This window comes from Diadema antillarum, unplaced genomic scaffold (assembly GCF_040938485.1).
Source record: "Diadema antillarum isolate AM-2024a unplaced genomic scaffold, OU_Dant_1.0 seq00000122_RagTag, whole genome shotgun sequence".
In the NCBI taxonomy this organism is placed as follows: Eukaryota; Metazoa; Echinodermata; class Echinoidea; order Diadematoida; family Diadematidae; genus Diadema; species Diadema antillarum.
Genome location: NW_027271202.1, coordinates 1,079,638 through 1,292,500, shown reverse-complemented (window position 1 = coordinate 1,292,500; position 212,863 = coordinate 1,079,638). Strand labels below are relative to the sequence as shown.

The 212,863-nt window shown below is 37.2% G+C and overlaps 8 protein-coding genes and 1 pseudogene across 8 annotated transcripts; 6 read left to right on the top strand and 3 right to left on the bottom strand.

Annotated features, from left to right (window-relative positions):
* Nucleotides 1-15,708: 15,708 nt before the first annotated feature.
* Nucleotides 15,709-61,613, top strand: LOC139727199 (uncharacterized). The gene is made up of 7 exons (XM_071638156.1): nt 15,709-15,794; nt 24,503-24,551; nt 28,538-28,627; nt 43,676-43,754; nt 48,807-48,895; nt 49,212-49,289; nt 60,298-61,613. The coding sequence occupies exons 1-7, from the start codon at nt 15,709-15,711 to the stop codon at nt 60,391-60,393; spliced, it is 567 nt and encodes a 188-aa protein (XP_071494257.1). The 3' UTR covers nt 60,394-61,613.
* An 18,727-nt stretch (nt 61,614-80,340) lies between these two features.
* LOC139727213 (calcium channel flower homolog) lies at nt 80,341-87,371 on the bottom strand. Its single transcript, XM_071638169.1, has 5 exons — nt 87,202-87,371; nt 84,491-84,563; nt 83,447-83,572; nt 82,304-82,411; nt 80,341-80,570 (listed from the first exon to the last, which is right to left on the bottom strand). Exons 1-5 carry the CDS (start codon nt 87,326-87,328, stop codon nt 80,450-80,452), a joined length of 555 nt encoding a protein of 184 aa, XP_071494270.1. The 5' UTR covers nt 87,329-87,371; the 3' UTR covers nt 80,341-80,449.
* A 6,109-nt stretch (nt 87,372-93,480) lies between these two features.
* On the bottom strand, nt 93,481-125,591 carry LOC139727197 (uncharacterized). Its single transcript, XM_071638155.1, has 14 exons — nt 125,520-125,591; nt 110,913-111,155; nt 108,791-108,892; nt 106,610-106,747; nt 105,767-105,862; nt 104,414-104,647; nt 104,033-104,181; nt 101,785-101,883; nt 100,830-100,896; nt 99,697-99,820; nt 97,094-97,218; nt 96,242-96,289; nt 94,981-95,174; nt 93,481-93,841 (listed from the first exon to the last, which is right to left on the bottom strand). The coding sequence occupies exons 2-14, from the start codon at nt 111,030-111,032 to the stop codon at nt 93,481-93,483; spliced, it is 1,857 nt and encodes a 618-aa protein (XP_071494256.1). The 5' UTR covers nt 111,033-111,155; nt 125,520-125,591.
* Nucleotides 125,592-131,495: 5,904 nt separating this feature from the next.
* On the top strand, nt 131,496-140,290 carry LOC139727196 (plancitoxin-1-like). Its single transcript, XM_071638154.1, has 5 exons — nt 131,496-131,605; nt 133,881-134,064; nt 134,714-134,792; nt 136,508-136,665; nt 140,186-140,290. The coding sequence occupies exons 1-5, from the start codon at nt 131,496-131,498 to the stop codon at nt 140,288-140,290; spliced, it is 636 nt and encodes a 211-aa protein (XP_071494255.1).
* Nucleotides 140,291-143,243: 2,953 nt separating this feature from the next.
* On the top strand, nt 143,244-158,487 carry LOC139727195 (plancitoxin-1-like). The gene is made up of 8 exons (XM_071638153.1): nt 143,244-143,383; nt 145,702-145,885; nt 146,449-146,521; nt 147,640-147,801; nt 149,028-149,225; nt 150,101-150,330; nt 150,662-150,691; nt 158,470-158,487. Exons 1-8 carry the CDS (start codon nt 143,244-143,246, stop codon nt 158,485-158,487), a joined length of 1,035 nt encoding a protein of 344 aa, XP_071494254.1.
* Nucleotides 158,488-158,649: 162 nt separating this feature from the next.
* Nucleotides 158,650-169,007, top strand: LOC139727194 (plancitoxin-1-like; annotated as a pseudogene).
* Nucleotides 169,008-175,047: 6,040 nt separating this feature from the next.
* On the top strand, nt 175,048-186,967 carry LOC139727193 (plancitoxin-1-like). The gene is made up of 7 exons (XM_071638152.1): nt 175,048-175,173; nt 175,459-175,642; nt 176,785-176,857; nt 177,307-177,468; nt 178,080-178,277; nt 179,453-179,682; nt 186,848-186,967. The coding sequence occupies exons 1-7, from the start codon at nt 175,061-175,063 to the stop codon at nt 186,965-186,967; spliced, it is 1,080 nt and encodes a 359-aa protein (XP_071494253.1). The 5' UTR covers nt 175,048-175,060.
* A 2,989-nt stretch (nt 186,968-189,956) lies between these two features.
* On the top strand, nt 189,957-200,410 carry LOC139727212 (plancitoxin-1-like). The gene is made up of 7 exons (XM_071638168.1): nt 189,957-190,079; nt 192,601-192,784; nt 194,106-194,178; nt 195,207-195,368; nt 196,991-197,188; nt 198,972-199,201; nt 199,713-200,410. Exons 1-7 carry the CDS (start codon nt 189,964-189,966, stop codon nt 199,818-199,820), a joined length of 1,071 nt encoding a protein of 356 aa, XP_071494269.1. The 5' UTR covers nt 189,957-189,963; the 3' UTR covers nt 199,821-200,410.
* A 4,819-nt stretch (nt 200,411-205,229) lies between these two features.
* On the bottom strand, nt 205,230-210,013 carry LOC139727192 (surfeit locus protein 2-like). The gene is made up of 6 exons (XM_071638151.1): nt 209,945-210,013; nt 208,788-208,945; nt 208,147-208,250; nt 207,185-207,352; nt 206,302-206,450; nt 205,230-205,352 (listed from the first exon to the last, which is right to left on the bottom strand). The coding sequence occupies exons 1-6, from the start codon at nt 210,011-210,013 to the stop codon at nt 205,230-205,232; spliced, it is 771 nt and encodes a 256-aa protein (XP_071494252.1).
* Between the last annotated feature and the right edge of the window lie 2,850 nt (nt 210,014-212,863).

The window sequence follows — 212,863 nt, the reverse complement described above, 5'->3', positions numbered from 1 at the left end:
TTACAGTCCAAAAACTGCCGTTTGTATAGGCATATTTTTTTTTTTTTGCTTTGGAAATTAAGGGGGGGGGGGGCGCACCGGGCGCAACTGCTGGCAATTACTGGCAGCAACATCAGGTGAATGGCATAACAATTAGACGCGAGCGGGCGAAGAGAGCGAGCTTGAAAATTTTGACATTTTATAGTCCCAAAACTGCCATTTGTAGCCATATTTTTTCGCTTTGGAAATAAAGGAGAGGGGGGGGGGGGGGGCGCACCGGGCCCAACTGCTGGCAATTACTGGCAGCAACATCAGGAGAATTGCGTAACAATTAAATGCGAGCGAGCGAGCGAGCTTGAAAATTTTGACATTTTACAGTAAAACAAACAAACAAACTGCTGTTTGTAGCTATATTTCTTCGCTTTAGAATTTAAGGGGGCGCATCGGGCGCAACTGCTGGCAAATAATTGCAGCAATATCAGGAGAGCATAATGATTACATTCGAGCGAGCGGAACGAGCGAGCTTGAAAATTTTACATTTTACAGTCCAAAAACTGCCGTTCTTAGCCATATTTTTTCGTCTTGGAAATTAAGGGGGGAGGGGCACCGGGCGGAACTGCTGGCAATTACTGGCAGCAACATCAGGTGAATTACATAACGATTAAATGTGAGCGAGCGAAGAGAGCGAGCTTGAAAATTTTACATTTTTACATTCCAAAAACTGCCGTTCTTAGCCATATTTTTTCGCTTTGGAAATTAAGCGGGGGGGGGGGGGGCGCACCGGGCGCAACTGCAGGCAATTACTGGCAGCAACATCAGAAGAATGGCATAAACATTAAATGCGAGCGAACGGAGCGAGCGAGCTTGAAAACTTTGACATTTTACAGTCCCCAAACTGCCGTTTGTAGCTATATTTTTTCGCTTTGGAAATCAAGGGGGGGGGGGGGGGAGCGCACCAGGCGCAACTGCCGGCAATTACTGGCAGCAACTTCAGGAGAATGGCATTACGACTAAATGCGAGCGAGAGGAGCGAGCGAGCTTGAAAATTTTGACATTTTACTGTCCAAAAACTGTCGTTTGAAGCTATATTTTTTTTTTTCGCTTTGGAAATTAAAGGGGGGGGACGCCCGGTGCGCCCCTCCCCCCGGATCCGCCACTGTAGTCAAGGCTGTGGGTTTATGTTCATGACTGGGGGAGCTATGACCAGCGAGGTGGCGTCGTGGAAAGGATGTCCAAAATCTGCACTTTAGAGCATTCCCTAAACTAATTGTACGTGTTTGTTTGTGTGTGTGTATTATATACATGGAAAAGTTAGGAATTAGCCCAGGTCAAGTCTTTTTATTGGCAATGCAAGACATTTAGTATGTAAAGCAACACTGCAAAATCAATGATCTAGCTTTGATGTAACGAAGCGTGAGGTACAAAGGTGTACATTCTACATCACATTGCGCAACATTGTAGCGACTCTTCGTTCGGATGTACTGAGTACACTGCGCACATCCTGCTTATGATATGCAGAATGCCAACCAGGAATCACGCTAAATCACAATCTTTTGTCGGGTTCGGGTTTTTTGAACAATGTTTCACACTATATACCTATTTAATTATGGTTAAAAGAAATCATAGAAAAAATATCATATTTCTTGATCACCCTTTCATTCAAAAAGCAGTTTACTAACACTTAAACTACTATTTCGGTAGGGTTTTTTTTTTTTTACCAGCGGATTGGGAGGGGGCGCACCCCCCCCCCCCCCCCCCTCCGTAGTTACGCCACTGCTTTTGGGTGAAATAATTGGACAGATTTCTTAAATTCTAACAAAAAAGCAAGAAAATCTTTTCATCGCGGGAATTATGATTATGTGGGGTGGGGCAAATGGTGCGCTTGCCTTCCAATATTTTTATGGGGGCAACATTTTTGTTTTCTTTCAAAAACAAGAAAATCTTCTCATTACGGGAATTATTGATTATGGGGGGGGGGGCAAAATTGAAATATGCTTGCCCCTCCAATATTCTTATGGAGGTAACATTTTGTTTTTCTGTCAAAAAAAAAAGAAAATCTTCTCGTCTCTGGAATTATGGAGGGGGGGGGGGTGGGCAAAATGATATGCTTGCCCCTCCATTTTTTTTTCATTTTTTTTTTAAATGAGGCTAAGGCTCGCTCTTGGGCTGGCAATATGGATTGGTCAGCAGTAACGTACATAGACCCTACATACTTGTAAGTAGCACACGTACGTGCAAACGTGTATAAGTGCTCCATATCGCACGGATGTACAGTACCGGTCGATAAATAGTAAACACTTAAGAATACTAATAGATATGTATAAAATCAGTGCTGCCAGAACCAAGGGTGCGAATTGTTTTTTGCCGAAGATTTGTGTGTGTGTGTGTGTGTGTGTGTGTGTGTCCCTGGTGTCAAATATAAAAAAAAATAGAAAAGAATAATTATTTAGCGTCCGGCGTTGAGGTCGCTGGCAGACTGATTTTTTTTTTTTTTTTTTTTGAGGATCTGAAGGGGGGTGCGTTCGCACCCATCGCACCCCCCCTGGTGACGCCCATGGTAATGTAGACGGAACACTGAACAGGATTTACATTAAACCTTTAAAATTGTGCTAATGAGTCAAATGTGTGCAAAATTCACAGATGAATGGAGGATAACATGGCCCGGCCACAGAGGCAATCAAAAGTTTGGGTTTTTTTTTTATCAACCTTTCAACTCAAATTACAGTGAAGAGTTACTTGAATGAACAATAAGATATCTTCTTCTTGTTGCCATTGTTGTTGTTGTTGTTGAAACCAGGCAAAGTATTAATATGAAAGCATTTGACAAAATAAATATGTACTCTCTAAAAAAAATCGAGTGAAAATAGTGAAAGAGTGAATACAAAAAAGAGTGAATTGAGAATGAAGTTGGAGTGAATTTTGAGTGAAAATGTTCATTTTCTCTCATTTTGGAGTGACCTCAGGGATCACTCGAAGATTTTGAAGTGATCCCTGAGGTCACTCGAAAACGAGTGAAAATGAACATTTTCACTCAAATTACTCCGATTTCACTCTAAATTCACTCGATCTTTTTTAGAGAGTATATTTCACAAAAGGCCTTATTTATTATGACTGATATCGGCTAAATATCTGTGGTCTTCACCTATTTTATGCTAAATAAGCCTACTGAGTAACTGCCTTGTAACAACGTTTGTATTTGACTTTACAATGTTTGCTCAACCTCAGCTGATTTCTGTTCTTTTCTTGAGCAAATTACAACAGAAACCTACTATTCTCGTTAATTTGCTTCTAGCGGAAGATGGCGCTCACTCATATCCGTTTCGTTTCATAGTCCGCTGTCACCATCTGCGGCTTTGTGGTAAAACGACTGGACGCAAAGCTAGTGTGCTTGACAGGAGCCGAGCTAGCTAGCTGTGGTCTGGCCACAGAGCAACAGTGACTTTCCGCCGCGCCGCCGTGTATACAACACGCACCCGGATGTGTATGCGATGCATGAAATTTGTCAACAGTAACAAGAGCAGGGACAACACACAGTGACACAGTGTTGTGTTTGTTCCATATCCGTTGGAGATTATCTTCTCCCTCAAAAGTTATCTCACCTGGCAGAGCAGTCTTACCAGAGAGGTTAATAATGGGGAAGGGGACAAGCAAATTGAGCGCGGGAGAAATAAAGGAACTGCGACAGTGCACGTACTGTAAGTCAAAGATTTATCATATGAATAGTCCCGCCTGCTTGATTTATTGTAGTGTTTGTTCGACGCGATATAAATTTACCGGTAACAATATTTGGTACCCAATATTTAGCCTACTTCATCTACTGATGTGTCTCAAGTTGTAGATCTAAATTTAATCCTCTTTTGGATTATACTCCCTGAAAACTAACAGTGACTAGATCTAGAATAGATCAATAGTTTAGACACTTCATGCAAGCAAGTTGAGATGAAGCATATTTGGAGCAAGTCAATACAATAGTCATGATAGTACTAGACCTACTACTACCTAACCTAGTATTTTCATGATCGGATGATGATGATGATGAATATGGGATGGCTTGGCTTCCCGTATACAGCCTACAGGGCAGGAGAACATGTTGGACGAACAAACCAAATCATGACATAGCTTATTGTGATTTCAGTGTAAATTAGACTAGACCATCGATCTAGTCTAGTCTATATTAGAATTACTACATTTCACTTTAATACCTGCTTTCACTGTAGCAAGGTGCTACATCAATACAGGTCATAAGTACTTGCCCAATTGCCCGAGGCAAGTTAAAATCAAAGTCAGTCTGGGAAACCCGCTCATGAGGCCTGCTCCCCCATACGAGTACTCCTCCGCCTCACGAGACCCCCGGAGAGCCTCATGACGCCCCTGGGGAGAGAGACTTGTGAAGCTCCCTGTTCATTTTTTATTCATCTTTCATCTGACATATAAATTGCCGCAACTTTGCATGGTGATTTTTTGTTACACACACATGTCCACTATCCATGATGAAAAGAAGAAAAAATTCTCTCTATTTTTTTTTACAACAATCGAGTTTTAATCAACCGCTGCACAGCTGTGCACAGCGACCCTTCGAAACACGGGCGCCAGCGGGTTCGCTCAATTCAAGGCTGCCGCACCTAGCGGCCTGATCCGACTAAATATTTTTGACTTTTTTCTGTGGCTCTCACCTCTTCGCGCCCGAATCAGCCTCATGAAGCTGAAGTCTGATATCTTTTTACAAAAATTTGTAACGAGAAAAATAAAATCAGTACTAATGTCCTGATCTTGTGTATATTCCAAATTACTATTCCACACTGACAGAATTTTTTCTTCTTTTCATCATGGATAGTGGACATGTGTGTGTAACAAAAAATCACCGTGTAACAAAAAATCACTGTGCAAAGTTGCGGCAATTTATATGCCAGATGTGAGATTAATAAAAAGTGAACAGGGAGCTTCATAAGTCTCTCTCCCCAGGGGCGTCATGAGGCTCTCCGGAGGCCTCATGAGCGGGTTTCCCGGACTGAAGTCGGCAAGTGTTTTGGAACAATGATTGCCCGGAGAAAGGTTTGAAACCACCCTTTTTTCACCTTTCCCCCTTACAAACCCACAGAGTCAACCATACAGAAGCCCAAAGACAGTTTTCCACCTTCTACGTGTGGATTGAGTGAATGCAGTAATTGTCACTAGAATCTAGAACACATCGGTGAAACTGAAAGTTTGGGGAAAAACGGACAATCCGTTCAAAAGTTATGAATTTTTAAAGGTTCTTTCTGAATTCTGTGCATTCACTGCTGGATGAGAAGACTACTGCATAACGCACACATTTTTGAAACAGTTACTCATTTTTTATGTGGATGTCCAAAGTACATTATAGAAATATGTATGTTATTAGCAGAAATAGTTATTACTGATGTGTATCATATTTTGCTGTTTGTAGTCAAATTACTAGCTCAAAGCATCAATTATGCATGCTTTTGTTCAGTATGTCCAGAGGACAAGAAGATTCACTCTAACACAATTTCATATTGATATTGTATTAATAATTCTGCGCATTGCGCACAGCCCAAATGTTTGCTTTGTAGCATTGTTTTTGGTTTTGTTTCAATTTCATACAAATTTGTGATAAATTTTGCATTTAATAATCCTGATTAATCACGAGCATCGGTCGAGCCCCTCTCGTGTATATGGGAGTGGCCTAGGCAGGTGGACAGCCGACCACGGCCCTTCCTTGCTGAGAAGCCTGCTCAAGTTACCTAGCCGGGCTGGCCAGAAAATATGATCGTTGATTGGGCAGCTCAAACTGAGGCTAGTGAGGGAGATTATTTGATGTAATCGATTATTTTTTTGAATTACGTGTAATAAAATGGAAATGATATAGGGTAAAAATTGACATTTAAAGTAATTCCATGAATAAAGATTTGGCATAAATATTCTTAGGGGAATGATAAATGGCAAATATTCAAATAACAACAACAACATATGATGTCACATGTGTAGAATGATATGAGGAAAATATAGAGAATTTCACAAAATTTTTTTTGAATAAAGTGCACATTTCCTCAACTTGTCACTGAAATAAGGGTAGAACCTGATAATTATTCCCCCTGCCTTCTGAAAGAGGTAAGTCCAGTGTTTTTTGTTTGTTTTTTTCTTTATATCTTTTTATCATTCAAATTCATGAAATTCTTTTTATAAATCATTCTACACATACCTATGTGACATGACAAGCTGTAGTAGTCTTCTCATGGGACCGCAGTGACTGAGCAGAAACTTCAAAAATTCATAAATCTTTAACAGATTGTCCAATTTTCCTCAAACGCTCACTGATGTGTTCTATAAACATTGCTGCATTCACTCAATCCACATGTCTATGAAGACGGACTTGTCCTCTAAGTGATGCAACACACTTTAATTTCATTTCAGCAACTTTCCAGCACTGTGAAGAAGTCCTGCTGTAAAGCAACACAAACGTTCAGTTGAACTAAGTTTGTGAATACTCTAAATGAGTCCAGTGTGTTGATTAAAGTGTGGGAATCAACATGTGCCTGTTCATTCAAATGATTGTGTTTTATTACCCTGCCTTACGAGGAACTTTCTAAATCAGTTTCTTAAATTGTTTGGACTTTCCTTTCGGGCAAGTAAAATCCATGTTTGGGGAAGTGTTCTGCAACAATCTGAAAATCTGCTTGCCTGACTGGGCAAGTAGCACAAGTAGCACCCTGCTGCAGTTGCCATTTAGCCCTTACCATGCTTCGTTCGCTGATTGGCGCAGACTTCTGGAAACTCGGTAGTAGGTATAAGTGTTATGAATAAAGATTTCCTTTAACCTTGCTAATCCCCTTGATCCCTATTGCGTTGGCCATTATGTCATCATTGCCTTCCTGTCTGAAATTAGGCACATTGCTATGCCTGAATGAGAGTGCTAATCTATAAATAACTTCAATATGTTATAGTCAAATTTTTGATGGATTATTGAGTGCTGATGAAAAAGCTTGGCAAGTTATGCTACAAGTGTAACATCCTTAAGCACAGGTAAGGTCATGGCATAAATTGCATAGTTCTAGACCAAAAACTGCACACAATGTAGTGCAATGCCCATCCATGCTACACATGTAACTACATTTGCAGTAGTACCACATAGTATGACATACATGTACATGTATGTGTTTACGTTTGTATGTGGTTGTGGCACATTTTTCATATTGCTCTTCCATCAAATATAATATGATCTCGTATCATAGTGTGTGTAACACACAATATGATCTTGAATCATTGTGTCTTATTTCCAAAACTTAAAGAGCTTTCAACTCCCTTGGGTTAAATTTTTTATACCTAAATTGGATTTAGAGTTCAAAGTCAGTCATAACTTTAACTTTGAACATTGCCGCTGTCACTTTTCTTTGTCATAATGTTGTGAATATATTGTAAGCCACAATGGTGTATTGAATTAACCTGACATGATGTATTAAAAATCTTTTTTTTTTTAAAACCAGGTTCACTATCGTGTTGGAGCTGAAAGTAACCTGTAAAGCAGGTTGTTATTGTGGATACAGTAAAATGTAGTTAAATAGACAAGTGAAAATGATAATAACAATTTGATCAAATTAATGGACCTGTGTATGCCAGACAATAGCTCTGTCCTCAGTCTGATGGACTTTCCCATTAAACTCAGATGTATCATTACAGAGATCATTGCACTTTTGTGCATGGTAAAATGAACCATTGGTTTATGGTACATTTATAGAATGAATGTACTTTAATGTAGGATATAACAACAAAGAAAATATGACAAATTCAAAGGTGTTGATATTGGATGTAGGTTACAAAGCTACTTGTCTGGAAGAAGGAAGCCTGGAATGAACATTTCAGAAGATCACCGTTCTGAAACTGACTGTAAAGACTTGTCAAACAGACATCCCTTTTGTTAAAGATACATGTAGTGTTAAAAAGGTGAACTTCATAAACTATTTAAACATACAAGTCTGTATACTGTGTGGTAGTACTGTCTCATGGGTACCAGAAATTTAAATTTCTTTGAAAATGAATGTTGAGTAGGGAAAATCTTCATGCATTTCATGCTCTGTGTCACAGTGAAAATATGATGTGCAAATAAATTCCACTCAGACTTTCTATGCACTTGAATCATTCTATCATTGGTAGATGATGATGACAGCAAAATTAGAAACTCATGAATGTTGTCTTGCTGGATTAGATACAAAAAATTAATCATGAAAATTTCCGCTCCTACCACCTACAGTATCTGACAGGTTTGGCATGGTACTCATTTAGTGTATCCCACTGGAAACATCCACATGTTATATTTTCTGTGACTTTTTTATTTTCTAGAGAAACAAAGTAGCAGATCTTTCTGCTTTCTAGAGGATTTGTACATTGTACAAGAACATGGTTAACATGTACAGTGTACTTTATGTTGTGTAATTCATGCCGGAACAGAGCAGACATGCATGTATAGTGGTTCACTCTACAAGGCTGTATTCTTGAGAACGGTTAGTCTGTCACCCTGTTTAAAAGATAATACACCCTGTATATCCCTTTCTGGATTTCTTGGACTGGAGGAAAGCCTCTTCAATTTTTTTTTAATAGTTGCAATTTCTGCATGACTCCATTCAAGGTTAATTCCAGGGTATTGTTGCCATGTACATTGTATACACCATCCAGGATAAAATAGCTCAATCCTTTCAAACAAATCAAACCAAACCATGGAGAAATGATGTGAAAAATAATGCCACTGTCTTGTTACCAATTGATGTACCATGTACATGTATAGCATGTGCAGGTCTTTGTATTATGTTTCCAAGATTTGTTTGAATGGATTGAGCTATTTCATCCTGGATGGTGTATGACAACAATATTCTCAGGGAATTAATCTTGAATGGAGTCATGCACTGACAGCCATGCTACATGGGATGTATGTGGAAGTGGCAGTCGATCATACAATGTATGTCGCTCACATTTTTCATACAATTCTATTCACATCCATATCATGTGAACATTTTTGAACCCTGTGGATGATATGTAATATACCAATATATTTTTAAATTCTTTGTCCAGAGCTGCACTGAATGCAAAAAAGAAAAAGAAAAAGAAAAGATAATTAGACTAACAACATGAGTTCATTTGAGTATAGCCGCCACTGGAGTAAAGATCAGTGGTTATAGGTAAACATTATTTGTGAGAACATTATAAAGCCATCCTCTCTTTAGTTATAGTGAGAAACAGGCTCATTTCCTGTATGTAATACTCAGTATCTTAAACTTAAATATCATTTCAGTCCCTTCCCCACCACCACTTTCTCAGGAAGAATTAAAAAAAAAAACAACAACAAAGAAATGTCATAATTTAATATCACTCTTTCTCACGCTTTATATATAAATCTAACCTGGTGATGACAAGCTGATTTTGCTGGATGTCCTATAGACACCTGCCCCGAGTATACTCAGGACTAGTACTGAACAGGTTAAGAACTGACATCACAGCCTCATGAATGATCAAATTGCATTCAGTAAAATTGTAATTCATGAGAGTACTTAACAGTAAGTAGGTATGCAGTAAAGTGGTATGTCAATACAAGATGAGCGCATTGAGATAATGCATCAGAAATGTTCCTATCATATTTTGCACTCAATTTTACAGCACAGTGGTGTATTGTGTGTGTGAAGAAGGTATGGCAGCTACCATGTGTGTCTGATTGGTTGGCAAAGATAATGGCTGGGTTGATGAGTCCAATTAAAATATGACAAGCACTCAGTACACAACATATTTGTCTCACTAAAACTTAATGGCATAGTCAGACTTTTTTTCCTGTGTTATATTCGGCAGCAAATGAGTGTCCTTAGTCTTCAGAGTAAGGCATTTTATTTCATTTTCTCTCCCCATTACAGTTGACAAGAAAGAATTGCAACAATGGTGAGTAGACATGTGACTTCATTTACTTTGTGTACAGCAAAATTAAGAAATTAGTAGACTTTTTCAATACACTTTTGCAAGAACTGCATTTTGAATTTGTTTAGTTTTTGATAGAATACAAAATACTAATCGTTTTAAAAGCTTTAGGTGGAAAAGTAGAATTTTAGTATAATATTCGTAAGTTATTAAATGTCAAGTGTGATATGCCCTGAGATGAGACATCTTGATATGAAATGTTGCTGTTTAGATCAGTCTCTTTTAAAGTTGTATGAAAGACGTGTTATGCAGATTCACATTCAGCACTTTTTATCATTGTGATATTATATTCTAACTTGCACATCTTGTTGGTAGGTAGTGGCTGATGGCTGCTTTAAGATGATAATGATACAACAGGGGGTTAAGGATGACATTTTAAGGGGGTGGATGACCTTCTCCTAGCCATCCATAGGCCCTAAGAGTGTCTGCCATGGTCATGAGAAAAAAGAAAGAAAGAAAAATAAAACATGAGAACGTTCAGCAGGAAGTTGGGCTAAGCTATTGACTTGTTGCCATGGATACCATTCCCTGTTAGCGGGCATCAATCCATGCTGAAAATGTCAGTAGTCCAGAATGGATGGAAGGATCCTACATGTACTGAAGGCACAGGGAGGAAGATCTGAATGTTGATTGGACATTACTCTCATTTTCTCCCCTTGTTTATGAGAGGAACTGCCACCAATCTTTCATTTTGTGACTAGAAATAGTTTTTTCCTGCTCACATCAATGATACTGTGTAAACATGTTTTTCCTCTAAAAAAGGAGTAGGTCAAAGAAAGATTTGATTAAAAATAGAGAAAACCTATTTTGCAAATCCAACTTAGGGACAATCTTCAGGGATGCCAGTTTTCCGGCAATAGCCGGAATTCCGGCTTTTTCATATTTTGGTGTCCAATTTCCGGCTTCGTGATATTATTTCCGTCTGTGTGGGAAAGCCGGAAAACACGAGAAAGAAAGAAAGAAAGAAAGAAAGAAAAACGAAAAAATATGATCATCTAAACTTACGGGACATTCACTTTCACGATTTCCGTAGTATGTTTCGCATATACTTGGGCATGAGAATATCACAAAACGACTGTCATGCAAAACTAGCGCGATGTTGATGCTGCTAGCTGGGCGCGATTTTTTTGGGGGGCTATGGGACATGCAACACGTGCGATGATAGCGATCGAACAGTGTGTGGTGTTTCTATGCGATGTACTATGTGCGGTCGCGGTGCATGAATCATACTGCGCTCTCGCTATACAGTGTAGCTACAGCGCTGAGACGGTGTAGTGAGTCGATCGAGTCAGCTGAACGAAGCAAAACTACGGATTTTACGGCACTAGGACTTCTTTATTTTTGCTACAAATTCCTTTTTTTTTTCTAGAATACGACCACATTATTGTCTGGAAAGCGTTATACCAGCACGTGCGATCGCGATCGAACAATGTGTGGTGTTTCTAGGCGATGTATCATGTACTATACTGCGGTGCATGGATCATGCTGCGCTCTCGCTATAGCTACAGCGCTGAGAGAGTATGGCAAGTCGATCGAGTCAGCTGAACGAAGCAAAACTACGGAGTTTACGGCACTAGGACTTCTTTATTTTTGCTACAAATTCATTTCTCTGGATTAGATTTGAGGGAAGAAGAGCCCTCAGAAATGCTCAGATTGCACCAGAGAGCATCTAAGAACCCCAGAGCTTCCAGGGCCCTTGAGCGGGCCCTGGACCCCGGCCGAAGGGACTTCGCGCTCGTGATGTGCGCTTCGCGCACATGCCACATCAGTTTCGTTCACAAAAAAAAATTTCCGGCCCAAGAGCAATTTGCCACTGGCATCCCTGAATCTTGTATTATAGGTTGACTATAACATACAAAGTAAAGATGAACAAGCAAGAGAGTAAAAGTTTCAGTAGAAAGAAGATATGTATAGTAAATTAAATTAAAGGATTAATGCAGTCATACTCCCATCAGTCTCATGGTTGCTGGCACGTGGTCTGAACTTTTTTTTTCTTCTTTTTAAAAAAATTCATGTCCTTGGTATCACATCATTAAAAAAAGTCTTGTGAAGTAACAATGTGATTCACGAACAAAGAGACGGGGGGGGGGGGGGGGGGGGTGTTGGGGACAATTTCAGCAAAATCCTTGGTTTTGATCGGCTGAGATGCTTGATGAAACACCTCCCGACCAGTGGGAAGGTGATTTAGGTGATCCCTTTATCTGATTACCTGGTATTACTGAGACTACATTACAGTATCACTGTTTCACTGAAAAAAAAAAAATGTGGTACTTGACAATCTTATAACTTTCTCACTTTCCCACCAAATTGTAATGAAACTGATGGTGAACATTCTGTTTGTCTTAAAAAAAAAACATGGAGGAAATCTTCTCTTGAAATCTAGATCTAATCATCTATACAGATGCAAATATCTGGTAGAACACCTATAGTACTAGCTGATTCACAAGCATATTATGTCCAAGTTTGTTAATTGTCTGTAGTTCTGCATAACATTACATTTTTGCCAGATTTGGCTTGTATTCCATGATATGCTGTGTGAGAGAGAGAGAGAGAGAGAGAGTGTGTGTGTGTGTGTGTGTGTGTGTGGGTTTGTGATAGAAATCCAGATATTTTGTGATCTGAAAAATATGTTTCTAATTTGTCCTCACCTGTCATTTTCTTACATTCTCAAAAATTTGAGGAAATACTGCAGAGTAAAGTGAAAAGGAAATGAAAAATGAAAAGTAAACAAAAAGTGACTATGAATAGTCTGTTGAAAAAGGTCCTTTAATCTTATCCTTCGAGCTTTATGAACCCCCTGTCTATTAGAGACGGGGTTCAAATTAAATGTCAAAGCTGTTTAATGCCCATCATTTACAAGGAGTGTCTGCTGTGATGTTAACTCATTTGCCATGTTTCGTCTTGTCAAGGAATCTTACAGCATAGTATCCTCAATTACAAAACTGTGCTGGGCAAGTCCAAGATAAGGTCCCCTCAGAAGGCAAAATTTCATCTTTGCTCAATATTGACATGTTTGGTATCATTTTGAAGCTTATGAGTTGAAGTTTTGATTTCCATGGAGGAAACAATTATATTATGTAGATTTATGCAAATTTCAAGGGCTTCATTTGCATAAATGTGAAACACAGCGTTACGTATGGGACATTTATAAAAATTCATATTAATTCAAAGGAAAGCAAATGATATTTGATTAATATGTGGACATAAGAAGTTCATCAAATAGTTTAACTTGGTATGAAAATTTAGGGATTATGCAAATGATTATGCAAATTAGCTCGTGTCCTATCATGAGATGTCCCATACGTAACAAATTGAGGTCATTTTTTTAGGTTTTTTCTGAAATTGCTAAGGTTATATTAATGCTCTTTTGGAAAGTTCTAATTTATTGTTTAGAGAAATTAAATACCATAGAAAAAAGAAAAAACAGTAAAAAGAATATTTTTTATTAGGCATTGAAATAATGTTACGTATGGGACAAATGCGTTACGTATGGGACATCCTCATACATAATGCATGTGAATGCGTGTTGCTAGCTGGGAAGGTCTCTCAGTACACAAATGGTCAATCATCCTGAAGAAAGCATCCCAACACTGTAGCTACTCTTTGAGTTATAGACACTTTAAACAATACATGTACTTGACTGAACAATTTTCAGAAAGGGGGAGGGGAAAATGGCAAAATACACAATGAAAAATGAGCATTAAAGGGATGGTATAGTTTTTTGTAGAAATGGGGATTCAGTTTTCAACATTTAATGAGATGATTGGAAACCAATTATATGAATTACTAAAGAGCATACAATCCTAAGACTAGAGGAATTCAAAGTTTAGTGATGGAGATCCAATTTGATATGGTTGTGATATAAATATTAAAAAATAATATAAAGTAAAATGATTTTTTTATTTTATTTTAAGTGATACACAAATTGTCCTTATTCAATAATAGCCACGACAAAATTAATGGGTATACATACTGAGGTGTGACTCGAATCAATGACCTGACTGCTAGACAGACATCATATATCTACTCGATCACTGGGGTTCCATGCAGCAGGTATTGCTTATTTATAAAAATTAATATCTCTTGTGTCAAGTTGTTTTTAATTGAAACGAAATGGCAAACTGCCCTTCATCAAAGGAAGTAAACACTTTAAACTATTCAATTTTTCAGTAGTAACTATCCTGATAAAAATAGGGCATACATACTCAGGTTGGTCATAAAAATATAGAATATGATTTAATATGATTATGATGGTAAATATTTGGGGTATATTGTTCCCTTGTAAATCTCGATCAGTATTTGAGTATAGTTTCTACTGATTCCATTTCAATAATTATGCAAAAATTTGTTTATGGATATTTTGCAAAATTATTTTGCAAAATACCCATAAACATGTCTCTCCACACACTAAACGAATGGGGGACAAAGGGCATGCATACTCGGGTTGGTCATAAAAATTTAAAAATATGATTGAATATGATTAGGATTGTGAATATTTGGGGAATATTGTTTCCTTGACAATCTGGATCAGTATTTGAGTAGTTTCAACTGATTTTACTTCAATAATTATGCAAAATACCCATAAACATGGTTCTTCACACACTAAATGAATGGGGGACAAACTGTCCCATACGTAACTGTCCCATACATAACACGTCATGTCTGTCTTTAATTAGAACCTGTAATTAGAGCTTTTTACCTAATGACACGAAACTTACCTGTGATAATCTTGAGTGTTGTGACTTTCATCACAGTGAGTTACAAGTTGTAGAATGAAATACTTTCAGAGAGTTTTGAGGTTAAAAAAAATGTTCAAAAAAACAAAATTTTTCTGGTCCCATACGTAACGGCACATATTTTCTCTTCTAGAATATAATTGTGAAGGTCATTTTTCTCCATTTTTTGGATGATTATACTTCTCCTAGATATCAATCACCATGATAAAGTTCAATATGATCAAAAGCCATTAACACTATTTTTCAGGTCATAAAAGTCTCTGAATGTCCCATACGTAACGCGCGTGTTATCTTGGACTTGCCCTGCTATTATACCTTGCATTTGATACATTTTTGCTTCCTTCGGTAGACAAACATTCATAGCTTTTCTTATTGCAACAGATTTACAAATTGCTCTTCATCAACATAAAGCAGTTATTGAGAGTAATAGCTACATACAAATACAATGTATATGATGAAAAATTATGAGCATACATGCTCAGGTGGAACTCAAACCCATGACATTCTGATTGCAAACCAGACAGTGTATATCCACTAGATCACCAAGCTTTTGCCTGATAGCCAGTGATAGGTCTTATCCCTTATAGCAGCTTTGTTAAGGAAGAAGCAATCAAAGTGTAACAAACATTGGAAATTGAGCAAAAATACAGGAGTGAATGATAGTAAGAATTGGTCGGTAGAGTTGTCAAAGATGGCAGCCATGTGTAATTTCAAAATAGGTTAAAAAAAAATCAACACCAATTGTGATGTCATCGGGGGGCTTTACCTTTCAAATGTGCATGTTTTACACAGAGGTGAAGAACAAACTTCACCGCACGTGCGTCATCACTCTATAACTGCTATTTTTCAATGGCCTCTTGGGCTGTATAATAATACCCAGTGGCTTTTCACAGTGTTTACACTAGATTAGATTTTCACACCAAGCAGTCATAATGTTGACCAGTAATGGCAGTTGTCAATATCTGCGTAGATGAGTGAACTTGCCAAAATAGGATTACATGTATTGCTACATTTGCATTTGCGTATAAAAGCAGCTCAGAGAATGTTAGGCGGGCTGCCACCAGGGAGAGTGATTTTACCCTCCAAAGAACAAATCCATGGTGTGACAGCAGCTGTGGGTGAGAGAAGGTGAGAGTTGTGGGGTTGATGGAGCCCCTGAGTCCAGGCATGGAGCTACTAACTCTCTGTTAGTATTGTAGCTCCATCGTCCAGGGAAAGTAAAGGGAACAGTGTGGTGTGCAATCTGGGGGGGGGGGGGGGGGGGAATGAAGATAGGGTCAAAGAATGTTGAATGCATCATTCCTACAAAATTCATTTGATGACAATATTATTTCCACACTAAGTATTTGCCCCTATCAATTTCTGTCAGTATATATCCATGGCTGCATAGAGTCTCATAATTTCTCTTCTAAGTTGTCATTTTACAACATGAATGTAACCCTTACAAGTGTAGTCCGGACTGATGTATACTTTGCATTACATTCAAATGCTTGCTGATTAGATATTTAGAGCTGTATACATAGTTATTGGGTATATAAGCAGCCTACAGTCTGAATTTATTAAGTATTCTTCAATGCCACAGGCTTGTTTCAAAAGGAGTGCCGCCTTTTAATCTGGTCAAATGCATGGAGGTGATTGCAGTTTCTATGCCAACTACCCGAATGCTTTGATTAGACTGGTTTTAGCCTTGGTTCCAAATGAAATGGATATATGGTAAATCCTGTCATGGAGGACTTCATTACATAACTGTAACAGGAGAAGTATTCTGACCTCAGAGATCTCACATGTGTATGTGTACAATGTAATACTTGTAGTTATCAATCTGAGTTGGACTGATTTGATTGCTCAGGAATAGACTGGCATATCGTATGATCAGTCTTGATGTTACATACGATTATGTACACTTACAATGTAGTAGGCACTGTGTTGGTGGTATATTGATGTCTTGAAGGAAGTAAAGATCATATTAGCTGGACTGCCTGAGTCCAAACCTCAAATTTGGTTGCTTTATTAATGTGCCTATCTTGGGGTGTAAGCAAGTGAAAGTTATCACTGTGGTACAATGTATACTATGTCTAGTTTTGTTATACTTGTAAAAGCAGTGCCATGCCCTTGTGAGAGAATACACATTTTCCTCTCCCTGAAACATTGCAATGGAGTTTGAGCCTAGAATACCCTTCAATACATTTGAAGGATAATGTAATGTGTACAAAAATGCTTTGATATGTTTGTTTTGGGGCAAGTCCAAGATAACACGCGCGTTACGTATGGGACATTCAGAGACTTTTATGACCTGAAAAATAGTGTTAATGGCCTTTGATCATATTGAACTTTATCATGGTGATTGATATCCAGGAGAAGTATAATCATGTAAAAAATTGAGAAAAATGACCTTGACAATTATATTCTAGAAGAGAAAATATGTGCCGTTACGTATGGGACCAGAAAAATTTTGTTTTTTTAAACATTTTTTTCAACCTCAAAACTCTCTAAAAGTGTTTCATTCTACAACTTGTAACTCACTGTGATGAAAGTCACAACACTAAAGATTATCACAGGTAAGTTTCATGTCATTAGGCAAAAAGCTCTAATTACAGGTTCTAATTAAAGACAGACATGATGTGTTACGTATGGGACAATTACGTATGGGACACTTTGTCCCCCATTCATTTAGTGTGTGAAGAACCATGTTTATGGGTATTTTGCATAATTATTGAAGTAAAATCAGTTGGAACTACACAAATACTGATCCAGATTGTCAAGGAAACAATATTCCCCCAATATTCACCATCATAGTCATATTCAATCATATTTTTATTTTTTTATGACCAACCTGAGTATGCATGCCCTTTGTCCCCCATTCGGTTAGTGTGTGGAGAACTATGTTTATGGGTATTTTGCAATTTAATAATTTTGCAAAATACCAATAAACAAATTTTTGCATAATCATTGAGGTGGAATCAGCTGAAATTACTCTAATAATGATCCAGATTGTCATGGGAACAATATCCCCCAAATATTTACCACCATAATCATATTCAATCATATTCTATATTTTTTATGACCAACCCGAGTATGTACATGTATGCCCTATTTTTATCAGGATAGTTACTACTAAAAAATTGAATAGTTTAAAGTGTTTACTTCCATTGATGAAGGGCAGTTTGCCATTTAGTTCCAATAAAAAACAACTTGACACAAGAAATATTAATTTCAATAAATTATAAGCAATACCTGCTGCATGGAATTCCAGTAATCAAGTAGATGTATGATGTCTGTCTAGCAGTCAGGTCATTGATTTGAGTCACACCCTCAGTATGTATACCCATGAATTTTGTTATGGCTACTATTGAAAACTGAATAAGGACAATTTGTGTATCACTTGCAATTAAAAAAAAATCATTCTGCTTTATATATATATTTTTGATATCACAACCGTTTCAAATTGGATCTCCATCAAATTAACTTTGAATTCCTCTAGTCTAGTTCATATTATTGGTTTCCAGTCATCTCATAAAATGTTGAAAACTGAATCCCCATTTCTGCAAAAACTATACCATCCCTTTAATGCTGATTTCCATTGTGTATTTTGCCATCTTCCCCTCCCCCTTTCTGAAAATTGTTCAGTCAAGTACATGTATTGTTTCAAGTGTCTATAACCCAAAAAGTAGCTACAAAGTTGGGATGCTTTCTTCAGGATAATTGACCATTTGTGTACTGAGAGACCTTCCCAGCTAGCTACATGCATTCACATGTAATATATATGAGGATGTCCCATACGTAACGCATTTGTCCCATACGTAACATTATTTCAATGCCAAATAAAAAATATTTCTTTTACTTTTTTTTCTTTTTCCTATGGTATCTAATTTTTCTAAACAATAAATTAGAACTTTCCAAAAGGGCATTTAAATAACTTTAGCAATTTCAGAAAAAACCTAAAAAAATGACCTCAATTTGTTACGTATGGGACATCTCATGATAGGACACGAGCTAATTTGCATAATTATTTGCATAATCCCTAAATTTTTGCACCAAGTTAAACTATTTGATGAACTTCTAATGTCCACATATTAATCAAATATCATTTGCTTTCCTTTGAATAAATATGAATTTTTATAAATGTCCCATACGTAATGCTGTGTTTTACATTTATGCAAATGAAGCCCTTGAAATTTGCATAAATTTACATAATATCATTTTTTCCTCCATGGAAATCAAAACTTCAACTCATAAGCTTCAAAATGATACCAAATATGTCAATATTGAGCAAAGATGAAATTTTGCCTTCTGAGGGGACCTTATCTTGGACTTGCCCTTTGAGTTTTGAATTTGACTTTTAATAAATGCAAAGTTCAGCCACATAATTATAATGTACATGCCTCGCTACTGCTGCTGCTGTTGTTGTTCTTGTTGCTGTTGTTTTGGGGGTTTGGGGGAGGGGGATCCTTTCTTTCTGTTTGATGTGAATTCAATATAAAGATAGATAGATACATGTAGATAGATAGATAGATAGATAGATAGTTAGTTAGTTAGTTATTGGTCCATTTGATATCTGGTGTCCTTTCCAAAGTGCCAAGTATCAGAGCATTGTGGTGATAATCAGAAAAATATGGTGAATTATCAAACCATCAAAAAGTGATTGGTATTGGTACTATGGGGGTCTGACAAGCATACATACTGTATATCATGACAAGCTGAAGGAGGGTAGGAAAGACAGTTGTGTAGGAGGAAGCACCTGTACACCTAATGCTTCAGGCTGTAGGCTAATAGACTTGAATTGAGAGAGCGTGAAATTGAGTGCCACTGCCTTTCAGGGTTTCAGGATTTTATGAAGGAGGCTACATTGTAGCTCGCCCAGTACCTCCTTAAGAAACCTAGTTGCGCTTTCCACATACAGTGTGTAACATCAATGTTGTCTGAATTCAGAACTGAGATGAAATTGCTCTCAACACCCCCCCCCCCCACAAAAAAAACAACCCACCAACAACAATAACAACAAACACCAATGTAAGTTCTTTCCATCTAAAAATGTGTGAACATTACTTGGAGGAAAACATGTAGTTCTAGAAGAGAGAAGATCATGGGCAGAATATAATACATAGATAGAGCTCTGATTCATTGACATACAATGCATTCAGTGGATTGTCCTAAAATCAGATGAAGGGCAAATGCATCAGAGCACTGTACAAAGTATAGTATGCCACAGTTGTGTTGTAGTGCTGGCAGCAAGCTTTCTTGGCTGTGGCTGTGCCATCATGGGGTTAATAGAATACGCCTGTGGAAATCTGGATGTAACAATTGCTCTGATATACAGAAACAGCAGTCTTTGCACTCCACCGTTGGGTAGGTTGGCAGGCGCGACCCAGATCATTGGCACCGAACATAATGACTCTGGAGTCATGGAAGTTTAGCTGATCGTTACCCTAAGACTTTCTGAGGGTTCACATACTTTAAGATTGCCACTTATTTTCTGTGGTTGCCTTATTAAAAGAAGAATCATTATTTTCTTTCACTTTAGTAGCATTGGTCATGATGAACTCATAGTTGATTTTTATTCTACTTGATCTTCTTGTTTGTCATCATAGGAGTGAGCCTGACTCCTAGCTGTAGGTTTCTTCAGAGCATAGAATGGGTCAAAAGTTACAATGCTAAAAAGAAATACTGTGTTGTATCTCAGAGTACTGTAAAAGTGGATATTTTCGCGTGACTAATTTTTCGCGCTTGGCCGGGTCGGAAGAGTTTCGCGTGTTTTTAATTCCGCGGAATCAAGACATCACGCACAGGCACATATGGCAAGCAAAAATATTCGCGTGCTTTTATTTTCGCGCTTGTTTCTGGTTGCGCGAAATGCGCGAAAATTTCCACTTTTACAGTAGTTGTCATTAATGCCTCAGTAGATTATTGAAAAAAACACTCCATTGAAACATAGAACCATTCTTTCCACAAAATGTCCAATAGACACAAGAGAAATCTTACAAAAGTTGGACATTGAATAGGTCAAGGCATCTTTCCTTCTATTTTATTGCAAATAAAGAACACACAAATGTGTCCTTTATAACACACACTTGCACACAAATTCCAATAAGGATAGTGTAGATTTTGTCAAATTTAACATTTGATAAGAAAAAAAAATGAAAAATTTGTTTTGAGTAAGAGACCTCGACCATTTTTATTAGTTTCAATGCTCTGAAATTTTCCTTCCAAATTTTGTTTAGATCAACAGTGTACCAGGGCCTCAGTGTATCAGGCACACACTCATGCTGAGGGATAACAAGGGGCACCCAAGCTCACTTTTAGATTCAGATCCCAATTACAATTGGAATTCTTTTACTGCAGGGCTTACAGACTATTACAGGGCTGTCACGTGAAATAGTTTGCTTGAATAGCATCAAACAGAAGGGAATTGAAAAAAAAAATCAGTTAGTGGTAGACTCATGTATATCATATGCTGGAGTGTGTCATTGGCAGACCATTGGTCAGTGTCATACAGACTACCGGTCAGTGTCATTTTTAATAGAACACCGGTCAGTGTCATTTTTAATAGAACACTGGTTAGTGTCATGCTGCCGTGATTATGACACCCAGTCTACAATGCCCATCCTGTTAGGAGCCCAACCACTTCATGCCCAAAACAGGTTTTCTGCATTTACATGTATATGATCAATGGGTTGAAGCTATCGTAGCGTTTTGGAAAGCAAAAGTGACCCTGAGAACTGATACACAATACTAGTAAACCACTTTGAAGCATTGTGATGAACAATATGTATTATATATAACCTCATATTGCATAAGTTTCTGTTTTCTATCTATATTTATTTCTCTTCTGTGGCATGTATTCAGCTGACTCTTGCTTTAGTAATTGCTTAGATTTCAGCAATTCAGCTATAGTACTCCACAAATTCCTTTGAAGGCCAGTACATCTATTTGTTGTTATAACTTCTAGCAGTGTAAATATAACCCTTTTTAGGTATTAAAGGGCGCTTAGTTTTGCAACCTGCTTTTCACTTCTGAAGATTACCCCCTATATCAAACAACAAAATTATACAGTAATTCTTAGCAATTATCAGCTCAAACCAGTGCTTGCCATGGATGTTTTACTAGAGAGACATGGATGAGTGTTTTTCCTAATTATCAATGAGTAGTGTTCGACTAGATGTTAAGACACTACAGTCTGACCTCAGTTATCCAGCCATGGCTTTTCTGGATCTCTTTTTTATCTGGATGATGGCTAGCACATGATTGTCTTTATACAGTTTTTGTAGTGTTGTCATGTGCTTTCAATGTGAAATCTTTATTAACCCAAATGCAAACCAACAACTTTTCTTGCAAATGCTAGGCAATAAAAACTTGGAGACATAAATGTGATCACTGTGATACCATGTACTGTCTTTGAAGGGAAACGTATGCTGCTCATATGATTGTCTTATGAGGGAAATTATAAGAGAGAGTGGGAGAGAGACCTTCCAGGTTTGATTATCTTGGCTTGGTAGAAGACTCAACAAAGGCAAACAAGAGTGATTTTTTTTTTCATTATTTCATTTCATTTCTATATCATATGAATTATGAAAATTAAAATATATCATAGATAATCACAGTAAGATTAAATTGACCTTATAGTGCCTTGTGTACACCAAATTACAACTCGCTAGCAAGTGTTGTGCTTGAGCGTACAATAGCAACAGCAGAAATAGTGTTTGTGCGTGTACTGTATGTATGATAAATGTGAAAAGCTATACATCGATAGCTACATTAAAACATTTACATACTTTCTCACTGAAGTGGTAATGTTTGTGCCCCAAATTCATCGGTCGTGAAAGACTTCTTGATATCAGTCACAAATCTCTGTGAAAATGCACTGATCAGACATTTATTTCTACTCTTGACATTAACATATGACAGCCCACCAGATTTTCATTAAATTGTGTTGTTTTATTTCAACCATTTTAAGGCAGACTCCTCCACCATCACATACACCATCCATACAAATTCCAGACAAATACATTGTATTCAAAGTCTCCTGTTGTGCTGATTTGATCCCCAGCTCATAATCTAATTTTCTGTACTGCCATCCATGTGCTCAGTCCCAGCTTACTAGCATTCTATTACCTGGTACTTGGAAATTCTGCTTCACACAATATTCATGAGCCTTGCAGGTGTTTTAGTAGATTGCTTTTCATTGTGACCACTCTACCAATTCCCCGATGCATGATGCACAGCGAGTCCAGTGAAGTGTACCGAGGCGGCACCACTGAAAGCTGCAGATGTCGCCAAATGACTTGTTTTCATTGTACATGTAGTATTCAATCAATCAAGGCATAGAACTGCAGAATATTATTATTCTTCGGTATGAATGTACACTAAATGAAAAGAAATTTTGATATGTAAAGTGTTTGTTTTTAATACTAACCCCGTAAAAACTCTCATTATTGACATAAGAGTGTTGGTTCAGTATTTTAGACTTATTGGTGACCCATTTGGGCCACTAAAATCTTGGAATTTGAAGATATGGTGTCCCAAAATTGAAATGTTAGTGGCCCAAACTAAAAAGGAGATATAAAACTTCATTGTGAATTTTAGCTGCTCGATTGGGCCACCAAAAGGTAACCTTTTTGGAAATTTGGTGGCCCAATATCAATTTCTCGTGGCCATGGACTACCAAACCAATGCTAATGTCAAACTCTGCCTTCAGTTACATTGAAGAACAAGAGGACTTAAAAATGCGTATACAATCCACCAAGAAATGCCCATAATAGAAATCTGTGTTAATTCAGCATGACAAGGGCAAACCAGAAGCACTGTTGTTCAAATACTGGTTGCCATGGTTATAGGGTTACTGTGAGCCCCACTGCAAACAGGCAGCCACATACTGTATACATGCAGAGATATCAATATAGTACTCTGCACATGTACAATGTCGTCTCATATTACCTGAAGGGCACATATGATAATACCTGTCCCTTGAAGTTTTTTATAAAAGTGGCAGACAAGAAACTTGAGGAAATATAGGTTTTCACCCAGACCAATAGATTTCTTTTTGGTTTTTTTTTTCTTTTCAAAAACATCTGCAGCTTCTAAACCACTTCATGTAAACTGTAAGTTTTCACCAGAACAATGTTTGATTGTATTTTTTTTTTTCAGTCTAGTTGAACATCACAGATGAGATTGACTTTTTACCTTGTCTCATTTTTCACTTGTGAAGAACAATGCAGCTGGCACAATCACTCACACAAATCAAATAAACTCACAAGTCTCAATTTTATGTTCATTAAATCTTTATTTGATTTCTTCAGACTTTTACACTTACAGATACACTTACAGTTACAGTGTGTATAAGACCTTGTGACTGCTAACTTTGTGACCAAAACATTATTTCCTGAGTATTTTAATGTATTGTGCACATTTAGGTACCAATACAAGAGTTGTACAGTGATGACAGGCTCCCCTCATCTAGACTAAAACTGGTTCTACCTCATTTCACTATTCTATGGATCGAGTGAAACCCAAGTTCTATAAACTTTCATTATCATCCCACATTTCAGTTTCCATTCTCTCTGATGTAACATACATTAGATGGTAATATCACTCTTCTGAATTAACCTGTGGTAAAATGACTCTTTTTGTATGATTTAAGCTATGAAAAAAGTCAACTGTAATGTGGAGTGGATTTTTTTCTTTAAACACAGTCTTTCACATTTAAAGACTACCCGGTATATTGGATCCATCAAAAATGTCCCACATCTAAGCATTGGGAAGCATTGCAGGAACTTGAAGTGATGCAAAAAGTGACTTTTGATATGACTTAATAATGAATTGTTTTATTTGATTTATTGCAGGCATAGAGACTTTATGAAAGACTGTCCAAGTGGTGCCTTGAGGAAAGAAGTAAGTCTTTGTTTTCTCTGTTTAAAGAAAAGTGATGTCTCTATCCTCATAAATCCATATCTAATGTTATTCTTGGTTTAACTATCAATGTGATGATTTAGTTTTAATGGTAACAGAGGAAGGAGTGTTTCTGGTCAATTTATGTACACTGTATGCTGTATTCATTTCAGTAAAATGTTCGGTTGAATGATACTTCTCACAGTTCTGAGTACATTACAGTCATTGCTCATGTTGGTAAATAGGCCTATTATGTAAATGCCCAATGCTCTGTATGACATACAATTGTACAATCATGTGTATATTTCAAGAGCATGATTGTTGCACTTCAGTACTAGTCTTATAAAACACTGTTGTGAGTGGCTACTTTTGTGTTTAGGGAATCACACTGATGGAACTCTTGTGAAGAAGCACAATTAGCAGTTCCCATCTTGAAGAAAATTATATACTTTAATAGTGCTTGTGTGACAAAATGTACGATATATTGACAATTTCACAAATGTTAGTTGACTTTCAAGATTCAAGAAAACAAAGCAACACAAAAGATGCTGTGTGCAGTCTATGTACATGTAACATACTGCATCATTCAATTTTATGATAGACTTCAATCCTATTGATTGGGTTAACATTGTGCAGCTTGTGTAATGTCTTTTAGTTCACTTGAATCACTCTCTGTGTCTCAGTATGGAAACTATGGGGCACAGTTTACCTGGTGTGTGATCTGCTCAGAACTGTTTCATAGAAAGGGCACCTAATACATAGCAGGTCACCAAAGGGTGCTAATTAATATGTGCCACATCACTTCCCTGTATGTGTTATACAGCCCCTCCCTGTCCCCCTATCAGTGAGTAGGTATACCTCTTGTCCCTCCCTGTCCCCCTATCGGTGGGTGGGTACCTCTTGCCCCTCCCTGTCCCCCTATCAGTGGGTGGGTACCTCTTGTCCCTCCCTGTCCCCCTATCAGTGGGTGGGTACCTCTTGCCCCTCCCTGTCCCCCTATCAGTGGGTGAGTACCTTTTGCCCCTCCCTGTCCCCCTATCAGTGGGTGGGTATACCTCTTGCCCCTCCCTGTCCCCCTATCAGTGGGTGGGTACATTGATTGTACCTCTTGCCCCTCCCTGTCCCCCTATCAGTGGGTGGGTATACAATGTACCTCTTGCCCCTCCCTGTCCCCCTATCAGTGGGTGGGTACATGCTCAAACTTCCTCTCCATTTCCTTGAGAGATTTATGGCATATCATTTGATGACAGGTTAATGGCAATCATCACGTACATCATAACATATCTTGACATCTGATAAATGTGCTTTGCAGATAATATTAACTGTGAATTTTGTAGATCTCCCACCAACATCATATCATCTGTCGTTGATGTCTTTAAAGACACACTCAAGAACCAGCAACTTTATACTGTAAGGTCCAGGGAAATGTTGGGGTTTTTTTCGTCATTTTTTATTTCCGTATTATTTATTTTTATTTATTTATTTATTTATTTATTTTATTTATTTATTTATTTTTTTTTTTGGGGGGGGGGGTTTGCTATCTTTTGAGCAAAAAAAAAAGGGAAAAAAAGGAAATTGTCATACTTTATATACCCTGCTATCATTCAGTCTCATTCTTGAAAAAAAAAGAAGTTGTTTCTAGTTTAACTGCCTGTTTGTTTGATTGTTTGTGTGTTGATAGTGAATTTCAGTAAGATTTGGTTTTGCAGGAAAGTGAAAATAATGCATATATAATGTCTCATCTATTCTTTATATTAAAAGCACATATTTGCTTTCTCATTTCCCTGCAATGTGTGCCGGGTTGTTTGATACCATGCACTTGTAACTTGCTTGTGACAAGTTCATATCTTCATATGATGTATGAAAGAGAGATGTCAAAGATCAAACTAGGACACATAAATGGAAAATTAAACTAACATCCTGTGCATTTGATAGTAACAATGGCAAATTACATGTGGATATCACAGATGCCCAAATTGGTATTCCTTTGGTTTTGTATGATTAGTATTTTTAGCACATTTGCCCCTATTCAGAGACTTTGGTTTCTCATTACAGGTAGTGTGTAATATCCACCCTGGAAATATGGATAGAAAAAAAAAATCAATTGGCATTTGAAGCAAACCTAACAGTTCTTTCATGTTGTTTGCTGTGGTACGAACACCAAAAAAGATGGTTGAATGCCATGATTATTGTCTAGAAGTTCAAATGAGATCGTGTTGAAATTTAGAGACTACACAAAGGAACCAAACTTAATAACTGTTAGCATGATAGCGATAGTTACCATAGATTCTGTTTAATGTGTGTATCGAAGGCTTTGCCCTGCATGCAGCCTTTCCCCTTTTAGAAACAGATTGCCCATGATGTTTTGTGCCACTGCAAACATTACATTGCTTACACACAGACAATTCATGAGTTGCAGGTATTTGATCTACACCCTGTGTGTATTTTAATATTTACTCCTTCTTCTGTTACCATGGCTTTTGTGTTATACACACATGTGTGAAATGAAGGGTAAATAACAAGGTGTACTTCACTGCTCCTGTACTGCCAGGCAGCTACACATATTTGTTTTGTTTCACTTTCCAATTAATCATCTCCCTCTGCCTGCTGTGTACCAAGCCTGAGTGTGACACCCACAGCCTTAATAACCTGAGAGAGCTGGTAAACAATGATCAGCTGCCATCAATCCACTACAGCTTACCTGGTCTTGATTTAATTTACTGGTGATTAGAACGATGCGGGGTGCAGGGATGCGTAATGTAGGGAAGAGAAAAGGAGACCCGTGCACTGCAGTGGTGGCATTTCCTGCACTACATCTCCTTCGAAGCCTGCACTCACTGATAAATATTGCACAATTGTTGATGAAGCTTGAGGATTTTGTATCAGGAGGGAATCTATTCCCAATAAGAAATTTGTGTTCAACGAAAGTAATGAAACAGAAACAACAGCTCAGACAAAGTTGGAGTGAAATTTAGACGAATGGTCAGGAAAGTTTTGACAATGGAAACGTTTGTACGTCAGCAACCATGGTTTTCTTCTGACGTTCCAAGATAGTTGTTTTGGTCATGTGACTTTGATGTCATGTGTAGGAAACTCCTTCAGAATTATTTTGTGTGTGAAATGGCTGGCATGCATTTCAGAAAGACTTAACGTTCATCATGCAATTTATGATTTAGAAATTCTGCTTGTACATCCATCTACCACCAGTTGAAGTTAATTCCTGCAAGCACATCCAAGAAAAGTGATATTTTTGGTCTTTTGAGATGATGAGTTTGATGTGTTAGTGACATCATAATGAGAAACCAGGATGATTGATAGCTCAATGACATGCGATAGATCAAGATACAATGTACACAGTAGGTTTTTAGCCCTTTCACAATGACATGCCATACATCAAGATACAATGTATGTAGTAGGTTTTTAGCCCTTTCACATGAGAACAAATTGTTGCTGTCAGTCCTCAGCATTAAAACCCTTCACCAATATTTCTTCTGCATGATTAATTCATCATTATGATATTAAAGGGAATCCATGACAGATCAATTATATTTCTTAACACTGGTGGACAAGCTGTGCATACACTGTAAAATATTTTAGTGTACATTCAAATAATCTTTGACTCAAATGAATGAAAATCAGGTGGGATTCATTCATGATCTAATGGATACATGTTAGTCCCTACAAGTTAAAGTCAGTGATGCCCATCCATAGGTTAAACTTTGCAATCATGTGAAAGGTGTCACTATTACAAGCATCAGTGCATCATGTGATGAATACAATTTGTCCTTATGATTAGACACTTGTAATCAAAAGTATTCATTGCTTTCTACAATGTACTATCCCATCTTAACAGAGTTATACCATTGCATGTCACTGTGATATGTTCCATAAAGAAATTGAAACATGACTTGTGTGTTCCTCTCATTCAATTTCATGATTGATGTTTAAATTATCAGTTGTCATTTTCCACATTTTTCTTGTCTGTCCAGGAGTTCCAAACCATCTACCAACAGTTTTTCCCCAATGGGGATCCTTCCAAGTTTGCTGCATTTGTTTTCAATGTCTTTGATTCAGACAAGGTAAGTTTGTCTTTGGAACTTCTGTAATGCCAGGAAGAAAGTGTGCATGTTTGTGTGTTTATAAATGTGAGTGTGTGAGCACAGAAAACCTTGGATAAAATTTTACAACACAGCCAAAACTCAAGACTGTTACTTTGATAAGCTGAAAGGATGATATTTAATGCATTGTGTCATTCAAAAGGTGATATTGATGTTGTGCATTCCTTTTTAAGAAAAAAATCTGTCATGATTTTTGTATTTTCTAATGGTAATTGTAATGGGCTGTAAAGACTACCCCTGATACTGTGACTACATATTACGAAGTTACAAATTCCTATTCAGAGTTCAGCCTAGAATGAGAGCTAAAACTTAGAAACTGTAAATCTGAATGAAGAAAAGAAAAATGCACCAGAACATATGTGAATCACCTGATACAATACTGTGCGGCCATCTCAGAACAACATCACCATCAGTGTTGTTCTACAGACACAGTATGATTTCATCTGTAAACATTTCATGTATGAAATGTCATCTTCTTCAAATTGACTGAAGCTGTAGGTGCACTTTTTACATGGTTCAGGTCTGTTTTTAAATCACATATTTTCACTTCTTTTATTCATGAATCTTTGCCTTCAATAATTAAGAACTGATAAAAGATTATGATCAATTTTGCAACAGCAAGACTCACAGGTAATATTTTAAATGGGCAGTTGTTTCATGTAGCAAAATATCTATCGTTCATTTGCAGCTCAATATCAATTCCTATCATGACTTTATGACAAAGCTAAAATCTGTAAAACAGGAAGGAAAAAGAAATAAAAAGAGAAAAGAAACTTAGGTTGATTTGTGTGTGTGTGTGTGTGTGTGTGTGTGTGTGTGTGTGTGTGTGTGTGTGTGCATTTCTTACTGCTGGTTTGTGATACATGTACAGATATACATATATTGTGTTTTTTACTCAGATGTTTTCTCAGAAAGCTGCAGAAAGTGCACATATTTCAGTCAGATGCATAGAGTAATCCATTCAGCTGCCACAGGAGACACGCTAACCTGTGACATTACCCTGACTAATGACTGTGATCCACTTTACACCATGGAGGTGCTCACTTGAGATGTGTCTAGTCAGGTGTTTGCAGCCTGTGATTTCAAGATGCTTTAGAGGGTGATTCACACCATCACTTTAAACAGACTTAGGATCACTTCAGACTGGTTTAGCAGGAGAGTGTGAATCCTCAGTACTTCATCCCAAAATGGTGTTCTACTTTAATAGTAGAGATGGCATGACAAGACCTCTAGAGGATGCTGAAATGTAAAGGGAAATTATGGTTCTGCACACATACATTGTATACTTCATGTACATACATCATTATGTGAGGTAAATAGAGACCTTTTTCCATTGCTAGGATATATTTCAACTCGCCACATTTTCTCATGTCATATTTATGGTTTGTTTGATGATAACTTCCATTTTCATTGTGTTTTGAGTATTCTACTCAGTTGTGTGTGAGAGTGTAACATGTCACATAAATTGATAAGAACTGCACAAAAGGAGATTGGGTTTACCTGAACACATGTCCAAACTTGATGAGAAAGTGGTACAATGTGATGGTAAAAGATGGTCAGTAAACCACTATTTAAACTGTGCAGTGTGAACTGATTCCCCTTTCTAGGCTGAGCAGTCTGCTTACAGTCACTGCCTAGACAAGCTACCTAGTCTGCTCCTAATGAGGCAGTAGGCCTTGTCTGCTGAACATTGGCAGGGTAGTAAAAGAAAACAGTGTCATTGTAGCTGAAAAAGACAAGTCATTTAAGAATGTGAAAATATTTTGTAATGATCAGTCTTTTAAGGACTAAGTGGGTTTTAGCAATGACCTCAGTCATACAGGTACATATGTAAGCCTTGATTTATAGCCAAGGATGGGGAGGGTGCATGATGGCACACTTACAATACTTGACATTCGAAACTTCATAAGAAACCTATACCGTGTGTCTAAAAAAAAACACACTATACACTTTGTAAATGGCTGCCGAATAAGAAGCGATTCTGGGGGGGGGGGAAAAGGTTTATATGTATGGATAGCTTATGGACTCAACTTTCATATGACACCAAAAAGTCTAGAAATAATTCATGCTTGAATGAGCACTGCTCACTTTTGTATTATAAAAGGGTATGAAAATTAGGCTGCGCAGGAATTAGCCTTTTGAGTCCGTTGGAGCTTACAAAACTGAAGTTGATATGATGAATTTATGATCAATTGCGATCAGTTTGGGTTTGCTGAGTGAATTACATGGTTTATTAAACCAAACTTTTATGCATGAGCAAACCGCAGTTGCATTTATTTTACGGTATTGTAGCATTGCAAATTTCCCTGGTAGACTCAGTGGTGTGTTCATGTGAGTCAGGATGTTGCGCGTGTTGGGCATCTTACACGAGGAAAGACTTGTCGGAACCTCCAAAGGACAGCAGTGGCACTGTTACTGCGATGGTATCTGTTATCATAAAAGAATGCTGCTGCTTTTCCCCCAGAATCATATATTTCTTATTCGGCAGCCATTTCAAAAGTATATGTAGTATTTTTTTTTTGGAGACACACTGTAGACGACAGCACTCAAGTTATTGTAATGACATTTTTTAGCTTGGCAAATGTAATACAACTGCTCTCCAGGTTTTGATTTTTACCAGGGACCATGTAGGGACCACAGGACTTTTACATTCATGCTGAATCAAGTTATAAAAGTGATGTTTCTCAAGTTCAAACTACAGATACTGTGAAATGAATCAATCTCTTCGATTTCATACATACTGTAGAGATCCATGAATGAAGACCAGAACAGTAGCATAGCCCATAACAGTTGATTAAACCTCATAAATTTTGTGCAGTCTTTGAACTTGAAATACCCTTCTGATGAGAGCAATATAGTATTGATACATTAAGCTGCTGTAAACCAACAATTAAATCATTAGGATGTCAAATGTGATACTGTGTTTGTCCGTATTTGAATTGAATTACATTTCATGAGCTGCGTCTTTTGAATTGAATATTTACTGAATGGCATTAAATACAAAAAGGAGGAAGTTGATGAGATTGGGATACCTACTTGTTTTGCAAGAAATACTTTCTCTTACAGCCTTCATGTCACACTGACTTCATACATTTTTTCATGCAATATTTCTTGTAAACATACTTTGATATGATCATTTTTGCTTTGCTTTCCATTGTCAATCTACAAAAGGTTATTCTTAACATCCTACTGGGAATAATTTTGCTTCTCAAATTTGATTATCAGTTTTGATCTGTAGGAAAATACTTTAAACAGAGTTCTGTACAGTCCTATGTACAAAAAGCTAATTTTGTATCGAGCAGCCGTATATAAAAAATGCATAGCAAATTGTGATGCAATACCGGAAAAATTATTTCCTTTCCTGTTTTACTGTGTTTCAGAAATATTTTGAAACATTATCCAAGAAATGATAAATGAATGCATTCCCTATTCATGTGTAATCTGAAAGTCATGGAAAAGGCAAATTTCTGTCAGGCTGTAATTTAACTGAAGGGAATTGAAATTTTCTTGTTTTATTTGTCCTGCAATGATGAATTATGTCTCATTTCTAATCATGCTGATAGCAAGCCTTGTATTGTGATGCATCATTGGGGAAAACAGAGCAGGGCTTGAATTGATTTCCTCTTTCTATCATGGGACATTAAATGTGTAATGCTTAAACTCTGAAGAATTTCATTCTGCGTAAATGGATAGGACATGTATAGCCTGTGGATGAAAGATGGAGGATGAATTGAATTGAAAATAACAATATGAGCTTGAGTATTTCTGGCATGAATTAGAAAGAGCTCTGTTATTCCCAAAGAATTTGGGATTGAAATGTTTGCATTCTGAGAGCTTTTAAACTGCAGATGCCTGAGAGAACAAGCACCCAGGTTTCAACTGTGACATACATGTAATGTAAATTTATCGTTTAAATAAGAATCTTAATGAAATGGAACTAAGTTTTTTAAATCGCATGAAAAAAAAATCACAATTTGTTTGCATGTAAGTGTGAGGACAAATGAATAAAAGAAGCATTACAAATGAATTGAAGGCTTGACTATTAAGAATCCATGACAATCCTCATTATTCTTGTTGCTGCAAGATTTTGTTGTCATCATTAAAAAGGCATTGCATCAGTCATAATGTGCCAGATTACTTTCAGTCCTCACAGCAATGGATGTATTCACTTAAGTTACATTTTGTGAAAATTATGTTTTGTTTCCAAGGGGTAATGTACACCTTAAGATGTGTTATGAGCTCCTATGACTTTCAAAGTTCAGGACATGGTAGTCGCCAAGGGACACAGAGACTGTGTTAGCTTCACGCCTGGCAGGCTGTGTACCACAGATGAAGATGTCTTTAAGCTGTCAGACACAGTTAGCCGCTATCTGAGGTCGCGAATTGATTGGAATGCTACAGTGAATGCATCATATACAGTATCACAGGGAAAGGGGGATGAGAGGGTGAGGGGATAGAGAGAGAGGGGAAGGGGGAGGGTGAGGGTTGGTGGTGAGCATATGAGAGGACAGGTGTTGAACCCAAAGGTAAGGAGTATACAAAGTATACTTTATGCCATGGGGTGAGCTTGAATCAAGGTTTATCACAGGCCATGGTAGCAGAATAACAAACAAATTGAAATGGACCCTTGAGCCTGGTGCATACATTGTATTTGATAGACCTATCTGTTTAAGTGTTATTTTCTTAATTCAGTAGCCATCGCATCTTTATCTTTATAATGTATGGAATATGCACATTATATTTTTTTTAAATCATAACAGAATAGATTTAAAGAAAGAAACCACATGAACACCCATTCTAAGAATGACCTAGTCCGTGGAAACAAATTTGTCTGTAGAACTTTGCAGGAGGCTAGTTTAATATTGGAGAAATGTACTTGTTATTGAGTACTGTGATAGCAAAACAATTTTTTTTTTTTCATGATTGAAACATGAAAAATATACTGTGAAAAATTTGGAGATTGGTGTTAAGTGAATTAAGGAAAATATCTAGATGAATAATTTTGTAGTTTTTCATAATGGTTTTTACTACAATGGGAATTGTACAGATGTTTCAATAGCAATATCAACTTTAGTATAGAATTGTTTTTTTTTTAATACACATTGTTCCTGTTTTACTAGTTGACATGAGTTACCAATCTTAGAATGATGCCATTCAGATGTTTGTATTGATTGACATGACAAATAATCTCTGAAAATTGGCATCACCAGGAGGAAAAAACATATCATTTTGGGCAGGAAATAGTCCATGGAATAATAATAAACTGACTTTTTTGTGTAGAGTATGTTTCACCAACTCTCATTGTTTCAATGGTATATGATGCCTTGTGAAACATATAAATCATTTCAGCATTTTTAGCCAGGTCATTTTGTTTGAGTAATTTTGTGTGTGTGTGTCCTTGAAATACCCTGTGCAATAGGAGAAAATACAAAAAGCTTTCTGTAGCCCATGTTTCATGCTCAATAAGGCAAACTCCAATTTGGATTTATAATTAGACCAAGGTTCCATGAGCATGCTTACAAAGCAAGAAAAAAACAAAACCGACAACATAAATTTGATTAAACGTAGACTGAGGATTTACCGCAAAGCAAGGTTAACTATTAACAGTCAGAATATTGTGGATACATTTATTCATAAACCATGTGTAATGTGGTGAGCCTCATCATGTAGCCTGTATAAAGTCTGAGATCATGAAAGGAAGAAAACGCGCATAATGCCGACTTTGGCGATGTAACCTTTAGAGTTTTCTAACTTAAAATTTTTTTGAAAATACTTTCCATATGGAAATAGGACAAATTGATATCAATTTAAAGCTTAGCATTTACCAAATTCAGATCTGCCAAAAACCAAAAAATCATTTTCCTGACATTACACAGCTTTTGTGGTGACATCTATATGTTTCTTTTGGCTTGTCAAAATTTCCTCAGTTCAATCCTTGCAATAGCACATGTATCCCATTTTTTGTATGTGACTTTGAAGAAAGAGAATCGATGCCATCTGCAAGTCTTCCTAAATTCTTTTCCCCTTCATCATGCAAGCTGGCATGAAGTGGGCGTTGGGAGTGAACATCTCCCACTCATTCATTACATACAGGAAATCATCCTATCAATTTTGGCTACAGGAAAGAAAAAACAAATGTAACCTTGATGACAGAAGAGATCCGTTAGTGAATTAGAGTGAGTTAAAAAAAAAAAGAAGAGAGAGAAATAAGGCATGTGGGTGAGGGTATGAGGAATATTAGGCTTTTTAAACGGCCTTGGAAAGCTGCCGCATTAATGAAGATGAACCAGAGCCAGGGAGGATCCAATTTGTCCCCTGGTAAATGATCGAGTGCTCAGATTAACCCACACATGGTACATCTGAAGTCTGGATGTACCATGGATTTAGTCCGTCTCTGTGCATACAAAGAGCATATTCATGGGTGAAAGTACAAGTTTTTTTCTCGGTATCATAACCATTCTATGTGGCAGCTTTATTTCATATTTAATAAAGTTAGTACAATGTTTACATGAATGGTTCATACTTGTAGTGCTGGTAAAAGCAAAGTGAGATTTGATGAGCTGTACTTGTGTGCTTTGATGTGAAAACAAACAAAAATGTTAGTCAACTGGAAGACTGTGTTCTATTGTCTTTTGTTTAGAAAGCATTCCTGATGCATCCAAAATCTTATGACGATGATTTTGTAAATGAGGAGATATAATGCATTGTAAGTCATCTAATGTAAAGTACTAAACATGTTGGTACTTCTGATTTATAAGAGGACGGGAATATACAATGTACATTGTACATAACTCTATAGTATAAGGAGTGAAAAGCTCTTAGCCAATTGTCTATCTCCTTATATCAGTTTATGTATTCAAAGTATGTTTCAAGTATCTTTCATTTGTGATAAGATGGAAATGAGGAAATGAAAAAAGTTGCTCAACGTTGGTCATTGGAAGTACCACCTTTTGATGATTGCAACTTCAGTTCAACATGAAACTTTCCCGTAACTTGGCCAGGCAGGTTAACATCCTCATACCGGGCCCCCCGACATCAATCCTCACTTAGGGATATAATGTATGGAAATAAATCAAATTTCCTATCAGATTGAACTACAGCTATGATAACTGGGGATGTCATTAAGGTGATTTGAGAGTAGTCAACGCGAAATTGTGCGCACAAATGTGAGACAGATGTATTTCTACAATTTCTATAGTGTGGGGGTGGTGGCATCTAGTGATACACCATTGATTCCAAATATTCCATTTGGGGAATTACCAAGTATATTAAACTATGCAGGGTAAAATATTGCAGAACACTGCAAGGGAATATTATTCACTGAGGGATATATTTGTAATTCATCAGATAGTAGTCACTGAAAGAAATAATGAACTATATGTCATGTACTAGTTAGGCCTATACTGAATTCTAATTACTTCTCCATAAATCTTTATTTATGGATGTGTGTGTATGTGTGTCCATGAGTGTGTTTAGGAGAAGAAAATGATATTGTGTAGATATTAACATCTGCTAAAGGTCAGGAGAGTGGGAGAAACTATAAGACAAAATTAGAATGGAGAAGCAATGAGGTATTACAGCGAGAAGAAATAAAATAATCATAACAGATTAGTGCAAATACAAGTTTGTACAGAAATATGAACAATACATGACACACAAATACACTGTAAGTGTGTATGTATCTAATGTGTATACATGTATGTATATATCTATGTGTCTGTGTCTGTCTGTGTCTATGTGTAATATGTCTATAATCCTCTCCTTTTGTCTAGCAGTTCTCTGTAATTTGTTTCTGTTTATTAGCATCAGTTCTTCCTCGATGTTGCATGAGTTTCTAGTAATGTTTCTTATTAAGAATGCACAGATGGATTATGGGATAGACATCTATGGATAAAAAAATCTGAGATTTTTTTTTTTTAAAATTCAAGACAAGGGGAGAAGAATAGATGTCAGAGAGAACAGAGATGCAGAAGGGAGGGAGAGAAGATATGACCTTATTCCATTTGTCTGTCGTTCTGTCAGTCAGTCCATCCTCTGATAGTGACCATCAGGATTGTCATACCAGCATGGTGCACTGCACTTTAACTGTCTCCATGAGGAGGTAATTAGACTGTGAAGGGACCACAGGATCAGTCGAAGGGGGGGGGGGGGGGGGGGAGGGGGGCTCAAGTCAAAATAACATTTACTCTTGGATACAGGGAAGCTGAGAGAGAGAAAAAACAAAACAAGAGAGGGAGAACAAGAAAGACGGACAGACAGAGACAAAGTAGAGAAAGGGAAAGATTGAGAGGAGAGAGACATGATAGAAATAGACCAGCAGCGTATAGAGAGAGAGAGAGGGGAGAACAGAGAGGAGACAAGCAGAGAGAGAGAGAGGGAGAGACTGTATGTGTGCTGAGAAAAAAAGAGAAGAAAACATGTATGCAGAGTATTGAATACCACAAAGGGAGATACACTGTAAAGTTCAATTTATACTGCTGGAAAGAAATTACCTAGGGCAGTGACATTTGGATGTTAGTTTGAAATCAATGGTAGATACAATGTATGTTTAACAATCCAAAATCAATAATCTGCACCAATAAGATAAACTGACTGTCTATATGTGATGCTCAGCACAGTTAATAGCTTGACTTACATGCAATTATAGTTACAGGCTGGAGAAAATCAATGACTGATGAATGTTGACAGTGTGAATACATGTTATGTGTATGGAATCTTTCTAAATGCATCCAGCTGTATGAATTAATGTTATATATTTTGATATTCACACATGGATACCTTGTAAATGAATGAATGAATGTACATGGACAAATTCGAGAGTGAATGAATAAATAAATGGGCCGTGACGCGAGAAAAGGGCCCTTAGGGCATTATATACCGAAAATGAGTTTTCACCTCCATATTGTAGAAGAAACTCTGACGTATTTGGATATGCAAACCTATGTCTGAAATTCCACTCCTAAATGCTCCAGTTACGACATTCCAAACAGCATGTTTCGTCCAAATCCTGTCACTTTTTGATGCGTCTATGCATTTCCGCGTAGTTAGCTAGTTGATCTTTTTTGTGGGTATTGCTTTGTTAAATTTCCGCGCCGTTTTCTGGCGTTTGCGCGCAGCGGCGCTAAGGGCCCTTTTCTCGCGTCACGGCCCAAATACATTTATTATCCACTGTACAGTGCAATCCCATTATAACGAACATGATCATACCAAAATTCCGGTTACAACGAAATAAAAATTCAGGCCGCAACATTACTGGCTCTTCATTTTTTATTGTTTATTTGTTTGGTTATAACGAAATTTCGATATAAAAAATGAAAGAAAAGTGCTGGTCTGGAGGACTTCGTTATAATAGGAGTTGCTGTAGTTATAATCTTTTTACATGTTACAGTCATATTCAATAACAGTATAGAAAAACAAGGATAGTACAGTAAAAACCAGAAAATAGCATGAATACCCAGTACTTGTCAAGTCTTGCCCTTTGCAATTATAATATGATTTTGTGATTGCACAGAGTAAGAAATAGGGGAATCTCTTTAATTGTCAAGGGAGACAACATAACTCTAGATAATGATATGATTGTGATAAGATTGTTATCAGTGATTCTTCAAGTTTGTTGACATCTACATTAGATGTAAACTCATTGCCTGAATGTTGGTTGTGGACAATACGGGTATGATTGATGGTTACGACATGTTTTTCATAGGACCGAAGCCAATTCCTGCGAAACCGCATACATGAAAAAAAGAAAGAAAATCATCTGGTTCATCTAATTCCTGAGCCAATAGAAAGACATAAATGTATAAGGGGTGCAATATGATTGCCGTCTTTTGTATAATATGATACCAAAAGTGCAGTGAGGGTATATGCCAGTTTTTGTTGTCGTTATGAATCAAATGTGGGTTAATCCCTGTCATGGCATTCATTGCCTTTTATTAAGGTTATGCAGGAATCTTTCATTAGAAAACATGTTACATTATGCCATGATACCTAAAATTGTATGAATTGATATATCTTTGAAAACTGTGTTTTAAAGAGCCACAATGTACTGCAAAAGTTGTAAGTTTTGCAAGGATTTAATTTTCATGTATGTGCAAATCACTGTTGGCTTACAAAATCAACAACAATATTGCCACACACTAGAATATTAGTGCACTTAAGATAGCCTAGTGTGTCAAATGGCGATAACAACATGTTATCTTAGGAAAATGTCTATGGCTCCTCATTCACAAAAATACCAGATTTTACCTGTCTGTGATGATGAATGAAGTATGTAGTGTATGCAACTAACTATACATGGTGTAGTGTGGAGTTCTTTAAGCCCTTGGTATGTTGAATCTCACTTGGTGTTTTGTTCTCTAGGGTTATTTCTTCAGTGGACTAATGTAGTGGACCCCTGTCATGAGCTACATGTATGGCAACCACAGTGACTTTTTGTCACAAGAAAAAAACCCACATGAGCTGCTGCAAATAAGTGACACATGCAGTGATGTCTCTAGGAGTCATTATATGATATCAAAATGAGTCCATAATGTCTTCAAAACTTCCATAAATACCTTGCAAATGAAGTCAGTCATCTCCATGTAGTGAAGACCCATGTAGCAGTATTCTGAGGAATGGGAGATTACCAGGCAGCCTTCGCTACAGTGACCTGCGGTAGCTACTCCCTCTGATTTCCAAGAAAGTCATCGGGAGCAGCAACTACTGAAGGGGGGGGGGGGGGGGTGGGGCTGCCTGGGGGGTAGTTTGTTCTCCTTCTTGATTAGACCGACCTTTGATCATTGCCATTAGTATGGAGACGTGACATTGGTAGAGTGACCCCCACTGGGTGCATTCATAACCCTCTCCATCCAGACATCTCACTACACTGCTCATCTCACACAGTGTATTCTTCTGGTGAGGATTGGATAGATTGCTTACTTACTAGTCATTAACAAGGCTCCATTAAGTGCTGTTTGCTCTGTGTGGTGTAGTGGAGATGTCTAATGACCAGTTTATAGCATCAAACAGCTGTTCACAGTTTAGATAGAATGCTTCTCAGGGATTGGCAGGAAATGACAATGTCTGTGAATAAAAAAGCAAGAGACAAACAGACAGATTTTGTAGGCTTAATGTGAGTGAGGTACATGTAGATAACACATTGGCAAAGGGATTTCATAGATTGGCTTTGAAGTTATAGGCATCTTTTTACATTTTTTTTTTTGTAAATGACTACATTCTCTATGTTCCATTACCAAGTACTCTTGATTAATTGAAAGTTTACCAATTTTGGTTATGTAGGTCTGTCATTCTTTATTTAGAATTGGAACAGAATGAAAATGTAACTGTTTTGATTTGATACATCAAGTATACATATAAGTGAATTTTTTGTGTAATGTATGTTAAAAGGAAATGCACCAATATACTATTGATACTGTAACCAATTGTGAGTTTGCGTGTTTATTAGATCAAGTATGGGTTATCTTAAAACAGTGAGCATGAAGTATTCTTTCGTTGCTAGTTCCAAATGCAACTGTTGTATAAAATGTTGCATACAAGTGCGCCTTTCCCTTTATTTGAAATCAGATGAAATTCACCAAATATCATCACACTTGCTTGGTCATGACAAAAGTAAGACTTAGTTTTAGAATAACAAAGCTATGGGTGTTGTAATACTGTAAACGTCAATATTTTCGCGCGATTAATTTTTCGCGCTGAGCGGCTCGAAAACGTATTCGCGGGTTCTTAAATTCGCGCTCCGCAGCAGGTTACTTTACTGTAGTACACATTCACTGCTTTCATCCAAAGCCTCTGCTACATAGCTTGCTATGCCAGCGTACGACAAGCGACGTAGCGAGCGGCTCGACTGCGAGTACAAGCACTCGGTAGTACAGTAGTCACGGGGGAATGTAGCATCGATGCGCGCGGTGCACACTGCATGCTACAGTACACAGCAATCTATCGTCTCTTCGCACAGTACTAGTAGCGTAAACATGCCTGTACATTGTACTACGTAGCAGTATCATCGATGAAGCGCACACAATTCATCCCGTTCAAAATGTGCATAAAAAATTGTGAAGATATATTCACGCGTTTTTGAATTCGCGCTAGCCGAACGTAGCGCGAAATCCGCGAAAATTAATGTACCGCGAAAATTTCCACGTTTACAGTACTGTAAAAGTGGAAAAAATCTTTGCGCATTTTGTGCAACCAGAAACTAAAGCCAGAAAAAAAAACACGCAAATATTTTGCTTGCCATATGTTCCAGTAGTTGATGTCTTGATTCTTCAGAATTAAAAACACGAAATTTTTCTTTATGGATACCCAACCAAGCGCAAAAAAAGAAGAAGAAAAAAATTGTCACGCGAAAATACTTACTTGAATTACAGTAGAATGTTACCAGAAAAATGATGTGACAGCAGATATGTGTATATCATACACACATGTTCAGGTATGGGTTACATTTGACACATTAGTTGAATCTCACAATTCATAGTGGTTTATGCTGCATTATTTATATTGCCATATTTTGTTGTTGTTTTTTTCTATATGTCTGCTTTTGTTTGTGTGTATGTATCAGCTATTTCTCTGAATCTTAAAGAGTTTCGGTCATCAATTTCATGATTCAAAAAACAGAAGTCCCAAACCTTCAGGGATATAAAATGGCCTAAGCATAAATGGCAATTTGCGCATTTTATTTTTACCCCCTCTTTGATTGGCAGCTAGTTCTGCAAGCTTGGTTCTATGTTTTCTTTCAAAGGTGATTTCAGCTGACTAGATACCAAGCTGTCCTGTCTGTCATTACATATCCCCCAAAAATCAATAGATATGGTGGTGAGAAAAACATCGGTATGCACGTCACCACTCCTCATTTGCATAATGGCTTCTGCAGATGCAAGGGGATCACCATACTCTAACAAGTGATCATCATCATGTAGTAATATACAGTGTATCTATCAAAGTTAGAAGACAAAGAATAGTACTTAGCAAAAACTACAAAATGCAAACTCTCTTTAAAGTGAAAATAAATCTTGTGATTTGCTTCATGTTAAGCACTGTATTTCTGATTTGTTTTGTTTGGTAAATGAAATGATTTAAATAAGCTTTTGAAATGCATTATTTACAAATAGAGTGCCGGCAAGTGCTAACCTACATGCACTGAATGTAATATTATATGAATAATCATAGAATGCACTGTTTAGAGAGGACTGGGTTTATATCACGTAAAAAGCCACTGAAGGCAATATCCATGTCTCATGGATTTAAAAGAAGCTGCATATAGCATCATGTTATGGAAATTGTTTTGACTGCTCAGCATGTGTGTTCTCTTGAGAGCAGAATTTCTAGGATTGCATGAGCTGACGTTGGGAAAGTAAACTATCTAGATGTTGAAGTGCACTTTTGGAGACACCCCAAATTTTCCAAATTGCTCCACAGAGATTTGAGCCACTAGACAGTCCTCTCTAGCTGTTTACACACCTTAAAGAGATTCTTTGATTTGGTTTTCTGGGTTTGCTTATTCTCTCGTCTGTTGGTGTGATGGATGAGCACTGAGTTGGAAATAAAGCTGTGAGTAGATTTTGTCCCTGCTCAGTGTGAAAATAGTCTTCATCATCCCAGAACAGCTTGTCTGTAGCTTCTTAAGTGAGTCTTCATTAGTTGAAGATTGGTGAAATAGGCCAGTCACATTACAGGTCAGGATATTGGCTGAAGTTTGTGATTGCGTGGGAATGACGTTGACGTACTAGTTGCTAGTGACAGTCCTGTCTATAGCTTGCAGCTTGCTATTTTGACTACATTAACTTGACAAATGGTGTACTTCCAAGAGTAATTTGTTTTTGTGTAATTCAAAATTGTTTCAGATTGATAGGGATTTCTCTCATGTATGAATAATGAGCGAATAATGCCTTCATCATGCAAACATGGCTTTTTCTTGAACATTCTAGGTTTTTGAAGTGAGAAATAATCTTGGTGAAAAAGGGTCCATGAGCAATGTTTTCTCCTTTATGTTCTTGAAGCTTTTAACAACCATTTCATGATTAGCCTCAGTAAAATCAGTTATGTCAGCTTAGAGTGACATGAAACATTTGTTTGTTGTTGGGAGGGGGGTGTCTAGGGTTGCTCCTCTGCCTTGATGCCAGAGGCTTTGTGATTTCAGTTTGTGTGTTTTTTTATTTCTGTCCATATAAGATTTGTCAGCTTCCTGACACACAGGTGTTTCTTCAAATTTCTTTGAATTCAGAATATTAAGGATATCTGAGCATGACAGGATAACTTACATGTCCATGATACTAAAAAGCAAAAAAAAAAACAACAACAACAACAACAACAACAACAACAACAACAACAACAACAACAACAACAACAACAACAACAACAACAACAACAACAACAACAACAACAACAACAACAACAACTCAGTGCCAGGTGTCAAAGATTCACATCAAAGTGTGACATTTCTCTCCTTGAGCAATGACTATTGACATTTTGGATCTTACTTCATCAAGTGACATCAAGTATGGATGCTGTAGTGTTGTTATGACAAAACCATTCGGCAGTGGGATTTTTTTTTAAAGTGTAATGAAGGCTGAAATCCTGAGATAAATGCCAGTCTGAAAAAAAAAAATCAGGAAATGCATTTCCAAAAGCAAACATTTATTTTTTTTTCACATGCATGGAGTACCAGAAGCAATGAGCTTGACATTTTTGACAGAGCTGCAAAGCATTGTTTAGGTCCTTAAGGTATGCCTCTGCCTATAAAATGAAATGAGGTATAATAGTATAAATTAGCGTTGCCTCAGATGAGTTAATAAAACAATGTAATGTTGAACTTTCTAGCACCATGTGTTATTCATCAAAACCCCTCTTTACTGCTCTTCCAGTAATTTTTGTACTGCGTGAGGTTGTGATCCGTACATTTTGAGGAAAAGTGAACGTCTTCTCAACAATTGCCTTGAATTGTGGGTTTTTTGTAAATTCTTGAGTATTTTTACCTTCCCTGGTTTTACCTTTCCTGTGTTCTTTCTGCTGCAGGATGGTTACATATCTTTCAAGGAGTTCATCTGTGCGCTATCGGTCACATCAAGAGGGACGCTGGATGAAAAGTTAGATTGTGAGTATGCAGTATTCATTTTGTCATTTTTAAAGACTGATATAGCACAGATCATTTTTTTTTCAAATGCAGTAAAGAAAAAGTGCATTTATACTACCCAAACAAATTGAATCAAATTTTGAGAAGATGCTTTAAATTCTGCTGATGTTAAAAAAAAAATGCCCCTCTCACCATGACACTACTACCTCCTAATGGCTTGAAATAAAAGCACATGCACCATTCAATGTGTGTAGGAACATTTTTTTTTTTTCAGAGAAAGATGTGACAGCTTTTGATACAATACCTCTCCACAACTGGCCAGCTAAGGATTTTTTTTTTCCTGTGTGCGAAATGTAGCAGCGTTGCTAGGAAACAAAAGGCACTGAGGTGGTACTGAATGACATCATGTCATACTGTGGTGGGCAAGTACACACTTGTCAAAGAGAGCTTTCAAACATGATGTATTGCTACATTTATCCCAGCCAGCTGGTATCGTTGCCATGGTATCAAAGATATCCTCTTTGGTATTCAGGGGTGGGGTCTAGCAGAAGACATATATATATGATAGTAAATTTGTTGAAATATTTATGGTGCACATACAGATTATAATATCAGTAGTGGAGAATTATAATACATCCATGGATAAATGCATTAAAATACTTTACAATGGCAGGTACGTGTAGAACAGTGGATATTTACATTGCAATTTCTCTCCAGTTACCAGTACCTTGAATAAAGAAAATAAAATCTGACAGACAGAATTATTGGAGTTTAATGAAAATCAGACATAGGATACCAAAGTTTATGGGTTTTTTTAATGTTTTATCAGATTTTCATGAAAGAGTAGTGTTGGTAAAAACCTTATGTCAAAACCCAAGAAACTTCAAGATTCATTAATGATATCATTCTAGGTCTGATTTTGATGAAATCTATTCTTTTGATATGACTTTATGAAATAAGAAGCCACCTGAAGCTGGCATGGACTGGCACAGTAACCGTCCTATAAGCCTGCCTCCTCAAGAATTCATTGACATTGTGTGCAGACAGATGCACTTAGCATGGATACCACTTTGTATCAGCAAATATAACAGGAAAGTCTTAAAAAAAAAATGTTTGAGTAGGAATTTGTATTGGTCATAAATACCAATAGACTGATATAGTCAAATTTATGAATGTTTTGTTCATTCCTGTTCCTAGAAACAAGCTTTTCCATTTAACAGTACCTGATATTAAACATCAATACATGGAATCTACCCTGCATACATTAGTTGTTGCTATGTTGGGCAAGCCTTTGGCAAGTTTCTGTTTTTTAGGAACAACCTTATGTTAAAACATATGCATAGAACATGAATTAGTAAACGAGTCTATCAGGAATGTTTGCACCAGCCTCATTCTGCCCCTTGGCCAGTGTTCTGGGTTTGTCAATTTTGAGAGTATTTTGTCAGTACAGCTGCAGGGAGAAATGTTGTGCAAGCATTAGGGTACTTCAGATCATGTCATGTTGGTAGTGGTAAGCCAAGTTTGACTAATTGAACATGGTTGCTCCTTAGCAACGGATTGCTTCACCCACCCCTGCCACCCCCCCCCCCCCCACTTTGCCCAGGGGACCTCCCTATCCCAGGTCATCTTGGTAAGGATGGTTTAGAAGCCAGGGAGGTGCTACTCCCAATCATAGGCTGTCATTATGCTACACTATAGGAATTAATCACTTGTGCTGTGTAGTCTAACCAACAGGTCTCTTTGTCATTTTGTCTTATTCTCAATCTCTCTCTCTGCCCCTTGCTTTCCCAATCTTCCCCTTGATTCCTGTTTTCATTTGTGTTTCCAACAAAGAATTGATAACAACAAAGTCAGCAACAATAACAGCAGCAACATCACCATGAACTGTGGAGTTCTTCTCTGGGCACTTCCACAAATTTTGGTGCTGCTGTTACCCTTGAACTACTGCTATTTAAAAAGATAATGATGATCATTAGTTATGAGAATGATGATGATAGTGATATAGATGATGATGGTGGTGGTAGTGAGGGTGTGATAGAGACTGAAGTAAAGTAAAGATAGAGAAACAAAGATATCCTTTTTTTTTTTACAAAGGAAATCTGCCACTGGTCCTAAAATTCAGTTCTGTTGATCTGTGTAACATTCGACCCTTTGAATGGCAGCATGAGGAAATATACTATCTCACAGTAACTGCCCAGTGTAGCAATAGAATGTATCATGTCCAGAATACATCTAAAGGTTTAATCCTTCTTGTGAGATTACCCAAATGCTGATCATATACTGGCAAACATGAATTATTTCGTTCACCCTCCCCCATCGTGTAATACCCCCCCCCCCCCCCACCAAATGGTATCTCCCTTCACCTTGTATTGACACACAGTTATGAGTCCAGCAGATACCAGGTCATACCATATGTTTTAGCAATAGTCATTAAACTTCAGTTCTGGTGCCTTGGAATGGCTGTAACACATCTTGTGAAGCATTGTATAAGAATGTACCCTGATGGACTCAAGATGGAAGACTTGTGAAGATGATACAAATACATGCACCTTCTGTTAAGCTATACCACCCATCAGTGTGCTGGCTGTGCATGTTAAGTAACCTCTATGGCTATGGGAGCCAGATTATCAATCAGTTCAGCTTCCTTAACCCTGGTCTCTGGAATATATCACACATGAAAAAGAAATATTCACATACCTTAAAATGGAAAGAAAAAAATGTTTTTTTGACTGATGTAATTTAATCTAAATTACATATTATGCCAATATTTTGCAACAGCTATCACTTCATGAATTTTATGTTTGAATGGTGGATACAGTACATTTTTCATAAGCCTGTTGTTTGAACCCTAAACTTCCATAAGAATTCTTCTTCAGGTAGCACTCATATCTCCCATCCCAATATGATGAGAGATATTCATTCATCAAACATTTCTGCTTAGACTTGATCATTGTCACCCTACATGGTCTGTACATGATATTGGCAAACAATGTGCTTGGATGTCCTCCTGTAGTGGTGTGTTACCTCATGAAGGCAATTATCATCTTAGATGTGGATTTTTTACTAAGTTACAAATTCCTGCTTGACCTGCTGGAAAAGCAAGAACAATAAAATGTCCAGGAAAAACAATGAAAGAATCACTCAGAAATAAATTCAGAAGAATATTTACAAAAACCAAAGGTCTGAAAACTGCAGTGATTTTCCATCTAGTTTGCTTCAGGACTTAATTCAAATTTGCAAAGTCATTGTTTATTTGCAAAGAACTCCACCTTATCGTACTGAGCATCTTTAAAGACAATGAAGAATTTGCATTATTCATTAAGAGCATGTCATGTAATACCATTGATCTTGAATGTCATTAGTGTTTAGCTGACCCAGACAGATGTATTGCAACATATGGCAAACACCAACAGTCGGTAGCCAGTTGTTGAGAGGGTGAATGCTAATGTTGTTTAATGCCTTTTTTTTTCCTTTAGAGTATAGAAATTGATAAGAAGTGAAAGCATGTGTGTTGAAGCTGATCTCATTTTATCTAGATTATCAGTGTGTTTTGTCTCATTTTTTTTTTTTGGGGGGGGGGGGGGGGGGGTAGGAGGAAGAGATGGTGAGAGACAGCATGGAGGAGAGAAACTTGAAACGAGGACTGAAGGCTGATATGGTGTAGCCAGATTTATTACATCAATGTGATACCAGAGCAATTAACAGACAAAGCATGTAGAGATATAGGAAGGGGAAGAGTTGGCAAAAGGATTTTCATCATCACATTCTTTGACATTTAGTTGAGAGGAGTATACAATCCCCTGTACCACATGGAAGCAAAAACCAAAGAATCTCACAATTCATACTTTACTTTGTTGATATTTGTAGCTTGGTGTGAGTGATTCTAATGGAAAGCAACCACTTAGAATTCAAAGTTAATGTTGATGTGCAGACAAATTCATTCCCAAAATTACTCTTTGATTAGGGTAAAAAGTAATCTAAAGCTAAATTTTGGGAAAAGAGTGAACAATGTGGTGTACTGTGAGTAGAAGGCTTTTAAAGCTACCTTGATTGTATGATAGAAACCCAGAGAATTACTCAAGGATGACTGATGATAAGTGAAAACTGAGCAAACAGAACTGCCATAGAGGTCTGCATGCAACAAAAGTTCTCTTGTTGGTAAAAATCTTAACCTGTTAAGACTAGTACTGAGTATACTCGGGCAGGTGTCTATGGGAAATGCGCATTACAGCAAAATCAGCTCGTCCTCACAGGGTTGAAAATGTCAGTAGTAGATGGCATCATGGGTCAGTTCAGATGAACATCTAGTGCAGATAAATCCAGTTTTGTATTGTTTTGTTTTGTTTGTTTGTTTTTGCATTTGTGTTAATGATGTATATCACATTTGCTGATTTAATCTTGCTTCCTGAAAGTAAAGTTTCTCAAAGCTGCTAGTATTTAAAGCCAAATGCAGGCTTCACTATGAGTCATATCTATGTAAAGCTCCTTGTAACTTACACCAATGACTCATGCATTTAACCAAACGTTACATTTGTTTCCTTGTCATATGACATTGTAATTTGATGGACTGAGATAATTCATATCTGTACTTGTTTCCACAAAATTACATGGCATCGCAAGTTTAACATAATATTTATAATGTGAAATATGTGGCCTTGTGGTGGAGATGTGCTTGAAAATGTTTGTGGAAAGTAGTGGGAGGATGTGCTAAAGAATAGTTTTACAGTCCAGGGACATTTACTGCGTGTTCGCTTTATGCACTTTGTTGCAAGCTCTGCTCACTCTAACAACTTCTTTCTTCCCTTTTATCTTCATCATACCCTTTACAAAACTCTGATTTAAAAGAGCTTTTCATCGATCTAGTGTTCATGACTACAAAGTCGACTTCCTGTGTAATGATTTATGATCTCTCCCTGTAAGTGTTCTAAAGTATGAAGGAAAAATTAATATTTAATCTTTAATGTTTTCTACAGATTGACCATCATTCATTGATCATAGCATTTATAAAGAATTTCCTATGGTTGTAATGTCACATATTATCCTAGCTACTAAACTTTCTCTCTCTCCCTATAGGGGCCTTCAACCTGTATGACCTAGATCAGGATGGATACATCACCAAGCAAGAAATGCTGGACATAGTTGATGCAATATACAAAATGGTGGTAAGTAAAAAACAAAGTCATTTTAAAAGGAGCAGTACTTTTATATTCTCTCTGAGTTTATGTCTATGATGCACAAGTAAGAAACTCTTCACCGATATGAAATTGAACATAATGGAAGATGATCTCATACATTTATTTTTAGATAAGTATTGTACTGTAATAGATTTTGCCGATTTGTAGTATGGGAGGAATCAGAATTTCCAAAATATTTACAGCTGAACTTTAATGGTTAATGACAACTGCAAAACACTGTGCGATAATTTGAATGTAGAATTTGTAAGAAAATCTCTTGCCATACTTTGAATTCCTCAAACAGGGCAATATGTTGCAACTTCCACAAGATGAGGATACGCCGGAGAAGAGAGTCAACAAGATCTTCACTCAGATGGACACAGTAAGTGATGTTCACTTCTCATCCAATTTACAACTTCTTCTTTTTTTGACATAGCATTCCCCTTACCTCTGTGTTGTTTTTCTTCCCTTCAATATCCAATCTGAAAACCCTTGTTCAAGTGTATATGAGCAGAGGTAGCTCATTAATGTTGTTGATGTTGTTTTTACCCATATATCCTTTTCAGCAATGCCATAAATCTTGGGATTATTCTGTATCTGAGGATGATATCAAGCTGCAAATTTCTTCTGAGGTCATCAATGTGACAGTGAATAAATCATATTAATGTCATTGTTAAAATTCAGTGAAGTGTTCAATATAGGGTGGTTTTTCTAGAAATTTAAGATAGTAACATATATAGATAGACATGCATATATATATTTTAAAAGATGTTTTTATTTGCATATTTTGAGGGGGTTGGGAAGGTCAAGCAGGTTCTGTGAATTTTGTATGCTAAGCATTCTTGGAGGGGCTGGCTTGCTCCCTTACCTCTCACATGGAGGGGCTGGCTTGCTCCCTTACCTCTCACATGGAGGGGCTGGCTTGCTCCCTTACCTCTCACATGGAGGGGCTGGCCTGCTTCCTTACTTTTCACATGGAGGGGCTGGCCTGCTTCCTTACTTCTCACATGGAGGGGCTGGCTTGCTCCCTTACCTCTCACATGGAGGGGCTGGCCTGCTTCCTTACTTCTCACATGGAGGGGCTGGCTTGCTTCCTTACTTCTCACATGGAGGGGCTGGCCTGCTTCCTTACTTCTCACATGGAGGGGCTGGCTTGCTTCCTTACATCTCACATGGAGGGGCTGGCCTGCTTCCTTACTTCTCACATGGAGGGGCTGGCCTGCTTCCTTACTTCTCACATGGAGGGGCTGGCCTGCTTCCTTACTTCTCACATGGAGGGGCTGGCCTGCTTCCTTACTTCTCACATGGAGGGGCTGGCCTGCTTCCTTACTTCTCACATGGAGGGGCTGGCTTGCTTCCTTACTTCTCACATCTGAGATGGGTCCTGTGAGATATCAACAAGAAACACTTCTCTTTGCCCCTAAATATATTACCATCTTTAGCCCATGTCAGCCATGAACAGAGCAGAAGAATAGAAGATTTGACAAACATACTTTACAAATAGACATCTGCTTTCAGTGGTATAAACATTGTCTGTATTTATGCCCATATGATAGCTTCAAGTGTTGGTAAGACAATAATCAGAAACATTTCCTGTAGGACAGTTTAACATCTTCAGCTGATATGAGTTTCAAAAGTTAAGTTTTAAGACGTTTTGTAAGGAAATTGAATACATACAGCATTCAGCCTTCTTTTTTTTTTGTCAAACTATGTCACCAGCAGGAACATACTGTTTTCTTGATCAAATCATGGGAGTAGGAGAAAGAGATGGATTTCATGACATTTTCACATCTTCAGCTGACATGAGCTCCTAGAAAGATTAGATTACGTTTGGAGGATTTTGTGCAGAGTAGAGATTCAATGTGGCAGAGATTTCATTTCCTACCCACATTTGTGCGTGAAGTGGATGATTGTATTACATTGATTATCATGTATGATGTCAGAGGGATTGTGGTGACGTAGATATTTGATACATTTGCACACAATCTCTTGCCTCGTCTATGCTCTCCAATGCAACTATTCCCATTAGAAATGCAATGTTCTTCCTTCAGACAGGATGTTTTGTCTTCTTGACAGCACAATGTTTAGTTGAATGTTTTTTATTATCATCTATATAGGACGTTTTAGCGGCGCATTAAAAACGCGTATTGTAGTCTGCTCAATTTTTACCGTTCAATATCAGAGCTTATTGAACGAATCGCATAGACCAACGTATTAATTCCCCATAGGCTACCGTTGTTACTTGCCGTTCAAGATCACACGATATTCAATTATCTGTCTCGTTTATTGCGTGAGCGCTTGCTGAATGCGCAAACGCTCGCTACTAGTGCGCGTCATTTTGTTACATTTTTCACAAGCGCGCAAACATCTTGCTAGTTGTTTGTTTCATACGCAGTTTTAGGGGCTTCCCCTTTTCAGCGCTGGGATGGGACTGCCGAGTCAACTTCAAAGATGAGTATATAGTAGCCGGGTAATTTTGTGCAGTTTATGCTTGCTCTGCTTGATTGTATAGATGATAATAATTATATTGGATGGCCTTGATTCATGGAAAACCAGGGAATATTGCACTCGTTATGGTCAATATTGCACTCATCTTCGATTCGTGCAATATTGGCCCTAACTCATGCAATATCCCCTGGTATCCCATTCATAGCCATCCAATATAATATAAATGTTGACATTTTAAAAATGTGTCTATAATGTCCCATATCACATATCATCTATTTCAAAATCTTCTTCTGTTGTATGATGCAATACAAGGAGGTTGGTGAGGGGTTATAGATTACAGGTTGATATTTAAGCTGTGGATCCAGTTCAGGGCAGCATCACTTGCTTGAGCAAGTTCTTCAAGCGCTCCTGGGAACTTCCGCTTGTGGCAGTCTTCCAAAATGTGATGCAGGATTTGGTCAGGATGGCCACAGTCACTGTAGTATTCTTCTATACTATGTGGGCCATATGATGAATCCTTGTAAATGCTGTTGGATAGACAAGACACATACATTTAATACATTGTCATAAATATGAGAAGTTTACCCTTTTGCTGCATTTTGAGGAGATTACAACATCATGTTTGTTTGCTTAGTTGGCTTGTGAGAAGAATTGTGTTTATATACCTAAAAATGCGTACTGATACACCAATAGCTATTTTGAGATTTCTTACTGAAGTATTTTACCTGCTTGAGCTGTCTCAAAGCTAAGTTGATTACCAATCATGAATTCACCCAGTGGTTTCACCCACGCAAGTCATTCCTTTTTTTTTTTGTCCAGTCAATCTAGACATCGTCATGGAAACTGATGCATAACGCGCATTCTGTTGGAAGAAAATTGGATTTGAATGGTAAATCCAGCAGAGGCCTGCACACACCTGAAGTGGGCCAGAGAGGGGATATTACCTAGGCTTCTTTGGAGATTATTCTCTCATTGACAGTTAATCAGGCTATCTTGAGGTTCTATTATGACATCAATGTTGGTGCTTATTACTCAACATGAGGCTCAACTTTCTTGCTTTTGGCATTTAGAAGGGGGATCTGGTTACATTTAGTCTGTAGGATGTTTTTAACAGCAGCGGTGATATGATGTCTGTTTCTGTTCTTTCTTGAGAAAATTATAAGTTGCCATCTAGAACTTAAACTTTATTTTTTGAAATTCTTTGCTCAAAGCCCACATTTGCATTTATCTGGTTTATAGTGGACATGGCTTAACCTGTAGGGGTATGAAGATCTTGTCCTTTGTACATTTTTTTTTTTTTTTTTGGGGGGGGGATTTCTCCTGGTTTGTTTTTAGAATGATTTGTATGCTGTGCCATCAAAATCTACCTTTTTGTACACCATGGGCAAAGTCTTGTTTGAAATGCAAATCATTAGAAAATACAATGTAGGTTATTGAAATGGAGCACAAATATCTTTACTTCCTTATGGTGTTATGTGATTGATGTAGGATTTTTCAAAATAGTTCGTTTAATGACAAAACTCCTCTCAACTTGCCCCCAATTTCAACTTCATTGGTACTATGCTCTGATTGCTATTCATACCATGAGCAATATATTTCATGTTCTGCATTGATTCATGATACCCCATATTATTTCTCATCTAGTCATAGATATGATGTGAATGCTAATCCAGATATTCAGGTTACTGGAAAGCATGTCATTAGTTCATGGTATCAACATAGTGTCCCCGCGTGTACTAACTCTCGCATTAGTGCTTCTGAACTGGGCAATATATTCTGATGTTTCCCTTTGCTCATCCAGCCAATATAACATGACAAGAAAGTGTGTGGGATTTTGTGAGCTTATTTGCACAGGTGTAAATTTGTTGTTATTGCCATGCTGTGGGCATGGATTGCATTGTCTTTGTCCCAGTGAGGGGGCAAGCTGTGAAATCAAGGGACATTACTCTCCCTGCTCATGCCTCATTACTTGATCAGGCAGGAAATGGTTGGTTGGGGGCAGCAGACGTGTTACTCACAGCTGAGTTCAGCTTTCCCAGGCAAGCCTATCTGATAGGTTCAGTGCTCTTACATTCAGTCTCCTTCATGGACATTTGAGATGAAAAACTTTGAAAAGAAAATAACAACAAAGGATGGCTCTTCCTGTTTGAAAACAAGGATGAAAGAGAATTGAGGATCTGAGCAGAGGCAATAAAGCAGTGTGTTTAATTTAGAATGGTGTAGCACTCTGAATGAGATGTTGAGATATCTAGAGTGCCGTGCAACTTGAGAGATCAGTGGAAGTGTTAAAAAGGCAACACTTTCTAACAAGGTGGAGATACCACTACCTCACAAGCCTCCCATTGATGTGCACACAAGTCTTTACTAAATCCCTTTTTGACATGAAATGAAAGACAGGAACTTTTACATTTGCATCAGTTTGTTATTTGGCAATAAACTTGAAATTATTATTTTTTAGTCGTCTTATGGAGAAGAGGGGGATTGGAGTTATAGTTTGCAAATTATTGACACCTTGGTTTTATTAAGTTTTTTTTGTGTGTGTGTGAACAAACCAGTGGGAGAGTTGTTTGATGACATCATTAGCTCAGCTAATCTATGTATCTACGGTTATGACTAATATCACAACTATTCAGTGGAAGCATGACATATAATACTCTAACTCTTCTTTTCAACTGATGTTATCCTGTTTCATAATGTCATCTTTGAAGAGTGTTGAATTTCACTTCAGGTGATTTGCAGTTATGGTAGATGCATTGCTGCAAAGAATGAGAAGAACTGCCCAAACACCCACATGTGAGTGTTTTCATACAGCAGGAGCACTACAGTATGTAAAATAAGCACTCCATGGCTCTCCTGTTTGATGTCAATGTTCTATGACAGTGTTCTAATGTGCCTTGATGTTGGTGGCTCCTTGAGAATTTGTCTCAAAGTTGATAACTAAAGGTGCAAAAGGGCAATCACAAGATTTGTGGTACAGCTGTAGCTTTCTCTTTCACCGGATGCAATAACTGTGCGGATGTCATCCAACTCAATATAGAACTGAGAATATTCCTCCGAAGAGGAAAGTATCAGCTTTGCTCATGAAAAAGGTATCAAACTTTCTCAGAGGTATAAACTCTTCAGTGCTATATTGAGATCACTGTGGCAAGAAATTGCATCTGCTCGGCTGTGCATACAATGTATTGAGAGACAGAACATGTGTTCGCTCTGGTGAGCTCTGGTAATAACTGAGAAGTAAAATATCTGTAAGCAATTGAGGTCAAGTGAGCAGACATCTTTCCTGTGTCCTCCATGACGGTCTGGTTGTCATGGTTACAATGGAAGCACAGTGATCGCCTTGCGTCACATTTTTTTACCCCTTCCATTACTGCCTTCTAATAACTTACTCCATTAAACCAGTTAGAGTCTAGTTGGTAGTGTACAATACCACTGGAAATATATGTTGTAACATCGTAATGTTTGCTGTGTTTGTGGACCTAGGAAGACGATGTCATACCTTCCAACATGATGTTACTTTAATACTCAGTCTGCGAAAATAGATTTATGGTGACAGATTAAGAGCCTTTGTAGAAGAGGACGGTCTGACGGCTTTACGTTGTGACGCTGTCTCTTGTCTCTCTGTCTATTTTTGTCTCTCTGCCACTCTTTCTCTCTGTCCTCTGCCTCTCTCCATCCTGACCTCAAGTAAACCTAGTTCATTCCCACCTACTCTTTATCATCTTTCAATATGCATCACATTTCTCATCCTCCCATAAACCTTTGTGTCTACATTAAGATTAAAATGAATAATTTTGATATTTCCACTAAATGATCAATGTTTTATCACTTTGATACAAGTATCAGTTTTTGTTGGGCCCTCCTTTTTCTTTTTTCTTTTTTTTTGTTGTTGCTGCATCTCACTTTTCTTGTCAGTTTCATTTTCTGATTCCCTTTTTCTCATTTCACTTGACTCTTCCCCATAAACCAGTGCTATGTCATTATCCTAATATCTACTTTAGGGTATAACAGTTTCTCCCGTCTCATCCTTTCGGCTCCCTTTCTGGTACGGCCATGCATTATCATCATCTTTAACAACAACGACATCTTCTTTTTCTTTTCATTGTAGTACTTAAATTGTCTCTGGAAGGACATCTGTCCCTGAATCTCTTCCTTGTTGCGATGCAGAAATCACATCTTTGCTGATTTGATAATCATCAGCATTCCTCTTAACCCCCACCCACACACACCTCCGGGATTGAGTGGATTGTACAATAAAGCAAGGATCCTCCGTACCATCAGCTCTTGGGTCTAGTGGCCAGTATGTAAAATAACATTCCCACCATGGCAAAAAGCTTAAGTCTCTCTGGTGAGCATTAGAAGAGATGATGAGATAAGAACTAATAAACTTCGTTTTGCTGCATCAGAGCCAAGATTTAGTTGTCTTCCTACAGTGTAGTTGTTGCCAGCAGAGATAACTATCTTTGCTTCTCAGTGCATTTCATTTGATGAATAAAAAAAAAAAATCAGCCATCCCAAATGATCTCTGATGATTCAAGAACTTTGCAATGAACTTTTCATACACCCAGAGCCGAAGAAGAAGAAGAAATACATTGTCATAGGACTTATTTAATGAATTGATTAAGTAAACCAACCTGTTTGATTAAGGCTTGTAAGCTGACTTCAGTCAATCTTCATCAGTGTTGTTTCCTCTGTATAACTACACTGTATTTCTAATCTTATTTATCTATTCTTGTCTGGCTTTTCTAATCACATTAATATGGAGGGTTAAAAACCACAAACATGTTTAAGCACCACTATGCTGGTATCACTGTTTTCCTGTTTGTTTTTGGTTTTTTGTCAAAATTGACTCGGACTGCATATAGTGTCATGTTATACTTTTACTGACCTGGGGCCCGTTTCATAAAACTTGTTAAATTCCTTGCATCTGATTGGCTAAGAGCAAATTTGTCACAGAACTGTGGCAGTTGTCACTGATAACAAATTTTATGAAACGGGACCCTGTTTGCTATAAAACATTGTTTCTTCATTTTTTTTTCTTTTTCTGTCTTTGAGGAATAATACAATAAATGTAGAATTTTAGTGAGAATCACATCAATCAATCATTTTCAGGTTTAGACAGATAGGGTATAGATTTACATTTTTTGTGTGTTTTTACCAATAACATTATAAGCATTTTTACCCTGATGTAATACTACACCTATCTCATAAGTTCACGTAAGAAAATTGCCTCAAACACTCACAGTTGAGTGATGTGTATAGTAAGAAGTTGTATAAATTGATAATCAGTTTCTTCAAAACACGGTCAGGATCGACATAAATCTTGAAATCAGTCGTAAATCCTGTGTCCCAGAAAAAGAAGCAAAGATTCTCCAACTTTGGCTGTGGGTGTAGATTAACCTCTTAGATTGAACTGGGTCTCAGGTAGCTTTGTGACGCCCTGTTAGTCAAACCATGGACCGTACCACATGCAGAGAGCTAAAATCATTTGAAACAAAAACAAGAATTGTTCTGCATGTTGTTATCTTTTGGTATGTAGTAAAATTCATCTCATTTCTCCATGGACCTGTGTTACAGGGTTTGAGAAAATGATACATGCACAATTCCCCTGCTTCAGGTATTGTGTCACCGGTTTTCAGATAATTATATGCAATGCATACAGGTATGCAGTGAATTACTCATACAGACATGATACAGGAGAGCAATGTGTTCTATGTATGTACCCAGATGCACATAGTGTACACTTTTCTCCTCTTGAATTGAGGTACACTCTTTCTTGTAGATTGTTTAAAGTTTCATTCCATCTAATATTCATTCTGGTCTGGATATTCCTGGTTTGCAGCTTGTCTTCCAATCCTGATGATTATGTTTTTTTTTATACACTGTACGTGTGTATGTTTGTTTATGTGTGTGTTTGTTTATGCATGTATGCTTGCATGTTGTTTTTGTTGTTGTTAGACCCCTCATGGTATCAGTTTTCAGTCATGCCACATGTAAAGTTTGCTTATAATGCAAGAAGTGTGACAAAGATGAAATCTTCAAATTCTTAGATAAGGAGCCACTTCCAGTGAATCTAGTTCAAACTTGGTAGAGGTCATAGCTCTCCTTTGCTCACCCTACCAGCTTCTCAGAAATTTCATTACCACGTGCACCCATGTGGTTTGGTTATTGCAATACCATGTGAAGTTATGATCAAATTGCAAATGAAGAAAGATGTAGTCTGTGGGTTTTCGTCAACTTTTATTCTCACTATACCAGTCCACATCCGTTTGTGTCCAAAGATCTCACACAGCAATAACATGAATACTGTGTTATCTGTTTTGCAAATTGCTTTTCTGTTGCACTGAACTTACTTTCTATTTGAGACCCAACAGCAATTCACAAATGAGAACTGTGATCTTTGGAGGTAGTGACCTCATTTTGCAAGGCCTGTCAAATTTCTTCCAGATGTTGATACAAACTAGTAATTTGGCAGCAGATTTAAGTGTGCCAAATACAAAATGTTGTGTTGTGTTGTTGTGTAGGAAAATGTGATATTTCACATGCATGTATTTCCATAATCTCCATTGGATAAAGGATTGTGATATATCACCCACAGAGGCTATCATTGTATCCATGATAAGTTAGTCTCTCTCCAAGACCTCAATTCTGCTTGGCAGAGGACAACTACTAACTTTTCACTTCAGGTATAAACCTGTGAGATCTGTAGTAACTGTATGTTAATGTTTTATTAAAAAAAAAGAGATTACAGTATGGTTTTTCTCTCAATATTCACTGCTGAACACCTGAATGTATCAACTAAAATTTGAGTTAGGCTTCTTTGCTTCTAATTTTTCACTTCCAAGGATATTTTTAAAATTTTGGAGGGTTTTCATTGGTGAGATTCTGCCTTTAAGAGTGTCATGAAGCACTTATGTAGACGGGCACGCATGCAAACAACGGAGCTTGGTATGACACCAGGGGGACTCCAGTGCTCTGTTCATTGGGGCTTGATTTATTCAGGCGCCGGAGGATGGAGGAGATAGAAGGTTTCAATCCCATTCAACGTAGTGATCCATCCAACCACCCCACTTTCTTCATCCCTTGGAAACCTTAATCAGTTCTTTAGCCAGCAGAATCTCATCTCAGTAATATAATCTTTGTCCATTTCCAAAAAAGAATGCACTTTCAAGTGCTAGCTAGGAGATAATTTGTATTTTCTTTTCCATTTCTTTGAAATTACAAAGAGAGCCTTAATGTTATAATTTCATCAAATTGATGACATTTGTTAAGGTCTTATGATTTGCATGTGATAACACTGCAGAATATTTTTTATGAGTGTGTGTGTGTGTGTGTGTGTGTGTGTGTGTGTGTGTGTGTTTGTTTTTGATAGAAAGATTTATGTAAAAAGAACTTGCCAGTAAAAAAGACGGTATGAGTCAACTTTGAATTTGGGCTGACCTCAGTAATTTTGTACATCAGTGTCATGACTATTAATAGTTCATATGATAGGATTCTCTGTTACATTTAGCCCCCTTCAAAGCAAAACTAGTCTTTAGTGAAAGAATGCTTTCATAAATGCTTTGTCCTGATACAGGGCAAGAGTGTACCCTCTGCTGCCAGAATGGTCAATAAGTTGTTGTTGTTGTTGTTGTTGTTGTTGTTGTTGTTGTTGTTGTTGTTTTGTTTCATTTTTTTGTTTTTCTGACTTGTTGAATTTTTTGGGTTTGTTTTTTTCTTTTTGAGAAATGCTGTCTATGTCGGTTTTATAGTCATGCAATGAATGAGGTACATGAAGCAAATTGATTTTGTAATGTTTGTGAATATTATAAAATGCATAGTGATATGTGGAAGATACTATGTGTATGAAAAGTTAGTTACATGAAGTAAATTGATCATGTAATGTTTATAAATAGTATGTAATATGTAATGTACTATATGCATGTAATGTATGTGTATTTTTATTATGCAGTTTTGTTCTTTTAAATTTTGAACAATCCTATTTTGGTTAATGACATCACTTACAGCTGGCTGTGAAAGTTTATGAACCAAGAAAACACTTAAATGTATGATTTGGTACAACTAGTAAATTATGTAAATTGTTTTTGATTGCTTTTTTCTTTCATAAACTGTAAGGCATAAACTAATCAGTTTGTGGTTTGTTTTCAGTCTGCTTTGTATCCTATGCAATGATTAACCACCTCAAGGATAGATTGATAGTGTGTTTTCTCAAGATCATTATCTGTCATACTGCTGAGGCTGACCTTCTCCTCTTTTCCTTTTCACATTTGCCAACTTTCTAATATCACTAGTGATGTCACTCTGATATTTTAACCAGTTGAGGACAGATTGATTTTGCTATAACACATATTTCCCATCGACACCTACCCGTCGAGTATACTCAGGACTCATCCTCAACAGGTTAAGGATCTCGTATAAATGATTCTAAAGCAAATTATTGTCAGCACTTTTCTTTGTTGCTGTCGATACTACGTAGTCTTATCAGAAACAGAAGATCCTGTTATGACTATTGTCATTGATCATTATTTTCATTATTATTATTGTTACTGTTAGCATTATTGCAGTTATTAATAAATGAATTGAATTGAATTGAATAATTATTGTTATTGTCATCATCATCACCACCATCTTCTTCATCCTCATTTGATCACTAATCATTCTTCTGTCACCCATGTCATGCACAGTGAAGATAGAGTACACTCCCATTATAACGAATACGGTTATAACGAAATTCCGGTTATAACTAAGTAAAAATTCAGGCAACAGTATTATCCACTGTATGTTTTTTTATTGTGTATGTGATCAGTCATAATAAAATTTTGCAATTGTTATTTGATTTATATTCAATGTTTCTTTAGTCCAATCAAGAAAACTTGCTCTGAATACAATGGTCTTTAAATTTTTCCTTTTTTTTTTCTTCTTCTTCCTTTATTCGCTCTCCTCAGAACAAAGATGGCATGCTGACAAAAGATGAATTTCGAGAAGGGTCAAAGTGTGACCCCTGGATCGTCCAAGCCCTCTCCCTAGAGATTCCACAATGACCCCGCCCAGTCAGCCCAACCCCAGGGTGGGGCAATCTCCATGACAACTCACCACCTGAATGTGACCTTCACAGCCAATCTGTCCTCCTGCTATGTCTCTGCTACCTTGCTCAACTTTTTTTTTGTCGGTCTATGTCTTCAAGGAATGGTTCAGAGGAATGCCTTGCAATATGAACTCATCTCCTAATGGTCCTTCCAACTTAGCATTATAAATAAGACATGATAGAGTAAAGGTAAAAGTCTTGTTCTTCTTTAATACTTGCAAGTTATTCCAGCTTCCCTCTTCCAGCTTCCTCTTTACCCTGATATCTTCACACTACAACTCAGTATCTATCAGACATCCATACTGTAGAGAAAATAGAAAGTCATTCAGGTTTTGGCAGAGCGCAAATGAGTGAGAAAATAGAAGTACAGGGAGGGGGAAGAATAAATGGTAGCCAGTTTTAGTCTTGAATACATCAAAATTACAACAAAATTACAGTCTCTCTGAAATTATTTGATAATCATAATTGGAGTGACAGCACATAATGATATAACTACAACACTGTATACATGCAGTGTCTTTGAATAATAATAGACACTCAGCAAACTTAGGTAGGAGATGGGTACAGTATATTAATGGCAATTTGGGCTTAGTTTGCTCCATTTGCTTGTTTCACTGTCCAGTGAAGTGCAATGAGATCAGGTGATGTTGTAAGGAGGAAGAGAAAGAGAGAGAAGAAAAAATGTTGATGTCACCAGGGAAGAAGGTAACCCCTGATCCATCTCTGCCTGCATAGTTGTCTTGATGTATTCAGCTTGATGTATGCCGTCTCTTGAAGAATTATCCATGGCAACCTGAAATTTGGCCTCAGGATGACTGAGATCCGTCACTTCCATTATCAGCACTGAGCTGTAATGTGAAAAATTGCAAAAAGAGAGAAGAAAACTGCAACAAAGCATTACAAATCAAAAAGAATAAATTAGAAAGCAGCAGGTGAAATGATTATCCTGCCATCAGGCTTTTTTTGTGGGGTGCAATTATCCACAAATTTGTCATGCATGATATAGAGACTGGTATATTACCATTATACTGGAGTGTTTTCTAATTCCATGCAATTCATCTACAGTCTTCTTTGCAGATTTTTTTTTTTTTTTAGAGTGGCAATGAAAAGATGAAAGGGAGTAGAGAGACTGAGGATTTGTATGCCGCTATCAAACCTAGCATTGCAGTATGCTTGGATGGGATTTTTTTTTATTTGTGGTAAAGCAAGATACCTCGTATCAAGGGAACTGCTTTAAGTGCTTGTACCAGCTACCAAATCATAAAATGCAATAAGAACTTTAATGTTGTTTTTTTTTCCTCATATTGCACATTACATTGTGTAGGAGTTAGGAATTAGGAAAAAGTTGTTTTGGTGCTGGTTTGTTTCTTTTTTAGTGTGAGTCAAATTGGAAGATTTGCATCTCATCAAAGGGTAAAAACTCATACGCAATTGCTCTACTTCTTAATGTGTGCTTGTACAATGTAAGGCAACAGACTGTTATTTAAGATAATGTCATGTATTTGATATCCTCTTCAAACTACAGCATTGATTGAGAAAGACAGCTACTTTAAAATCTCACTGATGGGTTAGTTGCATTGAAATGATATAGAACATGTTTACTGTTTGATTGATTTTCCTCATGTACAATTATTTGCTTTTCAGAACTCATGTGTAATAGTTTGTGTTATTGTGCATATTGAGGGCAATATCTCCTAAATTTGAGCGGTTTTCCAGAAAATAATTATGTATAGTCCTGAAGAGTGAATTGCAGGGTGCAAGATTTGAATATTTATTTATCTAGGCATTTGTAAAAACATCATATAACTCCAGCCACAGAGCAAAGATTGCTTTGTGGGAGATGAGGAGGGCATGACAGATTTCTGTACAAGATTACAGACACCATTGGTTATGCTCCACTTATGTGGTGTGGCTGAAGAAGGCAGTCATATGCAAATTTTCATTCCGCCCACCGAGACTTTGTAAGATCAAGAGAAAGGGAAGAGTGCAGACATGTCGTCATATGTTTTAACGGCAAGAAATTTGATAGACAAAGTATATTTTATGATACAACTTACTGTGACAATTCCTTTTTGAATATCAAAGATACAATTCACGTATTCCAATTACTGATATCGCATTTGACTGTGCTTATATTATGCTTCTACCTGTGCTAATGCTGTTCAATCTTTAATTAAATATTTATTCACATGCAAAGATTTTATTTTCATGAAAGGGAGAAGAACAAGGAAAGCAGGGAGTAATTGTTAGCAGAAGCTGATATAGAATTTAATGTTAAATATCTGCACTTTATTATGAAAGATCTTCACTCGCTGTGATTGAGACAAATCTCAAGTTATATTCTCCTTTGATATTTCATGTCATTGTGTATAGTAACTGTACAAAAGTAGATTTTGCATCCTTTATATTTGTAAAAAGAATGGTTTGTACATAGGAAAAACATCATTGAAAGAATTGTATATATGAATATAATTATTGTTGGTAGCAAAAAAAAAAAAATCAAACCTCACTTTTGGGAGTTCTGGAATTGATTTTGTTTTCTTGAATCTGATGATATTTTGTTCCTTTTGTGTTAAGACGATATCTATTTGCTGTGCACAGGTTTCATTTTGTTTTGTGTTATTTTATTTTTTTTTTCATTTCAGATATGCTTATTTATTGGTGTTTTGTCAGTATGTATGTGTATAGTGTTGCATAATTTATTAATCTATTGTGGCTTTCAACTTGTGTTGACCTGCAAATGTCAATGTAGCATTGTTTTCATGGCAACCACAGCATATCTGATGGTACATGTGTAGGTGGCAGTATTCCTTGTGCAAAATCCTGCAGTGAGTTCTGTATTGATTAGTAGTATGCGTGTGCTGGATAGTTATGTCTCTTTATGTAAGTTTCATTTTTAACGGTATTAATTTATAAGAAAAGAGTGAATGGTTTTCGTTCAAGGCCAATCAATATTGTACTGTATTTGCTTAGAATATCACCAAAGTAGTTTTGATTGCCACTATTAAACCAAGGTTGTACTAGTGTGTAGCATGTTTGACTTCATACCCATTTTTGTTTGTATTTGGGTGTCAGAGGTTTTTAAAATTAATGGCATGTGAGCATATAGGAACTAATAAATGCCATGAAATTTGGACATACATGAATATCAAATCTTTGGTCACAGGTTGCTGAGGTAGTGACCTTCGTACTTTATCAAATAACATTCATTGGAATCTTGAACAGAAGTGACCTGATGAAGTAATGAAATAATACCTAATGGTATTTTCTTGACTGGTAGGTGATATTGTTATTGTGCTCACATATGATGTATTCAGTGGCTTAAATTAAATATTTTACAAACAAATTCCAAGTCAATTTCATATCATTATGTAACAGGGTTGCCCTAGCAACCAGAAAGCTTACACAAATCCTGCCTGACATATCAGCGACTAATGCTTGCTACCACTACTGTGACATTGAAATACATTCAGATGGAGCAGATGCATGAAAACTTGAAATTACTAAGTTCTTGAAGGAGTGAAGTGAAAGAAAGACAAAATAGCACAAATTGGAATGATATGGAAACTAGATGACCCATTAGACGTTGAGTGACAGTTCAAGCACTGAATTTCACATGAGAATCAAGTCATTGCCACAGAACAATAGCAGACCTGTCCACATAAGTTTGCACAAATATTCAACTGGAGATCATGCAGTGTGGGTAATTGCTCTGTTGTAGTCATTGCAGTCAGATATGAATTCACAAGCTGTGAATATTAAGAAAACATCAGTCGATGTTCAGTGTAAATACATCACAAATTGTGCTGTTGACTAGTCTACACTTTGCCACACAAACACATACACACATGGCTCATAACAAGCACTGTCAAGTACCAGTACCAAAAGAAAAAATGTTTATTATTACAAGCACTTTCAAGTACCAAGGTAAAATTAAATGTTCAAATTATTTGAGGTAGCAGCCTTGTCCTGTGAGAGCCAGAGAGTTTCCCCATTTAATGACCTTCTTTCTTCATCCAGAAATAGGAGAATGGATTAAAGTTCCTTTTCACCTCTTAATGTGGGCACATCATAATCTCATCATGTGACAAGTTGTTTAGGTTATGGATGCAGCTTTGCAGTTCTTCAGTGTTATGCAAATTTAATGAGCTTTACTGCATATGTGTACATTTATGCTTTGACAATGTAGATATCATATTTTGATGTTTCATGTACTATCTCTAGTGCCAAAATGATTTTAAAATTTAGTACAAAATTGAAGTAGTGGAATTATAGAATGCCTTAATTGATTTTGATGCTAATTATAGCATCTAATGGATTTGACATGAGAACATAAAAAAAAGTTGCTATTTTTTTTGTGTGGAGATTACAGCTTAATTTATGTCACATTTTCTATTCAAGTGGTATGACAGCAGCCTATTCTGTTTTGATTTTGTTCCATTCCACATTGGTTGGCGGCAAGCATCATTTTGTTACCATTCTTTTAATATATTTTACAATGCAAAATCTTCATCATGGATTATTTTTCAAGTGAAATATAGTAATCATCTGTAGAGTTTATGTCGTCAGAAGTTTAAAGGGTGTCATCAGGTTTTCAGTCATGGTCGTTACCTCACCCTGTCTCTAAAAGGTACCTCAGCCAGTCAGTAACCTTGCTCTGAAGAATCCTGTCAAGAAACGGAGATTTCAAAAGCAAGGATGTATTAGTTTGTTTGTTTGTTTGTTTTTGTATTGTATTGTATTTTCTCTCTGGATTGTTTACTTTTTATTTTTTAATATTAATGGATTTCTGAAATCATAAGATTTCAGTCCCCGCTCTAGAATAAACAGAGTTTATTCAATGGTTTGTTGAAGATCTGAAAGTTGCATCCAGGTTGAAATAGATTGGATGTTCATAACCTATGTAAAAATGCATCTGTATATATATCATGAAACTATGTCATAAACATAGGGAAAACCATTTTTAATGGGCATTATTTCTGTGGTTTTTCCTTTCTGGTTGTGTCAATATGTTTAAGATTATATCAGTAATGTGACATTACCACAATTCAGCTACAACAATTCATCAGAATTTGTGTTTGATCCTTAGTTAAAATGTGATGTTCTCTCAAAAAATGACTTCTCACAGGAAACAAAAACTTCTCTACTGTAGCTGGGAGACTGCTGTATAGAGGTTGTTTTTTATTACAGAGAACAGTTTATATGCTTGTATTCTACTGCAACAGGAGGTGCGTGTGTCCCTAACTTGTTGGCATATGCAAGACAGTTAAAATGTTACATGTATAACAAAATTACTGATTAGCCGCTTAAAATACAATTCATGTGTAATCCTCCAAAAACTCAATCTACACAAACCTTCAGCTAATAACCCAATATCAAAGAGAATAAAATGAAACTACCATGTAACTGCCACAATTATTCATTAATTATCCATGTTCTTTTCTGAAACCAAAGTGGCATTTCAGGCAGGAATACCTTACTCATGAGAATACCCTGATATAAGAGTGAAATATTGGTAAACACATCACCATACAAATATTCTAAATTATTATTTGCAAGGCAATTATAACATGTGCACCATGCACCAAGACACTAAATACATGCTAGACTAGTTATAAAGGAAATCCATTCACAGTGATGGAAATACAAATTCAACATAAACTCGCAGTTATGCCACTATAAACCATACAACCTGATGCACTAACTAAGTAACACATATAGATTTTGTTGCATTGAATTTTGTTGCACATAGTCGGATTCCAGCTAAAGTGGTTTTCAATTAAAGGGTGGGCACTACCTAGCTTTATTTAAAAAGGAACAACTTCCCATGAAATGCAATCAATTTATATTTACCTTCATATATTTTATTTTTGTTGACTTACATTTTGTAATTCAGAAATCAAATTTCTCATCCTATAATATAAATTCCTTGTTGGATTTAAAATGGATCAATCTCATTGAATCACATTGGATGCAAACTAAACCTAATGCACATAATTGCTTTTGAATAGCCAAAAAATTTCATTAATTGTGTACATTCAAGGAATGGATATGTTCTTAAAATTGCTGATATGTTACCATTACACAATATCTTATAAGGCATTCATATGTGGCAGAAAACGAACGACATATCCATCAACAATCCTGCGGCATAGTATGCCCTTCTTGAGCACAACGAACTGTCGGTACAGAGTTGTCATTCTGCTTCAAGTCCTTCAGTGAAACTTTCTTAGACTCTCTGGAGGTAAGCCTTAAAAACTCTTTGCGGGGTCCCCCAGGTCTTACCCCTTCTCCCCCATGAAACAAACCTCTAAAGGCAGTCTTGGATCGTAACAACATGCTGTTAGTTCATCAATCATCCCATTTAGGATATTATGTCTTCATATCAAGATCTTGTATGTTTGACCCTCCATAGTTGCTTCTTGAGAAGTGCTCTCAGCTGACAGATTCAACGAAAACTTACATCAAAAGGAGACACTCCCACACACAATGACATAATTTATGCACGCTGTGTTGGTGGGCGTGTCTCCCAGACTATAGTCAGGCTATCTATAGAATTGCTATTAATTTGTATCTCATTATAGTTCACTCAGTTGCCTAACTGTGGCATCACTTGGGTTACACTCCTCATTCATCTGAAATGTCACCAATTTTTTTTTTCTTCCCAAGGAACCTGTCTGCTAATTGACTTGCTTTTGTTTATTTGGTGGTTGTTTTTTTTTTTTTTTGTTTCTTTAAAAACAACAACATATCATTATTACACATCCTGTGAGACAAGAAAAAATGAACTCTGTGAAACCAATGAAAGAGATATCCTATCTCTTAGAGACATGACAAGTGTGATATTGCTGAATAGATGATGATAATGATAATTATGATAATAATGACAATAATGATAATGATAATGATAATAATAATAATCATCATCATCATCATCATCGTCATCATCATCATGATAATGATAATAATTATGATGATGTCATAATAATAGTGATGATAATAATATAGTATTGAGGTAATGCCTCATTTTGACCACGATGATAATATGAGGTCTACATATGACTTGTTTTACTATTCCCTGTCTTGCAGATATAACTGTCTTCATCCATTTTGTATGAGATTCTGAAACCCCCATCAACCTTTGTACAGGGCTGTCAGGTGAATGTAAACATTGGGTTAGTGTTTTACTCAATTTGCACCATTTTTTCTTTGTATGTCTATTGCTTATATTCCACTAGTTTTGAATGACATAAAATGCTTCCTCTGAGGTAAATTCTTCTTGTGAAAATTGCTAAATTTCCCTCCACAGTTTTTATGTAGAGTTAGCCATGTAGTACGTAGGAAGACAATCTGTATTTCATGCACATGTACTTTGCTGTGGACGCTTTGAGCATAATCTGCTCTAGAATGTGTGGGTTTTCTCATATTTGTGCACCCTTTGGGTTGTCATTTTATCAACTGCCAGGAAAGTGGTGGAGGGAGTTTTAAAAACAAAACATTTGCCGTCCTTGACTAGATTGGGCAGAAAATACAGTGTGAGTCATTTACTTATAGTAGATACAGATGTATATCAGTAATATGTTTGAAGTATTTACTAATGATGTTTGGTTGTAGAGTACAACTACATACTGTCAGTAAGTCCACACATTTTGTTGTTGTTTGTTTGCTTTTTTTTGCATCTCTTTTATCCTTGGTGATGTTGTTTTGCATGTTTGTAAACAACAGCATTAATCACTTGATCAAGCTGGACTTGAGTCGTTGCCAATTTAAGGAGTTGACGTCATACTGAAAGTGCACATGTATATCATCAGTCTGTATATTGGCAACAAGTGTGTGGTCTATTAAAATGTGTGGGTGCTTGTACGCTATCAAGATTTCGTTCTGAGGCTGGCCCTGTTTGAGATGTAATTTTGTCTGATATGGTATAGCCCTCAATTACAACTTCAAATAGGAATCAGAATGGGGGCCCCTTAAACAGATATAAAAGTAATTTCTCGTAAACAAAGACAAAAATACTTCGAGCTGGCAAATGATAGATAAATTGTAACTTTTATGGAATGTTTGATTTTACCTCAAATGTAAGTTATCATATTATATTGACAGTGTGATAGTAATGAACGTGAGGAGTGACCTGACTCTATGTGTGTCATTTTGCACCAATTGATTAATGTGAGTCAGTATTTGATTTGGTACCCAGCTCAGCATTTTTAATTTATTACATGTTTCATGTAGTGCTATGACAAAACTGTATAAGAAGAATGTCACTTTATGTTTTAATAACTATTCATTACTGCTGTGTCTCTGAGTGGTGATCAGCACAACACTGAAATAATAGGCACCCTGTTTATATTAAATCTTGCAGTTATGTGAGAGCACATTCATGTGACAGTGAGCAAGAATGGGAGTTACAGAATTCAGGAGATCACAAATACATGGAGACCTTTAATCTCAAGAGGTCCCTCCAGAGGTCCCTCCAGATATTCAGAGATTTCTCTTTTGTAATTAGTAGCAGATATCCTCACGGTCAAATTTGTTTATTACCTTCTGTTACTGTTTAACACCTACTTTGGTATTGAGAATAGTGAACACTTCTGCCTAAGATACAAAATTTCCCACATGAAAACAAATTATGATTAAGTGAACTGGTTTATTTCCCCCCCCCCCCCCAAAAAAAAAAAGAAATCTGTTTAATAATAATAATTCACAACATTTATATAGCGCATTATCACATGAAATGTCTCTAAGAGGTTTGCCTTAATATTCATCTATTTCTATTTATGGTTCTCTCCAATAGATTCTAATTTCCTTTGGTGGAAATGAAATCAAGTGATATTTGAAAAATTGAGCAAACTGGTAGGAGTGTTAACATACCTGGTCTGACCGCTAGGTCTGACCGCTAGGTGACTCACTGATATTCAGCTATCACTGGCCAATCATTTCTTTCACTTTGCTCAAATTTTCATCCTCCCTTGATTCTATTCTCATTTCTTGTACACTGCATAGTTTGGCTTTTCCCCAAAAATTGCTTTGTATTTTGATTGCTTTAAAATGCTCATAAAACAAATTTTGGCATAGCAAAGTGATTTCACTGGGCCTTTAGGAGTTTGTTATATTGAGTGTTCACTGTATATCTTTGCTTCTATGCATGTAAAGTTGAATTACTCTTCAAGGCAACTATGTTATGAATAGATATTGACTACAGGATTGTTAGTAGTCTATGTCTAAGTACAAAGTCATATCATTATAATCCACGGGTTTATTTTTGTAGTGTTTTATTCTTCTGTAGAATGAAAGAAATGTATTTCAAATCAGAACTTTTTACAGTTGATGTGTCCTTTTAGTTGTATTGCTAGTTTGCATAGTGTGAATATTTGTAAGAAATCACACAAAATAGCTATGAAATTGTGATATGAATTAAAGATGTACAATATTTCAAATCCATTTTTGTTTGTGATATACCTGGTACAAGTGTTGACTTATATTATGGTTCTTCTTTGGTTTCAGAGAGATAAAGTGAGCCCTGATTCCCAAACACAACCAAGAAGAGGTTCTTTCTCCCTTTAATCAACTAAACACAGTTACCTTTTGAAGACTGAACCTAAAGCATTTGATGTGCAATTACAACATCCTTGCATGCATTTCTATCACTCCTTAAATGACAAGTCCATCTTCATAGACATGTGGATTGAGTGAATGCATCAATATTACTAGAACACATTAGTGCAAGTTTGGGGAAAATCGGACAACCCGTTCAAAAGTTATGAATCTTTGAATTATCTTTGCAGTCACTGCTGGATGAGAAGACTACTAGTAACTACAGTGTATGATGTCACATGCGTACGATATAAGGAAAATATAAAGAGAATTTAACAAAATCTATTTTTTTGAAAAAAGTGCACATTTCCTCAACCTGCCACTGATGTATTTAAAGGGTAATAGTATTCCTCCTGCCTTCTGAAAGAGGCAAGGCAAGCATTCTCTCAGTATGCGAGAAGAGTGAAAATATGTTGAATTTTCTTTATGTTTTCTTCATATCTTTGTAAACATGTGACATCATAAGCTGTTGTAGTCTTCTCATCCAGCAGTGACTGAGCAGAAACTTCAAAAATTCATAACTTTTGAACGGGTTGTCCAATTTTTCTCAAACTGTCACTGATGTGTTCTACTAATATTGCTGCATTCACTCAATCCACATGTCCATGAAGGTGGATTTGGTAGTTAACCCGTTGAGGTTGAAGACGAGTCCCGAGTATGCTCGGGCAAGTGTCTATGGGGAATGCGTGTTGTAGCAAAGTACTGTAGGTAAAGTCAGTCCGTCCTCAATGGGTTAAAATAACAAACAAATACGCACACACACACAGAAACACACACACATACACACACACGCATACAAACACACACAAACACATACATACACACACAAAATCTAGCCTTACAAATTCCTGGGGATGTAGTCATATCTGACCAGTTGCAGTATAATATTTCACTGCCCTTTGTCCTCAAGCAAGTTTGTCCACTCAGGTCAGTTTGCCTGCATTGAACGTGGCTCCATAGGATCAAAATCCACTGGTTTTCCCGAGACAGTTGGTTGCTATGGTGATTTGGGGTGTATGGGCAGAAGGATATATGGACTAGAAGTCCAATTAAAAATTTGCACATCTCTGTCACCAACCAAGGGGTGGGGTAGCTTCTGAGTGACACACATGTGAACAAGGTTGATTTTAAACATGAATGATAAAATGGAAAGTATAGGAGAGATATATAATGGGTGAAAATGTACCTCTCCCACCCCCCCCCCAAAAAAAAAATCACCCCTAAATACAACCACTGCATGTCGAGTTGTACCATACCATTGCCCCCCCCCCCCCCCACCCTCCCATGCACATATCATTATACCCCCGCCAAACGAAGTTTGAAGGGGGTATATAGGAATCAGCGGATGGTCGGTCGGGCGGTCGGTCGGGCGGTCGGGCGGTCGGGCGGTCGGGCGGTCGGTCCGTTGCAAATCTTGCGTTGCGAACTACTTCCTCAGTTTTCAACCGATTCCCATAAAACTTGGCACAGTTTGAAGGGGGTATATAGGAATCAGCGGATGGTCGGTCGGGCGGTCGGTCGGGCGGTCGGTCCGTTGCAAATCTTGCGTTGCGAACTACTTCCTCAGTTTTCAACCGATTCCCATAAAACTTGGCACAGATGTGTGCCTTGGGTTGTAGATGTGCAAGACATATTTTTTGACGGTACCCAAAAGTACGTTGCCATGGTAACGGCATATTATGGGCAAAAATGGGTACAAATCTTGCGTCGCGAACTCCTCCCACAGTTTTTGATCAATTTTTATGAAATTAGGTACAGATGTTCATCTGAATATGTTAATGTGCAAGACACATATTTCCGCAGTGGCAAAAAGTGCGTTGCCATGGTAACGGCATGTTATTGGTAAAATATAGGGCAAAATGCTTCATGGCAAAACTGCTTCATCAGTGTTCTTCCAATTCTCATGGAATTCATATTGAATGTTTGTCTTAGGATATAGGTCAGCATGACACATTTCTTGACAGTGACAAAAAGTATGTTGCCATGGTAACAGCTCACATATTATGAGCCAAAATGATGGAAAATTTTGTGTTGCAAACTACTTCCTCAGTTTTTGCCCAATTTCCATGAAACTTGGCACAGATGTGTGCCTTTGGTTGTAGATGTGCAAGACGCATTTTTTTGACAGTACCCGAAAGTACGTTGCCATGGTAACGGCATATTAATGGCAGAAGATCAAGGAAAGATCTTGCGGATTTAACTACTTCCTCAGTTTTTTGACCAAAGCTTATGAAATGTGGCACACACCTTGATCTTGGTGGGAAGATGTGGAAGACATATTTTTCGGACGTGTCGGAAGCTGCGTTGCCATGGTAACGGCATATAAATGGCAGAAGATCAAGGAAAGATCTTGCGGATTGAACTACTTCCTCTGTATTCGACTGAAGCTCATGAAATGTGGCACACACATTGGTCTTGGTGGGAAGATGTGCAAGACATATTTTTTGGACATGTCGGAAGCTGCGTTGCCATGGTAACGGCATATTAATGGTGGAAGATCAAGGAAAGATCTTGTGGATTGAACTACTTCCTCAGTTTTTGACAAAAGCTTATGAAATGTGGCACACACAAGTCTTGGTGGGAAGATGTGCAAGACATATTTTTCGGACGTGTCGGAAGCTGCGTTGCCATGGTAACAGCATTTAAATGGCAGAAGATCAAGGAAAGATCATTCCTTGGGTAAGACTGTCGTCACGGGGCGGGGGTATTAATCACCTTAAGTGATATTTCTAGTTGGTATAGACCCTTTGACAAGGTGGCCCAGATGTCTATAACACAAAAGTTTCATCATGATACTTGAAACATGAGATTTTAGGTTCTCATATCAAGCCATGACAGAAATTTATCAGTGAAAGATGTTGAAGTCCAGATTTTCTCCTTTGAAATAACTTTGCAAATGTAGTGAGCCAGTAGATGGTCTGAGCGATAGCTACCATAACTTCATAAATGACAGATCATATGAGCAAGGTAGATGATATTATTAAGAAGGAGGTCTCTTGGCTTGTAGCCACTGAGAACACAGATTGTAGCAGGAGGATTGACAAACACACACAACAACATTAACCTGCTGAATTACAGATGAGTCCCTAGTATACTTTGGCAAGTGTCTATGGGAAATGCATGTTGTAGCAAAATCAGCCTGTCCTCGACGGGTTAATGGGGATATTTAAAGAAAGCATACAAGCTGTTTCTGCACTATATCATGCAGTCACCACTAAGACTACTACAATACCGTACAGTAATCGGGAAAGTGGCAGGCTCACTTCAAACTGCCAATCTATGTCTGAGGAAGATATCTGACCTTCAGACATTGAAACCACCAATGAGTAAATATTTGTATTGGATGTGATGTAAGCACTCATTACCTCATTTGAATCTCTACTAATAAAATGGCATATGATGGTCCTCATCACAAAGGTCCCAAAACAATACCCTTTGTATTTCTCTTTATAAAGCACCATACAGCATGTTTTTGTTCATTTTATCTTTTTATATCCCTGGGGATTAGCAACTTCACACAGCTGCACAGTGACAAGTCTTGGCAAACACAAATGTGTGATAGATTGAGATAAATATATAAGACATTTATTTGGCTAATTTGATAATTTAACATTTCTCATCCATGAAATAACACAAAATCACAAACCATTTATACACAGACATCACATTGACATGTTAATCTTAATCTAAGAAATCAAACATGTAGCATCAATACTGTAGAATATATAACTTTCCTTATTATGGTGCAGGCTAAATGCGTGAATCAAAATCTTGAAATCTTGTCATTCGTCTTTACTGTAATATAAGCACTACTCCTATGTATGAGTGAATGCAGCAAATTGTACCCTCCACAAGGGGCTTTGCATTGTTAGTGAAAAATAAAGAGAAATAAAAGACTTTATAGAAATCTTAGATACAATAGTGACATAAATACCAATCATTTCAGTCAGAAATCAAGCAGCACATTTTCCTACATTGGCAAGCAGAAATTACGGCATAAAATTCTGAGCAACAATATTGTCCCTCCAATCTTCAATGCAGACTATCTGCCTTGCCTGTCAGGAGAAAGAGAGAGAGAGAAAAAAGACAAATAAAGAGAGAAAGATGAAGAGGAGAGAGAAAGAAGAGACAAGTTTTTGCTTACAAACAAAAGATACATTCGTTGGTAACATCCATACTCTCTAATCAATGATCTAACACCGGTATAATGCAGAGATAGAAGTTGTGCTTGCCATATGAAGATGAAAAAATGTGCAAATTATTGTCATCACATCAGGAATGTAAAACATGGAAAAGAGCCGGTAAAAAGTTAGCACAAAACACTCCATATTAAGTCTGTCCATACGCCTATTTTCTTTGTTGTTACTGAATGCAACACTTGGATATACAATGTAAGTCATGGTATTTTCTCCTATGTTCAACCAACTCTACAGAGGGCATAATAATGCCACTTCAGAGAATCCAAGCAATTAAGAACTCAAGGTAAACCACTGGAATGTTTCACATAAAGCTGTAAAAATAAAGATGAGATTCTGCACTCAAACTTTTAAACAATTACGGTAACCATATTCAGCACATTTGTTTGGACATTCAACTTGGAGTTTGAATGGAATGCACTATACACTGATTTGACCCAAAATCTTGGCCTTGGTGAAAGCTCTTATTCCGAGCTACATTATAGTATCATGTATTCTGAACAAATATATATAAATCTCTTGACAATGCCACAATCATCCAATTTGTCCACTGGGTTTCACTTGCATCACCTTACTAATATGAAAGCCACAAAAATACAATAAAAGACAATACATTTTGCTTCTTTTTAACTACACACTGTATAAAAACAGCCATAAATTGACATGTTTGAAACTTTGGTTTAGGCGAGGGACTTTGAGAGTGATCAGAGTATTTGTAATACTGACATAATATTCGTTGTAAATGATGAATTTTCCTACTTTTTTCCACAAACCTTTATCTTTGTTGGTAATTCTCAGTGTACACAATCTCAGCCAACATCTGTATTTTATATTTGCAATAACTACTACACAATGCAGAACATACAGAAAATTGTATTACCAACTGTTCAGGACAACATAAGGCAAAGTCCTTCTACATAATATCACTGCTTGTTAGCCAAACTGTATTTTGTCTTTAAGCACTCAAATACACGTAGATATCAAGCCCTGTACTGCAGCACAACATGAATACCATATGAATTCAAAAGATCTGATTTCTGCTTCTAATACTAAAACTAGAATATAACTTTGGTAAAATAAACTTCATCAATTATATCATCACAAGAACTGGGATAGAATTAAAGTCACATCAACTGACAATTTTACACCAAAACACAACATCAGACAAAGTTCACAACTTTGCTCTACATTACTAGCTTACAACATTTGTACAAAAGGTCTTTAATAAATGCATGCTACCTCTCATAAAAGCTGACAAAGAACAGGAATCTTAATAAAAGATAAACCATTTACCCCATTCAAACAAAATCATCTCAATTGTGAACAAAATTTGTGTAACTTTGTTTTTGTCTTGTTCCATATACAAAGGTACATGCATGGAACAATTTCCCTTGTGTAAACTACATCTTTTACTGTTTCCCAAAGTTGTGAATGAAACATTAGATGGATAACGAACAAGACCCCTGATCAGTAAAAAAAATGCACAGGGCAAATATCTAGGGTTGATAATATAAGACCTGAACATACATGCTTTAATACTAAAAGTGTATAATATCAACAGCTCCATACATATGGCCTTCAATCATGCTTCTAAACTGTCACTTGTGTGTTTGGTTAAGAAAATTGGTCTTTAAAAATTTTCACAATATGAAAAAACACCTCAATGTAACATAATTACTATGCTGTAAGAATATGTTTTTTTCTTCATAAAATTGGATGATGCCAGTTTTACAAGTTTTAAAAGTCACATGACATGCTACAACACCAAAGAAAGACATCATGAATATTTTTAGAAACATCTCACAGTTTACATACTATCACTGTAAGTACAAGACCAAGGCAAAATGTCCAGTAAGTTGGTACGACAAGGAATGATAAAATCACATTTCACTGTAGTATATCCAGGAAATGTAACAAGCATCAAACACTGAGAAAAATAAAATGAAAAGGGTCACAATTTTGTTTTGTCATCTTTAGAGTTGAAAATGTACTGCAAGTAGTTTTAACTGCCCTATTGGTATTCTGTGTGAATAAATCTATATATGTCATCAAATAGTATGTGAACATTAAACTTTCAGCACAGGGCTAGGAAGGACTAAAACATTTTCTCAAACACAACTGCCATAATGCAGGATGTGTGTTAAGTATGTGCAATGTTGAGTGGTGATAATGAAATCATTATTTCACAGCAGAGATTTCTGAAATCATTCCTTCTTGAAATTTGGTGTTTTAGGGTGCGTTTATGCTTCCATTTTGGGGGCCAAAATCAGGCTTTGGAAACGTGATTAGTGCAAAACGCCGTTGCGTTCATGCTCATTTCGATAGCAACGCTGATTCAAAATGCCAATCCAAAACGCACAAAAAGGTGCGTTTACGATCAGCGTTTCTGACTAATCACGGTTGACGGGGAAGCATAAATGCAACAGCGTTTCTATACGCGTTTAGAGTGACGTCATCTATACGCCTTTCTGGTTCACGTGAAAAAGCGCGCGCCTGGCCAGCCAGCTACCCTGGCCTGTGCAATTTTCCCATGTACTGTGCATACGCATGTCTTTCCCAGCTGCTCTCCCAGGCCAGGCCACCGATTGCAGCGCGCGCCCCAATTTGACCTGCCTCTGCTGAGGTCAGCGAAGCAATCGCAAACGCTCTTTCCAAGGCTCGAAGAAAGTGAGCATAAACAGTGCTCTTGTGAACGGCGTTTTGAAACAGCGTTTTGAATCAGCGTTTCAAAACGCTGATTCTGCCTTCGCAAATTGAGCATAAACACACCCTTAGTGCATAGGTCACCAAACATGAAATCTCAAAGTTTTTTCCATTACACCTTTATCGATGGAGATGGAATGTGCTATTTGCAGAATAAACACAGTGCAGTCAGCTGCAAATGGGTTGTTATTACCAACATGATAATGTCAACTTTTGAAAAAACAAACAAACAAACAAACCCCATAACCAACTGGCAAAGTTTTAAACATGCTGTTCATGATAACTATCCAAAAGAAACAGCTTCACAAATATTGGCAATCACTGCTTCATGTGCCCAGAGGACTGCCCTAAGACAAGGAAGTATCTTGGCTAAGGTGAATTCTCATCAGAACTGAGAGAAGGCTGTTCTACATACTCACTATTAAACTCTCTGAGAACTGCAGGCTCAATATCCCACTGGTATTACACACTATGAGTCCTGCCTTAGTAGCAATAGGATTAAACGAACTTTTATTGTTTGTTTCTAGTTTGCTGATCCATACATTTTCCTCTGTGTTTTCTTTGCTGATGTGATTAGACTGTCTTGAAAACAACTATCAATGGTTGTAAACTATTGCATCCTATTAATCCCATGTTGCATCAAACTGGCCTATTTGTGGGACTGAGAGTATGGTGTATTGAAGTAGGTCTGGCTACTTTTCAATGAAGTCAAACTTTCAGGAAGAACTCACTGTAATAATGCCAACAAAGTAATCTATAGCAAATAGCTTAATGCCTTGTCATATTGCAGAGCAAGGAATGATATTACTTTTATGGAAAACTCTAGAAGTCATTTGAACAATAATGGTAAACGTAACATTAACAAGTGATGACAATAACTAGGAAACACTGGCACTCACATTCCTAATACTGTCTACACTGTCACCATGAAACTCTCTATATACACAATTTGATTTATGACTACCTATCATTTCTTTACACACACAACATAGGTCATATCTGAAGCACAACTATCAATAGGCCTATACCCACATTTCCACTAAAGTATCATTTGCACTGATTGAGTCTACATGAGACCTTTTCGTAATACTGGCAAAATCCCACTAATAACAACAAAACATTAACAACTCACAATTTTACCACTCTATTGTTCTATCATTCTATCATCGTACACTATGAATATTTGATGCTATGATCACCCGTTTCCTGATTGAGATCATAACCTGTCTCTTTTTCCAACATTCGTCTGAGCTACATATACACACATAGGTATAAGCACACCATGAATATGATTTTTAGATTAAAGAAATTTGTGCGATCATTCTCATTGCCCCTAGCATCTTAGCCTTAGATTGAATCTAATCAGTCATCAGTATTCCATTAGAGAAGGTTTACTGCGACTCCCTCAAAGGGTTCTGGGCAAACTGTGGCATGGAGATCTTGGCTGGTTTTCATTGCGAGATTTGAAACAGTTGTTTGTTTCATCGATTATACATGTATTTTCTCAAAGCATCAAGCAATATACCACACACACTTGGTGTTGACTGATGAACGATTGATATGTCATTATTAAAGCTGCAATCATCATACATAATTTGTGCATTATAAAACAGGGCTAAGAACACAATAAAAATGATAAGAATGGAAATGAAAAGTTATCCAGTTGGATATGAGTATTTGCGTGACAAATGATACACGTCAATTATAATTCGTTGTAAAAGGTCCATGGCCTGTTGAGTAAATAGTTGCTCAAGGCTACATTGAGATCGTTCTGCACACTGTACATAAATTACTTAAAATATGATAGCTACTACCAATCTTTGCATCTACTTGTATTAAACTCTATTGCAAGCCTGGTAATATCACTGGACAGATCAATACTTACTTTGTTATGCATGGATTACATAGTAGATGCATAAATGGAAAGTAAACTAAACACTCCAATGATTACTGAACGTATTTGACAGTATTATACCTCGAATGGTCACTTACAGAAACAAACACACACACATTACAAAAAACAAAAAACGAACAAACAAACAAATACTATTTCAATTCACTAAATAAACACTGGCATTGGCCATGATAGTACAGAATGGTAAATGTTTTAATACACTGAGTAGAAAATATATTTGATACCGATGACATTGTATCATTTTGTACGCCAATAGTCTACCTAGACTAAAATTTAACTAAGTAGCACTTTCTGGCCACTTCATATCTATTTCTCCCCCACCATTACTTCGAACTGTGTAAATGATGTAAATGGCCTACAAATGTTACCTTTCCATATGAGCTGTACTTAATGACTTCTAAATCGACAAGATAAAGATATTAATCTCTCTACTGGAATGCACCTTGTCTAGTTCACTGTAATTTGATAAAATCTATGGGAGTTTCACATAAATGCTAAATTGTCTGGCTGCTACTGTGAGGAAGAATGATGAAGGCTATTTCCTATTTTGCCTGATTTACTGTTTGGTAGATTGCATTGATTGGGTGTCCTTAAACAATAAACAATTTATATGGGTTAGTCAAATACTAGTCAGTGATTAGATAACATCATTTTCTCCCATGGGAAGGATAATCTTGAATGTTCTCCCATGGAACAACATTTTCATGGAAACAAAAATGTGCATAATAGGAAATGGACAGAAAAAATATATATATGTATATTTTTTACAACAATTGATACCATGTAATTTTATGTCTTACAATGCTAATACTTGAGAGTCAACTAAATTGCGGTGCATGAGGAAATCAAATTTAGAAATGCAAGGCATGATAAAATTTGGTCAGGCAAATGTGGGTATGCAGTAAGCGAGCGAAGGTGAAAAGGATTATAGTTGTACATAATTAGCTAGCTGTGCTTGTTAGTGATGCTGCAGACATGACTGCCAATGAGCATTCAGGGTAAAGGTATGCATTACTCTCAATAGCCTTTGACTAACCCATATGATATACTAGTAACAGACGATGGCTTTTGTTGTTGGATATATAGTGTTTTATCTTCAGGGGTTGGAATGCTATTTCGACTTCATCCCTCATGTAGTAAAATCTCCCCCATAGCATAGCAACCATTTTGATGAATCATATGGGCTGTTTTCTCCCATGCCAGTCACCATCTCTATAGAAGTATGTGGGCCATGCATCATTCTCATGGTGTCATAATATCACATTTGATGATAATGCATAAATTGCAGTGAATACTTGAAGCAGATTAGAAACTAGCATGAACATATCTTACACCAAAGAGCTGGCACAGAAACATTAAACCTTATACATGTTACCACTAGTAAGACAAGCGTGTGTACTAGCTGTACTCTACCCATACCAATCATTACATTCAAAAATTGATAACAAAATTTCATACTCCCTTTTCAGAAGATGGGGGGGGGGGGGGTGTCTAAGATGTCAGCGATCCGACATATTGTGGCAATCAATAAGGAATGCAGTGAGCTGAGTAGAGTCGTACGACATCAGTGATGCTGCTTCAGGGAGTTGTAACCATGGAGACACTCAAGGGATGAGAGCACTCTTACCGAAGGGATCCTGGGTTTGGGCGTCTGCCCCCGAGGGTGCTGGCTGCATCTGCTGCTGCTGCTGCTGGGCTAGATGAGCATTCTTCACCGCGTCACCCCTGGGAAAAACAGAGGAGGAAAGGGACCATTCTTGAACACGTTTCAGGTGCTCAACTTCCCCTTTACTTCTCCACATTCAAGACTTTAACCAAGTCTGTCGAAAGGCAATCACAAATAGCACACGTAAACAAACAGGAATGACACAAAAGACAAAGCTGAATGAGGAACATTAATGATGGATCCACTCTTAGTCAAGAGTTTGTAGCATGCATTGAACAGAAGACTTGTATGTTACATGGTGATTCAAACATCACAACACTTTTTTTCTTTCTTCTTTTTACAAACTATGGTAGAGCAAAGGTTTCTATGCAATATTCTTAAAATCACTTTTGAAATATATGTCTCAATGCCGGAAAACTCCATAATACCACTCCTACTAATAACTCATCACAGTACAGATATACACCATCAAACAAGCAAGCAAACAAACAAACAAGCAAACAAACAGAAAAAGTTTCTACATTTGGACGAAACATTTTCCAGTGTCAAGATCACTAATCATGATAATTTAAACACTTAATATCTATTGATATTGGGCTTAAACTGTTCTTAGAATCAGTGACAAATGTCAGTGGTATATGAATAAGAAACTATCATATAACATCATGTAACATTTTATGACATTGTTGGTAAAAAGTTGTTCACTGATACATTTTTGGCTCACTGTTCTGTTAACGTCACGTTTCTCATCAACAGGCAATTCTCTACTGATCTTTCTCCGAGGAAGCAACAAACAATCTTGACTGGCTTCTGTGCTAAATAATGAAAAACTATAACTGTCTTTGAAGGTTAATGGGGAAGTCACTCTAAAGAGGAAATACAATTTGACTATCAAAATTAACAGACTAAAATAAATAGATCAATGACATTTTGAAGAACTTCAGACACCTCATAGGCTCATATGAGAGCTGAAGTATTGAAATATCAGCAAATAATAAAAATCTGAACTAGATGTTCAACATGCATCATCCATGGCTGTCCTTGTCAATCTACTAAGAAACAATTTGTAATTAAAAAAACACTGTGTTTCTGTTGTGTTTGCATTTAGAAAACCAAAAATACTATTTATTTTAATATTTCAAAGTACAAAATTTGCTCTTCACTGGATGACTTTTAACACCATTAGTCCTTGACATAGCACTTGTAGTTATCACAACTCTTATCTCTCCAGAGAAAATGAAATACCTGCAAAGTGCCATTTATTTATTACTAATCAGCACCGTCATGCTACAGTGCCTTAGTGAGGGGTCACAGTCAGGGGTCATAGCCAAAAACCTTTATAAGGAGTAAACACTCAAAAACCTACAGTCAGTAGTCATAGACAAAAGCCTTAGTCAGGAGTCACAGTCAAAAGCCTAATAGTCAGGAGTCATAGTCAAAAACCTTCATCAGGAGTAAACACTCAAAAACCTATAGTACGTAGTGATAGACAAAAGCCTTAGTCAGGACAGCATTATATCTGTAAGATGCTGTTTCTTGCAATTTACTCAGAATTACATGATCATGACTGTGAGAATGGCCGAACAGTGTCGCTCATTTTGGGTTGATTTCTCTTTATCCATTTTCTTTCAATACTCAATCTATTTTCTCTACAGTTTGGTTTCTTCTGCTGGGGAACAAAAATCAAGACAAACAAGTCAGTTCTACAGCATCTTGCCCTCTTGCCACTTTCATACTTGACATGCGAATAATTTGGCGTAACTAGATATGGGTGAATTCCACTTGTTCTTACTTTTTGCCGATAAAAACAAGTCCGTAGAGAACTCCTGTAACCATGATACCAAGACAAGCAAAGATTTGGCTGACCCCACGGCAGAAGAAGAATGGCACAATGGGTAGGCTGTAACACAAATGAGAAGCAGCAAATCATTTTCCATTTTGTTTGTTTTCATTTTTCAATTTCCAGTTGACAAGAAAAAGGTGAAGGAAGGATAAATACCTGGGGGCACAGGGTGTGCACAGTTTAACCCATAGAGGATGGGCTGATTTTGCTACAACATGCATTTCCCATAGACACTTGCCCGAGTATACTCGGGACTCGTCCTTAACGGGTGTATTAAACGGGAGTATTAAACTCCCACATTCAACATCTGCTTGGGAATACAGGATAAGAGGATATTGAGTACAGGACAGACGGGAAAGCGATATAAAAAGGAAATAAAATGAAATAACTGCAATGATGAAAACTATATGAATAAAAAAAATCAATTCAATTCAATTTCAATTCAATTCAATTGATTTCATAAAAGCAATACAGCCAATATTTTGTACAATAATCAAATGTTGAAGAAAACCATGAAAAAGCCAGCAGCTTGAAGATTGTGATTCCCTATATAGGGAATTAAAAAAATGGGAATCAGAAATGATTAAAGTAATAGCAATGACATGAATATCACTATTTTATCTACAATAATGTAATATAAACCAAACATCACATGAAACTTAAAGGTCACATTAGTGCTGATGATCATGATGATAATAATAATAATGATAATAATAATAATAATAATAATAATAATAATAATAATAATAATAATGATAATGATAATAATGATAATGATAATAATAATAATAACAATAATAATAATAATAATTATTATTATTACTATTATTGTTATTATTATTATTATTATTATTATCATTATTATTATTATTATTATCATTATTATTATTATTAATAATAAGAGGGAGGGGGAAGAAGCTTTCCAAAGAAATACTACAACATCACAATTCAGTTGTGTAAACACAAAAGCTAATTCTGGCCCATGATGGTTTACGTACTGGTCTACTGTGTAGGTGCCCTTAGACAATCAATGTTGATTGGAGCCATAGTGGTCTTGCTCTCAAAAAGAATGAAAACCTTCAGATTACTCACACAAGATAGAAGATAGCCTTCTGCCAGGCAGGTCGGCGCTCACTCCACTTGCTGACGGCATCTGTGATCTCCAAGAACTGACAGCAGAAAGGTGCTTCCAGGAGTATGACCAGAAATCCTAGAAGCCTGTGAAACAATGAACAGTCTTCCTGTTTGATTACTGCTCAACAACCTCAGCACATCTACACTGTATCCCTTTCCTGTTGCATGTTTTGATCATGTGGGTCAGATGATGGCAACTTCATAATGATGCAAAGATAATAATATTGTAGGTACCTGAGGCAGCCATTTCATCAATTCAAGAAACATGAGGTTTTCTACAAAATTGTTCTTCCCATAGTAAAGTACCCTTCTGTTCAATCTCTTCTGCAATCACATTCAGTTAAAAAAAGAAAGAAAGAAGAAGAATTCAATGACTGTTGGCCCCATGGCATCCTATAAACATTGGTCACATTCCTTGTCAAATCCAGATCTGTCATGCAGGCTCAAACTATCCTAAAGTTTCAACTGATGTATTTCTGTTGCCTATAGGTGAGAGTAAGAAGGTTATCATGTTAAGTTTTACAACAATGTAACAATATTCCAAGCTGGGACTGAGATATTTGCAAGACTTTACAATTGCAAAGCCATCATCTCTGATTCATTTATTTATTTTTTGCTCTTTTCAGGGGACATACCAGCATTTTGTTTTGATAAGGGAACATGTTCTTGACTTCATAAGCAAGATACATATACAGCCTAGTTATTTTATACTGTATGTACACAATAATATATTTAGCCAGTCTAATATTTTGCGAATTGGGACTTCACAACAATTTTGTGAATGGTTAAATTCACGATTTGGGGTACAGTTATGAACAGTGAGAAAAGTATGCATGCAAACTGCGTCAGGTTCAGAGTCAAAATTTATGTTGTTAAATTCGCAGATACAATGTTCATCTGACTCACGAAATGCATAAAAACAACAACCTCACGAAATAAATGGCATTGTATACAGTGTATGTGAAAGTTAGTGATGTGCAAAGAGAGATTCACAACACTCACATGATGTAGATTCCAGCTACAATGCACAAACCATGGATGGAAATGGCAGACACCAATCCCAGGACAATTCCCACTGTATGAAGAGAGGGAATAGAAAACATGCAGTCACACATCATGTATAAACTAAATGAGTTGAGACTCAATATTGCTATCTTCTAATCTACAAAGTCTATCGTTATCAGATTTCTTGCCTGCCTAGGGACTCTGCACTGCTGCTAGCAAGGAGGCAACTATAGTGACAGAAATCATACATCGCTGCATGTAGCGACACATGAGACTACAGATTTACTGACAGCACTGTGTCTTTCATGTTATGTCCTAGTTTAAACATATCATACTTATCCAATTAAAAGTTTTCATGCATATTCCTCACTAAGGGTGGGAAATGCCAAGCAACACACAATGGCCTAGAATACTTCCACTACCGTACTGACACTTTTTTTTTAACAATGTATATCAACCAAATTGCTTTTTGTGAGACTGATTTAATAAGTTAAGACTAACAGAACAAACTGCATATTATGCCAACATGATGTACGGTCAGTCCTGACTCTGTGGATATACAATGTACACACGCATAACTATCAAAAGTGAGAACCCACACACTGTTACACATAATATGGTGGAATACTTGCACAGAATATCACACGTTGACCACACATATTGTAATCTCTTGACATACATGTATGTATGGACTAGCTTCAAAGTTTGTTTTTTTTTCAGCTCTTACAATCTGATTTCTTCAAATTCAACATCAAATTTGAAGACTGCAACTTTTCAGCTGCCTTAAGATGAATTTAGAAAGTAAACGATGAAAAACAAAAATGTGAATTTCACAATAAATTGTTGTTACCAGGTTTGCTCACAATAGTGGCATATAATCGGGTGAAAATGGAATATGTCGAACTTCCCAACGGGCCCCGTTTCATGAAAAGTTGATATGATAACAACTCTTGCTGGAATGTCATTTGTCATGGTAATGACAAGAATGCAGCTTCCTGATTGGCTGTTGCTACGGGAAATTGTCATTCCAGCAAGAGTTGACATCCTAACATCTTTTATGAAACAGGGCCCAGGACTACAGTGTACCTAGGCCTAGACCTATGTCATTTTGCAAGTGCTATTCACCCCAACAATGCAGTTCGGTCGTAACTATTCATCACTTATCACATGCAAGAAAAAATGAAAACAAAACAGAAATACTCCAGACTTTTCCACATCACTCCCTTTCCTTCCCCTTTAAGTTTAATACATTCGATCAATTGATGCAATTATTGGGTAGCAGCTGTTGTTTCACAGACTGTGATAAATGGACTAGATCTATGATTGATACATCACGTCACTCTTCTAAAATGATAGGATTGCAGATTGGTGATCTATCACTATCAGTTAATATGCTGAAACAGCCCATGACCAAAGTACTTTGAAAAGTCTGAATTATCTACCTTACTTCCGTTTGAATTGGCTTTGAAATTCCATGAAACCGTCTGAATACTCTGATATGATCCATAACATCTGTCTTATAAGCCGATAGCTACAAGCAGCCGCTGTAGGGACAGCGGCTGCACCTCTCTTCCTTCGCAGACGTTGTCATTTTTCAGTGTGGTTGTGCGACTCCTTCATGAATATCTTTATTAATCGTGGAAAACTAAAATACAAGGAATTATCGTAATCTATGATAATCATTCAATAATCGGTATACGATTTTTTGCTTAATTACGTCAAAAACTCACCGAAATCTGTGGCTGAAATCAGGTCTGTAAACGTCCTTATTGCTTCACTCCTCATCTGCGTGTTATTTGAATGGCATTCACTCTCGTATACTACAACGTACAACGTAGGTAGTCGGAGAGGCGCCCTCTAGCTCTCCGACTACCTACGTTGTACGTTGTAGTATACGAGAGTGAATGCCATTCAAATAACACACAGATGAGGAGTGAAGCAATAAGGACGTTTACAGACCTGATTTCAACCACAGATTTCGGTGAGTTTTTGACGTAATTAAGCAAAAAATCGCGTACCGATTATTGAATGATTATCATAGATTACGATAATTCCTTGTATTTTAGTTTTCCACGATTAATAAAGATATTCATGAAGGAGTCGCACAACCACACTGAAAAATGACAACGTCTGCGAGGGAATAGAGGTGCAGCCGCGTCGCTTCGCGACAGCGGCTGCGTGTAGTTAATAAGCCGACAGCCACGAGAATTAATGTTACCTCTGTGGCGCATGTGGCTCTTCTGGTAAAATTACCACCAAATGAATCAATTACCATATACATAACAAATACTTACCAACAGCAGTTGAACAAAGGGAATGTGTGGTTGGTTAACCGCACCAGCGATCCCAACACGTAGAACGTTCTAGTTAATATTAAATTTACAGTAAAATTTATAAATTTATAATTTACAGCGCGCCCCGCCGTCAACAATGATTAAATTAAGTCTTTGAAATTAAACATCACCCAAGCGGCGACAAAATAGCTCAATCACTGATCACTGGCCGGAAATCAATCCATGACCGGCACCCTTACTACTTATACTAGATGATGAAGATCTAACTAGATGTCTAATTCTGTAGAGTCTGGATGATCAAAATGAATACGAGTGAGTGACGAGTGCACACAGCACACGGTGATTTCAGTATTCGGGACTACGCATGACAATGTTGTGCCTTATTGACTACTGTTTTTATCAGAGTGTACTTACTTAGGCCGGTAATCACAGCTACTATCCTCACAAAAAGCCTAAAACAGAAACCGGCCTCTTGCTGTGGTGCCTGTGCCTGCCGTTGCATCGGTGGCTGTTCATTTTCGAAAGTTTTGAAGTCTGACATCTCGATTTCGTGGCAGATTTGTTTTCATTCATTCGCCGGTCGTCTCTTTTTCTGCCTTTATACACACGTACACACACAATACAACCAAACGATCTTTGATGACACAATACGCGAATATTTCACAAAACATACACGTCATATGCCAAATGCGCGCGTGATGGCAGGATATGATACACAAAAGAGTCTTCACGGAAAACTAACCCTTTTGTGTCTTTATCTGTCGTGTGATCTGTCATTTTCATAAAGGGCACAATAAACTGCTTCTTTTTTTTTCCATAGGAAAAGCATGAAAGCGTCTGTTGCGTTTATTACAAAGCAGGAAAATATGTAGGACACACAGACATTCATATGAACTATCATTAAAGGCAAAAGAAATGCAAACAGCAGGTAGCCCTACATCTCATGATCACTTGATCGACCTGCGTTTTTCTGTAAACTGAAGATGACGTCAGTATAAAAAAAAAAAAATCAAATGCAAAAATCATATCATAGATAGACCAGACACTTCAACATACCTCAAATTTGACAATTTGGATACGAATGAGTCATTACAAAGGAATCTCCTCAGTTATCAAGAAACCACATCTTATTTGCTTGCCAATTTGTATATATCACTGTATATATGTTTAGTAGGTATAGACTATTTTATATACATCATTGTAATATATCACAAACATGTATTCTTTGATATTGTTATAACCATATTTTGTATTTATGTGTTGTACTCTCATACCCCGGAATGGGGTCGGAAGAGTCGAATAAAATCTAATCTAATCTATCACATGATTTTGAGAGCACTTGACCTTGAATCATATACAGTTGTAATTATACTTCTTTTAAAGATTATATGCCCCACTGGCTGTCAAAAGAGTGAAACAACAGTATACAATTTTTGTTTTCCTACATAGGTGAAGCCACTGCTATTCCCTGTCTTGCAATCATAACAAGAGTACGTTTCTTACTCAGGCACAAATAAAATTCTTCCAATTCTTAGAATGTCGAAAATTGTGTGAGTAGTCATCATGATTGTGTGACAAATGGTGGCAACTCGATCGATATGGGTCCCATCCACGAGGGATATGATTTGTTGACATACAAATGCAATTATAATTAGTGGTCATCACTTTTGTATATCTGACATTTAGTTCCAAACTATCCCATATTTGACTATTACATAAATACACGTCTACTTTTTGTTCTTTATTTGTAAACACTTATCTATATCTACATCTATGTACCTAATTATTCTTTCAGCTGTACATTGTATTGTATATTGAATGAAACTACAGATCCTTTCCCTTGTCTCTTCCCATCTTTCTCAATCTATCTTCTCAATCAAATAATTAAATCTATCAATCAATCAATCAATCAATCAATCAATCAATCAATCAACCAATCATTCAATTAAATCAAATCAAATCTATCACTCAATCAATCAACCAATGAATCAATCAATTAAATCAAATCAAATCAATCAATCAATCAATCTATCTATCTGTCAATTCATCTACATATCTACCATTCACCAGCTGTATATATGCACAAGTTCCCAAATATTAACTTCAACAAAAGAATCATACATGTATGCCTTTAATCAAAACAGGCCGATACACAGGAAATGAATGCACTATGATATTATTCATTGTACATTCATAAAAAAGGATTAGAGTGGTTTGAACATCAACTTAAAGGGAACACAAACCCAAAGAGCAATGTGGATTGCGTAAAAGCAGTAACATTAGTAGAACACATCAATGAAAGTTTGAGGAAAATCGGACAATCGATGCCAAAGTTATGAATTTTTAAAGTTTTGGTGTTGGAACCGCTGGATGAGAAGACTACTAGAGGTTATGACGTATGATAGGACCACAATATGAAGAAAATATAAAAGGAATTCCACAAAAATTCACTTTTCTAGCAAAATGAAAGAGTTCTTGACTAACTGCTTTCAGAAAGCAGGGGAATAAGTGCTGCCCCTAACATATGTCAGTATCAAGTTGATGGAATGTGTAATTTTCATGAAAAATGAATTTTTATTGAATTCCCTTTTTATTTTCTTTATATTGTAGTCCACTCATACGTCATAACCTCTAGTAGTCTCCTTACCCAGCAGTTGCAACACCAAAACTTTAAAAATTCATAACTTTTGCATCGATTGCCCGATTTTCCTCAAACTTTCACTGTGTTTTACTAATACATGTATTACTGCTTTCACTCAATCCACATTGCTCTTTGGGTTTACTTTCCCTTTAAAGGGGGAATAACAGCATTACTGCTATACTAATTCACTGCATGTGGTCGTGCTCTTATTTCAAGGTAGAGATAATGCAAAGAAGAAAAAGAAACAACACAAAACAAAGTTTTGCATTACTGAATGCTCCCCATCCAGAATGATATGAGTCATGACCAGCTGTTACAGGAAGAATAGATACACTGTAATCATGATGTGTCTGTGTAGATTAATTGTATCGACCCAAAATACAACTTATAGACAACACAAACAAGTCACACACTTCCAATCTCTCTGGAATAATAATTTTTATTTGACTTTACAGTTTACACTTTGCATGATAGATGAAACATTTCACAGTATATTTGCCATATTACTCGATGGATTGTTTGGCTCTTTGGCAAAATATCAAGCAGGGATGACAATTAAAGTTTTTATGTAACTGTTTGCACTGTTTTTATAACCTTTACTTAAATAAATCATTGCATTTCAATTTGGAAATCAAACGATGCCTGAAAGCTCAATAATATTTCTATGCAAGTCTGTTTCCAGCTTCATCAGACTGTCCTGAGAAATTCTTGCACAAATTCTGGGTGATATCCATGAAACATTAATTTCACAAATGAACAACTACGCTTCCGACTTACATATCTTAAGCAATGCACATTTCATTCAGAATTTTGTGACAGTAATGGAATAAATTGATGGAATGCATCATGAATAAATAAACATTAATTACAACACACACTGATTCATTTATAGTCACCAAGCTCCTTTGTATACTGAATATCAAGCAAAATATACAATGGCACACAGCTGTTTTATTTGCATAGATCATTGCTCTAATTCTGCTGAAAGTGTCATTAAGAGTTAAGTCACTAAATAAATTGAGACATTCCAGTGCAATATTCTCTCAGAGATGCATCATTATGCTAATATTCATGAAAAAAAAAAAGAGCTGCATGTTTTTACACACATATCATTAAATCACACTCAAATTATTTGCACAACATGTGAGACATCACTGCACTTGTGTAAATGGGAGAATAAGAGAAAATAGTGAGAATTGCAAGATGGGAGAATTAAAGAGCAGGGTAAGGTGAACATATCAAACTTACATTCCATCAATATTTCTTTATCTGTTTCATTCTCAGCAAGATGCATTTTGTGTGTATGCGTGTTTGTGGCACAACCATACAAGTACGAGAAATGTATTACAAGTTGTAGTTCACCTCTATGTTAAACTGAACTGAAACATTTACAGTCAAAATCTACAGAATCTATTGACAAAATTTTAACTACCCCAGTGAATTCAGAGTCATGACTTTACATGGTAGACTAAATAAAGAAAGTAGTTGAATTGATGAGAAGTATAAACTGTTAACAGGAATGTGGGTGATGATGTGAGTTGACCACATAGTTCTATGGTTGTCAAAGAAGAGATGAAGTATGCCTTAGCATTGTGGACCAATCCAATGGTTGTCAAAGAAGAGATGAAGTTTGCCTTAGCACTGTGGACCAATCCAAACAACAAGTGAAGATCAGTTCGATTTCTTCACAGCCCTTTCCTTCAAATCTTCATTAACATATACATACATCCTTACATATTGTTCAAAATATAATTTCATCTTTTTATAGCAGTTAGCTGATATGTTCAAGTGGTCTGAATATATACAATCTACACTGGCAATGCTATGAACCATTTACAAGACTGCCAATAGGTATAGAATGATAACATCAACTAAGATGTATTTCTATTGCATGTTAAATCAAGGAGGTGAGACACTCCCTGGTTATATCAAAGAATATGTAAAGTTTGTAAGCACAGCAAATAGTCCCCATGCTCTTTATGCAGTGAGTATGGTTGATGATAATAATATCGTATCAGGGCAATTGCCCCAGAGGATAATTACCCCCGCCTAAATATTGGTTAGTGATAAGGTTAGAGTAAAGATTAAGGTTAGGGTTGGGTTTAGAGAGAGAATTTGGGTTAGGGTTAGAATTAGAATTAGAATTAGAATTAGAATCAGGATTAGGATCAGGGTTAGGGTCAGGGGAAGGGCCTGGGGTGGGGTAATTGTACAGGAGGTAATTGCCCTAGACCCAATATGAAATGACTTTCCATATTACTGTGTATGTGGATGCGGAATGTACTGATAAGGCTGAAGTATTTACTGTGTTTAAACTTTGACATGAAACTGCTAATCACTGTCAATTTATCATCCAGTGAAAATAATGATGCCCAAAGCTATGAATAACGCTCTCCTTAGCATACTACTGGCCTAAGCGATAAAGCCGATTTGGGAAGTAATCCATTCAATCTGACATACCAAAATTCTCACAGACTTTACACATGAATCACAATGGCCTTGTGGTGTATGGGCTACGAATGTGAAAAAATGTCTTGAGTCACATATAGCAATATGCATGGAATTTCCATGTCTGTGCTTTCCCACATGCATTTGTAATCAAATATCACCATTCTGGTTCATGCACTCATCCTGTTACAAAGCTAAAGCAGGCAATACACTGCACTACCAATCAATCTCAGAAAAGGAAAATGCACACATATATGCATTTTAGTCTTCATTCTTATGAGTGGTAATGGGAAAACAAATAACAATAGAGAATATGGCTTTGACATGAACTTTTTATGAACTTATACATGAAAAAAAAAAATCAAGACGCAAAGAAACAGAAAAATATTGCCTCGAAGTAAAGACAAACTCTATTGCAGCTCATTTTGGCACAAGATTCACAACAGCTCAAGAATGAAGAGTTAACATTACAAAGAAAATATAATGCACTTATAATTAGGACACTGAGTATTTACCTCTCATATCTCATAAACAAAACAGAGATAACTCATAAGTACTGCTGCCTGATGTTACACTTAATCAATATGTTGTCCATTGGTAGGCAGACAGACATAGGTCTTAAACATCAGGAGTAAAAACAATCACTTTCCAAGTCACAACAAAAAATAACACTGATCGTGGATCGAAGTGTTAACAGGGTCAACAGTAACAAAAGCAAACAAAACAAAACAAAACTATAGATCCCTTGCACTGATTCATGTGGATATATATTTGTTCTCACTGTAAGAAGTGAACACTTAGGCCCTACACAATCACAAGGCATTCCCGCCCCGCCCCCCCCCCCAAAAAAAAAACAAACAAACAAACAAACAAACAAACAAAAAACTACAAGTAAATAATTATGTCATTGAATATCTTTGCACACAATTCCATTATTACCTGTGCATCATATGACTCTCCGGTCCACACACATTTTCTCAAGGTACTTCCTATGGCATTATGGAAGAGATCTAAATGCAAAAGAATGACATCTGCGTAAATCTTGCATTTCAATGATTCAGTGATGAAAGAAAATGTGTGTATATGCTCTGTGAAGAGTGACCTTAAGATATCTCTAAAAATAGATCAAGCAGTATGATTCTTTAGATGATCACATGATGTGAAATGAAAAAAAAAAAGAGTTGTTTTTGTACAACATGTGACATAGTCTCTGTCTGCCTGGTTCCTCTTCCATTCTGGTACACTTCTCATTCTTTGTGCGGTATGAAGGCTATTCCTGGTAATCACACATAAATAGCCTTCTAATAATAACTGCCAAGCTCAGTAAGAGTTGTGATAAAAATCACCTGCTAGTAACAACACAGCCAAGAGTTCAAAATACTTGGCTGGAATGACCAAAAGAAAAAGTTTTGTCCAGCTATTTTTCAAACATGTTTGGTGTGTTCTTGGCAGGGACCCTTCATCACAGTGACAGCTTGGTTGCAATGTTCTCACTTGGTAGAATCCTGATTTTCAGTAGACTTCACTTACAGTCTTATCATTGCACTGAGTCCTAATCCTCCGTAGATCTAGGATACAATGCTGAGTCCTCGTCCTCAGGAGAGCTATGTGACTACGCTTCCATTGCGGTGATGCTGCACGGTAACAGAGGACACACATTGCGTTGCTAGGGGATCGCTTCCCTTCTTGACCTCTGATGACACACCTTCTCCCTCTCCACCTCCATCGGACGGGATGGGATTTTCTTGACCCTCATAGTGGTCAGCCTCAGTCACCTTGATTTCCTCTTTGTCCTGTGTCAAACGGTACGAGTCATTTGACCGTCTGGCTTTACTCTCCTGCCCATGTTTGTCTGCTGTGTCTCCCTCACTCTCCATGATGACAGCTGTAGAACTCTTACCCAGGATCTTCATGGAGAAGATTTTAGCTCTCTTGTAGGCATGAGACAATGTGTAGCCAAGGTATCTGCAACAACAAAAAAAATGTCAAATGAAAGAAGAAATCGTCCAAAAACACATTAAGATAGAAGCTTCCCTAGCAGCACTATAATTTTTCACTTTTATGGCCCCACAATATCACTACAAGGGGCAAATATTTATTCCACATTTCTATCTGTAGATCATGTATCATGTATGTGACATACGGACATCAACTGAACTTGGATGAGGGGCTCTACATAATTGAAAATATTATTTTGAGGTTAGAAAACTCACTGTCTTCTAACAATATTTTGCTACATCAGGGTTGTACATAACTATAATTTGATATTCTAAAAAAACAGTTTTCCTAACAGAGGTTTGCAATGAGATTGAGACACCCAAAGTAAGAGCTGCTAATAAACGCTTTCGTAGTTGACAGGTCAGATATATCAAAATTCTCCTTTAATTGCATATAAATGAAACAGAAATAACCAATATAGATTTCCCTAGCAAAGTAATGTAACATAATGATAGAATGCAGAACATTACAAAAATTATATGTGTTTTACTACCAGGGGGGTGTTTCATAGAGCTGTTCGTAAAGTTACGAACAACTTACGAGCGACTGGTGATCAGTTCTGATGTGCTATACTTATCAGAATTTCCATAATTCAGCACAAGAACTGATCACCAGTCACTCGTAAGTCGTTTGTAACTTTACGAACAGCTTTATGAAACACTCCCCCCCCCCCAGTTCAGCATGATCTCATACAGAGCATGTCCCACATCACTTTACAAAATGTCTAACATTCAGTATCTTTCTCACAATGAAGGGTTTTGTAAGGGCATGCCAGAGTATTCAGCCTGACCCTTTGTCAGAACTATAATCAACTTACTTTTGCTCTACACAGATTTCTTATGCTATAAGCTCCAAAGAAACAGCTCACACATTTGTATGCTGCTGTAAAACATCATAAACTTTGAACATTTCATGCATTACATTTAATTGCTGCAAATTAACACCACACAAGTAATTTCAGGGCTATTAATCAAAATAAGTGCAGAAATATCATTATCAACAAAATTAAAAAAAGGTTAAATGAAAGTGGCCCGCACTGAAAAATGGACAGGGCGAAACGGAGCAGAAATTTCTACTTGTAGAGTATTTAAGCCAAACTGTCATACCTGAGACACGTCATCTCTAAGAGGACACAGAGCCCAATGGTGACGATGTTGATGGTACTAGAGGGGTAAGCCTGAAGTACAGCGTACACTGCTCCTGGTCCACCACCCATGGCTGAGAAGGCTACCAAACACAGCATGGCATCACGAGTGCTCAGACCCTGGTAGAGTCTCACTTTACCTTGCTTCAAGTCATACTACACAGAATAGGTGGTGGAGGAGAAAGAGAGGAGACACAGAGTGTGTTTAACCATGACATACATCAACAGCACTTTAAAGGTGCATAGTCCCGGTAGTGTAGAGGGCGCTGTTGATGATACTGCCGATCAACGTCAGCATTGATACCAAGATTACCGAAGTTGAGCTGTCATCAAGAGTAAAGTGCGTAGGTGTTGCTAAGTAATGTTGCCTTCGTTGTCTTCTCTGCGCATCGCGCAGTCTGTAGTAATGCCAGGGTGCGTGCATATGTGCTTGTTATTATGACATCACAAAAGAAGTTTGCTAAAGCTGTCATCCCCCTCAGCCGAATCATGAGCCGAACTGTGATCGGACCACTGACTTCGGACTCGGGGAAGTGGGCCACAGCATAAGCGCCACAGAGGAGTCGATAGCATAGGTCTCTATAGGAAACTTGCGCCATGCGCCCGCGTACGCATTTGACTAAAACACTGGGACCATGCACCTTTAACTCTGTAAACTATACTGATAACGGCCAACAAGGCAACTGTAAATGTGGAAATTTTCACGGTGTTAAAATTTTTGCACATTTCGCGCAAACTAAAACTAGTGCAAAAATAAACGCATGCAAATATTTTTCTTTAATATATGCTCCATTCATTGATGTCTTGATTTCTCGGAACTAAAAACAAGCAAAATTCATCTTACCCGGCCAAGCGCAAAAATTACTCATGCAAAATATCCACTTTTACAGTATGTCATAGCAAGAGTTAACTACTTGCCTTGAATACATATTATCTCCTTATGTGCATTGTAATAATTTAATTCTCCTCACTCTATCACATTACACAATATAAGACAAGGAAAGGGATTATTTTCAGCAAAACAGAGTGCAAACTGATACTGAGAGGATCAACCAACATGGATGCAAATAAACTTCTTCCTCTCCGCCCCCCTTTTTTCTTTGGTACAATTGTATGTGTGTATGCGTGTGTGTGTTTATGTTAAATGCTCAATTAGTGAGCTAAGGAGACAGGTTGTCTGAGCATTCACTGGTTGAAATGTCGTGCATCATACAATCACTTACAGTATTCTTGCAGACTTTACACCGCACTGCCTCTGGAGAATCATCCAACTAAAGAAAAGTGAGGAAAAAAAAACACATTATACACGTGTATATAATAGCCGTCAAATAATCAGCTTAACATAATATAAGTAAATGCAATACATAAAAATGAAAAATACATCTCATTATTGTTGAAAAATAAACATCATCCTCAACTTGAACCTTATTTCACATCATTTCAGACATGATTATGATAACCTTGATTGATAAAAGGGATGAAGTAAATGTATCAACATCAAATGTCAGTATCATAAAGAGCATCGTATTGGGCACCAGGCTGCACCCATTTTCAACTGAGGAAATATGGCCATAGTTCCAGCAATATATTCTAATGCTGCCCTAACAGCCAGTCCATATTATATAGATGATGACTGGTGGGTGAGGGAACATACCGAATGTTCCAACGGAAGGGTTTGAAATGCTATTGAGGGAGGTTATAAGTCCTGAGACGAAGTCAAGGGACTTATAACCTCCCGAAATAGCATTTCAAACCCTGAGGGTGGAACGTTTGGTACATGTTCCCGACAACAAAAGTCATCATCTGTTACATCATATGGGTTAGTCAAATACATAAAAGTCAACCACCAGCACAACGCACTTGATCGCTCACGTACAGCCAAAGTCACTGTGCGCGCGCGGTCCTAGGCCTTCTGTCATTTGTTACATGAAAATGTTTTCCAATGGGAGAACATTACAAAATTGTTCTGCCCATGGGCGAACATAACGAATGTGTCTCCATCACATGACTGTGTTTAACTAATCACTAACTGGTATTTGACTAACCCATTTAATATTACTTTTTATTTGCATTACCTCAAGCATCCACCTGCGAAGACACTCATGATGGACAAAGGCCATATCTCCCTTGCAGGTACAGGGTGTGATGAGAGGACCCAGGGCGGGGTTGTCTCTATCATAGCAAATCCAACAGTCTGGGTCTGGGCAGAGACCATTCAAACAGAATGTTAGTCATTCTACTGGTAATCAAAAGGTTGTCACAATGCATGGACGGCATTAAAAGACATGCTAATTGAATGAATGACCAGAATATTCAATAAACTCAATTGTAGAATTAGACATTAGCATCTTACAAACTTAGATGCATACGTTGACACACATTCCAGACCTTTGACCTCGTTTTTCTCCCTCTTCTCTTATTTCCATTCAAATTTCTTTATATCTTGTGACTTTCAATTCTCTTTGGTCATTTTTTTGTTGAGAAGCCAACAGAGGCCTGTTGAACCCACAAATGTAAACACTCCCACATATGTAAAAACGCCCACAAATGTAAAAATACATCGCCCACAAATGTAGAAAATCGCCTACAATGTAGGAAATGGACATTGCCCACAAATGTAGAAAACGCCCACTAATGTAGAAATGGTTCCAAAACATTGCCCACAATTGTAAAAATGACAAAAAATGGATACGTTTATAGACCTACTTCTTATTTAGAGCAGGGCGGCGCTTCTTGCAAAATAATGTGTACAAGTGCGTGTGTGTAACCGGGTATGGTGGGGAGATGTCATGTGTGTCTGTACGTGTATGCATGTCTAACATGTTGCGGTGTGCTGCGTGTCACACCTTTCCGGGCAAGCTACACGGGCTTGTTGCGAGTAGGGATTTTCAAGCACACAGGTCAATTTTCTGCGGGCGAACAAGGATGTTGGGGGGTTAATTGTTGCGAGTAGGGATTTTCAAGCATGCAGGACAATTTTCTGTGGGCGGACAAGGATGTTGGTGAGTTCCGTACTTGCGTCTTACCTGCTAGCACGCGTGAGACGCGTGCTACTTACCTGCTACTTGCGTGTATTTCTTTTGACCCTCAACATGCATGCAATTTTCTCGTTTAGCTCGCTCCACGGCCTGCAAAACTGACCAGCTACAATGGATATGGCAGTGTTGACATCAAATTCCTTGCCAGTAAAATACCCGTATATGCTCGTACAATGCCCGCAGATGACACCTGCTTCTGGTGCATAGGTATAAATCTACACCGTATGGGCAACCTACGTACTTATGCGGGTCAACTGCCTATGACTTGCGGCAGCTACGGGCTTCCTACGTACTGGTGTTCTGCGTGGACCTCTGCGGGCGATGTCCGCGACTCACCTAGAAAAAGTTTTGGTCAAGCTCAAAACTTGGCTGCTGGTAAATCAAACTTGCATGTGCACCTCCGGGCAACTACGGGCGAGATACATGCTAAGTACTGTCAGATGCTGGCCAACTGCGGGGAGCTCGTCGAAGCTCTCATGCAGGTCACAAGGAATACACGCAAGTAGCAGGTAATTAAGTAGCACGCGTCCAGTGCAGGTATAAGACGCAAGTACAGAACTCGCCAACTTCCTTGTCCACCCGCAGAAAAATTCTCCTGTGTGCTGGAAAATCCCTACTCGCAACAAGCCCGTGTTACTTGCCCAGAAAGGTGTGACAGGGAATTAAAATTTGTAAAGGCGCCCCCCCCCCCCCCCCCCCCCCCCCCTCCCTTTACAGAATTCCTGGATCTTGTGTTCAGGACCCCCCCTCCCCCCCAAAAAAAAAGAAAAAAAAAAAAGAAAAAAAAAAAAAAAAGAATTGAACTCACCATACACGAGCAAGGAGTACTACAGCCGAAATAATTACGGTCTACATAAACACCCACTAATATAGAAATACATCGACCACAAATGTAGAAATTTTCTTCATTTGTGGTTGATGAATGATTTTTTTTACTACATCAGTGGGCGTTTTCTACATTTGTGGGCGCTGTTCATTGTTACATTTGTGGTTGAAATTTTTACATTTGTGGGCAATGTTTTCTACATTTGTGGGCGATATTTACATTTGTGGGCGATGTATTTTTACACTTGTGGGCGTTTTAACATTTGTGGGCACTTTTACATTTGTGGGTTCAACAAGGCCTTTGCTTAATTAAGAGGCCATTAGCCAGATCAAGGTCAAAGCATAAGATTGCCTACTTTTGTACTTTAAAATTTTCTGAATAAAGCCATTCATTCCTTTACAAAGACCAAGGAAAAATTATTTGTGCTAACACTGTAATAATGGACACTCTTTTAACACACATGCAGGATGGTAGGTCAGAATACGTAGGGTTTTGTTGTTGTTGTTGCTCTTTCATTTTTCTATCACAGTAAGCAGTACATATATCAATATTGTTTAAAAACAGAACAAATTAAAGGAAAATGAACCGAGACACGAAGAAATAACACAGAATGAAATAAGGTAGCAGAAAGGTAACTACAACACAAATTGAAATGAAATGAAATGAAATACACCTACAAATGCTTTCAAACATGATGGCAAATACTACACAAGGAAATGAATACTGCTAAATGAAATGGAATTAATGAAATGTAATAAAATTGAATGAAATAACACAAACTGAAGTAAACACAATAAATCATAATAATGCTGACCTGTGCTGGTCCTACCACGTGACTGGGTGCTCTGGTAGGTAGGCATGACTGGAATCTCCTGTTTCCTACGGCAACTGAGCAGCGACGTACCTTCCTTACGTTCCCTCTGGACAGACAGAACAGGCTGTGAAGAGAATGAATGAAAGCAATGTACTTTTTTTGCCAAGTTAATACAGGATTATAAGTTGAAGATTGAAAGATTCATCAAATTCTACATTTTGTTTGATTACTGCGCAAAGTTTTGATGGATTCTTTTTTCTAAAAAAAAAACAACACAAAACTTCTTCTTTCTTTCTCTTCTCCTATATCATCAGTAAAGGAAGCAGAAATTTACAGGAGGCGCAGTCAGAACAAAGAATGCTCAAGTCTAGAAGATTATAATCCTATAATGAAGCTCACTAATAACATTGATAAACTAACGAATTGTTTAGTTGCAATTGCAGAAATAAATACGTGTGAAATTTAAACATACCATGTCCATTGTATTGCCAGTATACAAATGTTGTAACCAACTCTTACATGTTGAGGTACCAAAATGTACATAGCAAAAGCAGAGATTCCAACCCGAAGCATCTTTGAAGATGAGATTCCTCTCCCTGAACCCCCTTGCAATCTTGAGACTGGGGTTGCACAAATATGCATGCAATATTACATGTGTGTAGTAGACATCATGAGCATGAACAGTCCTTTGTGGCTAGGGTTCAGTTTGGGGGTTATTGATACTCTCTGGTACTTTCTTAACCTTGCTTTTGAAGGTATTTAAAAAACAAACAAACAAAGTTGGGCAGGAGAAAACTACACTTGCATATTTAATGAGAAGAAAATACATCTTGAGTAAGAGACACACAGCTAGAGCAGGAAAACTTCAAACTCAAGCAGTAGAGCAGAATATTTTTGAGAAAATGGCCTCAAAGCCGGAGAGTTCCTGCCAAAAGCAGAAGGGCTGGAGTCTCTGCAGAAATTAACCCTTTATCCCCTGAACAGCCCTTGGCAATACCTTTTGCCAGGGGGAAACTTTCTAATGTCACCTCATGAATACAGAAAGTTCAAACTTTTGTTAGTCTGCTCATCATGTGATGCTCATCACATTATCATCACATGGTGGTCACATGGTGGTCACATGTACTTACTGCTGGATGTTCCTCATCACTGTGATCCCTCAAGATGGTCTTAGGGTTCAATATCCACAACTTTTCAGGACTGACAGAGAAATAGCAAAGTTAGAAAACAATGGGAAGAATTACAATCCCAACAGTCAAACACCAGGAAGCAAAATCTTTTTTAAAAAAAATTAAAAATCATACTCAGTTAGTATGGCATTTTGATACGATACACATGAGGATGTGTAAGAACAAGGCTGTTTGGATAAAACTATGTCTACTTGTCTTACAAATTCTACTCTTTTTTTTTCAATAATAGTGCAAAGTTTTGTTGGGATTTTTTTCCTACAAAGAAACTAATTCTCTTGTGCAATATTAGTGAAAGGAGCAGAATTTACTAAGTGGTACAGCCAACACGAGGAATACTCAAATCCAGATGAATATAATCCTGTTAGGAAGCTCACACATAACTTTCACAATAATCAAGTCTACACAAAGGAGTTAAACATTGCATTGACCCAACACTGCCAGCCATTATATAACCCCTTGTATTTTGGGTCTTCACTGAATTGTCCAAACTTGAAATGTTTGAATGTTTGATGTCGCATTTGAAGGAAGTGTGCAAGTGTTGGTGCATTATCACAGGATAGACACTTTGCACCAAAGCACACAGGAAATGTAACCTTGACAGATAATAATCACTGTTTGTAATAGGTTAATTTCAACAAAAGTTTGTATGCAGATTGACAATGCCATAATGGCATAACTGGTAGTCTGAATGTGTTTGCTAGTTTCAGGGAGAGATGAACTTGAACTCTACATTTTCAAAGAATGTAAAATGAGCTTCAGGATGCATGTAAGTCTCAAGTCTCAACGATAAAATGGGCCAAGTTGCTAAACTCAATCTTACACTTGAGTCTTACACAACGTACACAGACAAACATAATCAGCCTGGACCACTCATGTGCTGTACATGATGTTTACCTACCTCTTACAGTTCCAGAGGACACAAGGGAACCACATCACCATACCGAGTTCGACAACACGAAAGATGACAACATATGAGTTGCGCTGCACTAGAGGGATGCTGTGAATGATACAAAAAGGGTAACAATCATCATTATTTGTCACTTTGTATCCTTCTACAATCAAGGATCCCATAATAAAACAATGTTTATAATCAATTCGATTCAATTCAATTCAATTCATATTAACCGTCCAATAAAAAAAAAACATTACAGGAAATTCAGAGCAGGAATTTTACATAAATCAAACTAGAAATGTCACTATGGCGACTGGTATGCCTCCGCCATAAGGCATGATGCTCCTAAAAGGTCTAAAGTACATGTGGACAATGTGTGATTACAGTTTCACAAAATTTGCAAAATATTAAAATGACATGTTTGTCACAAATGTGTTGAATGTTCACCTTCCTTGACCAAGGTTTAATTGGATGAATAGGAGGGCATGTATTTGGGGATTTAAGGACTCTAACTTGACTTTGACCCTCTCATAAGTTTTTGCATTGAGTAATTTTCAAGGTATGGAGAAAAAGTGCAATTTCTGTATTGAATAGTAAATTGTTCACCATTTTCATGTGGCCCTTGACCCTGAAATTCATAAGAGACTCACTGTCAGGCAGAACATGCATAAATATGTACTAAGTTTCAAGATAGCTTGAACCACTTCCAAGATATGGAGGAAGAAGTAAGTTCAGAACTTTCACTAGATCTTTGACCTTTTGACCTTTGACCTTTTTGAAAAAAAAAAAAAAAAAAAAACTTCCCAGGGAATCTATATTGGGTTATACATGCATACACCAAGTTTAAAAAAAATAATAATCCTGCTGGCATTGCATAAATATGAGGGAAATAGTAAAAAGTGTTGCCCTTGACCTCTGACCCCTGACATTTGACCCCATGAACCCCAAATTCCCTAGATAATCACTGCCAGTCAGTACATGCATATATACTATGTTCCATGAAGATACCTTGAACAATTTCCCCGATACGGAGAAAAAAGTGAAATTTTTAAATTTTTACTTGACCTTTTGACCTTTGACCTCATGACCCCAAACTTTCACCAAAGAATCTTAATTGGGTAATACATGTAAACATTAAGTTTCAAGAAAATATTTTCAGGCATTGCAGAGATATGGGGGAAATAGTGAAATTTTAGGCATTTGACCTTGACCTTTTGACCTTTGACCTTGAGCATGTGCACCCAAAAGTTGATTGACACAACTTCACTCCCTAATACACATACATGCCAAGTTTCATTACGATACCTCAAAAGGTTTTTTAGTTACGCTGTCCACAAAATTCATTACGGACGGACAACCCGAAAACATAATGCCTCCGGCACCACTTCGAGGCGGAGGCATAAAAAATAGCAGAGGAATGCACTTGTGTGATCTGCCTTCTTTCACCGTGTAGGATATGCTGAGTTATAGTAGTGTATTAAATGTCTTTACTAGTGTGAAATCTTTTCCAGTGTCTCTATCACCTCTTCAAACTTTTCTGTCATTTTAAAATCAACCAATCAGACACTTGATCCTGAAGGAGAGGCCTAGCTCAGTTGCCTACCCATGACTAGGGCAAGATTGGTAATAACATTTATTCAGCTACGGTTGGTGAATTAGGAGTATGCACATAATCTCTACTACCTGATGTGCTCGGATTTTCATTGTAGTCTCACATCACTACACTTCAACAAGTGACAAAGTCCCTTGCTTCACAGGTTTCTTATAATATTGAACTACGACAGTATTGTAAGCAAGAGGAGAGCAACCTCATCAGTGCCTTGATCGAAGGCTAATGAGGCTGACATCATCATCATCTTGTTTTCTAATTTCATGTAAATTTGTGATAAAATTCGCATTAAATACTCCTGATTAATGATGAGCACTGATCGAGCCCCTCTCGTGTATTGGAGTGGCCTAGACAGGTGGACAGCCAATCACGGCCCCTCCTTGCTGAGAAGTCTGCTCAAGGTACCGAGCCGGGCTGGCCAGAAGGTACAATCGTCGATTGGGCAGCTCAAACCGAGGCCAGTGAGGGAGATTTATTTGATATGATATAATATTTTGGAATTATTTTTCATAAAATGAAAATAATATACGGTAAAATTTGAAAATTTACAGAAATTTTGTGAATATATATTTGGCGTAAATATTCCTAGAGGAATGATAAATGCCAAATAAATTCAAATAACAACAAAAACAACATCTGACTCACCTCTCATTCCACTTTGCCTCTGTGACACTCATCATGAGGAAAAAAGCAGTCAAGATCTGGAGGGTGCCCTGAAAGAGGAGACCAAAGCGGGACAGGTGCAGGGTTCGGGGATCCAGCGAATTACTGGCACCGGCAAAGGCACCCTTAACCTGGGAGTGAGAAATACAAATCATAGACAATTAGCAAATGGAATCAGTCTGGGCATTACAATAAATACACAGGGGAACATGAATGAAGTGAAGGAAAATAGGTGTCATCTAATACAATTATTAATAACAATCATTTCAATCAGGCCTACCTTCTCTTCCCAAGCTGCCTGGTCTTATAATAGTTTTAGAGAATACCAAATTGAGAGCAAGAATGTATCCAGAGTATCCTCACCTTAAAGAAAACCTCCACCCCGTAAGCCAGGAAGAGGATGACTTCAACAAAGATAAGTGTGGCAAAGAATCCTTGGCAGATTTTGGTTAGGAAGACAGGTTCGGTGACAAACACTGATGCAACAAACTGGGCAATGAGGGCAGCATACAGGAAAGCATTGAAGACGAGGAAGTAGACCAGTGACTTGGATAGCGACCCGGGATGCTCGTAGCTTTTGTCGGTGATGTGGAACGCCTGGATACCAATGAAACAGATTTTACATATTTGTCTTAAGAAATGATAACTCTTAACACATGCTGTAAAAAAAACAATAATAATTTTCAGACAAATTGCAAAGAAGAGGACAACATGCAGATGTGAGCCTCCACTTTAAGGCTGTTGTGATACCAACGTTATGAAACTAAAAGGGAAACTCCCTACTTTAACATAAGAGGAAGAAGTATAGAATTTATCACTGAAATCAAGTGACACACTGTGGAAAATTTCTGCACACCTGGATGAAAGGACATAAAGTGTAGGGACATTCTTATTGCCAAGTTTTCTTTGGCAGAAAAAAATCTGATCTCATAAACTGTTGCTCTTGGGCCTGGGTTTCCCATGAGCAGCATGCACTTAACTCTTGACTGTATATCATGACAAAACACAGCTTTTATCAAGTTCTACATCAATATATTATATGTGTTCCTTCATAGAAATATCCTCATAAAGCTAAGGAAACTACAAAATGAGGCAATTAGCTGAAGTACATTGAATTTGATATGTGTTCCAAATCAAAACTTGAATGTTTTACCTTTCTCATATTCAAATTTCACTGTCTTCAAATCTTTCAAACTTTAATAATGTTACTATGAGGTCTTCTGATGCAAGTCTCTGACTTAAAGTTAACATCTTTTTGTCAAGGACAGTGGGCCACACTGAGTTTCCTTTAAATTGTTGTGACCCCTGAAGTAATCAAATACTTGAAGGCAAGTGAAGACAAGACTTCTGACTTTAAATCAATTTTGAAAGGCTACAGCCTAATGCTAAAAAACCTGGCTTGCTGGTACGACAGCTGCTGTCAGTAGATCAGAACCAGGGACCTCAAGATTAAGAGTCTTCAGTAATAACCACTGGACCACAATAGATACACTGGGATCCATGCCTCTGTTTATCACAAGGAGAGATATCTATATGTAGGCTCCATTTCATAGAAAGTTGCTATGGTACCAATTCTCGCTGCTGTGGCAAGTATTATGGTGATGACAAGAATCCTGCCCCCTAGTTGGCTGTTGCTACAAGACATCGCTATTCTATCACAATTTGCCATCTTATCGTCTTTCAAGAAATGAGATCCTGGTGAGAGTTTGGCCTTACCTCAGCCCAGAAGCAGACACACAGTGAACAGCTGGAGAGGAGGAAGGGGTAGTACATACTGAGCAGGTTGGCAGCCCAGTGGTGAGGGATGTATTCCTGGAGAAATATGAGCCATTCAAATCTAAATTGTTGAAACAACTCACTGGGAGAATTGTAAACTCTACCACTATGTTATCAAACATTGACTCTGTAAGAGAGTTCTTGAATGTGAATTTAATATGAACTTTAGTAATGAAAATAATGATGGTGGTGATAATGACACTACCCCTTTTACACGTACTTCTACTACAACTGCAACAACAACTACTACTACTACTACTACTACTACAACTTCTACAGTCAAACCTGTCGTTTAGCGGCCACCTGTTTACAGCTGCTGCACCAACCTGCTTATAGCGGCCAGTGAAAAATCCCCTGCACAAACTTGCTGTATTCTACTAGTATACCCTTTATGTAGCAGTCCCCTGCCTGACGCAGCCAGCGGCCACTCATTTTGATTCCCGTGGTGAATATCTAAATGCATATAGCAGTCACAAGTAATTAAATCTTCAGTCTATTAAAAATCAAAAGAGCAGAAGTATGATTTAAAACAGAAAATTCAAAATAAAGTAAATTGTACAAAGAAAAAATCCCCATATCAAAAAGCTGCTCATGCAAACTTAGTTGCTGGTTTTTTTTTGAAGAATAACATGCAGTATTTTATGCCATTATACAATGCAAGTGTTGAAATTCACAATGGCCACCGACCTGTCTCTAGTGGCCGCTATAGACAGGTTTGGCAGTACTACTATTACTACTACTCATCTCATAATGTGTTTGACTGATAACTTCAATTAAGCTTACCATTAGGGTGAAATACAGGCCCCTGCTGAATGTAGCAAGAATCACCATGATGTAGAGTGTCTTCTGGGTAGTGATGCTACACGCAGCTCTGATGGAGTTGGTCTTGGATCTCTGTTGTTCTGTCACCATAGTCAGTATCTTAGTAAGGTGAAAGGTCAAAGGACAAAGGTGAGGTGTGAACAATACACTTACTCTTATGGGCACATTAATTCAAGCATGAACAGTGACAAAAGCAACAAATTAAAGTTTGGGCAGAATTTCATAAATGGCAAAATGTATGGGTATGCTTGAAGCAAATTTTATCAAGCTTCCCTATCAGATTTTGGGAAATTTCAGTAGCGTATGTCCTCACATGTCATTCATGGAAGTATCTGGGTATTGTTTATCACATTGATACTTTTATATGCACATTGACCAGAAATATAAATCCCTTACCATGTTCACTGGTTTTAAGATTAGTCATAGTATGCAATGAATGTTTTGGGGAAGATTGTCTCTGCAAAATCAGAGAGTGCTGAAAACAGTTTTTCCAGACAACCCAATATTGATAATGCATTTTGAAAGAAAAAAAAACCCCAAAACTTACAGACTAGGCACACACTACCAGAGAAGCATTTAATTCAACGTGCACATAAATCAGAGAATATGCTGTTCATCTGCATACTCAAAAGAGATTTTTGTTGTTGTTCTGGAAGTGTGTTCTGTGAGATTAGGCTTGAACTGAACCCAGGGGATGACATCACATAAATTTCTCTCCCTAAGCCATACCGCTAAGGGTCCATTACTTTAAACATGCACATAAAAATTCATATGTGGTAACCTTTGCAAATTTATGTGAGTTTTAGTTTCCCAAGGTAACTTGGCAAATGGCTTTGTATCACCCTGCCAGGACTTAGGGATGATTATGAATTTAAGCTTAAAAGAGTTCTTGATTCACTTGGTGGAATGCAATCCAAGAGGCTGTTATCTAAAGTCAAATAAACCTTTGAAAATATGCCAGTCAAAACACATAAATCACTGCCAATGTTACAAGTACAACCAAAGTAAACATTTCTCTCCAGGAGTGCAAACACTTGTTACACATTTATAAAAGTCAACAAAATTTGAGAAGAGAAAATTGCAGGAAGGTAAACACTGGAAGTAATTTGACACAATCTACCTGTCCCTGAATTTTGTTTGTTATTGATTTGAATACATATACAATTTGGGACAATGTGCCATAATATTATCAAATGATTATAAAGCCAAAAGATAGCCAATGTTACTTAAAATAGAAGTGAATATGTCGAGAGGTCATAAGAATTCATTGTAAATAATGACATGGTATGAAATGTAACATCATGTTAAAGATCCAAATCCGTCACAGAATGTTTCAGTAAGAGGGCAGGCATCATCTGTATCAAATTTGCAAACCAGAAAATTTACCATTGCATGCTGATCTAAAGAAGGGCATATTTTATAAGTCCAAGAATATTTTATCTACTTTTCCTGCACTGATGCAGTGAAGCACATATAAAAAAGAAAAAAAATTGAGTAATAAAAGTTCTTCAAAAACTTTGATTACACTATAACACACAACATCTAACTTGTACTCTTGCCCTCAAAAAGTTTTCTTGGAAAATAGATAAACTGTAAACAATAAATTTGCCATCATATAGAAAATGAAAATATATTGTGTGTAGTAACTTAACATATCATTCAGTTATGCTTTTTCACTATAACATTACAAAGGATATATCTCTCAATTGTACATATAAAACATATGAAAAATATTGTTGGTTTATGTTTGTTTGTTTGTTTGTTGTTGTTTTTACTTACAAGGCAATTTTCACCTAATATCGTGTAAAATGGTACGGCTGTACGTATAGTTGTACTCAGACATACTCTAGCTTCGGGAAAGAACCAAGTCCTGCATGGCATATTTTTATATACAAACAAGAAAAAGATAACACATTAATCAGACATATTCTACTGAACAGCTTAACATACATGTAATGCATTCTACAATGCACTGAAATATGTGTATATCTCCAGTATGCTCCTATGACAAAGTAAACACTGTAATCAGGAAGTCATAAAAAGCTTTAAACTATGAACGCTATTGCACGTGTCATCTCTAATGCCATGGATCCTGTATTTAATGGCCAAGATCAGCCAAGCACTAGACATCACATGACTTACCAACTGTATCAATGCCACGATGCCAAGGAGAAAAAAGATGGAGCCGAACGCCATAAAGTATGTGTTGTTTAACTCTTCACACTCCCCTCCTTGGTACTGGACCTGTGTCATGACAGAGACAAGATAAGGCATAATGAGCCGTTTGCAGCTCCCAGCACGTTTCCAATCAAATCACTCCACCTTAAATCAGACAAGATCATTGACAATTTGTTACTGCTGCCTTTCAACACGCTACGCATGCACTGTTGTGTTGTCAGTTAACAGCTGTTATCCTTTTTTAAAATGTGCACATATGTGACATAGATTAGTCAGACACTCAGGGAAGTACAGTGTAGGACGGTCTTGTAAGATAGTAAACACACAAAGCATTTAGCATTGACTTCTTCCTGATGGTCACACAGATGTGTTAAATGTCAAGGATGTCCGTCACCTGAGTTCTACATTGTATAATCATTTGATGCATTATTCATGAACACATCATTAACCTGCAGCAAATCAAAAGTTTGTAATAATCAAGAAGAATACAGCACAATCAACCAGTGAAATTGTATCATTAAGACACTTTTCTTATTTAGGAATACATTCATTTCTCACTAGTCAGGTAAATGCCATTGCAATATTCAAAATCTTATACGATGTGAAATGGCCAAAACCAAAGCCTTTCTGACACATACTGATTTGAAAAGTTCAGTGATATTAGATTTCAACATAAACCACCTGCTGGCAGAGTCCACTATTATGTTTAAATATTACTAAACGCATTCTATGCTCAGTCAACCTCAAGCACACACATAACAGTGAATGTTTTCGTATTTGAAGTTCACGTTTTCCTATCGACAAACCCAGAATACAACCAAAAGAGAAACTAAATAATGTGGCAAAATACCAAATTCCATTAGAAAACTGATTTTGCCTACATTTCATTCAAAATTTGCAATCTGCCCACAATTTGGAGACTAATTATGATTTTCATGGGATAATTAACCCCCCCCCCCCAACATTTTTTAGTCTGATAAGAATCTGACGACTAAGAACAAGCAAGTTTGCTAAGTGAAGAGCACTGTAGTGTGAAAAGGTTTGGAAATGCAATATTACGTAATTATCTTGTCATGCCAGTTTTCTGGGGGAAAATCACCAAACTACTTTACACTGCTTGGAAGTACTGTGATGAGTAAATGACATTTAAGGCAACTTGCCCCATGATTCCTTAACACCTCAACAAAGAGTAATTTACACCTCTCCTCTCCCCTTAATTTGTATTAGATGTTCTTTACACCTCTGCATGACTGGACACCTTTACCTGACTTTCAGAGCTCACTGCATTTGGTATGTAATACAGTCACAAGTAAACAGCACAAGAAAATCACTACCGGTAATTAGGTATATGGAGAGCATTTATCTATAAGTTATGACAAGTGCAGACAGGTACGTGTCAAGTCATGGTCAATGACAACATCACCCTCCTTTTTTGTTTACTGACATGATGCATGAGCACATCGATAGTACAAACAAGAAGTCTTTCTACTGTATATGCTGCTATTTTGCATACAGATACATGCTTGTATCTTTGCAAAAGAGGTTGCAGACATTTTTGGGAGTTATTGTGTTCGTGAATTGACATTGATGCTGTGGTATTACTATTCTAGTGCATGGCAACATTTTCGTGTGTTGTCAAATTTGCGATCCAAATGTTATTCGGGAAATTCATGAAAATTAAACCCTCACAAATATAAGAGCTTGTACAGTATCTCTCGGTACACTTTAGGGTTTATCCAATATCTTTCTAGTCTATTGCTGCACTGCAATCTCCAATGAAATAAAACTGTTGCTCCTTTGCAATGATGCAGGTCCTGTACAGGAATAGGCAACCAAAACCACTCTATGACTACAATCTACAGCAGACATACAGGCAAGTATTAAAGATTTGTTTCTTGGGGTTTTGGTTTCTTAAACAGGCATTATGTACTGAAAGCCCTCGTCTTGCTCCCGAGTCATCAATAATGCACATTGCCCTCATTTGAATGCAGACCTCAGGGTCATGGGGGAGTCACTTTTACATTCATTCATCAGAGATTATTCATGCTACAAATCATCATGTGACTAAAGATCATTGTATACCCACCACACACACGCAGGTGCCATTTTCACACTCTCCCCGATATGAGCAGTTGTTGGGGCAGGTGAGGTTACTATAGACCAGGTCTAGTGAAGCCATGATTGTTGCTACGGTGATGTTCCACATGTCGCCCTCGTCCTGGCAATCTCTCTGCAAACCAACCCTGAGCCGATTAACTTCGGTTGGAGCTCTTGGGCTTCACCTTTCACCATCATTGTCCGTTCATTTGGAGGGCACTGGATAATTTCCCTGCATACATTCAGTCAAAACAGATCACTGTCAATCATAACCACGTACATTGGACTTTTATTGTACCATACTACTAAAACATGGTATGTGCAACACAATACAGCTGATTTTTGCTGAAGGCATTGGTAAGATACTAAACAGAGAATTTCAATATTCTCAGCATTAATGATTGGCATCAGTTAAGCTCATATCACTGTAATGGCAAATACAATTGTACCTTTACTACATGTACATCATTTTCTCTTGTTTACGAGTTCCAGTACCACACTTTATCCTGTTCAACAAGGAAAAGTAGAAATTACGCGGTGCGTAAAATATGTCCCCGCCGGAAGTAGCATTTAGTAGCAAAATGTACAATATCGGTAAAAAATCAAGGTCAAAGGTCAAAGAAGTCAACGGTCAAAATTCTGTGTAGAAGTTTTGAAGCCCTCACCTAGTGCCATCACAAAAAGCAAACGGAATCGAAATCGGGTTAGAAATGGCGAAGGAGTAGCATTTTGTAGCCAATGTACAATATAGGTCAAAAATCAAGGTCAAAGGTCAAAGAAGTCAAAGGTCAAAATTCTGTGTAGAAGTTTTGAAGCCCTCACCTAGTGCCATCACATAAAGAAAACGGAATCGAAATCGGGTTAGAAATGGCAAAGGAGGAGCATTTTGTAGCCAATGTACAACATAGGTCAAAAATCAAGGTCAAAGGTCAAAGAAGTCAAGGGTCAAAATTCTGTGTAGAAGTTTTGAAGCCCTCACCTACAGACTGTAGTGCCATCACATAAAGCAAACGGAAATGAAATTGGGTTAGAAATGGCAAAGGAGTAGCATTTTGTAGCAAAATGTACAATGCAGGTCAAAAATCAAGGTCAAAGGTCAAAGAAGTCAAAGGTCAAAATTCTGTGTAGAAGTTTTGAAGTCCTCACCTAGTGCCATCACATAAAGCAAACAGAATCGAAATCGGGTTAGAAATGGCGAAGGAGTAGCATTTTGTAGCCAATGTACAATAAAGGTCAAAAATCAAGGTCAAAGGTCAAAGAAGTCAAAGGTCAAAATTCTGTGTAGAAGTTTTGAAGCCCTCACCTAGTGCCATCACATAAAGCAAACGGAATCGAAATCGGGTTAGAAATGGCGAAGGAGTAGCATTTTGAAGCAAAATGTACAATATAGGTCAAAGGTCAAGGTCAAAGGTCACAACTGAAATTCTGTGTAGAAGTTTCAAAGCTCCCATGTAGTGCTATCATATAAAGCAAACAGAATCAAAATTGGCTCATAAATGACAGAGAAGTAGCAAATTGAACATTTTGATCACACACGGACGCACAGACAGACGCACAGACAGACAGACGGACGGACGGACACACGGACACACACACGTACGGAGCCCGTTTCATAGTCCCCTGCTCGAACTCGTTCGGCGGGGACAAATATCATGGCATAGTATCATACAGTAGATAACTAGGTACTGTGGTATGTATTGTTCGCTTAATGACATTTTCTTGGGCCTTGCGATGAAATTTCTTTAAATGGTGAAGTAGACATGTGGTGAAATCTCTGCATTCATATGAATTTAGCATGTGATAGTAAATTCATTATTTGTCCCGCTTCACCTGAAATAGCCTCATAAAAGAAGAAAACCTTTACGGATAGAGGACACTTCAACATTCCTTCACAAAGTGAGCTCTGCTCAAAACGACTGACATTTTCAGAAGGAAAGGAAGCATATTTAGAGGAAATCAAAGACAGAACCAGATGGAACGGGCTGATATGGATACTTGATAAGTCATCAATTTTCAACTGAACTGTACTTGACTTTTCCATCAACAAACTTTTGATAGGATGTTTATTCAATTACTGGTGATCTGACACAGGATGGCTGGCATAACATTTTACTCATCCAGGAATGTTGAAAGCCCCCCCCCCCCCCCCCCCCCCTTATGGTGTTATGGATGCCACAGAATTGTGACAGTACTCATACAATGTACATGTAAGTATGGTATTGCTTGCAGAAAAAGTCACTTCATATGCACACTATTATGAATTATATATTGATACTCTGGAACATTTTACTGGTTTTTGCATCTGCATGCAAAAGAGAGATACGAGCGTATCGGAAGGACATCTAGGTCACATGACTGCGGCGGTCACTTTGCGGTGATGGAAGGACATCATGGTTTGCTGACGTTCAAATGGTCTTAACTTTCTTATCGTTTCTCCAATCTCGCTGGCTGGCGTGTTTACTGATTGAATGCTTTCATCTCCCTTGGCCATCTTTCCTTCAGGTTTGGATCAAAGCCAGGTTTAATGCTACTCTGTCTCTTTGAATGACCCACACCTACACGAAGAATAAAGGGGACATATCCTGATCGTCCTTTCATTGTGAAAATAGTCAACGAAAACAAAACCAAGGTTTCAACGACCTTCTGTCTTGAAGAGTAATAAAAAAGGCAAACAAGATTTGTGTGCTGTGAATGTGACCGTCATGTTACCAAACCCACTGAAGAGTCCCGAAAGCAGCAAACCAAGAAATGGAAGAAATTTCTCTGTTCCTTCTCCTAGAATGAAGCCAAGGGGGAGCCGTAACTTTAAAAGAGTTCCAGACCATTTCTTTGAGTGTGTGTTTCTTTTTTCTTTCTTTCTTTCTTTCTTTTCTTTTTTTTTTTTTTTTTTTGGGGGGGGGAGCTTTTTTCTAATCAGAACTGTTGTGTCACTCTGATGGGGTATACCTACCATAAAACCATTACCACAAACATTACAGTAGGCCAACATCCCTTTCAGACAAGATGAAAGTCAGGAGGACTTCTGAGGACTGTTTGGTACTCTGGCTGATTAGTTAGTCACATATGGTATCCACATTAACATTGGCTTTTCAAAGGCTATACAAATCACTTTTCATGTTTCTGAAATTTACTGGTGCTTTTTGTGTATGACATGTTTGGTTTGTGTGGTGTGTGTTGTAGTGTACAGAGTGGGGTGAGTGGGGAGTGACATAAGTCCTGGAGTTATCCTCAATCTAGAGTCAGACTGTTTGTTTTTTACTCTTTAGGAGGCTATAGGTATGACTTCAAAAACATATTTTTCACTCAGCAGTCAATAACTATATCCAATACCATTTGGAATACTGGAATCGGAATAGTACTGTAATACAAACTGCATTCTGCAATTCTGGACAGATTTCTCTCAATTTACTAAAGATGCTATCATGACATCAAATACAAGCATCATTAAATGACAGGCTGTGGCAGTTTAATATTTCATCATGTTTCTCTCAAAGCCTACAAAATACTTACTACATTGTATATTCTAAACTAATGAATATTTTGATACAAAGTCCAATTTTCATTCATTAGAACTCTCTGGTTTATTCAGAATAACCCCTGTTTGGTAAGCAGCATTACTGTAGGCCTATACGTTGAATAATTTGTGTGGTTTTTGTTATCGTGAATTTCAAAAGTCAGGTGCTATGAATGGCAATTATGGCAACACACAAAAATATTAATCCGTTGAGGACGAGTCCTGAGTATACTTGGGCAAGTGTCTACGGAAAATGCATGTTGTAGCAAAATCAAACCATCCTCAATGGGTTAACTTTGATCCCGATATGAATGTATTTCCCTGTTCAGTCCGATGCTCCACAATCGCCAATTTAACCATTTGCGAAATTACTGGGAAGTCGGGAATCACAAATTAGACTCCCTAAATGTGTTATATGGCGTACACAGTAACTTTTTGCACACATATTGTCTGTCATGTCTGTCACAGTCAGCACTTCTCTCACTCTTTGATATTTATATAAGGTCACATGTTCCAGAAAATAAATCATCTCATATTTGCATTGATCCCTATTAAAGCTAAATGCTCAATTACAGCCATGGCACCTACTAGCATATGAAGTTAGATCAATTTAGATACAACATCTTGATGGGGTGCAATGTACACATAATGGCATTCAAGCAACAAAGTCTGAACAACATTTTACATGGACCATCTTAACAGGCAGGTTAAAACAAAAACAAACAAACAAACAAACAAAAAACAAAGTGTGGCTTCATTGTGCCAGACTCCAAACCCCTGAAGTGCAAGTTGCATTCCCCTTTATGGTCAAATTTGATGAAATTTTGATTTCTCCTTGAAGCCTTAAAATTAAATGTAAATTGATTCCCACAAAAGAATATACTTAATATGAGAGCAAAAAAACAACAACAAACAAAACCTAGCTATCAATTATAACAGTCCACTGTCAAAACCAGTGCAGCCACATAAAAAGTGGATAGAACATAAAATAAGGAACAAAGTTATAAACATGATGTCAAGCAGTGACATGTTGACATAAATGAGACTTTGTATGCATAGTGTATGCTCACAATCCAATGATTTATGAGCAGTGCATAGTGCTGGTTCTCATTTAATGGTAGGGAATTGTGGTTGATTAGAAGTGCTTTTTTTTTTTTTTGGTAAAGTCTCCCAAAACTGTACAAAAAAAAAGTAGTGATTGAAAGAATTAAACTCACTGCCTCAGAGGAAACAAGAGAAAAGAAAGCAAGTGAAAGACACACAAAAAGTAAAGAATCACCCATTTTGAGACGTTGGCAAAATGCCAACATGGATGGCAAATTCTCTTTCATTCAAGGTTCTCTTTCCTTTTTCACAGCACAGAGATGTACAAGGTAGACACTGGTCTCCTTAGTCTTTTCTTCTCTGGCAAATTTAGGGCACGATGTGTCTACAGTCAGTGTTTACTTTGAACCTGTGCAACTTCCATCATTTAGAGGACAACCACAGGGTAAACAACAATAAAAAAGACACTACAATTTGCTTGGTCCTCACAAAAGTTTCATGAACTTTGTATGGGTAAGTTCTTTACCAATCACACAAACATACAGTCTCCACGGCATTAAATCAGGAAACATTACACAGTAGAATCCCTTCATTAGTAACATATCCGTGAAAAGAAAAAAGAAATAAAACAACCAAACAAATTCATCCATCAAACCACATGCTGGGTGTTAATGAAAATGTAAACCACAACACACGGTTCACCAAACTTCTTGTTCCTCACATTTTCCAAGATCGCTGATCATAAGGTGAACAAACTTTGTGAAGAGGTGATCACACTTTAGCTCCACTACACACTGCCTGTATAGTGTCATCAGGTACAGCACTCATAGAGGTCTTATCACAGACTGATTACTCATTAACTCCACAGCTCAGTCCCATGATGCTTTGCTGAATGTACCTTGACCCTTGATGTAATTTTCGAGCTACAACCCATGACCATGAGAACATGTGCAACCCAGCATGGCTCACCCCCCCCCCCCATCACTTCCACAGCAAACCTAGCATATTCCAGACAATAAAAGCATCTTTGATATGGTTTTTATGCTTATTTACCTCATTATTCTCGAAGCTCAAGGTAAAAAATGTATGTTACACAATGCACTATATAGGACATTCGAAACTGCCATAAAATTAGCCTCATTACTTGATAACACGTCTACTCGACATAAGTGCTGTACATGCTCACAGTGAGAGGGTACTTTTTTCATGATGTTTAGCTCTCGTTAAGAAAAATTTGTATCTATTTTATAGCTATTTTTTTGTAACGTCTCAGCAATCATTCACACAGTTGGAGATTGCACTGGTGATTGTGACTGCAAAGTTGATAACTCTATGATGCATGCTCTCTCTCTACACTAGTTCTTCATTTATTTATTTCTTTTTTTCAACGAGGGATACCTCCACTGTTAACAGGCAATACTTTTGTACTACATGTAGCAGAACCGTACGTGAACTTAATTGTTTTCAGTGGAAGCCAAAATACAAAAGCTGCATTCCATTAAATTCTGAGCACAGCCAGGCAAGAATTTCAAACTTCATATCTACTGTAAAAGTGGATATTTTCGCACTCGGCCGGGTAAGATGGATTTCACATGTTTTTCATTCCGCGGAATTAGGACATTAACTACTGGAACATATGGCATGCAAAAATATTCGCATGCTTTTATTTTCATGATAGCATCTCGTTGCGCGAAATGCGTGAAAATTTCCACATGGTGAAAATTTCCACTTTTACAGTACTTTAATTTCTTTCAGGCTACGATTACTGTGTCCAAAGGGTATCAAAAAAGCTGCTACTGTCAAGAACTATGACATATGGTGTACTTTAAACCTGTTTCTTTTTTCTGTTCATATCATAAGTCTTTTATCCTTTATCAAATCCTACGATTCATACATAAGATCAATCTGTAAAATTATGTTCTTACACACCTGAATTCATCTAGCCAAAAAGGAACAAAAAATTTTCAAATATATACAAAGAGAGAGGGAAAAAAAAGTAAAGAGAGGGTAAATAGACGGTTTACCACAATGTGGGTAGAAAGCCCACAAACAAAACTACAGGACAATAACTTGCAAAAACCTGTATTAAACATGGAAGACAACATGTTTAAACCATCAGATGAGTGATGTTTGTTGAGCTCGTCATATTCTACACACCTTAGCCCCTCCCTGGTACTCTACTCTCCTAACATATAGGCCCTATACCTCTGCTTTTTCCCCACAGCAACTAAACCTTCTGCTTACACTGGGTCAATCTTCCTTCTCTCACACGATGTGACAATGACTTCATCCATTAAAACTTCTTCATTGTATTTTTAGATCCTAAATAAACAGGACTCACATTCAAATGGACTTGTAGTACGCAGCTTACAAGACCTTATAGTATACCCCTAAAGCAACCAGCACTCGAATACCAGATGGTCCAAAAAGAGCCCATCAGTTTTTGTAAAGAAAATTAACAATTACAAAGTTAACATTTACAAATGACTAATGGTGGAGAGAAATAATAGCTTAACTATGCAAAAATGTTAGATGATCTAAAATCATTTCTATTACTTGCCCTCTGGGAGGTACAGGTACACACACACTCACACACACACTCACACACACACACACACACACACACACACACACACACAAAATGGCAATTTCACAGTCATTTGGTTCACAAATAATTATGAACTATATACATGTATACAAAGTAAACACCCCATCCAATTGTTGAGCCGCATTTGATACGATGGATTTTCCTATCTGAACAGAGTGCAAGCAATCACAATTGGCCAGTCAAGCATGAATAACATTAATTTTTTACTTTTTTATTCACAATGCGGATTTCTGGTATTTCTGTTGCCCTAGGGAAGAGAGCAACCCAGTTTGTAGCAGCCCTCACATGGGCACTGCATGTATGACCAATTAAGATCCGTATTTGTTCGTAAAGCTGGTATATATGAAAGTAAAAATGTTGGACTGAACTGCATGTCACAAATAATCCACTTCCAAAACACACAATAAAAATAACTAGAAATGTCGCATGATGGCGACTGGTATGCCTCCGCCATAATGCATGGTTCTCCTAATTGGTCTATAGTACAATGTCTTGACAATGTGTGATGACAGTTTCACATAATTGGCAAAATATTAAAATGACAGGTTTGTCACAAATGTGTCGAATGTTCACTTTCCTTGAAGTAAGTTTAATTGGATGGATGGCTATACTGCCTACGAGCACAGCTATAAAAATTGGGGATTTGAGGTTTTTACTTGACTTTTGACCCTTTTTTCATAAGTCTATGCATTGAGTAGCTTTCAAGGTATGGAGAAAAAGCGTGATTTCAGTATCAAATAGTAACATTTTTGCATTTTAACTTGGCCTCTGACCCTATGACCCTAAAATTCCCAAGAAAATCATTGTCGGGTACAAGAACATATGTACGGTACTAAGTTTTATGATACCTTGAGTCACTTTTGAGATATGGAGGAAGAAATTAAATTTAGCACTCTCACTTGACCTTTGACCTTTGGGCAAGAAACTTCCCAGAGTACCGGTATCTCTTTTGGGTTATATTGTACATGTCATACATGTATATCAAGTTTCAAGAAAAATGTGGCAAGTGCTGCATAAATATGAGGGAAAGGTGAAATTATGAGGAGTTGACCTTCACCTTTGACCCATGACCTTTGACCAATGACCCCACATTCCCTAGATAATCACTGCTAGTCAGTACATGTACATGTACTAAGTTCCATGAAGACATCTTGAACCATTTCCAAGATATGAAGGAAAAAGTGAAATTTAACATTTTCACTTGACCTTTGATCTTTGACCTCATGACTCGAAACTCTTTCTGAAAAATCTTTATTTGGTATTACATGTATACATCAAGTTTCAAGATAAAACCTTTAGGCATTGCAAATATATTGGGGAAATAGTGAAACTGAGCATTTGACCTTGACCTTTTGACCTTTGACCTTGAGCATGTGCACCCAAAAGTTAATAGGCACAACTTTGTCCACTCATGCAAATACATACCAAGTCTCATTAGGATACCTCAAACGTTTTTTTTAGTTACGCCGTCCACAAAATTCATTACAGATGGACGGAAGGACGGACAACCACAAAACATAATGCCTCCGGCGACACTTCGTGGCAGAGGCACATAAAAGACTGAAGAGGGTTTAAAGTGGAAAACTATTCACACTTGGTAAATCATTCATGTCAGAACTTGGCTACTGAGAGCTGTTTATATCTCCACCTTGTTTTGTAGTTTTGCCTCTGGCTTGGGTGACTGGATTCTCAGCTGGTCTCTGTTCACATTACAATGAGTCAGACAGGTCAGGGAGGTGAGAGTTCTCACCTCCCTGGACAGGTTGATGAGATTTGTAACACTACAGTCATGTCTGATACTCAAGGCATACATTTATGTACACAATTCCAACTCGACGGACTAAAGAGCTGCATTTGTCACACTCTCTTACAATACAAGGCACCCATTCCAGTCAGACTCTTGCTATTTATCATCTTAGCACAATGCCGCTGAGGTGGTTTTGATTACCAGTATGCAAATCACAGCCATACACTAAGACCCTTTGTTTTGCATGCTGTGTATAGAGACTTGAGTTCAATCACTTGAATTCTTTCACTCTTGAAACTATGTCGTGTACAGAGTGTATCAGATGGTAGAGGTAACACAATTATTGTGAACATTTGTACATATACAACTGTACTGCACACAGGATGAAATGTAAGGTATATAGAGTATGAAGTGTAAGTGGTCATAACATTGCAAATTATATCAAGCTCCCAGAGCAATGTCTTTGATGAAATCAATGACTAGTCATCTTCAATAAACTTATAAAAATGTCTACATGTACAATGTATACAGTACATTTGAGACCACTTTACAATGTTCTTTGCTTTAATGAGGTTAGCTTCCAGTGCAACTTGAAAGGAATCTGAAAAGGAATTTGAAAGGAATTTTCTATGACATCTTTATAGTATAAAAACTACAAACACTTTCAGAATACATTGCCAATCAAGATTGCATTTTCTCAAGGTAAACTGATTTATTTTAGCCAAGAAAATATTTCTTAAAATATTGTGATGTATTCCTAGTCGAATGGGGAATTAAATGGCTTTATGTTCACCGAGTCCAACTGCATCTTCAGCATTGCCAAAACTTTTATTGGACTTGCTATTTGCATCAACGTGGGCAAACAGAGCAGTAAGCTGTAAATTGTCAGATTGTATTAAATCTGGCTGTTCCTCAGTGCAATTCTTGACTCAATAAGCAATGTTCTTTTTCTCTGTTTGTGGGAAGAAATGAATGTCATCTACAGTATGATGCTGCCTGCACTATTTTACAGCCACAAGTCCAATTCTAAATTGCAAATGAAACACACAGTTGCTGTTCTGCAGCACATGTTGAAAGTATTGCATGCAGAATGTTGTGCCCATATACTAGATCAGCCGATGTGTTTGAAAGTTTAAATATCATCTATAAATATATAGCTTCCAGTATTTGTGAAAAAGCAGATACATTGCTCACAGAATTGTTAAAGTACATTTCACTGATTTTTTTTTTCTCCACAAATTACCTTTGATTTGTGGCTCTAAATGCGTGGAATTCTGTATTTCCTTAGAATTATAAAAGACCAAACACACATTTCCCATTTCTTAACGTAGAAATCAAGCTGTTTTTATTTCCCTTTTGTTTTTTCACGATGAGCAATAAACATGATATCCTTGACAAATATTTTGCACAGTCACAAAAAAACAAACAAACAAAAAAACACCAAAGTATTCATAACCACACCCTTATTCAGGATATGAACTTGTAGACATTTCCTGCTAGAACCCAATGATGAGTATTATGTGAGTGATTCTACATTTGCATTGGGCATAACCAAGATGACTCTACCTTATACTTTGACAAAGTTAAATCCACAATTGACTGACAATTCAACAATTAAATGGTTTCTATAACTTGTACCATTATTGTTTTCCTTTCTCAGTCATGCCTGTATGTTTGCAACATAATGAGGATACAACCCCGACTCAACATGTCAGGCCATAAACCTACATACTAGTACTCTGCTCATGGCATATTGCAAGCTTATGAATTTATTAGGCATCCTGATCCTAATATCACGGGATGCAATACCATGCTTCAAGATACTACTTTGAAGTTTGATATTTTTGTTAGAAACATAAACTCTCAATAAAGAGAAAATCCACCCAAAAATCAGGGGAAAAAAATCCCTACAAAATGTTCCCAAAGTGACAAAAAAATGGATGAGAAATAACAAAAATATGATATTTTGAAATTTCACATTGCTTCGGAAAACATTTCTTGACCAGTCCTTATGAACTTGTATTCAGATGAGCGAGTTGATGATGTACAATGTATGTCCTCAAAATTTCTTGTTATGTTGATATATACTGATACTGAAAAACGAGGAATTTTCGCGTGCGTTTTAATCTTGCAAATTTCGCGAGCGCCAAGACTCGCGAAATTAAAATGCACGCGAAAGTTCTTGTCTACGGTTGAATGCTAGTGGCAGTTGACGAAAATTTCATGCCGCAAAAAAGGCCGTCGGCTCCAATTTGCGAAAAATTCATGCCACGAATATATCATGTTTTACAGTATATGAAATTCGGGAATTTTTTTATATTTCGCTAATACAGGTAAAAGCATATCCCATACCAAAATGTATCAGAGTTACATGCAGCATTTGTTTAAAGTTATTTTGGGGTGGTTTTAAGGCAAGTTTTATACTATTATCTAAACAGCTGAAATATGACATTTTCATCATTTCTGTATACAAAATGAATAAGATATTGTGAGAGCATGACATCATCAGCTTGGTAATTTGAATATTCATAACAACTGATCAAGAGGTGTTCCAAAAAATGAAATTTCAAAGTGTCATAAATCTTTGAAATTTCTTATCCAATTTTGGTAATTTTGCACTGTTCTTCATATATTTTGTTCTCTTTCTTATTAAATTGACACAATTTTTGAGTGGGTTTCTTAGAGAAGATTATGAATTAAAACTTCTCATGTAATCCATGTGTTGCTAATGTACTTGATTTGTCAGAAAACGTGACATATTGTAATTTTCTAACATGATGCCAAAGTATAATGAACTAATAAATTTCAGTATAATTATTTCCATACACTTTAATGAAACATCTTCAGACTTAAATTGCTTTAGTCTGGGTGACTGGCAGCAGGGCAAATGACTTTTGTCCATTTTGAAAATAGAATGTCATATGTGTTATGATCATCAAAGTTCAGTTTATAATGTACTGTATTTCTTGAATCAAATAATGAGTATCAAATCAACTACAAGCTGGCAACATTGGCTAATGCTCAAGTACAATTTTAATCTTCCCATGCTTTTGGGACTTCATAGCATTACCAATAATTGGGGTGTAATGTTCAGCTGTGTAGTCTTGGTGACATGCATTCCAACAGTGGTAGTTACTAGTATTTGAGGAATGTCAGTACATCTAGCATTAATAGTGCTCAATCAAAGAACAATGGGTTATTTTGGTTAAGCCAGCAGAATATCGATGCAGGCATCAGACATGACATTATCACATGCACCTTTTACTGAGTTTATACAGTAATCTAGCAAGATCTATTCCAGATTCACTGATTTTTCTTTGTTACGCTGAAATTACAGTGTAATCTTCATTTTTATATGTGATTTAGTCTGGATTGTCTGATTATGTCAGTCATGTGGACAGTGAAAAATGTCATAATGTTTCAATATGTTTGAGTTATGGATCAATAAAAGAACTGTATTACCAAGGAAAAGAAATAACAATGATTGCCCATAATGTTTTTATTGTTGTCTGTTCATCACTATCTACCATAATTATTGTCTGTACTGTTTTGGACTCACAGGAATAAATCACAATTTTCCTTTTTGTCTTCTGAATGTCAATACTGTTTTATCACATCCAGGGCTCCACACTAACTTTTTTATTTGGTGGCCCGATGGGGCCACCAAAATCGTCAATTTTAAATTTTTGGTGGCCCGAGAGAAAAATTTGGTGGCCCCCAAAAAACAAAACAAGAAAACACATTAAAAGTCCTGTTTTTTTTAATGAGTCAATATTTAAGTTTTATCACAGTAAAAATTGGAAGTTGGACATATCTTCTCATAACTTAACTTCAACAAACTCGCAACACTCACTCTCAGGCACTCATTCAGTCCTGTCCATCCATCCTATAAAGAAATTTAACAGCTACTAGTAATTTCCGACGCAAAAAGTTACGAATTTATTGACATACTTTTCAAAAAATTTTGGTGGCCCAAGGCAGGCCACCAAATTTGCCCTTTTATGAAATTTGGTGGCCTGGCTTTCATTTTTGGTGGCCCCGGGCCACCAGGCCACCGTTAGTGTCGAGCCCTGCCACATCACATGAAATACTTATTCATCCATTGAGTTGAAGTCCCATTTAGGAGAGATATTTAGGAAAATGTCTTAACAAGGGTTGTTCGAATACCCGCACATTTTAGATTGTAATTCAAGAAATAAATGTATCATGATGGACTGATGACTTTGTAAAGTAATTTTTGTCGAATGTTGATACTGGGACTGCTTCTCATTGGTTCAGTAACATGTTCCATATTTCCTACTTTCTCAAAGGCTCATTTTCTTCTTGATGAAGCCTAATTACTCTATATCAATTTGAGCATTCAATCATTCTTGCACATCCCTCACGTTACTTTCTGAAACTGAAACCTAATAAAAAAGGATTGTGTGTATCTTTTTTTTAATGTCAGGAATGTGTGAATCATGACCACAACATTGACAATCTCCATGACCCAAATTGACTTACACTTTATTTCCAAATTATCATAAATTTTGCATTCACTTACATGTACGTGTACATTACGTACCCCACTTTGATTATATTTTTGAAGACCGGACTTTCCTCTGAATTGTTCACAATTTCATTTTCACCCATAATGTTGTTCTTCAGAAGATAACATACCAGTATAACATCTACCTCAAATGTTAACACAGCAGTGTTTCAAAGAGAAAAAACAATTGAATTGAAAAAACACTCATAAACTTAATTTCTGACAAAAGCATGTTAGAAGTTGTAAATCTGAATGAAAGAGAATATTGTTTTAGTCCAATTCGTATTAGCATCTGAATGGATTCATGATTCACCACTCTTGAAAAATAATAATGATAATAATGAAATAAAAAGAAATTTACAACAAAAAATCAGACACAACAGCAATTTCATTTAGTGTATTGAAACTGAAATTCCATTCTTGAAACATAGTCCCATGAACGTATCTAATACTGATGACCATGGCTAATAGTATTCCAACAAAGGCTTATTCTATAATACAAATTATTTGTTTCTCTCTGTAAGGAAGTTGTAAAAACTGCCCTGCAGCAACATACATTTTACACCATTATTCTCTGCACTCCTTTATACGCAATGTCGACACTCTGTCGAATCTTCGCGAAGGCAAGCCAGCGTCTAAAGACCACGGTACGCGCGACCTCAGTACACTTCAACTCAATAAACCATTGCAATTCTATGTCTATGGATAATAATCGAGTGAATTACACGCTACTCTTGATCTGAAGCCCAAGCGATAGACACCTGTAACATCTTTAGGTGCGTTATTGTCTTGATTCCACTAATTGCGAAATCGCAAGCAAATAACTCAACCAGTTAGAGGTTATCTAGACTAGATCCTAGATCTAGATGCGGCATTTTTCTACACCGTGCGGCTCCTTCGCTCCTGCTCCCACCCTCGAACGATGGTTTGTCGGCCCGACGGTCAAGGCGACGTGTCGAGGAGGCGCTCGGTCGGAAACCATGAAACGGCTCTACTCGCCAAGCTACCTATCTACTCACAATAGCCGAGAGAGATCCTTAACAGTTGACATTAATGACACCATTCTTTCAAACCAATGCAGACACATTTAGCCTTTCTTTTAAAAAGTAAGACTGTCAAAAACTCTCTTCAACTAACGGAAATACGTATACTTACAATTCCTATATTGACACGATAAAACTGAGTTTTCCCAAGAACAATTTGTCAGTCTTGTCCAGTCGTTCGTCGCTCGCAACTGCGTGTACGTACTGTTCACGTTCCCAGATGATGATGAGATCGAGATAACAACACATGTACATGTGTGTGTGGTGGGTACGGTGCAGTGTCTCGTCTGGATCACGGTACGTACGTAAACGGGTACAGTGCGTTCGCAATGTTTTCCACAGACTCAGTACATCCACGAGCCGTTATGACGTCATATTGTAGTAGATAGAAAGATCAAGGGAAACCGCTGTGAAATTTTCGTGCATGTAGGCCTATCTGAGTGAATATTAAGAAAGAGGAAAAAGAAAACAAAGAAAGGAAAAGAGGCAGAATAAAAAAGGAAGAAGAAAGCGAAGGTTCTACTACAGTATTGCTATGGAATGGACTTCCACAGGACGTCATCAAGGCCAAGCAGTGTCCCATCGACACCTTTGTGTCAAGGGCCTATAGAGCACGAATCTCTATAGGCCTCATGGGTTGTCAAACATGCCAACATTCTGAAATCGTTGCAAATACAGATGATCACGTAAAACTCTTTCGACCAATCACTAGAGGATGAATTTTTCATCCAAAATGTAATCACTCTCATTTGTGCCTATTTTTACACAACAGGGTATGCTTTACAAACAGAAAAAAAAAAAACGTTAGAAATTGCCGAAGATGACAACAAATCATGCATTTGAACAATATTCAACTAACTTAAACACCGTAACGTAGGAACATGTTCATTTTTTTTTTTTGCAATTTGAGCTTGAATAAGTACATGTTGATGTGATGAACTTGAGACAGTAAAGATTTAGACATGAAAAAAAATAAATGTTGGGCAGCATACAAAGTACAAAGGGAATGTTGATGTAATCACAAAGGAAAAGTGTTATTGTCAGATAGTGGTTCACGTGCTTTAACTATACTCAAAATGTGAATAAATTATAGTTTTGATATGAAATGGAAACCTTTCTCCGATCAATAATGGCCTCTGTTTACAGTATCACGTGAAAGTATCAATACGTGCCAGCAGGAACGCACATGGATAACATTTTTAGCTGTCTTGCGTAATACTGGACTATTAAACAGTTGTTCATTTCAAAGATAACACGTTATACACTGTGATACTGGATACATTTCAGGCGTATCATTTTAAAGGCATAAGTGTATGATAGCATCAGATAATTATTTTTACCTAAGGCGAAAAGATCTTAGTTAGCAGCAGCAGTCTATTTACACTTTCCAAACTGGCTCTGATGTCCAAAAACCAACCGGATTCCCTGCTCGATCCTCGACTCTTCCACTTTTTCCCAGGGGTATTTTATGACTGGCACCTCTTTCCTATTGACGAGTAGACATGGCACAACAAAATGAAGAGGAAAGGGATTCACAAGTTCTCATGTAGGACTGAGACGATGAAAGATATATGAAAGTGATGGAGGATGTTACTGTCTAAAGAAAGGTCTTGGACTTTAATTGGTTTGTAAAGCGTCTTGGCATCTCGCCTGTAAACAAGAAACAAAACGCCTTAGAAAGAAATAAAGAGTACGACAGGAAAGAAGGTGATAGCAGCGAGTAGAAGGGAATGGGTATATGAACGCCGATTCCTGATGTGTATAAAGTGTGGTGTGTTTTTTTTTTATCAACTAGATCGTCCTTTGGTGATTTGTTGAAAGAATTTCAAGTAATTTTAGAGTATGAATCATTGAAATATACTTTGCTTTGAGAGATTCTTGTTACAGCTATGGGAAAAGGTGCCTTCGATAATATGTCAGATTTGCTTTGTGATGGCACAACTGCTTTGTGACGTCGCAATTTATTTGTGACATCATTTCATAACTATAGTGCATCATCTAGAAAATATATGAAAAGTAATGCCATTTTGAAAATTCGAATAATAAAGTGTCGAACATGCCAATATTCTGAAATTGAAAGTACATATAGTCACGTGAAAATCTTTTAACCAATCACTATAAGATAAATTGTTTATCCAACACTTTCATCTATTTCAATATGTTATTCTTTATAACGACATTTAATGAATTGTTGCAGAGACTATGACACTATATTTGTGAATGTTACATTGTGACTTTTTATCTCCTCTCATTTTCCCCTTCTTTTGTTTAAATTTTGATACAACATATTTTTTTTAAAAGGTGTGCTCTGTCTAAGTTAGAGTCTTTATCTAAAACAATACAGGGCAAGACCTGTAGTCTCAGTGCCGCCAAAGATTACCATTTTGGAGTCAACTCTGCCTAGTTTAACCAGAATCCTCAGGGCAACTTTACAATATGTATATTTACATTGTTTTGTGCAACGATTCTGCCAGTGAATTTATAGTGGTTTTATCAGAATTTTTATATTTACTTATAATCCATGACCGTGATGACAATGTTTAATTGCATGTTTCTGTTCTTTAGTTTGTATGTGTGTTTTGGGTTCTGTGGGCTGAATGCAGTGTGCGATATTTGTGTGTGTGTGTGTGTGTGTGTGTGTGTGTGTGTGTGTGTGTGTTGAGGGTATATATGTTTCGGGGGGGGGGGGTACGTTGATAGGTTAAATAAAAATGATGAGTTTTGTTTGGTTAAGTGAAGCATGTTTTTTTCAGTTTATGACACGTTTTGGGAAATGCTGTAAGTCTCAAGTGTGATAAGAGAATTTATGTAATGAAGCGGATGTTTATTAACCTGATCTGGTTGATCAAAATATTTTTCCCTTTTAAGAGTTATGCTTAATATGATATACATTGTATTTTGATATATAGCGTGTGCTCTGCAAAAAAAAAAAGAAGAAGAAGGAAGTTAAGTTAAAAATAGTATAAATTTCTTTGTGTGTGTGTGTGTGTGTGTGTGTGTGTGTGTGTGTAATAAGGCACATTTGGCTTGGCTTGATTAGGCTGATCAAGATAGCTTTTTCTGAGAGTTACGCAGAATTTCATGTCATTTCTTTTATATAAACATGGTATGATTTGGAACAAACCCAAATATATTGTATTGTATGTTGGAAAATGATTCAGCAGCACAAGAAAGAAGAACACAGCTGCTTTTTTTTTTGTTGTTGGTAATATTAATTTCATTGTCAATATGGATTTGATATTGAATGAAACTCAAATAAAAAATATCATAAAACAAAAAAGTGTGTGTGTGTGTGTATGTGTGTGTGTCTTTGCGAAAGGCCTGTCATACCAAGACTTTGCTATGCCTCCCGATGATGTTTGCTTTTTACATGCCAGCCCCTTCCCCCACCCCCCCTCTCTCTGTTTCTCTCTGTCAGTATAACCTGATGGTGACTTATCAGTCTTTACGAGGTTGTTCTACAGCGATCATGCCAAATGTGATGTAGTTGGACGTGAAGGCTATGGACATTTTGGTATCGTGTGAGAATTCTGGTGATCTTGTTGTTGGAGTAATATTATGCAAAAAGACCATGGTTATTGGGAAATTGACTTTGAGTTAGGAACATCAGCAAACCATCTGAAACTCCTTTATAGGTCATTATACAGTGTTTCCGTGTATGTAACAGAATGATATACATTACTATCAGTCACGTGCAAACGCGTGCAATGCAGCTTTGTTTGTAAAAAGAGTGGGTTAATCTTGTTGGTTGGTTTGATTTCTACTGCCAGCCAAAGCGGAGATATAGAGATACCCTGATGGTATTGTGTGAAAGAAAAAAAAATGTTGTAATAAATATATCACCTTTAAGTTCTATATAATACAACGACAAAAATTGAAGGAAACCTATTCTTACTTTTATGAGTGGATCAGTGCGTGAAATGGTACAGGCATGTCGGCGTAACACAGAAGAACACATCGTGTCAAGTATCAACCGCGACCAATCAATGCAATGAAGAAACCACTACCACCGGACACAATTTACAACCGTAATATCACTGGCATGGAAGACAAAACCCTCATGGTTTGTCTGTTCTTTGCGGGATGTTGTGAACGACCGACTTGTGAAACAATCTTTTCTCCTATGGTAAGAGAAGAGCGCCATCACCATTTCGATCGAGAAAGGAACTTCTAATCCTTTTCCCTCTCAGTCATGTCAGTGTCAGATCTCGTCCGAGTACCTATAACCACTGGTTACACTGTGAGTGTGTGTGTGGGGTGTTTTTTTTTTCAGGAAATACTCTCCTCAGTTTCCCCGAACCATAAAATGTTGATCAAACTTCTGTGTAGCTGGCATTTAATTTTATTATGTTTACATTTTAGGTCTGATAATTATGGTACACAACCCAGTTTTGGTCATTACTAGTATTTAGTGCAAGGTGCTTCCATTTTTCTGAAATAAAACTGTTATCAAATATCAAGCATACGTTGACATTAAATTATCTGTTACGATGAATAATGATATCTAGGTGTAATCCCTTCTTGATATGTCGTAAGCTGCCAGGGAAAACTTTAGCCAGGGCATAGATGGCATCATACAACATTGTCATGCTCCGAAAGCACGTGCATTCTATGATTATGGTCCCTGAAGTATAGTAAGCAAAGGTTATATGATTATTTTACTAACTATAGTTATAGGCCTTCTTTGCCAGCTTGAGTCCCCGTTATCTGATAAGCTCGATAAATAGAAAGATTACTAAAGTCATGTTTATATTTCCGATTATGTAACAGTGTCCTCCTTTCACATCATATAACATGACATCAGAATAATCAGGTGATAAGACTTTGTTGTTTTTCAGCATTGTCCCTATAGTATGGGAAGAAAATTGAAAATGTGGCATTTAACAAAGAGCATGGTAACTAGAACTGTAGCACGACTGACAAACGGATCAAATAGTGACAGAGACACAAGGTTATTGCACTTTTTTGGCAGAATTGAACATTCAAAGGGTAGCACCCCCCCCCCCCCCCCCCATTAGCACTTTCTTAACAAAAAACGATTCTCAGTCGTTTTCTTCGCCGGCTTGTTGGTTTGGCAGCTTCATGTCGTGTGACGCAATGCTTCCACATTGCCTATATGTCCTTATATGACTAAATAAAACGTCTTTTAGAAACACGGGCTCATATCAACTTTAAATTTAAAGTTCCTCTGTCATTAAAGTTGCACAAGGAAAAAAGACACCTCCGGAACGTTGAAGTCCTTCTTGCCTTTTTGAAATACATGTATATCTATCAAACATAAAAGGATAATTGATTTGCAAGTTAGGCAGCGATGGCATTGCCTCACACTGTCTCACCGTTCTCTATGATAATTTTGTCCTGAAATACAAAGCCTTTCTTATTGCCAATATATGTCAAACTAAAACCCAACCATTTCCCTGACAACTCTAAAACAAGTCACATCAATGACAATTCATAGACTTCTTGTCTACTAATGAATTCCTATGAAGATTTGCATGCGACCTGTGCATGGGGAAAATTGTGAAGGCACAATGGCGTCTGTATGTGATTTTTTCCTCAGTTTGCTTTTATGAAGAAAATTTCACTGATACGTTCACTCTAAATTGCTTATGTTAGATTATACCCTATGACATATAGGCCTAAAGAAGTCAACTCAACATGGATTTAATTGGATTGGCATTTCAAAGCTGTCACCATCTGCCATCATATTCACATGCAGGCATCTGTGATCATGAAGTAGTGGCGATGCACCATTTTCCACATAGATATTCTCCACCTATGGGTATTCCCCATTTCTCTATACGGTAAATCTCAAAGATCAGCACCGGAGGACAAGCGCCTCACATTATAGAAATGCTTTAGTTGTTTAGTTTGCAAAAGCCAGGGGTGGGGTGGGGATTCTGACACGGCGTTTTCCGGAACAATAGCATGTTTTGATGCATTAATGTCTATTTATCGTTCTACTTCCGTATGCTCCCAGTAATAAACCATGTAATGGAGCTCTGCATGAGGCAGTGCCGTCTGTATGAAGCGCTAATGCGATATTCGGGAGGATCGAACATTGTATCACGGAAACCGTATTGGCACAATGGAGAGAAAGATGACATTTTGTGCTGTATTTCTTGTTTTGGCAGCAGGGCTGCCTGAACGGGAAAGCAAGATCATGTGCTTGGATTCCAGAGGTCTCGCTGTAGACTGGTGAGTCAGCACAGTTTTCTAATACGATCCGTTCTGCGCGACGTAGGTTGTATATTCCCCTTGTATTTCAGTGATCATGGTGATGAATTCGCAATAATGTACACTGCGTGGGTGGTCACATTACATACATTATACGGTGCATCCTATATGAACAACCTAAAGCTCAGTGCATTATTAGACTGCGTTTTGCTTCACGGATCCCTTCCTATGTCTCCGGAGTAGAGCGATAACGTTAAAAAATAAAAAATAAAATAAGTAAATGAATAAATGAATAAATAAATGAATAATAAATAAATAACTAAATAAATAAATAAGTAAAAGACTCCTCCAGACAGACGGATCTTTCTGTCTAGCTCATGATCTGCTATGATTTGTGTACAGAAATGCTTTGATGAGACGATTCTTCCTTCAGATGCAATGAGAAGCTGTCTTTGTTAACGTGCACACGATTATCACAAAAACTACTGATGTCTTTTTTAGTGGAAAAGCGGGTTTTGCTGATTGAAACCGAAGATCCTTGACTTAGAATGAAGCATCTTGGGGTTTTTTCTTCTTAAGTAAGTTACAGTATGGCTGTACGAGTAGACATGTTCTCTTTCTCCCTGCCTTCCTCTATTCTTTATTATAGTAATCTATGTGTGAAAGTTGTGGGTGTGTATAGGCCTAAGTGTATGTAATATGTATACCTGTTTGTGCGAAGGTGTCTCGTTCATTTACTTGACTCCACATAAGATTATCTGTAATATATTATGACTGTATAGTATCTTCATGTATGGGCAACCTAATGGAAGCACGAGATGCTATCAAGGCTGCCTGCATTGCTGTTATTGTAAACGTCAATTCAATTCAATTCAATTTATTTCACATGTCTTAGAAATACACAGACATAGACATATATATATATATATATATATATATATATATATATATATATATATGCATACATACATATATATACATATGCATATATATATATATATATATATATATATATGTAAGCCTATATATACAGAACATATCACAAGAGTATACACGAAACAATTTCAGAGCACAAAGAGTACAAGGACTGTTGCTGTAAAATAGAAAATAGTACAACAGTGTCAAAAAAAAATGCAGCAGATGTGATGGAATGACAAAGGTCCTTGGTCTATCAGAGGTAAAACCCTTGGTGGACTGCATCTACACGTTTACAAACATATATTAAATATATTAATACGTCAATGTGATAGACTATTATATATCATTTTGCAGCATAAATGGCCTAGAATGATCTTAGTCAATTCAAAAGAAAAGAATTAGCAGCTATAGGCCCTACCTCCTTGGACGAGTTAATGTGCTTGACCCACTCACCCAGGTGCAAAAATCATTATGATTGCGTGGTAATGCTGCGGTAATGAAGATTTATAGGGCCCGCCCCGGAGCCTGCCCCAGAGAGAACATTGTCAAACGATACATAGGTATGTATGTATGTATGTATGTATGTATCACATACATATACATACACACACACACACACACACACACACACACACACACACACACACACACATATATATATATATATATATATATATATATATATATATATATATAGTGAAAACTTTGAGCAAAGAAAATGGGTTTTCATCGGGATTCGAACCCGAGACCTCCGGATTACTCTCGGGTTCGAATCCCGATGAAAATCCATTTTCTTTACTCAAAGTTTTCGCTATTCATTATTTGTTTCTGGTCAGTTTCCCCTTTCTTTGTTAAAAAAAAGATATATATATATATATATATATATATATATATATATATATATATATATATATATATTTATTTATTCATTTATCTGATCAATCATTTATTTATTTATTTATCATACTTTTATATATAGCGTGAGCTGTCTTGGCCGTGTACGTAATGGTGCTGCATTATTCATGATAATCGTGTCGAGAAGGAGGCACCACCAGGGGACGAAGTGTTCGTTCACTTTGAATGCCTGTAGTGTCCATCTTGCTTGAGGCTTTGGGAAGGGTAGTATCAACTCTCGCAAACAAGATCGAATGCTTGGTATTGACATTAAAAGTCAAAAAAGTCAAAACGTCCACTGACGCCTCCTTCCCGTCACTAATACATTTTGATAATTATACATATATATCTATGTAATTATAAATGTGTGTGTGTGTGCGTGCGTGCGTGTGTGTAGAAAAAAAAAGAAGGAGATGGTGAGGATGAACGAGTAACTATGGACCCTATATTGCAAAACATTTTGAACTTCTCTTCGAAACACCAGGTTTATTGTCTACAAGCTACCTCGAGACTCAAAGAGCAGTGACCCGCTCATCAAAGAGGGCGTTGCTCACATGTACATGGATGTGAACAGCCAGTTTTTCTCGCGGTCCACGGTCTCCCTCAAAGACACCAACCAGGCTGTGGCCCGAACTCTACAGCAAATTTACAAGAATCACAAAAGTCAGGTAACACTTTCTCTTCGGCCTTTCCTGATCTAGAAGTGAGCTGAAGGTAACAAAATGATTGTAAATAATTGAATGATAAAGCAGATCTTGATAAGGTAATGAATAATCAGAGAATGTAGTACAATTTTGTAGAAAAGATCTTGAAGCTGTGAAAAAAAAGACAATGTTTGAAAACTGAACTTACAAGCCTTAAAGGGATGGTTCAGTATTGGTGGAGATGAGAATTGGGCTTTTAACTTTTTGCGAGATACCAAGAAAACACTTAAAATAATACAAAGCATACCCCATTCTGAGAGGAATTCAAAGTTTATTTGATGAAAATCGGGTTTGGAATGACTGAAATATCCATAAACAAAGTAAAACAAAGCAATCGTAATAAAAGGTGGGTCCCACATTTTATTATGATTGCTCTGTTTTGGATATCACAGCTATTTCGAAACCAATTTCTATCAAATAAACGTTGAATTCCTCATGGACTTACATGCTCTTTCATATTTCATAAGAGGTTTCTCATTATATCACCCCAAAAATGTTACAAACCTGAAATTAGGTCTCAACCAAAAGTATGAGATCCGTTTAACCGCGTCTTCATTCATAGTTATTATGTTTGATTGTTATTGGGTGTTTTTCTTTGACGTTCCTGCCACAGGATGTTGTGTATGTGATGTACAATGACGATTTTCCTGTAGGCAATGGAAAGGCCCCTTCAAACGGAGGCCACGCGAAAGGTAAGCACCAGTTTTAGAACGTTAACATGTATAGTTACGACATTCCCTGTTAATGTTATTGTATAGTCTTTCCCTGTAAAGCTGGTATCTCACTGAGCGGCGAACGTTTGCGAACGTAGCAAATTTGAGATTCGCCAACTTTTCTGACGAATGTTTGCGAAAAATCAAGGTTCGCTTCTGCCATTAGCGACAGTTAGCGACTTTTAGCAATGTTTTAGCGACAATTAGCAACACTTGAGCGAATTTTTGCGAAAGTGTTTGCGAAACACAGGTGGCGACTATCAGCGACTGTTAGCAAATGTTAGCGACAGATTTGCAAATGTTAGCGACAGTTTTGCAAATATTAGCAAATGTTTGCAAATCCCTTACGACAATTTGCGAATGTTTTGGGACCGGGAAAAGTACCAGGCGATTATGTATAGTCAGACCCATAAAACGAACGTACAACCTACCACTGCATTCATATCTCTTGTGACCACCGTTCAAGACGGATTTCCAAAATATGGAAATGAATTTCTGCCAAGAAGAGGCTCAACGTGCTGCTATCCTTGAAGAGCTGCTTTGCCTGGCTGCTGCTACAGCTACACTTGTATATAGTGCAGCTTAAGAGAAAGAAGATGAAGAAAAACAAGAAAGGAAGAAGAAAAGAAAGATTGTTGTTGTTGTTGTTCATTTTCCATCTGTGAAGATGGCTGGATAGCCCATATTCAGCTACACTAAGCTGGTCTTCCATGGGGTCCAGTTGGATTTGGGTGGGACCACTTCACCGGGTTAGACACCCTGCTCTTTGCGATGAATGAATGAAGCGGGATCTTTTACGTGCATGAGTTGTGACTCATACACGGGACCTCCATTTTATGTCCTATCCGAGGGACAGAGTGTTTTGCCTCTTGCCTCTTGCTCTTGCTGCTGCTCTTGATGTAGGGCAATATGTCAATCAGTTGCAAAAAAGAAAGACTGTTTGGATCAGAGAGTGGTTGTTGCAGAGGACAGACTTTGGTCAATATGAGAAGCTTTTGCAGCAATTACATGATGGAGATGTCAAGAGCTTCAAGAACTTCCTTAGAGTGGAACCTTGCCTGTTTCAGGAGCTTAAATCATAGGAACCATATTATGGCCACTTATTCGCTAGCAGTGGCGAATCAAATAAAAATGTTAGCGACACCGTATTACGACCGTTTGCGCATTCTTACGAATGTTTTGCGAATGTTTGCAAATGTTACAATACAAATTCGCAAAGAAATTTTGAACATGTTCAAAATTTCTTTGCGACAAGAGAAACTGCTTGCGACAATTACGAACCTTTTGCAAACTTTTACGAACCCTGGCGAAGTCCCAAAGTCGCTACGTTCGCAAACGTTCGCCGCTCAGTGAGATGTACCCCCTTAATAAAGGACATTTGACAAAACATTCCCTGTTTCACGTAATCAGTATTCTAAATGATATCGCAAAGTAGCAGCTCACAGCGGAATGGATTGTCAGGTGATCTAGGAAGGGCATGTATGTGTCATTTGCTCGAGTGCTTTTTTCACCAACTGCTTCGTCAATTCTCTGCAACTCGTTATTGGCTCTGTTTCTTGTTTCTAGTCACTTAAAAACCATTTCAACTTTCTGTTTGAATATATCAGATAAGATGCAATTCAGTGACCATTGTCCCTCTGCTATTACATACTTGACGGTGACATGAGCTGTATTTCAATAAAATTATCTTACAGGTGATATTGCTTTCGATCAGAAATCGGGATTTTGGTTGATTCACAGCGTCCCGAAATTCCCGCGCAAATCTGGCGAGGGTTACGAATGGCCATCTAACGCTGGGGAACATGGCCAGTCCATGCTGTGTATCTCTATGAAGACTTCAGAGTTCGTCAAAGTTGGTAATATGACAATCTTTACAGGCAGCCATTACTTAAATCACCTCTGCTTCTGCTGTTGTTTGATTTTCAATTTGTAATATATTTCATTTATTGTTTCTAATGTGGTGTATATTATACACCGCGATAGTCACCAACTCTAGACGTTACTCTTCGTCCTTCTCATTTCCCATACAAGTGTATTGCAACTCATTGACAAATTGCCCTACATCGCCGTAAACAAAAATTTCTTGAAGTTGAATAATTACGCAGCACCCGCTGCATGTTATAAGGATTCAGGATTGGTTGTCGTGTGAAGGCTCGGTGGTCTGGTCGATAAAACGCCTGTCCGTTGATCAGGAGGTCGTATAGGTTCCAATCCTAACCGAGTATGTTTGCCCATTTTTTTTCTTTTTTTTTTTCTTATTACAGCTTAAATTCTACTAAACACTCATTAATTCGGTGCTTATTTACGTCGATGTAAGGCAATTTGTCAATCAGCTGCAATGAAAAACAACTCGGTGCAAAAACTTCATGAATTTGAGTAAATCATCATTAGTTAGAATTGTATGTTGATGTGGATAATAATCGAGTGATAAAGAAAATGAAGGAAAATACTAATGTTCGTGGTATATGTTAAACACTGTCAACAACTGTTGCCACTACTCGTACGTTAGACAATGAGTATAATATGTCATTCCATTATAGGACGCGTAGACAAGCAAACGAGCTACAGTAAAATGAGCAGGTAACAAGAAGAAAAGAAAACGAGTTTAATATCGGAACTCGGCAAAGGGGACTTGTTTTAAGAAGGCGATAGGATGAGCTGTCGTGGATCTCGGCAAATCGACTTGTTTCGGACGAGAAAACAAACGAAATAAACTCGACTTGTCAAGTTAAAGAACATAATTCGCTTTTTCGTATTCACTCTCCAGAGCACTGTAACTATAATGAATCATCTTTTAGTCTAGAATTATTGTTATTATTTCACCGCTCATCAACTTTTCTACAACAATCCCTCGGTGTACGACTCACACATTCCGCAATCCTTTCGTGCGAAATTTCCTGACCTTGTCTCTGTGATAGAGCGACGCCACGTCGAGAAATCACCTTGGAACATCTCGGTTGGTCTGACTACTATCAATAGACAACATTTCATCAGTTTCGCTAAGTTCGCCAAGTTCAATGAAGGTAAAATAGTGATGCTTACCCAAAAAGATGATTTCCGTGATAGTTATATAATGATTTTAACGATGACAATGATAACGATGCTAATAATGGTAATGAGGCGAAGATGGTGACAGTAATGAGTGGTGTTCATTAGCACGACCCTGTTTTTAAACTAGATAAATTGAAAGAAGGAATAGTGGTGAACCGTATTTAATAAAAAGGAAATCGAAAGGCGAACTTGTACGATAAATCATATGGTAGCAACTGAAAAACTGCTGGATATCAAGAAATTAATCAGCAAATGATTAAACAAAATATGTGGGAATGAAAAAAGAAACTATCTATGGTTCATGGTGACATCAATCATGATGGAAAATAGTTATGTAATGAAAGTAAAATATGCTCTCTGTGCATGACAGTAACAAGGTAAGAAATGCAAATGAAGAAATCCGATGACGAAAACCGATATTGCTTGCGGTCTTTGCCAATTTTGCTAAATTTTAAAGACAAGGTATAGAGGTGTTGGGCAAAGTGATATTTTCTGTTGTAGTGGTGATAAGCATGTATAGTTAACAAGGATTAGAGGTGGAAAAGTCCGAGTTGCTTTGTTCTGAAACTTCCAAAATAAGTCTGTTCAATAATTCAATTTAAAAAAAAATGCGTGAAACCTCCCCATTCCCCCTAAAAAAGTGAATTTATAAATGTGATTTACGTTATGTTAGAATAAATGGTTTTCCGAATGGCGGAACATGGAAACATTATTTTATTCATACAAAGCTTGATAGTGAAACAATTTTCAAAACGTTTTTGTACTTTTCTTCACTTATTTTCTCATCACTTAACAGCTCCGTTCGGAAAATTTGGTACCGTCTTTTTAAGATGAGTGCCTGCAATACTTATCAGTGATTTTAAGGCAGTGACGATGAGAGTGATAAGGATAATCACAAATCGGGTTGATAGAACTGACATTGTCAGCAGTGATAAAAATTGTTCCATATATGCCTTGAGAGTGCTGCAGGACTGACTGATTCGGAAGGTATTACACATGATGAGATCGATGATATCGATAATGATGATCAAAGTGCTGATATTGATAGATTATACTGTATGACACCTACATAAATCTTAAACATCTGAACCATCTTAGCTTGCAATGGCTTGGAAAGTTGCCAAATTTTATTCAAGAGGCTGGTTTGTTATAGAAGAACATACAATAGTCAATTTAGTGTGAAACGTATCAAATTGAAAATAATCACGATTATGATGTTGATGACGATAATTCTAATTATGATAATAGCAGTATAATGTTTAGTTTTGTCAACAACAACAACAACAATAACAGCAACAACAAGAAAAGATACCAAAGGGGCTGTTACGATGGTGATTATGAATTGGTCGGTAATGATGATAATGGCGAATACAGGAATTATATACAGCAATGTTATTGTGTTCACATTGTCGAAACTTAACCATCTTTTAAAATTTCTGCTTCACAATGCTTCAGCTCAGTAATTTTATTTTCTTACACCTTTCATCTCGCTTCTTTGCCTGTTGTGTCTTGTACGTAAATCGTGCCAATACAGTGGATAGACTTTCTCAAACTCTCAATATTGCTCTTGTGTGAATACAAATACATAATTTCATCAACAACCAAGTATCTGATATGTCGACACAGTGGAGATTAAAAAAAAAATACCTTTGTGTAAAAAGAAATAAGAAATACCATGCAGGGTGCAACTTTGTTACTCTCAGATCTGTACTCGTATTGGGTGGCGCCAGCGCTGGGCTGCAATATATATGCTGAGACGTGGAGGAGAACAGGGGAATCTTTGGCGTCCTTCTGCACCGGGCTTTACAAGGTGGAAAATGTCGAGAAGGTCACTTTGGATGGCGTGCTAAGCTTCAAGTATACCAAGGACCATTCTAAATGGGCAATCAGCAAGCACGGGACTTGGACTTGTATTGGAGACATTAACAGAACTGTGAGTAGGCCAAGATAAATATCGATGTGCATAATGTGTGTGTGTGTGTGTGTGTGTGTGTGTGTGTGTGTGTGTGTGTAAGCTATGGTATTTACGAGCATAAACATGAAGTCTGATTACAATTCAGGTTTTGGTTAATGATATGTAGTAACAGAGGAATTAAAGAAAATGTGTTGAATGTGGGAATGGAGAAGGGTTAGAGTTCTGCGTAGAGAGAGATTTGATTTGATTTGATTTGATTTAATTTGATTTGATTTGACATGAATGCGTAGACAGAAGTAAGAGGGTGTGTCTTCGTTGCTCTGATTCTGACTCTTTTGTATTACCAACTTGTCATCATGCTTGTTACTTGTACTTGTCGATGCTTTATGTCTTTGTTTTTCAACAGAAAAGCCAGTATAAAAGGGGCGGCGGGACTGTATGCTTCAAGAATCGCGCTGTTTGGGCCGCCTTCAAGGAATTGATTGCCGAATTCTCTGAGTGTCCTGCCTAAGTCTCCGAGTGTACCGCTCCGTAATACGTAAAATAATTCCGACCTTCTCTGCGAGTAAGCTAAAACAGACAATGATCTTATTGTGATGATTATTACATCTATGGGAAGAAGGGAATTACACCAATGACTTGTGTTTAATGAAGAAGTTTGCAGTGTTGGTAGAAAGATTTGTTTCCTCAAAACTCGAAACTCGACTGTGACGAGATTAGATGAATACTGCGTGTTTTTCATGAATTTTCTACCATGAGTATAGTGCATGCAATTAGATATAATCCGAAATAACCTATGAAGCATGTGTCATGTGGAGGATATCAATATATAATTGACTGCTTCTGTTTATATAATGTGTGTGCATAAGATTATGTAGTTGTACTCACAAATGCATGTATGTACAAGTGTATTTCTTCTGTAGCCAATTTTGTATTATCTCAATAATGCCAAACTTGCGCTGCCCTCCGAATATCCTATATCCTCATTCACAGCTCTCTCCATTTTTCTTCCTTACCCACTTCCCTCTTGATTGATTTCTCATCTCATCCCTTCCTTCTTTCTGAAATATATCACTTTCATTTATCTGTATATAGTATTCTGTATTTCCCTTTTTTAAGGGGAGGGGGACCTTGTTTAATAAGCTGTGCTTTATTTAGGTCCCGCATATAATTATTATGAATACATAACCGTGCTCTGATTTTGTGATTGATATACATTATATCATATATATATATATATATATATATATATATTATATATGTATATATATATATATATATATATATATGTGTGTATATATATATATTCAAATCACGGGTACTTTCAAATGCTGATTAAGTGAATGTTTTTGAAAAAAATTAAATGGAATGAATTAAACTGAAATTGTATTGAATTGTATTGTGTGTGGTTGTGTAAATGCAAACGTTAATCATACCCAGTATATTGTAGTTTTCACTATGCCATTATGATATAATACATAGGCTAAGGAAATAAAGAACATCAAACCAACATGAGAAATATGGAGCCTATAGCGCTCATGGCAAAGCAGTGACCAGATTTGATTTCCACTATCGTGACTATAGTATTACTCTACATCATTGTAGCATTTATATGGCTGTGTATGTTAAAGTAGATAAAACTGAATAGGGAGTGATTTGAGTGGTTGTGATTTTAGATCACTCGATAACACATTCCCCATTAAAAACTGTAGTTTTTAATCTTAATCAATGACCTCGATTTCTCTTCCCAATCCGTCCTCTTTCACTTATATTCGCATTATTTCCTCTTTATTGACCATTCCTTCTGAAATAAAGCTTTTATACACAATCATTGTAGTTCTTACATATATAGTTAACCAGTTTGCTATCAGAGGTGTTGGATAGTTCGAAGAGACATTGAACGGTATCTATTTCACGCGAAATTACACAAATCGCAATTATTCGCTTTTTTTTACATTTCCCTACATGAGTTGCATGCTAATTAATGCTGATGAGAAATGAAAATGACGTGAGAGGTGAAGGGAAAGAAAAGAAATGTAGACAATTTTATTTATTTTTTATTCATTCAGTTTTCTTTACCCAGGGTAGCCCCATCAGTGGTTAACACATTGTTATCGTAGGGGGCCCTGCAACAGAATAAGAAAATATAGCAGTTCAACATACACAAAATAACATGGTGTGTCCAACGAATCAGCGATGTAGGAGAACCGTGTTGTGAAAGATACAATAGATTACAAGAGACGATAGATCACTATGGTTGGGTATAGCACATCCAAGTCACAAACACGCCAATGACATAATGATAATTATAATAATGATAACAATAACAACAATAATGATAGTAATGATGATAATAATAATAATGATAATAATAATAATAATAATTAATAGTGGCTTCTTGTATAGCGCCCAAGTCCACCTTTCGGTGTTCATGGCGCTTGAAAAAATTAGAAAATAGATAGGCCCTACATAATTTATAAAACTTTCATAATTACATATAAAACTTTCAGGATGAAAACAACAGATAACATCTATCCACATTGTATGTCACTGCATAAACCTAACAAGAACTTTCTTGAAGTTGGTCTAGGACTCTGTTCATGCCACAGCTTTAGATCTGCCTCACGAATGCTAAGACGACGCCAATCAGGCCAACAAAAAAAAGGAAAAAAGAAGGAAAGAATAGAAAGTGCTCTGCACATGCGCGCGACAGCTGTTTCCATTGACCCACCCGGGAGGCTGCGTCGCGTTGTAGATCAATCCAAAGTTCGCTAATCTGACAGATCAAACAGTCACAGTGACGTAATCGTGACATCACGCCATTTAATTTGCATTGCGATTACAACAGAAAGCACTCTCTTTGGAAAATACGCAAAACTTACAAGACAAACAACTTTCCCATTCACTGTGTGTGTGTGTGTGTGTGTGTGCGTTTAAAGAAAAGGGTGTGAGGGAAACATAGGCCTCTTCACCATCTATTCTAACAGGCAGAAAGAAAAATATCTATAGACCTACGTGATTCTATAAAATTTTGTACATTGTACATAAATGCGTATATAAATATGTACACATACGTATTATTAACACATATGTATAAATAATATTTACATTTACACATTCATATATATATATATATATATATATATATATATATATATATACAATTACTGAGAGAGAAGATGTTTTGTCAGAATAAAGGACGTGCAATGAATATACATTTCGATACCAAAACAGTTCTTTTTGCGAAAGTGGTATGCTTTTGAAAGTAACATGACACGTGAGGTGCAGTGTTTGAGTATTGTTCAGAGAACTTCCGTCATTCTTAGTCGTCAAAAGAGCTTGGATTGTGGTGGTGTTAATGTGATACTACAGTATTTTGAGCTTGAGCTTTTGAGCTTCATGTTCATCCTTGCCGCTGAACATTGACGTGCCTTATTCACCAAAGAAGAAATCCAATGTTCACAATGATGGTGAAGAAAACCACCATTTGCGTGATCCTGTTTGTCTTTGCAGCAGGGTTGCTGCTGTTTGCTTTGGCCGCAGGGCTGCCGGGACGAGACAGCAAGATTACGTGCATGGATCCCAGTGGTAACCCTGTAGACTGGTGAGTTCAGATACTTTCCTTTTAGGCTCCCCCTTGACAATTTGAGTGCATCTTCTCCACGTAGTATTTTTACCTTTTAAAATTTGCTGTTTTAACGTGTTCACAAGGTCACATGACAAAGCTATATTAAAGGCATAATTTATCATTATTTGCAGATGAAACAAAAATCCAGCGTTTGTGTTTCAAAATAGTTCTAAAAGGGATAGAAACAACCAATGTAAAAATTTGAATCAGCACATTGGATGTTAAGTATTGTTAGATATACAACATGTGAACAAAAGTTATATTAAAAATGTTTCCAGACTAAATCGTCTGTTTTATTGAGAAAACATTGATATGTCCTTATATTTTAAGAATATTGCGAATTTTGTAGGTTGTTTTGTGATACAACTGACGTACACATATACATCAAATGTGATATCTTGAACTTTTTTAAATCTCTGCTCCCAAAGGTAAAAAATGGCATTTAAGTTTATCCTATGCATAGTAATCATATACAGCATAATACAAGGCTTCAGACGGACGTACTTGTTAACCACACAATCTGAGCATTGAGGTGCCTCTTTGATCTGAGTATTCTGTGTAGGAATGGTATGGGATTACTTCATCAGAATGATATGTCATAACAAGACGCCATAAATAAATGTGGCGTATACAGCTGATTTCGCGTATAACCAAGGAGATTAACACCACCTCCCTGACATTAGTGGCTGATGATCTATCGTGAAAGCTGATGTTTGCTACCACTCTACATTAATGACAGCATTCTTTCTTTAATCATTGATGGTATCGGTTACACTCACGTAGCCCAAGCCAGTGTGACGAGACGAGACAGTCATGTCTCAATATACCGTCTACCCTTGTAGTGCCCATTACACGTAGGAAACGCAAACACATTATTGAGTTTTTATGAGCATACTTTATGAAGTCAACTACCAGGTACTGAGAGAACCATTGGCATGTTTACATTGTTTACGCTGTTTACATAAATATTTTATGTTTTAATCACACCTAGTTAACATAATACACCTCACTTGTCGAGGGCTAATATTCATGAATCATAATCCAAAATATGACGTCAAGACAGTGTTGATCTCTCTTTAGGCATTTCATATTCCATGCTGTCAGGTTGTTGGGCTATAATGCATATTAGATTTCAGGATACACCACCAAATTTCGAGACAAATTATGATGGAAACGCGTGATTGTCTAACATTATGCTGTATTGATGGAGTATGGATCTCTCTCTCTCTCTCTCTCTCTCTCTCTCTTTCTCTCTCTGTATGAGTGCGTATTTTTTTTACAAATATTGCGTTATTTACATCAAAGATGAACGTGGAATACCTTTGTTAAAGTGGGATATAATAAGGTGATAATGGAATGTTTGCGAAGACCATTTTTGCGTTTCTTTTGTTGTATTTGAGGATTAATCATTATTGTTTTGTTTTAATGTTTCATCTTGCCACCTTGCCATCATTATCACTGCTAGGTGAGTATTGTAAAAGAAAGATGACAATTACAAGTAGGACAGATTTATTCAAATGTGAATAGAAACTGAAACCTGAGACGCATGGGCGAGTTGGATGTGTGTGTGTGTGTGTGTGCGCGCGCGTGTGTGCGTGTGTATGTATGTGTGCGTGTACATGTTTATGTGAGTGGGCTTTAAGAGAACTTGTGTTTCTTTGTTTGTAGGGTGTTAAGGGTTTGAGGGACTACAAAACTTGTTTTTTTTTTCATTTATAACATCATTCAGTGTTATAACCTGTAGTTAATTCATATCAGTTTTAACGGCAGCTATGATATGAGGAAATGAATTGTATTACAGGTGTATAAGGAAGTATGTGTTGTTGAACCAAATGATGTATAGTTTTTCCAGTACTGTGTGATTTGTGCCTGTGGACTCTATTTTCATAAAGTCAAACATTTGGCTGTGACTTTCACTGTATGATGATTACATCATCATCCGAATTAAATTTTAACAAACATTAAGAAAATACACAATGGAGCTCCGTATTGTGTATACGTATTAATAGGCAAAATCGAAGAGTGGTACTGTAATTCTGGATTTTGACTGTCGCTTTTAGGTTCGAATTCCTCCCGGTGCATGCATGATATTCGGACGTCACAGCTTATTAACCCCTTGCATGCACCTCTTGACCAAAGTGAAAAAAAATGAACATTAATTTTGAAATGGAAGGGGAAAAGTAATTGACAGCGACTTCTGCATTCTATAGTGTTGACACTAAAGATGCTTTCAAAAAGGGGGGGGGGGAATTCATACTATATTGTCAAGATATTCCTCTTTGAAACTCCTTCAGGTTTATTGTCTACAAGCTCCCCCGCGATTCAAAGAGCAGTGACCCGCTCATCAAAGAGGGCATTGCTCACATGTACATGGATGTGAACAGCCAGTCTTTTTCGTGGTCCAACGTCTCCCTCAAAGACACCAGCCAGGCTGTGGCCCGAACTCTGCAGCAAATTTACAAGAATCACAAAAGTCAGGTACACCAACATTCTCTTCAACCTGTCATATTGTTTGTATTCAAGAAATATTAAGGTCACGCCAACAGAATCCATGATAATGTATACAAGGCATAGGAGAGAGTATCTACACATTACAAATATCCAAACAATTTAAGGGAAACCTCTGGATGATTTTTAAACTTTTACATTTGAACAAGCATATATTAGTAATACTGAGTAGAGTTTCAGAATTTTATAGTGATTGAAATAAAAAAAAAATGTTTTCAAAATTTACAACAAATTGCAACGAACAAGGATGATGACATGGCAGCTTCACTATAAGGACTTATGAGTTGGGGTTCAAGCGAGGACAAAAGAAGAAGGCATGCGTAGATTTTACACGGGTGAACTTCTTCTTCTTCTTATTATTATTATTATTGTTATTATCATTGTTATCATTACTACTACTACTAATTCTACTACTACTTACTGTCATCATTATCAATATCAATATCATTATTGACAGTATTATTATATCGTTATCATTTGTACCGCAGTCTCCCCTTATTCTGTATGTTTCTTTTTTTTTCTCCTTATCACAGGATGTCGTATATGTATTGTACAACGACGAATTTCCTAATGGAACGGTGTCTTTACATAAGGGTCACACGAAAGGTAAAGATTAGTTAGGTCTTTACATGCAAAATTCTTTAGGCCTATATCATGCACTAAACGTACCAGTCTCTCACTCGTAGATCAATGATTGCTTAAATATTCAATGTTTAGAATAATCAGACTTATTACACAAACTTTTGGATTCGTTCCTGTGCTTTGTATCAAGCAATTAATTTAAGAAGCATTTGGGTGTCCTCCTCAAATCATCATAGCAACCATGCCCCTCTCCTTATTAATTGGTGTATTTGACTATGATATTGTCAATCTATGAGTTTGTCTTCTTTTTCTTTTTTCTTCTCGTTTCGTTATCATCAAATGATTCATCTTACAGGTGATATTGCTTTCGACCAGGAATCGGGATTCTGGTTCAGTTTGTTTTGATAGTTAAAGGACAAGTCCACCTTCATATACATCAGGATTGAGAGAATGCAGCGATATTAATAGAACACATCAGTGAAAGTTTGAAGAAAATTGGACAATCCGTTCAAAAGTTACGAATATTTTAAGTATCCTCGCAGTCACTGCTGGAAGAGAAAACTACTACAGTGTATGATGTCACATGCGTACAACTATATAAGGAAAATAAAAAGAGAATTTCACAAAACTTTACTTTTTGAATAAAGTGCACATTTCTTCGACTTGCTACTGACGTATGTTAAGGGTAATATTATTCCCCCTGCCTTCTGAAAGAGGGAAGTCGAGTGTTCTTTTGTTGTGCGAGAAAAATGGAAATATGTTGAATTTTCTTTATTCTTTCTTTATATCGTTCTACTCATGTGACATCACAAGCTATAGTAGTCTTTTCATCCAGCCGTGACTGAGCAGAAACTTCAAAAATTCATAACTTTTTAACGGATTGTCCGATATTGCTCAAATTCTCACTGATGTGTTCTACTAATATTGCTGCATTCACTCAACCCACATGTCTACGAAGATGAACTTGTCCTTTAAACTACAATCACGCGAAAAATTTAGAAAATCACTTCTTCCTCGAATCATAGCAGGTAAGAAACCACCCAGTCATGTTAATCTGCTAAACTTTACGTGTAGATTTGATAATAGACACACTTTTGTATGGTATTGCAACATTTCGTCTGTTGTCTTTGAACAATTTACAGGTGATATTGCTTTCGATCAGGAATCGGGATTCTGGCTGATTCACAGTGTCCCGAAATTCCCGAATAGCTCTGATCAGAGTTACGTCTGGCCATCCAGTGCGGAATGGTTCGGCCAGTCCATGCTGTGTATCTCTATGAAGACTGCAGAGTTCGTCAAAGTTGGTAATGTGAAAGACTTTACATAAAAGTCATTTGACCACTTGTGTTTCCGATGCTTAGTGCTAATTTCTCATTAGGTTGATTTGTAAAGTATACGTAGCACCAAGCCTCCTCCTCCTTTTCTCCCATACAATTTGTACTCATACAATTTTACTAGATCTAACAATGTCTAATACAAATACTACTACAGTTGCTTAAACTAGTATTATTCCTTCTACCATCACAACTGCTACTTAGCAAAAAGACTGTAGTTTTAGATTTGTTATTGTCTTACTGTTGTAATATTTCCGTTTTGCATGACTGTAAAGTATATCATTCGTTATTCTTGTATTCATTTAAAGAGTTCCATTGTTTAAAAATGCAATAATTCAAGACTTCAAAGTTTGAGCTGCTATGAACTTACCACTGCTGACAGTGCTGACTAAGAAGTCTTTCTTCTTCTTTTACCTGGTCCCGGGGAAGTTTGGTAATATTTCATAACTTAGTATTAGCATGATTAGCAGATTAGGGCCTACTCAGTAACATTGTCAATTACAACGCAATGGAGTCAACATCTAACAAGTTATGAAGATAGATAGTTTCCTTTGCGTTCATTGGGTATCGTGTGAAAAATTCTTGAAGTAAACCTATTAGCAAAATCACATAATCCCCTTTGATGTGGACAATAAGAAAAAAAGTAGGAAATAGAATACTAATGTCGTATATTTCATGCTCGATTACAGAATCACTCGCAGTTATTACGTACAAAGAACGGAAACATCACAGCGCAGACGAGGAAATATTTCGTCTCTCTGTATCTCTGTTGATAATTTACCTGTGTCTCTATTACATGTTATTATGTTCATCGCACTGTTGTACTGATTACCTGACATCTGTATATACGAACATTTTATTGTATTTCTAATTATTTGTTTGTTGGAAATGAAATAAATCAACTTGAACTTGAACTTAAAAATGAGATGGCGTATTTTATAGTGAGAGAAGAATACGACTTGCTAAGATCAGCAACTCAACTACTGGTATATATATAGGTACAAGAAGAGACATCTATTTCCTGTAACTTGGCAAGTCGGCTTGTGTCAGACTGAAGACGAGTTATGCATGACGGCAAAGCCATTTATTTGGGCAAAACTCGACATGTTGATCAAAAAGAAAAAAAAGAACATTCTATTCTTCACTCCTCAGATAATTTGATTTGATTTCATTTCGTTTTATAAACTTTCTCAAAGCTCACCAGTTTTCGTACAACAACCCACGGGTGTACGACGCAAACATTCCACAATCCTTCCTCCCGAAGTTTCACGACCTTGTCTTGGTAACTGAGGGCAACCACGTCGAAAGCGCTCCATGGAACATGTCGGATGACTTGACGTCTATAGGTGGACAAAAATTCACCAGTTATGCTAAATTCGCCAATTTCAAAGAAGGTGAAAAAAATTGCATTCTTGAAGAGTGATTTTAATAAAGTAATAGTAATGACAGTTATGACGACGATGACGAAACTGATGGTGATAACGATGATGACTACGATGATAAAAATCTTGGCGTTAATAGGCACCATCTTGTTATGATTGGTTTTACGACATGATGTTCATGGATGGATTACCGATTGAAAACAAGAAATTTACAGGTGGATAGACCTATCATAAGCAGCGTGATAAAACTAGGCATAACGAAAATGAATAAAGATACGCAAACCACAAATCAATAACCAAAGATACACGTATTGCAACTAATATCAACATAAAAGAGAGGATGCCTATCCTATTTCATAAAGGTGCCGTTGAGGGCAGAAACAATGATCCATGGCAATATCATTAGTGATGAAAACACTGATGATAATGGTGATGAAGACGAAATATTCCATCGAAGTGCAAGCAGATAGCAGAATTTTATCAGTGGATGGTGACGCTAGTGGGTAGTTGTGATGACGTCATGGAATCGCGGCCACCCTGGCAAAAGATCGAGAAGATTGGCGAGAGGCTGGGAAAACATCCCTTGTTTGAGCGAGAAGTTTCGCGGGAAGTTTGTGGTCACTCTGGCAAAACTTCGAGATCTTAACAAGTGCTTAAGGTTCGAGGTCTAAAACTTCTCGATCTTTTGCCAGTCTGACCGCGCCTTCTGTAGCATTTGTCATATTTCTCCAATAAAAACAAACAAACAAAAACAACGGGGGGGGGGGGGGGGGAGCTAGGGGGCGTGCAGTATAGAAGAAACTGATATCTATGTGAGGGTCGCAATTAAGGGAGTGATGTGTCCAGTAATGAGGATTATGATGAATATAACTGTGTTGTCGCCACAGATCTCTACTCTTACTGGGTGGCGCCTGCTTTGGGAGACGATATGTATGCTGAGACGTGGAGGAACTCGAAGACCAAGCTACCGTCTTTCTGCACCGGAGTGTACAAGGTGGAAAATGTCGAGAATATCACCTTTGATGGCGTGCTAAGCTTCAAGTACACCAAGGACCATTCTAAATGGGCAATCAGCGAGCATAAGAAGTGGACGTGCATCGGCGACATCAACAGGAGTGTAAGTAGAAGCCAAGTTAATGTGCGTTTATGTGTTCAAGTTGTGTATACAAACCATTTACATTACTAAATAATGACGAGCTATATCTATAATACAGGCTTGTGTTGACGTTTTTGAAGAGCGGGAGTTTAAAAAAAATATAAAGGACAGAACTATGATTAAGATCGGTGAAAGTATGTTCAATAAGGATTGGAAGAGTTGGAGTTTTGTGCAACCTGAGAGATAGAGAGATGCATGGATAGGTAGATAGAAGTAGATTTTTAACTCTTGAGATTACCCGCATTCTTGTAATGTGTTTCGCTGCCTACTTTGTGTCTTTGCTTTTAAACAGGAAAGCCAGTTTAAAAGAGGTGGTGGGACTGTATGCTTCAAAATTCCCGCTGTCTGGACCGCCTTCAACAAACTGATTGCAAACTTTTCCCGCTGTCTCAACCATTCCTGGGGGGCGTTTCATCAACGAGTTCGTCGGAGGTTTTCACCGACAAATTTGCTATCAGCCAAACAGACGCAAGGATTTCAGTAGCTTTTAACATTTGTCAGTGTAAATCACCGACAAAAAGTTTCATGAAACGGTCCCCTGACCTACCCTGAAGTACCCTGAATAGGCAGTAACGTCATAATGACGATATGCAGCTTTGGAAAGAATTATACATCGTAGAAATTTATGCCCTATATTACAATGGTAGGTTTGCACATAGAACCTACACCGGAGATACAATATTATACGAATAATTTATGAGTTGTGAGTGCATAGGGCACGAATATCGCACGAGGCGCGAGATGAGCCACTGGTCTATTCAACAAGGCGCGTAGCGCCGCGTTGAATAGACCAGTGGCGAATCTGGCGCCGAGTGCGGTATTACGTGCCCCAATGCACGAACAAAATCATAAATTATTCGTTTTATACAACACCTTGTCCACAATCACAATACAAAATTAGTGACCGCCAACTCAGGAAGGCCCAAAAATAAATGTAACAATTAGGCAGAGAATTGTAAACCACCTTGCGTGTACTGCTTTCAAACACTCGTCATGATTCGACCACACAGTCACAGGAATCACGAACTCCGCAGGGTCTATACCCATTCTACGCTAACGTTAGATCGAGTTAGGCCTGACTGTTAGGTCGATCTGAGATGTCGGTAGATCTAGTAGTAGGTCTAGACTTTGTCTATTTCCGAAAATGATTTTGTATAAAAACACAGAAAAATAATCAAATTACAGTTTCTCAACTTGAAATGAAATCTTGATGTTGGGATCACTGTGGTCCACGTAGCAGATCAGAGTCAAAAGTAAAAACACAGCAGTACCGCTAGGTGTAAAGGCCGCGATACATGCAACTAGCTAAATAAAGTAACTGCGCGTACACGTTAACGTTGCAGTACTCCGCCGGCGCCGCGCCTGGTCTGTGAGACTTGCCGGCAGCGCAGCGCAGCCGGCCAGCACGTACACTGTACAATGTAGTTTGCTGGCGCTTTGCTACGGGTGTGAGCCACAAAACTCTGTGAGCGGCCATGCATTAGTAGCCCCCCGCGAAGCCGTGCTATAGTACCTTCGAGCCGTGCTATAGGCCCATGCCAGGGGCCTATTGTATGGCTGTCACTCTCAATGAGTTTGATAGGTATTTTCTATTGAATGTCATGTGACATGTTCTTGGCCAATCACAATTCGACATCATTCTGAGGTGTTGTATAATAAGTATTATTCTACGGTAAAATTTATAATCTGATCGTTGAAACATCAGAAATTCGGTTTTTGTTTTTTTTTTCAAACTGTATATCCCATAAAGTAAGAGTATTTATAGCTTGTGAATAACTACGACAGTGACCACGTAATTACAACAGCTACACCGGTGAAAGGGCCTCCATGCCTATAGTATTCTTAATAAATCTTACCGAAGGTCGTCATTGTACGATAACGAAATCACAAATTAAAACTTTAATACGTATTGTTACACAAAATAAATGTGAGGCAATTTGAGATGTCTCAATGTTGTTCACTCAAGTTTTCTGACATTATGTATTTCACGGATTGTATACATGCTGCTTTGTTTCCTTGATCTTACAAACATAATTTGCGTCCATGATAAATATCATGTTGGCATTTGACACCACTTTCATATCCAATTAATGACTGAGAAATGCAATTACAGTGTGATGGGATATTTCTGATCGCTATAGGAATACGAAGTGATAGGAGGTTCCTTGAGAACTAGCGCATAGTTGAACGCGGTGATACCTATAGGTTATTTTCATCGTTGCAACATTGTGAAAATAAATGGTGCAGGGAATAATACAAGTAGGATACAGATGTACGGTTATGGCACAGTTGTAGTAGGTAGAAGTGTGGTAAAGTATGTTATATGGTGCATTATCTACGTTGTTTAAACAAAAAGAGAAAATAAAACACATTGCACGTGTGTCAATGTCCGTCCTAAATTTAGACAACCAAGAAATGAAGGACTCATCATAATGCTGTGCTGTATTTCAAAGGTGCAATGTCAGTCAAAAGTTTAATCATTTTTGTTCGCATGAGTTTTCCTACTTTGGTTATGGTGTAGTCTTTGCTTTATTTGCAAACACTTTGTAAATGTGAGTGATTTTAATAAAAGTTAGTAGGCCTACACAAAATCTGTTCTCTTTAATATGTTTAAAATATTTATGTAAAGTGAAAAGCATTATGACGTTTGGAAGAAATAATGTTATCATCAATGTCTTGTCTTTTACCTACTCCTCTTTATATGGCATACTGCACGGTATGATGCTGGTAAGATTACCGTGGGCTTTTTTCATCTTATGAGATGAAATTACAAGCTATGATATAATGTAAAATGAACATAATTAAATTGGACGTGCTTTCGACATAACAGTTTTGAAAAATATCTCAGCTTGTTTATCCAAGTCGATCTTTGGATCAAGGAGAGACGGATGTTACGGTCTTAACGTGTAACTCGATGCATAGGCCACTGAAAATGTGTCAGAGCGATGCGGATGCTCGATGCGGTCGCACACACATTCATATTCCTCTGTTGTCACACGTACCGCGGCGGTAATCTCACAGGAACGAAAAAAAAAAGTAAAGGGGATAATTATGTCAATAATGATTACAAAGAAAAACACACAGAAAGGTACAGTTAGAGAAGAAAAAAGAATAGGGAAAGCAAGAGAGAGAGAGAAAAAAAAAAGGAAGCGTAAAAAAAAATATATGCAGGCGATACAATGCTAACATACCTTAATTATTGTTTTCATCTTTCTGATACAATACTGTTCTTTATTTTTTTTTCTCCTTGCACTACAGCAAAAGCATGTAGGACAACCCTCCCGGAAGGGAGGGGCTATGTCACATCAGGCCTATGCATCATCACATGCGTGGGGCTACCTGAAAACGTTTAAAGGGGTAGTTTTCATCATCAGGCGCGCCTCAATCCATATCAATTAAATGACACAAACTACATAAAGGCATGAACTTATTTTGTCACACAACGCAATAACAAAACTTATGTCAACCTTTTTCAGATTAATTACATTGTATACATGTATATATATATATATATATATATATATATAAAAGAACGTATAGGGGTTCACTAGAAAGTAATAGCTTGATGTGCACCCCTCAAAGTTACTTGTATAACTATTTTAAAGAAAATAGATCAAAGAAAAAATGGAGCGAGGAAGAGAAAGAAAAAACAAAATTCGCACAAAGAACTAAAGAATGAAAACAATTACTACACAACACAACACACCACATAGACACACGAACACGGACAATGCTACGACGAGATGCCTATGCTTCAGAATCAGTATAGATATAAGGAGAGGGATGCAGACTGAGCAATGTGCTCAATACATAAAAAGAAGGATAACAAGAAGAACAACAAGATCAAAAACGACAATAAAGAGAACCATGTTATTACGACTTTTCGTGATTTGTTCGTTTGTTTGTCTGATTTATTTTCTACAGCATAATTTCTTACATGAATCAAAACATGGAACTACAATGTATAGGATTTAAAGGAGATTAATGAATCTGTACATTAATTCTATTACCAAAATATATTGTATTAAATTTGTGAGTATTTTACGGTTATCTATCAAGGTTAGTAATTACCTAAGAAAATATACAGCAGGACCGTCACTATAAGACGACTCCAGCTTGTGATGTCACACGTGTAGAACGATATAAAGAAAATAAACATAAACATACACATGTCTGCAAAATCGACTAAAGAACATGCTAATTTGGATGCCCCAAAAATGAATTCAAATAAACGAGCGCTGCTTATACGTGATCGCATGATTATATCATTCTAAATTGAGTGAATGGATAGCGAAATGCTGCTTGCCTTACTAATTCAGTTGAAGAAACAAAGTGTTGATTAGAATGAGGAGAAAGGTGATTCCAATGCTTCAAACTGAATTTGAACGAAGAGATCACAAAATTGAAATACTGAACAAGTCATCTACGCTAAATTTTGCCAAATTGAATGCAGCAATAAGAAATTGAATTGAAAGAGGTGCGAAATTAGTTGGGAAAACCTATATTAAGCAAGAACGTGTAGTTTCTGCGTAGAAAATACAAATTTCTAATCGCTTAAGGAGCACTTTCTTGATGGGGGGGGGGGGGGAGGAGAGGAGGAATTTTCGCATTTTTCAGCATCTTTTTGAAAATGAATGAATCCTGATTTTTTTTTTTTGTATTACTGTACTTCAGATTAAATTACTTGCATAGTTATAAATATTATTACATTTTTGTTCATAATGTGAGTCTGTTTTATGAATGGCAAGTGGGACCTTTCTCAAATTGTTACTGTTTACTGAGGTCCTACTGTACAAAAGATTTGTGTGACGTACAGCTTGTGCCAAATATTTTGACCTTGCTTCTGTGTATTGAAATTTGAACCTGTATATTTTTTTTACACTCTGAAATTTGTCAGAGGGAATACATACATGTGTTTCCACTATTGATAAAGTTCCATAAATTGTAATCTCTAAATAGGACTGAGTGTTAAATTCACATCTTCATGAATAATTAGACATATGTAGGCTTATTGATATAATCTGCTTTATCGGTTTTACAATTTTTTTTCATTGATTAATGCTGAGCTTCATCTTAGTTAAGCACTGGATATCTTGTAAGTCATTGCCTTTATTTCACCCTCTTTACTCTTGTCCCTGTAACTGTGTGTCCAAGTCCAAGTTATTTTCTCCCCATTATTCAATCCCTTATTCTGTTTTTTCTTTTAACATCCGTTAGTGTGCTGCCTCCCCCCCCCCCCCCCTCGCCCACAATTATCATTTCATTTCCACATACTGTATGTATATATTGTACATAGTTTTCAGGCTGAAATTTTCAATCTTGTGCACCTGGTGGCCTTTTGTTTTGTATTTGTAAATAGGAGTTTCTGCAATCTACAAGCTTTGCTTCTCAGCAGGTCTCCTACCTTCACCTGATGTATTATATGTTAACTCTTTTTAGCTATCTGTCATGTTTGTCTGATCATTGATTTCTTGTCTTCGTCCAATATTACAATTCTGTAATTTGTTATTCTTGCTGGAATTGAACAAATAAAATTGAATTGAATTGAAAATCATCATCTGTTTATCTGTCTGGACGTGGATGACATTGACACCCAAACATCAATGAAAACATAAACAAACACCACAATAACAATACTCTGCAATTCATTCTCGAATCTTTCAAAGTGCAATTTTAATAGCGAGCGAGCAGACGACAGAAAGAACTGGCTGATAACGTACTCAAAACCACGGGTGGTGAGGGAGCAGACGACAGAAAGATTGGGCCCATAAGTTACTATCCAAAACCACTTAACAGGTGGCGCTCGATATGCGACTGACACATTTTCAGAAGCCTAGGCACCGAGTCACACTTTCAGACCAAGTTACACTTTAGGGCTCACACGGGTAATTCCCCATAGAGACGTGTGTTAAAATTCAAATTTCAAAAAATTCTGTAAAATAGCTGGGAGAAATGAGGTGTTTCATCTTCACTAACCTGGATAAGTGAGATATACCCTTTCATCCGTCAAATTTCCAGGGTGGGTTCTTGTGCTCAAATTCTGTCCAAGGGTTCGCAAAGCCAGACTACGAGTTCTTGTCACTCAAAAAAATCACCTAGTTTCCGTACACGTACCCAATGAAATATAGTCCCTTTAAATTCTGTGAGAAAAGCTTTCATCTTCGAACTAAAATGCAGTTTGTAGAGGAATTCATACTTAATATCTACAGCTATTCAGTTTTTTGCCAAACTGCATCATTGATTTTTAATTAATTTTTTTATTCATTTATTTTGGTATCTTTGATACGAATTTATGAAGGGGTCTTGGACATTCCATTTTATTTATAGGTGTGAGCCCTATAGTGGAGGTCATATTTCTTATTTGACTCTTTAACATCATAAATGTGTTTTTGATGATATTTGCCTCTACATCATATGGGAAATTGCACATTCAAGGGTTATAAAGCTTCTCAAAGAGACACTTTTGAAAATGATGCCCTTTGGAGTTTTTTTTTTCAGAAATAAATCTTGCAGTTTTGATTAGTTTTTTCATGAGATGAATACATAGATGCAGGTAGTTATCCTTGATCAAGGGGATGCCATCATCACCTTATTGCCTACAAAGTACTGTAAAACACTTTTATTTATCAAACAGATTAACTTGATGTATTTTGAGCTGCTTCAGTGGTAGCCAAAACAAGGAAATGTATTCAAATACCACAGTCATTCAAAGTTGTGTGATATTGATGACTGCTATGTATATTAAGATCTAGTACTACAAGAACAAAATAAAGAAACAAATTGTAGCCAAGCAGAGTTGTGGGGGTGGGGGTAGAGGAGGGGGGTAGAGGAGGGGGGGGGGGTAGGGAGGAGAAGGGGGAGGGAGAAGAGATCTGAAACAATAGATCACCATAAACCAGCAGAGCTTGTATGGGATGAATACTTCCCGTAGACTTGTGTGCATTGCGTGCATTCTCTAGGGCTCACACGGGTAAATAATTCCCCATAGAGTCGTGTGTTAAAATTCAAATTTCATAAAATTCTGTAAAGTAGCTGGGAGGAATGAGGTGTTTCATCTTCACTAACCTGGATAAGTGAGATATACCCTTTCACCCATCAAATTTCCAGGGTGGGGTCTTGTGCTCAAATTCTGTCCAAGGGTCCGCAAAGCCAGACTACGAGTTCTTGTCACTCAAAAAATCACCGATTTTCCGTACACGTACCCAATGAAATATAGTCCCTTTAAATTCTATGAGAAAAGATTTCATCTTCCAACCAAAATGCAGTTTGTAGAGAAATTCATACTCAATACCTACAGCTATTCAGATTTTTGCCAAACTGCATCATTGATTTTTAATTAATTTTTTTTATATCCACTCGAACGATGCAAAAGAAAAAGGACATATTAAGACACTGAACATTTTGTGATATTCACGCAGACCAGGGAGGTGAGATGTGTCACCTCACCTCCTGGATGCGCAGACCAAGATTACCAAGTCTTACAGCACAAATGCAACAGAATATATATATATTGAATGGTATATTCAATGACTTTGAATGATTGAAGCAAATTGTTTATACCTTTGGAATTTTGCCGTTGATGTGTTTATCACGGTGCATTGAGAACGACCAAAATAATAATTGTAAGGGAGAGGAATAAAGAAAGAGAGAGAGAGGGGGGGGGGTGTCCAACAAAAGAGCAAAACACAAGATTAGTGAAAGATACAAGAGGTGAAAGAACACGTGAGACACTAGCGGTTTGTTAGGATCAGTCACACATGACGTCCTTGAGCTTCGTGAACGTAGTTCCATCCAAACGGCTGTGACCTTGACTGTCATACTCTCCTTCTACTGGAAACACATTAAATAGTGGCAGGAATGTCATCCCATTATTCTTACCACAAGTCATCTATAACACTTTGGCTTTCGAAAACTTGAAAAGCTTTAAAGATCGAGATCTGTCATTTTGTTGCTTTATGTCAGAGCAGGAGAAAGGAAAGTTTGGTCAAGAAGTATTAAGTGCAGAAAGCAATTAGCGATAACAAGATATGCCATTAAAACTCGATTAACAAATGAGTTGCAGTGCTTGAATATTGGTATGAACTTCCGTCATGTTCCCAGTCGTCTAAAGAGCTTTGACGGTGACCGTGTTGTCTGCAAGAGTGTCCTGATACAAAAGGTTGGGAGCACGTTTATCCGAAGAGCCCGATTCCTTCATCTCATTCCATGCTGTGGAACGTTTGATGTGCAGAACAGAAATTCCATAATATAAACATGATGACAGGGAAAACTACAGTTTGTGTGATGTTGGTTGTCTTGGCAACCGGGCTGCCAGGACGAGACGGCAAGATTACGTGCATGGATCCCAGTGGTAACCCTGTAGACTGGTGAGTTCAGATACTTTCTTTTTTTAGGCTCTCCCTTGTGTATGAGACCTGACGACCTGTGGAAAGTCGGATGGGACGAGAAGAAGGTTGTGGAGCTTGGATTCTTTTTCTCTTGCTAGGACCGGCCTGGCCCCTGTCAAATCTCACAAGACTTTGAAGAATCAAAACGGACCTTTGTTAACATAGCTACTTTAAATGTGTGTGGACTGCAGAGTAAGTTTAGACTAGGTGTATCAGAAGATTTTGTTCAGGACTTTGATATCGTTTGTTTGTCAGAAACCAAATGTAAATCTACTGAGGATTTGGAATGCATTTCTGGATTTCAGTTTTGTAATACCAGTGAGAAATTTGAAGCGTAAGTATGGGGGAGCCCCCCCCCCCCCACTTCCACCCCCCTGCCCCCCCCCCCCACTTCCGGCGCCTATGCGTGAGCTCCCCCCCCCCCCCCCAAAAAAAAAAAAAAAATAATAATAATAGTAATAATAAAAATAAATGAATAAACAAAGAAAATAAAATGAATATGTATATATATGAATAAAAGGGGAAAATTATGGCTACAAACGGCAGCTTTTGGACTGTAAAATGTCAAAATTTTCGAGCTCGCTCGCTTCGCTCGCTCGCATCCAGCAGTTGAGCCCGGTGCGCCTCCCCCTTAATTTCTAAAGCGAAAAACATAGCTACGACTGCAGTTGTTGGACTCTAGAATGTCAACATTTTCAAGCTCGCTCGCTTCGCTCGCTCGCATTGAATCGTTATGCCATTCTCCTAATGTTGCTGACAGTTATTGCCAGTAGTTGCGCCCGATGCCCCCACCCCTTAATTTCCAAAGCGAAAGATAAATATAGCTACAAACGGGAGTTTTTGGGACTGTAAAATGTCAAAATTTTCAAGCTCGCTTGCTTCGCTCGCATTGAATCGTTATGCCACTCTCCTAACGTTGCTGCCAGTAATTGCCAGCAGTTGCGCCCGATGCCCCCCCCCCTTAATTTCCAAAACGAAAGATATAGCTACAAACGGGAGTTTTTGGGACTGTAAAATGTCAAAATTCTCAAGCTCACTCGCTTTGCTCGCTCGCATTGAATCGTTATGCCATTCTCCTAATGTTGATGCCAGTAATTGCCATCAGTTGCGCCCGATGCGCCGCCCCATTAATTTCCAAAGTGAAAGATATAGTTACAAACCCCATTTTTGGGACTGTAGAATGTCAAAATTCTCAAGCTTGCTCGCTTCGCTCGCTCGCATTGAATCGTTATGCCATTCTCCTAATGTTGCTGCCAATAATTGCCAGCAGTTGCGCCCGGTGCGCCCCCATTTATTTCCAAAGCGAAATATATAGCTACAATTAAAACTCCAGTTTTGGAACTGTAGAATATCAAAATTTTCAAGCTCGCTCGCTTCGCTCGCTTGCATTTTATTGTTATGCCATTCACCTTATGTTCCTGACAGTATATAACTTGTCGATCGTTTCACACCGTCATTCCATAATCCATGTAAGGAAAACTTACAATGTTCCTCAATGACTGCGTTGTTGAATGTATCACATTCCGTAATGTATTTTAGTCCCATTATTGCTCACGCACACACGCACAAGCATATAAGACCGTCAAAATTACTTGATGGTTCCCCCCATGTTTCGACCCACCGTACGCCACTTGACATATATATATATATATATATATATATATATATATATATATAATAGATGTGTGTGCGTGTGTGTGTGTGTGTGTGTGTGTGTATTGTGTAACATATGCATGGTCTAATCTTGAGCCCCCTCCAATGTTTGCCCCCCCCCCCCCCCCCCCAATCCAAAACTGCTTCCGGCGCGCCTGAGCTCACGGTATTTGTGTGTATGCTGCTCTTGCCAATCTTATTGAAGCTATAAGTGACTCTTGTTCGGAATTTGTGTTTCGGTTGTAATGTAATGATAACATGTTTTGTACTCCTTTTATTCTAGGCACAGTTTATCTTACTTGCGAAGGTTCTCGTTTTCACCATAACGAAGTTTTTGACAACTTATCTGAGGATTTGGTAAACTTCCGAGTTAGTTTTGATTTGCCAGTGGTTTTAATTGGTGACTTTAATTCAAGAACTGGAATTTTAGGTGATTTTGTTAAGATTGAAGATTTGGCTGCTTTTGAAGTTGGGTTAGAGTTGGCACAGGATGATTTTTATGTTCGAAATCTGAAAAGAATCATGTCACCACAGGTTGCTTCAGTATGGATAGGTGTGTGAATAATAATGGTTACAGCTTGTTAGAAATGTGTAAAAGTCTTGATGTTAAAATAGTGAATGGTAGGTTTGGAATGGATGCTGGGATTGGGAATTATACTTGTCATACTGCCAAGGGGGAAAGTGTGGTTGACTATGTTACAAACAAACTATATTACAAACTTTCAGGTCCATATTATGGACATATTTTTATCCAATACCCATAGTGCCATTTCTGCTCAGATTTGTTTTAGCAATGACCTACATATGCCACTTGCCTCTAGTATCAGTATGTCAAGAGCGGGTGTGTCAGATGTATCTGATTCAGATGTTTCATTTGTTCCTCTTAAAGCTATGTGGAACAATGATTTTAGAGGTGATTATAAAATGCTTTTGATGTTGATATTATTGATGGTATTGAGGAAAGGCTTGATAATTTAAATGTTACTGCTGTTACTCAGGCAGATTTGGACTGTGTTGTCGATGATATTAACAGTCTGTGTGTTGATACTGCCAGATCTCTTGGAATTTGTAAAGATGTATAATGTGTGCGAAAAGCTCGTAATTCTGCAAGACCCCATACCCAAACGAGTAAGCCATGGTTCAATAAGTCTTGTGAATTGAGGAGGAAGGAATATCTTAAAGTCAAGCGAAGATTGAAAAGATAAATACCGTTGAAGCTCAAAATGAGTTGAAGATTAAAGCCAGATAGTATAAGAGATATCTAAGGATGTGTTATAGAAATTATTACAAGGATTTGCATTCAAGTATGCGTAATTTGAAAAACAGTAGACCCAAGAAGTACTGGAAAATTCTGAATGAAGCTACTAACTCTGCTGATAAATTTGGCAGTGTTTCCCTGGATGCGTTTTTTAGGCATTTTGAGAAATTAAGTACCAAGCCTGAAGACCCAAATGCTGAATTTGAAGACGAATTTGATCCGGCGACTTTTAGTAATTCAACCAATAGTATATCAATAAGGAGTTTACCAAAGAAGCAGTTATAAATATGATATGGAATTTGCGTGATAATAAGGCGTGTGGCGTAGACAACATTTTGAATGAATATTTGAAAAATTGTCCTGATGTATTGATATCCCTTATAGTGAAACTGTTTAATATTGTTTTGTCATCTGGTTTAGTGCCCTCGTTATGGTGTATAGGTATGATCAAGCCCTTGTATAAAAACAAAGGTTCGATGGATGACCCAGATAATTATAGGAGTATTACACTCTTAAGTTGTCTAGGGAAATTGTTTGCTTCATGCATTAATACTAGACTTACTGAATTTTTGAACTGTGCTGGGATTATTGGTGAAGAACAAGCTGTATTCAGAGGAAGCTACAGCACAATGGATCATATCTTCACATTACATGGTCTTATTGACTTGTATTTGCATCGTGGTAAGAGAATTTATTGTGCGTTTATAGACTATCGGAAAGCTTTTGATTTAATTGACAGGTCGTCTCTGTGGTATAAACTTGTTTCTGATGGTATTAATGCTAACATCATTAGGGTTGTTTAGAATTTGTATTTGAATGCAAAATTTTGTATAAAGTTGGGATATATACTTTGTCCAATTCTTTTGCTTGTATTATAGGAGTTAGGCTGGGAGAAACTTTTGTCTCCCTTACTGTTTGCAATGTATTTGAATGATTTTGAATATTATGTTAGTAGGTATTATAAGGGTCGTGATATGTGTGCTTCTGAGATTAGGAAAAATCTCAGTAATGATGACATTGAAGTATTTTTACGTCTTTATGTGTTACTTTATGCTGACGATACGACAGTTATGGCCGAGTCTGCTAACGAACTGCAGACTGCTTTATCAACTGTACACCAGTATTGTGAGCTTTGGAAATTGTCTGTTAACTCGAGTAAAACAAAGATTGTAATATTTTCTCGTGGAAAAGTGCGCAGATACCCCAAGTTTACTTTTGGTGATAGTTCCTTTAATGTTGTTAATGATTATATATACCTCGAAACTACTTTCAATTATAATAGTTCCTTCAATAAAGCTATCAATAAACTGATTAATCAAGCGGGAAGAGCCATGTTTGCTTTGATTAGCAAAGCGAAGAAATTGCTTACCTGTAGATATTCAGTGTGAGCTTTTTGATCAGCTTATTCCGATTCTATTGTATGGCAGTGAAGTGTGGGGGGTTTCAGAAGCTAGATTGCATTGAGATATTTCATAGGAAATTTCTTAATAGCTTGCTTAAATTAGATCTTGCATTGTGTACGGCGAAATTGGTAGATTTGCCCTCGCAAGTATACCGGGTGGAGATGCGTATTATTAATTTTGGGGAAAAAATTAGCCAAGGTAAAAAATCTAAACTTTCTTATACTGTTTACAATTTGCTACGAAAACTTCATGAAAACTGTGATTTTCATTTCAGATGCATCTTAAAAATCAAAAGTATTTTAGACAATTGTGGAATGCCAAACCTGTGGGATGAAGTTATTTCTTTAAATTTGAATTGGGTTAGGTCGTCAGTGGACCGTAGATTACATGATATAGATTATCATAAATGGAATGAGGAAGTTAATATAAATTGTTTATGTTTCAATTACAGAATCTTTAAACAGGAAGCTGGTTTAGAAAAATATCTGTTAGATTTGGAGGTAGGAGATAGGATATCTTTATGCAAATCTGCCAGTTGCCAAATGTCGTTATTCATCTGATCTATCTCTTGAAATATGTTCGTTGTGTAGCCAAGAAGTACTGGGTGATGAATTTCATTATGTTTTGGTGTGTCCGTTTTTCATTGATGAGCGTAAGAAATATGTTAAGAGTTACTATTACCGCAGGCCTAATGATATTAGATTAAATCAGTTATGTTAAGTCTATTAAGCAACTAAAGAATCTTTCAAAATTTTGTAAAATCATCATGTCAAAGTTCAAGTAATTTTTTTGTAAACTAATGTACACACATGGTAGTTAAAACTTTTCTTTAAAGAGTATGTTATGTTATTAGTCCGTATATTTTATTTCAATCAATTCTTGCCTTCACTTGCTTGCTGTTAGAGCTTATATACATGCATATATTTTTCTTTTCTTTTAATGTATATTTATATTTGTTGTGAATTTAAGATTGTTGATACTCACATGTATCTCTTCCATGCCCAAGAAGGGGCCGTTCAAGAAATAACAAAATCACTGTATCACTGTATCACTTCCGAGGCAATCTGGCTGTAGCTCATCTTTCCGAAGCGCAGCTGAGGAAAGATAGCGTACACATTCAGATCGCCGAGGAAGTGATAGTTTGTTTCATTGCCTGAAATCAAAAGTTGATTACTTGCTTTATATTCTACATCTATATTCCTGTTTAATTCCACATCTAAAATCATTTTTACTGTTGGGAACAAGACGGAAAAGGGGGGGGGGAGGGACTAAAAAATGACCCATGTCAAATGATAGACCACAGTGCAACGCACTTTCATTTCGCACGTACTCAAAATTATAAGTTATCACGCGTTAGGACTGTGTGGACTAAGAGACCTGGGGGGCGTTTCATCAACGAGTTCGTCGGAGTTTTCACCGACAAATTTGCTATCAGCCAATCAGACCAAGGATTTCATTAGCTTTTAACAGTTGTCAGTGTAAATCCTTGCGTCTGATTGGCTGATAGCAAATTTGTCGGTGAAAACTCCGACGAACTCATTGATGAAACGCCCCCCAGGGAACAAAAATGACTATCATCAAAGAGAGTAACGAACTTTTCTTCTTAGGTGATGTGCTGGGCAAAACTACGATTTTTCACGTGATCAACTCTTGACCAATCCAATAGCAAGATTCTTAGTATGTGGAACATAAAAATGGATATGTAGCAATGGTAGGTTGATAGTAATTTACAAGGATTTCTGATGTACTGAAAGAGAAAGATTGGGAAGGACATGGAGGAAGTATAGGAGATGGAGAGAACAGTATATTCTCAAACTACTCCTCTTTGAAACTTCAGGTTTATTGTCTACAAGCTACCTATTGTCCCAAAGAGCAGTGACCCGCTCATCAAGGAGGGCGTTGCTCACATGTACATGGATGTGAACAGCCAGTCTTTTTCACGGTCTACGGTCTCCCTCAGAGACACCAACCAGGCTGTGGCCCGAACGCTGCAACAAATTTACAAGAATCACAAAAGTCAGGTAGACCAGCATTCTCTTCAACCTTTCTTGTTCATATTCAAGAAGTATTGAGTTCACACCAGCAGAATCAATGATGATGTACACAAGGCATAGGATAGCGTATTTATTACGAATAACAAGTTACATGTATTCTGATGTAGGCTTGCACAGACCTTGCAGAATTGTTCGGTAACAGACATACAAGCCAGGAAACAAACAACCAAGCAAACAAACAAACAAACAAACACTCATAACTTTCACTTCAATCATTGACACGGACAACATTGCAACAAAAGTTAAGATAGGTAGAATCAACCCTCTGGTAGAACAGTGTCAACACTGAGGAGGCTACCCTGGATAAAGAAGACCATGGTAATCATCATTGTTAATATTCTTCTTCTTCTTCTTCTTCTTATTATTATTATTATTATTATTATTATTATTATTATTATTATCATTATTATTATTATTATCATTATCATTACTACTGCTACTACTACTATCATGATTATTACTATTATCATCAGTATCAATATCAATACCATTACTGACAGTATTATTATATCAGTCTCCTCTTCTTCTGTATGTTTCTTTTTTTCTTCTCCTTATCACAGGATGTCGTGTATGTATTGTACAACGACGAGTTTCCTAATGGAACGGTGTCCTCAGATAAGGGTCACACGAAAGGTAAAGATTAGTTAGGTCTTTACCGTCATTTAAAATTATTATCATGCACTAAACGTAACAATCTCTCACTCCTAGATCAATGACTGCTTGAATATTCAATGTTTAGAATAACCAGACTGATTGAACAAACTGGTACTTCACTATCAGGTTATGATTGGATTTGTTCACGAGCTTTATATCACGCAATTAACTTAAAAAGCATTTTATTGTGCTCCTCAAATCACCATAGCAACCATGCCCCTCTCCTTACTAATTGGTATATTTGACAATATTATTGTCAATTTATGAGTTGTTCTTCTTTTTTTTCTTCTTCTTCTTCTTGTTTCATTATCATCACGCAATATACCTTACAGGTGACGTTGCTTTCGACCATGAATCGGGATTCTGGTTGATTCATAGCGTCCCGAAATTCCCGAACAGCTCTGATCAGAGTTACGTCTGGCCATCCAATGCGGTATGGTTTGGCCAGTCCATGCTGTGTATCTCTATGAAGACTCCAGAGTTCGTCAAAGTTGGTAATGTGAAAGACTTTACATAAAAGTCATATGACCTCTTATCCTTCTTGTGCTGCTGCTAATTTATTATTATAGTGTAAGGTATAATATAAAGCGATAGTCACCAACACCACAACACATCCTCCTCCTCAATTTCTCCCATGGAACTGATGCAATTTTACTACTACAGCTGCTTTTACTTATATTACTACTTCTACTGTCACAATTGGTACTTAGCACTAAGACTATCTTTTAAACCGTTATTGTCTATTGTAACTTTTCCGATACTTACATGATTCATTACTCTCGCATTTGTGTTAACGTGTTTTATTGACCTTTTAAAATAACATGATAAATACTTAAAAGATCGAAGTGCTATGAAGTCAATTTTAAGATTTTTTTTTAAAACCGAACATAGTTAAAGGGGAAATGTGTTAATATTTCATAATTCACTGAGAGTAAAGAACACAATAGAGACAACAACAAACAAGGCATTTAAGTTTCTTCCACGTTCAAGGAGTGGATAATAATTGAATACAACAACTGAAGCAATTCTCTTGGCAAAATCGTATGACCCCTTTTAATGTGGACAGTATGAAAATAACAAAGGAAGAGAGAGAATACCGACGTCGTGTTTGAACCTAAACTTCAGAATCGCCCTCAATTATTACGTACAAAGATGGAAACGTCACAACTCAGACTAAGACGAAGGATGGATATCTGTACGTGAGGAAGTATGACTTGCTAACATCATTAATTCAAGGGATATATGAAGAGAGATTGAGTTACTGAAGCTCGGCCAAGTTGACTTGCGTGACACAAGAAGACAACATGGACAAGAAGACGAGATGTTGCGAAATTCTTCAAATTCATTGTCGTTTTTTATTTTGGGGGAAAACTCGACTTGTCGACCTTAAAAAAGGCTTCCAGTCTGTACTTAATCTACAGACTAATTAACATAATTTTCATTTGATTCCATGAACTTTTTCACAGCTCACCAGCTTTTGTACAACAACCCATGGGTATACGACGCAAACATTCCGCAGTCCTTCAGCGCGAAATTTGAGGACCTTGTCTCGGTCACCGAGGGACACCACGTCGAAAGCGCTCCTTGGAACAACTCGGTTGTCTTGACTTCTACGAGTGGACAAGATTTCACCAGTTATGCTAAATTCGTCAATTTTGGTGAAGGTAAAACAATTTTGCAATCGTAAAGAGTGATTTCACGTGAAAGTGATATAATGGCGGAACTGTTACGATGATGATGACTACGGTGATAAAGATATTGGTGTTGATAGGAACCTTCTGAAGTCATTGATGATGAAAATCATTACATGAAAACGATGACGATGAAATGTTCTACCCCTGTACAGGCATAACTATATAAGATATGATAATTGTTTCATGCAATGGACAATGCTGACCGTGGTCAGTGATGATGATGCCATGGTCGTCAACGAAGCACGACTCCGAGTAAGAGAACTGCTATTGCAGTCTCCGCCAGATTTACAAATTTACCCATTTAAAGAATTAGTGATGGAGCATGCAGTGTAAAAGAAATTGGAATTTTTACGAAAGTTGAAGTTAAAAAAAGTGATGATTGTTACAATGATAACAATTGAAATGAATAGAACAGAATATATTGTCTGCAGTGGTGACGAGTTTTCCTGTAGGAATTCAAGACTCGGATAGAAGAAGTGGTTATGATATCGATGATGATATCGATCATGATAGTGATTATGGTGATTAAAGCGATTGTGACATATCTGCATCACAAAATCTCGTGATAGCTAAAGCCAAGAAAGTTGACAAAGTGAACTGCAAGTGTTGTAGAGGAAACAATCATGTCGGTGAAAATGAGCAGATCGTAAAATATAGCTGATTACAAGAATGGAAAATTATAGAGTCAGATGGATTAAAAGAATATGCCAACAACGGACTGTTATACATTGCAAAAATGGGTTGGCACGACGACGTGACTTTGCAAAACTCCTCAGTAACCTGTAACCTGCTATCACGAAAAGAGATAAATTACCAGTTAACAACTTTATGGACTCCTTATAGATCTGTACTCTTACTGGGTGGCACCTGCTTTAGGCGACGATATGTCAAGTGCTGAGACGTGGAGGGGGTCGACCAAGCTACCGTCTTTCTGTACCGGCGTGTACAAGGTGCATGGAAAATGTTGAGTATATTACTTTTGATGGCGTTCTCACCTTCAAGTCGACCAAGGACCATTCTAAATGGGCAATCAGCGGGCACAAGAAGAGGACGTGCATAGGCGACATAAACAGGACTGTAAGTAGAAGCCAAGGTAATGTGCGTTTATGTGTTCAAGTTGTATATACGAACCATATACGACACTAAATGACGAGCTATATCTGTAATATAGGCTTTTCTTGACGTTTTTTTAACAGCGGGAGTTAAAAAAAATGATAGAAGACAGAAGCTACATTTACGATCGGTGAAAGTATGTTCTACGAGGATGTTTGTGCAACCTGAGAGACAGACAGATACATGGATGGGTATAGATAGAAGTAGGGTTTGTCTTCCGCTTGTAACTCTAGGGATTACCAACATTTTTGTAACGTGTTTCGTTGCCTATTTTGCGTGTTGCTTTTAAACAGGAAAGCCAGTTTAAAAGAGGAGGTGGGACTGTATGCTTCAAAATTCCCGCTGTCTGGACCGCCTTCAACACACCGATTGCAAACTTTCCCGCTGTCCCGCTTCCCTCAGCCATTCCTAACTTTTCCTGAAGTACGCTAATCAGGCAGTGACGTCATAATTACAATTTGCATCCTTGGAAAGATTTATACATTGTAGAAATAAATGACCCATGGTGGGTTTGCACATAAGACCTACAACTGAGATATCATACATTATTAAAACGTCAGTCTTCGGAAACATTTGTAATCTGGTCGTTGAACATCAGCAATTCCTTTTTGTTTTGTCTTTTTCTAACTGTATATTCTATAAAAAAAAAGAGTATCTACAGGTTATGAATGGCTAAGACATAGATCAACAGTTACACTGGGGAAAAGGGTCTCCATATGCCTATAGTATTCTTAATAAATCTTACCGAAGGTCGTCATTGTACGAAAATCACAAATTCAAACTTTAGTACGTATTGTTCCACATGTGAGGCAATTTGAGATGTCTCAATGTCATTCACACAAGTTTTCTGTCATTATGTATTTCACGGATTGTATAGATGCTGCTTTGTTTCCATGATCTAGAAACATAATTTGCGTTCATGATAATTATTATGTTGGCATTTGACACCACTTTCATATCCAATTAATGATTGAGAAATGCAATTACAGTGTGATGGGATATTTCTTATCGCTGTAGTAATGCGAAGTACGATGGTGTCTTGAGAAATTATACTAGCGCATAGTTGAACGCGGCGATTAGGTTATTTCATCGTTGCAGCACTGTGAAATGATAAATTGTGTATATAGGAAAATACAAGTTGGTGGCGGCGCTATGGCATAGTGGATAAGACTCCCGATTCCCGATGGAGGACCCACGAGTTCGAATCCCGCCCAGTACTTAGGTCATGTAGGTCCTTGGACAAGATGTTTTTACCCACCATGTCCCTCTCGACCCAGGTGAATAAATGGGTACCTGGCAACGCTAGGGTAATATCAATGGCAGGGCCATCTGGTGGAGCAGTGGCAACACTGAAGAGGCTACCCTGGGCAAATAATATCATTATTATCATTGAGTACAGTTGTGTATGGCGATAAGGTTATGGCATATTACAGTAGTGTGGTATGATATATGGTGCAATATCTACAATGTATTTGCTTACACAAAGAGAGAATTGATAAAACACGTCGCACGTCTCTCGATGTCCGTCCTAAAGACAACCAAGAAATGAATGCGGCTATCATAATGCTGTGCTGTATTTCAAAGGTTCAATGTCAGGCAACAGTTAAATCATTTTTGTTTGCATGAATTTTCCTACATTGGTTGTGGTGTAATCTCTGATTTATTTGCAAACACTTTGTAAATTTGAGTGATTGTAATAAAAGTGGGTAGGCCTACACAAAATCTGATCTCTTTAACATAATGTTTAGATATCTTTAAATAAAGTGAAAAGCATTATGACGTTCGAATGAAATGATAATGATCTAATGTCTTATTTTCTATCTTTTCCTCTTTGTATAACATTCTGTATGGTATGATGCTCATTCATTCATTTCATTCATTTATTTTATTTTGTCAAGGTACCGGGCTCAGCCGGAGGCTATTTTTCAGCCAGTCCGTGAATTAAAAATACACGATACACAATGAATTGTACAATACAATAGTTACATAACTGAAAATGAGTAAAAACAAAAACAAATCAAAACAAAACAAAACAAAACAGCACAGCATAACAAAAGTACAAAACTTAAGACCTACAAATATGTACAGAATATGATTATCAGAAATTATACAAAGTTTAAGATAATTGTCATATAAGGTACACAAATGAAATCAGCTAATTGTAGACTGATCCCCCCACTTATCTATACTAATCTCCGGTGTTTACTAAACTCAAATATTTAACGTTATGAAATTATTCACCTGTCTCCTGAAGTCGTTCCAACCAAGCCCTTTTATCTCATTCGTTAAACTATTCCAAAGTCTTACCCCACTAAACGACAAACTTCTTTTTTTTTTAATTCAGTACGAACTTTTGGTAATTGAAAATTGTTCATTTGGTGTCTAAGATTATACTCATTATTCTTAAATTGAAAAAGTTTACAAATGACATATAAGGTAACATTAACATTTCATGTGCGATCTTATACATTATAGAAAGAGTTCGCTTTTTCCTCCGAATTTCAAGTTTATCAATTTTCAGTTAACGATATATAGATTCAGAGGGAAATTCCCAGTTTACGCCCAGAACTATTCGAAGGGCACGGTTTTTGTAGCTTTTGAAGTCTGTTCTTTAGCCCTATCCCCATAGTCCCCCAGACAATATCACAATAATCAAATTTAGACTGAATTACGGACTTATAAAACACCATTGCAACCTTTTGATTTATGAAAGTCTTAATCCTCCTAAGTAAATAAATGTCCTTATTCACCTTTTTGATAACAGATTCTGTTTGACAGCTGTTTGAGCAGTCCAGTCCAGGTGTTCGTTTAACATGACCCCTAGGTATTTACATTTTCGTACTCGCTGAATTTGTTTTTGTCCTATATAAACGCTTGGAACGGAAGCTAGGTTGATTCGTTTCCTCGAACCTATCATCAGAAATTCACATTTCTTCGCATTCAGTATTAATTTGTTACCATTAAGCCATACATCAACTACTTAAAGTTCCCTATTCAACGTATCGACAACACTATTTGCATTCTTGCCTCGCGCATAAATTAACGTGTCGTCGGCGTACAAAGAGATGTTACAACCCTTCAAACAGGTTGACATATCGTTAACGTATATAACAAAGAGCAGTGGGCCGAGGTTGCTACCCTGTGGAATACCACACTCGATCGGTTGCATTGTAGACGATATACCATTAACTACAGTACATTGTGCCCGGTTCGTTAAGTAACTGTGGAACCATTTTAGTGATATTTCTCTAATCCCCAGACGTTTGAGTTTGGAAAGCAACAAATTGTGATCAACAGTGTCGAATGCCTTTTGAAAATCGAGGGTAAGTATTCCAACTACGTCCCCTTTATCGAGACAGTCAGCCCAATTTTGTGTTACATTTGTAAGTTTCGTCTCCATGGACTCTATGGAGTGTTTTGGTCTAAATCCAAATTGATTTTCACATAATAATGAGTGTTGTTTAAGGTATCCATGATAATTGTCTGAAAACGATTTTTTCAATTTTTTTTTGTAAACACGTTCAGAACTGATATTGGCCTATAGTTTCCCAGATCTAATTTGTCTCCTACTCTTAGATATTGGAGTTACTCTAGATAACTTGCATGGCACAGGTACCGTTCCTTGAGCGAGAGACAAATTAATGATATGAACTAATGGTTTAACAATGTAAGATGCTGTCTGCTGCACTATTGATACAGGTATGTTATCTAGTCCACATGCTTTTTTTTTTACTTGTAAAGTTTTAATAATATCTGAAACTTCGCTTTCACAAATTTCACTGAAATGGAATAAGTTTGTATTTGCATTTGGAGTGGTTTGCTTATCATTACAATCTTTATCTGAACTGATTTTAATGTTACCTTGAATCTTTTTGCCAATACTTACAAAATGTGAATTGAATAACTCAGCTATTTCTTTCTTATCACTCACATCGTTACCTTTATGTTTAATCTGAGTGATTGCACACAATCTATTTTTCTTGGGAAGTACGTATTGTAATGATTTCCACACGTCTCCTGATTGCCCCTTGCATGATTCTATTGAATTTGAAATGTAATGTCTCTTTGCAACTCGTATGCTGGTGTGTTTAACGTAGTCTTTTGTCATCTAATTTAACGTAGTCCTTTGTCATCTTATAAGATGAAAGTACAAGCTATGGTATAATGTAAAATGAACATAATTGGATTGGACGTGCTGAAAAGATATCTGACGAATATAAAGTATAAACGATGGCGGCGGGCAGTTAAGTATAGAGATCTTTTCACAAACATATTAACAATAGTGGAAGAATTGCGTAATGGCGAGAAGAAATTAATAAACATATTTTATAGTCTTTTTGGTAGACGCGTGTGTTGCTTTGGTTATTTTGTGGATGTCTGTGTATGTACATGTATTATGTATATGTATATGTATAGTATATGTATACCTTATGTATATATGTATATATATGTATAGATGAGTCTGCACGCACAAATATGGAAATAAAGAAAATGGACATAAGGGACAGGAGAAGAAACAAGGTGAGATGAAAACTAATAAAACTCTCCAACCCATTAACCAATGAAAGCATCGTACTGCTATGAGATAAACAAAACTAATCTTGTTTATTCAAGCCGACCCAGATCATCAAGTTTTACAGCATAACCCAAAATACCCCCCAAAGAACTCTAGCATAATCATGTATATGTATATGTATGTATGTATAATATATATACATATACATACATACATACATATATATACATATACATAATTATGGTTACCTGTCTTCATAAAGTGTGTGGAGATTTGAAAGTGTATATGTGCGTACATATTTGTATCTATATGTACATGTGTGTGCGCAAATGTTTAGTTATACGTGTTTGTACGTGTTCATAATTATGTATGCTTGTTTGTGATTGTAGGTATATATATGTTATATTATATAAGATTGACGCATATATACACTCCTATTAGTTTTGTTATTTTCTGCTGTCTCTGCCTCTATCATTGTCGTTATCATTTTCACTATTGTCTTGATCATCATTATTTTTTGTATACAATATCTATATCATGTTCTGTATTTTGTCCAATTTCTTTAATCCTCAGTCTTGATAAAGGGCAGGGCCCGAAAGCCCGAGAAGTAAAATAATATTGTGAGGATTCAAAAGCTACGTCAACTGCCTCTTCCTTACTCTCACCTACACACTACTAAGATGCGACGGCCCAGGGGTTTAGCAACTGAAAACACACCTTTCACACACACACACACACACACACACACACACACACACACACACTATATATATATATATATATATATATATATATATATATATATAGTGTGATATTATATAATATATAATATGATATTATATTATATCATATTATGTTGCATTATATTATATTATATTAGATATTTGCACAAATATAGAAATAAAGGAAATGGAAAGGGGAGAGAAGAAGAGAAAGATGAGATGAAAACTGATAAAATTTTCACTTTCAGACTTGCAGAGTAAGCCTAACTCATTAACTAATGGGATCATTGCACGTGGGATAAACAAAACTCAGCTTGTTTATCCAGTCCATCATTCAATCACGGAGACTTTTTAGAAGGGTCCTGAAGGGATATCATGTATAGCAGCCATTCGAACGAAGCAAAGGAAAAGAGAAATATTAACACACTGAAAATTTTGTCATATTCACGCAAACCCAGATTACCAAGTTTTACAGCGCAGAATGCAACACATTGAATGGTATCTGATCCAATGACTTTGAATGAATTGAAATGACTTTGGAAATTTACCACAGATGTGTTTATCAGGGTACGTGTGAGAAAGAACAAAATGATAATTATCAGGGGGAGGAGGGAAGAGAGAGAGAGAGAGGGGGGGGGGGGTCCAACGAATGAGCAAAACAAAAGAATCATATTGTGAATGATACAAGAGGTAAAAGAATACGAGGGCCACTAACTGTTTGTTACATAGGATCAGTCACAATACCATGACGTGTATGGCACGGTTGAGCTTCGTGAACGTAAATTCATCCAAGATGCTATCCTTGTCATACCCTCCTTCTACACGACTGAAAACAGTACATAATAGTCACATTATTCTTACCTCATTCACGTTGAATATATGGCTGTGACTTTGGAAAAAATAAAAAGCTTTATGGATCGAGATCTTTCCTTTTGTTGTTTATGTGAGAGAAGGAGAAAGGAAAGTTTGGTCATGAAGTAAGTGCAGAAAACACTTAGCGATAACAAAACATGCTTTTAAAACTCGATACCTTGTCACGTGAGTTGCAGTGCTTGAATATTGATACGAACTTCCGTCATGTTCCCAGTCGCCGAAGAGCTTTGACCGTGACCGTGTCGTCTGCAAGAGTATCCTGATACAGTAGGTTGGGGGCACGTTTATCCGAAGAGCCCAATTCCTTCATTCCCATTCCATGCTTGGGAACATTCTGACGTGCGAAAAGAGATCCCATATTTACATGATGAAGGGGAAAACTTCAATTTGTGTGATGTTGGTTGTCTTGGCAACCGGGTTGCCGGGTCGAGACGGCAAGATTACGTGCATGGATCCCAGTGGTAACCCTGTAGACTGGTGAGTTCAGATACTTTCGTTTTGTGTGACATTCTAGTATTTCATCTTAGATTTGCTGACAGTTTTATCTAAGCTTATCCTATGTACATTAAACACACAGCTTTGACAGCTGTTTATGTGACTTCGCCCATCCTCTTGACCATTGGATATCTAGCAATGGTATAGATTGATAGTAATTTACAAGGATTTCTGGTGTACTGAAAGAGAAAGATTGGGAAGGACATGGAGGAAGTAGGAGAAGGAGAGAACAGTATATTCTCAAACTACTCCTCTTTAAAACTTCAGGTTTATTGTCTACAAGCTACCTCGTGACTCAAAGAGCAGTGACCCGCTCATCAAAGAGGGCGTTGCTCACATGTACATGGATGTGAACAGCCAGTTTTTCTCGCGGTCCACGGTCTCCCTCAAAGACACTAACCAGGCTGTGGCCCGAACTCTGCAGCAAATTTACAAGAATCACCAAAGTCAGGTAAAACTTTTCTCTCATAAATACAGACTCTCCCTCGTCAAATTCAAGATACATTCAGCTCAAGCCAACAAAATTAATGTTACTTTGTTCATAATTATGCAAATGTGTATCATATTGTATACTTTCGTCGGAAATGAAATAAAATGAAATAAATGAATGTATTTTGTATTCGGTAGCATATGTGACAATTACGGATAACTAAGCAATTAAAAAACCTGAATTATAGACCTTGCAGAAATGTTCACTAACAAACAAACAAACAAACAACAAACAAACAAACAAGTAGACAAGCACTCATAATTTTGTCTTGAGCACGGACAGCAATGCAGCTAGAAAAGTTAAAACGTTTAAAGAAATCCTAAGCGATGCTCTTGTGATGGTTAAAGCCCAAGTTTTGTGAAATGATCGAGAATTTGGAAATGCATACGCAATCTCCGTTTTCACTTTCGCAGGAGACTTCTTGTATCTCAATGGATTAGACCACAGATTACCAGTCACGAGGTCCATGGTTCGAAAATTATAGCAAGTCACTTTGTCCTCATTTACCTATGTTTATAGTCCTTTGGAGGGAACTTAAAGCTGCAGGTCCTGTCCTGGTTACTTATAAGCATTAAATGATTCCTTAGCGGTCACATAAAACACAATCAATTCTAATCAATCAAAATAAGAAATCAATGTAAAGTCTAGGTAAAAATATTGTTTATGCTTTACTCTGAGGCATGTCATGTCTGTACTGCCATCATTATTTCAGATCTTGAATCGCATTCAAATGTAATTGAGAGGTGGGGCATGGCCAGGAATAACCAAACACATTTCCTTTTCCTGTCGACCCAATATGAAAGAGAAAACTTTCTGAAATACATACGTGCTAATGTGCTTTAAACAATCTCGATCCATCTCTCTCCTAAAAACGCAGTAATGGCCCATACTCATATCAATCTTGATATTTGATTCCGAAATGGACTTCGCCATATTTTAATCACTTTTTGTCACCTGAAACACATTAAAGTTCATAAAGACTACATTTAATATAACATAGCTTTTCCATGCCGTTTGATGTGCATAATCTTGGCAGCAGTGTCTGAAAGTGATCTACTTGTCTATTCCCGCTTTCCTTCATCCTATATGTTTCTATTTCACAGGATGTTGTGTATGTAATGTACAACGACGCGTTTCCTAATGGAAAGACCTACTCACGTGGGGGACAGACGAAAGGTAGGGACCAGTTTCATCTTGACATTTTCTTTCAATGTCATTCTCCGAATGAACCAGCATTTTGGAATCTCACCTTGGAATCAATACAGGCTAAAACATTCAATGCGTGAAATATTAGAATGATTATACACAAACTGATACTTAAAGGTCATAATTGGATTTTTTCAAGTGCTTGTTGACCAGTAACAATACCTTATGAATAGAAAGAATCCAACAAAACTTTCATTACTAATTCAGTTAGTTTGTCTATCTAAATGTCAACTCCAAGCATTGCACGTTATCAACTTAACAAGCTATCGGGTGTCCATCTTAAATCATATTTGGTATATGATACGACTTAGCGACCACGCCCCTCTGCTATACTTATTTTGTAGATTTGGCAAGGATGTTGTCATCTTTTAAGGTGTGCTATTTACTTTGATAGCTTTAGCAAGCAATTCTTCTTACAGGTGACCTTGCTTTCGATCAGAAATCGGGATTCTGGTTGATTCACAGCGTCCCGAAATTCCCGGATAACTCTGATCAGAGTTACGTGTGGCCATCTAACGCCGAGACATATGGCCAGTCCATGCTGTGTATCTCTATGAAGACTTCAGAGTTCGTCAAAGTTGGTAATGTGAAAGGCTTTACATACACTCATTTGACTACTTGTGCTGGTGCTGCTAATTTGGTATTTGTGAGGACTATGTACCACATAGCCGCAGTTACCACTACTGTATCTCCTCCTCTTTTTCCCCTTACAATTTGAACTTTCACTTGTGGGAAATTGAATACAACAATGCATTGAAGTCATCCTGATGGCAAATTTCTATGGTCACTTTAATGTTGAGAATGAGAGGGACATTACGTTATCTTGAACACTATAGTGGCAACTTAACAATGCTTAATGCATCGATTATTCTCAACCGATGTTTTGATGTGAGCAATTAGAAGATAGAGAAGAAGGAAAATACTGCTACCAATGTAGTATCTGAACGGTAACTTCACAGAGCAGACGAGGCATCGGAATGTTGGATATCTGCAAGTGAAGAAGACGACTTGATAAGATTAGAACTGAATTTCTTAAGGACAAGAAATCGAGAAGACGAGCTGTTACAGAAATCTGCAAATCGATTTGTTTGAGTAAAAGTCACCTTTTGATATTAAAAAGAATGTCTTCCCGTCAGTACTCTTCAGATTACTTGATATTATTCTTCTATCATTCGATAAACTTCTCCCACAGCTCACCAGCTTTTGTACAACAACCCATTGGTGTACGACGCAAACATCCCGCAGGCCTTCCGCCTGAAATTTCACGACCTCCTCTCGGTCACCGAGGGGCGCCACGTCGAAAGCGCTCCTTGGAACAGCTCGGTTGTCTTGACTTCTGCAGGTGGACAAGCCTTCATCAGTTATGCTAAGTTCGTCAAGTTCAATGAAGGTGAAACTATTTTGCAACCGAGAAGAATGATTACAATGAAAGTAGCATGATGACAACTGTGACGACAGTGACAAAACTAATGATGATGATAACTGATGGATAAGAAATTGATGAGTGGATTACCAGGTCAAAGAAGACATTTTTAGGTGGATAGATCTATCATGACTAGCGTCGTAACTAATTTAATGACGATTGATTAAGATTTATCCACATAAACAATCGATAGCCCAAAGGATAAAAATTCGTTGCAAATGATAATTGTTACCACGGAAGAGCAGACGAACAGAAGGAGTGGTAATGATATCAATGTTGATAGTGATGATGGTGATAATAGCGATTGTGACATGCATAAATCTTAAACCTCGTTACTAGCTTTACCAAGAAAGTCGACAAATTAAATCGCATCGGTTGTATATAAAGAAAACAATCAGTTCAGTTCAGTTTATTTTATTTTAGCACGAAACCTGCTTCAGCCATTGGCTGTTCTTATATACATCATCATACATTATACAATAACAAACATATCAAACAAGAAAAACAAAAATACAATACATTGATTAAAATAACAAAAAAAAATACACAAATACAAGAAAGTACAAACAAAAAACACCAAACGTTTACCCTCTCCCTTCCCCCGTCCACTGATAACATAATACTAAATATCATCATCATATATATCTTTATCCATCAAATATTTTTCATAAATTAACTCCATTTCTGTCTTATACCTAAACACTTAACTTAAATCCAGCAAATGACTTATCTTTTATATGTACAGGAAGTTGATTCCACCGTGTGATTCCCCTATTGATAAACTCCATTTCTTAAAATTTGTACGTGGTCTTTGTAATTCTAAATTCGTACATATATTTCTCAAATCATAATAAAATTCTTTGAATACAAAATATTTCATAAACTCACTAGGCAATGATTTTGAGGAAATGATCAGATCTAAAACAGTACTGATAACAATCATGGAAATGATGACAAAGGCATTGATGATTAAGTTGTCGAACCAGACGGATCAAACGAAGATGCTAATAGAAGGCTGTTACATTGCCGATGGCGTTGGTGCGACGATGCATAATTCCCAAACTCCCTCCAAAACCATAACCTGATTTGTCATCACAAATGAGATAAATTACCAGTAAACGATTATAATATGGTCGCCACAGATCTGTACTCGAACTGGGTGGCACCAGATTTGGGAGACGATATGTATGCCGAGACGTGGAGAAACACGAGGAACAAGCTGCCGTCTTTCTGCACCGGCGAGTACAAGGTGGAAAATGTTGAGCACGTCACCTTTAATGGCGTGCTGAGTTTCAATTCGACCAAGGACAGCTCTAAATGGGCAATCAGCGAGCACAAGCAGTGGACATGCATCGGTGACATTAACAGAACTGTAAGTAATCAAATTAAATGTGCGTATATTCAAGCTGTGTATACGAAAAATGATAAACAATGATGAGTTGTTACTACAACTCATGCTTTTGTTAATATGCGGTCACAGCGGGAGTTAAAAAGACAGGGGACAAAAATGACGGTAGAAATTCTAAGGATTAGAGTTTTGTGCAAAGAGATAAACGGATAATACATGGATTAAGGAAGATAGAAGTACAGTGTCTTCTGCTTCTGTTTTGTATTACTCAATTCAATTCAATACAGGTTTTTATTAAAATCATATCTAGCAGACAAAGGCTGAATTGCACATGGTCACAATCATCATTCATACAAGTAGATATTACAGTAATCTAAAACAATAATTTCAAGCTATGAAAAAACCCTCAAACAAGTCTACCTTCTTGGCAAAGATAAAAGGTAAACTAAAAGGTACCTGTAAAAATGATATAAAGTAAATATGAGATAACATACACACAGAGAAATTAGGGTTCTATTAGGGTTCTTATTTTCACCCTACGAGCAAATCTAACTAAGTGGCACCTTAAAGGGTTCGGGATGGATGTAGGGGTGCAAATCCGAACCCTAAAGGGAGCCGAGTCTTAAGGGTTCGAATTTGGAACCATTCCATAGTCTTTCCCGAAAGCTGACATGTGGGTGTTGAATGGTGTTTGCTTGAAATGCCACACTATTTTTGGATATTATCGTATATTTTTATTTGAAAATATAACTACACGTTGTTAAAGAGTAACAGTGTCATCAGTAATACTGTAATAAAAAAAATACTACTTGAATAATTAAACAATTGTTTTTTCTTCTGGCACCGGGATCAAGAATATCATTTCAATGACGTTATCATAGACTACACGTATTATGCGTGCACGCGTGGACCGTTGAGCACTTGGTCAATGGCAAAGCTAAAATCGCATGCGCACGCCACGCCGTTGGTCGCGCGGTATACGTACGTACGTGCATACTACTGACGTTCCTCGTTTGAAATGGACAGACGACCGTGAGGTTGGGATGATGAATTAATCTTTTTGATGAGCCAAACGTTGTGAGTAGATAATTGTACTGTAATTCCGTTGAAAATATTTCACAGTAATCGATGATGATATGTGTGAATTATGCTCATAGAATGCTGAGTGGTGAAAACTGATGCGAAAGAGTTGTATGGAGGTACATGTGTACTTACATGTCAGAAGTGCCATCATACATACAGTAAAGCATAGCGAATAAGTCAATGAAAGTGCACGGTAATACGGAAAGCCTCAACCAAGGTACTAACTACGACCAACAGCCCCATACGCATAGCGTAATTACGCTATGCGTATGGGGCTGCTGGACGCAGTTACCAAGGTACGTACTTAAATAGGTGACCGGATATAGTCGCATCATTTTCGTTAATGGGAATTATTACGTTTGAGCCGAGTTGAGGCTCAATTGGATATTGGTTTCTGTGAAGTTGACAGAAAGAACGATGTAGGCATGTATGATGTGCCTAATGAAGAAAAATAGTGTTCCTGGTTCATTTAGGAGAATTTAAGACATGTATGAAGATTGAAGTCAGAAAATTTAGGTTGGCCTTGACTCCTTGTTGTCTATCAATGAAAATAGAATGTGTGTTATAAATTAGCAATGCCATAGTCACAGAGCATAAGCAATGATACACGATATGTGAATTTAGATAATATCTACTGGAGAAGTTGCATGTGCTAGACATGACATAAATAAAAAAATAATAATAAATACAACAATAAGTCACACAAACAAGGTATGTAAACGGTAAATCACTTCAGAAGTACAACTACTTGTCTTGATCCCATACTTTAGCAGGTAGATATTCCAATATTGATTGTATGTTGAACTTTGTTTTATTCAATTACAGGTTGAACCTTGCTGATCCATGCTGATGCATGGTGTTAGCTTGGTCTCATACTGGGCCAAAGGGACCTGTGTTTGATTGATTATTTATCGAGTTCACTATGCATCAAGTTCAATAATGGTCTTCAGGATGAGTGATGCAGGTCAACCTCGAGAGACTGGTGAGCCATATAGGATGCCAGAGCTGGAGATGGAAGATGTTCAGGATGTCAATCCTGGTTCCTCGTTGAGTCAGTGTGGAAGCCATGCTAGTTCTTCTGAGAGTGATGGCCAGAAGGGCATACTATTTGGCAGCTGAAGCAGCTGCTATAGAAACGCATCAAAAACTAGAGCTCGAGGAGTTTCGACTTATGCAGCGTAAGATGAGATTAGCTATGAAGACCAAGCTGCAGGTTGCTGAAGCAGAGGAGCAGATATACCTTGACTACGAGAACAAAAAGTTGGGAGTCGGCTTTCCTGTGAAAGCAGAGGATGAAACCTTGCTGTACCCAACTGAATGCGCCAACCAACCAGTACACACGAGTACACCGATTTCCCTGACAAGAGAAGTAGCAAAAAAGTTATTTTTAAATTTTCTTTGACTTTTAGCAGATATAGTCCTAAAGCCAATAAGATCATCAGCATTATGTAGTATCCCTGAACCAGGTTTGATGAAAGCCCATCAATTTTTCCGTAAATACATCCGCACAGACCGGGAGACAGACAGGCAACCTGAAAACATATGCCTCCGGCACCATTCAGGGCGGAGGCATAATAATGAGACTCCTATATCATATGTCATGTATGTTTAAACCATATACAATTTGAGACGGGTCACATTGAATCCCTCCCCCCCCCCCCCATTAGAATTGCTTAACACCACGGCTCTAGAAACATCTTTCTATTTTAATCCAGAAAGTAATCACCTCCCTGTTTTTAGCCGAGGGTGAGCATGAAGCCACTCCATGAAATGAAGATTAGCATTTTTTTTTTTTGCAAAATATATGTGAAAATTTCTCATTTCATAAATAACGATAACTATTTATTCTGTCTTCTAAACTGTTGTCAGGTTATTCCCTTTCTTAGAATGCACTGGCCTTGAATATTTACAAGAATACTGTAAAGAAATATATAATAGAAAAATACAAGAGAACGAACTTGCAAATTACAAATTTAATCACAACCTAAAGAGAACTTGACTTCTATTCACTTTTATCTTTTTTTTTTTTTTGGGGGGGGGGGGGGGGGGGGGGAGGGGGGATTATGGATGAAAATATGAATCTGCTAATGGATATGAAATACTCAAATTATGCTTTCCATTATAATCATTTCATACTAGATGGGGTTAGCTTGTATTGTTCACATTTTAGATATTTCTTCACCATCGATAGCCTCAGTGCTTCAACAACACATGCACACTTTGAATTGATTATTTAAGTAGTGAACAAACAAAAAAATAAGTCGCCTGCTGTTTTATGTAGTAGACAGCCACACAATGTATGTCAATTTTGGGCTATCTCTGGCAATGCAATGTCATAAGTGGAGTAGCTTTGTGACACTTGACAAAAGCATGATTTTCTCACAAACCCTTTATGTATATAAGGATTGAAAAATAGAGTTTGTTCCAAAACCTGAGAAAACTCAACATATCATATCTACTTTTTTTTTGCATATAAAAGAACACTGGACTTCACTCTTTAAGAAGGCAGAAACTATTATCATTGCCCTTACATACGTCAATGACTTGTTGAGAAAATGTGCATGTTTTTCCTAAAAGAAAAAAATGTGAAATTCTCTTTAGGTTTTCCTTGAATTGTTCTACGCATGTGACATCATAAACTCTTCTCACTCTGCTGCGATTGCACAAATGATTTAAAGATTATTAACTTTTGAACTGAATGTCCACTTTTCACTTTTTTTACTGATGTGTTCTAATAGTATAAGCCAGTTCGGGGTACCAGTGTGAGCATGTGCTGAAAAAGGTTATTTGTACCGAGAGACAGGTTTTTTTTTTATTTCACTGAGATAAGCATCTGTAATGCTAGGATTATTCATGAATCCTTATAAATGGTGCCTGCCAGTACATCCACTTGACAGCAAGCCTGGTATTTGGCAATGTTAACACACACAAAAAGTTTGTTAACATATTCAAAACAGCACTTAATAAGATAGATGATTCCCTAAGTGTTGATTGACGAACCATACTGGTCACTTCATCTACACTGGTTAGGTTCATTCTTTGTTTGAATATGAGTTCCATAAATGGCTATGGTGGGCAAGCTGCTGCATTATGTCACTTTGAATTGAATGAAGTGCCTAACCAACTGAGAAAAATGAAAGGTCAGTTGTACCTATGTGCACATGAGCTATCTCCGGACTGGCTTATTGCTGCGCATTCACTCAATCCACATGTAGATCTATATGAAGGTGGACTTGCCCTTTGATTCTGATTATAATTTTAAGCTTTGTATAAAGTGCTGATATATTTGTGTAAGGTTTGGTGAAAATTAAGTGTTGAAATGTTTGGAAGAGTTGTGAGACTGTAACATCAACACTTGAGGTATTTCTCATGCATGATCATAAATCTCTGTAAAATATTGATGGTAATAGTAATAATGATAATAATGATGATAATAATAATAGTGATAGTAATAATAATGATGATAATAGTAATAATAATATATTTTGCTTCTGATCATTGTGCTTGTGATGGTGCCAATACCAATGCCTGCTTTATGAATGTGAAAAATCGACTGCTCTTTACAATATTTTGAATGTTGGGGCTAAACTGCATACATTGTGTAATTATATTTATGGTCTACTGAGTACAATGTGCTTCTTGTTTCCATCGCTTGAAAAAAAAAAACAATATATCAAAAAAAAATTGTTTTTAAACTTGTCTCACAAGACATATTCCTTCCTCTTTATGTCCAGTTTGCCATACCACTGATTGGTTAACCTTATTTTCCCTTTCTGAGGTAACATTTTCTGTGGAATTGTTAATGTTAATTTGATGCAATGAAAAGTGTTTTCAGATGTGCTATTCTGCCCAAGATTTATAACTGGGACATATCTTTAGCTGTGTGCATAAAAAAGTAACCAAATTTAGATGTGCATTCTTCATTTTTGATTCTTTTTTTTTCACCTTTCTTATCGTTGGTGTAATTGTATATGAAAAACAAAATGTGAAGTATACTAATTGTATAATGAGGCACATTCGCAAGCTCTCAAGCTTGGAATTGGATGGAATATGTCAGTACAAGTAGTGAGTTTCAAATATATATGACAGAACTTTGCCATACCCTTCATTGTTTTGGCAATAACTTGTGTACGAGAAATCAGAGTTGACATATCGCTGTTAATGTCTAAGAGCGTCATAAAGGTGCTTTTGATTACCTTAAGATGTACCGGTAAATTCAAGGTACATATCTATGATCCATTCTAGAAGTAGAAGGACAATGTGAAAGATGTTTGTCACATAGTTCACTATTACTCTGCACAAGCTTCAGGGATTTTTTAAATAAAAAGAGTTAGTGCTTTTTTTCAATGTGGTAACTTCCTTTAAAAGAAGAAAAAGTAATCATTTGATGGAAAGAACGAATATTTTTTTTCTTATTCAATGTACTGACCAAATTTCATACATTTTTGATTTACATTGCCCTTTTTATGACAAAATATGCATCTCGTATTAGAATTTGGAGAAATACAATGTATATTTGATGTTCACTTTAAAGTAAACCATGAAAAAGAAAATCGCTGTTAACTTGTCCCTCTTCCATGAAACATATATTAAAATGTTAATAATTTATATGTAAGTATGCACTGTATTCATCATGTTTATGTTCTATTTGTTGTTGAATTGAAGTCTCTGACTTCAGTTTTCGAAAGAATGTGGATTTAATTGACTGAGAAACTGTGTGTAAATCTATGCATGCTATTTTGCGTCATGTCTGGAGTGTTACCTTAGGTAATTGTTTGTGAAGTCAGTGAAGGCATCCAGTAGACCTTAGGTAATTGTTTGTGAAGTTAGTGAAGGCATCCAGTATATAATTATTTTGGTTTTAACGAAAAGGTTATAATTTTCACCATATGGGGTGCAGAAAGGTAACCCTATATAGAGACGTGTGCAAATGGTATTGTATCCTATATTGCGGTGACTTTATCACCCCATAGGGTGCAAAATTACAACAATAACAATATGAACCATAATGGGTGCAGGTATGAGGTGCAGAAGAGGAACCCTGTATAGAGGTCTATATTTGCACCTTTTTGGGTGTTGAATATAGGGTGCTAAATAAGAACCCCCAAAAATAGAACCCTAAATGGAGCCGCTGGTGTTACAACGATATGAACCAGAAAGGGTGCAAATTTGCACCTGAATTTTTGTTCACCCTATGGGGTGCAGAAAGGGAACCCAATGGAGGGGTGCAAATATGCACCCCAAAAAATAGAACCCTAAATGGAGCCGCTGGTGTTACAACGATATGAACCCCATTGGGTGCAGAAAGGGAACCCAATGGAGGGGTGCAAATATGCACCGTATATGGTGTTAAATATAGGGTGCTAAATAAGCACCCCCAAAAATAGAACCCTAAATGGAGCCGCTGGTGTTACAACGATATGCACCCTCTAGGGTGCAAATTAGAACCGTAATTTCTCTGTGTGTACAGTAAAGCAAATATAAGAATATGCTATCTATCTAAAATTCATGGAAAATGTAAATATAAATGGGTTTTGTTAAGATTGCGTAGGGAAAAAATAGATTGGCTGCAAAATGATACAAAAATTGAGTTATACCATCAAACTTAATTTTACTTGGTAAAAAAAAAAAACACTCAATAAATGTGTCAACCCGTTGAAGACTAGTCCCGAGTACATGGAGTATACTCGGGCAGGTATCTATGGGAAATGCCTGTTGTAGCAAAATCTGCCCGTTTAAAATAAATGATAGAGTGTATTCAAATATGAGTACATGTATATTCATAAATTTAATGACACCGAAACCCGTATTTTAAGCGTTATAAAACGCAAATACTTACATGTTCAAATATGAGTACATGTATCATACATACATATTCATAAAATTTTATGACACCAAACCCCTTATTTTAAGCTTAAAAAAGTAAATACTTACATAGCACAGATAATAATGTCATTATAGAATAAATGCAGCACAAAAGAGGCTAATAATTGGAATTTCTTCAATATGATAAAACATGACTTATAAATATCAGTTAATATCAGCATTCCTGTCGCTTGTTTCGTTGCCTGCTTTGCAAGTAATTTGTGTCTTTGTGTTTAAACAGAAAAGCCAGTATGAAAGGGGAGGTGGCACCGTATGCTTCAACATTCCCGCTGTCTGGTTCGCCTACAACACTCTGATTGCCGACTTCTCCCGCTGTCCCGCTTCTCTAAATCATTCCTGACCTGCTCTGAAGAGTACGCTAAATAGGCAGTGACGTCATAATGACGATTTGCATCATTCGGAAGGAGTGATACATTGTAGAAATCATAAGGAATAAATGGTCCATGGCGGGTTTTCACATAGCACCTATACACCGGCGATCCCATTCTGAAGCGTCATTTTTCGGGAACATTATTTTATAATCTGGTCGTTGAGCATCAGTTATTCACTTTCATTATTGTTATCCCATAAAGGAGTGGTAGATTGTGAACGGCTGCAACAGTGGCCATGGGATTGAAACATCGACGCTGTGGAATGTGACTTCATGCCTATAATGTCCTTTGTAAATCTACCCCCCCCCCCCCACAACAACAACAAAATCTTCATTGCACGAAAACAAAATTACAAGTGAAAACTATATGTACGATGCACATTTTAAGATGCGATGGAGATGTTTCGATGTCATATTACTTTTCATTATGTAGGCTCTACATTGTATTTGTGATAGATAATGTTTTATTCCTGCTATTCAAATAAACATGAGTATAATTATTTCAGTATATGCCACCGCCCTTTAAATCCTGGTTGATGATTAACCATTGCTTTGACAGTGTGAAGTGATAGATGATAAGTGTATAGAATACACACGCGGTAATAAAAGTTCATTCAATCGTTGAATTGGTGTCAGATGATAAAAGGTGCAGTTGTTAGTGTTGTATTTATCACGTTTATAAAGTAGAGAAAGAATAGTGTCATTTCGGAGTTTCGTACTTCTGTTGTGCAATATGAAATCTCTGTACAAATGCTTTATGTCGTTCACATGAGTGTGATACAATGAAGGTAAAGAATGATGAATAGTGTCTTGTAATGGAAACTTGTCTGATGTACTCATGTCGTACCTTTCGATTATCAAAAGACTTTCCAAACGTAACATTCGCCTGTACAGATCCTGATATTGGAGTACGAGGAGAATAAAAACACTAACAAACACATATTCTGTATCAGTGTATGATCAAGACTATACAGGAAGAAATACAAATAGGGGACGCTTATAGGCTCACACTGATTTGTCGAAGTCACAAAATTCAATTACTCCAGGAAGCGAACAATAATTATTGAATCTAGTAGTGTTACCCTTTTTATCTATTAGTCTAGCTAATGTGCCCCGATAAAGAAGTAGATAATGCAATAGATTTATGATTATTTTGAATGATTTAAATAATTATGTTTTCCCATATTAAAGTCATTCTGTGTCTCTTATAGCACGCATGGCGATAACAGTTGCTCTTACACATTCAGCAAAAAGAAAGAAAGAAAAAAACAACAACAAACAAACAGCCGAAGCAAATTCGAGGAAGAAATCTTGTACCGTAATGATGTACAACTGATTCTATCTTATTCTAATAGTACATTAGATTCATTTATGATTTAACATCACTCGTTGCCATATATCCCAGCAGCTAGAGATACTGAATGATGTCTGATATGACTGTGAATTGCACTGAACTGACCTTGAGTATTTTTTATTCATTCTTGGCACTCTATCTTTGGCTTATGTTAAAAGATGCTCGTTTAGCATGTTTTGGGTGCAGGTGAGACAAAATAGAAAAGAGGGAATGCACAAGAGTGGGTAACAGACAACAGATGATCAATGCAGATTACAGAAGAGATCGAGTCATGTTGTGAAGTATAATTGAAAAGAAAAGCAAACAAATGTAACGGGAACTGAGCTCTAGTTCAATTGTTCAGTTGACATATTTTTTTAATCATTTTTGAAGGTGAAAGCCATGCCTTTCCATGTTTGGTCTGTATTGTAGAATCAAGGTGGTTTGTGTGCAATTTGTGTCTATATAATATATATCGATTTCAAACTTTCGCAGTGAACGAGTTAACCACGAGCTAACCATACAATTACCATAGGGAAAACTTCTCTCTATGATTATGATCAAGTAAGTAGACTGAAACCAAGACAACATTAAAGGTTCAGAGTCTCGTCTCGCTATAGAGCATAGTGACAAGAGTTTTCTATATTTTCAACGCTCACGTATAAATGTGAAGCAACACAGGTCGATCATTGTCATCGTCTTACACCATTTCATTGCTTATTATCTGAATTATCATAACGTTTTCTTGGTCAATGCTTCAGCAGCATTATGATCGTAGCAACCATGTAGAATACTACGTTAATGTACAAGATAATGTCATCCTTCTCGAATTCATGTCCAAACTGGACATTCGGTGAAGTCAGTATATATACGAGTGAAAGGTGGAGACTCGATCGTTCGGCCATGACATCGTCAACTCCATGATCTCCGGTCGAAATCCATTTTTTTTTTAATTGTTATTATGCTAAAAATACTAACGTTCCCATGGTTCCCTTTAGCAATTCTACTCGGTCTAGTAAAGGTAATTTGAGCACTTTAAAACTGTCATCATCCTTGTCACGCGCTCTGGTGACAATGAAATAAAATCAATGGCAATGTGCCATTATCCACATCCGGGTATTTTCATTGTGACTTTGATTTATCTCCCCGAGATCAGGCGCCCTCGAAAGTGATGTTTGAGTTTTACAGGAAGCTAGCTCTTCGCAAATGCGGAAGTGATCATCGCTCCTATAAAGATTAACCGTGCCTGGGCTGTATACAGTCCTCGAAAGAAGTGATCAAACGAATGACATGGTCTGAGCATGGCTTGAACTAAAACGGACTGTGTCCTATTTTAGGACGGTCACATGTTCACACAATGACACCAGGAGGAAAGATTGGGACAAAGAAATAAAGAGAGAGAGCGGGAGAGAGAGAGAGAGAGGGAGTCGGGTTTTGACATGAAGTCACACTGTGGGTGCAATGCTGTATTATAATTATAGGCAACTATTTCCGTGTCTCACAGTCACAGAGGGAAGTCGCTTGAGGTAATGTCGTCTGCAAGAGAGATCTAAAACAGTGTTGGGCGTTCTTTTCATGCTACTGAGCATTCATAGTGTAATTATCTACTAACTGAAAGCTTAAGTCTCAATACATGATGACGAGGATTGCTGCTTGCTGCTGGGTGATGTTGGTTGTCTTGGCCGCAGGGCTGCCGGGACGAGACGGCAAGATTACGTGCTTGGATCCCAGTGGTAACCCGGTGGACTGGTGAGTCATTGGTTTTTTCATACACATACACATATATTATTTAGGCTTTATCACTAACTTGTTCATTGCATCACAATGCAGTCGTATCCACCGTATACATTACATGTGAAGTATAACCGAAGATATGCCATTACTCATTTCTTTAATTACGGTATTCCACTTTTCGTATGGAGCTCATTGTAATCAAGGAGTCTCACCTCCCTGCTGTTGATAATCCTGTCCGCAATGTGAAGACCAGTGGCAGTGCGTGGCCGCACCCATATCTCGTAATCACCCACAAGCTGATTGAGTACATGACCAGTATGCTGGGAAGTCATGGACCACTTCCGCATCTAGGGGTATTCCCCGCGCGCGATATGCACCTTCGCTTTATTGCACGCCATCGCCTGTTATATTTTACAATGTGAATGTACCATATCAGGGCTCCACACGAACTCTTTTCTCTGGTTCGGGCCACTAAAATCTTTAAATTTGACATATTGGTGGGCCGGAAAAAAATATAGTGGCCTGAAATAAAGAAGGCATACAAAGAAAGTCATTTTTCTTTCTTTATTTTGTATATGGCCTATATTGCAACTAAATTGTATACAAGTGTACTAGTACACTCAGCAAAAAAAGAAAAAAAAGAAAAAGTAAACGCTTTTTCAAATTCATATTTCTCATAGAATATTTGGCTGAAAGCTAATGCATTATATACCATATTAAAGTTAATTTAATTGGCTATCAACCTGGTAGGTCAACAAAAAGTAAACTTTACGCATGAGTGAACACCTTTGTATTTCTCTTCCAGGGCACAAAAGTGAAAATTGCAAAACTGAACAAGTTGTCATTCATGCGTATGTGCTCTCCCATGGGAACAATAAGAACAAACAACATATTTCACACAAAACGAAACATGAATTAAGTTGCAAAATTTAACCTTTGATCTCCATGATATCTTTAAAGGCCAAATGATCATTGAAGGCTACAAATAATGGAGGAAAATAAAGAATCTTATGTCAAATCTAAATTCAAATGAAATAAGAGAAGTGATAATTAACAAAATTGGTAGAAATGTGAGGGTTTTTTCCAAAATAGGAAATTGTAAATAATGTTTGGTTCTTGAATTTGTCTCATAGATTCTTAAACCACTAGATTAAGAGAAATAGATAAGGAGATTGTGCTCATTTAATCATCTGTGTGCTTATTATTCCCTATGTGATTTGAAGTTTGAATTGACAGAACATTCTTATTTTCCCCCTTTAGTATCCCACTCTGCATTTCCTAGAGGTTATAAAGAGACAAAAAGAACGAAAACTTGTTTCTGCTATTTCATTCATGTCTCTCATTGTGTTAAACTGGTCTTTTGTTGTCAATTTTATCGTGAAGAGCATTTGCAAATGAAAGAGAACATGTCATTTTTTGCAATTTTTAATTTTGTGCCTTGGAGTACAAAAACGAATGTGCTCACTCATTTAAATTAACCTGTGAGCTTAATAGCCAATTAAACTACCTTTGATGTGGTATGTAATACATTGAATTTCATCGAAATCTTCTATGAGAAATATGACCTCGGAAAAGTGTTTACTTTCTTCTTCTTTTTTATTTTTATTTTTTGCTGCATGAGTGTATTAGTAATGTAATCTAAATCTGTTTCGTCTCTTCGTCTTTCATTCCGTATCACAATTTTAAAGTGCCTGACTGTGACAAACTTCAACAAATTCCTGTAAATCTTTAGTATAATATCTTATTACCACATCACTTTCTTTATTGTTTTGAGGATTAATGTATTGGTCAATATTTCATTTTGATATTGATTTTTTTTCTTATAAGCAGCCCATCATACAGACAGGGGAGAAGAGAATAGAATAAAGCTATATAACCTCCATAATTGTTATCAGCAGATAATCCATCTTGCAACCGTGACTAAAATTCCAGAATGTTAACAAGCTTCCCTTACGCTACAGTAGTGGTTCGACAAGTAGATCTGCACTTTAGTGTAAACTCCGATTGTATTCACCCCTAAATATGCTTGAAATTGCTGAAAGTATTATTCATGACAAATCGTTGATATGATTCAGTTAAAGAAAAAATCAATAAACCTTTTCATGACTAGTTGCAAAATCGGAGTAAGACGTAAATACGTACAGCTGAACATGAAACCATTACTGCGAATTTCCGGACTCCTAGCCCAGGGGCGATTCAGCGCTTCACTAGACCCCTGCGACCGTGATTTCAACTGCTTCAAGTTTTCTCCATGTGTTGACTTCATAACGAAAAGTCGGGACAAGAATACGTGTTGTATACAATATTTCTAACATCCTTTTCTCTAAATTTGTGCAACATAGTCGATTTTATTTCAGAATATATTTGTAGGTCTGATTAAAGTCTATCATAGTTTCTCAGCAGGGATGAGAAATACGTTTACTTTTTTCATGTGATTATAAAAACTCATGGAGTAAAGCGCTCTGTCAATACGTTCCCGACACTTGCCCGACTTTTGAATATTCAACAGTGAGACTCGTTTTCTCTCAAACGTCAGGTTTATTGTCTACAAGCTACCTCGTGACTCAAAGAGCAGTGACACGCTCATCAAAGAGGGCGTTGCTCACATGTACATGGATGTGAACAGCCAGTCTTTCTCGCAGTCCACGGACTCTCTTAATGACACCAACCAGGCTGTGGCCCGAACTCTGCAGCAAATTTACAAGAATCACAAAAGTCAGGTAACACTTTTCATTCCAGACTCTCATCGTTTAAATTCAAGAATTAAATCACAGCAAATTTTGAACGTCGGGGTATACATAGAGCAGTGAATGTAATTATGTGTATACCGAAGTCCTTGGGACCGAAGTCCTTGGGACCGGCAGTTTTCTTTCGTTATATCGAAATGGCGTCAGAGCCGAAGACCAAAGTATGTAAAGAAATATAGATAACTACTTTCGGACCAGATTTTTTACTTCGTAACTATATAGTATAAACGAGAATTTCTTTATGTCTTTAGTCTTTAGTTTGTCTTTAGTTTATTATATTATGCCATTTTACATGCTTGTAGGCCTACTTTTATAGTTAGTATGTGCTAATTTCGTACAATTTCGAAATAGGAAAATCATGAAAATTAAATGAGAAGAAACGCTAATTAATAACCACAAAAAAAAATAACTTATGGTACACTATCCGGAAGCACAAATATTCACGAGAAAGTTATAGAAAGAGAAGAAATAAATCATATTGACGACTCTTTTTTATTTGTTAACCTCATAATCTAAAGTGCATGCAAGTGAAGCCTATTTTTGATTATTGACAATTAGCGTGGCAGGGTTTTTTCCCCCACTGCTGTGAATGATTTACACGTGTAGTTGTAAATCGTTGCATCTAAGCTTCAATTCCTGTTTCTTCGCCAAACTATTTCAGGGTCGGAAAATTGGCCAATTATATAGATCTTTTTCCCCTCAAACCCAAATGAAAGAGGAAGTTATTCATAAATGTGTGCTAATAAGATACTAACAAGCTCTTGCCAAAATGAAAGGGAAACAGAAACATCAATGCAAACAATTGAATGTCGTTTCACTAGCCACGGATCCATGCATAAAAACAAAACAAACAAACCTGTAACAGGTGCCGAGGAAACTATAAAAATCAGTGAAGCAATGACGTATCAATGACCCAACCAGCGGACCATGCCCATGTGTGGTAACAATGATTATATGCGAACTCAAGAGATCCCCAAATCGAGGGGGTCACAGGGATATGATTGATATAGATTGTGACCAAGTTAAAAGAAAGTCAAGACCATTGTGTAGATCTGGGCCCCATTTCATAAAAGATGTTAGGATGGCAACTCTTGCTAGAATGGCAACTTCCAATAGCAACAGCCAATCAGGAAGCTGGATTCTTGTCGTTGTCATGACAATTGACATTCTAGCAAGAGTTGCTGTCAGATCAACTTTCTATGAAACGGGGCCCTGTACTTGTTTATCTTCGTCTTTATTTCCTTACTCATCTGCGCTTTCTCTCCATTTTCTTCTCTCTCTTTCTTTTCCATAGGAAGTCGTGTACATAATGTACAACGACGAGTTTCCTAATGGAACGAAGAATTTTGATGGAGGTCACACTAAAGGTAAAAACAAAACAACAACAAAAAAAAAAAGCACTGGACAGTCGTATTTTGTGCCTGAGATTCACTTTAGATATATTATGGTGTGGAAGTGAACCAGGCAATTAAGAATCTCTCGCTCTGGAATCAATGCGTGCAGAAAAGTTCCCATTGTGGAAGAGTTGCAATGATTTAGTTTTGTACCTTATTGAATGTCACCTGGATGAATCAGAACTTACATCAATTGGTTGTAAAATAGTCACTGGTCAAAAATGATAAGGGATAGTACGCAACACATAGTGAATTTTCCGGAGAATTTGTAAGGTCAGGGCAAATGTCCTTTCCATCCATTGGGCAGAAACTCCTTGTTGCTCCAGTTTGTTTAAATAATTAAAGGGATCATAATTTTGGTAGAGATCTTACTTCAGGTTTCTAACATTTTTGGGTGAGATAATGAGAAACCTCTTTTGAAATAATAATATGAAAGAGTAGTAATTCCAAGGGGAATTCAACGCTTATTTGATGGAAAATTGGTTGTGAAATGGTATGAGATACCCCAAAACGAGCAATCCTAATAAAAGGTGGGACCCACCTTAATTACGATTGCTCAGTTTTACTTTGTTTTTGGATGTCTCAGCCATTCCAAAACCGATTTTCATCAAATAAACTTTGAATTCCTCTTTGGAATGGTATGTTCTGTACTATTTCATAAGTGGTTTCTTGGTATCTTGCAAAAAGTTGAAAGGCCAGTCCTCAGCTCCACCAATACTATACCATCCCTTTCAACTGTAGTTACGGGAAAAAAAGATTGTGAAAATCCTTCACAGGTCAGTGCAAACTATCCTTTCCGTCCTTCCCGAACTCATTATTGCTTCAGTTTGTTAAATACAATCACGAGAAAAATTTAGAAAATCACTTCTTCCTCGAATCACACCAGGTAAGAAACCATCCAGTCATGTCAATCTGCTAAACTTTACGTGTAGATTTGATAATAGACACACTTTTGTATGGTATTGCAATATTTCGTCTGTTGTCTTTGAACAATTTTACAGGTGATGTTGCTTTCGATCAGGAATCGGGATTCTGGTTGATTCACAGCGTCCCGAAATTCCCAAATAGCTCTGATCAGAGTTACGAATGGCCATCTAACGCCGAGACGTATGGCCAGTCCATGCTGTGTATCTCTATGAAGACTGCAGAGTTCGTCAAAGTTGGTAATCTGAAACTTTCTAATCATATTTCATTATCGCTGCTACACTGTACATCTTTTGATAAATGAAGTGGGATCTTTTACGTGCATGAGTTGTGACTCTCTCACACACGGAACCTCCATTTTATGTCCTATCCGAATGACAGACTGTTTTGACTATTACAATGTAGAGGGGACGGTATGATTACACACAACATTGCTCAGTCCAGACCCGGGTTCGAACCTGAGCCCTTAGGATCGTGAGGCAGACGCACTACCGACTGAACTAACTCAACGTCCTTACTGCTACCTGAACGTGAACTACTTTTTGCAATCGTGCCTCCTCCTCATTCTCCCACTAGCATTATTACAATTACAATTTGGTATACATACTATTGTACGGTATATTAGGTACTAACTTCTTTGTAACTTGGGTGACTATAACTCAGTAATCATGTATTTATTTTGAAATATTGAATTATCAAAGTTCTCCAAGGTCGAAGTGCTGTGGCATGAATAAAATAATCGCTAATTATTTTTTCCCACTAAAGTATAGCCCAAGGAGAAGTGGTAATGTGTTATCAAGGAGAGTAACATTGACAATTTACCAAAGCCAGAGAATACGTTCAACAAACTAGTCATTAAAGGCATAATCTACCATTTGCAGATGAAACAAAAACCCAACATTAGTGCTTCAAATAGTTCTGAAATGTGAGTGAGGGATAGAAACAACCAATGTAAAAATTTGAACTAGTATAAGTATTGTTAAATAAACAAAATGTAAACAATAGTTATGATAAAAATGTTTCCAGACTAACCGTCTACAGTCATGGTGTAATGAGAAAAATAGTGATATCTCTTCATATTTCAGGCTTTATTGCAAACAATCTATAACCATGGTTGGATGTTTTGTGACACACAACTGACCTACAAATATGCATCAAAAGTGATATCTTGAAATTTTTTTTTAAATCACTGCTCCCAAAGGTAAATCGAACCAATAACATCACATGTGTATGTTAATTCATTACATGGGTCATGCAAGAAACATGTCATATTCTGATTGCATGACCAAGCCTTTAATCAAAATTAATCCGCTTTTGATATAAAGAATTACACAAACAAAAAAGAAGTAAACAAGTGCAAAATGGTACAGTTCCATTTCTCTAAATACTTCGAACTTTAAGAGCATTCAACATTTTAGCGGCACTCGATGTAAGTCGTCCAGATGGATAAGGTGGGTGGGTGAAGGAGTCCAAAACTCGGTAAATCGACGGTTGCAAAGACAAGAAAATAAGTCGCATCGAGTAGGATGGGAGTAAGAGACGGGTGGGTAAGAGCGCAATGTCGACATGGTACGAACTGGAAGGCGAGATACCTCATTGTGAGAACCTGTCAAGTCGACATGATAGAACTACTAGTATAACAGACTGTTTGAGGAAAATTTCGACCCAGGGATATGTTGACCTGTAGACATAACTAGGACGATAAGATTAGGAGACAGGAACTCCACTTTCTTGTGAGGAAAAGACCAAAAAAAAAAATCTTTCTAAAATAACTTCGCCGATTTCCACCAACTCCTCTGCACTCCTTATAGCTAAAGTTAATCATTTACCATCTCTCTTTTACTCTTTGTATTACTGACAGGTCGCCAGCTTTGGTACAACAACCCATGGGTGTACGACGCCAACATTCCGCAATCTTTCCGCGCTCAATTTGACGACCTTGTATCGGTCATGGAGGGGCAGCACGTGGAAAGCGCTCCTTGGAACAATTCGGTGGATTTGACCTCTGTCAATGGACAAGGATTCACCAGCTATGCCAAGTTCATCAAGTTCAATGAAGGTGAAACAATGATTTCCATGGTGGTAATTATAATTACAAAAAAAAAGGATGACTATAATGACGCTGGCAATGATGCAGTGATAATTGTACTGACTGGCGCCACCCTGCATGCTCATCCTGCTCCTCCTGCTCCTGCTCCTGCTCCTCCTCCTCCTCCTCTTCTTCTTCTTCTTCTTCTTCTTCTTCTTCTTCTTCTTCTTCTTCTTCATCTTCTTCTTCTTCCTGTACTGTGCAGATTACTGCAGAACGTCCTGAGGGTATACTCGCACACTTGGTGGGCTCTCACACAATGACAGACATGAGACTCGAAGCGTAAAAGTGCACAAAAAGTATATACATATTTCTAAAAAAATTGTACAAGTTACAAACATTCTGTTCTGCCCTGGGTGGCTAGTTGAAGGTTTCATCTTTGATCTTTGATTTGAATATGTCAAGTGATGTCGAATTCACTACGTCTTGAGGCAGGTGGTTCCACGGGAAGATGGTGTCTGGGAAAATGTCCCTCTCAGTAGTGATCACTGTGCGGGTTCTGAGGATGACAAACCTCTTGTTGTGTCCTCTACTTTGTTTAAACAAGACATCCCAAGAAGATTGCCCTAGTAAGGTGAACAAGAAATTGATAGATATAGAATCTGATAAAGAGTTCTCTAGACACATCCAAAAGTTGTAGGCCTATTTACCTGTAACAGTTTCGACGACGGGCTGTCATCTTTCTCGAACGATGGCTAATCGGCAACTGATGATTTGGCGCCAATCAGCAAATCACTCAGGTGAGACATCCGAGTGATAGCACCATCGTAAATAAAACTTTTGGATGTTTCTAGAGAACTCTTCATCTGTGTCTATCAACCATCATTATTGAACTTATTTTCGCCAAGAAATTGATAGGTTAATCATATTAATAGATAGAATGATTAACTCAATGGCTACTGAAAATGATTTTAAAAATATATCTTTTCAATAATACAGCAGTGAAAAGAAAATAGGCTCTTAGCCCACTTGATGCAAGTAACAATAGATGGGGGAGGGAAGGAGAGTTCACGAGCAAGTCGTTGATGATGAAAACCAACGTAATGATGATGTGATGACGGCAAAATATGTTGTACACGTCTTCTGTTCAAGTATTTCTAAGCAGTGATGAAAAATTGCTTAATTCATAGAATAAGCTGGAAAAGTGAAAGAGTAAAGAGATAGGATTAAGGGCTGCAATTGTGGTAATGGACAAAACTAAAGAGAAACGGGTGGAGAAGTGGTAATGGTGACAGTGATGGTACAAGTATTGGAAGTGGTGGTAATGAGTGGTCATGATGATAAACATATTACATTTGTGATACGCGAACCAAAAATGTTAGATTTAATTTTTGGGATAGCAGAAGTTGACAGCTATTTGGACGAAAATGATAAAATTGACAACAGATATGGCTGTGATAGCAATAATGATAATCATTATCATTAATGACACGATGATTAAAACTTTGACGATGTCAACAAATCAAATGAAAAGTGACCAGAGAGTTATTTCATTTTTCCACTAATACATAAATGTTATGAACATAGGCATGGACGATCGGTAGGCCAATACTAATAGTTCGCAATGTGATCACACACTCTTTTCACCAGCCTCGGTTCACCAGCTTTTGCAGGTTTCTGTTTTCAGCATATGATAGGACCAACTCTGTTGCACAGTGTGTGTGTGTGTGTGTGTGTGTGTGTGTGTGTGTGTGTGTGTGTGTATCTAAAAAAAATAATCAAATACTAGTAAAAAGTTATATGTTTGCCATAGATCTGTACTCGCACTGGGTGGCACCTGCTTTAGGCGACGATATGTATGCCGAGACGTGGTTGAACGCGGCGAGCAAGCTGCCGTCTTTCTGCAGCGGTGTGTACAAGGTGGAAAACGTCGAGAATATCAATTTTGATGGCGTTCTCACCTTCAAGTCGACCAAGGACCATTCTAAATGGGCAATCAGCGAGCACAAGAAGTGGACTTGCATTGGTGACATTAACAGAACTGTAAGTAATCACATGATCCCATGTTTGTGTGTTTTGGAGTGTGTTTGCAACACAATTTAGAACACAATTTAAGTAGACTCGTACTACAACTCTTGTCTTTGTCTGCACAACCATTTGATAACAAAGAACCAGGTATATGAATGCAGAAAATATGATATCAGAATGGTTAGAAGGTGAAAAGGAGACAAACAATTAAGTGTGCATAAATCAAAAGTGTGAGTGGCAACAAATAAAGAGCTGAAAAAAGCTGAAATCACAAAAGCTCCAAAATTTTTGTAGAGAGGAAGTGCACAAAAAACTGAAAATCAATTTCACTGTAGTTGAAAATCAAAATACTGTACATAAAAAAAAAACTTAAGTCAGCTTTAAAGCTGAATTTCTCAGACCCCTGATAAAAAGGAAGAGTCAAACAGCATGTGTCTTCCTTACCGTCTAGCTTTATACATGAATCAACATTATTTGCAGTTAACCGTTTCGTTGCTTATCGCGTTTACTTCTTTGTTTTAAACAGAAGAGCCAGTATGAAAGGGGAGGTGGAACCGTGTGCTTAAACATTCCTGCTGTCTGGACCGCCTTCCACACACTGATCACCAAATACTCACAGTGTCCCGCTCCCTAATACCTGAAATACTATACGACCTCCTGTGAAGGACAATGAAGTACACGACGAGACTCCGTGATGATATTTTTTATCATTCCCAATGGGAGAAATGAAATGCACGTGTAGGCCTACATATAAATCATATAAAAATCCGAGCAAAACTGGATGAATAACAAGAAAGTTCAGCTCAGTGCGCTTAGAATATAGCTTGTAGGTAAATTTCTAGGAACTCGTCACATCCGGAAGACACAGATAATGCTCATAGAGCTTACTTAAAAATGTCAACACCCATAAACACAACATCTCCTGGTTTCATATGCAATTATACTCCATATTCAAGTTCATTTTAGAATGTAAATTCAACAAGGACGAAATAAGATTCAGCAACATTGGATGTGAAATAAGAAAAGTCACCTGGTTGCATGTCTTTATGAAACAATATTAGTCCCAACCAAATACATGTACGTGTATGTAGATTAGACAAATTGATGTCACTACCTGTAAGCCTCCAACTGATATGCACACAAATTGTCAAGGAAATATTTCTGATTTTGAAATTAAATGAAAGAGAAAAACATAATTTGCATCGACTGTTATCATAACAGTGCATATATGTGTCATAATATGCAATTATGAATGTTATATAAAAAAATCACAAAGTTGTATTTTAAGTACATACATGTAGTGCATCACTGGGCAAACAAGTGTACCTTATCAAATGTTGTGTTCTTGAATTTTCCTTCATTGGTAGCTGAAGTGTGTGTCACAGATCTATTGAGTTGCTGCAATAAAAGTGCACACAGTGAAATATAGTGTGACTGCATAGAACATTGTCATAGGAAGAAATGATGTGATTATTGCTGTTTCACATGTATCTGCTGTTATCATACATCTCAAGTTTTGTGTTTCGTACGGAAGTGAGAGGCAGACAGACACACCAACAAACACACACAAACAGACACACAAACACTCAAATTTACATACAGTGCACTCCCATTGTAACGAACACAGTTATAACAAAATTCCAGTTACGGTGAAGAATTCAGGCTCAAAAATTAAAATCAGCTATGTATCTTTGTGCACTTTATTTTTTTTTTTCATTATAACAACACTATGATAAGACGAAAGAAAACTGCCGATCCGAGGACTTAATTATAGCAGGAGTCAACTGTACATAAGAACTGAGGGACTCAAAACAGAAGGTAAATGTGTGTATGAGACTAATGGTGCATGAGTCTGTAGTGAGTACAAGAATGTAAAAAAATAAAAAAAGAAAGACTCGACTGAAAAGTTGTCCTTCAAGTGACAGAAAAGAAAAAAGGTGTTCAATAAATGGCGACTAGAAAGACTGAGCACGACAAGAGAAATTGTGCAACTTGACATTAAAATCTTTTGTCACCAATATTTCATTGAATATTTCCTACAAGACATTTTTCAGAGTAAGTCATCATTCTCTTCACACATGGCCAGTATTACCACTAACAAGCAGAATGACGAAGGGTGGAAGTCTGGGGTCATGTACCATACTCTACACCCCCCCCCCCCCCTTCCCGGAAAAGTAATAAACAGAAGAAAAAATGAAATAATAATACACTTTATATTTCTACAGCCATCCAGTTACTCTTGTTTGCCATGTTTGCAAGAATGACAGAAAGTCCTAAAACACACAGCTGTATTTGTTGTCTTATGTGAATTGGGTGTGCTATGTGTTAAATCTATAAAAATTCCCATCTTTTAAAGATAACATCATTATTAGACTCAAGTATACATCAATGATGCCAAAAATTTTCAACATCAGTGCATGTGCAAATGCACTTTGAACCAAGTCTAATGCTGTACCTTCATTGTCAAGAAACATATTTGAGTCATTAAGAAAATAGAGATAAAGAACGTAAAAGAATACAGATAAAGCACAGGCATCATTTGAGAACCATTTGGCCAGTCACAAAGAATAAAGCCTATGGAGTAGATACCCTGTATCTCCGCCCTTGGCAAAGTGTCTCCTGAGGGCATTTAAGCACAGGACTCCTGCCTTCTTAAAGGGATAGTACAGTTTTGGTGGAGATGAGAATTAGGTTTTTAACTTTTTGCGAGATACCAAGAAAACACTTATGATATAGTACAGAACATACCATTTTAAGAGGAATTCAAAGTTTATTTGATGAAAATCGGGTTTGGAATGACTGAAACATCAAAAAAACAAAGTAAAACAAAGCGATCCTAATAAAGTGTGGGTCCCACACTTTATTAGAATCATAATTCTTTTTTGATATCTCAGTCATTTCAAAACCAATTTTCATCAAATAAACGTTGAATTCCTCGTAGAATTACATGCTATTTCACATTTTATAAGAGCTTTCTCATTATATCACCAAAAAATGTTAGAAACCTGAAATTAGGTCTCAACCATAACTGTACAATCCCTTTAAAAGCTGAATCAGTGTGATAGTGACACCAACTAATCAGTACATTTGTAGTTCAGAATATATTGCACACTTTTTTCTTCTCACTTCCCCAAAGTAACAAGGGATGTTTGTTGCTGTGTTAGGTGATGGTACACACATGCCAAGCTTCAATTATCCACAGAATATCAAAGTGAAGGCACACTCACTGGGCCCTTCTGTACAGTGCACTCCCATTATAACGAACAAGGTTAAAACAAAAGTAAAGTAAAAATTCAGGTCCCAAAATAATTGCCTGTATATCTTTATATACTTTATCGTTTGGCAATAACGAAAGAAAACTGCCAGTACCCGAGAATTTTGGTATAACGGAAGTTGCCATCATACAGTGTATACATATTATTCTCAGAGGCTAACCAATCTTATTTAGGCCATTTTCAAAGAAAATATTGTTGTACTTTTTGTGTAATCTTACTATTTTTGGATGGAAATTCTCTACAGGGGAAGACAGTGTACCATGAAGAGTAAAATGTTCTGCAGTGAGTGAAAAATGGTTAATAATAGCTAATTTATAGCATACAGTCATGTTCATAGATTATTACATCTGCAGTCCTTAACCCTTTGGTAATTAAAGACTGTACATAATGGCTAATGATTCCCTGGAAGGTAGGAGAGTAGAACGTATCACCGGACGCTTTTTTTTCGTGGCTTTGAATTCCGTACTCAGAGGATGAAATTTTGGCTAAAAATACATGTAATACCACTTATTCACAGACTCCTGGAAATTACGAATTCAGCCAACTTATGTCAATTGTTTGCTCCAGTTTTTAGAAAATATGCTTCAAACATACCCCTCTAAAAAAAGTTGTCTTTTTGCGCGGTGCAAAATCGCATTGTATTACCGGACACGATTTTCGCAATGAAATAATTGACGTCTTTTGCACCTAGTCCTTGTACCAGAATCATAATTCATCCCACAAATCACCGTACACATTCTCACGGAGTGGATGACAAAGAAAAAATCGGCAAATGAGGCTCAAATTTTGTATTTCACGGTAAAATGTCTATCTTGAACATTTCGAACAGTTCACGCAATAAAACCTTGTGAGAAATCGACAACTTCTATTTTATGTGCTTTGTCTATGGGAGCTGCATGCACGGGTGACGAGTTGCGGGCCCCTTCCTTAGCGCGCACAACTATTCCGCATCGTTACGTTCGCGTTTGAGGACGATAGCTACAAATTTTCGATATCGATCAGTGAACTTTTGGTTCTATTGGAATCTTCAGCATTTTTCGTGTATGTGAGTGGGATTTCATAGAATTTCAGTCACAAAATGTAATTCAAACATGCATAAATATTAACTGTGACGAGGTGCGGGTCACTCAACTATAAATTTGAGGTAAAATGTGAATTTCTTCGCGTTTTTACATTTTTATGTCCCGTTTTTTGCGATTTCGGTCAACACAAAGTTCTGTGAGGCTAATCTACGAAGTCTCGCGCGTACAGAATGTCATTAGTACGCAAAAATGTGCGTGTCCGGTAATACCATGGTGTCCGGTAATACCATACCTGTATATACAGCAATACTGCTCTCATTTCAACAACTTTCTAAATGATGTTAAAAAGCTCAGAGCATGTTTATTTTTGTCTATGTTTAGTTGAAAGCCTTATCAAGACTCTACCAAGACACTTGTGTGTCACAGAAATAATTCTGACATACTTACTTGTGTGTCACAGAAATAATTCTGACATACTTTGTTGACCTTTGACATCTCTCAAATTACATAATTATATATTCTATATGACAAAAAAATCATGGTAAAACATAAAACTATAAAAAAAACAACAACGGAAAACCGACAGGCGTTTTCGGCCGTTTTAGGGAGTAACTAGAATTATCACTGAAGGTGATTAATACCCCCGCCCCTAGTGTTGCTTTATAGTATGTCATGAGGACAATGACGTTAATACCAAGTTTGTGCACTTGTCAAATTGGAAACAGAATAATTTTAGTTTACTGTACAATTACAGAGTTGACACCGAGTTTCACAAGGTTTGGGTAAAAAGTGTGGTTACCATGGCAATGCATAGTCTGATACAAACACAAGGGACTATGGAAGTTATTCAATCCACAAGGTTTTGGTAAAATTATGGTTACCATGGCAACGCATTGTCCGACAAATACAAAAAACATGTCTTGCACATCTATACCTCAATATCATCATTTACCCCAAGTTTCATTTAAATTGCTTCAAAACTGTAGGAGGAGTTCGCGACGCGACCGACCGCCCGCCCGACCGATGCCCGACCAACATCGCGGTGACTCCTATATACCCCCTTCACACTATGTGTTGCGGGGGTATAATTACAGGGGGGGATCCAGGAATTCCGTACAGGGGAGCACAAAAATATTTTTGGTGACACATCCTGGTTCAATCGACTGACAAGGAAAAAAAAAAAAAAGGCTTCGGCGCAAGTTTCTGGTACCAGTACAATCGGCTAACAGAGATGGTTTCTTAAAAAGATAAAATAAAATAAAGAGGGCACATGCCCCTTTCATTTTTTCCCCCTTTTTATTTCTTCTATCAAAAAAACAAAACAAATTAAAATTAAAGGGGGGCATGCGCAATGAGCACTGCCCCTGGATCTGCCACTGAATAAGACAAGCGGTTCTGGGTGCTTCACTTGCTACTGATGGATTGATTGGTATTTCCACTTCGAATATATCCTTTATGGACGTATTTCTTCTTCATCGTTAGAGCATATATAAATGTCAACACAATCGTGCCCAAAGCACAAGTCAACATGTTTTTTTCCATGTTCAATTTAAAATAAATCATGAAAATTACATTCTCTTTTGCTTGATCCGAATCTGCTGCCAATTTGGAAAGCAGGAATGAGTTAAGGCAAGAGCACATTCTAGTAAACAAAAAGTATCCTGAAAATACCAGCAATAGTGACACTGGTCACAGTAAAGTGAGTTCATAGTTTGCTGTTCCGTCTTGTCATTGACATCTGATCTGTTATCTGTTCTCTTTCCTTGGCTGTTTAAGTCTTCTCTTGTTGGCAAATGCCTTCTGGATTGGAATCCTCGGTCCGTGGTGCATCTTCAACGCCTTCTTCATCGTTCCTTTCTGGAGGCTCTTCTGCAAATAAAACCAGGAAGGGAAAAAACATTGACCACTATTCATGGATTCAGGACCACCTGATATTGTTACAACATTCATTTTCCATTGACACCTGCCCTAGTATACTCAAGACTAGTCTTGAACAGGTTAAAGGAGAATGATGGTCCAGATAAAAGTTAGTCTGAAAAGAAAGCATAAAATACATCTGTATTACATGCATGACGGTTAAAATTTTGTCAAAATTGGACTAAACAATTACAGAAGTTATAAAATTTCAAAGATTCAGTAATTTTTAGTGAAACAGTTCTCAAACAGCTGATATGTACATGAGTGAGTTTATCATGTCAGCACCCTATAATTTTCCACTGATCTTGTACACAAAAGTCAAAAATTCAATTTTTATGCAATAAATGAATAAAATAATGATGATGATAATCAGTCAGCACCCTATAATTTTCCATCGATCTTGTACACAAAAGTCAAAAATTCAATTTTTACGCAATAAATGAATAAAATAATGATGATGATCAATCAGCTATATCACGATTTGAAACTAGGACATACTTGTAATTACGTTTGAACAAAAAACTTTCAAGGTTTTATGTACAAACTGTATGGCAAGTTGTGAGTCATATCGACTGTTCAAGAACTGTTTTGTGAAAATTTGCAAAACTTCACAATTTCATACCTTCCTTATTTTAATATGATTTTCATCAAATTTTCACTGTTTTGCTAAGAAACTGTTACTCTTTCTTTTCAGAACAATTTTCACTAGTCCAGAGTACTTCTTAAATAATCTTTATCTGCAAAAAAAAAAAAAACTTTGTTGAAAAGGTGACGTATCAAGATCTGCAGTGTATGGGAGGACAATGCGGAGGCAGCTAACACCTTGCAATGTCCATCCATGACATAAAATAAATGCCTTTTTCAGATGTTTTTTTCTGACATGCACTTGTACGCAACTTACCTTTCTCTTGATTCCACCCTGGGAAGTACTGCTGGCTGAGGCCCCATTCACATCCTGTACATCACACTCCATGTTCTCAATGTCAAAGTTGGAATCATCACTGTCCTCCTCTCCCATCTCATCTTCCTCCAGTCTCTCAAACTCCTCTCCTGATAGAGAAAGATAGTGAAGCAGATAGACAACAATTAGATAGACAGATAAACCAGAAGACAGGTGTCTTGATTGATTGACAATACTTGTGAAAGTGCAGACAGGTAGGCAGACATTAAATGACAACCAGATGCAGAATTGAAAGATGCATATCTAAACAAATACATCATACATATTACATCATTTATATGCACTCAAATAGACACAGGAATATAATCATACAACTGATATGAAGCATTCATTCAGATGACAACGGAAAGATACATGTAGATAACCAAACATGTAGACAGATCTACTAGATAGACAGGTGCGAAGGAGTGCCATGCACAGAGTTAGTATATTTGTTAAAATGGGTAAAGAACACACCTAAAACATCAACTAATCCATTTTCAAACTATATGAAAACAGGCCTAAAATTTTCTGAAGGTGAGTGAATTAGTTGGAAGCTCTGCAGACAGATGGCTATCTTTCTTTTCTTTTTTTGTAGATAGAATAAGAAGCATTCTTTCAGCCACATAAAGTGAAGATTGTAATGGTAAGCTAACTTTCAGTGAATCACTTTCCTGTTATAGCTAAAAATAAAGAAAATAACTGACCCATTATGCACTACAGTTGTGCTGTGGGTAATCAAATGGTTGAAAGTGAGAGTCAAAATGTACTTTAGTCATTATTTAATGACCTTCTTCGGAAAGTGAGAGTCATATTTTGTAAGATTAATGACAGGATGGCCTACTTGGGTATAGATCACTGAGACTATCTTCAGACTCTGCCTCCGATTCACTGCTTTCACTGTCAGCTGTCTTGCTGTACTTTCTCTTCTCTTCCTCATCCGAGTCTCCCTCCTGCTGCTTCCTCCTCGTCAGAGGTTTGAACTTTATCCCTAACCTCTGACACTCTTCATCTGTGGAATGGAAGAATAGGGGAATTCCCTCCTCGTGATTACAATAAATAAAATGGGGCTCTCTCTTGTGGGAAGCTTTTTGGGAACTAATGAATGACTGACTAATAGTCAAAATATAAGTATGTTTGTTTGTTTTTTCCTTTTATTAATAACCAAATCTTTCCACATTTATGTGCATCACAAAAACAACAACAACATCACTCACAAAAACAAAAGGGGGCTTTGTGACAAATGTTTCAACTTTCGAAACTTTGGAGAATTTGAGCAACAATTGACAATCATCATGGTCAGGCATAACCATATTCTGATTGTCTGTACGATCGGGGCGTTTCATCAACCAGTTCGTCGGAGTTTTCACCGACAAATTTGCTACCAGCCAATCAGACGCAAGGATTTACACTGACAACTGTAAAAAGCTAATGAAATCCTTGGTCTGATTGGCTGATAGCAAATTTGTCGGTGAAAACTCCGACGAACTCGTTTATGAAACGCCAAAGGCTTGAAAATAAACATAGACAAAGCGATAGGGAAAGAGTTCCTTTAAAGAAGATGTAAAATATTGATTCTATTTGCAGAGTCAGCATGGAGTCAGGCTTTTTTTAGCTATCCATAGAACTCGACTAAGTTGACTTTATAATCATATCACAGTTACCATAATATCTTTGATATATGTATGACTCCACTCAAATTTCATATTCCTATTGCTTCAGTTGAATTGCTTACATTTAATATGACTCATACTAGGATCAGTCCTTCCTCAACCATGGTATGCACTATGTGTACAACATACTTACACTTTAAAAGAGCCTTCTTGAATCTTCTTCCATTCACATGGCGTTCTATGTGCTCTGCTGTTCGGTTTATGTGACGCAATGTGAGAGTGCAGAAAAGCTGATGCCTGGGAAATTTGAGAATGAGAAACAGTTTATATGAAAATTACTTGAAGAACAAAATGTAATGACAGACATAACTACTGAATGCAGGCTGAATAGCATCACCTCTCTCTACCATAATGACAATTGCAGTGGCATCTTCAAAACAATTGTATGCAGATGTTCTGAATCACTTGCCTTGAGATGCGACTTTCATGTCCAGCTTGTTGTGCATTTCATGCCACTCTGTTTATAAGGCTTTGACTGGATGAGTCATTGACAGATTCAGGTATGCATTCACAACATTCAACCCGTTAAAGACGGACTGATTTTGCTACAACACAAATTTTCCATGGACCCCTGCCCCGAGTATACTCAGGACTCATTCTCAACTGGTTAAAAATAAGAGATTCATGGTTAAACAAGTGTACACTTAAGCTTCAAAAGCACAACAATCTCAACAAAATAATTTTGCATTTAAGGAACAGGAACACAGAATTAAAACAAGCAAACAACAAGCACAGCATGAAAACAATAACCAAGCCAAACAAATAGGCCATTACCCTCTTCCCTTCTTGTTGCTGGGAATGATGTGTGGCTTGTACTTCTCAAAATGGTCTTCACTCCTTTCCTGTGCATGTCTGTATTTCTTGCCACCAGTGTACCTTCTTACATCATCTACTCTGCATGGCATCTCATGGCCAGTTAGGCTGCAGTGTACCTGGTGACAGATGACAAAAATAATGTAATGTAATGAATTACAATGCATCAAAGCAAAAAAAAAGAAAAAGAAAAAAAAAAGAAGAAATTTGACATTTCTACAGCATGACAGTTATAATCATATCTTGTGAATAAACATATTTTAATGAAGGGGGAAAAAAAACCCTTTGCATCGAAAACTATGCTGATGAATGAAAGGAGCAATTTGTTCTGTAATTCTTGCCATCATTAGAGGTCATATCTTCTCTAGCAAATGCTGTGTCTCCCTCATTTGAATGTGGTTCATTAACCCATTCCTTACTGGAACCTGGTGGCCTGCGTATTCAGTATATGGGCATTTTAGAGATCAGTATGGAATGGATTAATTTCCATCATTTTTGCCATTGAGGACAATGTAAAATTTCATGCAAACATCAAACAAATAGTCCTTTTCATTGATGACTGTGTGTTTGGCGATACAATTCTCATTTAATTGCCGACTGCTATTGTTCACAAGGGATGCCCTTTTGCATAAAGACATGAGAGAGAAGAGCCAGATCATTTGCGAGAAAGTAGTATATCCAGGAGGCTGCCATCTTCGATGTCAATGATCAAGACATGACATCATGAAGGCAGCAAGAATATTCTAACTTTTACAGCGCAAAAGCAATGCCAACATATCCTTCCTTTTTTAACACAAATCCAAACATAAACAGTAGAGAGTAGCCAAGTAAAGACAGAATAGAAGGGACACTAAACCATTTTTGCAGATGTCATGAGCATTCCCCATGGCGGAAAGCAGATGCAATGCAACATGCAACAAGGCAAAACCTTCATGACTGCAACAACAGAATCAAAGATACGACATTTAAGACTCTTGTAAGACCATTTTTAGATTACTGTTCAACAGTCTGTGACCCCCACACTCAGACTCTGGTAGACAGACTGGAAGCAGTGCAGAACAGAGCAGCGCGTTTTGTTAGAGGTGACTACTCTAGACACAGTCAGTAGTGTAACAAACATGAAGCGTGAGCTGGGCTGGGAGCTGCTGAAACATCGACGCAGAGTAACGGTTAGGCCGCATTACCATGATTACCGGATTCCACGAAGCGCTTGCAGGTAGCCTATCCATCCCAGTTCGAAAAGCCCTGCGTCCGGTCCGAAGGGTTCTCCGGAAATCATCAACTACAAGCATCATCCCAATCGCCACGAACAAAAACTGCTATAAATACTCGTTTATCCCAAAGAACAATCATAGACTGGAACTCGTGGATCACTCCCATCAACAGTTGACTAGTTGCAGTTTCCAACATTTCAAACAAGGACTCAGGCGCATCCAGCTCTCTAAGCAGCAACCCTATCATAGTACAATACATCCAGGAGCAACGCAACTAGACATCTAGACCCCCACACTTCTCTCTCCGCGCAATTTAACACCAGCGCATCCCCTGTCCCATTGGCCCCTACTAAGGGGTGTTGGACAGTATACAGGAAGAAGAAGAAGCAACAGATAGCATTTGAATTGATCACTTCAAAATAATATTATAGGCATAACCACATAACACAAATTCTAATGAATGGGACTATTCCCACGTGGTGCTCTGTCATGTTTCGCACATGATCGCAGAATCAGAGGGTGATTTCTGACCGCATGAGCCCTCCGCTTCAGGGCAGTCAACATTACCTTTTTAATGTCACTTTTGATTGAAAGTGATGGGAAACGCGAAATGAAATCCAAAACATCTTTCGGGACCCTGCCGTCGTCCATTTTTCTTTCGTTTGTCTTTGTCTGTAGCCAGCTAGATAGATAGTGTGATCAAGTTATGTTGCGCAACCGAGCGTGTTTGCGTACTAAGTATACGCTCGACGTGCCGCCGCGCCGCGGCGGCACGTCGACCACTGTCTATCTATCTACGTGTATCAATCAATCTATCTATCTATCTATCTATCTATCTATCTATCTATCTATCTATCTATCTATCTATCTATCTATCTATCTATCTATCTATCTGTCTATCTATCTATCTATCCATCCTTCCATCTGTCCATTCATCTATCTATCTATCAATCTATCTATCTCCTAGCATCTATCTACACTGTATCTATCTATCTTTCTATCTATCTACTAGTATCTATCTACTGGTAATATCTATCTATCTATCTATCTATCTATCTATCTATCTATCTATCTATCTATCTATCTATCTATCTATCTATCTATCTATATATCTATTTATCTATCTATACTTTACTGGGGTCCTACATCTTGGCAATTTACTCTACCAAAACCGTATTCTTCAATACATTCTTACAATTTCGTGATGTTAATGAAGATGGATGCTTTGTTAGGTGAAATGGAAGATATATAGTGGTATAATTATTTTGGGTTCGATTCATATATAAATTTTCTTTTCTACTTACTGTCTATGTTTTTCATAGTATTATGTAAGTGAAATCTTGTCTATACATATTTCTTGGGCAGTCATCAAAATACATTCATATGCCTGCATACACATGCACATTGTATACGCATGTGCATGCAGGCACATAGGTTCATAATTTCATTCTCATTTCCAATTATAAATATCTTTTATTGTATACTTTAATTCTGATTTTCCTTTATCTTTTGATATGTGATAGAAGGTGACATGAATAATGTGTTGCCTATGCTCCTTGGGCAATCATTCCAATAATTCATTTGCATTATGTGTAGGCTATATGTCTATATATACTGTAAAACATGATATATTCGCGGCATGAAATTTTCGCGAATTGGAGCCGACAGCCTTTTTCGTGGCATGAAATTTTTGCGAATTGCTACTGCATGGAATTCAATGCATGTAGTGTAGACAAAACCTTTCGCGTGCACTTTTATTTCGCGAATTTTGGCGCTCGCGAAATTCGCGAAATTAAAATGCTCGCGAAAATTCCTTGTTTTACAGTATATAGATAGATATAATCTATACAGTATACTGATGTCTACCTCTTCCTCTGTCACTCATCCCATTTTACAGACAGACGGACATACTTGTGATATAAGTATGATAAGTATGATAGGTATTGTAAAGAAAAATTGCATAAAGATTGAGAAAAGGATAGTAACTGTGAAAAGGAGGCTTGGACAACAGCAAAAGGAAAGAGTCCGTATGTGAAGGGAAGGTACATAGGGGAAGGGAAGTTGTTCATCGACCAATGATGATGAATGCGCGAACAGTCATTTAATTGCAGAAAATGTTTATCTGCAAACATATGACAGGTGCTTGTTTTATTCAACTGGATGATAGTCCCCTTTATTCAGCCCAACGTTAGGGACCATTATTTTTTTACATGTACAGTGTATCAGTATTTACTAATGAAAAATAAATCAATGGAATTTACAGCAAAGAATAAGCATGAAGAAATAGAATATAGAATTTCCAAAAAGAAAGGGAAACATGCCACTAAGTTTCAAAATTTAGGTTTGAAATTTGAATTGAAACTATATAATTAGCTTACAGTGTATTTTGGTCACATTTGATATGTAATGTTTTATGTATTCATTTTGTTATGCTGCATCTTTTTTTCCTTTAATATGTATGGGAACATTGTAGAGCAAAATTTCAATAATTATAATGAAAGAAACAGCAGGTCCCGAGGACTTTGTTATAATGGGAGTCATCTGTATGTGTACTTTTGATGCCATTACATGCCATACAGAAAAATACACACACACACACACACACACACACACACAGCTGCATTCTCAAAGTAGATAAGTAAATAATTCAATTCAAATCATGCACGTATCTGGAATGATAAACATCACTTTAACATTTAGAGATATCAATAAGAATTTATTGGATTGCATATTTTTTTTTGTTCACCATCAAAACTGGAATCACAATAGACCAGTGAATGAAAAGGCACCTACAGGCATATTTTGTGCCTTCATGAACGGAGA

What these genes read in the sequence shown, in the direction of transcription:
- LOC139727199 (XM_071638156.1), top strand. Translation starts at nt 15,709, where the DNA reads ATGTTAGGCGGGCTGCCACCAGGGAGAGTGATTTTACCCTCCAAAGAA. An exon ending in GTGGTGCCTTGAGGAAAGAA is followed by an intron (nt 24,552 to 28,537) that starts GTAAGTCTTTGT and finishes TTGTCTGTCCAG; the next exon opens with GAGTTCCAAACCATCTACCA. An exon ending in ATGTCTTTGATTCAGACAAG is followed by an intron (nt 28,628 to 43,675) that starts GTAAGTTTGTCT and finishes TTTCTGCTGCAG; the next exon opens with GATGGTTACATATCTTTCAA.
- LOC139727213 (XM_071638169.1), bottom strand. Translation starts at nt 87,328, where the DNA reads ATGTCAGACTTCAAAACTTTCGAAAATGAACAGCCACCGATGCAACGG. An exon ending in GTAGCTGGAATCTACATCAT is followed by an intron (nt 83,573 to 84,490) that starts GTGAGTGTTGTG and finishes ATTGTTTCACAG; the next exon opens with GCTTCTAGGATTTCTGGTCA. An exon ending in AAGGCTATCTTCTATCTTGT is followed by an intron (nt 82,412 to 83,446) that starts GTGAGTAATCTG and finishes TTTGTGTTACAG; the next exon opens with CCTACCCATTGTGCCATTCT.
- LOC139727197 (XM_071638155.1), bottom strand. Translation starts at nt 111,032, where the DNA reads ATGTGGAACATCACCGTAGCAACAATCATGGCTTCACTAGACCTGGTC. An exon ending in TCGTGGCATTGATACAGTTG is followed by an intron (nt 106,748 to 108,790) that starts GTAAGTCATGTG and finishes CACCTTACTAAG; the next exon opens with ATACTGACTATGGTGACAGA. An exon ending in TTCGCAGGTGGATGCTTGAG is followed by an intron (nt 96,290 to 97,093) that starts GTAATGCAAATA and finishes ACTTTTCTTTAG; the next exon opens with TTGGATGATTCTCCAGAGGC.
- LOC139727196 (XM_071638154.1), top strand. Translation starts at nt 131,496, where the DNA reads ATGGAGAGAAAGATGACATTTTGTGCTGTATTTCTTGTTTTGGCAGCA. An exon ending in AGAGGTCTCGCTGTAGACTG is followed by an intron (nt 131,606 to 133,880) that starts GTGAGTCAGCAC and finishes TCGAAACACCAG; the next exon opens with GTTTATTGTCTACAAGCTAC. An exon ending in ACAAGAATCACAAAAGTCAG is followed by an intron (nt 134,065 to 134,713) that starts GTAACACTTTCT and finishes TTCCTGCCACAG; the next exon opens with GATGTTGTGTATGTGATGTA.
- LOC139727195 (XM_071638153.1), top strand. Translation starts at nt 143,244, where the DNA reads ATGATGGTGAAGAAAACCACCATTTGCGTGATCCTGTTTGTCTTTGCA. An exon ending in TGCAGAGTTCGTCAAAGTTG is followed by an intron (nt 147,802 to 149,027) that starts GTAATGTGAAAG and finishes ACTTTCTCAAAG; the next exon opens with CTCACCAGTTTTCGTACAAC. An exon ending in TCGGCGACATCAACAGGAGT is followed by an intron (nt 150,331 to 150,661) that starts GTAAGTAGAAGC and finishes GCTTTTAAACAG; the next exon opens with GAAAGCCAGTTTAAAAGAGG.
- LOC139727193 (XM_071638152.1), top strand. Translation starts at nt 175,061, where the DNA reads ATGATGAAGGGGAAAACTTCAATTTGTGTGATGTTGGTTGTCTTGGCA. An exon ending in ACGTGGGGGACAGACGAAAG is followed by an intron (nt 176,858 to 177,306) that starts GTAGGGACCAGT and finishes TTCTTCTTACAG; the next exon opens with GTGACCTTGCTTTCGATCAG. An exon ending in TTCAGAGTTCGTCAAAGTTG is followed by an intron (nt 177,469 to 178,079) that starts GTAATGTGAAAG and finishes CTTCTCCCACAG; the next exon opens with CTCACCAGCTTTTGTACAAC.
- LOC139727212 (XM_071638168.1), top strand. Translation starts at nt 189,964, where the DNA reads ATGATGACGAGGATTGCTGCTTGCTGCTGGGTGATGTTGGTTGTCTTG. An exon ending in AGTGGTAACCCGGTGGACTG is followed by an intron (nt 190,080 to 192,600) that starts GTGAGTCATTGG and finishes CTCAAACGTCAG; the next exon opens with GTTTATTGTCTACAAGCTAC. An exon ending in GTTCATCAAGTTCAATGAAG is followed by an intron (nt 197,189 to 198,971) that starts GTGAAACAATGA and finishes TGTTTGCCATAG; the next exon opens with ATCTGTACTCGCACTGGGTG.
- LOC139727192 (XM_071638151.1), bottom strand. Translation starts at nt 210,013, where the DNA reads ATGGTAATGCGGCCTAACCGTTACTCTGCGTCGATGTTTCAGCAGCTC. An exon ending in CAGCCCAGCTCACGCTTCAT is followed by an intron (nt 208,946 to 209,944) that starts GTTTGTTACACT and finishes ATCTGTCACCAG; the next exon opens with GTACACTGCAGCCTAACTGG. An exon ending in AGGGTGGAATCAAGAGAAAG is followed by an intron (nt 205,353 to 206,301) that starts GTAAGTTGCGTA and finishes TTTTATTTGCAG; the next exon opens with AAGAGCCTCCAGAAAGGAAC.